Source organism: Pelophylax lessonae, assembly GCF_965119305.1.
Source record: "Pelophylax lessonae genome assembly, chromosome: 1".
Lineage (NCBI taxonomy): Eukaryota > Metazoa > Chordata > Amphibia > Anura > Ranidae > Pelophylax > Pelophylax lessonae.
This window is the reverse complement of record NC_138768.1, coordinates 357,187,914-357,476,271: the sequence shown is the minus strand read 5'-3', so window position 1 is coordinate 357,476,271 and position 288,358 is coordinate 357,187,914. Positions and strand designations below refer to the sequence as shown.

At 42.0% G+C, this 288,358-nt stretch overlaps 1 protein-coding gene across 3 annotated transcripts; it reads left to right on the top strand.

Moving 5' to 3' along the window:
- Positions 1-76,859: 76,859 nt before the first annotated feature.
- On the top strand, positions 76,860-277,002 carry LOC309561965 (transducin-like enhancer protein 4). Of its 3 annotated transcripts, none has more exons than XM_082266056.1 (21): positions 76,860-77,142; positions 81,690-81,787; positions 83,656-83,719; positions 83,917-83,961; positions 121,279-121,341; positions 136,677-136,751; positions 161,287-161,488; positions 161,590-161,606; positions 205,944-206,063; positions 212,209-212,262; positions 212,391-212,543; positions 214,421-214,550; positions 216,492-216,682; positions 218,428-218,504; positions 222,898-223,147; positions 225,774-226,021; positions 246,256-246,403; positions 252,272-252,422; positions 254,515-254,591; positions 261,781-262,244; positions 276,275-277,002. In XM_082266056.1, exons 1-20 carry the CDS (start codon positions 77,098-77,100, stop codon positions 261,886-261,888), a joined length of 2,316 nt encoding a protein of 771 aa, XP_082122182.1. In that variant the 5' UTR covers positions 76,860-77,097; the 3' UTR covers positions 261,889-262,244; positions 276,275-277,002. The 3 variants fall into 3 exon arrangements, with proteins under 3 accessions (XP_082122182.1, XP_082122181.1, XP_082122183.1); XM_082266055.1 differs by having other exon boundaries at positions 161,284-161,488; XM_082266057.1 differs by lacking the exon at positions 136,677-136,751 and having other exon boundaries at positions 161,284-161,488.
- The last annotated feature ends 11,356 nt before the right edge of the window (positions 277,003-288,358 follow it).

Below are 288,358 nucleotides of genomic sequence, written 5' to 3'. Positions count from 1 at the left end.
TAATGCCCCCGCCACTTTCCAGCACCTTGTAAATGATATTTTCCGAGAATTCCTGGACAATTTCCTCATCGTTTATTTAGACGACATCCTTATTTTTTCTACTACCCTGGAGTTGCACAGAATACATGTACAAAAAGTATTGGCCACTCTCAGAAAACACGGGCTTTATGCTAAAGCAGAAAAATGTGAATTCGAGAAGTCATCCATACAATTTCTGGGCCTGATTATCTCCACTGATGGAATAGCAATGGACCCTCAGAAAGTGTCTGCCATCCTGGAGTGGCCTGCCCCCTCTGACAAAAAGGGCATCCAAAGGTTTGTGGGTTTCGCAAACTTTTACCGAAGGTTTATTAAGGACTTTTCCCGCATCATTGCCCCCATTACGCAAATGACTCGGCAAAACACTCGGTTCCAATGGTCCCCAGAGGCCCAAAGTGCATTTGACAAGCTCAAGGCTGTATTCACCAGTGCTCCTGTGCTACAACACCCAGACCCAGCCTTACCTTACGTCCTTGAAGTGGATGCTTCAGAAGTGGCCACGGGAGCAGTCCTATCGCAACGCCAGGGACCCAAGGCATTGCTTCACCCAGTAGCGTTTTTTTCTAGAAAACTCAGTCAGCCCGAGAAGAACTACGATGTAGGGGACCGAGAACTATTGGCCATCAAGGCCGCATTAGAAGAATGGCGATATTTGCTGGAGGGCGCAGCCCACCCAATAATGATATTCACGGACCACAAGAACCTCGAATATCTCAGATCAGCCAAACGCCTAAGACCTCGGCAGGCCAGATGGGCACTATTCTTTTCGAGGTTTAACTTCCATCTCACATACCGGCCAGGCTCTAAGAATGGGAAGGCAGATGCCCTCTCGCGGATGTTCCCTGAAACCCCTGTGGATGTCACCCCCAGTACAATTCTGTCCTCTCAAAACTTTCTTTTACTCCAGCCTGATCTTAGGACCACCCTTGAACTGGCCTCTGCCCGCTGTACTGCTCCTGAGACTGCTACTCTCAAAAAACAGGGAAAATTTTTCTTGCATGAAGACAAGTTCTTTGTACCCCAGGAAGCCAGACTCACGGTCCTTAAAGCTCTTCATGACCATCAACTTGCTGGTCACTTTGGGGTCCGAAAGACCTTAGAACTAATTCAGCGATCCTATTGGTGGCCAAACCTAAGAAAGGACTGTAAGGACTATGTGAGTTCCTGTACCACCTGCCTTCGGAGTAAAGGCAGTCACGTCCAAGCTTGGGGTCTGTTGAAACCACTTCCGGTCCCAAGACAACCATGGGAGATGTTGTCCATGGATTTTATAGTGGACCTACCTTCCTCAGAGGGATTCTCCACAATTATGGTGATAGTAGACCGCTTGTCCAAAATGGCCCATTTTATTCCCATGGTTGGCACTCCTTCGGCCGTGGACACGGCACATACCTTTGTCAAGGAAATAGTGAGGCTACATGGTCTACCCGGCAGCATTGTATCCGACCGTGGAGTACAATTTACTTCCAGATTTTGGAGGTCTCTCTGTAAAGCCTTGAATATTGAAGTTTGCTTATCTTCAGCATATCACCCCCAAAGTAATGGTCAAACGGAAAGAACCAACCAAACCCTTGAGCAATATCTCCGCTGCTTTTCCACATTCTCGCAAGACAACTGGGTATCCTTACTCCCGTGTGCAGAGTTTGCCTACAATAACACAATCCATGCTTCCACCCACCAGTCTCCATTTTTTGCAAACTATGGGTTTCACCCATCCTTTTTACCTAACCCTGTGTCTGAGACTACAGTACCTGCTGTTCAAGATAGGGTAGCCTTCCTGCAAGAAAATTTTCTGCTATTACAGAAGACCATGCAAAAGGCACAAGAAGCCTATAAGGAATGCTACGACAAGAGAAGAAGGGATAGCCCGGCCTTGAAGGTGGGAGACAAAGTGTGGCTGTCCACTCTTAATCTTAAGTTGGCCTGCCCATCCAAGAAGCTGGGTCCAAGATTCATTGGTCCCTTCCCGATCAAGAAGATGGTCAATCCTGTGGCCTTTGAATTATGCCTTCCAGATACTTACAAGATTCACCCAGTCTTCCACGTGTCTTTGCTTAAACCGGCCAACCCTGGTCCTTTTCCTGGAAGAGATAGCTTGCCTCCACCTCCAGTTGTAGTAGATGGAGAAACGGAATATGAAGTGGAATCCATCCTGGACTGCCGTAGACGAGGAAGGCAAGTCCAGTATTTAATCAAATGGAAGGGCTATTCTCTGGAGGAAAGTTCTTGGGAACCTGCTGGAAATATACACGCTCCCAGACTGTTACGTGACTTTTTCAAAAGATTCCCTGAAAAACAGGCTCTGTTAGGCATCCGGAGGCTGCCTCTCAGGGGGGGGGCACTGTCAGGGAACTACCAATATCCTGGCGAATCAGCGAATTCGCGCATTGGCGCGAATGCGCATGCGCGCCCAAACACGGGCAAACGCAGTTAGGAATGTGCGTGCGCCAATGCGCACGCGCGTACGCCATGCGTAATGGCGCTTGGCGCCAATCGGCCTATTTAAAGCCAGCAGCCACAACATCTAGTTGCTGGATGATCAACAGCCTCCCGTGTTCCCTGTGCCTTGTTTACCTGCTGATCTTGCCTTCTCGTTGCCGACCCGGACTGTCTGACTTTGCTTCTCCTGGCTCCTGACCCCTTGGCTTGCTCTCGGATTCCTGTTGTCTTCTCCAATACTTGACCTCGGCTTGGCTCCTGACTTCGCTCCAGTATCTCTCCCAGTCTGTTCCTGTCTGCACCTTGTAACTGCCTGGCTTGCCAAAGTGTTCCAGACCTGCTTGGGACTTCTCAACAAGTTGGGTCCTGCTTCCATCCTGGTCATCCCAACCGGCAACCCGTGCTACTTCGGGCACAGCACTCCCTGTCCCACTTCCAGGGGTACTCTGCACCTAGCCGCAAGGGGAGCACTCTCTACACTCCGGCTTCGGATCAGGTACGTGACACCCATCTTGAGGTTTAGCACATTGAAAGAACAACTTTTTTATTATCCCTGACTGCATTAATTAACTCCAAAACCTCTGCTGTAGTAAAGTTGATGTGGATAGTTCATTTCCTCTTTAGGTGCCCTAACTGCATTCACTGCATAAAAATAGACTCATTCTCAGAATTGGGCACAAAAAGGGGAAGCAGTATTTCTTATCTGGCTGTGTCTGCCAAAAAGCACATTATATTCATGACACATAACCTTCCAAAACAGACACCAGAGTGTCCAAGGATGAGAATTGCCCTGGAATATCCCAAGGCTGGGAATTGGGATCCAGACTATGGGAGAGATATCAAAAGTGATGGTTTGCAGGCATTGGAAAATAGTTTCCCGGCATCCATGCCACATTCAGGACAAAAAAGAAGACCCCTGTCCTGCAAACCTCTATAGAGGCTTGACCTCCACTCTCTGACAGACAGCTACCAACAATGCCCACAGAGCTATAACAGTAAAGGTTCCAACAGGGGAACTTACAGTCCAGAGGGTAAATGCAGCCCTGATCTCCAAAGCTGACAAAGATCCAGCAGGAGAGGCATTGGTCCTTCCCAGGAAATCGTGCTTGATCTCATGCATGCACCTTATAATATCTGGAGCAGCTTGTTATTGAGCAATTACAAGTTGTCCCTCCTATGGTGCGTACGAAAGATCTGGAGTGATGTCGTCGATGGATCGGAACAGACCATAGAAGAAGATTCAGGCCTCCAATTACATATTCTTTATAAAATGACAATGCAGGGTAGGAATATGGAAAAGAGCCGCAGATTAGCGTGAAGCCACATAGTGAAGGAGGAAGCGAGCTTATTCTTAACTGTGTTTATGTATGTATTTACAGTACAATGTGTCTATTTTTGTCAGCCGAGGGGCAGTTCCAGTAGAATGAATGGCATCTGCTCCCTTTCCCAAATTCTCTACTCACACGATTATCTGTGTGTGTTTGTGGGGTGGCTCAAGCAATAATGATTGATGGAGGCTTCTTCACTGCTAGTTGCCCCACATGGAACATACTGCTAAATCATAAGGGGCAGGTTTCAAGTGATACAAGTGTAATTGGCAGCAGCTCCTACTGGGATTTGTCAGGATCAGAGGGCAAAACATTCTCTTGTCAGACAGTTCTGTAAACTTAAAGTCCTCTTTATTTGTCAGCCAACAAAAATAACAGGCTTTGTCTTCAAATTCAGCTCAAACAAGATAGTTTCAGATTCCCATCAGTGCAATACACAGTCCTTATACATAAGTCCAAGTGTGCTTAGCCTCAGCACGCACAGTATTCAAAGTCCCACTAAAAGGCAGGCTCATCCAGCAGCTAAATCTCAGACAATTTAGTCTTTCCAGGCTGCATGCAGATCTCCTCTCTGTAGACACCAAACCAACAACAACCATGCTCTCTGTTTAGTTGATTAAAAGGCAGGGCTCAAGGGGAAGTAGCTGCCCTCTACATTTAAAGCCTATCTTGATCCTGCCACAGGCTGACTCTCCACAGAGCTATTATCACAATAAACAAGAAACTTCAGCTTCTGGGACTAAGGATAGGTAAACACATTTTGTTCGTTCAACCCAGCAGGCTGAATTTAAAAAAACTGTGAGGTCGCCATACTAAGTGATGTTAGTGGGCAATCTCCCCTGCCATGCTATTGTGTTCTCACAGGGGGACTGCCCCCCTCCAGAACATTGCCATTGACTGCCACCGCTGACTGGCTGCTGGTCAGATGCTGGTTTTTCCAGCATGCCCGTTCGCCAGAAGCCAGGTGCAGGACTGTGTACAACTGGAGCTGGAAAGCTCTGATGAAGCCTGAGACCATCAAGCTGGGTACACACAAACCAAATATTGGCCAGTTCTGCAGGAACCAGACAATATTCGGATCCTGTGTACCCAGCTTTACCGTCTCAGGCTTCATCAGAGCTTTCCAGTTCCAGTTGTATTGATTGTATCACTTTAGAGACCCATTCACACTACTGTGTGGTAAAATTTACATTTTACCACAACGTCTTAATACAGTTCACTGTAGTGCACAAAACAAAGCACAACTTAATTTGGTGGTATTTGTTATGAATAGAGCTCCAATGAACCTTGGCAGTGCAGCACAATTCTTGGTTTAAATAAAAATTGTACATTAAATGCATGACTATTGAAATGTGCATTATGGTACATTGACAGCTCATCTTAAATAAATACAATGAATAGAATGCTTCAAAGTGGTTGTAAAGGCATGAGGTTTTTTTTACCTTAATTCATTCTCTGCATTAACCTCCCTGGCGGTATGATTCTTTCCGATTTTAGGTGCTGAAAGCGGTACAATTATTTTGCTAGTAATTCTTAAGGACGAGCAGCCCAAACCAACTATTTACATATGATTTTTTTTTTACTGTGCGTTCTTCTTTATAACATCTCGGGTATGACAAAGTTTGAAACACAAAATCAAAAATTATAATATAATAAATAAGTTAAACTATTAAACTATAAATAAGTTAAAGAGTATATATATATATATACGTATACATATGTTATATATATATATATATATATATATATATATATATACGTATACATATATATATATATGTATATATGTATGTGTGTATATCTATAAATATATATATATATATATATATACACACACACATATATATATATATATATATACTGTGTATATATATATATATAAAGTACAGTAAAACTGCAGGAAAGGGCACTGGGGGGCAAAATAATATCAGTTTATTTTATTTTGTAATGAAATCCGTGTGCTTGTGTGTATAACTTTTCAAATTTGCCGCCGGTTCCACCCCCTGCGAGCGTCACGTCGCAGGAGACGGAAGCCGGGGCTCTATGCCGGCTGCGGTATGCCGAAGGGACACATCGCTGGATCCCGGTGACAAGGTAAGTAACCTCTACAAGGATCCACCGATGCTCCCTGGCAGTACTGGCGGTACCCCGAGTATGGCTCGGGGTTACCGCTTATGGCAGTGAAATCCCACCCCGAGCCACACTCGGAAATACCGCCAGGGAGGTTAGGTTAAAAAAACTACTATGATCAGCTCCCCCCAGCACCCCCCTCCTAAATACTTACCTGGCTCCTATTTGATCCAGCACTAGGCCTGAGAGCAGCATTGCTGCTCTCTCTCTCTCTCTCTCTCTCTCTCTCACTCACTTTCTCTTTTCTCATAGGACATAGAGGTAGCAGCAGCAGAAACCATTGACTTCTGCTGCTGTCAATTAAATCACGTGAGGAGGGAGCAGAGGTGGGGCCAAGCCCTTCTGTGTGCGTCTATAGAAAAAGAGCATTTGCTTTTTCTTTATGAAGAGATTAGGGATAGTATTCTGGATGTATGGGGCAAGACAGACAGAAGAATACCCATGCATATCAGACTCAAAAAGCTATAGTCTCTAAATGGGCAAAAATAATAGATTGTTGCACTACTTCCATAGTAAAAGCTGCTGAAGTTTAGATGTACATGTCTGCATTCCAGGAAAAGATGATGAATCCTTGTTTATGGAGGAGGCAGCACTGGACATAGTGCCATCTTCAGTCTTTGTCAAGCTATGGTATTTGATAACCCGAAGGGCCTTGTGGTTAAGTCCCTGTTTAGCTGATCTGGTTCCCAATAAATGGTGATAAAGGTGTAGCAGGTGCCTCACATTTTCCAGTTTCCATGCCAAGCTGACCGAGGCAATCACTGAAGGAACAGAGTGCCTGCCAACAAATGCGGAGGATTTTCCCCCTCCCTCTCCTCCTCTCACTGTGCAGTGAGTGAGAGGAATTCACAGACACTCAGGACCCTCCCCTGTTTCTCATTTGCAGAAGGAGCTAGCCAATCCAGGGAGGATTGAAGAACTGCAAAGAACTCTGGGATATGTAGTTTCCAAAATAGGTGGATCCATTCTAATCACTGGGGACAGGACTAAAAACCCCAGTATTCTCTGGCAAGGAAGGAATGAAGGACACCAACTTGTCTGCTGGGGAGAAGTCAGTCACCACAAGGCAGGAGGAGAGACTGGACTTAGGGGAGAGGTGTTGCCTCCCAGGTCAGTCCATTGTTGTGCTCCTGGGGTACAGATGCCATTTACCCACACTAAAGATCAACTTTTGGGGCTGAAGAGTTCGACTGCTCCCACAGAAGCGCCCTGTGACTCCTATATATTCAAAGTTTGGAATCTGTTGTTGAGGTCAGGGTGGCCAGTACAATCCATGGTGACTCAGAGATCGGGCTCCTGAAGACTCAGATGTCACGGTTAAGAGAGATGATGACCGGGTCATCAAGCCAAGTCGCCAAAGTAGACACAGCCGCTTCTTCCAGGTTGTGCAAAGAAGCATAGCATGTGGATATCAAGTCTGAGATAGCTGCATTGAAGGTAAAAATGTCTCAGATGATGGACACGGTAAACATGTTGGCAGCAAAGTTCACCAAGTCGTCCAACAAGGGTGTTATGGGTGGGAATGTACCCCCAGTCTCGCCTGTTGTGCCTAGCAAGAGACCAACGAATTCCAACGTCTGCCTAAATAGTGGAAGTGTGGGTCATTACCGGAGAGTATGCCCAAGTCCATTAAAAAGGGTAGAAGGCTGGCGTGGACCACCAAGAAGTGACCCAAGGATGGAGAAAAGGCCTGGGCCTTCAAGAGGAACCCTTAATGAGATTTTAAGGGAACAATGGAGACCACCTGCGGTTGTATCCACCTATGCTGTCTCAGTGAAGAATGCCTACCGACCTCCAAAAAGTCCCAGGAAACAGCGTCTCAGGCACCATAAGAGAAAAGAAATGCGAATCCAGTCAGATAGGCCTAACATTTCAAATGCTTCCACCAAACCTTCTGCCAAATTAGTAGGCCCTCTGTCTGTAGTGCCTGTTTTGGTGGAAGGAATTTAGACAAGAGCCCTTCTTGATTCAGGTGCTTAGGTAACTTTCCTGACTAGAGACTTTTATGAGAAGTATTTGGCGTATATACCCCTGAGGAAGTTGAAAAATATTGAGATCAAGGCTATTCAAATGGAAGATTACCCTTGTGATGGCTATCTGCAGATCAAGTTATTGTTTGATCCGTGGAAGGTTGGTCAGCCTCAGGACTTCGACACATTGGCCATTGTGGGTCCTCGGTTGCCAGGGTCCACAGGAAGTTTGTTAATCATAGGGACCAACACACATCTGGTGAAGCAGCTGATAGCCCCTGATGTCCCCAGCCAGCAGAAGGACTAGAAGTGTATGCCTCTTCTGCAGTGGAAGAAGAGAGACCCGCAGTAGTGAAAAGAGAAGCTGATCTGCAGGAGGCAGAAATAGTAAAGCGGGAAGATAGGGCTAGTAAGCCTACAACGTCTGAACCAGGGAAACTGAGAAAACAAAGAGTTTTTCCCCATTTCAAGAGACCGATCTGTGATGTGGTGGGTTAATCTCTGAAGAAGTCATCAGCACCACTCAAGGAACTCTTGACATGCCTGACTCATTCACTGCAAATTTGGTGAAGGGTGACCCTAACTCTCCCCCTGGCACATCTAGCTGGGCCATCCCAATCCGGGTGGCATTTAGGCAGGACAACCTTCCTTCCTATGCAAATTAGTGGGAGGCTTCTCTGCCAGGTTCTTATGCAAATGTGAACTGTTTGCTGTCTTGTGTGTATTAGCCCTTTTTTCTATGTGTGTATTTGCAAGCATGTACCAGGATAAGGACTGTTTGTCACGGAACCATGAACCAGACGTACAACAACAGATAAGTGAAAATAAGAAGGCTTTATTGAAAATCAAGCTGTAAAGCAAAAGTCCAAACGGATGGCGAAACCGAGGCAGAGTCCTTGCGAAGCCAGAGGTCAGGAACCAGGAGGGTAGTCAGACGAGGCCAGGATCAGGAACCAGCAGGGTAGTCAGACGAAGCCAGGATCAGGAACCAGCAGGGTAGTCAGACGAAGCCAGGATCAGGAACCAGCAGGGTAGTCAGACGAAGCCAGGATCAGGGACCAGAAGCAGCAGCAGTCTTAGAAGCATGTGAACACAGGAGGACCAAGCAAGGAACTGAAGCCACAGACCTCCTATATATATGAGCTAGGCATCCAGCTCCTCCCAGTGGGAAGGAGGAGCCGCAGGGTGGGAGGCTACAAGAAACCCAGAAACCAAGATGGCCGCCAGCACATGTCAAACGAAGGAGAACAGCAAGAAGGTAAGACCATGACAGTACCTCCCCCTCAAGGGCCCCTCCTCCGCGGAGTAAAGAACGGTTTCTGAGGGAAGCGTGCGTGGAAGGCTCGGAGCAAGGCAGGAGCATGGACATCTGCGGAGGGAACCCAGGAACGCTCCTCTGGACCATAACCACGCCAATGAACCAAAAACTGCAACCGACCGCGGACCAGGCGTGAGTCCAGGATATTGCTCACCTCATACTCCTCACGATTGCCCACTTGGACCGGACGAGGCCGAGGAACCGAGGAAGTGAAACGATTACACACCAGTGGCTTCAACAGGAAAACATGAAACACGTTGGAGATCCGCATGCCAGGAGGAAGCGCAAGGGCATAGGCTACCGGGTTTACCCTGCGAAGCACTCGGAAGGGACCAACAAAGCGAGGCGCCAGCTTGGGAGTGGGCACTCGAAGGTTGAGGTTGCGGGTGGACAACCATACACGGTCTCTGGCCTGGTAGGAAGGAGCAGGCGCTCGTCTGCGATCAGCCTGGAGTCTCTGGCGCTGCGCAGAGACCTCAAGGGACTTCTGGATCAGCCGGAATATCCTGGGAAGAGAATACCTCCGGTAACACGGCAGGTTGGAACCCATAATTGGCCATGAAGGGAGACGTCCCAGAGGAAGAGTTCACCGCCGTGTTCCTGGCAAACTCAGCCCAAGGCAGGAGGTCAACCCAATTGTCTTGATGATCGGAGACATAGCAACGAAGGAATTGCTCCAAGGCCTGATTGGATCGTTCTGTGGCCCCATTGGACTGAGGGTGGTAGGCCGAGGAGAAGGAGAGATGAATCCCCAACTGGGAGCAAAAGGCGCGCCAGAACCTGGACACAAACTGACTCCCCCGATCCGACACAATCTCCTTGGGCAAACCGTGCAACCGGAAGACCTCCCTGGCAAAAATCGTGGCCAACTCCTGTGCAGAGGGTAACTTCTTGAGAGGAACACAGTGGCACATTTTGGAAAATCGATCCACAATCATGAGAATGACCGTATGGCCTCGGGATGCAGGGAGGTCCACAATGAAATCCATCCCCAGGTGTGACCATGGGCGCTCCCCGGTGGCTATGGGTTGCAGAAGGCCCAACTGAAGGTGCCGAGGGGACTTACTCTGGGCACAAACGGAGCATGCCGCTACATATGCGGCGATGTCGGAACGTAGGGAAGGCCACCAGAACAGACGTGAAACAGCCCAGGACAGCTGATTCTTTCCAGGATTCCCCGCGGTCTTGGAGTTATGGTAGGTTCGCAACAACCGAGTGCGCAACTCCTCAGGCACAAAACATCTGCCGTTGGGTCTCCCAGAGGGAGCACCAGATTGAGCCGCCAAAATCTGCTCACCCAGGGGAGAGGTCAGGCTGGTGCGAATGGCGGCCAGGATATGATTCGGAGGTATGACCGAAGTCGGAATCGACTCCTCCCTGGACAGGTCGGAGTACTGCCGTGATAAGGCATCCGCCCTGATGTTCTTGGAACCGGGTAGGTAGGAGACCACGTAATTAAAACGTGACAAGAACAGAGCCCATCTGGCCTGACGTGGTGTCAACCTCTTGGCCTCAGAAAGGTAGGTCAGATTCTTGTGGTCCGTCAGGATGAGGACCGGAACCACCGAACCCTCGAGCAAGTGCCTCCATTCTTTAAGGGCCTGCACGATGGCCAATAACTCCCTGTCACCAATCTGATAGTTGCACTCCGCGGAAGACAGTTTCCGGGAGTAAAACCCACAAGGAAGCAGAGGACCCTCTGGTGTTCTACGCTGAGACAGAAGGGCGCCTACTCCCGTCTCAGACGCGTCCACCTCGAGGGCAAAGGGCAACCCAGGGTTGGGATGCGACAGAATCGGAGCCGACACAAAGGCGGACTTTAGAGCCTCAAAAGCTCGGATGGCCTCGAGCGGCCAGACCTGGGAATTACTGCCCTTCCTGGTCAGATCCGTGAGAGGCTTGGCTAGCATGGAAAAGTCCCTGATAGTGTTGAGCGAACACGGACTGTATTATTCGTGTTCGTACCGAATAATTGGATTTTTTGTACCCGAACACGGACACGGACACTTTACTGTATGTTCGGGTAAAAATCCGTGTTCGGTCGTTTTATTTCCGGGTTTTGCATGCTTTGGCGCTCTTTTCATGGCGGGCTTTCAACAGCCAATCAACAATCGTTTAACTGGTGTGCCTTAAGCCATCCCAGCCATGCCTGCAAATGTCTCAGTAGCTGTGATTGGCCGTCTGAAGCATGTGACCAAGTCTTTATAAGTTCGAGGCAGCCGCAGCGGCGTCATTATGCTGCTTAGATTCAGGGACAGAGCACACATCAACGTGCTGGCTGCTGATTAGGGAAAGATAGGCAGGAAAAAACCATTTGTGTCCGGATAGAATTGAGGGACAGGTCGGAGTGTTTAGGCAGGGCGAGTTGTAGGCATTTTAGGGATAGAGTCTGCTGAATTATATAGGGTCAGTGTCTTCTACAAACTACAATCGATATTGCTGTGTGGGGGGTGGGGTGAATCTGCACTCAATCCTGATCTACGATCTCTTCTCAATCCTGTTAGGGACAGAGTCTGCTGAATTTTAGGGAAACTGTGTTCTACAAACTACAATCGATATTGCTGTGTGGGGGGTGGGGTGAATCTGCACTCAATCCTGATCTACGATCTCTTCTCAATCCTGTTAGGGACAGAGTCTGCTGAATTTTAGGGAAACTGTGTTCTACAAACTACAATCGATATTGCTGTGTGGGGGGTGGGGTGAATCTGCACTCAATCCTGATCTACGATCTCTTCTCAATCCTGTTAGGGACAGAGTCTGCTGAATTTTAGGGAAACTGTGTTCTACAAACTACAATCGATATTGCTGTGTGGTGTGGGATTGGAGATAGGCAGGTGTCAGTGATCCACATCCATTTTTCTGTGTGTGAGCTGCAGTGAACACAATCTTTTTGGGCTGCAGTGAACACAATCTTTTTGGGCTGCAGTGAACACAATCTTTTTGGGCTGCAGTGAACACAATCTTTTTGGGCTGCAGTGAACACAATCTTTTTGGGCTGCAGTGAACACAATCTTTTTGGGGTGCAGTGAACAAAATCTTTTTGGGGTGCAGTGAACACAATCCTTTTTGGTGTGCAGTGAACACAATCTTTGTGGGGTGCAGTGAACAAAATCCTTTGTGGGGTGCAGTGAACACAATCTTTTTGGGGTGCAGTGAACAAAATCCTTTTTGGGGTGCAGTGAACAACATCCTTTTTGGGGTGCAGTGAACACAATCTTTTTGGGGTGCAGTGAACAAAATCCTTTGTGGGGTGCAGTGAACACAATCTTTTTGGGGTGCAGTGAACACAATCTTTTTGGGGTGGAGTGAACAACATCCTTTTTGGGGTGCAGTGAACAAAATCCTTTTTGGGGTGCAGTGAACAAAATCATTTTTGGGGTGCAGTGAACACAATCTTTTTGGGGTGCAGTGAACACAATCTTTGTGGGGTGCAGTGAACACAATCTTTTTGGGGTGGAGTGAACAACATCCTTTTTGGGGTGCAGTGAACAAAATCCTTTTTGGGGTGCAGTGAACAACATCCTTTTTGGGGTGCAGTGAACACAATCTTTTTGGGGTGCAGTGAACACAATCTTTGTGGGGTACAGTGAACAGAATCTTTGTGGGGTGCAGTGAACACAATCTTTGGGGGGTACAGTGAACACAATCTTTGTGAGGTGCAGTGAACACAATCTTTGTGGGGTGCAGTGAACACAATCATTGTGGGGTGCAGTGAACTCAATCTTTGTGGGGTACAGTGAACACAATCTCATACTGAAGGTTTGAGGGTGCTGCCTGTTCCATACTCCCCCTACTCCTCATCTAGCCTTTTAGGGGTACAAACAATAGTAATTGGGGCCTAGTGTGGTTGTGTACGTGTGATATACATACACTTTTTTGGGATCATATTTTCTATTCCGCTATTTAATCAAAAACCTTTGGGGATCAGTTAAATTGGGGGATAGTCTGTGTTGGTACGTGTGAGAGAGATCCACCTTTCCAAGTTGTTGGGGTTCATCTCATACTTCTGAAGGTTTGAGGGTGCTGCCTGTTCCATACTCCCCCCTACTCCTAGCCTTTTAGGGGTACAAACAATAGTAATTGGGGCCTAGTGTGGTTGTGTACGTGTGATATACATACACTTTTTTGGGATCATATTTTCTATTCCGCTATTTAATCAAAAACCTCTGGGGATCAGTTAAATTGGGGGATAGTCTGTGTTGGTACGTGTGAGAGAGATCCACCTTTCCAAGTTGTTGGGGTTCATCTCATACTTCTGAAGGTTTGAGGGTGCTGCCTGTTCCATACTCCCCCTACTCCTAGCCTTTTAGGGGTACAAACAATAGTAATTGGGGCCTAGTGTGGTTGTGTACGTGTGATATACATACACTTTTTTGGGATCATATTTTCTATTCCGCTATTTAATCAAAAACCTCTGGGGATCAGTTAAATTGGGGGATAGTCTGTGTTGGTACGTGTGAGAGAGATCCACCTTTCCAAGTTGTTGGGGTTCATCTCATACTTCTGAAGGTTTGAGGGTGCTGCCTGTTCCATACTCCCCCCTACTCCTAGCCTTTTAGGGGTACAAACAATAGTAATTGGGGCCTAGTGTGGTTGTGTACGTGTGATATACATACACTTTTTTGGGATCATATTTTCTATTCCGCTATTTAATCAAAAACCTCTGGGGATCAGTTAAATTGGGGGATAGTCTGTGTTGGTACGTGTGAGAGAGATCCACCTTTCCAAGTTGTTGGGGTTCATCTCATACTTCTGAAGGTTTGAGGGTGCTGCCTGTTCCATACTCCCCCCTACTCCTAGCCTTTTAGGGGTACAAACAATAGTAATTGGGGCCTAGTGTGGTTGTGTACGTGTGATATACATACACTTTTTTGGGATCATATTTTCTATTCCGCTATTTAATCAAAAACCTCTGGGGATCAGTTAAATTGGGGGATAGTCTGTGTTGGTACGTGTGAGAGAGATCCACCTTTCCAAGTTGTTGGGGTTCATCTCATACTTCTGAAGGTTTGAGGGTGCTGCCTGTTCCATACTCCCCCTACTCCTAGCCTTTTAGGGGTACAAACAATAGTAATTGGGGCCTAGTGTGGTTGTGTACGTGTGATATACATACACTTTTTTGGGATCATATTTTCTATTCCGCTATTTAATCAAAAACCTCTGGGGATCAGTTAAATTGGGGGATAGTCTGTGTTGGTACGTGTGAGAGAGATCCACCTTTCCAAGTTGTTGGGGTTCATCTCATACTTCTGAAGGTTTGAGGGTGCTGCCTGTTCCATACTCCCCCCTACTCCTAGCCTTTTAGGGGTACAAACAATAGTAATTGGGGCCTAGTGTGGTTGTGTACGTGTGATATACATACACTTTTTTGGGATCATATTTTCTATTCCGCTATTTAATCAAAAACCTCTGGGGATCAGTTAAATTGGGGGATAGTCTGTGTTGGTACGTGTGAGAGAGATCCACCTTTCCAAGTTGTTGGGGTTCATCTCATACTTCTGAAGGTTTGAGGGTGCTGCCTGTTCCATACTCCCCCCTACTCCTAGCCTTTTAGGGGTACAAACAATAGTAATTGGGGCCTAGTGTGGTTGTGTACGTGTGATATACATACACTTTTTTGGGATCATATTTTCTATTCCGCTATTTAATCAAAAACCTCTGGGGATCAGTTAAATTGGGGGATAGTCTGTGTTGGTACGTGTGAGAGAGATCCACCTTTCCAAGTTGTTGGGGTTCATCTCATACTTCTGAAGGTTTGAGGGTGCTGCCTGTTCCATACTCCCCCTACTCCTAGCCTTTTAGGGGTACAAACAATAGTAATTTGGGCCTAGTGTGGTTGTGTACGTGTGATATACATACACTTTTTTGGGATCATATTTTCTATTCCGCTATTTAATCAAAAACCTCTGGGGATCAGTTAAATTGGGGGATAGTCTGTGTTGGTACGTGTGAGAGAGATCCACCTTTCCAAGTTGTTGGGGTTCATCTCATACTTCTGAAGGTTTGAGGGTGCTGCCTGTTCCATACTCCCCCTACTCCTAGCCTTTTAGGGGTACAAACAATAGTAATTGGGGCCTAGTGTGGTTGTGTACGTGTGATATACATACACTTTTTTGGGATCATATTTTCTATTCCGCTATTTAATCAAAAACCTCTGGGGATCAGTTAAATTGGGGGATAGTCTGTGTTGGTACGTGTGAGAGAGATCCACCTTTCCAAGTTGTTGGGGTTCATCTCATACTTCTGAAGGTTTGAGGGTGCTGCCTGTTCCATACTCCCCCTACTCCTAGCCTTTTAGGGGTACAAACAATAGTAATTGGGGCCTAGTGTGGTTGTGTACGTGTGATATACATACACTTTTTTGGGATCATATTTTCTATTCCGCTATTTAATCAAAAACCTTTGGGGATCAGTTAAATTGGGGGATAGTCTGTGTTGGTACGTGTGAGAGAGATCCACCTTTCCAAGTTGTTGGGGTTCATCTCATACTTCTGAAGGTTTGAGGGTGCTGCCTGTTCCATACTCCCCCCTACTCCTAGCCTTTTAGGGGTACAAACAATAGTAATTGGGGCCTAGTGTGGTTGTGTACGTGTGATATACATACACTTTTTTGGGATCATATTTTCTATTCCGCTATTTAATCAAAAACCTCTGGGGATCAGTTAAATTGGGGGATAGTCTGTGTTGGTACGTGTGAGAGAGATCCACCTTTCCAAGTTGTTGGGGTTCATCTCATACTTCTGAAGCTTTGAGGGTGCTGCCTGTTCCATACTCCTCCTCCTCCTCATCCATCCTTTTAGGTGTACAAACAATAGTAATTGGGGCCTAGTGTGTTTCTGTACGTGCGAGATACATACACTTTTTTTGATCATATTTCCTATTCCGCTATTCAATAAAAACCTTTGGGGATCAATTAAATTGCGGGATAGTCTGTGTCGGTACGTGTGAGATCCACCTTTCCAAGTTTTTGGGGTTCATCTCATACTTCTGAAGCTTTGAGGGTGCTGCCTGTTCCATACTCCTCCTCCTCCTCATCCATCCTTTTAGGTGTACAAACAATAGTAATTGGGGCCTAGTGTGCTTCTGTACGTGTGAGATACATACACATTTTTTGATCATATTTCCTATTCCGCTATTCAATAAAAACCTTTGGGGATCAATTAAATTGCGGGATAGTCTGTGTCGGTACGTGTGAGATCCACCTTTCCAAGTTTTTGGGGTTCATCTCATACTTCTGAAGCTTTGAGGGTGCTGCCTGTTCCATACTCCTCCTCCTCCTCATCCATCCTTTTAGGTGTACAAACAATAGTAATTGGGGCCTAGTGTGCTTCTGTACGTGTGAGATACATACACATTTTTTGATCATATTTCCTATTCCGCTATTCAATAAAAACCTTTGGGGATCAATTGAATTGCGGGATAGTCTGTGTCGGTACGTGTGAGAGAGATCCACCTTTCCAAGTTGTTGGGGTTCATCTCATACTTCTGAAGGTTTGAGGGTGCTGCCTGTTCCATACCCCCCCTACTCCTCATCTAGCCTTTTAGGGGTACAAACAATAGTAATTGGGGCCTAGTGTGGTTGTGTACGTGCGAGATACATACACTTTTTTTGATCATATTTCCTATTCCGCTATTCAATAAAAACCTTTGAGGATCAATTGAATTGCGGGATAGTCTGTGTCGGTACGTGTGAGAGAGATCCACCTTTCCAAGTTGTTGGGGTTCATCTCATACTTCTGAAGGTTTGAGGGTGCTGCCTGTTCCATACTCCCCCTACTCCTCATCTAGCCTTTTAGGGGTACAAACAATAGTAATTGGGGCCTAGTGTGGTTGTGTACGTGTGATATACATACACTTTTTTTGGATCATATTTTCTATTCCGCTATTCAATAAAAACCTTTCTAGGGCAAGATCTTAAATTACAGAAATATGAGGAGACCGTCAAATAAGGGCCGTGGCCTGGGTCGTGGTGCTGCTGGTAGAGCTCCTGTTGCAAGGAGAGGACATGGTCGATCTGTGCCAGCTACACGCACAAGTGAAACACCTTCCTCAAGTGTGAGTAGGCGACAGAACCTGCATCAGTATTTGGTAGGGCATCAAACGCCCCTAGAAGTGATGAGGCCAGAACAAGTTGAGGCGATAGTAGATTGGTTTGCTGCTGACAGTGCCTCCAGTTCCTTCACATTGTCTCCCACCCAGTCTACTGCAGAAAGGTCAGAGTTGGCACCTGCAGCCAATGTCCAACCGTCTTTCACCTCACCCCCTTGCAAATCAGGCCAGCAGTCTGAGCCCCAAGCCATACAGCAGTCTCTTATTCTTTTTGAGGACTCTGTCAGCAGGGTTTCCCAGGGCCATCCACCTAGCCCTGCCCCAGAAGTGGAAGAGATTGAGTGCAGCGATGCCCAACCACTTATTCCTCAAGATGAGTACATGCAAGGATCATCGCAGCACGTCTCCGATGATGACGAAACGCAGGTGCCAACTGCTGCGGCGTTCAGCATTGTGGAGACCGACAAGGAGGGCAGGGGTGAAGACTGGGTGGAAGATGATGTGGAGGACGATGAGGTCCTCGACCCCACATGGAATGAACGTCATGCAGGTGAACTGAGTAGTTTGGAGGAAGAGGCGGTGGTCGCACAGAGCCACCAGCACAGCAGAAGAGGGAGCAGGGTGCAGAAGCGGAGCGGCCGTGCCCTAGACACTACGCCCGCTACTGCCCAACGCAGCAAGGGAACGAGCGCACCAAAGTCAGCTCAAAGGAGTTCTCTAGCGTGGAAGTTCTTTAGAAAATGTGCTGATGACAGGACACGAGTGGTTTGCACCCTGTGCAATCAGAGCTTGAAGCGAGGCATGAACCTTCTCAACCTGAGCACAACCTGCATGATCAGGCATCTAAGTGCAAAGCACGAGCTGCAGTGGAGTACACACCTTCAAAACCAAGAAACGTCTCTGGCTCATCCTGCTTCCTCTTCTGCTGCAGTCTCGGCCGCTCCAGCCACATCTGTAGTGATACCGGCACCTGCCACCCCGCAAACAGACGATCTGTCAGCAACACCACCACCTGGGTCACCAACAACCATCTCCACAATGTCCCGTGGAAGCGTTCAGCTTTCCATCTCCCAAACACTTGAGAGGAAGAGGAAGTACCCCCCTACCCACCCGCGATCCCTGGCCCTGAATGCCAGCATTTCAAAATTATTGGCCTTTGAAATGCTGTCATTCCGTCTGGTGGAGACGCACAGTTTTAAAAACCTTATGTCGGTGGCTGTCCCACAGTACGTCGTGCCCAGCCGCCACTACTTTTCCAGGCAAGCCATCCCTTCCCTGCACAACCAAGTGGGGGAAAAAATCAGGTGTGCACTGCGCAACGCCATCTGTGCCAAGGTCCACCTAACTACGGATACGTGGACCAGTAAGCACGGTCAGGGGCGTTATATCTCCCTAACGGCACACTGGGTAAATGCAGTGGCGGATGGGCCTGAGGCGGATAGCAATTTGGCGCATGTCCTTCCACCACCGAGGATTGCAGGGCGCTTCAGTTTGCCTCCTGTTCCTAACTCCTCCTACTCCGCTTCCTCATCCTCTACCGCCTCCTCATCCGGACAGCGTAACACCTTCACCACCAACTTCAGCACGGCCAGGGGTAAACGACAGCAGGCAGTTTTAAAACTTGCCTGTTTGGGGGACAAACCACACACCGCGCAGGAGTTGTGGAGGAGCATGGAACAGCAGACAAATGAGTGGTTGCTGCCAGCGAGCCTCAAGCCCGGCCTGGTGGTGTGCGATAACGGGCGAAATCTCATAGCAGCTCTGGGCCTAGCCGGTTTGACGCACATCCCTTGCCTGGCGCATGTGCTGAATTTGGTGGTGCAGAGGTTCCTTAAAAACTACCCCGATATGTCAGAGCTGCTGCAGAAAGTGCGGGCCGTTTGTGCGCACTTTCGGCGTTCTCACCCTGCTGCTGCTCGCCTGGCAGCGCTGCAGCGTAACTTCGGCCTTCCCGCTCACCGCCTCATATGTGACGTGCCCACAAGGTGGAACTCCACCTTGCACATGCTGGAAAGACTGTGCGAGCAGCAGCAGGCCATAGTGGAGTTTCAGCTGCAGCACGCACGCGTGAGTCGCTCTGCGGAACAGCACCACTTCACCACCAATAACTGGGCCTCCATGCGAGACCTGTGTGCCTTGTTGCGCTGTTTTGAGTACTCCACCAACATGGCCAGTGGCAATGACGCCGTTCTCAGCTTAACTATCCCACTTCTATGCCTCCTTGAAAAAACAATTCGGGCGATGATGGAAGAGGATGTGGCACAGGATGAGGAGGAGGAGGAGGATGAAGAGGTAACATTTCCAAGGCTTTCAGGGCAGTCATTCGCAAGGGGCTCCGAGGGTGGGTTCCTGCACACGCAAACGCCAGGGACGCAATTGTCCAGCAGGGGCACAGTTCTGGAGGATGAGGAGGATGAGGAGGAGGAGGAGCTGGAGGAGGAGATGGAACCATGTTCACAGCAGGGTGGCACCCAGGCCAGCTCATGGCCATCACTGGTGCGTGGCTGGGGGGATACAGAGGACACGGACCATACACCTCCCACAGAGGACAGCCTTTCGTCGCCTCTGGGCAGCCTGGCACACATGAGCGATTACATGCTGCAGTGTCTCCACAACGACCGCCGAGTTGCCCACATTCTAACTTGTGCTGATTACTGGGTGGCCACGCTGCTGGATCCCCGTTACAAGGACAACGTACCGTCCTTAATTCACTCACTGGAGCGCGATCGCAAGATGCGCGAGTACAAGCGCACGCTGGTAGACGCCATGCTGCTGGCATTCCCATCTGACAGCGGGGCCACAGTGGAAGCACAAGGCAGAGGAGGAGGAGGAGGAGGTCGCCAACGCAACCAGGGCACCGCCAGCACCTCAGAAGGCAGGGTTAGCATGGCCGAAATGTGGAAAAGCTTTGTCAGCACGCCACAACAAACAGCAGCACCAGCAGCTCAGATGGAACGTCTTAGCAGGAGGCAGCATTTTACCAACATGGTGGAGCAGTATGTGTGCACACGCCTACATGTAGTGAATGACGGGTCTGCCCCCTTCAACTTCTGGGTCTCCAAATTGGGCACATGGCCTGAGCTTGCCCTTTACGCCTTGGAGGTGCTGGCGTGCCCTGCAGCCAGTGTATTATCTGAACGGGTATTTAGCACGGCTGGGGGCGTTATAACAGACAAGCGCAGCCGCCTGTCCAGAGACAATGTGGACAAGCTCACGTTCATTAAAATGAACCAGGCATGGATCCCACGGGACTTTTCCGTACCTTATGCAGAATAGCAATGGATACCGACCTTACCCACCCATTGTTCCATTTTTGCTCTTTCTCACTCTTTTGGGGTGTACCCTCATTTAAAATTTGTGAAAAGAAGCAGTGTTGGCTACCTCGTCCTCCTCCTCAGGGCCAGATTAATGTAGGGTCTATTGGAGCTGCAGCTCCAGGCCCCTACCTTTTATATAGGCCCCGGGTTGGCCATATTCACTGTTACCGCTCTTCTGTCACTTGTAAACACAGAAGTCTGGCTTCTATGCTCGCTTCCCCAGGCAGCACCCTCAGAACCTCCCCACACAGCGTGAAGGCCGGACAAGGAGGGACAGTTGGCGATGCATGGATGTGTTTATGGGCTTCAGAGACAGCATCCCATGTTGAATTAGGCATGCATGGCTGCACCCTTCCTCCTCTGGGTGCATGGCAAGGCACGGCCCTAAGGCCCTTCAAAATCCTCAGCACCAAGCCCATGATGCTGTTAATCCGGCCCTGGTCCTCCTCCACCGCCGCTTCCACCTACACCGCCCATAGGTGTGCGCAGCCTATTGCATTAAGGTGTGCACCCCAAAGTTGAAATACACATGCATGTGTTTGCCAGCAGGGAGAGTAATGTATCGGGGCCATGTACCTGTAGGCAAGGAGAAATAGAGCAGAGCAGGTCCCAGGGAGATCTTTCCCATCTCCTCACTGGCAATGCTATGTGCCCTAGGTGATTAGGGTGTGCCCAGGCACACCCAGCACACCCTGTGCGCACGCCTATGTCACCGCCACATCCACCACCACCTCAACCTCCCTCCTACTCCATATGGGCCTCGTCCTTCAGAGATGAAGAAGAACATTGTTTTATTTTTCTGTTTTTTTTTGTTGTTTTAAGTTATTTCCCTATCCACATTTGTTTGCAGAGCACTTGCCATGCTCTTAATTACGTTTTGCTGCCATTTGCAGCACTCTAGCCCTTTCCTTTGGTGTTTTAGAGCCATTTTAGTGCCTTAAAGTTCGGGTCCCCATTGACTTCAATGGGGTTCGGTGTCCGGGAAAAGTTCGGTAAAAGTCCGGGACACGGACCCGGACTTTTTTTTAAAGTTCGGCCGAACCCGTCGAACACGGACATCTAGGTGTCCGCTCAACCCTAGTCCCTGATGAACTTCCGATAATAATTGGCGAAGCCCAAAAAGCGCTGCAGGGAGCGAAGACCACTGGGCTGGGGCCACTGTAAGACAGCCGAAACCTTCTCAGGATCCATGGAGAACCCCTCAGCGGAAATGATGTAACCTAAGAAGGTTACCTGGGATCGGTGAAATTCGCATTTCTCAAGCTTACCGAACAGCTTGTTCTCTCGTAACCGTTGCAACACTCGTCTGACATCCAGAATGTGGGTCTCCATGGATTCAGAATATACCAAGATGTCATCCAAATAGACCACCACACACTGCTGCAACAGGTCACGGAAAACATCGTTAATGAATTCCTGAAAGACTGCGGGCGCATTGCACAACCCAAAGGGCATAACCAAGGATTCATAATGACCGGTCCTGGTGTTAAACGCGGTCTTCCACTCATCGCCCGCCTTGATCCTTACAAGGTTATATGCCGCCCTCAGGTCGAGTTTGGTAAAGACCGTGGCCCCTTTAAGGCGATCGAACAGCTCGGAAATCAAGGGTATCGGGTAAGCGTTCTTGATCGTGATGCGATTGAGACCCCTGTAATCGATGCAAGGCCTCAACTCACCGCCCCTCTTTTTCACAAAGAAAAATCCAGCCCCTGCCGGGGACGAGGATTTGCGAATGTGTCCGCGTGAAAGCGCCTCCTTCACGTACTCCTCCATGGGCTCATTCTCCGCTACCGACAGTGGATAGACCTTACCACGAGGAGGAACGGCACCAGGTTGTAACTCGATGGCACAATCGTATGGGCGGTGCGGAGGTAGGGCAACCGCGCGCACCTTATCGAATACATCCCGGTACTCCTTGTATTCAGGAGGCAACAGAGAGTCCGAGGAAGTACACAGCAACTTGACAGGCCCATGGATGCAACTAGCCCCACACTGCGGTGACCACGAGAGGATCTCGGCCGATCTCCAATCGAAAGTCGGATTATGCTTCTGGAGCCAGGGGTACCCCAAGACCACCGAGTAGTGTGGAAACGAAATAACCTGGAAGCAGACCGACTCTCTGTGAACGGCACCAATGGCTATCCCCACTGGAAGGGTCTCATGAGTCACATGTGGCGGCAGAAGGGGTCTGCCGTCTATCGCCTCAAGAGCCAGTGGAGAACCTCGGGCCTGCAGAGGAATGGAATTGGCGGCAGCGAACACACTATCAATGAACAAACCACCAGCACCAGAGTCCACCAACGCCTGGGTCGTCACAGAGCCCCCGACCCAGGAGAGGACAACAGTGATCAGTGGTTTGTCAACACGGGAAACCGGGGACGAGGAGACTCCACCCAAGATCTGCCCCCGACAGGATCTCAGGTGCGAGCGTTTCCCGGACGGTTCGGACATGCCAACCGAAAATGCCCACCGAGACCACAGTACATGCATCGACCCTCGCGTCTTCGGAGTACCCTCTCCCCCTCAGACAGGCGAGCAAAGCCCAGCTGCATGGGTTCACCCCCAGCCAAGTCATCCCCAGGAGGCGTGGGAGGAGAGGGAGGCACGGGTGGGACAGCAAAGGTAGGCGCCAATCTGTTAGGAGGCCTCCGCAGACTCTCCTTAAAGGAAGGTCTCTCCCTGAGTCTGGTGTCAATCAAAATCAAGAAAGAAATAAGAGACTCGAGCTCCACTGGTAGGTCCTTAGCTGCAACCTCATCCTTCAAGGCATCCGAGAGACCATGAGAGAAAGCAGCGACCAGAGCCTCATTATTCCAGCCCACCTCTGCTGCCAGGGTATGAAACTCAATGGCGTATTCAGCTACGGATCGTGAACCCTGTCTGATGGACATAAGGAGCTTCGCAGCAGAGGCAGCACGAGCCGGCACATCGAATACCCTCCGAAGAGAAGCAACAAAACCGGAAAACTCGGCAACCACCGGATTGTTGTTCTCCCATAAAGGGCTGGCCCAGGCCAAGGCCTTGTCCGAGAGCAGCGAAATTAAGAAGCCCACCTTTGATCTCTCAGTAGGAAAGGCATGTGGCAGCAACTCGAAATAAATGCCCACCTGGTTAAGGAAACCTCGGCACTGAGTTGGCTCTCCCCCAAAGCGCTGTGGAAGGGGGGCAGAACCGGTCATACCCCGAAACACCGCAGGCGCAACAACAGGTGTCGGGGTAGACTCTGGCGCAACAACCGGAGCGGCAGTAGGAGCGGGCCCAGGAGCGACAACCGACCCATCGGCAACGGGAGCGAAATGAGCCGTGCGTTCAAGCAGGGTTTGCAACGCCACGGCGAACCGACCCAACAGGTGATCCTGCTGATCAAGTCTGGCAACCAGCGTGGGTAGCGAGGATGGCCCTGTACCGTCAGAATTCATGGCTTGGTCCTAATGTCACGGAACCATGAACCAGACTTACAACAACAGATAAGTGAAAATAAGAAGGCTTTATTGAAAATCAAGCTGTAAAGCAAAAGTCCAAACGGATGGCGAAACCGAGGCAGAGTCCTTGCGAAGCCAGAGGTCAGGAACCAGGAGGGTAGTCAGACGAGGCCAGGATCAGGAACCAGCAGGGTAGTCAGACGAAGCCAGGATCAGGAACCAGCAGGGTAGTCAGACGAAGCCAGGATCAGGAACCAGCAGGGTAGTCAGACGAAGCCAGGATCAGGGACCAGAAGCAGCAGCAGTCTTAGAAGCATGTGAACACAGGAGGACCAAGCAAGGAACTGAAGCCACAGACCTCCTATATATATGAGCTAGGCATCCAGCTCCTCCCAGTGGGAAGGAGGAGCCGCAGGGTGGGAGGCTACAAGAAACCCAGAAACCAAGATGGCCGCCAGCACATGTCAAACGAAGGAGAACAGCAAGAAGGTAAGACCATGACACTGTTACCACCTTTGGAGGACCAAAGGTTCTTTGGTGGGGGGAGTGTGTAGCGGGTGACTCGCATTTTCCCATTTCGATGCCAAGCTGACCGAGGCAATCACTGAAGGAACAGAGTGCCTGCCAGCAGCTGCAGGGGAATTTCCCCCCTCCCTCTCCTCCTCTCACTGTGCAGTGAGTGAGAGGAATTCACAGACACTCAGAACCCTCCCCTGTTTTACATTTTCAGAAGGAGATAGCACATCCAGGGAGGATTGAAGAACTGCAAAGAACTCTGGGATATGTAGTTCCCAAGATAGGTGGATCCATTCTAATCACTCAGAACAGAACTACAAACCCCAGCATTATCTGGCAAAGAAAGAATGAAGAACAGCATCTTGTCTGCTGGGGAGAAGTCAGTCACCTCACCACGAGGCAGGAGGAGAGACTGGACTTTGGGGAGAGGTGTTGCCTACCAGGTCAGTCCATTGCTGTGCTCCAGAGGTCCAGCCTGATTAAATGGGAATCCCGGGGTGCCAGTCCAGACGCACCTGCATCGGCCGAGTGAATTGCTCCAGGGTGAGGTGACCAGTTGGGTTACCAGAAGAGCCTACCTGTTCCAGGAAATTCATTTGGGCCTTGACTGTAGGATTGGTGAGAGGGCACTTGCCCATTTGCAGGAAACAGGGACACTGCACACAGACAGAGTTACTTCACTTTGCCCTCACTTGCCAGAACCTGGTTCTTATTGAAGCCCTTTTAAGCAGTCACAGTGTCTGCCTTGCTATCCGGATACTGTCAGCATACCACAGTTGCATTTTTGCCAAGCAGGAGTTCTAAGTGCACCAACTAAAGTGGCTACCCAAAGATACAAGGCCTCACCTTCTTCCAAGGGACTGAAGTTACTGGTGCCATACGGGCACGCACACACATACTCAGGGCTCTGTATATGTAGTGAATGTGCAGTGTAGTCTGACTTGGGAGTTAAGTCATTAAGCACTGAGTTGGGTACCATGTTTGCAGTTGGGTCTGTGGTGTCAGGGGAGAGAAGAGAGAAGTCTGACATAGGAGAAAGTAATTCTTCTGCTCTCCTCTAGAGATGTACAGAACTGTTCGCCGGCGAACAGTTCCCGGCGAACTTCGCATGTTCGCGTTCGCCGCTGCGGGCGAACATATGCGATGTTCGGTCCGCCTCCTATACATCATCATTGAGGCAAACTTTGACCCTGAACCTCACAGTCAGCAGACACATTCCAGGCCAATCAGCATACCTCCCTCCCACACCCTCCCACCTCCTATAAATAAGCAAGGGCAGCATCCATCTTAGATCATTTCTGTGTTACTGAGAGCAGGGAAAGTGCTGGTGCTGCTGCTGCTGTTATAGCTGGGGACAGTTCCCGGTCTTGTTAGCCAGTGTTCTTGGTACACTCCTGCTGTAAGGACAGCACCCCAAAAAGCCCTTCCTAGGGCTGGTATTTGAGGTTTTTTTTGGATATATATATATATATATATATATATATATATATATATATATATATATATATCTATTGTCCCCAAAAGCCCTTTTGAGGGCTGGTATTTGTGTAATTTTTTTTGTTCTGTGATATATATATATATATATATATATATATATATATATTGTCCCCAAAAGCCCTTTTGAGGGCTGGTATTTGTGTAATTTTTTTTGTTCTGTGATATATATATATATATATATATATATATATATATATATATATATATATATATTGTCCACAAAAGCCCTTTTGAGGGCTGGTATTTGTGTAATTTTTTTTGTTCTGTGATATATATATATATATATATATATATATAGATATATTGTCCCCAAAAGCCCCTTTGAGGGCTGGTATTTGAGTATTTTTTTAATATATATATATATATATATATATATATATATATATATATATATATATATATGTAGCATGTCCAGAACCAGAAAAAAAAGATCATATAGGTGTAAAAGGGGTTCCCACCATCCCTGCTCTACTGAAAAATTATCTTTTTTTTTCTGGTTCTGGACATGCTACAGAGCTGAAACTTCACAGGTACACTTTTTAGACCCCCTATACACTAAATCACACAAAAAAAGTTCTTAAAAATTGTCATTTTTGATAGCGAGCCAATTATTGGAAAAAAAAAAAAACTTAACAAAAAAAAATTTCTTTGGATTTATTGTTTAGGGGGTCTAAAAAGTGTACCTGTGAAGGTTCAGCTCTGCAGCATGTCCAGAACCAGGAAAAAAAGATCATATAGGTGTAAAAGGGGTTCCCACCATCCCTGCTCTACTGAAAAATTATCTTTTTTTCTGGTTCTGGACATGCTACAGAGCTGAAACTTCACAAGTACACTTTTTAGACCCCCTAGACACTAAATCACACAAAAAAAGTTCTTAAAAATTGTCATTTTTGATAGAGAGCCAATTATTGGAAAAAAAAAAAAACTTAAAAAAAAAAATTTATTTGGATTTATTGTTTGGGGGGTCTAAAAAGTGTACCTGTGAAGTTTCAGCTCTGCAGCATGTCCAGAACCAGGAAAAAAAGATCATATAGGTGTAAAAGGGGTTCCCACCATCCCTGCTCTACTGAAAAATTATCTTTTTTTCTGGTTCTGGACATGCTACAGAGCTGAAACTTCACAAGTACGCTTTTTAGACCCCCTAGACACTAAATCACACAAAAAAAGTTCTTAAAAATTGTCATTTTTGATAGAAAGCCAATTATTGGAAAACTTAAAAAAAAAAAAAAATTTCTTTGGATTTATTGTCTGGGGGGTCTAAAAAGTGTACCTGTGAAGTTTCAGCTCTGTAGCATGTCCAGAACCAGAAAAAAAATAGAATCAGGGTTAGGGCTAGGGTTAGGGTTAGGGTTAGGGTTAGGGTCAGGGCTAAGGTTAGGGTTATTTTTAGTGCTTAGGGTTAGAGTTAGAGGGGTAGGGGTAGGGCTACTAACTCTATCTCACCGTAACCCTAACCCTAGCCCCTAACACCAAACCTAACCCTAACCCTCTAACCATAACCCTAACCCTCTAACCTTAACCCTAACCCTCTAAGCCTAGCCATAAAAATAACCCTAACCTTAACCCTAACCCTAGCCCTAACCCTAACCCTAACCCTAACCCTAGCCCTAACCCTAACCCTAGCCCTAGCCCTAACCCTAATTCGTAATTTTTTCTGGTTCTGGATAAGCTACAGAGCTGAAACTTCACAGGTACATTTTTTAGACCCCCCCAGATGCTAAATCCAAAGAAATTTTTTATTTTTATTTTTTTTTAATTTTTCCAATTGGCTCTCTATCAAAAAATTACAATTTTTAAGAACTTTTTTTGTGTGATCCCTCTCCGGCATGCCACAGTCCAGGTGATTGTCCCCTTGAAACAACTTTTCCATTACTATTGTGGCCAGAAAGAGTCCCTGTGGGTTTTAAAATTCGCCTGCCTATTAAAGTCTATGGCGGTTCGCAATGTTCGCCGGTTCGCGAACATTCGCCGATGTTCGCGTTCGCCGTTCGCGAACAGCGAATTTTATGTTTGCGACATCACTACTCTCCTCCTGCCTGGACTCATAGCGCCAATTTAAATAGAGGTAACCCAGCTTGTGTTAAACTGTTATATTGTGATTCATTGTTGATTAAGTGATTGTCCCTGCTTCTTGGTAGTTCGTGGATGTGGAGTCCCCTAAAATCAGTCTGATATAATACATTGAGTTATATTGCTCTTAATTTCAGTGATTGCTAATTCATTCAAGAAAACACTATTACTGTCTGTTATTTTTACACAGAGACCTTAAATAGTAAAGACATTTCTGTGTTTTATCATGTGTGTGTTTTTATTGGTCTTGCAATTACACTATTGCCAGGTGTGCCAGAGGGTCATTCTTGGGGTTGAGAGGCAGAGTACGGAACCAATCATACTTAAGCGGCTCCTGCAGTGGTAGCGCTACATAGGATTTACTAAATGTCTATCCTGGTTTAAAAACAAGTTAGACATAACCATAAGTTATGCAAGTGGACAAAAATCAACAATGTTGCTGCAGGATAGACATCTTAGACAAAACGTTTCCAATATAAACAACAGGCCACAGGCAAGAGCAGGAAAGCCAAGATGTGCAAACACAAAAGGTAATTTTGTAGAAGTTGAAAAAACGTGCAGGTAGCCCTTGATAATATGATAAATCTAAGCAGAACTCTTTGTCAAAGCATTAGGCCCTAAAACCATTCTGAGGGCACACCTGCCCAAGCAGAGCAAGTTGCGACCAGCTTTTCAGCTAATTGGCAGAGCCAATTACAGGCCCTTGGGTCATAAAAACTATTTCAAGTGGTCACGTTTGGAAGTTCAAGAATTTACCCAGAAATGCCTACAAAAATTCCCAGTTCTCCAGGCGAAGACTAGTGTTAGGAAAGTATGGTAAAACCCTACTCTGTTAGAACACAGAGTTCTAGTTCAAGAGGCTCAGAAATATGAGGTGTACACTTCCCAAAATTTATGGTTATGGAGCCTGTACGAGCATATACATACTGTGTATGGAATCGTTCAAAATAGAGTCACCTCATTTGATCATTCAATCAGTCCAACCAGGAGACTGCATGCCTAAGATTTGTGATAGCTGATCAGATTATTCAATTTACTGTCCTATGCTTTGGGCTTCAAATATCATGTTGTGGAGAGAGAGTGGGGTAAAGTAACACCATTAACTGAACAATGTGTAATCTTAATGGCTTAATCTCAAGGGACTGATTGAACACAGGGTTCAAAATGATAACGGCATCGGAGACTTTTGCTAGGATTGTAAAAAATTGTAAAAAGGAGTAAAAAGTCACCTGATCCCATCAAGGGACCCAATATATTAAGGGGCCCCTTTAAGAGCACAAGTTCTTCTCCAGACGACAAAGTCCCAGTCATCAATAGGAGAGTACCTAAAGATCTCCATGTGTAGTTTCTGCGAGTTGGACAATGGGGTTGATTTATTAAAGGCAAGTCCACTGTGCACTACAAGTGCACTTGGAAGATCTGTAGATCTGAGGTTGACATGCAAGTATAATAAAAAAAACAGAATTTTTGCTTGCACATGATTGGATGATAGAAATTAGCAGATCTTCCCCTCACACCTACAGTGACTGCACTTCTAAGTGCATTAGCAATGCACAATGGATTTGCCTTTAGTAAATCAACCCCAAAGTCTATTAGATTTTTGAAATGTTAAATTGACCCCACCCTCTTAAAAAAACACCCATGCAATGTAAAAATATTTGGGGAGGCAAGTACACTTACCCATATCCTGGATTTTCACGATATGGTTACAGTGTTAAGCCACACATGACTGGATTGGTTTGAGCTGAAATTTGAAAAGGTACCAAAAACTATTGGCCCAACTTAGAAGAGAGAACAGCTGTCTTTTGATTTTTGATTGGTAGCAAGTCCTTGTACCTAGGTAGTAAGTGTTCTGCTATATCTGCAAGCAGCCTTTTTGTAATTTTCCTGAACCTCCTTTAACCACTTTTAGACCGGAAGATTTTCCTGCTTACCAGGACCTATTTTGCGATTCGGCACTGCGTTATTTTAATGGACAATTGCGCGGTCGTGCAATGCTGTACCCAAATAAAATTGACATCCTTTTTTTCCCACAAATAGAGCTTTCTTTTGGTCATATTTGATCACCTGTGCGATTTTTATTTTTTGCGCTATAAACAAAAAAATAGTGACAATTTTGAAAAAAAAAAAAAAAAACAATATTTTTCACATTCTGCTATATAACATTTCCAAGGAAAAAAAATGTAAAAATCAAAATTTTTAACATTTTAGGCCAATTTGTTTTCTGCTACATATTTTTGGGTAAAAAAATCGCAATCAACGTATTTTGATTGGTTTGCGCAAAAGTTATTGCATCTACCAACTACGGGAAAGATTTATGTCATTTTTTAGTTTTTTTTTTTTACTAGTAATGGTGGCGATCTGCGATTTTTTGCAGGACTGCGACATTGCGGTGGACAGATCGGACACCAGTGCTAAAAATATGCACTGTTACTGTAATAATGCTATTGTCAGGGAAGGGGTTAATATTATTGGTGATCAAGGGGTTAAATGTAAGCCTAGGGGAGTGATTCTAACTGTGGGGGGGGGGGTTGGGCTTGTGAGATGATCACGGAAACATGTGATCCCATATAGCAGGATCGCATGGTCTCTGTGATCATTGCAGGGAGAAAGACGGAGGGCTGTGTTTACATCAGCCGTCCGTCCTTCTCTGTCAGCGAGGAGAGAGATTGGACAATGAAAGAAACATTGGCTGCAGCTGCGCTCTGTAGCTGCTGCCCTGCTGAGCTGAACTGGTTAACAGCTATATCAGCAAGAGTTGTGTAGTGGATAAGTGAAATGGAATGTATCCTAACTAATCACTGTGACTGAGAAGTATCATCCCGGTATAGTAGATAAGAAGATAAAGGGGAATTGGATATGGGACTTTAAATATACTTCTCTAGTCACATTAATTTATACAAAAATATAAATAGTAATTTTCTGAAAAAAACTTTGTTTTTTATTTCATACAATATAAAAATATGTATTGATATCTACAAAATACATTACAACAAAGGGATGTATTAAATCTTTTTAAGAAGTTCGACATGTTTCACGGGTCGTCCGCTTCTTCAGGACCAACAGTATTTAATACATTGAAAGAGTCTACCGACAGAATAATAAAAACAAGTCTATAAATAAAAGTAAATACATACATGAGAAACTATAGATTCATTAAATATTGGTACAAGGTCAGATGATTTTTATTAACATAACATGTCCATAAAAAGTTCAATACATTCCTTATGTATAAGATTGTAAGGACAAAACCGTTCACAACAAGTAAATGCTTAATTACCCTTTTGCACAAAAAATAGCATTCAGGCCAGGGTAATTTGAAGAAAGTGATTAATGGACCTAGAATAGCCTGCTGGCCAATTGGAGGGAAACCCTCGGGTACAAAGATTAACTAAGTAGACTATACAAAGATAAAAATAGAAAACAACATACATATAAGCCTAAGCAACATTATTTAGAAATAATTTAGGTAGGGCCACAAAAGATAGAATACGAGAATATCTATGAGAAAGCACCTTACCTATTAGGCTATGTTCATAAGGGTGTGATATTAGTTCAAGTCAGGGGCAGTGTTCAGATATATTTAGATGTATGGAGTGAGAAAGGCAGGGATCATCAAACTAAATTAAAAAAAACAATTAATAAAAATATATAAACCCCCTCCTCAGTATACAACGAACAGTGAACAGGACTTACCCACTGAACATGGAGTGAGGTATAATATGTTGGTTAGTAGTAATTAGCAAGACGAGGGAGCTGCTGAGCAGTAAGCATTCAATAGACTAAGTCAGGCAGCACTGCACTCTGGGAACTGTAGTCCAGAGGAGAGATACTCTGCTGTAATCAAGAGCTTTTGAACTGCATTTCCCAGAGGGAGATTGCCAGGAGGAGGGGAAAGATGCATTTTCTCAGGGTGTAGAGGACACAGCTCCCTCTTGCCATGATTTAGCCCAGAGAGTGCACATTGCTGTCCAATGTGCACCACTACCGCTGCATAATGGCGGCCTGAGCAGGATCCAAAGTGGTGAGTCCAGGTGTGCAAACAGCTTAGTTTCCTGAATGCAGAGCAGAGAGTGACTAATTGCTGTTTGTGACTGGATGGTGAGCTGCAATACTGCTAGGACTGGTGAGCTGCTGCTGTGGGAATTTAATATCTGTTGCTAGAGAGTTAGAGCCCTTTAGGACAGTGGTTGTCAACTTATGAGCTAAAGGGGGCCTAAAATGCAGCACCTTACATCATTAAAGGGACACAAATAAAGTTAAATATATGTAATGCTTGAGGCGTGTATAAGAAACTGCAGATCTAATAGCGGAAATCAGGGCCAGAGAGTGTGGATTTGCTACATTTTAGCTGGGGATATGCTGCAGAAGACAATATGAAACTGTATGTAAATGTTACATGAGGTTGACAGAGATAAATTATGTATAATAATCACTGCTATTACCCTAATCAATGCTTCCACTACTGTTGAGGTTCGAGTGTCACATATTATATACCAAAGGGCCACCATTGAGCACCAGGGCTTTACGAGCTGACCATACAGCCATCTAGTTGCCTTGTTGCTGCCTGAAGGCTTGACTGGGACTATTCTCATGTACACCAACGGTACAAATGAGCCCCAATGTAAGCCAGCTAAGGAGTTAGGACTAAAGACTGTCCCTTTACAACTGCCACAGAGACCTTTAACCATTGCTTACACTAAGAGATACCTCTCAGGGGATATTGCACTATATTCTAGCCATTCTCCTAGAGTGCACTCTAGACTAGTTATAGTATTATTATTCACATTGCATTTATTGCCAGTCTAGTGGTACATAACTATTTTCTAAGTTACCTTGACATAGTGACTATACAGTCTGTCAGACCGTGTCTGAATCTGCCTTCCGTGTGTTAATTTATGCTTAAACCGCCTTTTATTTTAATCTGTACCAATACATTGAGTTAATTTACCACTAAACAGTCTTGTGTCTATTTCCTGGTGTTAATTCTGAGCCCAATTAAAGGTATCTATACTCATATTCTTATAAGTGCTTGCAGTAAATTTAATTCAACCAGGTGTGTCAGAGGGATAAGATGAACCGCAGTGCGCAACCTTAGTGTAGTATATGAACAGATTTATTGTGGTGAAAAGACAAATGGCAATTCAGATTGTGACAGTTCAAATCAGGCTCATCACATAGTAAGGGCTTCAGATGGACACAGAGGCGGCCTGTGTATAGGGGGCGCAGGGGCGCCGCCCCCCTCCCAAAAAAAAAAGAAGAAAAAAAAAGATTTAAAAAAAAAATTAAATTTTTAGCCCACTAGGGGCAACGGACCTAGTGGTGGGTATGGGGGGGTGGGGTTTTCCACCCCACGTGCGGCGGGCAGAGGTGCCGATTGACGGCCTTCTGGGGGTCATCGGGTGCAAAGCAATGCGGCCCTGACACTCCCCAATTTTGTGATGTCCTGCCTGTGATTGGTCCAGACTCCAGCCTGGACCAATCACACAGGAGGACATCCCGGGACCTGTGACATGGCGCGTGGGGGCTGTGCGTGCGCCAGTCACTGCGTCCCGGCATCACTCACATCACGTGATCACTGACACCTTCCCGCCGTCAGAGAGGAGAGCCGCTCAGCCGCACGGCGCATCGGAAGTCAGAAGAACTGAAGAAGAGACACAGTTGTTTGTCTCCACTCCAGTGAGGTGACCACCGCCTGGTTCTCCAGTTCTTCGCACGCCGGCCACGCACGCAGAGTCCGCAACGCATCCGCAACTCCGCACTCCAGTCCGCAGCCAGGCAGCCAGACAGTGTTGTGTGACAGTCATGTATGCTGGTCACTACATTGGGGGCACTCACGCTGATCTCTGCATTGGGGGCATGTATGCTGGTCACTACATTGGGGGCACGCACGCTGATCTCTGCATTGGGGGCATGTATGCTGGTCAGTACATTGGGGGCACGCACGCTGATCTCTGCATTGGGGGCATGTATGCTGGTCACTACATTGGGGGCATGTATGCTGGTCACTACATTGGGGGCATGTATGCTGGTCACTACATTGGGGGCACGCACGCTGATCTCTGCATTGGGGGCATGTATGCTGCTCACTACATTGGGGGCATGTATGCTGGTCACTACATTGGGGGCATGTATGCTGGTCACTGCATTGGGGGCATATATGCTGGTCACTACATTGGGGGCATGTATGCTGGTCACTACATTGGGGGCATGTATGCTGGTCACTACATTGGGGGCATGTATGCTGGTCACTGCATTGGGGGCATGTATGCTGATCTCTGCATTGGGGGCATGTATGCTGGTCACTACATTGAAAGGGGGCATGTATACTGGTCACTACATTGAAAGGGGGCATGTATACTGGTCACTGCATTGAAAGGGGGCATGTATACTGGTCACTGCATTGAAAGGGGGCATGTATACTGGTCACTGCATTGAAAGGGGGCATGTATACTAGTCACTGCATTGAAAGGGGGCATGTATACTGGTCACTACATTGAAAGGGGGCATGTATACTGGTCACTACATTGAAAGGGGGCATGTATACTGGTCACTACATTGAAAGGGGGCATGTATACTGGTCACTACATTGAAGGGGGCATGTACGCTGGTCACTGCATTGAAAGGGGGCATGAATACTGTTCACTGCATTGAAGGGGGCATGTACGCTGGTCACTGCACTGAAAGGGCTCATGTATGCTGGTCATTGCATTTAAAGGGGGCATGTATGCTGGTCACTGCATCTAAAGGGGGCATGTACGCTGGTCACTGCATTGAAAGGGGGCATGTACACTGGTCACTGCATTGAAAGGGGGCCTGTACTGTGGGGTTTGTGCTAGGGGGTCTGTACTGTGGGATTAGTGCTAAGGGGCCTGTACTGTGGGGTTTGTGCTAGGGGGTCTGTACTGTGGGATTAGTGCTAAGGGGTCTGTACTGTGGGGTTTGTGCTAGGGGACCTGCACTGTTGGATTAGTGCTAGGGGGTCTGTACTGTAGGGTTTGTGCTAGGGGGTCTGTACTGTGGGATTAGTGCTAGGGGGTCTGTACTGCGGGGTTTGTGCTAGGGGGCCTGTACTGTGGGGTTTGTGCTAGGGGGCCTGTACTGTTGGATTAGTGCTAGGGGGTCTGTACTGTGGGATTAGTGCTAGGGGGCCTGTACTGTGGGGTTTGTGCTAGGGGGCCTGTACTGTGGGGTTTGTGCTAGGGGGCCTGTACTGTGGGGTTTGTGCTAGGGGGTTTGTGCTTGAGGGGTTTGTGTGGGGTTTGTGCTTGAGGGGTTTGTGCCACTCTCAGTCAGTGTATCCCATAATAGGGTGTCTCTCACAGTATATCCCATAATAGGGCCCCTGTTCCCTATTATGGGATATACTAGTACTGATGGACCCCTTAGTATGTGATATATTGGGAGAATTTGTTCACGCAAGCAAAATACAGGGGACAAAATGGGTGGAGTCTATAAGGGGTGGGGCTTCTGAGAAATGGGAGGGGTCAAATGGAAGGGCGGGGTCTTGTGCCCCACCATCTTAAAACTTCACCAGCCGCCACTGGATGGCCAGTCTCTCAACAACAGGGAACCTAAGACCAGGACAGGGATACTGAGTGGATGGATACAATTGCAGGACCTAAAGAACACACCGGGGGGGCACCAAACTAAAGTGCAGCATTAATTGTACTATACCGTACATACAAGTAAATTAGCAACTCACATGCGAAGAAGAAACAGCACTTTTTGTGTGTAATCCATGAGCGGTCGGCTCATGTATCTGGCATGGGAGCCTTTTCCCTTCAACTTGCAGCCTGGAAAGTCCAGACATCAGGCTGGATGACAGCCTAGATGAGAAAATAGAAACCAACAAGATGAAGGATGTCATCGTCTCCTGTTCTGCATCTAACGAGAAGCTCTCCACCATCTTGTTGGTTTACACTTGCTCATCTAGATTGTCATCCAGCCTGACATCTGGACTTTCCAGGTTGCAAGTTGTAGGAAAAGGCTTCCCATCCCAGATGTACGGGCCGACTGCTCATGGATTACATACAAAAGGTGCCATTTCTACTTCCCATGTGGCTTCCAGGCTGCAAGTTGTAGGAAGAGGCTTCCCATCCCAGGTGTATGAGCCGACTGCTCACGGATTACATACAAAAGGTTCCATTTCTGCTTCCCATGTTGTCATTCTATTCTGGTAAGCCTCCACCTGCTGCATTGGGGTGTTGCTGTGCTGACTTCTGAAGGCTTTTGGAATCCACACCTGTTTTCTGCTGTATTCTATAAAGATCACATCTTTCCCTTGGCACAATGTAATAAGTTGGCAGTGGATCATGTATTTTCACATATAATGTACATATCAGTTTATATTTATTTATTATTAATACATGTATGAATGTTACATTTTTACCACTGCACTTTTGTATAATAATCTAGAGAACCAAAATTACTGGGGGGTAGCGCTTTATGGGCAAATCCATCTGTTGGAATATAGTCCACCCAGTCATCCTGAAAATAAAAGGTTAAAACACAGAAGATACTGCTCTAGAGTTAGATTGGTCCTCTCCTTCTCACTGTTAGATTGAGGATGAAAGGCAGAGGAAAAATTAAATGTAATGCCCAGTAGGGATGATCGAACGGTTCGGGTCCACCATCGGTTCGGCCCGAACATTGGGTGTTCGAGGTTCGGCCGAATTTAGAACTTTTTGCCCAAAAAGTTCGGAATTCGGCAACCAGAACCGCCCAAAATGCAATGCTTCAGGAAATGGGCTTTAAAAGCCCGTGATTGGACCAGAACCATTAGCAAAAGCCAATTGAGGGGGCAGGAGAATGCTAGGAATGTGATTGGAGTGACTAGGGGGTCCCTAGACCAATCATTAGTGAATACGCCCCCCAGTATATAAGATCGCCCCCGCCATATTCCCAGCATTGTTATACTGGACATGGAAGAGAGTGGAAGCAGTTCTGTTAATTTTACTTTAAAAGTGTCATTTAGCTATTTTTAGTGTGAGGAAAGGGATATCTAGTGTAGTTAGAGTGCTCCTTTACACTTAAGTTAGCTTCAAAAATTTAGTTTCTGTAGGGAAAGTGTTAAGTGTCAGGGGACCGTAGTGTAGTGTAGGGTTAACTGACAGTGACTGCTATGGCAGGGTGACAAAACCCTTCCATAGCAGGGTGACCGCTATAGAGAAATGATCATTTCTCTGCTTCGGTACAGGTATGTGGCTTCTCACCAGCAAGCATTTTTTAATGCTGCAGGGGCTGCCACTGCCAGTGCTTTTTTGAGGACATGTTTGATGTCAGACATGACATCTGAATATGTGTATAGGGGGTATATATAGACATATATGTCTGAATATATACCCCTAGACATATATAGGTGTGATAGTAGCAGAAATAAATGCTTGCGCTAATGAAATCATTTACAGTAATATATTTCTGCTACTATCACACCTATATATGTCTAGGGGTATATATTCAGACATATATGCCTATATATACCCCCTATACACATGTTCAGATGTTTTGCCTGCCTCAAAAGAACCCCAAAAAATGCCAAAAAAACGCTAGTGTCAAAAAAAAAAAATGCCCAGGTGTGTTTTTGCTGGCATTTTTTGGGGGGTTTTGGAGGCAGGCAAAACATCAGAACTTGTGCACAGTACCACTATACACAAGTTCAGATGTTTTGCCTGCCTCAAAAGAACCCCAAAAAATGCCAAAAAAAAACGCTAGCGTCAAAAAAAAAATGCCCAGGTGTGTTTTTGCTGGCATTTTTTGGGGGGTTTTGGAGGCAGGCAAAACATCAGAACTTGTGCACAGTACCACTATACACAAGTTCAGATGTTTTGCCTGCCTCAAAAGAACCCCAAAAAATGCCAAAAAAAACGCTAGCGTCACAAAAAAAAAGGCCCAGGTGTGTTTTTGCTGGCATTTTTTGGGGGGTTTTGGAGGCAGGCAAAACATCAGAACTTGTGCACAGTACCACTATACACAAGTTCAGATGTTTTTCCTGACTGCAAAGAACCCAAAAAAATGCCTGCTATTAAACCGGCAAGGTGTTACAGCAGAGAAGCCATATTCCTGTGCTTAAAGTTTTCTAATACAAACGATCTTTTTTTTTTATGGTTCTGGACATGCTACAGAGCTGAAACTTCACAGGTACACCTTTTAGACCCCCCAGACACAAAATCACACAAAAAAAAGTTCTTAAAAATTGTCATTTTTGATAAAAAAGCCAATTATTGAAAAATTTAAAAAAAAAAAAAAAAAAAAGAGATTTTTTGATTTTTACTTTGGATTTAGTATCTGGGGGGTCTAAAAAGTGTACATGTGAAGTTTCAGCTCTGTAGCATGTCCAGAACCCCCCAAAAATTAGCATTTTCTTATAATTTTTATTAGAACAGGAATACGGCTTCTCTACGGCGCTTTTTCTTGCATTTATCGGGCATTTTTGGAGGCAGGCATGACTTTTTTTGGATTTAGTGTCTGGGGGGTCTAAAAAGTGTACCTGTGAAGTTTCAGCTCTGTAGCATGTCCAGAACCAGAAAAAAAGATAATTTTTCAGTAGAGCAGGGATGGTGGGACCCCTCTTTTACACTTATATGATCTTTTTTTGGGGTTCTGGACATGCTACAGAGCTGAAACTTCACAGGTACACCTTTTAGACCCCCCAGACACAAAATCACACAAAAAAAGTTCTTAAAAATTGTCATTTTTGATAAAAAAGCCAATTATTGAAAAATTAAAAAAAAAAAAAAAAAAAAGAGATTTTTTGATTTTTACTTTGGATTTAGTATCTGGGGGGTCTAAAAAGTGTACATGTGAAGTTTCAGCTCTGTAGCATGTCCAGAACCATAAAAAAAAGATCGTTTGTATTAGAAAACTTTAAGCACAGGAATATGGCTTCTCTGCTGTAACACCTTGCCGGTTTAATAGCAGGCATTTTTTTGGGTTCTTTGCAGTCAGGAAAAACATCTGAACTTGTGTATAGTGGTACTGTGCACAAGTTCTGATGTTTTGCCTGCCTCCAAAATCCCCAAAAAATACCAGCAAAAACACACCTGGGCATTTTTTTTTTTGACGCTAGCGTTTTTTTTGGCATTTTTTGGGGTTCTTTTGAGGCAGGCAAAACATCTGAACATGTGTATAGGGTGTATATATAGGCATATATGTCTGAATATATACCCCTAGACATATATAGGTGTGATAGTAGCAGAAATATATTACTGTAAATGATTTCATTAGCGCAAGCATTTATTTCTGCTACTATCACACCTATATATGTCTAGGGGTATATATTCAGACATATATGTCTATATATCCCCCCTATACACATGTTCAGATGTTTTGCCTGCCTCAAAAGAACCCCAAAAAATGCCAAAAAAAAAACGCTAGCGTCAAAAAAAAAAATGCCCAGGTGTGTTTTTGCTGGCATTTTTTGGGGAATTTTGGAGGCAGGCAAAACATCAGAACTTGTGCACAGTACTACTATACACAAGTTCAGATGTTTTTCCTGACTGCAAAGAACCCAAAAAAATGCCTGCTATTAAACCGGCAAGGTGTTACAGCAGAGAAGCCATATTCCTGTGCTTAAAGTTTTCTAATACAAACAATCTTTTTTTTTCTGGTTCTGGACATGCTACAGACCTGAAACTTCACATGCACACCTTTTAGACCCCCCAGATACTAAATCCAAAGTAAAAATCAAAAAATCTCTTTTTTTTTTTTTTTTTTTTTAATTTTTCAATAATTGGCTTTTTTATCAAAAATGACAATTTTTAAGAACTTTTTTTGTGTGATTTTGTGTCTGGGGGGTCTAAAAGGTGTACCTGTGAAGTTTCAGCTCTGTAGCATGTCCAGAACCAGAAAAAAAGATCATATAGGTGTTAAAGTTAAAGGAGGCTCCCGAACCACATCCCTGTTCTACTGAAAAATTATCTTTTTTTTTTTCATGGTTCTGGACATGCTACAGAGCTGAAACTTCACATGCACACCTTTTAGACCCCCCAGATACTAAATCCAAAGTAAAAATCAAAAAAATCTCTTTTTTTTTTTTTTTTTAATTTTTCAATAATTGGCTTTTTTATCAAAAATGACAATTTTTAAGAACTTTTTTTGTGTGATTAATAGTTAATGGGGCATGACCCAGAACCCTAGGCACTTTTTAGGGGCATTTATTGGGGTTTAGGGCTTAAAAATTGTGTTTTTTGATTACAGAAGTTCGGGTCCCATTGATTTCAATGGGGTTCTGAAATCCGAACCGAACTTTCGTGAAGTTCGGGTGTTCTGGTCGAACCGAACTTTTCAAAAGTTCGATCATCCCTAAATTGCCCAGGACTGTTCAAAAGCTCTTCCAAATATTTAAAGTAAACTGTACTCCTCTTTCAAACAATACATTATCTGGGATTTCAATATTTTTTAGAATAATCAGTACTGCAGTTTTCTCAGCAGTGGGTACCCCCTTTTTTTGGAAAAAAATGAGCCATCTTAGCAAGAAGGTTGATGATGACTACTAAGATAATGATCATCTCTTTGGAGGGCAACAGATCAAATGCAAAAGCCATAGAAATTGACCCCAACGGTTTTATTGGAACTGGAGGTGGTTGAAGTATACTCAGATGCGAAGATCAGGGTGTCTTATTACACACATGCACAATTCAGACATGAGGCAACATATTTATTGACATTTTTTTTATGTCCATTTATGAGCTAAAAGGGGTCTCAAATGCATCAAGAGCCACCAAAAGGAACATGATAAACTTTCCTCAGTCTTTTAAGCCCCAAACTACCTCATGATTTTAAATTATGAAACAACCTGAGGGCTTTAGTTCAAGCAAATTCAGATACATAAAAGCAAAAGAACTGAGTCCAAAAGTCAGACTTAAATGTGAGATTTATGTCCTTGGAGGGTGGTTGAGGAGTGGGTAATTGTTATAGCCAATTTGAAGTAAGATCAGGAATGCTTTGGGATTTTTGGCTCCTAGTACATTTTTTCCTAGAATGTTCTTTTGAGGCTGGATGGTACAGTCAGGGCTGCTTTCCTGGAGGGGCTTGGACAAAGTCCATGATAGGGCATTTATGCCTTTCCATTCCTTGACCAAGGTAAATACGACATAACAAAGTTGAACCTGGAGAAGAAGAAAGTCCACTGTGATTTTCTAGAGGACAATCTTTTGGCAGAATGTATGAATTCTTAATTATTAAGATGTATTTCCACTTTTTTTATATATTTTTATTAATGTGTCAAAAATTATCAATAACTTAATGTAAATTCTAATTACATTATAACATTTGACCTTTTTAAGGAAATAAAAACAATACAAAATATAATGAATAAACATACACTGTATGTTTCACAAATATCAAACATTATTGTTTCAACAAAACATACAGTATACTAATGAAAAATAAGAAATAATCATTTGTTGTCCACATCAGACAGCAACCCTAAAAATCCTTTAACCATATTACTTAAATAGATCAATAAATGAATACAGTATACATTTATGCTATAAACTAAGTTTAAGTTAATGCAAACATAAATTATTGTATCTTTACCAAATCTAAAGTTTAATTTATATATTGTTTTCACCTAAAAGTTGTTAAATTAGGTGTGATTTGAGAGTTTTACACTTAATTTATCAATATACAGCTGTTTTTTTTCATATCTGTTATTATATCACTGTAGGAGAAGCATTAGTAATCCAGTGCCTCATAAAGGCTCTCCAAGCTGTTATTAAACATATATGAATTCACTGCTGATAGAATATCTGCCTATTTATAGTGCCCATTACCTCAACCTGGTCACAGCTGAACAATATTGATGGCTCTTTATAAAGGATCATACCTGTAACCAAATTTTTTATATCCCAACAACTGCTCCCAAAAAAGATACATTTTATGGACTATGCCACAATCGATGTGCCAATGTGGGTCTTTATCATTTACATAGTTACATAGTTACATAGTAGGTGAGGTTGAATAAAGACAATAGTCCATCCAGTTCAACCTGTGTAGGTGTGTGGCTGAAATCATCTCACATAGCCCTGAATGTCCTGATCCTTGAGATGTACATCTAAGAGTCTTTTGAGAGCCACCATACTTCCTGCAGAAACCACCTCTTGTGGTAGAGAATTCCACAATCTTGTAGCCCTAACAGTAAAGAACCCCCCACGTTGCCTGAGGTTAAAACGCTTCTCCTCTAATCACATTGTATGCCCTCTTGTCCTCATGCAATCCCTTTGACTGAACAGCTTTTTTTCTAAGCTGAGATCCCCATTGAGATATTTATAAATTGCTATCATGTCCCCCCTCAGGCGTCTCTTCTCCAGGGAGAATAAATCGAGCGATTGCAGACGCTCTTCATAATTAAGGTCCTCCAATCCCCTAATCAGTTTAGTTGCCCTTCTCTGGAATCTCTCCAGCTCCAACACATCCCTCCTGAGGACTGGCGACCAGAACTGGACAGAATACTCCAGATGCGGTCGGACCAGAGTTTTATAAAGTGGAGGGATTATAGTCTTATCTCTGGAATACATCCCTTTCTTTATGCATGCTAATATTCTTCTGGCTTTGGCAGCTGCCGCTTGACATTGCATGCTGTTGCCTAATCTATCATCAACCAAGACTCCCAGATCCTTCTCCATTTTTGATTCCCCCAAGGGTTCCCCTCCTAACGTGTATTGTGTTTTTATGTTTTTAATCTCCAAGTGCAAAACCTTACACTTCTCCACATTAAACCTCATTTGCCATGTCGTTGCCCACTCCGTTATTTTGTCCAGGTCATTCTGTAGGATATCTGCTTCATGCTGTGCAGTTATTGCCCTGGCCAATTTTGTGTCATCTGCAAAAACTGATAACGAACTACTGATCCCATCCTCAATGCTGTTTATGAATAAATTGAACAAGGTTGGTCCCAGGACTGAGCCCTGGGGCACCCCGCTTACTACCTCAGACCAGTCTGAGTATGCGCTGTTTATTACAACCCTTTGGACACGCCCTTTTAGCCAGTTCCGTATCCAAGAGCAAACCCTGCTGTCGATACCTGCAGACCTTATTTTATAAATTAAGCGCTTGTGGGGAACTGTATCAAACGCCTTAGCGAAATCCAAGTACACCACATCCACTGGTCTGCCCCTATCTAGCTCACAGCTCACCTCCTCGTAGAATGTTAGGAGATTGGTTTGACAAGAACGCCCATTTGTAAACCCGTGCTGATTACTACTGATGATGTTTTTGTCATTAGCAAACTCTACGATATAATCCCTTATCATCCCCTTCAGAAGTTTACATACTATCAATGTCAAACTGACAGGCCTATAATTTCCCGGGATATGCCTCTGCCCCTTTTTGAAAATCGGAATCACGTTAGCTTTCCTCCAATCCCCTGGTACATTTCCTGTCCTAATACTGTCAGCAAAGATCAGGAACAGTGGTCTAGATATAACCTTACTGAGTTCCTTGAGTACTCTCGGATGTACGCCATCCGGGCCTGGTGATTTGTTTGTGTTAAGTTTATCCAGCCTTTCCCTGATTTCACCCTCTGTTAGCCATAGTGGCAAGTCCTGTGTATTACTACTAACCATATAGTCACGGTCAGTGTATCCTTCCTTTTCCTGTGTAAAGACTGACGAGAAAAAAGCATTCAGCACAGTTGCTTTTTCAGTGTCCTCTGTAACAATCCTCCCATCATCGTTAATTATGTGCGCAATATGCTCAGCCCTAGTTTTTTTGCTGTTGATATATTTAAAGAATTTATTTGGGTTTTTTTTTTACTATCCTCCGCTATTTGTCTCTCAAAGTTGATTTTAGCCATCTTGATTTTGTGTTTACTTTTCTTATTTGCCTCCTTGTATTGCTCGAAAGCCGATACTGTGCCCTCTGGTTTATATTTCTTGAAGGCCAATTTTTTTCCCCTAATACGTTTTTTTAACGCTACGGTTTAGCCAGCCAGGTTTGGCTTTGTCTCTTCTAAATTTATTTCCCATAGGAATGCACTGCAAGATGCATTTGCTTAATATGTTCCTAAAGCATTCACATTTTTCCCACGTGGTCAGTGATCCCAAGGTTTGGTCCCAGTTTACCCTTTCCATCAATGAGTACAATTTTGGAAAGTTTGCCCTTCTGAAGTTTAGGGTTCTTATGTTCCCCACTTGCTTTGTTATATTGTTATTTACACTAAATGTGATCATCCTGTGATCGCTAGAGCCCAGGTAGTCCTGGACTTCTACTTTCTAGATTATGTCTGGGTCATTAGTGATCAATAGATCCAGGACTGCGTTTTCTCTAGTAGGAGAGTCCACCAACTATGACATGTAATTATCCTGTAAGTGTAAGGTTTCCGTGTAATGTAAGGTTTCCGTGAATAGACATTTAGGACATATCCCTGCATCCTGTATGCTGTGTGAATAGGGATGCATAACCAACATAAAGTGGGCCTTTTTTAAATTTGACTACACAAGTGGGAATACTCTTTAAGATTTTGATCACTTATAATAGTCACAAGTTGATTGGACCTTTCCAGGAGATGCCTTATGGCTTCCTTAACAATTCTTTATTTCCAGTGTCATAACTATTTCCAGCTGAAGACATTATATTAGAGAATTAAGTGCAAGGATGAAGATGCATCTTGTCTCCTATTGGCTGAACAAGAGTAGCTACTAGGGATGATCGAACTTTTGAAAAGCTCGGTTCGGCCAGAACATCCGAACTTCCCGAAAGTTCGGCCCGGATTTCAGAAACCCCATTGAAATCAATGGGACCCGAACTTCGGTAATCAAAAAACACCATTTTTAAGCCCTAAAACCCAATAAATGCCTAGGGTTCTGGGTCATGCCCCATTAACTATTAATCACAAAAAAAAAGTTTTTAAAAATTGTCATTTTTGATAAAAAAGCCAATTATTGAAAAAAAAAAAAAGAGATTTAGTATCTGGGGGGTCTAAAAGGTGTACCTGTGAAGTTTCAGCTCTGTAGTCCAGAACCATAAAGAAAAAGATTGTTTGTATTAGTGCAATTATAGATCTGGAGTATGGCTTCTCGCTTTTCACAGCACCTTGCCGGTTTAATAGCAGGCATTTTTTTGGGTTTTTTTGAGATTTTTTGATTTTGACTTTGGATTTAGTATCTGGGGGGTCTAAAAGGTGTACCTGTGAAGTTTCAGCTCTGTAGCATGTCCAGAACCATTAAAAAAAAAAGGATTGTTTGTATTAGTGCAATTATAGATCTGGAGTATGGCTTCTCGCTTTTCACACCTTGCCGGTTTAATAGCAGGCATTTTTTGGGGTTCTTTGGAGTCAGAAAAAACATATGAACTTGTGTATAGTGGTACTGTGCACAAGTTCAGATGTTTTGCCTGCCTCCAAAAACCCCCAAAAAATGCCTGCAACAACCCACCTGGGTGTTTTTTTTTTTGACGCTAACGTTTATTTGGGCATTTTTTTGGGTTCTTTTGAGGCAGGCAAAACATCTGAACTTGTGTATAGTGGTGTATATACACACATACTTATATGTATATACACACCTGGCCATATATAGGTGTGATAGTAGCAGAAATATATTAGTGTAAATGATTTCATTAGCGCAAGCATATATTTCTGCTACTATCACACCTATATATGTCTAGGTGTATATATACAGACATGGTTGTGTATATATACCCCCTATACACATGTTCAGATGTCATGTCTGACATCAAACATGTCCTCAAAAAATCACTGGCAGTGGCAACCCCTGCAGCATAAAAAATGCTGGCTGGTGAGAAGCCATATCCCTGTGCCGAAGCAACTCAGAGAAATGATCATTTCTCTATAGCGGTCACCCTGCTTTGGAAGGGTTTTGTCACCCTTCCATAGCAGTCACAGTCAGTTAACCCTACACTACACTACGGTCCCCTTACATTTAACACTTTCCCTACAGAAACTGAATAAATTAAAGCTAACTAAAGTGTAAAAGAGCACTCTAACTACACTAGATATCCCTTTCCTCACACTAATAAATGCTAAATGACACTTTGTAACACTTTGTAACAGAAGTAACAGAACAGCATTCCACTCTCTTCCATGTCCCGTATAAGAATGCTAGGAATTTGGCGGGGGCTATCTTATATACTGGGGGGCGTATTCACTAATGATTGGACTATGGACCCCCTAGTCACTCCAATCACATTCCTAGCATTCTCCTGCCCCCTCAATTGGCTTTTGCTAATGGTTCTGGTCCAATCACAGGCTTTTAAAGCCCATTTCCTGTCCCATTGCATTTTGGTCGGTTCTGGTTGCCGAATTCCGAACTTTTTGGGCAAAAAGTTCTAAATTCGGCCGACCTCGAACACCCAATGTTCGGGCCGAACCAATGGTCGACCCGAACCGTTCGATCATCCCTAGTAGCTACCACAGCAGAATCTGAAGAATCCACTTCCACAAAAATAGGCAGTTCAGGATCTTGATGTATTAAAGTGGTAGTAGACCTCAGTACCTGTATTTTTGCAGTGTTTACTTATCTCTCTCTAAGGCCTCATGCACACTGGACTTTATAAAAATGCCAGTAGCTTTGTAGTGAGTTTTTCCAGTGTTTTTCAGATTTTTTGCATTGCCGTTTTTTAGCGTTTTGTGGTGTTAGCATTTTTTGGCGTTATTAGCTAAAAATCTCTGCTATTTTAGTAACTCCCACTTTCCCACAATGCAATGCTTACCAGACAATGCTTGCCAGAATTGCATCGCATGGGTGTTCACACCCATGCGATAAGATAGGTGCGGGGAAAAAAGGGTCCTACAACATTTTGGTGCAAACGTGGACCCTTTTTTCCCCGCATCAAAATTGTATTGCATGGGTGTGAACACCCATGCAATGCGATTCTGTCAAGCTCACTGCATTTTGAAAACTGTTTTGGGGTATTGTTCATGAAACATTAAGCTCCCGTTTACATCGGACAGATTTGACATGCGATTTGAAATCAGAGCCTATTGCCAGCGGCGTCACTGTCCGAATTGGTGCAACCCTGACTTTGCAGTGCCGCACCGATTCCCAAAAGTAGATTATGCACTATTTTTGGTGACTGCAGGGCGATTTCAATAGACATCTGTGCATGAACCCGTACAGATGTCTGTCAAATCACCCCTGAACTCGTACTGACATGTGAGTTTGAAATCGTGCGCGCTCAGCTGAATGATTTCAAACCTGCCCTCAGTGTGAATCGGTGCCGTTGCTGGCAATGGGCTCTGATTTGACATGTGATTCGACATGACAAATCACATGCCATATCGGCACAATGTCAACGGGGGCTTCATGTTCCATGAATGATACCCTGAAACAGATTGCAAAATGCAGTGCGCTTGCCAGAATCGCATTACATGTGCGATTAGGTGTGGAGAAAAAAGTGCCCTACAACATTTTGGTGCAAATGTGATGCAATTTGAGCCATACAAAATATATGGCTCAAATTGCATCGCACAGACATCACATGTGATGTGTACAGGAATGCGGTGCGTTTTTGGTGCGAATCATATGTGGTGTTCAGTATTCATCAGTGTGAACCCAGGCTATGTTCCATGAACGACACCTCAAAACAGAACCCAGGCTTAAAAAAAGCAATGAAATCAAAAATGCTGCTAACTGGTGTTTTTTGTCATTTTTTAGCGTTTATCAGCGTTTATTGACGTTACAGCGTTTTTACAGCTGAAAAACGCCACTGAAAACCCACTAGTTTTTGGGTTTTTTTACAGCCAGAAAACACCCCTGCCAAAAACTGCTGAAAACAGCCTATGTGTGCATGGACACATAGGAATACAAGAATGGAAAAAATGTTAATGAATTAATATGTTTTACTTGGAGCTTCTTTTGAAAGCAGCAAGATATGATTTAGTAAGACACAGAAAGAACTTCAGTAAAGCAAAGCAAATAAATTCCAGAAAAATAGAGTCAATATAAAGGTCAAACAAAAATGAATTAAGTCTGCATCTTTCTAATCAGAGTACACATCAACATCCCCCCTTACATCAGGGTCCCCATCAGAGTTCCCCCTTACATCAGATTCCGCACCAAAGTCCCCCCTTACATCAGAGTCCCTCTTTTCATCAAGGTCTCTGTCAGGGTCCCCCTTTACATCTGTGTCCCCATTAGAGTCTGATGTTCCTTTAGCATGTGATTGGTTGTTTTTGGACCTCTGCTCACCCACAGTGAGATCTGTGTGCCCACATTGAGGATATGCCACTGACCTTACCTGTGGGTAAGATAAAATTTTGTAGCGGGCTGCATTTGTCCTATGGGCCATAGTTTGGAGACTTCTGCTCTAGATTATCTAAAAATATATATTCCAGGTAGGCAGAAATAAACTTATCTATAAAGGTCTCACAGCATATCGTAGATAACATTTTGAAACAATGCAGGGGCTTTGCGAAAGCAGTTTTTAATTCAGCTATTCCACTAATGCAGACAAGGTTTTATGCTCACTGTAAGCCTAACTTGGTGAAAATTTTAGAGGAGCAGGATCTTTCTAGCAGTTCAGGAATTAAAGGTATTAAAGATCATAACAATTTTTGATACTAATTTTATTCAATCATGTGTAGTCAATGCATAGACACAAGTTAGAGTCCTTTTTTTCAACAAAGAACAATGCTGCCCCTGCAGGAGACGAGTGTCTGAGGAAACCCTTCTTTAAATGTTTATCCAGAAATTCTCTGAGCACTTATAATTCAGGCTCAGACAGACAGTAAATCTGACCAAAAGTTATTTCTGTCCCTGGAAGCAGCTCCATGGGACAATCCAAAGGGTGATGAGGAGACAATTGATCACCATTCTTCTTGTCACATACAGTACATTCTGAAATTAATTATACTGAGGAGGCAATTTGTCATACTGTTGAATAGATACTTCCTCGGCTTTTCATTCCTTGATCAGAGGAGAACTAGATTTTAAATGTTCTTTACAATATTTTTTACAATGAGTGGAAGTAAAAGTTATAGTCTATTTACCCCAGTTGATGGTGGCAAAGCTGCCATTGGAAATCATGGGGCTTTGTACTAATTGCCTGACAGGGTCCCCCCTCCCCCACCCCCAGAGCTATGGTGACATGGCTCTGGGCTGGCTGTTCCTCCAGCAGCTGGTAACTCCTTCGCCCCACTGCACTTATATCACTCAGAAAGAGACAGACCTGTTCATGCCAGCACTATATATTAACTGGCAAGAGCTGAGTCACCAAAAATTACTCTTTCTGCTCCTAAAAGCAAAAAAAGTCCCATCTCTTCCCTCCGGGCCCATCTGCTGAACTAAGAGGGCCCTAGAAACTTTACTATAATTACAGAAAGCTACAGCCTATGGTAAACTCTGCCTCTGCCGCATGAAAAATAATACATCTGATTTATGCCCCCTGGGCTCCCTGCTGGAGTGATGGAGTCTGGGGCAGGTACAGGGGAGCTGGCTTTACCCCACTAAGTTGATGGTTTATGAGTAGAAAACCAATGGATGCCTAGAATGACAGGAAATTTAGGTGAAGTCTCACGGTGGTTGGCCTCAATTTGGGATTCAAGAGGAACAGTCTCATGGGTAATTGGCCAAGAAGACAAACCATCAGCAGACCTCAAATCAATAGATAAAGATTAATTTATCATTCAAATCTTATTACTTTGGGTGAATTCTATGTTCACGAGGTTTCCCCCATCTTCAGTATAGCAGAGCAAGGAATTTAACAACTCTGAAGTATAAGTTGAATAAGAAAGACAAAATTGGACGGTTGAGATTTTTTTTTTTTTTTTTTTTCTTCTTGAATTAATGGTGAGACAGACTGAGTAATGGAGAATATTTTTTCAGACAATTCAACAACAATCACCACAACTGTTCTTTTTAGGAGTAGGTAAAGACAGAAAAGTTTGTTATAATAAAGTCTCCTTCGAAAAGAAATAGATCCCCTTTTTGCATCAATTTGCAAAGATCCAGGAGTGTTGGAATATGGAAAAAAAATGTGTCCTTTTCTTTTCTGACTGACTAACAAAAAATCATGCCTCCATTATTTCCAAACATTCCTAGTCTCTCTTTCCTCCTTTAGGCCAGGTTCACACTGCTCTGACATGGAAGTCGGACAACTTCCAATCCGACTCTGCCCTACGACTTCATGTCCAAGTTTCATAGAAACATAGAAACATAGAATGTGTCGGCAGATAAGAACCATTTGGCCCATCTAGTCTGCCCAATATATCTGAATCCTATGAATAGTCCCTGGCCCTATCTTATATGAAGGATAGCCTTATGCCTATCCCATGCATGCTTAAACTCCTTCACTGTATTTGCAGCTACCACTTCTGCAGGAAGGTTATTCCATGCATCCACTACTCTCTCAGTAAAGTAATACTTCCTCATATTACTTTTAAACCTTTGCCCCTCTAATTTAAAACTGTGTCCTCTTGTGGTAGTTTTTCTTCTTTTAAATATGCTCTCCTCCTTTACCGAGTTGATTCCCTTTATGTATTTAAAAGTTTCTATCATATCCCCTCTGTCTCTTCTTTCTTCCAAGCTATACATGTTAAGGTCCTTTAACCTTTCCTGGTAAGTTTTTTCCTGCAATCCATGTACTAGTTTAGTAGCTCTTCTCTGAACTCTCTCTAGAGTATCTATATCCTTCTGGAGATATGGCCTCCAGTACTGCGCACAATACTCCAAGTGAGGTCTCACCAGTGTTCTGTATAGCGGCATAAGCACTTCTCTCTTTCTACTGCTTATACCTCTCCCTATACATCCAAGCATTCTGCTGGCATTTCGTGCTGCTCTATTACATTGTCTTCCCACCTTTAAGTCTTCTGAAATAATTACTCCTAAATCCCTTTCCTCAGATACTGAGGTCAGGACTGTGTCAAATATTCTATATTCTGCCCTTGGGTTTTTACGTCCCAGGTGCATTATCTTGCACTTATCCACATTAAATTTCAGTTGCCAGAGTTCCAACCATTCTTCTAGTTTTCCTAAATCCTTTTCCATTTGGCGTTTCCCTCCAGGAACATCAACCCTGTTACATATCTTTGTGTCATCAGCAAAAAGACAAACCTTACCATCGAGGCCTTTTGCAATATCACTTATGAAGATGTTAAACAAAATTGGTCCCAGTACAGATCCCTGAGGTACCCCACTGGTAACATGACCTTGTTCTGAATGTTCTCCATTGACTACAACCCTCTGTTGTCTGTCACTCAGCCACTGCCTAATCCACTCAACAATATGGGAGTCCATGCTCAATGACTGCAGTTTATTGATAAGTCTTCTATGTGGGACAGTGTCAAAAGCCTTACTAAAATCTAGATATGCAATGTCTACTGCACCTCCACCGTCTATTATTTTAGTCACCCAGTCAAAAAAATCTATAAGATTTGTTTGACATGATCTCCCTGAAGTAAACCCATGTTGTTTTTCATCTTGCAATCCATGGGATTTAAGATGTTCCACAATCCTATCCTTTAATAGGGTTTCCATTAATTTGCCTACTATTGATGTCAGACTCACTGGTCTATAGTTGCTCGATTCTTCCCTACTACCTTTCTTGTGAATGGGCACGACATTTGCCAATTTCCAATCTTCCGGGACGACTCCTGTTACTAATGATTGGTTAAATAAATCTGTTAATGGTTTTGCCAGCTCACCACTAAGCTCTTTTAATAATTTTGGGTGTATCTCATCAGGACCCTGTGACTTATTTGTCTTCACTTTAGACAGCAATCTTAGAACTTCTTCCTCTGTAAAGACACATGCATCAAACGATTCATTAGTCATCCTTTCAAGTGGAGGTCCTTCTCCTTTTTCTTCTGTAAAAACTGAACAGAAGTATTCATTAAGGCAGTCGGCTAGCCCTTTATTCTCTTCTACATACCTTGCGTCCTTTGTTTTTAATTTAGTTATTCCTTGTTTTAATTTCCTTTTTTCATTTATATATCTGAAGAATGTCTTATCCCCCTTTTTCATAGACTGAGCTAGTTTTTCTTCTGCCTGCGCTTTAGAAGTTCTTATAACTTGCTTGGCCTCTTTCTGCCTAATCTTGTAGATTTCCTTATCTTCATTGCTCTGGGTTTTTTTATAATTACAAAATGCTAGCTTTTTATTTTTAATGATTTGGGCCACTTCTCCTGAGTACCACAGTGGTCTCTTCCTTTTTTTGCTTTTACTGCTTTTTCTGCTGCCTTCAATAATGCACCTTTTAAGTAGTCCCATTTCTCCTGGACTCCATGTAATCCGTACCAGTCTGATAAGGACTCATTTATGACTAATTTCATTTTTGAAAAGTCTGTTTTTCTAAAATCTAAAACTTTTGTTTTTGTGTGGTGTGACTCTTTCACAGTTCTTATATTAAACCACACTGACTGGTGATCACTGGATCCCAAGGTTTCGCCTACAATGACATCATATACCGAATCCCCATTTGTGAATACCAGATCCAAAATGGCCTCCCTCCGGGTTGGCTCCTCAACCACTTGTTGCAGAGACAACCCCAGTAGGGAGTTTAGAATATCTGTACTCCTGGTAGAACTTGCTATTTTGGTTTTCCAGTTTATATCTGGAAGATTGAAATCTCCCATAATGATAACTTCTCCTTTCATTGTCATTTTAGCTATTTCTTCAACTAGTAGATCATCTAGTTCTTTGACTTGACCAGGTGGTCTATATATCACACCTACACAAGTTACTGCATGATTAGCAAACTGCAACGTAACCCAAACTGACTCTATGTTGGCTTCACCAACTTGTATTAGGTTAGATTTAATGCTATCTTTCACATACAGGGCCACTCCTCCTCCTTTCTTGCCTTCTCTGTCTCTTCTGTATAAAGAGTACCCTGGTATGGTTATGTCCCAGTCATTTCTTTCATTAAACCATGTCTCCGTAACAGCCACTAAATCTACATTCTCAGATGCCATAATTGACCCAAGTTCATTGATTTTTTTACCTAAACTGCGAGCATTTGTAGACAGGACTCTGAGCTTATCATTTCTTAACCTCTGTGCTTCTGACCTGTTCTGGCATTGTTTCGGGGGGCAATTGGACTCTTGTAATTCCATTCTTTTGCCCCCCCTTCCTAGTTTAAATACTCTTTCGCAAATTCTTGGAATTGTTCACTAAGTACATTTGTTCCTTTGAGAGAAAGATGCAAACCATCTTTTTTGTACAGTTCCTTTCTATTCCAAGTAGAGCTATCATGAGAAACAAAGCCAAATCCTTGCTCTTGACACCATTTACTAAGCCATATGTTGAACTCCTTTATGCGCCTCTGCCTATCATTCTGAACATTATGCACAGGCAGAACTTCAGAAAATAAAATGGTGGATGCAAAATCCTGTACGTCATTTCCAAGTGTGATAAAAGATTTTTTCACCTCTGACACTTCATTGCAAGCCAGGTCATTTGTCCCTAGATGGACAAGAACATCCACGTCCCCTTCCTGCTTTGCTTGCTTAACAATATTAATAATACGTCTTCTATCTCGTCTAGCAGTAGCACCAGGGAGACATCTCACAAAACCATTTTCTTTAAGCTCCACACTTCTTATGATTGAATCACCCAGCAACAGCTGCTTCCTTTGAGACTTCACTATATCTTTTTTGTCCTTGGCTGCAGTCTTGCATACATTAGACATAGGAGTCGATGGTTTCTCACCCTCTGTGCTTGAGTCCATATCCATGTTGTCCTTACATTCTGAGAGTGCTGCAAATGAATTTTGGAGAACCACCGACTGTGGGACATGTCTTCTATCCACCACTCTAAGTCTTCCTGAACCTACAGTAACCCATCTGCCATTTCTGGGGGTCCTCTGTGGCAGTGGCATTGCAGCAGTCCCAGCTGGAGTTTGTTTAACAGATAATTTAAATATCTCTGATTTCAAAAATGCAATTTCCTGCTGCAGTAAGGAGAATTGTCTACAGATCTGACAGCATCCGAATCTCCAAAGAGTGGAACATGAAATAAATGCAAAACAATTCCTGCACTGAACCAAGTCTGCCATTTTAAAGAGGAGAGAAAAAAAAAAATAAGAAAATTTGTAAATTTAAGTCAAACAAATCTTACCTTTTTTTTTTTTCTTTTTTTCCACCTTCCAGCCTACCTCCTGACTATCTCCTGCAATATCTCATTCACTGTTCTTAAAATGTTATACTTGCAATGGAGTACTTGCAGCTAATGAATTAGACCAGCTAATGAGTATTTCTCTATATATACACACTCCTTCACAGCTCCTCCCCCAGCAACAATTGTAACACCTTAATGGGCTAGTCTCATTAGCAAATGCACAATAGCAGACACCTGACCAAATTCCTTTCCTCTTCTCAAGCAATGGTCAGCAAAAAGAAACACAGATGAGTTGGTTGCAAACTCCAAGCCAATCTCTTTCAGTATCTCTTCAGTCTCCTGCAATATCTCATTCACTGTACTTAAAATGTTGTACTTGCAATGGAGTACTTGCAGCTAATGAATTAGACCAGCTAATGAGTATTTCTCTATATATACACACTCCTTCACAGCTCCTCCCCCAGCAACAATTGTAACACCTTAATGCGACTTCAATGAATGGGATCCAACTTTGATCCAGCAAAACCAGGCCCTTTGAGTCTGGTATGAATCCTAAGTAAGGAACCCCAGGCCAAAATAAAAAAACTTGGTGTGGGGTCCCTTCCACAACCATACCAGACCTATCGATCTGGTATGGATTTTAAGGGGAAACACCACGCCCAAAAAAACCCCCAAAATTTATACCAGACTCTTATCAGAGCACGCAGCCCGGCAGGTCAGGAAATGGGGGGACAAGCAAGATCCCCCCTCCTGGACCATACCAGGCCACATGCCCTCAACATGGGGGGTGGGTGCTTTGGGGTGGGGGGGCTCTGCGCCCCCCCTCCACCCCAAAGCACCTTGTGCCCATATTGATGGGGACAAGGGCCTCTTCCCAACAACCCTGGGCGGTGGTTGTGGGGTTTATCAGAATCTGGAAGCCCCCAGATCCTACCCCCCATGTGAATGAGTATGGGGTACATTGTACCCTTTTTTTTTTAATTTTGGTATGGGGTTACCCTTCAAGATCTTTGAAGCACAAGTCGCATGACAGAATTTGGATCAGTTAAGATGATGATGTGACTTTGACCTGACAGTGATATTAAATAGGCTGAAAACTAACCAAAGGCCAGGCCTTAGGAGTGATCAATTCAAGTACACAATTGGATGAAAGTTTTAAGGTCATCAGGTGTTTCCACTCTGCCGAGCTAATCTTCAATGTGCTCAAAAAGCCCTTAATCGTTTTTTTTATTTTTGCATGTTAGTCTCTGTATTGAAAATAAATAGGTTACTAAAGTTAGAAAAATTCTTGTACCACTGAATAAAAATTTGGACGTGATGTATTGTATTGTATTTAGAGTTGAACAAACACCTGGATGTCCGGGTTCGGCGGGTTCGGCCAAACTTGAAAAAAAAGTCCGGGTTCGTGACCCGAACTTAACCCGAACTTTACCCTGATCCCGAACCCCATTGAAGTCAATGGTGAGCCGAACTTTTGAGCACTAAAATGGCTCTGAAAAAAACATGGAAATGGCTAGAGGGCTGCAAATGGCAGCAAAATCTTCTTAAGAGCATGGCAAGTGCTCTGCAAACAAATGAGGATAGGGAAATAACTTAAAATAACATAAAAAACATTAAAAAAATATATAATCATCTTGATCTAGGAGGACGAGGCCCATATGGAGTAGGAGGTTGAGGTGGCGGTGGATGTGGCGGTGTAGGTGGAAGCGGCGGTGGAGGAGGACGAGGTAGCCAACACTGGTTTTTGTTTTTAATTTTATTTCTTTTTAAATTAGGGTACACCCCAAAAGAGTAAGAAAGATCAAATCCAGCAATGGCTGGGTAAGGCCGGTATACATGTCTATTCTGCACAAGGTACGGACAAGTCCTGTGGGATCCATGCCTGGTTAATTTTAAAGAACGTGAGCTTGTCCACATTGGCTCTGGACAGGCGGCTGCGCTTGTCTGTGATAACGTCCCCAGCCGTGCTAAATACGCGTTCAGATAATACACTGGCTGCAGGGCAGGCCAGCACCTCCAAGACGTAAAGGGCAAGCTCAGGCCATGTGCCCAATTTGGAGACCCAGAAGTTGAAGGGGGCAGACCCGTCATTCAGTACGTGTATAGAACGTAAGGAACGGTAAGGAACTGTATATGGTAAGGAACGGTGATGGCGGCGGGGGGGCTTTTTCCCCCTTCAGGGTTGAGTCTGGCCTTGGAAAAGGTATGTGTCCCTGGTTGTTGGCCGGGCTCCTCCAAAGCTGTCTAAGTTCTGAGGCCTTCTGGTAGGGACGAGGCTGCACTGGTCTTGCCAGGGACCGGGATTCTGAAAAGCCTGTGGTGTACTGTATGTGACCGTGGAGTGGCAGTCCAGGGGTGCCATAATTCACGGTGGATGGCAATACTATGAGTATGGCACCAAGGACACTGCACTTCCTACACACGTTTTTCACACCTGCCTCTAGGGCCGGCCCTTTCGGTCAGGATTCAGGACCAGAGGAATTTTTTATTCCTGGCCGAAGGGCCTGCCATAGTATTGCAACGTGGCACTAACCTTGCACTTCTTCTCCACTATCCCTTTCCCCACTTTCATGTGTTGTGTGTCTCACGTTTTGTGTTTTTTATTGTGGCGGTACACTTTATTTTGCACAGCGTGATTAGTAGGGTGTAGGTCCTTGGGCCTGTCCCTGAAAGTCTTGGGAGGGGGTGGATATGGCCTTCTGGCTTGGTTCGCCCTCTCTCGTGGGGTTTCTCTTCGGGAGAGCCCCACATAGTACTTGGGGTGGTCTGTTTCAGCAGATCTCCTAAAGAACGGGGCTGCCTGGTTTCGGCCAGGTTAGCCAGTGTAAGTACCCCAGTCCCTGTCAGGAACCTTGCGCGCGGGGGGATCAGGGTCAGGGACCATGTGTACACCCTGTGCACTTTTTGTGTTTCACTTTTTTGGTGTGCACTTTTTTATGCATCCACCGGGTGATAGTCTGAGTGTGTTCACACACCACGGGCTTAAAAAAAAAAACACAGCTGGTGGTCCTGGTTGTTGTGGCGTGCCGACAAAGCTTTTCCACATTTAATACATGCTAACCCTGCCTTCTGAGGTGCTGGCGGTGCCCTGGCTGCGTTGGCGACCTTCTCCTCTACCTTTGCCTTGTGCTTCCACTGTGCCCCTGCTGTCAGGTGGGAATGCCACCAGCATCGCTTCTCGACCTTTTGGCTAAGATCAACTGTAGTATCTGTTGTTATCTATTATCTCGGGTGCCACCCTGCTGTGAACATGGTTCCTCCACCTCCATCTCCTCCTCCTCATCCTCCACCTCATCATCCTCCAGAACTGTGCCCTTGCTGGACAATTGTGTACCTGGCGTTTGTGGGTGCAGGAACCCATCCTCGGAGCCACTTGTGAATGACTGCCCAGAAAGCCTTGATCACTGATCACTGCTCTGGATGCGGAGGCGGTAGAGGATAAGGATGAGGAAGCGGAGTAGGAGGAGATAGCAACAGGAGTCAAACTTAAGCGCCCTGCAATACTCAGTGGTGGAAGGAGATGCGCCAAACAAATTTAAAGGGTGTATCTCACAGTAACATAATCAGCAAACGCTGAAAAATTATTAATTTTCCCTTAAATGGGTGTTTATTGAATAGCAGAATAGAACAACAGTATCTAAAAGGGTGTATCTCACACATACAGATACAGACTAAGCCGCAATTTAATATCTTTCTTTCCCCTAAATGGGTGTTTATTGAATAGCAGAATAGAACAACAGTATCTAAAAGGGTGTATCTCACACGTACAGATACAGACTAAGCCGCAATTTAATATCTTTCTTTCCCCTAAATGGGTGTTTATTGAATAGCAGAATAGAACAACAGTATCTAAGAGGGTGTATCTCACATGTACAGATACAGACTAGGCCGCAATTTAATATTTTTCCCCTAAATGGGTGTTTATTTGAATAGCGGAATAGAACAACAGTATACAACGGGTGTATCTCACAGTAACATATGCAGACTAGGCCGCAATTACATTTTTTTTCCCTAAATGGGTTTTTATTGAAAAGCGGAATAGAACAACAGTATCCAACGGGTGTATCTCACAGTAAAATATGCAGACTAGGCTGCAATTTATTTATTTTTTCCCTAAATGGGTGTTTATTGAATAGCGGAATAGAACAACAGTATCCAAAGGGTGTATCTCACAGTAACGTATGAATTAAATTTTTTTTATTTTTCCCTTTAATTGGTGATTTTTGAAGAGCAGATTAGAACACAGCAGTGTCTAAAGGCTTTATCTCACAGTAACATATAAAGGAAAAAATGAAAAAAAAATTTCCCTTTAAATTGGTGATTTTTGAATAGCAGATTAGAACAGCAGTGTCTAAACGCTATATGTCACAGTAAAATATGACGGAAAAAAAGTTTTCTTTTTTTAAAATCCAGATTAAGCAGACACATATGCACTGAGCTTGCATTGCATGGCTGCTACATGCCGCACGCAGCCCACCTAACAGGTTGGATACTGTTGTTGTTCTATTCCGCTATTGAATAACAACCCATTTGAATGAAAAACTGAAAAATAATGATTTTCCCTAAAAACTGAAAAATAATTATTTTCCCCTTAAATTGGTGCTTTTTGAATACCTAGCAGATTAGAACAGCAGTGTCTAAACACTGTATGTCACTGTAAAATATGAAGGAAACAATTTTTTTTTTTAAATCCAGATTAAGCAGACACATATGGACTGAGCTTGCATTACATGGCCGCTACACGCCGCCCATCTAACAGGTTGGATACTGTTGTTGTTCTATTCCACTATTGAATAAAAACCCATTTGAATGAAAAACTGAAAAATAATAATTTTTCCCTAAAAACTGAAAAATAATTATTTTCCCCTTAAATTGGTGCTTTTTGAATAGCAGATTAGAACAGCAGTGTCTAAATGCTGCATGTCACAGTAAAGTATGAATGAAAAACTGAAAAATAATTATTTTCCCCTTAAATTGGTGCTTTTTGAATAGCAGATTAGAACAGCAGTGTCTAAACACTGTATGTCACAGTAAAATATGAAGGAAAAAACTTTTTTTTTTTAAATCCAGATTAAGCAGACACATATGCACTGAGCTTGCATTACATGGCCGCCGCACGCCGCCAACCTAACAGACTGATAAAAGTTTTTTTTTCTCCCTCCTCCTCACTAGGCTCAGGTCAGGGCAAAAAGATTGTGCACTGCACCCCCACACAATAAAATCGATGTAGATCACTGTCTGATTAAAGAAGATTCTTCCTATTCTTTCCCTGAAAGAAATCTCCAGCCTGCCCCTACAATAATCTCCTATCTCTCCCTCAGCAGCATCAGGAAACTCTCCCTACAGTAGTTAGAGCAGAGTGACGTGCGGCACTATGTGACTCCAGCTTATATAGAGGCTGGTTCACATGCTGCACTGGCCAATCACAGCCATGCCATTAGTAGGCATGGCTGTGATGGCTTCTAAGGGCACACTAGTTAAACGCTTGTTTATTGGCTGCCCTGCAGCTGTTGAAACCGCGCCATTAAAACCGCGCCAAAACATTAAATAAATTACTGAACAACGGACTGTATCCCGAACATACAGTAAAATGTTCGGGTCCGTGTCCGGGTACCGAACACCCAAAAGTTCGGTACGATCCCAAACAATGCAGACCGTGTTCCCTCAACCCTAATTGTATTGTATTTTTATAGTATTTTTGGACAAAAACTGTACTGATTAAATGAAAATCATACGATCTGGTATCATACGAGAAAAATGTTCGCGCTTGTCCCATCAAATATTTTTGCATTACCTGTCCAGTGTAAAAAGCTGTGTACTAACAATCAGATTATCGTAAGATTGATTTGAAAGCAGTATTTTTCGTATAATTTTCTGATCATGCGTACTAGGCTTTAGCGGAACTGACTCTTTTGTGCTGGTGGATTTCAAATCGTATTGGCACTAGAAGCTTCAAAGAGTTGTTACCCTGTTGCAAACTGTGCAATTTGGCTTCGGCATTTGCACAGTGGTTAGGATGTTTTATTTTTTCACTTACTGTATAAAGATTTATCCAAGGTTGCACTGTTCTGATCCACATGGAGAGGCACAATCTAGGGCTTTCTCAGAGGTTGATAATAAACAGTACCTTAGTACTATAATAGTATAATAGTACTATTATACTGTATATAATAGTATCCTCTTTCCTCTCTGAAATAAACTCAGGATGCATCTGAAATTATATATGTGCCATTGGTTAAATAAATCTCTGTAATGGCAGTGGCCTCTGTTGTAATTAAGTGGTAGAGGCATAATTGCATTAGAGTCTACAGCTGTGCCATCATGGAAATGTAAATCTAGAAGTTGTCTCTGCAAATCATGGCTCTCCTATTGTTGACCTTTTACCACATTTAAAGCTCAGAAAATTTTTCATTAACATAGAACTTTTGCAACGCTGCAATTTTCTGCCTGAAAGGGGCCCTAGCAACTGCTACAGCGGACTTCGTGTTGTGGCCAAAATAGTCGGTCACAATTTGGTATCAGGTTCATTAGAAGTATAGGAGCATGTAGGAGGTCTAATCAGTATTTAAGCCAAAGTCAGTAGCCAAAGATATCAAATTTCAAGTGGACAGCAATAAGAGTGATCAGTGACTCTGCAGCCAAGGGTTTATACAAGAGAAGCAGTATTAAGGACTCAGTGTGGCAGTAGCAGCAAGATACTGGCATAAGCACAATAATCTGGCAAACAGGAAGTGCAGAGTCATAGCTGAAACAAGTTCAGGGGAGCAGCACAAAGTTCAGCAAGAAAACGGATATCAATGAAGATTGACTAAGAGATTAGACAAGGAGTTGTCCAGAACTTCAGGTGGCTCAGTAGGAAGAGACACTGCAAGGCAAAGCAGATCCTGGGTTGATATCTAGATCCTGACGACATGATAAATCGAGCACAAAGTAAGCGCAATAGAAGATGCACCCTTTCCTGTCTCAGTGTTGTTGAATTTGCACCAGAAAACTTGGATCATTTGGGACATCCCAGAATCAACTCAAGAAACAAGTGTGTACAAGAAGCATGACGCTGCTCCAAGAAGTGGAACCCATATTGGAAGGAGACAAGGACTGCTGTAGAACATAACAGCAGTGTACATCCCAGGAAGTCAAACAATACAAACATTGTTCTCCACTACAGGCATACAGAGATTGATTTACTAAAATTGGAGAGTGAAAAATCTGGTGCAGCTGTGCATGGTAGCCATCAGCTTCTAACATCAGCTTGTTCAATTAAAGCTGAAGTAAACCAATCAATGTAACAATTTCAAAAACCGTTACATTCCCGGCATGTACCAAGAATTTAACTGTCACATTGGTTGTGCTCTCACTCAAACTGTCAAACCATCCAATAGCTGGTGTCATAACTGATCACATGTGCAGCATTATGGCAGTTAAAGATTAACCACTTTACCACCGGAGGATTTTGCTGTCTTCCGTCCAGGCCACTTTTTGCGATTCGGCGCTGTGCGACTTTAACTGACAATTGCGCGGTCGTGCGACGCCGTACCCAAACGAAATTTACGTCCTTTTTTTCCCACAAACAGAGCTTTCTTTTAGTGGTATTTGATCACCTGTGCGATTTTTACTTTTTGCGCTATAAACAAAAAAATAGCGTTTATTTTGAAAAAATAACAATATTTTTCACATTTTTTTATATGAAATTCCCCCAAAAAAAATGTAAAAATCAAATTTTTTTTAAATTTTTGGCCAATTTGTTTTCTGCTACCTATGTTTAGTAAAAAAAATCGCAATAAGCGTATTTTGATTGGTTTGTGCAAAAGTTATTGCGTTTACTAACTAAGGGAAAGATTTCTGTCATTTTTGGTGTTTTTTTTTTTAACGAGTAATGGCGGTGATCTGCGATTTTTTTTGCGGGACTGCGACATTGCGGCGGACAGATCGGACCCTTGACTGACATTTTTGACACTTTTGGGGGTACCAGTGACATTTCTACAGTAATCAGTGCTATATATATGCACTGTTACTGTAAAAATGACACTGGCAGGGAAGGGGTTAATTTTATTGGAGAGGGAGGGGTTAATGTATGCCTGGTGCTTACTGACGTGTGGGGGGGGAGGTGACTGTGTGACAGAAGGACAGATCGGATGTCCAGCTATGCTGAACACTCCGATCTGTCAGTCCCTGTCACTATGGAGATCCGCCCACTGTGTTTACACACAGCGGGCGGATCTCCAGACTCGATCCCCGACGATCGGGGCAGAGCAGCGGCAATCGCCGCTGCTCCTCCGCTGGCCCGACTCCCGCTGTGAATGAACACAGCGGGAGCGAGCCTCCAGCGGCGCGCGAGCGCCGCCCACAAGGGGCGGAGTCCAGCGACGTAGGTCTACGTCGCTGGACGGGATCGCGGCACTTAGCCGCAGTAGCCTCAATGTAAGCGGGGCTAAAGTGGTTAAACAGAGGCCAAGATGGAAGCTTCCTGGGCTAAAAACTATAGGAGGGTTTACTTCCACTTTAAGCTTTGACAATAAAACCTGGAAGCTGATTGGTTTCTATGGAGAGCTGCTCAGATTTTGCACTCTCATTTTAGTAAATCAAGTCAACAATACCTATAGGCATGGACAACAATGTGTGTCTTCCAGTGGATAGTCCAAATGTTGGTCTGCCCAGAGATGGCCCCAGTTGCTTCTTTTCACATTGTGAAATTAAGCAATTTCTATTCCAGGCTCTCTTGTACTCTGGCAACCTGGAGCAATATGTTGAAGGCCCAAAAAAGCTTCACCTGTGACACCTTTCCTGCAGTGCCATTGATCCCGACGTTTCTTTTCATAATGCCCCAAGGAAAGTCTTTGATATTTGACAGTGATTTAATTTTGCCTGAGGAGGCTAGGTTTTCACTCTGTCACACCTCAGTCAACAGCACCCAGCATCTATACCTCTACATCCAGATCTCTTGACAAAAAAGGCTCATGCCATCTGTGCCTAGCATGTCTATGATTAATGGTCTAATTACTGAAAGGGAGAAGTTAATGGAAGCCAGATGTTTGTACCAAGTCATCAAGACATTGATAAGTGCTATAAAGCCCAAAACAAATTTTGGGTAAAGTTTGTTCATTTTGCCATCAGACCCAGTTAAAGCCTAGGTCGAGAATGTTCCAAAATTCCTGCAGCTTGGCCTGTACACAGGCCTTAGACTCTGTATCAGCATAATCTACCTTTCCAAAGATTACACAGGCAATGCACTAGCTTATGGACTGATTCCTGAAAGAAACAAGGAAAGTGAAGCTACCTATTTACCCACTGTTTCCTAAAATTAGACCTGCTACTGGCCTTAGAGTATCTATTGGAATCTCCATATCACAACAACCAAAATTGTACATGGTGCAATTTGACTCTTAAGACTTTCTGCTTGCGTTATTTTGGCACCTATGGTAATTCTTTTAGCATTTTTCTACCAAATGTCTCTTTAGATTTGAACCAAGAGCTAGTCTTAACCACTTTCAAAGATGTAGAAATGTACGCGCCTACAATACATTTAAATATCCAGCCCTCAGTTCAACTATTCGTGATTTACTTTCTCGAATTTCCTGTTGTGTCTCCTGTACAGGAAATCTGAGAAACTAAATTCCCCAAAGGTACACAGACAACAACAAAAAATACCATGAAATGTTTTTTAACAATTCTCTACTCTGCAAGGGACTGCAGTTTTGACCTCCTGAAAATCCCTGGTTGCATGTGGATTTAATATTTTCTAACTCCCTGAACTGGCACAAGTATTGTATGTAGTAAGTGAAGTCTGAACACCTGATCTGCATACTTGCTCTGGGTAAGTGACAAAGAAAATATTGAGAATTGGCATTTTCAGAAAGAGATCAGCAATGGCAACCCTAATATTTTTTGTAAGATGTAGAATTTAAAAGTTCCTCTTACATTTTGCTTGGGGCTCCTTAGAAAAATGCTTAATAATTAATAAAGATGACTATAGGACAGCTAAGGTGAATCTCATAAAAAAGCAACGTGTAAAATACTCCAATTTCACCATCCAGAAATAAATAGCTCTCCCTGTCTTTATTGTATTATCAAAGCAATGCTCTGTAACCAGCACATCAACTAATTTTCCTTAGCTAAAGAAAGGTCATCACCTTTGACTTGATGGTCCTATTTATCAATGTAAAATATCCTCCACCCCCATCACATGCAGAGGAACTGATTGAAAAGATATCTCCAAAGCGCTATTCTTAACAAGATATTTACAGCCTGGATGATAACTCCGGCCTGTGATTGATGTTATGTACAAATCGCGGAGGCACATACATAGATCTAAAGGTGGCCACATATGTATCATTTTGATCCTTTGATGCAAGTTAAATCAAAGTTAGGAAGAATTGTAAAGCCAACAATTTTTCATTTCATCAGTTTAGTGAGCTGTCGATCATTTTTAACTCTGGCAAGTTGATCGACCATGGTGTAATTTTGTTGATCAAATAACTTCACTTGTGAAAACATATTGTACTATATATAGATCAATAAATTATTGTTTTATTTATTTATTTATGTTTATTTTACATGAATATACAGAATACACACACAATATATATATATATATACAGGATTTCACAAACGTGAGTAAACCCCTCACATTTTTGTAAATATTTTGTTATAACTTTTCATGTGACAAAACTGAAAATGTCACTTTGCTACAATGTAAAGTAGTGAGTGTACAGCTTGTATAACAGTGTCAATTTGCTGTCCCCTCAAAATAACTCAACACACAGCCATTAATGTCTAAACCGCTGGCAACAAAAGTGAGTACACCACTATGTCAAAATGTCCAAATTGGGCCCAATTAGCCATTTTCCCTCCCCGGTGTCATGTGACTCATTAGTGTCACAAGGTCTCAGCTGTGAATGGGGAGCAGGAATGTTAAATTTGGTGTTATCGCTCTCACTCTCTCATACTGGTCACTGGAAGTTCAACATGGCACCTCTTGGCAAAGAACTCTGGGGATCTGAAAAAAATATTTGTTACTCTACATAAAGATGGCCTAGGCTATAAGAAGATTGCCAAGACCCTGAAACTGAGTTGCAGCACAGTGGCCAAAACCATACAACGGTTTAACAGGACAGGTTCCACTCAGAACAGGTCTCGCCATGGTCGACCAAAGAAGTTCAGTGCACATGCTCAGCGTCATATCCAGAGGTTGTCTTTGGGAAATAGACATATGAGTGCTGCCAGCATTGCTGCAGAGGTTGAAGGGGTGGGAGGTCAGCCTGTCAGTGCTCAGACCATACGCGGCACACTGCATCAAATCATCACCTGTGCGATTTTTATTTTTTGCGCTATAAACAAAAAAGAGCGACAATTTTGCAAAAATAATATTTTTCACATTTTTTTTTTTATATGAAATTCTCAAAAAAAAAATTTTTTTTTAACTAGTAATAGCGACTGTCTGCGATTTTTTTTGCAGGACTGCGACATTGTGGCAGATCGGACCCCTGACTGACATTTTTGACACTTTTGGGGGTACCAGTGACATTAATACAGTAATCAGTGCTAAAAATATGCATTGTTACTGTCAAAATGACACTGGCAGGGAAGGGGTTAACTGTATTGGTGATCAAGGGGTTAAGTGTGTCCCTAGGGGCGTGATTCTAACTGTTAGGGGGCGTGGCTATTGAAGTAATCACAGAGACATACGATCCTATATAGCAGGATCACATAGCCTCTGTGATCACTTCAGGGAGAATGACAGACGGCTGTGTTTACATCAGCCGTCTGTCTTTCTCCCTCTCCTGTGCACCAGGAGTGCACGCTCACCCCCTACAGGCTCGTGGGCGAGCGACGTAGGGCTACGTCACTTTGGTCAGTAGAGGCTGACTGCCGCAGTAAATATTCGTGTGGCAGTCGGCAAGTGGTTAAACGGACATGGATGACACTTTGGAGTGTCCATTCCGTATGTCCGTTTATCATCCCATCCTTTTGCGGATGAAAAACGGACATAATGCATGTCAATGGGATTGCGGGTGACACTGCTGACATCCGTTTTTGCGTCCGTTCTGTTTTTTAAACGGAAGAAAAATAGGGTTCTCTTCCGTTCCAAAAAACGGAACTGATCGGAAAGGACGCAAATCGGATGTCAGCGGATGGTCATCCGCTGACATCCGCAATCCCATTGACATGCATTATGTCCATTTTTCATCCGCATACGGACCGCCCATGTGAAAGGACCCAAGGGGCCTTATGCCCCGTACACGTTCTGATAATCGTACAATAAAACTCACTTTCAACCTGATCGCACGATAATCTGATCGTTAGTACACAGCTTTCGACAGCCAATCACGACAGTTCATCCAACAAAATCCGAAGGGACAAACAGGAAAACTTCTGTTGTACGATAGCCCCGTGAACGACAATCGTTTCATCAGTACACTATGCGTCCGCTAAAAATCGATCGACAAAGACCGCGCAAGATCAGAAACACTAAAATAGCATGGAAAAAGTCTGGCTGCCATTGTTTTTGTTTTGCACCATCTGATACGTAGCTACGCAACCAGGAAGCTTTTCCAGAATCGTACGACAAAAATCATACGATTTGTACGCATTGTTGAATTCGATATTAATATCATGCAACAAAATGCGAATGATAAGTCGTCCGATTATCTGAACGTGTGTACGGGGCATTAGTCGTCCGATTATCTGAACGTGTGTACGGGGCATTAGTCGTCCAATTATCTGAACGTGTGTACGGGGCATTAGTCGTCCGACTATCTGAACGTGTGTACGGGGCATTAGTCGTCCGACTATCTGAACGTGTGTACGGGGCATTAGTCGTCCGATTATCTGAACGTGTGTACGGGGCATTAGTCGTCCGATTATCTGAACGTGTGTACGGGGCATTAGTCGTCTGACTATCTGAACGTGTGTATGGGGCATTGGTCGTCCGATTATCTGAACGTGTGTACGGGGCATTAGTCGTCCGACTATCTGAACGTGTGTACGGGGCATTAGTCGTCCGACTATCTGAACGTGTGTGCGGGGCATTAGTCGTCCGATTATCTGAACGTGTGTGCGGGGCATTAGTCGTCCGATTATCTGAACGTGTGTACGGGGCATTAGTCGTCTGACTATCTGAACGTGTGTACGGGGCATTAGTCGTCCGATTATCTGAACGTGTGTACGGGGCATTAGTCGTCCGATTATCTGAATGTGTGTACGGGGCATTAGTCGTCCGATTATCTGAACGAGTGTACGGGGCATTAGTCGTCCGACTATCTGAACGTGTGTACGGGGCATTAGTCGTCCGACTATTTGAACGTGTGTACAGGGCATTAGTCGTCCGACTATCTGAATGTGTGTACGGGGCATTAGTCGTCCGATTATCTGAACGTGTGTACGGGGCATTAGTCGTCCGACTATCTGAACGTGTGTGCGGGGCATTAGTCGTCCGCCTATCTGAACGTGTGTGTGGGGCATTAGTCGTCCGATTATCTGAACGTGTGTACGGGGCATTAGTCGTCCGATTATCTGAACGTGTGTACGGGGCATTAGTCGTCCGATTATCTGAACGTGTGTACGGGGCATTAGTCGTCCGATTATCTGAACGAGTGTACGGGGCATTAGTCGTCCGACTATCTGAACGTGTGTACGGGGCATTAGTCGTCCGACTATTTGAACGTGTGTACAGGGCATTAGTCGTCCGACTATCTGAACGTGTGTACGGGGCATTAGTCATCCGATTATCTGAACGTGTGTACGGGGCATTAGTCGTCTGACTATCTGAACGTGTGTGTGGGGCATTAGTCGTCCGATTATCTGAACGTGTGTACGGGGCATTAGTCGTCTGACTATCTGAACGTGTGTACGGGGCATTAGTCGTCCGACTATCTGAACGTGTGTACGGGGCATTAGTCGTCTGACTATCTGAACGTGTGTACGGGGCATTAGTCGTCCGATTATCTGAACGTGTGTACGGGGCATTAGTCGTCCGATTATCTGAACGTGTGTATGGGGCATTAGTCGTCCGATTATCTGAACGTGTGTACGGGGCATTAGTCATCTGATTATCTGAACGTGTGTACGGGGCATTAGTCGTCCGATTATCTGAACGTGTGTACGGGGCATTAGTCGTCCGACTATCTGAACGTGTGTACGGGGCATTAGTCGTCCGATTATCTGAACGTGTGTACGGGGCATTAGTCGTCCGACTATCTAAACGTGTGTACGGGCTTCTGTTTGATCTATAACTGCCATTGTGCTACACATCAGTGTTAATTTTGGCAGCAAATTTCAATTTAGTTTTAGTCTTATGCCCCGTACACACGTGCAGATTATCTGAAGACTTTTGTCTTCAGATTTACCTTTTCTATGTAGTGCAAGGGCCTGCCGGATTGCATACAAATTGAAAGTGTTTAGGTTTGACCTCATATTATATGGTTTTGGTAAGTCTGCAGACAAAAGTCTTCAGATAATCTGCATGTGTGTACGGGGCATTAGTCTTAGGACTAAAACTGAATTTTTGTAAAATCTTACCTGTAAAATTCCTTTCTCTGAGTCCTCCGACAGTCGCCGCCCTCTTCATATTCGTCACAATGGGGTATTAGACTTTGCTCCGAAGGAGTAGGTAGGCAACAGAATATGTCAATATAAAAGTTTTAACACATCCCACCCCCAGGGGGTGGTCCCCTCAGTCAATACCCTCCCACTTCCTGTATCCATACTCCAGTTTCAGTGGAATAGCAGTAGAGAGTACAAACAACCCCAAAAGAGGGGCGGGGGCGGCGACTGTCGGAGGACTCAGAGAAAGGAATTTTACAGGTAAGATTTTACAAAAATTCCGTTTTCTCTTACGTCCTCCGAGAGTCCCCGCCCTCTTCATATTCGTCACAATGGGGACGTCCCAAAGCAGTGCAAACATGAGGGGTGGGAAACGCAGCCGCGCCCAAGGCAACGCCGTCTCCACAGCAGAGAAAGGAACCTTACCAAAGGAAGGAAACCATCTGGGCAACAGAAGAAAAAACTTGCTCAACAGAAGCAAAAATTCCCAGGAAAACAAATAACCTAGGGATAACAACATGTATCCCAAACAGCCAAGAAGCCCATACAAGAGGCTCTAAGGAACTGCCGCACTAAGAACCTTGCGGCCAAAGGAAGCATCTGCCGATGCCTGAACATCCACTCTGTAGAATTTCGTGAAGGTGTGAACGGACGACCAAGTCGCCGCCTTACACACCTGGGCCACAGAAGCCCCATGACGACAGGCCCAAGACGTACTCAGAGATCTTGTAGAGTGCGCCTTCACAGGCACAGGGGGAACTTTCCCCTTCAAAGTATAGGCCTGTTCCACAGTCTGTCTGATCCATTTGGCAATGGTAGAGGCCGACGCAGCCAAGCTCTTCCGAGGTCCCTCAGGAAGGACAAACAAGGAATCCGACTTGCGGAAAGATTCAGTCGATTTCAGGTAAACCCTAATCGCCCGAACAACATCCAAGGAATGCAGCTCCACCTCCTTCGGATGTTTGGGCTTCGCGCAGAGCGAAGGCAGGACAATGTCCTCATTGATGTGAAAATCCGAAACTCTCTTCGGAAGAAAAGAAGGGTTGGGTCGCAAGACCACCTTATCCAGATGAAGGACCAAGTACGGAGACTTGCAGGACAAAGCCGCCAGCTCCGAAACCCTACGAGCCGAAGTTATCGCCACCAAAAAAGCGACTTTTTTGGACAACACGGACAACGAGATCTTCCTGATCTGTTCAAAAGGAGCGTGTTGTAACACGGACAGCACAAGGTTCAAGTCCCAAGGAGGCAAGGGTGCCCTCCTAGGAGGGACCAGATGTCGCACCCCTTGAACAAAGGTACTAACCAAAGAGTTAGACGCTATAGGACGTTGAAAGAGAACGGCCAGCGCAGACACCTGACCCTTGACCGTAGCCAAAGCCATACGCTGGTCGACACCCGTCTGAAGGAAGGACAACACCCTAGACACAGAGTATGTGCGAGGTGAAAACCCCCTGGACTCACACCAGGCAAAATAGGCCTTCCAAGTACGGTGATAGACCTTCCCCGAAGAAGACTTCCTCGCGTTAATCAAAGTGTGAATGACCTCCGGAGAGAGACCCCTATCCTTCAGGACCTCGGTTTCAACAGCCAGGCCGTCAAAGCCAGCGACTGTAAAGCAGGATGGAATATCGGCCCTTGAGACAAGAGATCTTCTCGAAGAGGCAGACGCCAAGGAGCGTCGACCGCCAGGTTCACGAGATCCGCGTACCAGGACCGGCGAGGCCAGTCCGGTGCCACAAGAATCACCGCGTGTGGTTCCGAGTTCAACCTGCGAAGGAACCTGGGCAGCAACTGAATTGGCGGGAACGCATACAGCAGCCGATACTGGTGCCACGGGGCCACCAACGTGTCGGACGCGTCTGCCCGAGGATCGCGCGTCCTTGCCACGAACCTTTTTACCTTGTTGTTCAGACGAGACGCGAACAGGTCCACTTCCGGAAGACCCCACTTCGCGCACAACATCTGGAAAACAGCCGGGTGGAGAGACCATTCCCCCTGATCCAGGGTCTGGCGACTCAGATAATCCGCCTGCCAGTTCTCCACCCCCGGAATGTGTACCGCCGATATCGCCGGGACATGAGTCTCGGCCCAAGAAAGAATGTCGGCCACTTCCCGAGCCGCTCGGGCACTCCTGGTGCCCCCTTGGTGATTGACGTAAGCCACCGCCGTGGCATTGTCCGTCTGCACCCGAACCGGACAGCCGCGCAGCCTGTCCGTCCAACGGTGAAGGCAGAGAGTTATCGCACGCAACTCCAGAATGTTGATCGGAAGGGAGGATTCCTCCTCCGACCAAGTCCCCTGGGCGGACAGAACGCCCAGAACACCACCCCAGCCCGACAGGCTGGCATCCGTGGTGATCACCATCCATGAAAGAGGACGAAAAGACTTTCCCCCCGACACCGCCGGGGACTGGAGCCACCACAGAAGATCCCTTCTGGTGCGACGGCTCAACGAAATCTGGACATCCAGAGACTGCGGACGCCCGTCCCACTCGGACAGAATCTCCGCTTGGAGACCCCTCGTGTGAAACTGGGCAAAGGGAATCACCTCGAAAGCCGAGACCATCAGACCCAGACACCGCATGCACTTCCGCAGGGATGAGCACGGAACGTCCCTGAGGGACTTGACTTCTCCCTGAAGAACCTTGATTTTGTCGTCCGGTAGGAAGACCTTCGCTTGGACTGAGTCCAGGATCATTCCCAAATAGGGAAGACGAACCGCCGGGCACAGTGTCGATTTTGGATAATTTATCGTCCAACCAAACTCCTGCAGAGTCTGCACCGTGACGGACAGATCCTTCTCCAGACCCTGGCTGGTCGCAGATCGAACCAGAATGTCGTCCAGATACCCCAGGACAGAAATGCCCTGGGCCCTTAACAAGGCCAGCAGTGGCGCAAGCACCTTGGTGAAAACCCGCGGAGCCGAAGCGAGGCCAAAAGGCAACGCCACGAATTGGTAGTGATCCTCCGCAATGGCGAATCGAAGGTACCTCTGGTGACCCTCGAAAATGGGGATGTGTAGGTACGCATCCTTAAGATCGATGGAGGCCATGAATTCCCCTGGAACCAGGGCAGCCACCACCGACCGCAGAGATTCCATGCGGAACTTGCGAACCCGCACAAAGCGGTTTAGAGCCTTCAAGTCCAGAATTGGACGAACCTTGCCCTCCTTCCTGGGTACAGTGAACAGATTTGAATAGAACCCCCGAAATCTGTCCCGATGAGGCACCGGGACCACCACTCCCTGAGCTCTCAGGTCCCGCACCGCCAGGTGCAGATCCCGCAAACGCTCCGGAGACAGTTGAAGATTTGAGGGAAAAAATCTGCTCTCCGGCCGAGAGAGAAACTTGATCTTGTAACCAGATCGAACGATTTCCTGAACCCACCTGTCCCGAACACGGGCCAGCCAAGGTTGTAGAAAACCGAGCAAGCATCCCCCACCCCAGAACCGGGTGAGGGCGCCCCTTCAGGCCGCACTGTTGTGGGCAGCGGATCCGGATTGGCCGGACTTCTGCTTACCTGTCCACGGCTTCTTTTGAGAGCTCTGACCTTTGAACGGTTTGCCCTTAAAGTGCGGCCGAAAGGCACGAAAGGACCCCTGAGAGGGCCGAAAGGAAGCATGCTTCTTACCAGGAGCCGACTTAGCCTTCTGGGATTGGGGTAAGAGCGTGCTCTTACCCCCAGTGATCCCCTTAATCAGAGTATCCAAGGATTCGCCAAACAGACGAGAACCGTCAGAAAGGGAGATTGGCTAAAGTCTTGCGAGAAGATCGGTCCACCGACCAACACTTCAACCAAACCAAACGGCGAGACAGCACCGCCACACCGTGTACACGTGCGGCCAACGGGACCAAGTCCGCATCGCACAAATACATGACACCCTGATGGATTTGATCCACCATGTCCAATGTCGCCTGCGGGGCTGAGTCAGCCACCAAAACGCGTCTAAGCACCTGCGTCCAACTCGCGACCGCCTGGGCCGCCATAAGGGAAGCAAACAGAGCTTTTAGCATAGAACCCATAATAGAATAGGTATGACGGGCAAGAGACTCCAGCCTCTTGTCTGTGGCATCCCGGAATACCGGGGTATCCTCAGCAGGAATCGCAGTGGACTTATTCAGAACCGCAATCGCGTGATCCACAGGAGGTGGTACACACCAACGCTCGTCAGTAGCGGGCGTGAAGGGATAACGCAGTTTAAACCTACTGGGTACCGCAAAAGGTTTGCGAATATTACGCCATTGTTCCTTAACGGCGCTCTGAAAATCATCAGTGCAGGGAAAAACCTGCGATGTTTTGCGCCTTCTCTTTGTCCCATAAGCTGCCAAAGCAGCCGGCGGACACGGTTCATCTTGCAAGCGCAGCATTTGTTTGATGGAAGCAACCAAGTCATCCATGAGTGCAAGCTCTTCAGACGAGCCAGGGGGAGAATTATCCACCCCTTCAACCTCAGCCTCCACCTCGGACCCCACAAAATCCAGGGAGGAACGGGACCCCGACAAGGAGACCCCGGCCATATCAGCCCCCGCACCATCACCCTCTGAACCAGAGGAAATTGAAACTCTGGACCTTTTTGTGGATTGAGCAGCTACCAACATTTGCACCTGGGCAGCAAGATTAGCCACAATCGCAGCCAAATCCCCCCCTGGGGGAGAAACAGCAGTCCCCTGGCTACCCACCAATGTGGCAGGAAATTTGCCCTCCTGAGAATCCATTGCCCCACAAAACTTATGCTGACAAGAAAGGGTTAACTGCCCCCTTAACAAGCGCGGCGAGCGCAGCCCACCGCCACACACACAAGCCTAATGAGACCCCCACAGGGAGACCACAGAAAACAGGCAATGGATACAGGCAGATAGAAAAGTTAAAAAACCTGAGGGGACCCCTGTAGTAGCTGCTGCTGCGATCGGTGCACATCAGGAAAGAGGAAGTGATGCAATCAGGGCGCTCTTGTAAAGCCTATGAGAGGCTACAAGAAAATGGCCGCCCGCATTGAAAACATGCGGCCGGGGCGATGCAGGCAAAATGGCGGCGCTTGGCGCCGAAAACGCCGCTCCCCCGCTCTGCGATGTAACACATCACCAATGTAAAAATCAACATGGCAGGTCGCCGCAGCGACCGCTGTACAGTGCCCCCAACATGACCACAGGCATGCCCCACAGCACACAGCGCTTCACACAGTAACAGGCAGACACACAGTGCCACACAGCCCCCCCTCCTGCAGCCCACAGCGTGCAGGCAGAATGACATGGAGCCAAATAGTGTGAATAGAGGCAGGTTACACAGTCCCAGACTGACACCCCCCCCCCGACAGACAGGTCCCCACATAAGTTCACTTACCTGCTAATGACGTGGGGGACCCGCACAGGCGAACAAACCGCAGCACATGAGGCAGGGAGAGTCGCATCCTGGACGCACGAAACCGGGGTTAAGAAACCACACAGCGTCCAGTGAGGTAGCCACCTCACCAAGCATCCCTGCACCGAACAGGGATGGGTCGTTCATTGTGCCAGGAGCGTTACCTGGCTGAACGCTCGATGGCAGGCCGGGAAAACCACTGACCCACAACCTGCGACCAAGGGGATCAGCCCGAGTCCCAGCCCGCACGAATCCTCTTCATCAGAAGAACTAACTAACGCTGACAAAATGAACAGCTAAGCAAACAGAGAGAAAAAACTCAAACAAAATTAAAAAAAGAATAGAGAAAAGGCTGAGACAAATGCCCCAGCATAGAGACATCCAGCTACTCCTGACAAGCTAGACATTGAAACTGGAGTATGGATACAGGAAGTGGGAGGGTATTGACTGAGGGGACCACCCCCTGGGGGTGGGATGTGTTAAAACTTTTATATTGACATATTCTGTTGCCTAGCTACTCCTTCGGAGCAAAGTCTAATACCCCATTGTGACGAATATGAAGAGGGCGGCGACTGTCGGAGGACGTAAGAGAAAATGGCATTTTAGTTTTAGTCCCATTTTAGTCTTCTGCAAGTGTTTTAGTTTTAGTCGTATTTAGTCGACTAAAACTCCAGTACATTTTAGTCGACTAAAACGTCCTACATTTTAGTCGACTAAAAATCATTTTAGTCATCTATAATCGAATGGGTGTAGTTCAATTGTAATTTGTAATGCATTATTTAAGCATTTCTCTACAATTTCCAAACTCATTATATACTACTGCTGGTCCTGGAGTGAAAATCTAATATGTTATTATTTATGCTATTAAGCTTTCAGCATGCACCAGTGTTAATTTTGGCAGCAAAATTCGATTTAGTTTTAGTTATAGTCTTTTGACTAAAATGCCATTTTAGTTTTAGTCGTATCTTAGTCGACTAAAATTGTGTTAATTTAGTAGACGAAAACGTTTTAGTCGACGAAATTAACACTGCTACACGTGATCAGTTATGACACCAGCCATTTGATGGTGTGACAGTTTGGTTGAGAACACAAGCAAATGTGACCGTTATCAATGCCAGCATGCCAGGAATGTATCCGTTTCTTGAAACCGTTAAATTGATGGGTTTAGTTCCACTTGAAGCTTTTGAAAATGAAAGCTAGAAGCTGATTGGTTACTGCGCACAGCTGCTTTAGATTTAGTACAATCCAGATTGTATTCTCAATGGATAATATATGTGTCGCATGGTTTGGTATTTCAATCGTGGATGAAGGACTTGTTTGCGATGACATAACCAGTATACGGTAGACTAGGCAGTATAGGGACGCGGGGTGATTGTGGAAGGTAATGGTAGCGCGTGCACGCACGTACGGCGCAGCAATCCAATTGAGGTGGGTTAGGGGCTCAGCCATCCGAGCAGCATGTTGGCTCTGTAAATAGCACAGAACAGCTTCTCCCTCCCCCCAGCCCCCTCTTTTTTTCTTTCTCTTCACATGAAAATGATGCCAGCTCCAGTGGTGCGTAAAATTGGTATGAGCCAAGGGAAGTAGGTTATGGCCGATCCCTCCTCTCTGTCTTCACTTAGCATGGATTTTTCAGCACGTTGCACAAGGCTAGTCTTGTCTCTTTAAGGAGACACTGGAATCTAATTAGCCAACATTCCTTGATGTGGGTGATAGCTAACATAGGACAAGGGAGCAAGAGGAGGGAGGGAGGAGGAGGACGTGCGGTGATGTAGGAGTACAAGCACCCCTCCCTCATAACTCCTCATGCCTCCATGCTTGTTTTCACCACAGATTGCCACACAGAGCAGCAGCAGCTCATCCACAGACTAGCAGCGAGCAGGCGACCCCACGTTACTTTGATTGACAGCCGGACAAATGTTTCCCCTGTTCGACTGCTCGTTATGAGAAAACCCCGCCCCCGCCCTCCCTCATTACACCGCCCGGGGCGGGCTTACGAGCGCCCTCCGCAGCCGATTGGATGGGAGCGGGAGGACAAAGAGGACGAGAAGGAATCGGATACGTCCTCCCCCACGTGGGTGCTAGCCAGTGACTGGGGCTTCTCCGATTCAGCTTATTGGTCGAATGCGAAATGATAGGCAGTCGTTGGAGAGTGGCGATTAACGTTCCTATGCTTCTGATTGGTCAGGGGGGGCTCGTCGTCGGGTTCTCGGGCGGCTCCTAAAGTCGCGGGTGTGTCTGGGAGCTGTAGTTTTTATGTGCCATTAATGCCAGCTGAGGGAAGGGGACAGCTCCGGGCCTGAGGACTACATTTCCCGGCAGCGCGCCGTGTTTTCTCTTCAATGTTGTGAATATGTATCAGAATGTTAATGATTTGCTGCTGCTAAATTTGGTCATAGAAGTCACCTACACAGAGCGTGTTGTTGGAGCTGCTGAGAGCGGTAGCCTGGTTTGTGTGGGATTTTCTCCCCTCCTCCTTCCTACCGTCAGTGTTTTTTTTTTTCTCCTCTTTTTACCCCCGACGTGTGAGTTCATGTGTGGCTGCTTCACCGAAGGAGAAGAAAGGGAGACTTCGTGCCATGGGATTTAAGGGTTGACTGGAAAGAGCAGACGGGGCTACAACAACAACAACACCGGCACCACAGAGCGGAGCTGTTCTCTCTCCGGGAGGAGATTACTACACCGGACGGACAGACGGACGGAGCGCCTGCCTGCCTGCCTTCACAAAGTTGTGTCGGAGCCGTGGGCTTTGTGGTGTCACCTGTCAGCAGGGGCGCTGGATATAGACGGGTGCACACAATGAGAGCGGGGCCCTAATACATCCGTCTGCCCCCCGCACATCCGTCTACCCCCACCCCGTGGAATGTGGGCCGCTTCGCTCGGGGGATCACACACACCCGCAGGCTGGCCAGCATTAGCATTGCTATTAACAGTGGGACCCCGGGGGCAGCAGTGTCATTAGCCGGATCACACGCTCTGCCTCCTCCTTCCCCGCTCACAGGGGATCCCCCCCTCCTCCTTCTCTTCTCCTCTCCGACAATTAGTCAATGAACCTTCCTGCTCCTAGGAGAGGCACCTAACCAACGGCTTGGATGATTCGAGACCTCAGCAAGATGTATCCCCAGTCCAGGCACCCGGTGAGTGAGCCCGGGACACTTCCTTCTACCAGCACCACACCATTACTCTTCTTCTTTGTTCCAGCCTGGAATCATGGCTCTCCCCCCTGTGTGTGTGTTCATCTCCATAGGCCTCCTCTCCTTCACTCTCCTCACCCTTCTACTCTTCCCCCTCACTCTTTTCCGGTCTCTCCCTCTATTCCCCCATCGTGTGAGTGTCTCCCCAGTGTCCCCCCTCACTTATCCCAGTCTCTCCCCCCTCACTCTTTTCCGGTCTCTCTATTCCCCCATCGTATGTGTGTGCCCCCCCCCCCCCCACACACTTATCCCAGTCTCTCCCAGTCCTGTGTCTTTCCTTCTTTCTATCCCTTCTATCGCCCTCACTCTCTCTCTGTCATGGTGTGTGTGTGTGCTTTATTTTGTTCTATCTCTCTCACCTTCTCTGTATGTCTTCCTCTCACTCCCCCTCAATGTCTTCCTCACTCCCCCCCCCCCCCCATATCTTCGGTCTTCCTTTCACTTCCCCCCCCCCCCGGTCTTCCTTTCACTTCCCCCCCCCCCCCCCCGGTCTTCCTTTCACTTCCCCCCCCCCCCCCGGTCTTCCTTTCACTTCCCCCCCCCCCGGTCTTCCTTTCACTTCCCCCCCCCCCCGGTCTTCCTTTCACTTCCTCCCCCCCCGGTCTTCCTTTCACTTCCTCCCCCCCCGGTCTTCCTTTCACTTCCTCCCCCCCCGGTCTTCCTTTCACTTCCTCCCCCCCGGTCTTCCTTTCACTTCCTCCCCCCCGGTCTTCCTTTCACTTCCTCCCCCCCGGTCTTCCTTTCACTTCCTCCCCCCCGGTCTTCCTTTCACTTCCTCCCCCCCGGTCTTCCTTTCACTTCCTCCCCCCCGGTCTTCCTTTCACTCCCCCCCCCCCGGTCTTCCTTTCACTCCCCCCCCCCCCGGTCTTCCTTTCACTCCCCCCCCCGGTCTTCCTTTCACTCCCCCCCCGTCTTCCTTTCACTCCCCCCCCCGGTCTTCCTTTCACTCCCCCCCCCGGTCTTCCTTTCACTCCCCCCCCCGGTCTTCCTTTCACTCCCCCCCCGGTCTTCCTTTCACTCCCCCCCCGGTCTTCCTTTCACTCCCCCCCCGGTCTTCCTTTCACTCCCCCCCCCCGGTCTTCCTTTCACTCCCCCCCCCCCCCGGTCTTCCTTTCACTCCCCCCCCCCCCCGGTCTTCCTTTCACTCCCCCCCCCCCCCCCCCCGGTCTTCCTTTCACTCCCCCCCCCCCCCGGTCTTCCTTTCACTCCCCCCCCCCCCCCCGGTCTTCCTTTCACTCCCCCCCCCCCCGGTCTTCCTTTCACTCCCCCCCCCCCCCCGGTCTTCCTTTCACTCCCCCCCCCCCCGGTCTTCCTGTCTTCCTTTCACTCCCCCCCCCCCCCCGGTCTTCCTTTCACTCCCCCCCCCCCCCCGGTCTTCCTTTCACTCCCCCCCCCCCGGTCTTCCTTTCACTCCCCCCCCCCCCCGGTCTTCCTTTCACTCCCCCCCTCCCCCGGTCTTCCTTTCACTCCCCCCCCCCGGTCTTCCTTTCACTCCCCCCCCTCCCCCGGTCTTCCTTTCACTCCCCCCCTCCCCCGGTCTTCCTTTCACTCCCCCCCCCCCCCCCGGTCTTCCTTTCACTCCCCCCCCCCCCCCGGTCTTCCTTTCACTCCCCCCCCCCCCCCCCCGGTCTTCCTTTCACTCCCCCCCCCCCCCCCGGTCTTCCTTTCACTCCCCCCCCCCCCCCGGTCTTCCTTTCACTCCCCCCCCCCCCCGGTCTTCCTTTCACTCCCCCCCCGGTCTTCCTTTCACTCCCCCCCCCCCCGGTCTTCCTTTCACTCCCCCCCCCCCCGGTCTTCCTTTCACTCCCCCCCCCGGTCTTCCTTTCACTTCCCCCCCCCGGTCTTCCTTTCACTTCCCCCCCCCCGGTCTTCCTTTCACTTCCCCCCCCCCCCCGGTCTTCCTTTCACTTCCCCCCCCCCCCGGTCTTCCTTTCACTTCCCCCCCCCCCCCCGGTCTTCCTTTCACTTCCCCCCCCCCCCCCCGGTCTTCCTTTCACTTCCCCCCCCCCCCCCCGGTCTTCCTTTCACTTCCCCCCCCCCCGGTCTTCCTTTCACTCCCCCCCCCCCCCCCTTTGCCTTTCACTTCCTCTTCCCTCCCCCTTTGCCTTTCACTTCCTCTTCCCTCCCCCTTTGCCTTTCACTTCCTCTTCCCTCCCCCTTTGCCTTTCACTTCCTCTTCCCTCCCCCTTTGCCTTTCACTTCCTCTTCCCTCCCCCTTTGCCTTTCACTTCCTCTTCCCTCCCCCTTTGCCTTTCACTTCCTCTTCCCTCCCCCTTTGCCTTTCACTTCCTCTTCCCTCCCCCTTTGCCTTTCACTTCCTCTTCCCTCCCCCTTTGCCTTTCACTTCCTCTTCCCTCCCCCTTTGCCTTCCTCCTCACTTCCTCTTCCCCTTACTTCCTCTCCCCCCCCCCCAGTTGTCTTCCTCCTCACTTCCTCTCCTCCCTCCCCCCCAGTTGTCTTCCTCTCACCCCCCCCTCCCTACATAATGTATTTTCTTCCCCTCTTTCTGTGGTGTGTATGTCTCAGTTCTTTTCTCCTGGTCTCTCTGATTGCAGTGTGGTCCTCTGTGCATTCCTGACCCCTCCCCTAATGCTAAGCTTCCCATGTCTCTCATCTGGAGCCTTCAATTGTACTTTCTCTTTTTTTTTTTTTTTTTTTTTTATAGCTTTCATAATCTCTCAGGACACAAATGAGTCAAATGTTTGTATTCTGGGTTACAATGTGACAATTGTTATGTAAAATCAGAGAGGGAGGAAGAAAAAAAAAAAAAAGCAGTGTTCACTGAATGAGATTTGATGGTCACAAATGGGACAGTTGAGGCTGAAGCTGAATAAGCCATTATGTCAGTGGGTGAGACCCCCCCCCCCCCCATGGAGTGAGCTGTAACATTTGGTCTTTGGAAGTCACCCTGTTACACCCCCCCCCCCCCCCCCCGTTTTTCTGCTTATATTGGACAGTGCTGTTCTCCATCCCTCCCTCCCAGCCCTTGCTTTGCTTATCTTGGATTGTGTGCTTTCCTCCTGGCATAATACACTGTGAGGTCTTTCTCATCTTTGACCTGTGTTCATCTTGCCATCTTCATGTTCTCCCATTTGCCTTGTGTTTTTGTTTGTTTAGCTAATTGCAAAAACATTAAATCCACTTTGGCATTTATGTTCCATCATAAAATGTATTGATCAGGGGTTGGATGCTTTAATCTTTAGCCACCAGAATGCAGGGATGTTGCCTGACAAACTAATGATGTGGCTAAAGCTCTTTCAAGTGAGATATCCCTCCTTTTTTTTTTTTTTTTTTTTTTTTCAATGGGGGGGGGGGGGGGGGGTTACCTTGCGTGGCCGCAGGAAAACAGAAAGTAGACATTCTAGCTTCATTGCTTCTCTAAGAAGCTTAAGTGTTCGTCTGATTCCTTATTCAGGTTGTAGAGACTAATAATTATTAAAACCCCTTTAAGGCTTTGTAGCCTGCGTTCGAACAAGTTAGGTCTCCTCGCATTTCCGGCTATTAACCCAAATGTAATTGGAACATACAGTGATCCTTTAATACACTATTGTGTAGACAGAATAGGCTGATAGGAGATTGCCTGCCACCCACCCCACCCCCCCAAGTGATCTGATCTTCTCTCTATAGCAAATGACCTTAGTAAAGAGAAATATGCTCATGATGGGGCCATTTCCTTCTGCACTCAGACAAAACTAATCTTCAGAGGCCCTGCAATAAGAGAAGCATCATCACCCTCCTGTGTTTTTTTTTTTTTTCCCTCTGACATAAAAGTACTGATCCTTAATGGGGACATTATATCCTGTAGCCCTAGGCAGTGTTGCCACATGAATCTCTGCTCTCATAAATCGTCCAACACAAAAACACTTTTAATACTTGGCCTGTTAGATGCTGACCACTGTGTTTGCAACTGAATATGGAGGAAAACATATATATATATATATATATATATATATATATATATATATATATATATATATATATATATATATATATATATATATATATATATATATATTATATAAATTTTTTTTTTTTTTTTTCTTCACGTGCTGTTCTTTTGTGTTGGTTTATTCTTTTAGTGTGTAATAGTCCCAACAAGATTTAGTAATTTTCAGTCCGCAGCATCCCCTCCCCGAAGGTCGGTCCCTATATATTTAGCGCACACACATTACTCGTCTGGAGCCTGTTAAGTGTATTCACCCATATCTCTCACTGTACTAGGCTTGGGGGCAAAGTTGAGAAATGACTTTCTAAAACCGGTCTGCTCCAAACCACCTGTGTGCTACAGATGGCCTTTTATTCATTTATTACCCAGTTATGATTGAGAAGCATAGCTTTTTTTTGTCTTTTAATCTCTTTACACTTCTTGGACTTTGGTTTTGTGTTTGGATTATAATCCTCTTCTTTTTTTATAGAGCATACCCACGCCTTTCTGGTAAAGAAGACAGCCTGGCCTGATAAGTTCCTAATTATTTTTTATTGTTTTTTAGGCTCCGCATCAGCCAGCTCAGCCCTTTAAATTCACCATATCCGAATCGTGTGATCGGATTAAGGAGGAGTTTCAGTTTTTACAGGCTCAGTACCACAGGTAATACTGTTTACTCTAGCTGATCCTTCTGTTTGCTTAGCCCTTGTTGTCACTCTTTTTTTTTTTTTTTTCCTTTGTGTACATAAGGTGTTAACTGTTGAAAGGGTTTGGCCTTTTCCTATAGGAAATACGAGTTAAAACACCTTCACTTCTCAGAGCCAAGTATGGGGCAGAGTATACCTATTATCTAGAATTGCAAACGTCCTTTTCTAAACTGCTGAACTGTTTTAACAATGGTGCATAGGCAGTGCTGAAGTTTACATTGGGGTCGATGTCACCTGTGTGTGGATTACCTCCTATAGTGCTTTTAAATCCCAGGTAAGCAGCCTCTGCATTGGAAACCCTATTAACAAGCCTTTGGCAATTCTACAGACGGGGGGCATTTAGCATACTGCTGAGGATAAAGAAATATTTGGCCTGCATAACTGAAATATCTTACTGACTGGAAAAAATGTAAAATTGCATGCCACTCATACATATGCTATACTTCAATATATCTTTTATTCTGTGTTTGTCCGTCACATTTATGTACATAAGTCGCGTGCATTATGACGTCTGGGCACAAAAAAAAGCTAGAATTGGCATAGTGAGCAATCCAGATTTGCAGAGGATCTGTGATCTGAAAAATGTTCTCGTGTGTATGTGTTAGCAATGTTGGTTTGCGCTATTTAATACCTTTTTTTTTTTTTTTTTTTTTTTTTTTTTTTTTGAGTGACGTGCAGTGCTTGCTGTTGCAGTGCATCAAGTTTTGTTGGTGAATCGATGAAATGAATTAGGATGTGCTTTTATATGAATGCATTCTTATTGGTTGTGTTTTTTAGTATATTAAGCTCAGGGTAGTAATGGAACGTGTGTGTGAATTTTTTTTTTTCTCACTATATGCCTATACTGGCATCAATGGAGAAAAGGCTCTAAAATGATTGAACGGTAATCTATTTAGACACTGCTTGCTTGGTTCCAAGGATTTGTCCAGTGTTTGCATGTTTTTAATTTGTGTGAGATTGAGATGTAATTAAAAAAAGCGTGTGTTTTTATATATATATAAAAAAAAAAAATATATATATATATATATATATATATATATATATATATATATATTATAGTGTGTGTATATGTGTGTGTGTATATATATATATATATATATATATATATATATATATATATATAATATATATAATATATGTGTGTGTGTGTGTGTGTAATGCTCAGTCTATTGATGGAAGTTTTTTTTTTTTTTTTTTTTTTTTATTTAAAGTGTTGTGTGTTAATGGAAATCTGGTTTTATTGTTGGCCTTTGTTCAATAAGGCAAAGTACTGCAAGCGAGACCAAATAATGGGCTATCATCTTTTACTGTGACTATTGTTCTAATCTATAGCGATGAAAGGTGAATGCTGGTTGCTGTGGGTTAACACAGATCATTGCTCTTCGCTCCTCTTGCCATATTTTGGCTTTTTTGTAAATTTGCTTTTGGCTGTAAACGGCCTTCATGTTGTGCCGTTGTATTAATCACACTTTTCTGATGTCTTTTACAATCTTTTCAGTGTGTGATAACAGGACATTTTTATTGTGGCAATAGCTTCAGTATATGAGGCTAACGTTCTATTGCTGAATTGCTGATCCTCCACTAGTGCCAGCAGATGTTGAGTGTGCATGAGTGATTTCTCCCAGACATTAAAGCGTTAAGTGTATTCTGTTGTCAGAGGCTAGAGTTTAAGATGTTTGGAGCCAATAGGACAAGCTACCTCATAAGTGCTTCACAGGAACATAAACCAGCCCTAATTCTGTCTTCTTGATGACTGCGTTCAGATGGCTGTGGTAAAAGTCAGTGCAGTGTAAATATGACCATTTTTGTCATTGCTTTGTGCAGCTTGAAACTGGAATGTGAGAAATTGGCCAGCGAGAAGACGGAGATGCAACGGCATTATGTCATGGTAAGAAAGCCGTACAGCCAGCTAAAAAATGTCTTTTTGCATTTCTCTTTATAGTCTTTTACATAGCAGACTCGTGTTGCTGGAGGCAGCAGCTAGATTATAGGTTAAAGTATTGGATGTGCCGCTGTCATATGATAAAGCTTCTTGGTGCTTGAAGGCTATCTAATAGCTTTTCTATTTTATTTTCTCTTCTCTAGTATTATGAGATGTCATATGGGCTGAATATTGAAATGCACAAACAGGTATGTTAAACTATTTCCTTTCATCGAAGGAATCCTTTTCTTCAACCCATGTGTTTATTTTATTTTTTACTAGCAATAGGTTTAAAAAAAAAAAAAAAAAAAAAAAATATATATATATTATGCTTTTGTATGAAGAAATATATTTAGTTTTTTTTTTTTTTTTTTTAAAGGTTGTGTATGTGGCATCTTGAAGATATTTATTTATTTTTTTTGTTTGTTTTTGGCTCTGAATAACTAAAATTGGTTTATAAACTGTCTGTGATCATTTCTGGGGACAGGTGTTTTTTTCTTTTTGGCTTTCCTGATAGATCTGTCTATCATGTGGCATGGGAAATAAACCTTTTGCTGTTTATTTGCTCTATTCAGAGCAGTGTTACATATAAGCAGGTTTCTTTGTATGTAGGTTATATTTGTCATTTTTTTGTCCTGATTTTGGGAGTATATAATGGAATAATTCCTTCTGTGTTGTTGGCGAGATATAAAAGGTTTTTTTATACTTGGACTATGGGATTGGCCGCTTTTTGTAATGCGGCTGAGATAATGTGTGCTATGAATGATGCATGGGTGTTAAGGACTACAAACATAATTCCTCTTATAAAATACTAATTATGCTAAAATCAAAGCAATCACACTCCCTGGTTGATTTACAAATTCAAGAGATAAATGACATTTTAATTCCAAACATTGTAAGAACAATTATGTTAAGGGTTGTGCTTACACTTTAATGGGAAGTTGTATGTGTAATTATGATTGGAATAGAGGATTACTGAGGATTAGGTTTAATTAGAATATAATTTTCCATTACTGTCATTTTTGTTCAAATTAGTAATGTAAACAACCTAGTAATACTTATGGACTTCATCAATTCCTGATGGCCCCAGTGAATTGGCGCATCAGACCTGCTTTGTAATTATCAGCGTTTAAATGTGATATGAGCTCTAAATTTTGTATGTCGCTGTTTTCAGCTGGAAAATTAATTAGTTGCTTTAAAGAGTTTAATGATTTAAGATTTAGTGCTTAATGTCATGTTGAATCTTGTTTTTGAAAATATGTCCAATACTTTTTTCTGCAGCACAGTTTCCCCATATTTATTTATATCTGTCCGCATTTTTAGAAGGGAATTTGCTGAATTTTATGAGTAAGATTATGCTGTCATATTTCCACCCAGTCCTCTAAATTTGTCTTGAGTTTTACAGCTTAAAAGAGAACCTTGGTAATCTCCCTTCAACTTCAAAATTGATCTTTATACAGCCTTTCTTAAATGCAATCTTACACAAAATCCTGCAGGCTGTTTATCGCATTAGGAACTACAGACAGCCCTGCAAAAACCACCTACTTATATATTTCCTTTTAATCTCTGCTTCCTCCTCTTTTCACCAGAGCAGAAGAGGGAAGGGAGGGGATGAGGGGGGGGGGGGGGGCGCATATCCGTCTTTGTTTTCATCCACTAGACAGGCGGCCTTGGTTCCTCTCAGGCGCTCATCCAGATGTACTTACTCGATACCCTTGTAATAGAAAGCAGGTTAGAATTCTGTGAAGTTGCCCTGCGGCATAATTGGACAGAGTGCTACAGATCGGGTTAGGCTTATTAGATTTATGCCTTTCAGGGTTCAAGAGCAGGGATCTCCAGAGACCATGGAAGTATCCCTAGTAATTGGCGGCCCTGCTATTTTAAACCTCTTGCATGTTTGAGTTTATTTATTTTTATTTTTTTTGCGTGAATTCGATCTTGTTTTCTTGGCCCCTTTCAAGTGTGTGTGTGTGTGTGTGTGTGTGTATGTGTGTGTATATATATATATATATATATATATATATATATATATATATATATATATATTCCAATGAAATCATATCCCACAAAGAAAAAAAAAAAATATATATATATATATATATATATATATATATATATATATATATATATATATATATATATATATATATATATATATATATATATATATATATATATATATATATATATATATAATTTTTTTTTTTTTTTTGTGGGATATTATTTCATTGGAACAGAAGAAAATGAAGGCTGTGATTGTAGCAGAACTGTGTGAAATGGCAAATTGATGAAAGGATAAACACACTCTGATGTAGCGATGTGGGGTCGATGTGCCCAGCCCTTCCCTTGTTTTGATGCTCATCATCAGTCATCCAGTGTTGATTTTGATAGAAGACTATTAAAGCGAAACCTATGGGGAATTTGTCATTCTGAAAGGAAAGCTAATGTAATTAGTACCAATTAAAGTACATTTAGTAAATTGGATTTAATCTTAATTAAGCCTGTGTAATGTTGCCAATTTTTAACAATTATGTTTGAGAACATAATTAATTCAAATTTTGGTAACTGAGTAAATACCTAGAGTCTCGATGCTCAATGCATGTATAACATGATCTTTTATTATTTTTTTTATTTTATTTTTTTTTTAATCCTGTTTTTGGAAGTCTTTTGAATGTCAGTATCCAGTGACATGGGAGAAATAACCATTTTAAATGCTTCCTGTGATAAGTGTGTATATCAAATACATTTTATATTTTTGTGTTTTGACCCTAATATGGAGGGAGTGCCATTATTCCCACCCCCCTGCCTTTTTGCTGTTTAATTCCAGCTGCGTTAAATACCTAACGTGGAACCACTAAGTTGGTTTATTTTGTTGGCGATATAGCCTTTTTTTTTTTTTTTTCTATTTAATATCCAAAGAGCATTGAGCCCCAGGCTGCAGAAAAGGGGTTAAATGCTGCCGCGCCGGCTGAAAATGAATCTGTTGCTCTTGCCATGTAAATTTTATTGCTAGACCTGGGCAACAGCCATTTTGAAGTGCTGCTGAAATATTAATTGAGCAGACATGAAAGGACTCGGCAGCCTGATAGGATGTCATAATTGTAGATGCAGCAGTCGATGGCAAATGATGATAAATGGCATTAGAATCCTTTTAGCAAACTGTAATAACTTGAAGGAGGGAGGCCGTATGGATTAGCTTTATATCTGATACCCTCTAGTACCAAGTGGATTGCCAATACTGCTTGTTTAGCATTTTCTAAGGGCTATAGGATATTGATTTTTGACTTACAAGGAATAGCTCTATTTTCACCATTGAAAAGTATTGCAGGTTGTTAAGAAGAAATTGACTTGAAGAGGGCTGACTGCTGCCCATCATGGAGCAAATAAAGCAAAACTGCCGAAGCATGGTGAAGCAGCGAGCTGGGCCCTCAGCAATTTGTTGCTATTAATTTACCATGCTCGACAGCAAATCAATCGGCATCTACTTCATCTGCTGGAGAAAATGCTGTCCAGGGCAGATAAAAGGGCCTGCGTGTTACAGTGAATAGACTAGATTTTCCAAAAGGAGGCTGAAGTTAATGTGTAAATAAGCAAAATCAAAGCCGCTGCTGCAGAAGAAGCTGTTTTTAATTAGGTTGGGCCTTTTAGCGAAGGGTCTTTTATTAAAAAAGAAAAAAAAATTGCAGAGCCTTGCAGTGTAAAAGATTTTATAGCGATTTCAGTGCTACGTTCTCACTGCAAATGTTATTTTGCATTCTTTTCTAATATTTGTATCTATTTTGTTGCCAGAAAGGTTATCTCGCCCTCTTCTGATCTGTGACAGTTGGAGGATGTGTAGGGGGGGAAAAAAATAAAAATAAAAATGGGATGTCAACTCTAATTGACTGACATTTGTAATGTGGTCTTTCATCAACTTCCAGTTGGATCTAACAGAATGCCTCATTCATGCTGGAAGCAGTCACTAACAAGGTCAGCTAGATATGAGACGCTTGGGAAATACAAACTTAAACCTAATAAATATAACGCACGTAAACATGGTGATATCTTTATCCAAGGTGCCTTTTTTTTGGGGGGGGGGGGGTTGGTTCTTTCATATTGAAATTGTACCAATTTAATAGCCTTAGTATCTGTTAAGCATATCTGCAAAGGTATTAGTTGCTAGCAGTGGTATAAGTGAAGATGATTCTCGGATTATCTAAACACCAGACAAAAAAACTTTATTTGAAAGTGTAGAGACAGCAGGAGACAATAGTGCATTCCTCTTTCTTAAAGGGATTGTAAAGTCCAGAAGGTTTTTTTTTTTATCTTGATGCACTGTGTATGCATTAGGATAAAAAAAAACCTTGTGCGCAGCACCCCCCCCCCCCATATTTACCAGGGCCCCATCTCAGTCCAGTGCTGTGCACAAGTGTCTCAGCTGTCCGTGACTCTCCGTCCCGGTTGGCTGAGACACAGCAGTGATGCCATTGGCTCCCGCTGCTTTTAAGGTCATTAAGCCAATCAGAAAATAGGGAGTGGGCAGAACCGCAGCTCTGTGCCTAAATGGACACACAGAGCTGTGAATTGGCTTGGGTGCCCCCATAGCAAGTTGCTCTCTGTGGGTGCACTCGACAGCAGGGATGGACCCAGAAAGAGGAGGAGTATAACACTTTTGTGTGGTTGTTTTTTTTTTTTTCCTCAACCCAGCGGGCTGAATGGAAAAAAAACTGACAGCTCCAGTCGGATCTGCTGTACTAACTATCCAATGTTAGTAGAGCACTCTCCTCTGCTGTTCTATTGTGTTCCGACAAGATCTGCCAGAACACTTCCGTCAGTGCTCTCAGCTGTTGGCTGAGAACGCTGATTGGAAGCAGGTCGGCACACCTTTTTTTGGTCCTGACCCTTCAGCTTCTGTTGGACCAGCTGCTGTACACATGGGCGGAATGTCGGCCGTTTTTTATTGAACTGGCTGATGTGCCCGACATTCGGCCTGTGTGTACAGGGCTTTGGGTTCTTAGGCTCTGCTGTTTGGTTTCTTATGTTGGGACAGTTCCAGAAATTCAGTAAAATATGGTTCCCATTTAGAATTTTTTTTTTTTTTTTTGTTTTGGAAATATGAACAATTAATTGTTAGGTTAGGTAGCTCACCAGTATTGGTTATTGCAATAGAGAATAGTCAGGTCATCAGTCTAATTGTATTTAATGAAGGACTTCTGAATTGACCATAGAAAAATTGTCATATCTGTACCATAAGAGTCCATTCAGACTAGCGCGACTTGTCAGCCTGACAAGTCGCGCTCTGTCGCTCGCCATTGATTAGCACAGGACCCGTTCTAATAGGAGCGACACAAGTCGCTCCGACTTAGAAAGAGGGTCCTGTACTACTTTGGGGCGACTTGCGTAGACTTCCATTATGTGAAGTCCCTGCAAGTGGCGGTGCACCGCGACTTCACAGGTCGCCCCTCGAAGTTGGATCGTGCCAGTCTGAATGGGCTGTTAGTGCTAAAGTAAAAGGAAAACTTACTTTGTACTTTTTGCACTTTTGAATCTGTGGTGAGTAAATGTATCTTTTGCAGAACACCATATTTTCTATTTACAGGTACATATGCTTGATGTGTAAGTAGCAGAAACTGTTCAGACATATGGGTCAAAAATTGGCGATTGCCAGTCCGTAGTTCAAGTGGTTATGAACTTTTCTATATACCCAGTGAAGTGACTGGCCTCTGCTGATACACACAGATGAAACAAACATTGTATATGTCTATCTGCAACCTTCTTCTTTACATCAGTTCAAATTGCTGGATTGTAAAGGTTGTCTGAGCAATCAGTAAGAAGGGTGGAGAGCTGAAGTTACTCTCTGCAGAGCTCAATGAGGAGAGCTCCGGGAGCTGATTGGAGGGAGACCTGCCCCCCTTTACACAGTACACCGGAACTGAGCTGAGGTCCTTTTTTTGTTTTTCTCTTGGTGTCAGAAAAACTTGTCAGAAGTGATTCATGCTAACAGCAGAGAAACAAAATCACAGACAAAAGTGGCACTTGGTGTTCTGGATTGAGACAAGTACACCCTATAGAGGGATAGGCTTTGTTCATATTTCATGTCTGAGGGTTACAACCACTTTGATATTAGAACTGCCAACATGATCTGTCTTTGCTCTCAGAATATATATCTATTGGGAGCTTCTAATGCATGTTAAAAAGTGCTTCACAAGTGTTTTTCCTTGTAGGCCTCATCTTATCACATTGTGCATAATTTTTGGCCACTTGTGTGAGCTCACCACAAACCTAATAATTATTATTATTATATTATTATTTCAGGTACTTGTATAGCGCTGTCAATTTACGCAACGCTTTACATATACATTGCACATTCACATCAGTCCCTGCCCTCAAGGAGCTTACAATCTAAGGTCCCTAACTCACATTCATACATACATGGTAGGGCCAATTTTTTATACAGGATCCAATTATCCTACCAGCATGTCTTTGGAGTGTGGGAGGAAACCGGAGTACCCGGAGGGAACCCCCCGCAGGCACAGGGAGAACATGCAAACTCCAGGCAGGTAGTGTCGTGGTTGGGATTCGAACCAGCGACCCTTTTGCTGCTAGGTGAAAGTGCTAACCACTACACCACTGTGCCTCCCTAATTTCATTCCTTACTTGAAGGAAAATCGAAAGGGCCCTTCCCAAAACCAGATGCATAATCTGTATGTATGTTGGTAGATCCAATGATCTATATTAAGATGTGACTATAAAAAGAAAAACTGATGTCTAACTAAAAATATATGGAATAAGTGGGTTGTCTTTCCAATGGAGGGGCGCTAATGTACTACCTGATTTATTTACAATATGTCACCTCAAGAATCTTTTTTTTTTTGGTCCTTCCTTAGCTAGTAACCACAGTGTTTGCTTCTTAACATGTAGTGGGGAAACCAATATTTTGTCAGGAAAAGTGTGAGACTTCCTACTCCCTATTCCACAGTTGGCCCTCCTGTTGTTAAGTTATTTAATGAAAGGCATTCAGCAGATTGTGCCAGTCTGCACCAGAAAAAATAACATACTGTTTGTCTGTCTTTCTGCAAGTGATGATGTGTAGGCCATGTGAGGAGAATAGCTGTACTGTATTAAAGCACAAAACCTCCTCTCTACACCATTGCATTGCTGTAGATTGTACATGGGTGGCAAAGAAGTCAGTCGAAGTTTCACTTCTGTTAGTGCTTCAGAAATGTTCAGATCAGTATTTCCTGGAAAATAGGAGAAATGAAAATTGCTTGTGTTAGCTGTGGTTTGCGTTTAAAGAAAATGTCAATACAGTAGTCTGTTCCTAAATCCAGTTAAATGCAGTTTATTGCCGAGATAGCCATATCTTTTTAATGCCAATATTTGCTTTTACTTTTGGCAGGGAGAATGATCCCTTAATGAACCAGCACCATGCAGTCTTAGCTACTGTCTTAGAAAACAGCCATAAGGGATCATATGTGGAGCTCACTTTTTTTTTTTTTTTATATATATATAATAATAAATTATTATATTATGTGTGTATAGATAGATATAGATATATATTTATATAAAAAAAGAAAAGTGGAACATCAATATCACAAGTGTGAAGGTGTTCATACAGAGTCACATTGTTGTACTTTACTAGACTAACTTTATTAACAATCAGTAATCTAGGGGAACAAAACCCATATGCATTGAAAGTCATCGCAGTGTCATATGCTTCTGTACAATCGGGATCATTCTAGCTCCATTTTAGATGTTTCCTGTGGATGATGCATAGATTATATTTTATGGGTGCCTTACATAAGCTGAACAGTGGAAATGAGTTGAACAAAAAGACCATTTGTGAGTCTGATATATTGCATCAACCTCTTAAGAGTATCTAAATCTCTAGAACTGTTTGCAGCTTTTCACCTGGTGATCCTGTTAGGAACACAATTTATATGGTTTATTAATTGACCTAATGGTACCTTTCCAGTCCCTTTTTTAATGGGGTGTTTTGACTTTACAGTACAAAAAATACATTGCAACACCATTTTTCCATATGATGTGAAAGGTGGGGCTGTTTTGTAAGCTGATCCTATTGGTTTCCCTGGTCTTCTCAAATGTATCCACTAGGGCAGGGGTCTTCAAACTACAGCCCTCCAGTTGTTCAGGAACTACAATTCCCATCATGCCTAGTCATGTCTGTGAATGTCCGTTTTTTTACAAAGCCTCATGGGACGTGTAGTTCTGCAACAGCTGGAGGGCCGTAGTTTGGAGATCCCTGCACTAGGGGATGGATGACTCCAGCATGCTTCCTTTTGCCAATAATGGCAGAAGACCTCACTTGTGTATTTACCCAACAGGTAGTCAAACAATAATACATTTGAAAAAAAAAAAAAATATAAAACTTTTGGATCTTCACATTGCTATCTACTTTTGGACTGATCAGAAAGAGATGACACCTACTTTTGCTTGTTGCAATGGGTCTTCTGTACACCTAATGCCTCTGTTCACCTAATATGTATGAACAAAATCCCCACTAGAGCAACCCTATGCTGATGCTGTAAATGTAGCTGACTACAGCCTTGGAACATGCATGCATGCATACAGTATAGTATCTAACAAAATTTAGTACACCCCTCACATTTTTGTAAATATTTTATTATATATTTTCATGTGACAACACTGTAAAGTATTGAGTGTTAACAGTCTAAATTTTGCTGTCCCCTCAAAATAACTCAACACACAGCCATTAATTTCTAAACAGCTGGCAACAAAAGTAAGTACACCCCTAAAAATATCCAAATTGGGCCCAATTAGCCATTTTCCCTCCCTGGTGTCATGTGACTCATTAGTGTTTACAAGGTCTCAGGTGTGAATGGGGAGCAGGTGTGTTAAGTTTGGTGTTAACGCTCTCTCTCTCACTCTCTCATACTGGTCACTGGAAAGTTAACATGGCACCTCATGGCAAAGAACCCTGTGAGGATCTGAAAAATATGAATTGTTGCTCTACATAAAGATGTAGTGGAGGAGGCACTCCGGGGAAATAGTTGTAAAGGAGGACCAACAATGGTGTAAAATACAAAACTGTAATCTTTATTGAAGCATGTAGTTTACACATATAGTCTAAATGGTGTCTCCCATACATGAAGATGGCCAAGGCTGTAAGAAGATTGCCAAGACCCTGAAACTGAGCTGAAGCACGGTGGCCCAGACCATACAGCGGATTACCAGGACAGGTTCCACTCAGAACTGGCCTTGCCATGGTCGACCAAAGAAGTTGAGTGCACGTGCTCCGTGTCCTATCCAGAGGTTGTCTTTGAGAAATAGATGTATGAGTGCTATTAGCATTGCTGCAGAGGTTGAAGGGGTGGGGGGGGTTAGCCTGTCAGTGCTCAGACCATACGCCGCACACTGCATCAAATTGGTCTGCGTGGTGGTCGTCCCAGAAGGAAGCCTCTTTTAAAGATGATGCACAAGAAAGCAAACTTTTTGCGGGCTGAAGACAAGTGGACTAAGGACATTAATTACTGGAACCGTGTCCTGTGGTCTGATGACCCAAAGATACGCATGACACCATCTGAAACTAAATACGTTTTTGTGTGGCGGCAACCAGGTGTGGAGTACAAAGACAAGTGTGATTTGCCTACAGTCAAGCATGGTGGTGGGAATGTCATGGTCTGGGGCTGCATGAGTACTGCCGGCACTGGGGAGCTACACTTCATTGAGGGAACCATGAATGTCAACATGTACTGTGACATACTGAAGCAGAGTATGATCCCCTCTACCTTTTGGAGACTGGACTGATGACCACTGCTTTGCTAAAGAAGCTAAGGGTAAAGGTGATGGACTGGCCAACATGTCTCCAGACCTAAACCCTATTGAGCATCTGTGGGGCATCCTCAAATGGAAGGTGGAGGAGCGCAAGGTCTCTAACATGAAGAGGACTCCAGTGACAACCTGTGAGGCTCTGGTGAACTTCATGCCCAAGAGGGTTAAGGCAGTGCTGGAAAATAATGTTGGCCACACAAAATATTGACGCTTTGGACCAAATTTGAACATGTTCACTTAGGGGTGTACTCACTTTTGTTGCCAGCGGCTTAGATAATAATGGCTGTGTTATTTTGAGGAGACAGCAAAGTTACACTGTTATACAAGCTGTACACTCACTACTTTACATTGTAGCAAAGTGTAATTTCTTCAGTGTTGTCACATGAAAAGATATAATAAAATATTTACAATAATGTGAGGGGTGTACTAACTTTTGTGAGATACTGTACATGCATATCTTAATACATGTTTAGCTATTCCCCCATACAACACTAGGGATAATTTGCAATTATGAGACTAAGAAATAAAAATGACAAATGCCTAAGGTAATTGTGAAATGTATATATATACTCTATATTGCCAAAAGTATTGGGATGCCTGCCTTTTTCATGCATATGACCTTTAATGGCATCCCAGTCTTAGTCCATAGTGTTCAATATATAATTGGCAATAAGGTGTACTAGAGCGCTAGGACAGGCTTAGAAGGGAATACAGCCACTCATGATCCTTATCAGAATAGTACAGAAACTTGAAAAACTCCTAAAGTGGTTATGTTAAAAAAAGGTCCATGTTTATTAAAGGAGAATAAATAGATCGCAAACTGCAGGTTTGAAGCTTGACAAGGCACGGGCGCGTGAAACATGTTGCTATAGTGATGAGACCAACCCTCCGACGCTCGCTTTCTAGCACCTCGTCCTCTGGTTCTTCCAGTTCCAGGCGCAATGTGCGGTGTCATCACCCAGCGCCCCATCTGCTTCCGGCTGTCCGGTGCGATCCGCGGCCGTAGAACGCGACTCTTCTTTCCATCCATCCTGGAAACCTGTCCACCGGCCATCTGGGCTCTTTCACCAAGATTGGTAATTTACCCAGCCAGAGCTTTCATTGGCTTGTTTATCCATCTCCAATGCTGTGCACATCAGATGCAGATGATACCACAGAGGACACGGGAGGGCAAATATTAAGGTATCGCCTTACCCTTTGAACTGGTTTTTAATTGACCCTGCATTTTTATTGCAATGTGAACCTGCAGTTTGTGATGTATATATTTTTTTCCTTTAATAAACATGGACCTTTTCAACATTAACCACTTTAAGAGTTTTTTTCAAGTTTCTGTACAGTTCTGATCAGTGGATGTATTCCCTTCTAAGCCTGTCCTAGTGCTCTAGTACACCTTATTGCCATTTCTTGTTTGTCTCTTCTCCCCAAGGAGAATGAGCAGCTTAGGACATCTCAGGCCACGTTATTCCTGCCATTATTTAGCAGGCGCCGGATCTAAAATTGTGAACTAATCAATATAGAATTGGCCCACCCTTTTGCAGCTAGAACCGCTTCAGTTCCTCTGGGAAAGGCTATCCACAAGGTTAAGGAGTGTGTCTTGTCTATGGGAATGTTTTGACAATTCTTCCGGAAGGGCATTTGTGAGGTCAGGCATTAATGTTGACAAGAAGGCCTGGCTCGCAAACTCCACCTTAATTCATCCCAAAGGTGTTTTGTCGGGTTGAGGTAGGAATCTTTGCAGGCTAGTCAAGTTCCTCCTCCCCAAGCTCTCTCATCCATGTCTTTATGGACCTTGCTGCAAAATGTGGGCCAACTCCATATTGAACCCTACAGACTAAGACTGGGATGCCATTTAAAGTTCATGTGCGTGTAAAGGCAGACGTCGCAATACTTTTGCCTACCTTAATGAATTTTGATTTATATTTTAAAAGTGCCAGGATCACTTTCAACTTCAAATGCCACCTGGAACTGATAGTTCTGTTTTTCATGGTAACTGGGTTATATCACATAGTGGCTTTTAGTTTTATCTTGGGAATTCAAAAAATCCTAGTTTCCCCAACTATCATGGAGGAGTCCCAAATCCAACTTGAAATCCAGTGTAAACCGCTTTGTATCGCTATAACGTATTGTCACCACATTCACAATATAACCGTGCAAGGGTGTGGCTACACGGCTTCTGGAAATGTCAGAGCTGGAAGTAACGTCATATCGCTACCTTGAAATTGGCGTGATGGATGATTTACACTCTAATTTCAAGCTTTGTAATTTTGAGTTTTATATTTAAGCTAGCAGCAGTGACAATTTTATTTATATTTTAATTTATATTCTCACTCCTGAACACGGGGTCTTTCGCATATATCATAAAGGCTTAAATAGTTGCTTTGTAGTGCACTTATAATGTGGTTTAGCACCATTTCTCCAGGTCTGAGCATTGTCATTTTTGGAACAGAATTTTACAAAATCTAAGTTTCGGCTTTCAGAAAGTTTGCATTCGTGTAGAATATTTTTTGTCTCACTCAAATGCCAAGAACTACAGTTGAAGACCTGTACAGTTGAAAGCCTGTGGGCTTGATGAAAGGGATAAACTTGCTTCTTTGTTTGTTTCTAGGAGATTTCTGTACCTTCTAAAACCCAGACTGCTGATGGTCATACTGTTGCCTGTCTTTTCCCACTGCCCTCTCCTTTCCATTAGTGATGCATACACCACACTTTGTAAGCAGTATGGTAGAGTTTACAACAGTAACGTAGGCCACCACACAACCAGGACGCCTCATTCACACCAGAAGTGCAGAAAAACTGATGGAAACTGAGGTGCAGATTTCACTTAGAAATGTGCACGTTTTAAGTGAGTCTAAAGCTGGATACACACTTGATATACAATTTTTTTCTTTTTTTCCTGAAGATTTAAGAGCCGGTTCACATTAGCGCGACACGACTCCTTACAACTTCGGGGGCAGTGCATGTGCATTACAGTGCACCATGACTTCGGAGCGACTTGCAGGGACTTCACATAATGGAAATCTATGCAAGTCGCTCCGAGGTCGCCCCGAAATAGTACAGGACCCTTTTTCTAAGTTGGAGCAACTTGTGTCGCTCCTATTAGAACGGGTCCTGTAGCGGTCAATGGATCGCAAGGGAGCGCGACTTGTCGGGCTGACAAGTCGCGTTAGTGTGAATGGGCTCTTAACAAAACCATATAATTATAAGGGTTCAAACCTTAACACTTTTTTTTTTTTTTTTTTTTTATGCAATCAGGCAGGCCCTTTCACTACATAGTTGAAGGTAAATCCAAAGGAAATCGAACAACAAAAGTTGTATAGTGTGTATCCAGCTTTATACATGATGCAGAAAAAATGCAGCATGTGATACTAATGTGGCCAGTATTTTAGGTTTACCGGGGTACCAACCTACATTATGACTTTGGTGGCTTGTTTACCCCCCCCCCCCCCATTTTTTTTAAATCGGACAAACATATCTACTTTTTAGGGTAAGGGCACTTCAGCTATCCGTTTTAATTATTGATATGCACCATCTTAAACTGTGTATTTGTTTTTCTTTTCTGGGTGGTGAGGTTTTATTGAAAGTATGACAAGTTAAGCTAGTCAGTTGTGCCCTTTTCAAGCTTTCAATCTGTGTGGACATCTTTAAATAGACCTGTGCTATGTTAATTTGCATGGGTTTAAGGATGAGTGCACACAGTTGGTAAGCCATAAAGACTGTGCATTTGGCCCAGTGTTTGCTCAGATATTTGAGGTAGGCTTGGTCTTGTAGTCTGTTCTGGGTTTCTGACTTGGGCTGCCGTAACCACAGCGGAACATTAACTACAAACTACTGCTCGTTCCCAGAACTGCTATAACCATAAGGCATGGCAACTACGCAGATATAACACGTCTGTCATTACTTATTAATTCTAACTTTTTTTTTTTTTCCTTTTGAGTGAAATCGAGTCACTGAATTAGAAAGTTTTGCAACAAGTGTTTTTTTTTTTTTTTTTTTTTTTCATTCCTAAGTAGCAGTATGTTCATGGACCAAATGCAAATAGCAAGCTGCGATTATCTTGAAACAACTTTGTAAATGAGTAGTTCACCAAGTGTGCTACTCAGTCATTGATATGCTGGCAAGTGTCTTGGGTAAACATAATAGCTGTAATCTGTCTCTAATTGTCCAGCTATAAGCTATAATATTGTCAGAAAAATTATACATTGACGCTCTCCTGAAATGAGAGGGCACTTTCATCTATCACTTGGATCTCTGACAGTATCTGCCTTTTTTTTTTTTTTTCTTTCCTCTTTTCAGTTTGAGAAGTCTGGAAAATTTAAGAGACCCAGACAAGACTGTTTACTGCATTTTGGTAAACCAAAGTACTACTCGGTGGCTTTGAGCCACATCCATTAAACTGTGCAGAACTGTGGTTTTGCAGTCTTCAGCAACCAAGCAAAACATGTAGTGTCTTCAGATCTTGCTTTCTGTTCCTGTTTATTTATTTTTACATTTTCAAGCCTAGTTGTAGCTTAGAAACCTGCAGAAGGTGACATTTTGTTTGATAAGTGGTATGTAAATATTAAAGATGTGCTTTTTAAGCATTTCACTTCATTTAAAGATTGGATTAAAAAAAAAAAAAAAATTTGTATATAAATTCAGTTACATGACCCCTTTCACATACAAACACACACACATGGTCACAGGATGAGAAATTATTTATATAGGTCACAAGTTTCAATTTCAAACCTAGAAAGTGTTTTTTTCATAAGATGTGACCCTAATTCAAAGTGTTTCATCTCCATCACATATGATTTTGTAAAATGTTCTGAAACCTTTTTTCAAATGACTGGGGCTTCAGTGTGTCTGAGAGTCTATTCACACTAGCGTGACTTGTCAGGCGACCAAGTCGCCTGACAAGTCGCGGTCGGTCGCCTGCCATTGATTAGCACAGGACCCGTTCTAATAGGAGCGACACAAGTCGCTCCCTACTTAGAAAAAGGGTCCTGTACTACTCTGGGGCGACCTGGAGGCTTCTTGCATTGACTTCAATTCTATGACGTCCGTGCAAGTCACGCCGAGGTCGCCCCAGCAAGTCGTGTCGCCCCTGTCTGAATGGGCTCTAATACTGGCTTATTGATTTTACCAGCAATCGCCATTAGAAACACTGCACTATATTTTTAAAAAAGAAACAAGTCTCCTCTATGGACAAATGGCTCCAATTGTAAATGGTTTTTATTGTATGTAAGCCCAGACAGTTATTTCCCCCATGTTAAAAAGATTGAGACAGGCTGCTTTCACTTGAGGTGACTTAACGAAATCCTATGCTGGTGCGGTTTTTCAGGCCTAGCATTGAGTATCCGTGGTTTGTGTGTGTGTGTGTGTGTGTGTGTGTGTGTGTGTATTTTGCCTAATGGAAGTGTGTTTTTATGTTTTGAAGTCGGATTCATGATTTAGTCCTCATTCCCATTTAATGCGGCTTCAAAATCGCCCCTGCCAAACACTAACAGCCTATGTGTGCATGGAGACATTGGGTAACATGCTGGGGAGTTTACTGGCTGCAGAAAAAAATGTCTGACACCAAAAACAGTAGCTGTAAAAAACATTGAGAGTGCATGAGGCCTCATTGTCAGACTTAAACCTTTAAAAAGCTTTTGGGGTGCCTTAGAGCCCTTCGTTAGGCTTCATACAATCTCTCTGCATTTATCGATCTCTAAGCTGGTACAATGCTTTACTACTGTTTTTTTGTGGCACAGTCGTTTTCAAGATTTTTCAACAAAGCCAATTTTCAGAAACCTTAATCGAAGGTATCACTGAAATTCTGAGGGAGCAATATATCTGATATTTCTAAACCCCTGACCATAGTGAGCTTCTATCTCTTGTTAAACAGAGGAGATGCAGGTAATGTTTCAGCCCCTTGGGTCACCTAGAGCAGTGGTCCTCAACCCTGGTCCTCAGGACACACGAACAGGCCAGGTTTGCAAGATAACTGAAATACATCCCAGGTGATATAATTTGCTGCTCAGTGATTGCAGTAGTCTAGTCTGCATCTCCCCAAGGTAATACTTAAAATCTGGCCTGTTAGTGGGCCCTGAGGACCGGAGTTGAGGACCACTGACCTAGAGTAAGGCGTCATTCAGACAGGTGGATAGTCTGTTTGCATTCAGATGTGGCTAACCGCTGCCTTTGGACGCAACAGTGCCCTGGCTGCATACAGACTGGCTGATAAGCTGCAGCCAGAGATTTCCTTGATGCAAACTGTCTTCATCTAGGATGGGTTAGCACCCCTAATCCGATGTAATAGCTCAGATGAGCTTTTACATGTGAATAGTGTCAGTCATTGATTTGTACAAAGTATAAACCTGGCAGTCCAAATGCTGGCCGAAGCTAAAAGCGCATGCAGGGGGCAAAGCTTCTCCCTGATTTGGCGGAGAAGCTAAATGCCTGTGTGAATGGTCTCTAACTTCAATATGTTGGATATCAATTTACTCGGCGTAACCTTATCTTTCACATCAAGAAAAAAAATTGGGCTAAATTTACTGTGTGTGTGTGAATGATATATATGGGATAGACCGATTATCGGCAAGACTGATATGCACTTTCCCTGATATATCTGTATCAGCCCTGGAACAGGCAGATATTGCTGCTATCTTTGTGACGTCATTCTGCCTTTAGGCTGCCTCCCTCGCCTGGGACAGCCTCGTCTGGAGTCGGGAGTAGTTTCGCGGGAGTGTATCCCAGCCACCCACCCACATCCACAGGCCCTGTACCTGCCAGCCACCCACAGACAGGGGGGCCAGCCACCCCACAGCCCCTGTACCGGCCAGCCGCCCACCACAGGGTGCTAACAAACCAGCCATTAAGCATTAAACAAAACTAACATGTTCAGTACCAGATTTGTGTCAAAAATTGTCTTTTTATTTTTCAAAACTTTAAATGTTCAAAATATCGGCTGATACCGATAAGTTGTGACCAAAATATCAGTATCGGCCCTGAAAAAACATCAGTCTATCCCCAAAAAACAAACGCATAATAAAAAATACAGATTTTAACTTGTAAACAAGTGTCAAAATAGGCCTGGTCCTTAAGTGGTTAAGATCTTATTCCAGGGGGGGGGGGGCTCTGTGCCTGGTGTGAAAATTGACCATGTTTTTTAACGCTTACTGTTAAGGTCTGTACACACTTGACGGAAATCGGCCGAAATATTCCCTGATTTTTTTTTTTTTTTTTCTCTCTTGCTCAGCATTCATTACCGTTTTTAGTTGACAGTGCCTAAATGTTCTTGAAATTTTTTTTCCCGTTTTTTTTTTTTTTTTTTTTTTTTTGGGGCATTTGTTCCTAGACTTCCGGGTTGTCAGCAACTTCAGATCATGCGCGGTCTTTCGTATCCAATCTTTTTCATGGACGTACTGCATACACATTAAACGAAAATTGGTTGTCTGGGGACGGACGATAAAAATGTTGGCGTTTTTCCCTCTGTTTTTTTTTTTCGTTGAAAATGTCGGCATCGGCTGCTGAAAGTTGTGTACACACTAGCCGAAAATCAAACGATTTTACCTCGGACGGGAATTTTCGGCAGATTTTCTACTAGTGTGTACCCCACTTTAGTCAGGTTAATTTGGTTATTTGGTTGGTAAGCAGACTGGTTAGTGAGCTGAGCTAGAACTTTTGCCGTTGCCTTTCCCTGTGCTCTGCGGGGTGAGGGGACACACTGTACACCTTTTGCGGCCATTGTTCTTGCTGTTCAGTGTGCCCCTAAGGACTGGGCTACCTCCAGGCCCACCTGCCCTCTATCCATTAGAATGCATGTGCTCCCACTGTTGGGAGACTCTCATATGTTTACAAGGGTAATACAGGGTGCCCTGAACCCCTGTTTAACGCATACTGTTAGACAGGTTAATTTGGTTGGTAAGCACACTGGTGAGTTGAGCTGGCAATTTTTCTCTGGTTTTGTCTTGCTGGTCTGAAAATTGATTTTCAGACTCCATCCACCCTTGCCTAGCTACAAGTTTGCAGAGAATGGACAATAAAATTGTATGATGTACAAGGGGGAGGGTACTATGAAAAGCACTGTATTGCATTCAGTAAGGTGCCTTCCTAATGTATGAATATAAACCCATCAAACACAGATTGTTGGAAATATGGCATACATTTTTTGTTGTGTATAAATAAAATGACATGCATACATACAGGCAAAAGGGGTAGCTGGTAAAGTTTTAATAGACTTGGTTATCAAAGTAGTCTTGGTGTATATGTGATAAACATGGCACAAGTCTCTTCCTGTATCTTCATGATATGACGAGCCATTCCCTTGTAGTGATTTGCAGCTTTGCCGGAGGGATATCTCCATGTATTGTATAGGTGGAGGAAACATAAATCTAAATGTGACAGGTTCAGCCAGTCCCTGTTTTGTTGCATTAGCTACATCAGTACACTGCAGGCAAATCTGATAGTAGAGAAATTAATGAAGTGTAACGCTTTTTATTTATTTTCAAGGTGATAGGACAAGCCATTTGCTGAAGCCATTTTACACCGCTGCAAACAGATCTTTATTATGCATGTGTTAAGGCTGCCTGCTTCCTGGTTGCATTGCTATAGTTTTCTCTTATTTAGTTTAGGTGGGGGTGAGGTTTCCATAGTTAAAAAGAATATCCTCTTTGTTTTGGTCCTGTTGCACCTGCAAAATGCTTGTTTCTACAGGGTAAAGAAGCAACAGTCCGACAGCCCTGGGAGTTTTGTGTAGTATTTTGTATACAGTATGCACTGACTGTGGGGTGTGTTTGTGTGTTTTTGTAGAATGGCTGTTCCCAATAAATGACATTTATGGCGCTTTTCCACTGCATAGAACCGAACGGTTCGGCTCGCTTTTGTGCTTTTCCACTGCTGGTACCGCATGGTACGGTGTAGGAACGGTTCGGTACGGCGGCGCTTTTCCACTACATGGAACCGAACGGTACGGCTCGCTTAAACAGTACCACCTCAGTTGTGGTTCCAACAGGGCCGTACCGGTACCATATCCCACAATTCTTTGCATGCAGCCTTGACTGTTTGTCACTACTAGCCACTGATTGGTCAGAGAATCGTTGTTATCCCACCCACTTAATTTAGTACTACTTTAGTGGAAATGCAAACCATACCGAACCGTTCCAACACCGTACCATGCAGTGGAATACCAAACCGGGCAGAGTAGAGCCGAGCCGGTACTTGCAGTGGAAAAGTGCCAATAGTCACTTATGGTGGTCAGGCACCTTTTTGATATACTGCACTGTTTCTCAGTGTGAACATCTGCTGTGTTGCACCGTTCCCTAAGCATGAAACCAAGCACTGGTTTCCCAGTAGATGCAAATGTAATGGTGTTTTGAAGAGTCTGTGCACTCCCAAGGTATTTCAGTAGAACTTTCTGTAGTCTCTCCCTCCTTGACGTATACATACATTCTATATTAAAGCAGAGTTACGGCCTCAAATACCTTTTTTTAACTAAAAATACCCCTATAATACTAATCCATCGCCCTTTACAGAACCGCTATTCTCATACTTGCAAGGTGTATAGTATTGGATTTTAGTCAAAATCTTACTTTTAGAAACGCTGTCTGGGCATGGCCATCTTGGATGTGGGCATCTGAAGTCGCAGTGTAATCTGCTGTGTCCTTCTTCCTGATTCCAGGGAGTGTTCTGGGAGTTCTTCCTGATTCCAGCCTCCTGGGAGTGATGACAAACGGCTCCCAGGATGCAATGCAAAGGCAGAAGTGATGTCGGTGGCTGTGGCCACAGAGGGGGGGAGAAGAAGGAAGTACAATCAAAAATGCCCTGAAAATAAGGTTAGGGACTTTTTTTTTTTTTTTTTTTTTTTTTTTTTTGGGCTTTTTTTTTCCCCCTCCCTATTTTGGTTAGAGTAAGGGAAGGGATATGATCCCTGTCAGTTTTTTTTTTTTTTTTGCCCTCTGTGTCCCATTGGGGAGATTTCCCTTTTTAAGTCCCATCCCATAATCAAAGCCGCAAGTGAGAGGAAATTCCTGGTTGTCCCTGGGGTCACCAGAACTAATGTCTTTTCTATTTCTCTTTTGGTGACGACCCAACATTTTAGGATTTCACTTTGCTCATGGTGATGACCGTAAACTGGACAAATGGAGAAAATGAGTTTAATGATGTTCTTCCAGAAGTTGCTAAGGGTTCCTTGAGAAACTAGCAATTTCTGCCTCTCATAAGTTCCCACTGACACCTTTTTGATCTTTTTAGCAATCTATAAGGGAGTAATTCTTCCCACTGACAAATGTATAATGGAGTTGTAATCTTTAGCAGGGACTCGCTGAGACCAAAGGGTTATTTCAAAGGTTCCTCATTGTTGAAAAGTCTGAGAAGCTACTTTACAGTGATCTATTGTTATTTAAAATGTAATACTTGCCTGCTTCTGTGCAATGGTTTTTCGAAAGAGCAACTCTGAACCACCTCTTCCTATGGGGGCACTTATGTGGCTTGTTCTTGAGCTGCGCTGCCTGCACCCATAGAAACAGACAATATGGCTTGGCCCTACTCCCTTGTCGCAGAGTTTGAATAACCACAGCAGAAGCCAATGGCTCCTCCTGCTGCCTCTGTCCTGAGAGCGGTGAGAGACGCTGCTCTCAGGAACAGCATTGGATCAAGTTTGGGCTCAAGTATTAAATGGGGCTGGGGGTGGGGCAATACTAATCACAGAAGGCTTTCTACCTTAATGCAGAGAAGGTCCTTAGAACCCCTTTTAATGTTCAGCCAGTTTGACCTTGTGTTAGCAAGTCTGGTCCTAAAGTTTATAGTCCTTAACATTAATAATGTCCTGTAGTAAAGCTCTCAATCATGCTTAACATTTTGTAGCCATGTTAGGTTGTCCTCTGTACTTGCATTTGAAAGGATGCATTGTAATATTTTTTTTTCCCCCCCTGCACTGGTTACAAGCGCTGAAATGTTTCATAAGGTCTAATTTTTTTTTTTTTTTTTTTTTTTTGGAATATATGCAGGATGGTTTTGTTAAATGTCTCTCTTCGGAGCTGTACTGGGCAGACTGTAGGACTAACTGACGAATGTCTCCAAGAGAAATGGCGGTGAAAGGTCTGCCCATTCTTGTCACAGGCTGCCAGGACCTTCCACTTTAATCTCTCTGACTTGGCAGACAAATACTTCTGGGACAAGTGTGGAGAGAGATCTGTCTGGAATTCTGTGTGTGATAGCAATTGCTTCTGACTCTTGTAGAGCTTGTTATCACTTTAACCCATACAAGCCTGATTATTTAAAGTGATGCTCAGTCTTGCAGCGGTCTATTTATTTTGCTCAGCAGCAAGGATGGTCCCTTACAGCCTAGTAAATGTAATCTATGTCCCCCTATATATGTTTTTTTTCCCGGGGTAAACCGGTGTTAGATGACCAGTGACCAGTGATAGCATGAGATTAACTCCATTTGGTGATGGTAAGGGGTTAAATAATTCTTAGAACAATCCCAAGGTTTCAACAGCTATAAAATAAACCTTTGAGAGAAGCGAGGGACTTAGGCTCCATGTACACGGGACGCTGGAAATGGCCGTTTAGGAGCAGTTGGGCGTTTTTTTCAGAAGCCCCTGAACCCATCTACATTTTATCTTATCTGTCCATGTACACCAGGTCGTTTACAGTCATTTGCAGGCAGTTGCTTTCAGGGACTGTTTTTAGAACGCAATTATTTGCGTTCGAACGTGTGTTTCCCGGCGTTTCAAACGCACGAACGCGTCTGAACGCGATGACCCGCGTTTGCGTTTTTCCATTTTAAAGGGGAATAATTTTTATGACCTCTAGGAACGCTTCTAAACGCAAACGCTGCTAAACGCCCACTAAACGCGGGTACAAATGCGACTGAACGGACATTTGAAACGTCCTAAAAATTCCAGCATTCAAAGGGACTTTTAACAACGTCCCGTGTACATGGAGCCTAACTGAAAATGGCAGTTGACTGGGTGTCTGTATTCAATGCTGAGTCACTGAGCTGGAACAGGCATGTAACAAGTTAGACATGCTTGTTCTTGGTCAGTGACTTCAAGTATTGAAGCTTTTAGATAGCATGATATAAGTGCCTTGAAAAAGTAGCCACACTTTTCAGGTATTTATTTGTAAAAAATGTTAATCCATTTATCATTATCCTTCCACTTGACAATTCTGTTACACTTTGTGTTAGTCTATATCGCATAAAATCCCAATAAAATATACGTATTTACATTTTTGATTGGAACATGACAAAATCTGGAAAAGGGCTATGAATACTTTTTTCAAGGCACTGTATATTCTGAATAAAATTGTGTTGTACATGATCTCCTTTAAGTGTTTGGACATTAGAGAAGATTCTTGCTGTTGGCATTCATTTCCAGTATCGAATGATCCTAGGGGGGATAGTTCCCTTCAGTGGTTTCCTAATAGAGTAATGTTTATGGCTACGTTTATACTGGAAGTTGTAGTTATACCTGTTATCCATTGGTTTCATGTAGGTAATGTGGAGTTTTTGAAGCCCAATAAAGATGTAATGTTACCGGATCTTCCTTTAGGTCTCTTCCCTAGGGAAAGAGTATCCCTCAAACTTCAAGCTTTTCACTCTAAATTGGTAAAAAAATGTTTCTTTCCCTCTTTGGCCACACACAACCCTTGCTATCTCGCATATTGTCTTTTAAAATGAATGTAAGTGAAATTTAAAGAAGCAGTAGGGTCAAAGCTATTTTGGTCCTACTTTTGTGCCACTGAGAGCTGAGCCAGCCGCTCCCGTTCCTTCCACAGTCCAGTGCTGGGGAGGCAGAGCAAAGGGCTGGTGACTGAGAGTCACCAGTTCTTGGCTCAGTTCTCAGTTTTCAATGAGCAATTGGCAGACTTTCATTACTCAGCCTTTGGACCAATGCTGCATCCACCTAGAGGTGTGTGTGTGTTTTTTTTTTTTTTTTTTTTTTTTTCTCCTCTTCTAATCCCGCAGTTTTACTGTTTAAGGTGGCAGTATCTGATACATGATCAGTGCTTCAGGGTAGGGGCCGTGCGCCTGCCACCCTGGCTGTGCTGTTATTTGCTACATCACAAGCCGATCAGTGGGTGCTGACCAATGATTGATCTCCATGTGTTTTTTTTTTTTTTTTTTTTTTTGTCTCTGCATAGCAAGGAAAAAACCAGCAAGGTTACTTAGTAAAAGCTCTACCTCCCACCCCCCCCCCCCTCCACCAAATGATTTAAACCAGTGTGAAAATCAAGGTCCATAAAGGCCATGGATGAGTGAGTTTGAGGGGGAGGAACTTGACTAGCCTGCACAGGGTCCTGACCTCAACCTGACATAACACCTTTTGGGACGAATTTGAGTGGCAGCTGTGAGCCAGGCCCTCTCGTCCACATCATTACTTGACCTCTAAGATGTGCTTCTCGAAGGCTAGCCAAACATTCCCATAGACACACTCCTAAACCTTGTGGACCGCTTTCCCAGAAGAGTTGAAGCTGTTATAGCTGCAAAGGGTGGGCCAACTCAATATTGAACCCTGTGGACTATAAGACCCATACACACAATAAGAAAATTGGAAGTAAAAATTAGTACGACGATCTGACGATTTTCTCATTGTTAGTATAGTGCTTTCGACAGACTTTTTGGATGACAAACCGAAGGTGCAGGCTATAAAATTATTATTGTATGTGATTTTTGTTTTAATTAGTACAATTTTCGTCCAAAAAAATCGTAAGAGCAAGACTAGACATGCTTGGAAAAGAAAGTACATACAAAACAATTCAACACATTACATCACTTCTGAAGTTGTATTATAATACGAACATTTTCATATTTTGAGTAACCTCTTCACTTTCGATATGAGCCTAGCATGCAACAAAAACAGACGATTATTTGTCCAATAATCTGATCGTGTGTACCAGGCTTAAGACTGTGATGCCATAAAAGTTTGCGTGCGCACGTGTGTGTGTATGTATATAAAGGCAGGCGTCTCCAATACTTTTGGTAATGTATATATTAAAGTGTATGTATTCTCAAGAGCTCTCAAAAGAGCAGCACTCGCGGGTATTGAAAGGTGGACACATAACGTTTTTTTTTTTTTTTTTTTTTGATGGGATTTTCGGGGGGTGTCTTTGAATTCAGCCCTCTGTATGTTGTAATTTTTAATTTCCATCAATCAATCTGGCATCCTTTCATTCCTAACACATTACCCAGTCCACATCAGTATTGATATCCAGCATGATATTTTTTTCCACATTGAAATCTGATTTTTTTTTTTCAAATCGTTCCTTTAATGTATGTATGTACAGTATTTTATGTTGTGTGTGTGTGTGTGTGTGTGTGTGTATATATATGTATGTATGTATATATGTATGTGTGTGTATGTGTGTGTGTGTATATATATATATATATATATATATATATATATATATATATATATATATATATATATATATATATATATATATATCTCACAAAAGTGAGTACACCCCTCACATTTTTGTAAATATTTTATTATATCTTTTCATGTGACAACACTGAAGAAATGACACTTTGCTACAATGTAAAGTAGTGAGTGTACAGCTTGTATAAGGGTCCATTCAAACTAGCGCGACTTGTCAGGCGACTTGGTCATCTGACAAGTTGCGGTGGGTCGCTCGCCATTGAATAGTACAGGACCCGTTCTAATAGTAGCGACACAAGTCGCTCCGACTTAGAAAAAGGATCCTGTACTACTTTGGGGCGACCTGGAGGCGACTTGCATTGACTTCAATGATATGAAGTCCGTGCAAGTCACGCCGCCCCACCAAGTCGTGTCGCTGCAGTCTGAACTGGGTCTTGCAGTGTAAATTTGCTGTCCCCTCAAAATAACTCAACACACAGCCATTAATGTTTAAACTGCAACAAAAGTGAGTACACCCCTAAATAAAAATGTCCAAATTGGGCCAAAAGTGTCAATATTTTTTGTGGCTATTGTTTTCCAGCACTGCCTTAACCATCTTGGGCATGGAGTTCACCAGAGCTTCACAGGTTACCACTAGAGTCCTCTTCCACTCCATGATGACATCACAGAGCTGGTGGATGTTATATGAAAAGGATATAGTATACTGCATTAACCAAAAACAAGCAGCTAGCACATTCAACTGACAAGTGGTTGATATTAAAAAGACAGTGCAGTGCTAAAAATACAGTGAATAAATCACGGATATAAAAAATAGTCTGAATCAAAATAGATAAACATGAGTCCCAAGTGCTATGGTGAAGAAATATAAATTATAACCCAGGGTGATGTGTGGGGTCACAGTAAATCCCAACAGAAAAATATGTGCTCACCAGAGAAACTGGACCCAAACTACTGTAGTGAATGGGTCAAGCAGGCTCATATGGTAAAGGTGGGTCTCCAAGACGGTGCTGCAATCCACGAGATTGGGCTCAAATGATGGACACACAAAATCAAGCTGTCTTAGGCATAGGGGCTGACTCGTTTCATTAAATATAATCAAAGGATATTGCCCAAAACCCTCTTGGGCATGGAGTTCACCAGCGCTTCACAGGTTACCACTGGAGTCCTCTTCCACTCCTCCATGACGACATCACTGAGCTGGTGGATGTTATAAACCTTGCACTCCTCCACATTCCGTATGAGGATGCCCCGCAGATGCTCAATATGATTTTGGTCTGGAGACATGCTTGGCCAGTCCCTCAGCTTCTTTAGCAAGGCAGTGGTCATCTTGGAAATGTGTTTGGGGTCGTTATGTTGGAATACTGCCCTGCAGCCCAGTCTCTGAAGGTAGGGGATCATGCTCTGCTTCAGCATGTCACAGTACATGTTGGCATTCATGGTTCCCTTAATAAACTGTAGCTCCCCAGTGCCGGCAGCACTAATGCAGCCCCAGACCATGACACTCCCCCCACCATGCTTAAATGTAGGCAAGACACATTTTTCTTTGTACTCCTCACCTAGTTGCAACCACACACGCTTGACACCATCTGAACCAAATAAGTTTCTTTGTCTCATCAGACCACAGGACATGGTTCCAATAATCCATGTCCTTTTTTAGTCTGCTTGTCTTCAGCAAACTTGTTTGTGTGCTTTCTTGTGCATTCTTTTAGAAGAGGTTTCCTTATTGGACGACAGCCATGAAGACCAATTTGATGCAGTGTGTAGCATATGGTCTGAGTACTGACAGGCTGACCCTCCACCCCTTCAACCTCTGCAGCACTCATACGTCTATTTCTCAAAGCCAACCTCTGGATATGACACTGAGCACATGCACTCAACTTCTTTGGTCGACCATGGCAAGGCCTGTTCTGAGTGGAACCTGTCCTGTAAAAACGCTGTATGGTCTTAGCTCCCGTGCTGCAGCTCAGTTTCAGGGTCTTGGCAATCTTCTTTTAGCCTAGAGCCAGTGATGGCAAACCTTGGCACCCCAGATGTTTTGGAACTACATTTCCCATGATGCTCATGCACGCTACAGTGTAGTTGAGCATCATGGGAAATGTAGTTCCAAAACATCTGGGGTGCCAAGGTTCACCGTCACTGGCTTAGACCATCTTTTATGTAGAGCAACAATTTTTTATTTTTCAGATCCTCAGTTCTTTGCCATGAGGTGCCATGTTGAACTTTCAGTGACTAGTATGAGAGAGAGAACACCAAATTTAACACACCTGCTCCCCATTCAAACCTGAGACCTTGTAACACTAACGAGTCGCATGACACTGGGGAGGGAAAATGGCTAATTGGGCCCAATTTGGACATTTTCTCTTAGGGGTGTACTCACTTTTGTTGCCAGCAGTTTAGACCGTAATGGCTATCTGAGTTGTGTTGAGGGGACAGCAAATTTACACAGTTATACAAGCTGTACATTCCTTACTATACATTGTAGCAAAGTGTCATTTCTTCAGTGTTGTCACATGAAAAGCTAGAATAAAATACTTACAAAAATGTGAGGGGTGTACTCACTTTCGTGTGTGTGTGTCCTTCTTTTTTTTTTTTTTTATTTTGCTCTTTTACCTCTTTTGTGAGCTGAATTGTTTGTTTAAGCAAATTGCTGACCTTGTATTTTTATTGCTTTTCTTTTGACATTGTGATAAAAGTTGATTTTTATGTAATTTTTAACTGAACTTTATGACTTGCAAATAACTGTTCATATAAGCATTGACAAAAGTTACTTGGCTTACGTGTTCAGTTTATTTCAGCTTATCAGCCTTTTATGGTATGTTTAATCTTGTGCGATTAAAGGTATATGTGTTTTTTTTTTTTTTTCTTTCCTCCTCGGACATTGATTGACTCGTAAGTAAACAAAGACAAAAGCACTTGAACACTCTTAGTTTAATCAGTTTGCTCAAGCACTCTAACAAGCTGTCAGATTAGAAAGTTAAGTTCAACCATTTGCCCTTCATTTTTCCATGTAGTTGGATCCTTCATGACACATTGTCATGTAAGTGAATATGCAAGTTTACACATTTACATGCTTAGATTAATCAGTAGGCCCTAAGCAGTAATAATGCATGTAGTACAGGCTTTATTTTAACTCTGAAACCAGAAAAATAAGTGAAAATTTGTGACCTACCTAATATTCCTTGTGTATATCTGTGCCACCTATAGTTGGGGCAGGTAGCTGACAGCATGAACTGCAAATAAAAAAATCTCTGCTCCCCCCCCCCCCCCCCCCCGTGTGGGTGGGCCCTGTCACCATCCTCCCACTTATGATTTTATGAGTCCTTTTTTATTTTTAATTTTGCTTTGTAGTTTTGATGAAGGGGGAGTTTTTCTGACCGCTGAAACTCATTTTCTGTTTCGCAGTACAAACTAATACATTTTGGATTTCATTTCTCTCTTGGGTTGGCACTCCTATTTGTGCATTTTTTTTTTTTTTTGTTTTTCAGGTAACCTGTTGGGGTACCCACTGGAGGGGTAGCCTTGTCTGTTGTAAGCAGCCTAACCTGAGCCATTGAGCTCTTCAAATATTTTTGCCCACTTACTACTTTATATCAACTCCTATCAAAAGCCCAGCACCTCTTGGATGCTGTATCTTTTTATTAGGGCACCCTCCCACCCAACGGTCTTTGTCTATTAAGATTGAAAGAGCCAGAAAATTTTTTTTTTCAGACAAACGGCACACAGTTGGATGCAAGCAATGTTTGGGTATCTTGATAGCTGGCGGTGCTGGCTGTCAGACAGTAGCCGAAGTGGGAGATTCATCCCCTTGCGCTTTTTAGTGTTGATGGAGGATTCCGTTTCGACTTTTTTTTTTTTTCCCCACAAAATCTGTTTGGTTGGTTCTGCACTGTGTAGTGTTGGTCTAACCCATTTTTCCAGATTCCACGATAACAGTTCTTGGTGGCTGAGGTACCAATCATCAACCTCAAGCTTTGTCATATGGCACTGACAATTGTCCATTGTATTCTCCCCCGGGGGGGGGGGGGGTGTTTAGGGTTTTCCCTTTTTTGAAGGACAAAGGTCAAGAGGCTTGGCTTCAAAGGTCACTTTCAAGCCCCATACGCCCCTGGGAGACAGTGATTTTTGCTGGTGGCTAGAACAGCCGCTAGCGATAATCGCATGTAAAAATCCAACAGGCTGCTAGTACCCAAGTTAATCGATCACGTTGGTACATTCCTGCTGAACCGTCTGCGATTCGAACCATCTATGATTGGCCAGTCTTAAGCCTCGTACACACGCGTCGAAAATTGGCAGGGAATTTTTGGCCATCGTCCGATCTTCCGATTTTCGGCTTGTTAGTACGATGCTTCCGACAACCGACTTCGACTTTTCGGCTGAAAAAAATCTGGTGTGCAGACTATAAAATTTTTGTCCGCCGTCAAAACACGGCCGATTTTCGTGCAGTCAGTACAGATTTCGACAGGGAAAAATCTGATGAGCAAGACTGGGCATGCTCAGAGAAGAAAGAACACAAAGAAAGCAATCCAACACATGACATCACTTCTGAAGCAGATTTTTATTGGGCGAGAAAATTTGTGTGCAGTCTAGGCACATTCCAACCAACAAAACACCACTCTGGACAAAAGTCGGACGATCGGTCGGCCGATAATCATTGTGTGTGTACGGGGCTTTAGATTTTTGCAGCACCCTGAAGTTGTTTGTGTCAATGTCCCATTTGGGGAGATCCAACATATGTACTCAAACTCCAGACCGCAGTAGATGGGTGGTTCTCATATATGCGGGGTCAGGAACCGGTGCATAATCACACTGGTTCCTGACACAGACAAAATGTGCTGATCTTTGGCAAACATTCGGGGGGTGGGGTGCCATTAATTCTTAATGGCACCCCACACAAGAAAATGCTGAGATTCTTTTCGGGGATGGGAAACGGCACGGTACTGCAGCTTCTGTGCAGTTGCCCTGTGGGTGCCTTTTCTGCAAGTTACAAACCTGTTCACACAGAAGGCAGAGGTGTGAACCTAGGTGGGTGCGATCAATGAGTGGCACCGTTGTGTTCTGATGTGCAGTATGTCTACCGCACTCATACCAGCTCACCAAATGAGCACTTTTATCCCATGAGAATAGCAGCATTTCAGAGCCACAGTAGGGTCCCATCAGCCAATGGCGATCGGTATTGCCTCATGAAGGAGTCCTTTTTGGTGGCTTCAAAACATTGCTGTTATGTGACAGTGCCCATTTCTCTTTTGTCCACTGACAGATGTAGCGGCTGCTTTAATATACTCCCTTTCCTGAAACCTACTATTGAGTATAGCCCCTCCTTCCCCCCACTGACTACAATTGGTGTGCACATCTCCTCTTAATTTAGACTGTGCATGGTATTGGATGGCTTTGTGTATGTAAATTGAAAAAAGTATTTACAGAGGTATTGCTGAAAGGTTGTTGTATCCTTTAAGCCCACTAGGGACAAAAAAGGGACCATTTATTGTGTACTTCTGATGAGCTGGGAAGCATGCTTTATTTCAGGTTCTCTATAGCCTCTTAGTGACAAGCCAGCCGAAACACTACTTGTTGAATGAAGATGGTCCTTATCGATTTGACCCATGCTGTTCTCATCCTTTGTCACATTTAGAGGTGTGAGGATCAGGGTCTGGATGGCTTCAGTAGTATGTGTAACAGTGTTGTCATTTCCTCCTATTGATTTCTTCCTCGACTACCCTTTATACACATGATTTGGTATTATGTTTTCTTCTTTGGAATGATGTATTGATTGAACCGTTGACAGCGCTTTAATTTGGCTTTCCTTATTCTGTTTTTCAGAAGTATTTCATACATGTCTGATGAACTACTTTAGAAATCGGAGTCCATTTTTGTACGTCTGGCAATAAATGATCTGTTTGTCTTTTTTTTTTAATAGATTTTTTTTTTTTTTTTGTACAATTGAATAATATATATTTTTTATATTGAAGTATGTTTTTATTTTTTAACCACTAACAAGTGTGTCTGACTATTGAATGGTAAATCTATTTTCAAAAATTATGACCTGCCAGTATGTCGCAACACTATAAGCCTGTGTTGGGAATAGTAAGGAAGTCAACTTTCTGGCTGTTGCTTAGAACTCCCTGTTACCTAATTTTAGAGAAAAATGTAAGATGCCTCTGCTGACCTCCTTCTATAAAAGTGCATGACACAAGCCTAGGTTTGTGGATTATTGCATTGGAGTTATGGATAGCTATCTGCAGATGATTGTCTGCATTTCAAGCAATGAGGGATTGGGATGGGTCACTAGTTTTAAGGGTATTGAAAATATGTCGTCAATAAATTTTGGATGAGGATCGGTTGAGTTTTAAGTCATTGACTGGGGCCTGTTGGTTTATCCAACAGGAAATTGAAGGTAATAAGTCATCAGTCTGGAGGGTAGCGCTAGCTTTGGGTAATTTTTCTGCGAGACCTTGGTGGTTGTGTACCATCAATTCAGGTCCCTTAAGCTGGCCATAGATGGTTCGAGTCTTGGCCAGTTCAGCAGGAACCAGACGAGATTTGAACCATGTATGGGCATGCTGAATGTACCGAAGTTGACTGATCAATCTGGGTGCAACCAACTTGTCGGCTTTAATATGCGATTATAACCGCTTCCAGCAATCTGTGTTCTTCCTGTGGGGACAGCTTCCCCTTCCATCCACCCAGGATAACACCATAGCTTTATGGGAGGGTGTCCCCCAATAACACGGACTGTGTTGATGGGGGAATCAAGCTATTTTCTTCCCTGCAATCTGTGGTTGCAAGAAAGGAAAATTGCTCTCTATGGCTGGCCTTCGTGCACTTAATTGGAACAGAGTATGTTAGAGTGGTACAGTTTCCTTTTGATAGTACTGCTTTTTATGTTCCTTGAAGTCCTGTAGACAAGATTCCGTTATTCATGTGATGCACTGTTTCATTCTTTGGGGGCGGGGGGGGGGGGGGGGGGGTTGTCTGATGGGCAAGGTGTAGAATACCTATTAATGGATGTATATCTATGGGGGCTGAACTGCTGTCTGAGACGTAGAGATGTAAGTAGTTGCCTTTTTTTTTATATATATATATATATATATATATATATATATATTATATAATATATATATCTATCTTCAGCATAGGCTTAACTGTATCTCTCCAGATGTTTGTAGCTTAAACTACAAAAAAAAAAACTTGAAAATATTATATCTATAGCATAGGATGATACGGGATTTTGAAATCTAATGGTAGCAGCAGTTACTAGAAGGCTTTTAGTATATTAAATAGCATAACTTGTAGTAAGGCTTAATAGCTTTTTGAAACGTGTGGTGGTATAAACAGACTCTTCATGAATGTATGTGTTCATGGATGCATGACCCACATAACCTACAAATTTGATTGGGTTGGCATCGACTGATGGATAGCAGATTAGACCTCCGCAGTTTGCTGGCTACAAATTTGTTGTCAAGCAAGATTTATCAGATGCAATCAGAATTTCGAGCAGTCAGATAAAAATTCCAAAACACTTTTTTTTTTTTTTTTTTTTTGTTTTCCTCCAAAATTCAGTTGTAAAGCCTTGTGTAAGGTTGGGAGAAAAGAGAAAATATATGTATATGTGATAAAGCTTCCCCTCTCCCTAAAGCTTGCCTGTCTGTTATTCATCAGAAAGCAGGTCGCAGTTCAGTGAGCAGAAGAAAAGATTTTAATAGAAGTTGTGCCAAGGGCTGTAATGCATCATTTTAGGGCCCTAATTACATTACAATGACAAATATCAATGGTGACAACAGCAATAACCTACATCCTTTAATGGCTGTGCTGGAAAAGGAGTTTTAGGCTGTGCGCCATTAGTTCAGACTCACTTTCAAAACAGACTATTAGGAACGTGTTTCCATAGACTTATTGTGCAATATAACGAAAGCCTGGTAGTGAGACCTGTGAACGCCTTTCAAAAGCTTGCTCTCTTGGGATCCACAAGCCAAACTTGATGAGCCATAGGAAAATCTGTTGCTAGGGCAACATTTACTGTCACTTTAAGAGCATTAAATGATAGAGCCCATAGACACAAATTAAAAATGTGGGTTGGCTGCTCGTAGACATTGCCATTTCATACCTCAGCATTTTGGGCAGAGTTGCTTCCTTTGCAACTTTAGTTGGCTTTTTTTCATTAAAGTGCATCTTCCAAAGAAATAATGCATGAAAAATACACATCAAATGCTGGTGTGAAATAGCCCTAAGCAAGCCCTCTGGTCACCTAAGCACTCAGATTTTGCGATGGATCCTGGTGCCAGCCTATTTTGGGGGAAGCAATAACATTGTCATCTGAGAATATTTTTTTTTAAGATTGCAGAGGGCTGACCCACAAACATTATGACCTCGCCTAAAACTAGGGTTGTGAAAACCAGATGTTGTTGGTCAATTCATGCTTACTGGCACAGGAGTCAAGATAGTTCCATCTGAAGCTTCCCATATGCTTTTTCCTGTTGGATAAAGTTCTCTGTAATCTGCAACATTTGTTTGTCAACCCAGCCTACTTGAGTCTTTACTGGCCATAGATGGTTTGAATCTTGGCCAGTTCAGCAGGGACCAGCCGGGATTCAAACCATCTATAGGCAAACTAAATGCACCCAACTTGATCCATTGATAGGCTCATCTTGGGTACATTCAGCCTGCCCGCCGGGATAACACCATAGCTCCACAGGACAGGTTCCCCCAAAAACACTGACTGTTGATGGGGGGGGGGGGGGAATGGAGGGATTTTTTTTTTCTTTTTGCAGGACAGAAAATCGCACCATCTATGGCCTGCCTTAGTAAATATGATGCTCCTTGCCTATGAACACAGATCTTTGAGCCTGAGTCAATAATTATGAGCTCCTAAATTTGGAACATATATGGTATATGGTTACTTTTAATATATTACCATGTTGACTGGCCCTAACCCTTTAAAAGCACTTTGGGATGACATTAGTCCTTTAAAGGAAAACTTGCCCAACAGTTGTAAGTTTTTGTTCACATCTCATGAAATTCAGTTTTCAAAGACATTGTATCCTAATCAGTAACTATCTTTACCGAAAATACTTGTATACGTTACATTTTTCCATGTTTTATTTTAGTACTACTGATTTCCTGCAGCCTATTTGTCGCCACTTCCTGTCTACATGCACACCCGGCTGCGTGGCATTTCTCAGGGCAGATTTCTTTGTGATGACAATAGTTGACCATTACGGACTAATTTGTGGTGAAATAGAACATGTCTCGTTTTGAAGGCCTGTGTGACAAGATGACAATGCAGAAACACAATTGGGAGACAGGGCGTTATCACTCATCCATAACAAAGTGTCTTAACAAGGACCTTCATGGCAGGATCACCTGGCATTCTTTTAATGAAGCTGCCAATTTTTAAAATCGCTGCATTACTTCTGATTTTACCAGAACATGTTATAAGATTTTAGTGAGCGGGTTTACTTCTATCAATTACTGACTCAATCAAACTTTTACTTTTCCATCTGTATAACTTTTGTCAGGCCACTAGCTGTTACAGGAGTTGTAAAGTCAGAAGTTTTTTTTTTTTAATGCTTTCTATGCATTAAGGTAAACCTTCTGTGTGGAGCAGCCCGCGTTGGCTCCCCTAACACTTACCGGAGGTCACTCTGTCCAGCGATTTGTCCACGAGTGTCTCAGCCATCCGAGATTCTCCCTCCTGACAGACTGAGAGATGGCAGGGAACCATTGGCTGCCACTGCTGTCAATCAGTCCGCTAGCCAATTGGGAGAGGGGGGGGGCGGGTCGGGGCTCTGTGTCTGAATGGAGACAGCTGTGACTCAGTTCGGGTGCCCCCAAGCACGGTGCAAGCTGCTTACTGTGGGGGCACTTAACAGGAGGGAGGAGCCAGGAGCACAGAAGGGGGACCCGAGAAAAGGATCGGGGCTGCTCTATGCAAATCCACTGCAGCAGAGCAGGTAGGTATAATATGTTTTTTTTTATAGGAAAAAAGAGACTTTATAATCACTTTTATGAGTTGGTGACCCTTGCCAGGACTTCAGTTGGGGTCCCCTTAACTGATACTGCAGTCCTTTTTGGTTGTTTGGTTTGCATGAAAGCCTATATATTTTTTTTTTTTTTGTGGTATTCGAACTGGCTAAAGACCTTTTTGTTGTCGGTTTGGGTTATTGGCTTGTGAACGGTTGATTAACAGTGGTCCATGCAAAAAGTGATCACTAACAAAAGCATGTGTGTGTGTTTATATCAAAGTCTTGACTGATCTTTTTCTACTTTCAGCTTTTGCAATGTAGTTGGTGTCTTTGGAAAAAATGTATGCTTTGTGTGTGCTTTTCGTGCTTCTGAAATGTTTCAGAGGTGTTTGTGGCCAAATGACATACTAACTGTGGTTTGCTGTAAGCTTTAAGTTCTGTTTGGGTGTTAGGCCTCGGGTCTGACAAATAAATGTTAACAGCAGGTTATGGTTTCCCTATCGTCTTTGTCTGTCAGTTTCTAGTAGATATTTAGGAAGGTAAAAATGTCAGATTTAAGGAAACGTGTGTAGCAGAATTTCCAGAATTGGTGCTGGGGATGGGTCTGCTAGGGTTACCGCTAACACCAACAGCACGTTTTTAAGCTTGTTGCCCAAGTGTGAGAAATGAGACAATAACCAATCTGGCATCTTTGTTTTTTTATTTTATATGGGGATGGGAGAAGGGAATGAGTGGGATACTCCTCTGGCTCAAATAGTTACAAAAATGGGACACTTGAGGAAAAAATGCCTTCTAGCACTGACTTGGCGCTGGCTGAATGCCGACCAGTGCTTACTGGCGCTTGTGAACACTGACTTGCTGCTACTGAACTGAAACTGACGTCTGACACTTCTGTTAGCAGTGCAAAGGACTTTTGAGCTTCCTCCAGTCCTCCCTGATTGAGGTAGCCACTTGTAGTTACTGTTGCAACTCTCAACACTTTAACACTTCAGGGCCCAACCTCTGGCGCCCCCTTTACTCTTCAGGGCATACACTGGCACCCCCTTTGCTACACTTCCACATCGGCTAGCTAGCTCCTGGATCCCTCTGACCTTCTCCGAAGTGGTCCCCTCTCCTAGGCAGACCCCAGGGGTAGTTTGCAGTACTCATGACTCGGAATGCTTTCCTGAAACTCTTACCCAACAGCTCCGCTGGTCCTCAGCACCCTGGATCCTTCTCTGCAGCTCAGCTCGGTATCCCCCCTCAGGCAAGCCGCCTGGGACACCCGTTTCTTCTGACAGGAGGAGAGACAGCCGTCGCCTCTCTCCTGGGACTCTGCTTGAAAATTGTGGTTCAGATGCTAATCATCCAGTCTAAAAGAGCTTGAACTGTTTTGCAAAGAAGAATGTGAAAAAATGTCACTCCCTAGATGCGCAAAGCTGGCAGAGACATACCCAAAAAGATTTGCAGCTGTAATTGCAGCAAAAGGTGGTTCTACAAAGTATTCACCGGTTAGTCATCATAGGTATTGGGGGGGAAAGAGCATTTTTAAGGTTTAGTTAAATTTGTCCTGAAATTGTACTTTTCTGAAGAACAGATAGTTTTAAATTAATGGCAAGATTACCCAAGAAGTTCTAAAGCCAAAACGTCTTCCTTGTGTTTTTTTTTTTTTTTTTTACCTCCATATCCTGTTGGGGAGATTCCCTTTCACTTCCTGCCCCTTAGACATAACTGGAAGTGAAGGAAATGCCCTCTAAGGGCCATTTCACAAAGGGATTGCACAGGAATGCAGTACACATTCTGTGAATGGGCTAAAAAAAACGCACTACACCATAGAAAAAGTAGCACTTGCACTAAAAATGCATTGCACCACAACAGTGTCGCGGTACCCTGTGATTTGGTGCTCAAACACAGATCACGTGTTTGCCATCTGCATTTGGAATGCCCTTACTATATATTGCCACCCGCATGCAGATCGTAATGGCAGCACAGTTGCCTGCTTTGCTGGAAACGTGCCTTACCCGCTCTGCATTCTGGTGTGTACTGACCCTTGGACCATTGACGCCATAACCGGTGTCCTAATTTTAAAATATTTCCCCTTTTCAGATGCCTGTTCAGCGACGACACATTTAGTATTTCTCTTTCATTCATTGACACACAGCTCCATATGTTCTTGACTACTTGGGTTATGCTGCCCCCTACAGGAGTAGGACACTAGGCAGGAAAAGACTTGACTATGCCTATGCAGCAGTCCCAGAGGGTATATATGGAGTATCAAGGCCAATAACCTTTTTAGATGTCTTTCTGCCTTCACAAATTACACATCATAGGCCAAGGTTTCTCAACCAGGGTTCCGTGGGGCTTCCTGAGGTTGCTAGGCGTTCCTTGAGCAATGGGCAATTTCGGCTTCTCAGATAAGTTTCCAATGACACCATTGTTCTTTTAGCTATCTGTAAAGGGGTAATTCTTCCCAATGATAAGTAAGGAGTAGGCTTCTCACTGACTGTCACACTGTGTCATAAGTTGTAGATTTTTAGCAGGGGTTCCCCGAGTCCAGAATTTTATTTCAAGGGTTCCTCTGTGTTGAAAAGGTTGAGAGAGGCTGTCATAGGCCACCATAGCCTTTTTGTTTTGTTTTTGTCCAATTATTGTTTTGCTTATAAAAGCACACAGATGGCTTTATTTTTGGAAAATGGTGGTTTCTCAGCTCAGTAAAAAAAAAGTCATCTGAACAGGTTTCATTATTTAGAAGTTAACAGCGGTGTTTCATTCAGAACAATATTTACTTTTTTTTTTACATTGCATTGTACATTATATAAATATATCTTTTTTTTTATGCCATTACATTCTAATGCCCTTGTTTTTTACGCATGATAAAGTGTCTTCATATGCTTCTGATGGATTAAGTGGTTCATCATCACAGTGGCATTGTGTTTATTTTGCCCATGTGTTTTAAGAGCTCATTCCTTCTGTGCAATCTACTAGCTACATGCTTGATAAGCTATAGATACTTGAGCAGTTAACTCGTTAGATGGTGTCAAATGCCAAGCGGATGTGCTCATTAATGAGGCACTGTCAAGTTTCAAGGCTGGCTTGGCAACGTCTGCAGGTTTCAATGGTCTACTGATCTAGCTGTAAAGACTTTAAAAAAAAATGCAGATTCTGAATGGAAATTTTGGCTGTGCTTTTCATCACAGCAAAAACTTTTGCGAACTGGCCTTATTAACATACTGCTGAGCTGAATGTTTTGGACGCGAGCCACTTACCTACTGCAGATTTGTGGTTCCCCTGCAGATTAGGGCCCTCTTGCCTTTATTCTGTAGCTGTTTATTTAGAGACTAGGTACTTGGTATACATAATTCAATATATCAAATGTTAATACATTCCGTCTCTGGGTAAAAAGGTGTTTTGCTTAATAAATGCTCCTATATTTCTTTTCTTTTCTCTGCAGGCAGAAATCGTCAAGAGACTGAATGCTATCTGTGCACAAGTCATTCCCTTTTTGTCCCAAGAGGTAAGGTTGCTTCATTTGTAGTCACCTAGCTAAGTAATGCCATTTAAATGAGACATGTAAGGTATTAAAACATTTTTTTTCACTTCTCAATTTCATTTTCTTTCTTTTTTTTTTTTTTTCTTTCCTGCTCTGCTCATTTTTACCTCAGCATCTTATTAAATTTCCAAGCGATATAATTTAAATGCACTTATATAGTTGGAAATGTTATAATGCGCTAAGCGTAATGCAGCTGTTTTGCTGTCATGTATGCTCAGTGTTGCTAAGAATTATGATTGTTTGTCAGAATGGCATCTAATAGAGTAGATTGAAAAATTGCCAGAATAGGCATAGAATAGCACTTCTCTTTTGATGATAGGCATTAAATGCTAGCAGAAGTGTGGTTAGGCATATCAAACACAAGTGCTGCTGAAAGTAAACAAAATGAATGCAGTAGAGTAAACCTATTTCTGGGATGCTGTTTAGGAGGACTGCACTGTGTGATGCTGACCAAAGACAAAATGAAGACCGGAGTAGCTTTGATGAGGCCCAATCGGAGCCGCCTGCCTGTGATTAGTGTAAATTAGGAATATGTAAAGCCAAGCCTTTTTTTTTTTTTTTTTTTCAGTTTGAATCCAAAACCGTTTATTGCAGGGGTCTCCAAACTTTCTAAACAAAGGGCCAGTTTATTGTCCTTTAGACTTTAGGAGGATTGGACTGTGGCCAGTGGGAGTGTAAATTTTCCTGACAGTGGGAGTAAACCTTGCCACATTTGGTATTAAGGGAAACAATAGTGCCCCATCATTGGTATCACTGTGATGAATAGTGCCCCATTATTGGTGTTGGAGGGAGAAATGTTGCCCTATTGTTGGTGTCGGATAGCAGAATAGTGTTTCGTATCAGGGGGAGGAATAGTGCCGCAAAGGCCAGATAAAGGAAAACAAAGGGCCACATCCGGCCCTCGGGCTACAGTTTGGAGACCACTGCTTTATTGAGATTCCAACAAACTCACTTCATGTACACTAGCAGTTCGCAAGCATGCGTTTAGAAGCTTTTGGTGGTTTTTTTTTGCCAAAGCTCCTACACGCAACTCCATTAAAGCCTATGTCAATGTACACGCAGGCTTTTAACAGATTTTAGGAGCTGCTGCGGTTAAGTGAGTTTCAACCTCCCTCCTTTGAAGGAAGAATAATGTTCAGGATAGGAACAGTTTGGCCGCGGGAAACCGCAAAACCCGACAAAATTGCAGCACAATATTGTGTTTTTTTTGCGGTTTCCCACGGCCAAGTGTCCATGAAGCCAAAGTCAGAATGAAGCACATTACTCTCCCTCTGACCCCTAACTTTACTCCTCCAACATGTTTTTCACACCTAATATGGGTTTCGTTATCCCTCTTATTTATATAACAAATATAGAGTGAAAAGTTTATCGGTGCATCCATCCTCAAGCTCTCTGAAACTTGGCAGTTTTAACACATGAAGCTATTTGAATTGCTTGCCAGCTCAATTAATATGTGCACATCTGTAGGCAATTACATTTTTTTTTTTCACAATTGGTAAACTAGGTCTATGTAGACCCAGGTATCATCTTTTTTCTAATTTTTTTTTTTTTTTTTTCCTGTAAGCTGGTTGCAAAGGGCTGCTAGGTGCATGTCTTTTATATACTCAGTGCCTGTGATTGTTACATTATTTTCTTTCCCAATTGAAAACTACAACCTGTTGCAGTTATGACCTGCTAATGTAATATTTTGCCTCTGGTCATTGAAACGTTGGTACAGAACCTCCCCCTCATCTGCATTTGACCTCCTCCTAAGCTACTTATGTTATCCCATTGGCTTGAGTGGGAGAGAAGCTGTTCTGGTTTTAATAAGTTCATTGCTGGGGACCCTAATAATGACCCTTTAGGAACTGTATTGTGGGAATCTTCTCTATCCCTGTGCTCCAACTGCTTTAATGAATTTCTTTGAGATTTGTTTACTCTGGAAGCCCCGTGTGACGTTGCTCAGGAAAGGAGTCCTAAGCAAATTACTGCACCATGAGACAGTACCTGTAGCTAATTCTGTTTACTGTCCCAATTCAGAACAAGCCTTTCTTTTTTTTCTGATGTGCAAACTATACTATGTTTGCTTTTTATCTGGTGTGTTCTGTATTAAATGTTCGTTCCACTGGATCAGTGGCTAAGCCTGCACATGTCCAGTTTTCTAGTGTTACTAATTATTTTTCCATTGACCATTTTAATCAGTTTTATCCGGTCAGACTTTACATATAAACCTACACTAGTCTATCTTTTCAGTCAGATCATGGGAGCAGTTTGGCTTCTTGCATCTGTAATTAGTTTACCTGCTAGTTTACTTATGCCCATGAGAGTACGGTCTTGTTAATCAGCAGGAGTGCCTTACTTTTGCAGGCCTAGAAAAGTGAATGATGTATAGAGTTTAAACCTGTTAAGATAGCAATCAATCCTTTAAGACATCTAGCGGTGTTTGGTTGCTTTCCAGCAATGAAGGTGCTGGAAAGACATAGGAAAATACTGGTCTATTAATGGACCCACAGGCATCAAACAATGACACTAACCATCAATATTTGGCAAGGTAAGGTGACGGCAGAGGCAATCATGTGTTTTTTGTGCCTGTCTGGTGTGACATCTTTCATTGGTTAGATCATTTGAAAACCTGTTTTTTCTTCTGCAATTTATTTTGTGCTTTTAGTTAAAAAGTAGTCCTATCAGTTCAGAGTGAGCTCTAATGAGGAATAATAGACTTTCTTCTTTGCAATAAACAGAGCAGTCAGCAGCTAATTCTCACTGGTTGGCTGGCAGTTATTATGGGCAATGCAACTCAAGCAGAAAGGTGATGTGTAAAATGTAGTAATTAGGAGCTGATAGTGGACAGTAACCATTCACTGTTCCGAGTGGCATTTCATAGGACATGGTCAGGGGCAGAATAGAAGAGGATCTCAGCAGGACAACGAAAACCCCACTGGATGGGTGAATGAGTATCTAAACTGTGAAGAGGCTGCAACCTGGTAAGCAGAGGTAAAAAAAAAATAACTCTGTAGGCAGTAAAGGTCTGCTTTAAAAAGAACGGTCTACTGTTTAGCTGTAATGATGTGACTCTGCTCCCACAGTATACAGCATGTGGTTAGCGCTTTTATCACTTGAGTAAAGCGATCTGTAAAATAGACATTCAGGGAGTAAGGACCTTGTCTCTCAAGTAAGGATAGAGCCCCTCCTACTGAAAATATACTTCTCTTTTTATAATGGCAAGAGTCCTGCTATACTAACCTGCAGAAGTAAGATGATCTACTCAAAGGTCTAGGTTCTCCCTCTACAGCTTTTGTTTTGAAGCCGGAAGATACTTTCACTACAGGGTCTCTGAGTCCTGTGTCCATGAGGGAAGAGGGAGTCCTGTACCTCCTTAAATATATAAATATTATACATGTGAAAATTGAGTTTGACACACTGCCAGCAGGTAAGCCAAAGGGCATGTAATGGGTTAATCTGTCATTCTTTCTAGACCTGATCACATTTACCATTTTAATACTGGTTCCATCTCCAGTAATAAGTAGATGATTTTGCAGGGGTAGACAAGGTAACAGAAATACCACATGAAAATATAAGGAGCCATTGTTTCAACTATAACTGTTTTTGGTCTCACAAATCTGAACTTTAGGGTACCGTTGGAAACCCGCGTGTGTTTAGTCCCTCTCACGGTTTTCACCATGAAATTGGTTGGGTCCAATGGTTGTTGCATGGTACCCATGAAATCTGTAACTATTTTACAAAACATGGTGCACCTTGTGGTGGGAACATATGCCCATGTTCAAGAAGATAATACCCTAATAACTGCTTGCAGTGCCTCCTTAATCACCTTATGTAAACTTTTGAAAGCTCTACATCACAGCGTGCTTTTCTTAGAGAATGGGGGAAAGTCCATCAGCACCATTCATGAATTGTGTGATAGCGTTTTGATTAGCAGTTTGAGGAAGAATTTAAGCTGTTCTGACTCAAAGGGTGGGCCGACTTACTATGCCCATTTTGGGGCATGTGTCGCTCTCTCATTCCTTCCTTTCCATAGGCCATTTTACCCTAAAGCTGTCATAAGGAAAACATTTGAGCTGCGATTGATGACCTTTTCAACATAAATGGGGTAGGCCATCAGGGATTAGTAGCCTACTTTTTTTTTTTTTTTTTCGTTTCCTTTTTAAGTCTTCAAGTTTAAAATTGTAGGTCTGATTTCTGACATATGAAAGACAAACTTTTTGTTACTTTATAAAGGATTATGATTAAAAATAATGGCAACTTGTCTGAAGCCCCCAGATATGGGAAATTTGGGTGATCTGGTGAAAAATGTTCCCACGGATCCCTGATTAGCTGTGACCCCAGCTGATTATACAGAAACTAGAGCCAGGTGCTGTTTGCTGGGGTGTGCCCCCACTTTATACTAATGCAATGTTTGGCCCTTTTTAAAGGGATATCCTTTGCTGTTGGACGGACAGACTTTATTACTGCCATAGATGAGGACATACATTCTTAACATATTCTTTGAAAATGCCACTTAAGTACCAAATAGTGCCTTAAGGCCCCGTTCACACTTGGTGAATGGTCTGTTTGCGACACAGCCTCTATTTGCGGTCGTTCCCATGTAATCATTCACAATTACCTGTGATTGTTCAGTCCTGGATGCAGACTGTAGAGGTGTTCATAAGTAGAGCACACTATCCTTGGAAAAGTGTGTGTGGGTTCTTTTTTTTTGGTACTATTAAAATGACAGTAGTAATTAGCAAAAATTAACGACAATCTAACAATCCGGATGGTTTAGTAGATGAACTCTTTTGGTCCCTTGGATAAGTGCTTGCTGTAACAAGCCTCCCTATTTGGATATGTACAGTATGGAGTTGTGCTATTATTGTTGTTCATCCTCTGGCAAGCACCGTATCCCATTTTGAGAGCAGACTTTCAGTGGGTGTCTGACAGTTAAGTTGCCATTGATGGGTGTGGTTTGACAGCAGCCTATGTGTCTGTAAACACCCACTGTGTTGACAAGGGAGTATTATAGACATGTGAGGAATCCTACAGCTAGGTCAGCTGTCTTACAGCGCAAGCAGGTCTGTCCTGTGACTGTCCTCCTTTTTTTTTTTTTTTTTTTTTTTTTTTTTGTATTATTGATTATATTAGACATTAAACTGTTTGTTCCTTTCTTCTTTTTGTGTGTGTATTTTTTTGTATTTTGCTGAACAGATTGTACCATAATTCCCCTAATTGGCCCATGCTGACTTTAATTCCGCCTCATTAACCAATACTTCAATCCCGTTGCTTCCAACTCTGATATGCTTGCAAAGCAGATAGCCTTGCAATGAGAAAAAGACACCTAATTAGAATGACAGCAAATGTGTTATTTTTATTTTATTATTTTTTCATTTACTGGCTAGCATCTCACGTGTTCCTGTTTTGTGGAAAGGTTTCAGGCAGTCTGCCGTCTGTATTCCTGGTATATTAAAATGTCACTGTCAGGTTCTCACCACCCTGTGCATGTTCCTATGGACAGATATAGCTTATGTGTAAAGTGACTGCTGGAGATCTGTGTACCTTTTTGTAGAACTGAGGAAGATTGGATGTTGGTGGACCTTTAACAAAAAATCATATCCTTGTGCAGCTCTGTATGTTGATGTGAAATCATCCCCATAGTGAAAGAAAACCTTTTTAAATATGTTTTTCATTGCTTTTACAGAGTTCCCATTTCCTGGTCTTTCTAGGCCCTGGTTACCTAGTTGGGGCTCCACCGATGCTCCCTGGAAAGCCTATGTCACCAGTGCTCTTCAGGGAGATCTTGTCTTAACTGGGAGATCTTAAGGGGGAAAAAATGTAATTTTGTATGGTGCAAGCTTGATAAGTTGAATGACAGTCACATCATTACAATCATCTGTTAGGCGGAAGACTCACATTAGCAGCTGCGGCGCTATTCTTTATCAGACAAATGTAGCTGGCTTTTGCACTCCTCTCCAGCTACAGTCATTCACAACACAAGTCACCAGATACTACTGTATGGCGGTCGTGGCAAGCTGCGGACTAAATGTTTTATCAGAGGCGGACCAGAGGAGGCATAGCAAAGAGTGCTGCAGATGTTCTTTTAATGGCGTTCAGAAGTGGCAGGCTCTGTGTGCCCTGTCTGCCATGCCCCCCTTTCTTGTAAAAATACATCTGTGTCCCAGTGTTCAGATGGCAGTGTGGGAAGGATGGTGAGCTATGCCTGCTCAGCAGCCATAGCACTGTTTTTTACAGGGCCATTTGCTCAGTTTTTTTTTTTCCTGCAATGCACAGTTGAAACGCATGTGTGGGACCGGTTTTACTTGCCCAAAATGTTTTCTTCTGCAGTGAAGGAATACTTCTTGGTCTCCAGCCAGTTCTCAGAAGAGAACTGGAGAAGCAGATTGTCACCACTATGCTATCCTCTTTAAAAGAAGAGCTAAAGACAACTTTTTTTCCTTCATTCGTTGACGGACAGAGCTCCTAACATTCTTGCCCATAGGGTTATATCGCCACCTTCTGGAGTAGGACTAGGCAGAAAGAACAAGCACAGCACTGTCTATGGGCAGTCCTAACTGGTAGTAAAACCCCTCTGTGCTACAGGCAGCTCAGTTTTTTTTTTTTTTCCTGCCTAGTCTAGGAGTAAAGACCCAGCTCCCTGCTGGGACCTGTGGTTCCATATGTTTTTTTTTCCCTCGATTCTGCGGGATCTTATATCAACTGCTGGACTGAGCGACAGGTGGATAATATAGATCCTTGTAGTCTCCCCAGCCTGGACAATGAACGTGCGCTAGCCTTGGCTAAGTGCTGGGTCGGCTGCGAGAAGCCCCTTCCTGGACCGGGGCGAGTTGATCTCTCAGGGACACGCGTGACCAGGCACCTGTCTGTGTCAGGGTCACCTTAGCGGACAGCCCCCACCGGTCTGCTTGGCCCTCCCTGTGCAGCAGTTTCCTAGTGCGGGGAGAGCCTGTGAGTTGCACCCTTCCCTCCCATGCACGCGACCGCCATTTTTTTTGATAGGTTTGCTTTTTTTAAGTGGGGCCCATCTTCTTGAAACCCGCCGGGTGGATATTTAGCCGTGGGCTTGAAACAGTTCCTGGGTCTTGGGGGTCCTTCATGCGGCTTCTGGTTTTCCCCTTGTGCACAACTTCCTGGCAGACACAGTGCACAGCACTGCTGCCCAGATCTCTGGGTTGGTGGTTGTGAATCATAAAAAACTCACCCCGCCTTCTTCCTCCGGGGGAGGATTCTGAACCAGAGTCGAGCTCTGCTGTCGCAGGTCTGGTTTTTCCTGAGTGCTTGGCTGATGTGACCCCACTGTCTGACAGTGAGGAGGATTCCTCCAGTGCCTGTTGCCATACATGAGAAAGTGCTGGTGGCTGCGCTCATTACCACGGTGTAAGATGCCTTTAAAAATTAGGGAGGTTTCTGGGGCTACTGAAGAAGCCGCTAAGGTTTTTCCTTATTTGATTTACCTGCAAGGATTAGGAATGCCCGCAGTGGTCTTTGTCAGTCTTGAGACATTTTCGGGTTATCCCTTTTGAGGAGACTGAAGTGGTCCTCCCCTCCTGTTTGAGCAAGGCAACCATGATTCTGGTGAAGGGGGTCTCCTTTCAAGGACCACCGGAGAGGAAGGCGGAATTGATTGACCGCTCTGTTTAAGATTGGGCTTGGCTCTTTGCCCACTGTTGGCCACAGCTCTGGTGTCTCAGACACTTACGAAGTGGGCTAAGCTATTACACTGTGATTTGGGTAATGCGCAGGTACCCCTGGTTTATGTGTAACTGGCGAACCAGCTAGTACAGGGCCACAAGTAGGTTTGTGATGCAGCCTTGGATGTGCCCCCCCCCCCCCATGCTTTCCAAGTGTCCGTGTCGACTGTAGTTCTTCGGTAGCTACACTGGCTTAAGTGCTGGTCGGCAGACCAGATGTCCAAAAAAAGCCCTTGCCAGTTTACCCTTCTGGTTATTTGGAGCTACACTGGACAATGTTAAGGATCTTACGGGAGGGAAAAGTAGCCTTTCTCCCGCATTCCAGAAAGGGTACACGCCACCTAGCTTGGAGTACACGTGATCGTCGGGTTAAACCCACTATGGGCAGTCGAATGTAGTGAGAAGTAGGGTCAATGGAGCATCCAGTGAACATCAAGTTCTGCTACAAATTTGGGAAAACTAGGACGCATGAAATGTTGGGGCAAGTGTACAGGACGAAAAGCTGAGCAGAAAATTGGTTTACAACTGGTTCAAACTCTTTCACGACGAGAAGGAAACAAGGATAAGCCACGTTTTATTTTAAAGGCCAATAAAGATAATTTGTATCTTCTGTTTGTTTTCTGATACCATTAACTGAACCTTTTTAAACACTCCTCCGTATGTCAATCACCAGGGAGGGGCGGAGTTCAGCAGCAGTGCAGGATATTTCTCACATATTTCGGTGAGTGGAACTTCACATGCCAGCTCTCTCCACCTTCTACATTCTGGGTGTAGCCTCAGCTGCCAGTTGCTAGCTATGGGAAAATAGTCCCTGCATCTGGAGGTGTTTTCATCACATTTGCCTGAGGGGGGGCACCCGGGACCAGGATCTGCTGGTGGGAGCCACAATAGGAGGATGCGTAGAGTCATGGCAAGATCCCTTAGCGATGTCCCCTGTTTTCTGTTGCGAGAGAATCTCCGGTCTCAAGGGCCGATATTCCACCTTGCCTTACCGTCTCTGGCTTTGACGGTTTGGCTATTGAAAGCCAGGTGCTGAGGGACAGGGGCATGGGGTTGCTTGCTTTTGTGATTCCCCCACGATGTTGAAGGCGAGTAAATCCACTTACTGGAGGATTTGCCATCGCTGCTAGAAGGCACAAATGTAAAGGCTTACATTTCATGGCGCAAGGCTGTGGGTTGGCATCCACGCTCCTCCTGTCTCGGATCCTGGCTTTTCTGCAACAGGGTGTTGATCAGGAACTGGCCTTGAGCACTATTTAGGGCCAAGTATCTGCTCTTGCCACCTTTTTTTTTTTTTTTTTTTTTTTTTTTTTTTTTTTTTAGCGCCCCTTGGCTAAACACTCTTTAGTTCATACCTTTTATTCAGGGGGTTTGGCATGTTTTCCCTGTATGCTCGCTGTTGCTCCCGTGGAACCGGAACCTGGTTCTCTCGGTCCTTCAGAAGCCACCGTTTTTGAGAACATTGGGGATCTCACTTTGCTCAGGCACTCCCAGAAGGTTGCTTTTCTGGTAGCTATCCTTTCTGCTTGTTGACTGTCTGAGCTGGCGGCCTTGTCTTGTAAGTCTCCCTATCTGGTTCCCCACAAGGATAAGGGGGTTCTCTGTCCACATCCTACCTTTTTTCTGAAGGTGTGGGGTCTGCCTTTTATCTGAATAGGGACATTGTCCTCTTTCTTGTGTCTGCGGCCCTCTCATCCTACAGGGGCAATCTGCATGTGCCTGTCTGCCACATCCCTCCTTTTTTTGAATGTCTGATTCGCATTTTGTTGTTGTGGATGGGACACGACCAGGGCCTGGCAGCCTCTTCAGCCACTATTTCTCATTGGATCAGACAGTTGACCAGGCTTATGTCATCAGCAGTCGGGCACCTCCCTTTCCTGTCACTGCACACTATACCTGGGTGATTAGTGCTTCCTGGGCTTTCCAACACCAAGCGTGTTTTCTAAAGTTTGTATGGCGACTACCTAGATGCATATTTCGGCCACAAAGTGTTTCAGACGGCTGTCCGAGGATTCTGGATCCTCATACGGGGAGGGGGGGGGGGTTTGGCTGGTCTTTTTATGTTCTTATTCTGAGTTCCCAACCCTTGTTGTGGCACTGCTTTGGTCAAGAGTGTGAAGAGTTGTGTCCGTCAAACGAAAGAAAACTGGATTTTTGTTATTCCGCTTTACAGTCCCATTTTTGGAGTTCATTGACAGCTCAGCATCGCCCCCCCCCCCTTTTTGTTTTGTACTGCTTTGTAACGAACTAAGCTGCCTACAGCGGAGAAGGGGGTTTACTACCAGTTGGGATTGCCCATGCTGTGCTTGTTTGTGGGTTTTTTGGTCTTATTCCTAAAGGTGGCAATTTAACTCTACAGTCAAGAATGTGAAGAGCTGTGTTTCTTAAACACTTCCCGCCCGCCCTATAGGCAAATGACGGCGGGAATGTGGTTGAGTTATCCTGACCGGACGTCATATGACGGCGGCAGGATAACTCCGCTCTGGGCGCCCCCCGGGGGCGCGCAGAGCGGCGATCGGTGATGCGAGGTGTCAGTCTGACACCCTGCATCTCCGATCTCGGTAAAGAGCCTCTGACGGAGGCTCTTTACCATGTGATCAGCCGTGTCCAATCACGGCTGGTCACATAGTAAATAGGAACAGCCGTTGATCGGCTTTCCTTAGTCCGTGCCTGACAGGCACGAGTAAAGAAGCGCCGATCGGCGGCTCCCCTGACGGGGGGGGGGGGGGTCGGCACTGGTAATCAGATCATTGATTACCAGTGCAGACCCTCGGGGGGGGGGGGGATGCCACTAGATCCACCAGGGATGCCCACTATGACCCCAGGGATGCCCACTATGACCCCAGGGATGCCCACTATGGCCACCAGGGATGGCAATCAGGGCTCAGGGAGCCCCCCATTGCCCACCCCATCAGTGCTGCCCACCAGTGCCCTCCCTATCAGTGCTGCCCACAAGTGCCCATCATTGCCATCCTTAAGTGTCGCCCACCAGTGCCCATTATTGCCCACCGGTGCCGCCTATCAGTGCCCATTAGTGCCCATCAGTGCCGCCCGTCAGTGCCGATCAGTGCTGCCCATCAGTGCCCACCAGTGCCACCTATCAGTGCCCATTAGTGCCCGTCAGTGCCACCTATCAGTGCCTGTCAGTGCCACCTATCAGTGCCCATCAATGCCGCCTATCAGTGCCCAGCAGTGCCGCCTATCAGTGCCCACCAATGCTGCATATCAGTGCCACCCCATCAGTGCCACCCCATCAGTGCCACCCCATCAGTGCCTCCTCATCAGTGCCTGTCAGTGCAGTCTCATCAGTGCTCATCAGTGCAGGAAAAAAATTATTTATTTACAAAATTGTATAACATAAACAAAATTTTTTTTTTTTTTTTTAAACTTTTCGGTCTTTTTTTTTATTTGTTTAGCAAAAAGTAAAAATCGCACAGATGATCAAATACCACCGAAAGAAAGCTCTATTTGTGGGGGGAAAATGACATAAATTTGGTGTAGGTACAGTGTTGCATGACCGCGCAATTGTCATTCAAAATGCAACAGCGCTAAAAGGGGAAAATTGGCCTGGGCGGGAAGGGAGGGAAGTGCCCTGTATTAAAGTGGTTAATGAATGAGAGAGAGGATGGTAACGGTGCGTAACAAAAATTGAATCCCCCCCCCCTCCCTTTTTGGATAGAGCAGGTGAGGGTTATGATTTTTATTTTTTTTTCCATCTGTGACTTATTACAGAGATTTCCCTTCACTTCCTGTCCTATAGCTAAACAGGAAGTGAGAGAGAATTCCTGGAAAATCTCCTTCGGGAACTCAGGTCACCGAAACTAGTGTCCCCATTGGAAAATTTCCCCTCCTATTACTCTTCTCGGGACAACCCAAAATTAGGGATTTTATTTTACCTTTCACTTTCAATGTTATGGTAAACAGGACAAATGGAGAGGGGGAATCTACCTAACTGGGGCGAAGACAGCAATAAAAACTAATGCGTTCTAGTCCCTCTCCACTATAGCCAAAAATTCACCTATTAGCACACCCCCTACACCGAACAGTTTTTACATTTTGTGAAATTCCTTACCATTGAAGAGAAATTTCGGACTGAATTTTCAGGAAGTCCTCACTCTAACTCAAAAGATAACTGCATCTGCTCTGCCAAGGACAGACGACAGGGTTGCATTATATCCTCTCTCTACTGGAAAAAGAACTACATTTCCCATGAACCTTTGGGAATTGCAGTGAATGTGGGCAGGTACACTAGGCCTGTACACTGTATGTGTACTTGCTCACTTCAACAGAAAACACTCCTACACATTCTCCAGTTGCCACTCCTATCCTCCTAATGTGAAGAGTCATAAAATCCACAGCACAGAACATCTCTTACATGCAGATCACCAAGACAAAAAGGTTCCAAGGCAGTGAGACTGGGACAGGGATCAAGTATAGATATGCCCTTGTCAGTGTGAGGCTGCAGCCAGCGGTAGAGAAGAAATGTTGGATAATTCTGCTGCTGTCAAATCACTTTGCCCTGCACCTGTTAAAAATTAGTGCCTCTTTCTCCAAGGGAGTTTTTGCAGAGGTACCAGCAATTTTTACAATATAAAAAGACCTGCAAATAGATCTGTATATGTATTTACGGTTACTAGCAGAGGAGGCACAGAGACTCCTAGCTGGGCATATGGGAGGCAGGACAGACCCAGAGTGTTCTGAGCTGTTATTCTTGGGACACTGCCTTGGTGGACAGTACATACCAGGACTCCCAAGTCCATCCACTACAGTGAGCAAAGAGGAAATCCATCCCTGCTTACTGGAGGAAGAACTACAAGAGGGCTGTGACCAGACCAGTGGCTGGGGGAATGCAAGGCATAGCAGCCAGTGGTCTTGCAAACTGAAAACCACTGGGAATTCACCATTTAATTTAAAAATAAGCAGGCTATTTCAGAGTAACTCCCTCTTTCAGCCTGAAATCTGATTGACACCCCACACCGTACAATTTACACTGTAAATATATAATACGCACGCACACACCCACACTCACAAAAGTGAGTACACCCTCACACTTTTGTAGATATTTTATTATATATTTTCATGTGACAACACTGAAGAAATGACACCTTGCTACAATGTAAAGTAGTGAGTATGCAGCTTGTATAAATTTGTTTTTCCCTCAAAATAACTCAACACACAGCCATTAATGTCTAAACCGCTGGCAACCAATGTGAGTACACCCTTAAGTTGAAATCTCCAAATTGGGCCCAAAGTGTCACTATTTTGTGCGGCCACCATTATTTTTCAGCACTGCCTTAAACCTCTTGGGCATGGAGTTCACCAGAGCTTCACAGGTTGCCACTGGAGTCCTCTTCCACTCCTCCATGACGGCATCCCGTCACAGCTGGTGGATGTTGGAGACCTTGCGCTCCTCCACTTTCCGTTTGAGGATGCTTAATAGGGTTTAGGTCTGAAGGCATACTTGGCCAGTCCATCACCTTTACCCTCTGCTTCTTTAGCAAGGCAGTGGTTCTTCTTGGAGATGTGTTTTGGGGTTGTTATCCTGTTGGAATACTTCCCAGTGGCCCAGTCTCCGAAGGGAGGGGATCATGCTCTGCTTCAGTATGGCACAGTACATGTTTAATGCAAACACATGTTTGCGTTAATGGTTCCCTCAGTGAACAGTAGCTCCCCAGTGCCGGCAGCACTAATGCAGACCCAGACCATGACACTCCCACCACCATGCTTGACTGTAGGCAAGACACACTTGTCTTTGTACTCCTCACCTTGTTGCTGCCACACACGCTAGACCCCATCAGAACCAAATAAGTTTATCTTGGTCTCATCAGCCCACATGACATGGTTTCAGTAATCCATGACCTTAGCTTGTCTTCAGCAAACTGTATGTGGGCTTTCTTGTGTATCTTAAGTAGAGGCTTCCTTCTGGGACAACAGCCATGCAGACTAATTTGATGCAGTGTGCGGTGTATAATCTGAGCACTGACAGGCTGACCTCCAACCCAACCCCCCCCCCCCCCCCCCCTTCAACCTCTGCAGCAAAGCTGGCAGCTCTTGTACATTTTTCACAAAAACCACCTCCTGGATATGACGCTGAGCATTTGCACTCAACTTCTTTGGTTGACCATGGCAAAGCCTGTTCTGAGTGGAGCATGTCCTGTTAAACCGCTGTATGGTCTTGGCCACCGTACTGCAGCTCAATTTCAGAGTCTTGGCAATCTTCTTATAGCCTAGGCCATATTTATGTAGAGCAACAATTCTTATTTTTAGATCCTCAGTGAGTTCTTAGCCATGAGGTGCCATGTTGAACTTTCAGTGACCAGTATGAGAGAGGGAGAGCAATAACACCAAATTTGACACACCTGCTCCCCATTCACACCTGAGACCTTGTAACACTAACATGTCGCATGACATCGGGGAGGGAAAATGGCTAATTGGGCCCAATTTGGACATTTTCACTTAGGGGTGTACTCTGTTTTGTTGCCAGCGGTTTAGATATTAATGGCTATGTGTTATTTTGATGGGACGGCAAATTTACACTGTTATACAAGCTGTACACTCACTACTTTACATTGTAGCAAAGTGTAATTTCTTCAGTGTTGTCACATGAAAAGATATAATAAAATATTTACAAAAATGGGAGGGGTGTACTAACTTTTGTGAGATACTGTATATTATATAAAATTACAGAAAGCTGATATGACAGTCATTTATGCTAATTCTCTAATAAAAAAAAATGTAACTTTTAAATACATAATTAAACATGATTAAACTTTTTTTTTTTTTTTTTTTTGGTGTGTTCCTTGAGATCAGATGTATTGTTAAAGAAGTTGTGACTGCTGCTCATGCCCAGAACCGTTAATAATTAGATCTTTTGCAGCTGTAGATGAGGAATCTAAGTGCCAGTTGGCCTTTAAAATTTTGGAGCAGCTTACAAAGAGTGTGATTATCGACAGATAAAGTCTAGACTCTTGAACAACTTTGTGGCCAGTAATTGGCCCTAGTATGGGAACTCCAGCATCAGTGACCTGCTTTAGTTGTTGCTTGTAGATTAGTCTGTCTGAAAATGCCTTGAGAGCATTCCCCAGAAATCACAAGGCAGGGAGCAATTAAACCATTTAGTCTCTTCCCTGCTGATCTGTGGTAAACCACTTCTGGCTCTGCTATTTGATGAGGTCATGAAGGAAATTGTCCATGTGGGGACAGGTATATTAAGCATAGTGATACGCATGTTAGTGGTAGTCTCAGCAGCAGGAGGATGTTTACTTTGGGTTACTAGTTGGAGGAAAGGCTGAGGTTAATGCTGATTAAAGTTCCATAATTATTTCCTTACAGCGGGATCTCTCCCCACACCTTGTTAACTTCAGCGAATCGTGCAGTGAAAGTGTAAAGCGGCAAACAGACATTAGTTTGTTTACACATTGCAAGGAGGAATTTTATGGAAAATGCTGCAGAGGCACATACAGAGGTTGCAGTGTTTTCCTATTTCCGGTATAGTTTTTCAGATAGGCTGCAACTGGAATGATGCTGATTCATTTACCATATTATTTTAATATGTGTTGAAGAAGTATTCTAAAATACAGCTGAAAAAAGTTTTAATAATTAACTTTTTTCTTTTTATTTTAGCACCAACAGCAAGTAGTACAGGCTGTAGAACGTGCCAAACAAGTGACCATGGCAGAGCTGAATGCAATTATTGGGGTATGTTATCTTTTCTTCAAGTGTTGGTACAAGTTGTTACAACTGCTTTAATATTTACTTTTACAAACTTTATTTTTCAAATGCACATTCGATACAAGGTGCATCCCTTATTTTTTAGGTTTTTATATAGCGCCAACAATTTACGTAGCAGTTTACTTATATTGTACATTACATGACTAGTTTAACCGCTTCAAACTCAGGCCAGTTCTGACATTTCTCACATGCATGTAAAAATCTTGATTTTTTTTTTTTTTTATTTTTGCTTGAAAATTACTTAGAACCTCTCTTTCTGCACCCTGCAGAAGTGATCAGGTTGTCGGATTTAGATCCGATCAACAGAAAAGCGGAATGCCAGCTCTTAAAAAAAAAAAAAAAAAATGCCAGGATCATGGCTGCCTCTGGTAGCACTGCTTCCCGACGATGGTGTTTGTGTGTTTGTATATACATCAGTCAGAAAGCATTTAACAGCCTAAAATACAGGGTCCTTCTTGCATGCATATGGTAAATATGCATACTAGGGCCAATTGACCTACCAGCATGTTTTTGGAGTACGAGAGGAAACTGGATTACTTGGAGGCAACTCAGTGAAACAAAGGGAAAACATGCAAACTCCATGGCGGTTGGAATTCAAACCGAGGACCCTAGTGCTTCAAGGCATAATGGATGTACCCTTCCATTGTACTTGGTTTGCAGAAAACGCTGAGCTTTCTGTTAGCAGTGCTGGATACTAAAAATCCATATCTGTTCACATGAACTAGAGACTGAGAGAGGGATGTGTACCTAGTCTGACTCATTCAACGGGGTTTGTGGGGAGAGCCCATTATCGGGCATCTTTGTCCTCTTAGATTAAAAACGTACAGCATTGTAATGAAGATCCAAAATCGCATTTAAAAAAAAACAAAACACTAATGCCAAGGTATACTATAGCCAAGCAGTGAGGCCTAAAAGTCTCACCTGAGGGTTCCTGACCTTTGTTGTTCTGGCCAAGAACTTGCACAGGGTTTTTTACTTTTGAGCTCCAGCAGGGAAACTGTGTCCGAGAAACAAAGTTGTACAAAAAGACAAAAAAAAAAACAAACAAAAAATGTACAAAAGTGATTGTAAAGTCTCGTTCTAAAAAAACAAACCTGTTTTACCTACCTTCTCTGTGTAATTGTTTTTGCACAGATCAGCACAGTTTTCTCCTCTTCTGGGGTCCCTCTTCTATGTTCCTGGCCCCTCCCTCCTGTTGCACGCCCGAGCAAGCCGTGATCTGTTCCACCCCCCCCCCCCGATTGGCTGACTGACTTTGACAACAGTGGGAGCCAATCGGGCAGCGCTGCTGTCTCAGCCAATGGGGACTGAGGGGGGGGGGGGCGGTGCTGCTGCACACAAAGGGGTTTTTATCTTAATGCATAAAATGCATTAAGATTAAAATAAAAAAAATCTTTTGCCTTTACAATCCCTTTAACAGCGAAGGGGGAGGCCTATCAAACAAGCCTGTTACTCTTTGTATTCCCCTTTTGACTTCTGCATGCAAATGTTATAATAAAAAAAAGTACCTCACCAGCCTGCTGGTTTACCTTCGCTGTCCAGTATTGGGATGAAGATGTACTGCTTAGTGATACTAAAGCTTATTTTAATAAAGAAAGAAAAAAAAAAGTTTTATACTTGTCTGCCCTGTGCAAAGATCTTGCACAGAGCGTTCCCTTGCCTTTATAGCGGTCTCCTGCCAGCCTTGCTTGCATCTTCTTCTGCGGGTGCCCCCCATAGCAAGCTGTTTGCTATGAGGGGCACCCATGTGGGCATGCTCCTGAGACAGGAGTGTGCGCACAGCTCAGCTATGCCCCTCCATTCCTTCCTCACAGGATTTGACTGACAGATCAATCAGAGGCGACCTAAGCGTTTAGAGGCAGGTGGGTAGAAAAAGATATTAAATTTTTTTTTTTTTTTTACCCTAGTGCGGGAAATGCATTAGGGTAAAAAAATGCTTAGACCTTAGAACCACTTTAACTACAGTGGAATGAAATGCGTTTCGCAGCTTACTTTGCTTTACAGTGATACAGTGAGCGAATTTTGGCCAGCACCTGATGAACCAGCCAAAATTGTCTCCCATGTGTGGTTCCTTCGCCTGCCCCACTCCTGCCATCCCTTGAACCGAAGGTGCTGGGTAGAAATTTGTTACCTGGAACAGCGCCTGCGTCCTGCATTTTGATGGCCAGCCGTCAGAATGGAATAGCTGCAGAGGGAGATTTTTGTTTTTGCGGATGTGAATCTGGGTGAACAAATTGCAAACCCTTGGGCAGGTAATGTTGAAAGTCTTTTGCTCCAACTGTATAATATAGCGGTTTGCCTGGACATAAGACTTAAGTGCATTTTGGGTAAAGTGTGGGGTGACATCATAACTTGACATAAGTGAATGTTTTCTCCGTTAACTAAAAGCAGACAACCTTTGATGGGCTTATTTGTTCCACTCTTGCCCTTTTCTGTGTTTAAAAAAAAAAAAAAAAAAAGGAAAAAAAAAGGGAAGAAAACTAACAGCACAGTCTCCCCAACAAAAGCGCTTTTTAATGGAAGCCATGCTCACATTCTCTGTCAGCTTGTGGATCTGGCCAGTCATTTTGTTTACATTTCTAATCCAAAGTAAAGCAACAATGAAATATTGTCTGTTTCACATCACAATGCAGAGGTGAGAAATCAAGATTTAATAACACATTATTCAATCCGTAATTATACAGCTGGTGCAAGCCGCTAAGTTATTCTAATGAAGGCACTACAACTGTACTTTTCTTCTTCGCCCCCTCCCAAATGCTTTTTCTTTTGTGTATAGATTATACATAAAAGTCTTTTCCTCTTTTATTCAGTGTATCAAACACACTTTGAAATGCTAATTATTCCATTTACTTTCATTAAAATTCAAATTGCTGAGTGAAGATGTGGATAAGGGTCGCAGAATAATCAATCTGAAGTGAAGATATTGCCTCAATTATGCCTCTGTCTTTAACAAGGAAATCAGCACTCTCTGATCCTTGCTGACGGAGGTAGAGTGCAATGTTCTGATTGTGGCCTGCATTTAATGGGCTATTTCTTATTCTGTTTTGTGCCCCTTTGACCACAGGAGAATACTGGTAGTCAATTAAGGGTTATAAATGGAGAAAGAGTAACCTTTTATTTCCTGTGAAGTTCCCCAATAAAAATGACAAATCTGAGGAAGCTGTGTTCAGCCATGAATAACATTTTCTGCAAGCTCTTAGCACACAAGCAGGAGGTGAGGAGGCTGTTCCTTTTTATTAGAGATATACAGTATATATAGGCATGCATGCATACAGTATGTACTCTGTAGGGGGGAGGGAAATAATCACTTAATTTCATATGTACTTAGACTCATTTTGTAAACTGCATTGAAATAAAAGGTTGTAGCTGAGAGAGGTATGAGTACCCTCTAATGCAGGGGTCTTCAAACTATGGCCCTCCAGTTGTTCAGGAACTACAATTCCCATCATGCTTAGTCAAGTCTGTGAATGTCAGAGTTTTACAATGCCTCATGGGATGTGTAGTTCAGCAACAGCTGGAGGGCCGTAGTTTGAGGATCCCTGCTCTAATGACTGAAAAGGCAACTTTTCACCTGGGTACCAAAATAAAGGATTTCCCATGATTAAAAAAAAAAAAAACCTTGCTACCTAGGAAAACTTAACCTGGTGAAGTAGAGTACATCACTGGAATACTTGTAAATGCTGCCATGTTTTATATCTTTAATACACAACACTGCAAGTTTAGGAAAATTACTGTTGACCTAACCAGAAAAATAGTATGGTCCGACCTTCCTTCCTCTTTGACATGTCAACAGAGTTTGAATTCCCAGGCAGTTGGTGTCAGCCCTGCCTACTTAATTTCTAAAGGGTTACAAAGATTACAGACCTCTCCTAATCTCCTCCCACCTCTTTATTATTTCCATAACCCCTCCTTTTGCATAGGTAGAGAGCACTGGGCTTTATCGGCTTGCAGGATTTGACTTTACTCGGGTGGCTATTCAACAGATGTAGAATGTCTGTTTTTATATTTTGTATCCTCTAGTTGCTGATCTTCAAATCTTTACATTTTATTACAACATTAAAAATGTATGGTGCATACTTTTATCAAGGCTTGGGTCACACCTCTGGGTGTGGCCGCAGGGATTCGCAGGGATTCCTCCACCCGCAGTAAAAATATGCTGATCTGTGAAACTACGCAGGGCTACCATTCATTCTGAATGGCACCACCTCACATGTAAAAACGCAGTTCTGGTGCAGGAACTGCAGGGAAATCACATACTCAAAATGATCTCAGATTTCTCTGGGGACCACGTTTTTGAAAAAAATGCAGGCATTGCAGCAAATTGAAATAAATGCACTGCCGTGGGCAGCAGAGACGTATGCATTTCCACCTATGGTTAGAACTCTATAATGTTCGCAATGAAAATTCACTATATTTTTAGTTTTAACCAGTGTTTCAAGTACATAATATGAAGTATAAAAATGAAGATCAAAACTTTCTCTTTCTGCTTTCTTTCAAAAAGCTTCTCCATGGGCCAAAAACCTCCTAGTGTGCATAAAGCTTTGTTCTCTTCTGTCTGGTAGAAACTCTCCTATTCTTCTTTGGCCTCAGAGCTGTTCCTGTGCTTTACAGTAGAGGAGCCAATCTCAAGTAGGCTGTAGATTTTGCATGGTGCAGAGCACGGTTTCCCCAGGTTTTTTGGTCTACCTTCTTTGGGGACAAAATCCTGTTCTGGCTTCTACAGTTCTTTGAGGTCTGTGAAGTTTGGTTACCACCTCATCCCTTTAATCCAGGACACATATTAATTACACAGGTTCTGTGGCTGATATAATGCACCAAGTGAGTTTAATTACCACCTTAATTGGCCACAGAACCTGTGTAATTAATGTGTCCTGGATTAAAGGGATGAGGTGGTAACCCTACTGTGAAGTGAACCATCTGTCCCTTCTGAAGGTTACATACACTGTTTCACAGACAGGAAAAGTAAAGAGAGGTGCAGGCTATATGCCTGCAGCACTCCTCTAAGCGGAGAACACAAGCCGATACTGCTTCGAATTGACAAAAGGGGAGTGTTTATAGATTAACACTTCTTTAGGTGATCTTGCTTTACCCCCATGTATTTTATCCTATTTTTTTTTTTAATTTCCCCATCATCTTCCAAGCCTTTATCTGGATTATGGTTATTTTCTTGGAAAAGGATCAACATTATATGGATTCATTTTTAAGTTCCTGTAGCTCCTGTTGATCTAAGCAGCCATTGGGCCACACATTGCGAGCATGTTTATGTTCATTACTATGCATTTTTTTCCCTTCTTCTTGAGCCTGCAATTGGAACAGATTGCATGTTCTGCACTGTTGATTCTCATACTGCAGATCTTAAACAACAATTTGTTTGCTGGCAGTGAACAGGTTTAAAAACAGAATGTTTTCCTGAAACCTGTAAAGATTTGGCTGTTTTTTTTCTCCCTGCAATAAACAAAGCCATATCAATACTGTAATATGCAGTATTTTTTTTTCCCTGATAACCATTGGCAAAACAAATTGGATTTTTAAAATGGACAACCTTTTTTTGGTTATGTTAAATACTCTAGCCTACCAAGTTTTGGCGATGGACAGGGGAAAAGTTCCCTATTCTTCCTTGCTCCTCCCAAGACAAAAAAAGAGCCCTTTATGTACAGATAGAATTCTGATTTTCCATATCAGGGGACCGGTTTCCACTGACAAGACTAACAAACAGAAATAATTTCTTGATTCTGGGTTCCAATCTTTGATTTGCACTTCCCTAGTGCCTAGCTTCTGAACGCTTTATCTTCACTGTGAATTATTATTTCAAATTCAAACATTTTCAGCTGACCATATGAAGTATTTAATTTTTTTTTTCTAATGTCCTTTTCAACCAGCAGAAAGTTGTAGAATTCCCCCCCCCCTTTTTTTTTCTTTTTTAATTCTCTTAACTTTGTTTAGCAAAGGATCCTCTTTTACAGAGTTCAAAAGCTCAAGCTGAAATGTAAAATATGTTACCCAAACCAGTAGTTTCTCATTAGCATCGTGGATCATCTTCGCTAATAATTTACTAGTCAATCCTAGTATCAGTATTTATCATACAGCTGCTTCTAGCATTTACCTGAATCTTTTGTTTTTGCTGTAATTGGCAAATGCCAGACTTGACCTGCTGGTTTATTAGACTCAACGGATGTTTGCTATACACATGTTGCAAGCAAAAAGATTCTATGCATCTACCGATACAACATATAGCTACAACATATTGCTAATAGAACACGATGGTGCTTGATCCACAGTCGTTTTGAGAGAGTTAAACTATTAAGATGATCAACACCAATGCTCTACACATAAGTTTTCTTTCCTTGGACAACATTGTCACATACAACCGCTCAGATCTTGACTATGGATGAAAATTACGATAAAATTTTCCCTTATAAAGAATGTGTGGTCCTTCCTTCCTTCATTTTAATTCCATACTACTTAGTCCATGTCTGTAGAAGACCTCAATACTTCATACAGCTAAAATATTTAGGAACAGATGTTTGCTTTTTAAATGCCTCTCAAAACAAACTCTGCTAATAATGATAATTTTTGTTGCGAGTGCCTTTTTCCCTTTGTAACCATTGCCATTTCCAAGCATGTTTCTTCAATTTGCTTTTGTATATATAAAGATGAGGGCAGCATTCCAAATCTTAACCATGGGTGAATGGGCCTTTTTGTCATTTTGTTATTTTTTTCCCCTGTAATATCAGAATTACTATTGGTTTTCCAGCACTGAGCTAATGTCTTAATCAGAGCATTTTATATACATACTTTAAACAGACTAGAACAGACCTAAATGAATCAGGCACTTAATATTTTAGGAACTAGTGATGGTCTCATTAGATATAGATTTGTGCAGTATCACTTCTGCTCTCAAAATGAATAATCTGGTGAATCTGTGTTTCCAGGGGTACAAATACAGCTGAACTGACTTCACAAATTCCACCATTTCAATTTTTTTTTTCTTTTTAGCAGTTTTATTTTAAAGACGAATGGTAGCATATATGTTCACCTTCCTTTCATAGTTAAGCATGTATTTGTTTTATTGTCTATCCTTAGAATGTTCATGGGTTTTTTTTGTCTGGCAGCTGGTCTGTTTCCCGTTTTTACCTACCAAATATGTCGGGTATCGGCTTTTTAAGAATAATACCAATATTATGTCATGGATTATACTTATATTATATTATCCTACCCAATATGCCAATCCCATAATACCTTTCCTATTATCCATTGTATTCCCCTCCCCCTTTATATATGCTAGTATAGAGATTTCAGCTTGGTGTCCTGCTGCGATAGGCTGCCTACTGACTACATTGCAGGTAAATAAATTGCTGCTGTACATGTTTGGCTAAGCAATGGTATACAACAATACCAGCACTGGAAAGCACCATATAGTTAATGGGCAGTCAAATTGGCCTGCAGGAACATGCACAATTAAATTGCCTATATCACACAAGATGCAGCAAGCCTTCTCAGGAAGGCAGTAGGGTCCATGGCAGCCAGCCCCTCTTTTAGGGCACTGTAATTAGACGCGTGTGTGAACCCTAAACCAATGATTCCCAAAAAAAATGGAGACTTCTTTTTTTTTTTTTTTTGAGGTTTCAATAGGCTAGGAGCCTTTCAGACTTGGTACTCTAGTGTGGCTTATAGTTCTTTGAAATTATTCATACAGCAATCACGTATTTTTGTGCATGCTTTCACTGTACTGTTATTTTTGTCCACTATTTTTAAAGGTGCCCATGTAGTTTAGCTCCACTTATGTTGTGTTTCTTTGTGGGTATTAGTGCTATGTAGGTCCTAAGCTTTATGCACTCTTCCCTGCATGGAATGTGCTCTTGAATACAAGTTAAGGCCTCACAGCTGGGATTACAGATTCTGTCACGCCTACCACATGCAAAAAAAAAAACACAACCTGGCCTACACTGGCCAATAAAATGATTGCAAAAAAAGCTTTCTGGTTTATATTTGCTATTTATGTCTCTTAAGGGAAAAACAGCCTTTCAGAAAAAGCCTGCTGTCCAGGTGGGGAAGAAAGGCGTTTTAGCAATCCATATGCTGTACCTCCATTTTTAGCGGTGACATTTTAATGATAGGAAGCCTGCAAAATTATTTGCCATCAATTGTGAAGGCAATAACAAGCCTTGGTGGTTTTTCATACTCTGTGTTAAGTGCTTTCAGAATGACAGCGTAAACTGTGTCAGAGAACTCCAAGGAAGTAAAACTGATTAAAATGTTCATGCTTGAATGCTGCTGATGGAATAGTTCATTTGGACTTTCCATACCTCCTGCAGCTCAAGCTGAAATATTAAAATTCAGTGGATTTAAATCTCTCTCTCTCTCCCCTCAGCTCAGGAAAAAAACATTACATTTTAATAGGTTTTAAACTCATAATTCATTGGTTTGAAGCAGCACATATTAAATCTATATTTAAATATTACTTAGGTGGTGACTTAAATGATTTTTGCCTCTTAATATTCCTGGCTCCAAATTATAACAATTTGTTTACATGGCTTTTTAAATAAAAAAAAAAAAAAAAAAAAAAAGGGGGGGGGATTCAAAATCTTGTCAGTTTAAACAGGTTGCTAATTTTTTTTTTTACTTTTTTTTTTTTTTTTTTTAATAAGTGTAGTACTCTATATTTATGCGATGGATAGCGCAATATAGATAAGCTATATACTTTGGGTAAAATAAGTATTGATCACATCACCATTTTTCTAGGTACATCTATTTCTAAAGCTGCTATTGACATGAAATTTTCACCACATGTTGGCAACAAGCCATGCAATCAATACATAGAAAACAAAACAAAAAAATTCTAAAGTTAAAATCCTGTGTAATAAAATGGAATGACACAGTGAAAACGTATTGAAAACGCTAAGTGAGATTTATTACTTCATAAAAAATCCTTTGTTGTAATGACAGCTTCAAGACACCTCCTGTATGGAGAAACTAGTCCCATGCATTGCTCAGGTGTGATTTTTGGCCCATTCTTCCACAGTCAGCATTCAAATCTTGAAGGTTCAATGGGCCTCCTCTATTATGAACTGATCTTCTTCTTTTCATAGATTTTCTGCTGGATTCAAGTCAGGTGATTGGCTGGGCCATTCTAGCAGCTTTATTTTCTTTGAAACCAATTGAGTTTCCTTGGCTTTGTGTTTGGGATCATTGTTTTGCTAAAATGTCCACCCTCGTTCATCCTAAACATGTGAGAAGGCAGCAGATTTTTATCAAGAACGTCTTGGTACATTTTTACATTTATCCATCCCTCAATAACGTTTTCCAGTACCGTATGCTGAAAAACAGCCCCACACCATGATGTTCCCACCTCTTAACTTTACTGTTGGTATGGTGTTTTTGGGGTGATGTACAGTGCCGTTTGAACCACATAGTGTGTATTATGGCATCCAAAGAGTTACATTTTGGTCTCATCTGACCAGACTAAATTCTCCCAGTATTTCACAGGCTTGTCTAAATGTTGTGCAGCAAACGTTATTAAGCTTCAACATACTTTTTCTTCAGCAATAGTCTTGCGTGGTGAGTGTGTATACAGGCCATGGCGGTTGAGTGCAATACTTATTGTTTTCTTTGAGCCAATTGTACCTGCTAATTCCAGGTCTTTTTAAAGCTCCCCTTAAGTGATCCTTGGCTCTTGGACAACTCTTCTGATATTTCTTTTGACTCCTATTTCAGAAATCTTGCGAGGAGCACCTGGTCGTGGCCATTTTTTTTTTTTTTAAATGATGATCTTTCCACTTCCAGGTTATTGCCCCAACAGTGCTCACTGGAACATTCAGACGTTTAGAAATCCTTCTGTAACCAATGCCATCAGCATGTTTTGCAATAATTAGCTTGCGAAGGTCTTGAGATAGCTCTTTGCATTTACCCATCCTGATATGTTTCTTGTGTGACACCTTAGTAATGAGACTACTTTTGTCACAATTTTTCTTATTCCCAGCAATAGTTTTTTTTTTTTTTTTTTTACATTTTAGCTGTCAGCAGGGAACACTGCTGATAAGTCATCTGTTAAGGACGAGACAGCCGGCTTCCCGGCCCGCTCATTAAAGTGGGGTTCCACCCAAAAATTATACTTCTGCTGATCTGCTTCCCCCTTCCAGTGCCACATACGGTGTCTTTCCGGGGGGGGGGGGGGGGGTGTTAAGGGGAACAGGTCTGCCTATTTAAATAAAGGGATCATGAAAATGAAGAGGTCTATGGGGTTGTTATGCATCAACAATGAAGTAGGCAGGTCTGGCAGCACGTACTTTCAGAGCCGTGTTGTCAGGTCAAAGAGGAAGGCAGGAGCATACTATAGTTCTGGCACAAAAAAAAGTTATTTATTTTTTTTTTTATTTTTGTACTTGCGGTGTGTTTTAAAGGGATACAACATGGGAAAATGTGCATGTAATACAGAGATATACTAAATAATACCTGCCACCCCCACACCATGTAATACTGTTAGTAGTTGCAGTGTGACTTTTTACAGGAATGCTTTTCGGGAGAACTCTCATTTTACATACAATTGTTTTAGGGTGTTAGCTTTTTTTCAGATAGGGGGGAAAAAAAATCTGCCCTAAACTGATCATATGCTATGCAAATTTCTACTGGTTTCAGATTAACTGGCTGAAATTTACTCCACGGGTGGACCTTTTCCCACCCTCTGTCTGACATCCTGCGAAAAAAATAAAAAAATCAAAGCAGCTGGATGGAAAATTTTTGGCTGAACGACTATATCTAATGAGGTGCAGCCACTGTTTGGGTATTCTGGTAACTGTCAGCTGTCGGAATATGACCCGTTGGAGATCGAAATGGATGGAGGAATCTGTCAGATTTTTTTATTTAGCCTGCTTGGCCAGCTTTAGGTCATCTTTTTACCTTGGAGTGGATTCAGTAGTGCTGATGGCAGCAGTGCTTTCCTGCAAAGTCCATTTGCATAGTATATATTTATTACTACAATTGGCTGATTACATTTAAAACCATTAGAAATGACCAGTAAATGTCCTGCTACTCTGAGGCTGCTGCACAGTCAGTGACCCAATATTTTCTATGCCTTACATGAACTGTTGAGGTGAATCTAATTTGTTGCTATGTCACCTTGCCCCTTTTGTTTTTTTTGCAGTTAAGGCTTCCCAGACCCTTGACCTGAACCGTAGAGCATTTTATTTGAACCATGTTTTTTTATAGCTCTTATGTTTTGTAAAATGCAGATAAGATCATTCCACATGTCGCAATGTCCCTGTTTATTGTTGGAATCGGTTTAATGTTGAACAATGGCTTCTCAGAGCACTACAAATTAAAAAATGCACACCGGCCGTTATCAAAACACCAGTAGAAAGCTGTAGGAGTTTTGTAAGCTTTTTTTGCAGTAGCTTTTTTCAGCTGTAGCATTTGGTGTTTTTTTTTTTTTTTTTTTTTTTTTTTGCGTCTTTCATCTTTTATCAGAGTTAGAGCGTTTTTACAGCTGAAAAACTCCTCTCAAAACCCACTATTTCTGGGGTTTTTTTTCCAACCAGAAAATTCCCCTTCCATAAAAAGGCTGATAACAGCCTATGTGTTCATGGACACAGAATTACATGCTGGGGAGTTTATTGGCTGCAGAAAAAGTCTCACGCCCAAAACGTCAAGTGTGCATGAGGCCTTAAGCTCTGGTTGATTTTTAATATTGGACTGAGTCATCTGAAAAGGGATGTTACACAGCATTAATTTACTTGTGTACATTTCCACTTGAACTATTAGGCTCTATAAACAACAAAGCAGCGTAGGTAAGAAACAAGCTTAGAAAATTTGAAAAAGAGCCTGAAGCTCCATCTGTTGCTTCAATAAGAGAATGCAAAATATCAATTTTCAGGATTTCAGATTCACCTGACTAAACATATAAAAATCTAATATCCTTCCATTGAGGGACAGGAGTTCTTGGGGTATACTGTCGTATACAAGAGAAATGAACATTTTGCAACAAAACGCCCACACAGAATATCCCTGACCATACCCCGTCATGCATCAATTTTTTGCCAGTGTCTTCTTTAGCTCTGTTCTCTTTATTTGGAAGATATTTTCTATAATCAACGGCTGCTGGTAGATGACATTCTAGCTATATTAAAGAGGTTGTAAACCCATACTTTTTTTTTTGCAACCTGTAAGAGAAACACCTAATGAGCTAGTATGCATCGCATACTAGCTCATTATGAAATACTTACCTTAGAACGAGCCCCCGCCGTGCCGCCCGCTTACCTGTATGACAGGCCACATGTCCAGTCGCCCGTCTTCTGGGATCGCGGCAACCGGCCATCTGATTGGCCGGAGCCGCGGTGACGTCACTCCCGCGCGGGAGCCGACAGTCACGGAGCTCTGAAGGAATGGCACCAGCGGCCAGTGACGTCACTGGCTGCATGTAAGGTAAATATCTCCTAAACAGTACATGTTTAGGAGATATTTACAGTACCTATAGGTAAGCCTTATCATAGGCTTACCTATAGGTACAAGTGTCAGAGGAGGGTTTTCTTCCTCTTAAGTCTCTCTATTTAGCTACAAAACATGGGTTTTCCCAGTTTGTCATAGCGAAAACACCAGTGTAGCCAGGGATTTCTGAAAGTGTGTGTGTTTTATTTTTTAAGTCCTCTACAGCTACTTGTATATTCAGGCAACGTATGGAAATCCTGGAAAGTTCTCTAGTTAATTCCCAGTTCATTATCTGTGCTAGTGTTCTCTTTGTGACTACCTGTCTGCGTTCCAGTTCACACAGGACTCTGCTGTTAAGCTTAGGACATTATGTCTTGGGATTCCCTTTGGGGTTATTGGTTCAGAAGCGAGGCAGTTTCTCTATTCCAGCCTTTGCAACTTACTGTTATACATTCTGACAAGTTTTATGTTGGGGTGAGATTCCTCTGCATGAAGTACGGAGTCTAATTATATGGTATTTTCTAGGCTAGCTTATCAATTAAACTTTACAAAACCACTGCCATAAAAAAAAAAAAATAAAAAATAAAAAAAAAGAGCGATGCCAATAAAGTAGATGTACTCTAAACGTTGACCACACAGGGGACCTACCTCCCTTCAGATAGCGGTTTGAGCTGAAGCTGCAACATTCCTATCCCCCCCCCCCCCCTCAAGCTTGTTTAGCCTTTTGTTGCTATGTTGTCTATCCTTCTTTTAGGCTGCCTTTGGATACCTAACAGTAATATTTCCAGTGTTCTTCAATGGAGGAGAATAAGTAAGGTTTTTTTGCTTTTCACCCTAAAATACCTTTCTTATCCATTAAGGGACATAGGCATGATGATTGTGGGTGGGGTTTTGTTCTGGCCATCGTTATTTCTTTTCATTTTTTTTTGTTTCTGGTGTAACCATTGTACCCTAGGCTATCTGGGATATAACAAACAAAAATTTGACTCCATGGACACCTCTATGATTAAGCCCCAGGGGCAAAACACATCGGGGTGCGTGGTTTGCAGTAAAGCATAGGCTGGGTCTGTTTCTTATCTTCATCTCGCGCGCTGGTCGGGGGAGCGGCGTCCTTACCACATTATTGCATGTTACTTTCTGGTTAAAGACCACAAGTCGCGGACACCTTGTCTCCTAGGTTCAAAGTGAAGAACCTACTCCTAAGCTTCATAGTTGGGTTGCAGCCTGCTCACGTACTTTGCGTACATAAAGGGTATGCGGGATATGTAGCTTTGGAGGCATGCATACTGATAATTTCTCTCGGCAGCTACCTCCTACAAGAATTTTCCAAGCCTAGTGAGGTCAGAGTCTACATGTTACTAAACCCATTCCATAAAAATCAGTCTGTATATGCAGTAAAGCAGGCTGGTTATAATCTGTGGAACCTAAGGGGATAATCCTCCGTATTGTGTAAAAAGGCGGTTTGATCCTGTCTCTTCTGATCCTCCCCTTCTTCCACAGTCCCTAAACCATGTCCTGATAGTACAGAGCCTTGGGGCCACTCTGCACATACTCAGTTTGAGTGTATTGCTAGACAGCGTTTTTTTTTTTTTTTTTGGGGGGGGGGGGGTGCATGTGATCGGCACAGGGGGCAATCGGCACTGTCCAGACAGAGGGTCAGTAGTCATGCAGCCTCATAGGACAGTCAGATGAGAATGAAAACTCCTCCTACAAGCTTTAACTAGTGCTCAGCCAGACACTGATGAAAGTCACAAAACTGCTATATATTGCTAATGAGAAAAGGCATTTAGCAGTTTATATTTACTAACCTAGTAGCATTTCCATTTTCTGTGTACTGTGGGAAACCAGATCTAGTGAATGCAGGGTCCTGGGTTTAGTAACACTTTAAAAGCAGTTTCTTGCGACAGGAACAAAATGGAAAACATTTTTTAGAGCTACATTAAAATGGGGGGATGGATGTTTGGGGGTTAAATTTGGATCATAATTGTGTAAAATAGGAAGTGTTTTTGTGACATGTTTTTTTCTTAGACCACAGGATTCCCTGTGTTAAATATTTTACAACCCTTGCTATCCCTGAAATTCTATTTATGCCTAAGAATACCTTAGCCCTGAATTTTAGTTCTGCATTTGATCCACAGAACTAATGACCAGAAGTTTATGGCATTAAACAGTCCTTTGGTAAATGTGTGAAAAAAAAAAAAAAAAGTTTAAATAGGGTATTTTAGAGCAATGTCTCTTCTCTTTACCATGTAGATGTGTTTTATCATTCATTCATTCTTCTCTCATGTTTCATACAAGGAAATGATTTGTCTGCTTCTTGAGTTTCAAGCGTGTCATTGTGCTAAGTGTCATGTGTCAATGCCTGATAGCCAGCCTAGGAAAACAAAGCCTCCTCTTTGTTCTAATCGACCTGCAGCGGCACATTGTGAGTTTTTATTGCTGTCAAGGGAAAAAAAAGTCACTGATAACATTTATAATAAGGAAACTTGTCAGCAAGATACAAACCTAATCAGGGATATATATAGTACAAATGAAATAAATAAATATAAAGGTGTATTAAAGCAGCAGAAAGGGTGTAGTGATCTGGAAAGGGCTATATCCAATAGTAACCAAAACATTATACCTGTCAGTTTAGTGCTCAACCTGAGGCCCTTTGGCACAGCAGCCTGTGTTTCCTTCCCTGCATGCTTACTCAGGCCATGGATTAAGATTACCTTTTTGGAACTTTTTTCCCAGTATTTGGTTTGGGTTATATATTTCATACTATCATAAGCTGGTTATGCATCAGTATCAAGACACCAGAAGAATTTCCAAAAATGTATAGAACATTTGTTTATCTAATTACATGAAAGTAAGGGTAAAAATATAACGGATTACAAAATCTTTTTTTTTTTACTCAAATTAGTTGATGCAAAAATGAATACACCCCACAACAAAAACTACTACATCTTGAATTTCATATGACCTCCATGATTTGTAAGAATAGCACCAAGTCTTCTAGGTATGGAATTAACAAGTTGGCGACATATTGCAACATCTATCTATTTTTTTTTTTCCATTTTTTTCAAGAACGGCTTGTTTTAGAAGCTGGATGGAGAGTGTTGTTCAACTTGTCTCTTCAGAATTCCCCGTAGGTGCTCGATTGGGTTTAGATCTGGAGACCTACTTGGCCACCGAATCCCTTTCATCCTGCTCTTCCTCAGGAGTTAAACAGCAGACTTGGATGTGTGTTTTTGGATCATTGTCATGTTGGAAAAATCCATGATGACCAAGGGCATGTAGTGATGGTAGCATCTTCTCTTTTAACTAAGAGCAGTACATTTGTGAATTCATGATGCCATCAATGAAATGCAGCTCCCTGGCACCAGCAGGACAAGGTACCCCAGTGTGAAAAGGGAGAAACTGAGGACACTGATTTGAAAAGAATGGGAAAATGGAGGACTCTGATGTTAAGGGGGGGGGGGAGGAGGGAGGGTGTATGATGTGGTATGAAGATGTACCACAATTGAGACTAGGGTTCATTTTTAATAATTTGCAGACTTTAGGGCGTCGTTACTAAGAAAAGTTTGCAAAATCTTGCTCCAGGCAGGTATATTAGAGGAAGTGGGTTAAACAGCTCTGATCATCATACCGAGGACATCTTGTGGGGGTTCCCAAAATGCACCTTTTGCAATCCGTAAGCGTTTTGCAATGCAGTACCCCTTGTGAGGAGTCCCTCCTAAAAAAAAAAAACCTCCTGTAGTGGACTCCCTGGTTTCTAGGTTGAATAAAGCCACTGTAATACCGGTTGAAGAGTCCCCGGTCTTTTCAGATACGGCTGATAGGAGTTAGGAGGCCTTGACCTGCCATGTTCACTGTGGCTGGGTCAGCGCTTAGGCCGGTGTTTACCATCACCCTGGTTTCACAAGCTATAACTGAATGGATCAAAAATTTACACCGGGACCTGGAGGAGAAACTGCTCCCTCCTGCTTTTGTGGTGGATCAGTTGGTCAAAGGTCTATAGTTTGTCTGTGAGGTCTCTTTGGATGCCACTCCCCTGATTTCTAGACTGTCTCAGCAGTGGTCCTGCGGCGCATTATCTGACAGAAGCCTGGTCTGTAGACCAGTATTTTAAAGAAGGCTCTGTCCGAACTTCCATTTGTGGGGGATCGCCTGTTTGGAGCTTATTTGGATGACCTCCTTAAAGGCCTCAAGGAGGGGAAAGGGTACTCTTCTTCCTTAGGCTTCCAACGGTAAGGAGTCCCGTCGCAGATGAGGGACCTTCCTTTTCTGGATCATTGGACAAGTCGTCTCCAAGGGTGTCCAGTACGGATCCAATCGGACAATGCCCCGGCCGTGGCCTAGGTCAATCACTAAGGGGGAACAAAAAAGTGTTCTGGCGGCTCTGGAAGTAGTTCCAGCCCTCTCTGCTGTGCACATTCCAGGAGTGGAAAATTGGCAGGCGGACTATCTTAGTCGACAGGCATTAGACCAAGGAGAATGGTCACTTCACTTGAAAGTGTTCAATCAGTTGTGTCTCCCGTGGGGGACTCCTGAGGTGGATCTGTTGGCCTCTCGCCTCAACAGAAAAGTTCAGAGGTTTGTGGCACGGTCTTGGGATCCTCTAGCTGATGCCTTAGTGGCTCTCTAGAGTCAGTATAGTCTGATATACACCTTTCTTCCTCTCAAGCTTCTGCAGGGACTCCTGTGCAGGATTGAGGTGGAATGGATTCCGGTCATCCTTGTGGCTCCAGAGTGGCCTCGCTGATCTGGTACAGCTGGCCCCGATGCTCTCTGGAAACTTCCTTTTCAGGGAAGATCTGCTGTCCCAAGGACCAATCTCACATTCCTGCTTTACAGTAGTGGTCTTTGACAGCTTGGCTGTTTAAAGCCAGCTGCTGAAGGATAGAGGGTTGTCTGAATCAGTGATTCCTATGCTTTTAAAAGCTAGAGAATCTAATACTGGGAAGATTTACCATTGTTCTTGGAAGACTTGTATTGCGTGGTGTGAATCCCTGGGGTTCATCCTCGCTCCTTTTTGGTGACTCTGATCTCTTGGCCTTTCTTCGGCGAGGTGTCGAGCAGCACCTGGCCTTGAGTACCATCAAAGGTCAGGTCTTGGCGATTTTTTTATTTATTTATTTATTTATTTTTTCAACGTCCATTGGCCACACACTCCTTGGCGCGTACCTTTCTCCAGGTAGTGAGACACTTGGTTCCCCAGTGCGGTCTCCGTTGCCGCCGTGGGACCTCAATTTGATGTTGTCAGTGCTTCAGAAGCCTCCCTTTGAAAATATTCGGGACATTCCCCTGCTTACGTTGTTCCAATAGGTGGCCTTTTTGGTGGCTATTACTTCTGCCCGCAGGGTGTCTGAGCTGGCGGCACTATCTTGTCCACCTTACCTAATGGTTCACATGGATAAGGTGGTTATTTTGCCATGTCCATCGTTCCTTCCAAAGGTTGACTGATTTCATCTGAATGAAAACCTTGCATTTCCCTCCGTTTCCCAAGCCTAAGCATCCTAAGGAAGTTGCCGTGCACTCCCTGGTGATTCGGGCAATAAGGGTGTACCTGGCAACTACAGAGTCGTTTCAGAAGTAAGACTCCCTATTTGTCCTTACGGCTGGACCTTGCAAGGGGCTAGCTGCTTCTGCTGCAACAGTTTCCATATAGATCAGACAGACTGTGGTTCAGGCTTATTCTATTAAGGGTCAGGATCCTCCTTTCCCTGTCAGGGCTCACTCTGCTCGGGTGCTTAGTGCCTCCTGGGCCTTCTGTCATCAGGCGTCAGTGCAGGTTTTCAAGGTGGCCACCTGGTCGTCTGTGCACACATTCACAAACTTTTATAAGGTGGATGTGTTGCCATCTGTGGATGCTTCTTTTGGCAGCAAAGTTTACCAGGCTGCTATTTAGAGGTATTGTCCTCCATTTAAGGGTGTTTTTCAGGTGAGCTCCATTTGTTAATAGTTGAGCTCCAAGTTACCTGGTTGGCTATATTTGGCCTTGGGGAAGTTTGTTTTCTGCGGTTTCCACCCCTCATGTTTGCTACGGCCATGAAGATGAAGAGCTGTGTTCGTCAGTTAACAAAAGAGAAAATGGGATTTTTGTCTTACTGTAAAATCCATTTCTCTCATGTTCATTGATGGATACAGCACCCACCCCTCTATTGGAGTTGTTTTGTTTGTTTGTTTTTTTTCTTCTGACACTGCTTGTTACAAAACTGAATACCTATAGCAGGAAGTGGGAGAATACCCCCAAGTACTGCCCCATAGACCTGCTCAAGCTTTTTTTTCTTTTCTCTGCCCAGTGTCCTACTCCTGTAGGGGGCAGTATAACCCTACAGTCATGAAGATGAAAAGTTATGTCTGTCAATGAACATCAGAGAAATGGATTTTACGGGAAGTCAAAAATCCTGTTACATTTAAAAAAAAAAAAATATATATATATATATATATTTCAATAAAATAAACACATTATGATGGCAGTAAGAAGGCTGCTATTGGTATCCTCTGAAAATGTTAGATGACTCTCCCAGTAGTTTTTTTTTCTGGGTCTCTAATGTGAATGGATATGTAGGTCAGAAAAGTCAGAGGTATGCAGAAAGCCATGCGTTCAGTCAGTGAAGCAAGAGAGATAGTTAACAGATTGCTGTACCATAATTGTCAGCAGGGAATCGTTGCAGTGTCAGCCTATGTTTCTCTTTTATAAAAGGTTTCTAAAAAAAAAAAGTCAAATTCTGTTTTTCCTTTTTGGTTATATAGTATATTTTTATGAGGAAACCTAGCAGGCGCGGGACTCACGACTCGTCTTTGAGACATTGTATCTGTATAATCTGCTTTCTATAGGTAGAGATATTGATCGAGAAACACTTGTTAAACTTCAGGATTGTGTGAAGAGTAATCAATGTTTTAGCAATCACAAGGACTATTTTCAAGATCATTACTCCATGCCCTTGAATAAACTGTTGCAGGCTGTTCTAACAATATTTCAAATTTACACATGATGATTGCAGATGGTAGAGATATTTGTGAAAGCTCTTTTTTTTATCAATGTTAGTAGGAGTAGCCACTTCATTTCCTGAAATCACAATGGCCCATGGCTGCCAGGAAAATACTGCCATCTAGGGGTCTATTAAGATTAGCAAAATTATTTTTTTTTTCCATCTCACCTTGCAACAACCTTTTTAGTTCCTACATGGATCGGTTTATAAGTTTGCAGTACTGGGACAAAAGTTGCTTCTCTAGCTTTCTAATGAGAATAGTTTTACCCTATTATAAACTAGTGACATTTTATAATAGATTTAACTGGGTGTTTTTTTATTTATTTTTTTGTTTTTTACTTCAAAACCTTAATTTGGTTTCCCCACTGTCTTTATTTTTTTTAGCTACTGAGGTAAATAAAGACTTTATTTAGTCCTGCTTCACACTATCGTGTTGCAGTAAGTCTCCGTATGTGCAATACTGTGTTAGTGTATCAATCAAAATGAATGACACCATAACACACTAAGGCAACATGCCTGTAAAACGCTAACAGGTGAGACTTTGGCAGCCCATTCAGAAAAAAAAACAATGCATGTTCTCTTATAAATGAACATGTGTGCACCCAGACTTAAAGTGGGTGTAAACCCTCACATATACAGCCAGTCCCTGGGTTACAAACCATATCGGGTCTGTAGGTTTGTTCTTAAGTTGAATTTGTAAGTAGGAACAGTTATATATATTTTTTTTTTTTAAGTGTAACTGCAGCCAAAAGAAAATTTTTAATTTTTTTTGGATAGCATAGGGAAGGGTTAACAGCCCTGTACCATTGTTTTGCTGTCTGTACCCCTGTTCAGAAGATTTCACCTCACTTTCTGTCCCTATGACAACTGGATTTTAAAAATTTTGGGTTGTTGTGGAAACAAGGATTGGTGATAAAGCTTCAGTGGAGACACCTTTTTCCCATGAGAACTCTTACAGGAGTGAAATTCCCTTCCTAGGGGGAGATTTCCTCTGACTTCCTGTTGTCTCTCTCTGTACCCAGTGAACAGCTTTAGATGAGTGAACAGAGATGAGACAAATCTTCCTACATAAGTTTTACATTTATATCTGCTGTCTTTAGCTTTCTATATTCTTTAGAAAGTGCAGATCGTGTTACACATTTTTTTTTCGGTTTCAGCAGTAAGAGGGGAGTCTAGGCATAAACTGTGTGTGAACTAATTGGACTAAAGGCACATCCCCCCCCCCCCTCCATAGGCAGAGGAATGAAGAAACTTGCAGAGCTGTGCTGTGAGTAGACCAGCTCTCAGATTATTGGTCTCTAAGCGCCCTCTCCGACATATTTAATCATGTGTCTGAGAGCTTGTCAGGTTATCATGCTGATGACAGAGGAATGGAGCAGCAGAAAGACAGGGGACTTAGAGCTTTGATGAAGATAGGTAAACATTACAGATTGGTGCCCAGGTCAGATTTCATGATTAGGGTTTACATCCACTTTAGGCTGACCATAGACAGACAGTTCGAATCTCAGCCCGTTCAGCAGAAACTGGCCAACATTCAAACCATGTATAGGCAGCCTGAATGTACCCAAGTTGATTGACTGATTAACTTGGGTACAACCAACCTGTTGGATTTTTACATGCGATTATTTCTAGCTGTTGATTATAGCTGCTAGCAGTAATCACTGTTCTCTTTCGGTGGGAACGATTCATCCTTCACTTGAGCATGCTTGGCTAGGGAACTTCTTTGATAGATAGAGATAGATATGTGTATATAGTGTGTATATTATCTCGCTCCATCTATTTTTATTTTTTTATAAAATATAGTTTTCGTGTGTGTATATCAATTTTACCAGCTCACCCAAAATTTGCTTGCTCCAAGGCTCCCTCTGAGCAGGATCTGTGCACATTTGCACCTTCGTAATCTGTAAAGCCACCTCCAAAGCAACCTAAGCATAAGTCAAAATGTATTTCTCCGAATAAATGTTTTAACCTATCTTCCTTTTTTTCTTTTGCCCACCAATCTTAACCGGAACATAGCAGAAAAATCATTGTGTGTGTGTGTGTATGTGTGTGTATGTATATGTATATATGTATATATATATATATATATATATATATATATATATATATATATATATATATATATATATATATATATATATATATATATATATATGTATGTATATGTATGTATATATATATATATATATATATATATATATATATATATATATATATATATATATATATATATATATATATATATATATATATATATAATGTGTGTGTGTGTGTGTGTGTGTGTGTATATATGTGTATATATATATATATATATATATATATATATATATATATATATATATATATATATATATATATATATATATATATATATATATATATATATATATATATACACATATGTGTGTGTTCTCACACACCCTGTGTATATGATGGTGTGTGATAGAGATATATATGTGTGATATATTATCATATAATGTGTACATATATAGCCTAAGGCACACCTGTGCAATAATCATGCTGTCTAATCAGCATCTTGATATGCCACACCTGTGAGGTGGATGTATTAAGTGCTCACTTAGGCTGGCCATACATTATACAGTTTTTGTACAATTTTCTTTAGATTTACCTTCAACTATGTAGTACAAGGCCTGCCTAATTGGATACAATTGAAAGTGTTATTTAGTTTTGACCTCCTATTATTATATGGTTTTTGGTAAATCTAACAGAAAATTGTACAAGAATAGGCCTTTTGTGTATAAGTCTTAAATCTTTGTGTTCAGTTCATGGAAAAATGGGGGCATAAACAAGTTTTGCTTTTATAAATGGTGTGTGTGTGTGCAATAAATATGAATAAATATATACTGTGTGTGTATATATGTATATCCCTTTATCTCTTTAGAATTAGTGTGTGTATAAAAAAAAAATATATATATATATATTGTGTGTGTGTGTGTGTGTGTGTGTGTGTGTGTGTGTGTGTATGTATGTATGTATGTATGTATATGCAGCCTTTAGTAAGGTCAAGCAATAGTCTGTGTTGCCAATGCGCTGGTAAAAATGACTTTAACTTGTCAGCACAGTTACTGGTGCATGCATCACAGTCCCACTCAAATAAACCTGTCACAACACAGAGTCAGCAGCAAGAGAAGAGTACAAGGGCAAGCCTCTAGCTTTTCATTCGAGCATCACTAAACGTGCACAGAGTGCCCAATTATTTCAGCATTATTGAACAAGCCTACAGGAGAACCCATGCCTTGCTACATTAGATTTTCTTTAGTAATTTGCTCAAGTACCACTGAGGACACTTAGAGAGCTTAAAACGGTGGCTGCAACCAGTTCCCTTTCTGAGTTGTTAATTCAGGTTTTTGCTTTCAAATTAACTCTCTCTGCATGCTGCGCTAAAGGCCTAAAACTGTTCAGCATTAATTTGCTCAATATATCTATACTTTCTTTTCCATTGCTTCATCTGCTACATGCGTTTTCCTTGTACACTACACATTTCATTTAGTTGTGGTTTTTATATTTCAATTCTTTGGTATAATATTTTATTATGGGCCTACAGAAAGGATGATTTTTTTTTTTTTTTTTGGTCGTCTGAAAAAATATGTAATCTTGCAGGGAAAAGAAATCTACTTATTCTGACGTTTATTTTTATCATTTGTGTGACCTACAATTATCTACATTTGATTTACCCATTTGTAATACATTTTGTTATCCATTTATAGACTACCCAATCTTGATAAATCATGCAGATCCTCTGAGTTAATGGAGTGCTGTTTTCCTGAAGCACCTCCTCTGTTCTAAAAAAAGAACCATGTATAGTTTTTGCACTAACCTAGTTGAGTGTTGCAAACCCTTGCATATTGACTCATGTATACAATGTTACTGTAGCTCACCATAACAGAACAACCCTTTTAGCATTTTATTTAATTATAGGGTGGTTTTGGTGGCAATATTTTTAAACCAATTAAGACACGTGTAGATATTAAATATTAAGTAGGTTCGAGTTAAACATGTGCTTTGCTCGTGCAGTGCCTAGCAACAGGTTTACTCAAGGGATCAGGTTTTTTTTTTTAAGATCTATTTATTTTATTTTTTTTTTATAAAGTTGTTGTAAACCCTTATACATACCCAGAGAAGTGACTAGCCTCAGGTTATAAGACAGAGATGAACTAATCCTCCTGCATATGTTGTACATGTTTATCTGCAGCCTTCACTTCTCCACAGCTGTTCAAAGTGCAGAATTTTTATACAGCATGTCTGAGCTCTCAGAGCAGGGGGGCAGGGAGTTGACATTAACACTCTGCAGAGCTTAGTGAGAGCTGATTGGAGGGAAGGGACACTTTTCCTTGCACACAGGAAAAGATCTGAGGCTATTATTCACAGGCTATGTGTTGGAGAGCCCTCCCCTATCACCTTTTTTCTCTTGGTGTCAGGAAAACTTGTCAGATGTGACTCTTGCAGATAGCTGAGGAACAAAGCAGCAGGCCGAAATTATAATTGGCTCCTTGGATTGAGTACACACTATAGAGGGATATGCTTTGTTCATATATTATGTCTGAGGTTTACAACCAATTTTAAGTGACTACATGACCTCTGTTCTCAGTTTCATAAAGGGTTTAGAGAGGTGAGGGTGGAGACTGCAGGGGACGTGTCAACCTGAGTTACAGCAGTACACTGATCTTCCCAGTGATGAGCTGTTCGGGGGGGGGGGGGGGGGGAATGGTCAATACAAATCTAACCAGTGGAGTGTAGGCAGACAGACAGTGCTCCTAAGTCTTTCCATGCCTAGTGTAATCAGTTTGAAATAGGAAAGCAGGAGGACTGGCAGGATCATCAGGTATTTCACACAAAGAAAGCAGTGCAAAGAGTACAGGATGTTTTCATCACAATTTCATGGTAACTGTCACCTATCGGGCATATGAAATGTTGACGCAACATACACTTTAAGCTTTTGAGATCATTTGATGCTATGATGTGTTTTTTTTTTTTTTTGTCAATCTTGATGTCACTCCAGTTGTGTTCTACACTTTATTGTATGTCATTCATTGGTTGCATATTGAGCAAGTTCAAGATCAATGTTTAATTTCTCACAGCAGCAACAACTCCAAGCTCAGCATCTGTCTCATGGACATGGACTCCCGGTGCCTCTGACACCTCATCCCTCCGGCCTGCAACCTCCTGCCATCCCACCAATCAGCAGCAGCGCAGGACTGTTAGCGCTTTCTAGTGCCCTTTCTGGACAGTCTCATCTTCCTATTAAGGATGAAAAAAAGCACCATGACAGTGACCATCAAAGAGGTCAGCAGGAATAAAATTATAAAACTGATGTAAGAGTTTCATTGTTTTTGTTTTTAACTAAATGTGTTTTTTTTTTTTTTTTTTGCATGATTGCCTTGCAGACAGAGATTCCATTAAGGTAAGGCCTGTTTTAATTTATCTATTTTACTCTTCAGTATGTGCAGAGGTAGTACAAGTTGGAGTTTTCATGTAACAGTACAATGATGAGATTCTTTCCAAATTCAGGATGAAAGATTTTGTGGGGTTTTCTTTTTTTTGCAATCTATTTTACAAAACCTGTTGATCAGCTGTAGAATTAGAAGGTCCAATATGTAATGTTATGTATTCCAGGAATTGATGTTTATATCTAAACTGTCCTATTAAATTCTTAGTCGTTTCACACTGGGGCGGCACGACTCTGTACTACTTCGGGGGCGGCTTGTGCATTCCCATGCACCACGACTTCGTAGCGACTTGCATGGACTTCACATAATGGAAGTCTATGCAAGTCGCTCCGAGGTCGCCCCAAAGTAGTACAGGACCCTTTTTCTAAGTCGGAGCGACTTGTGTCGCTCCTATTAGAACGGCTCCTGTAGCAGTCAATGGACCGCGAGGCAGCGCGACCTGTCAGGCTGACAAGTTGCCTGATAAGTCGCGCTAGTGTGAATCGAGCCTTACTGCAGAGGCGAATCAACTATGTCTGTACACTTAAGTAAAACTAAAGGCAAATTTTATTTATTTTATCTATTTTGTTTGTTTTAGATGTGGAGATGAATTAGAACACCGATTAGGTTTTTATTGCTGTCTGTACCCCTGTTGGGCATGTTCTTTCTCTTTGTCCTCTTAACAGAAACCCCATGTTTTGGGCTGTCTCCAAAAAAGTAATAGGGGGGAAATATTCCAATGGGGACATTAGTTCGGGTGATCTGGGGTTTCCTTTATTTGCAGAGATTTTCTCACTTCCTTTTTTTGGCAATGGGGTAGGAAATGTAGGGAAATCTCCGCAATGGGCCATGGACAGCAAAAAATAAGCTGACATGGGTTATAATCCTCCCTTACGGTCCATTCACACTAGCGCGACTTGTCAGGCGACTTGGTCGCCTGACAAGTCGTGGTCGGTCGCCTGCCATTAATTGGCACAGGACCCGTTCTAATAGGAGCGACACAAGTCGCTCCGACTTAGAAAAAGGGTCCTGTACTACTTTGGGGTGACCTGGAGGCGACTTGCATTGACTTCAATTGTATGAAGTCCGTGCATGTCGCGCCGAGGTCGCGGTGCACTTCACAGGTCGCCCCAGCAAGTCGTGTCGCCCCTGTCTGAATGGGCTCTTACTCTTCCAAAATGAAAAAAACAAAAAATCATTTTGCCTTAAGTTCTACTTTAATGGTTACGTCAGTGCTTTGATATGGAGCGTATATAATGTGTGTTTGTTAGAGGGCTGGTTATCTCTAAACCCGGATTGTAAAGTAATTAAAAGGAAATTGCCATCACCCATTGCAGATTTTTCAGTATGCCTATAATGTTTCAGCTAAAAGCAAAAACAGCTGAAAGCTAGATAGATGTAACAGAAGATAAGAGACTCTGCAGAATAACCAGTGTGCTTCAGTTCATTTTGTGTTGTGTTGCTATAAATGGATAGAAGCTTCCCTTTTAGTCGATGCAGATACATGTGGTGATTGGGAAATTGTGGTTTGACAGATTTTTCTGCGGTGTATTGTCTTTAAACTGTTAGTGGGGTTGTGTCAACATCCGAGGCTGCCTGCCAGCCTTACAAGGTGAACGCGTTTGCTAATTTCCTTAAATGTTTGCAGCAATGCCCAGAATAGCAGTTAGCTGCTTGTCCTATTGATCTGCCCTTCCTTAGTGTGCCCTTGTTAAGAGGGTTCTCCAGTTCTCACATTGTCTAGCGAATCTGCCTCTGTCTGGGGTCTTTCCTTCTGTTCCCTCTTAGAAAGCATCTTGTAATTCACGTAGGAGTTTGCTCCTTAACATTTAGCAGGTAATAAACATGGCATAAATTTCCGTCTTTTAATTTTTGCCTCTCCTCTGCTCCTAACATGCAAGCAGACAGTTTTGATATTCTAAATAATAAGTAATTTTTGGCCATCTGTCAAAAGGAAATTTCAATACAAATTAATGGTGCCTGAAATTTTTTCACCGCTCCTCTAAAAGCCTCTAATGCGCAGAAAATTCAGAATCGGCTTCTTGTAATTAGTGTTGCATGTAATGAGAATATGGGCACTGTTCTGCGGGCCCCCGTGTAACATTTTGTTATGGTAGCAAAATCTTGATTTATACAAGACATCGAGCAGGTTTAATTGTCGGAAGCACTTGGAATGTGTTTTCTTGACAACGTAGATTATTAAATAGGGCGGTTTTTAGAAGCGCTTGTAAAATGTAAATTTAAACTCCCTGGATGACTTGGGTAATTAAGCTGCATTGCTTATTGGCATAAAGGGGGCATTGCCTCTGAGCGAAGCAGAACTACTCACCTGTTTTTTATAGCCTTGATTTCTTTCTGTGGAAATTGATTGATTGCTTTTCAGTAATGTTGTTGTTAAAGATTTTTTTTTTTCCCCTGCTGTGTGGTTTGCATCTTAGCTATCGACATCTCTGCTTATCTTTTGGTTTTGCTTGTGATTTCCGGAGAGTGGATACCTAGCAGGGTCATGAGTGCTTGTTTGTGGCTAGAAGAGGAAGTGGTATTTCGTGCTCATGTGGACTGGTTGCAGTTGTAGACACGCTGTCACAGCCTTCCGACACCTTCCCCAAGCTCTTGCGTTAGGCGTGATTTCCGCTTAAAGCACCATCATTTTTTTTTTTTTCCAGTTCCCTTTGCATTAAATTCTTGTGGGTTATCACATTTTAGGTTAACATATTATGGTCATCCTTCCTCTTTGTCATTCTTTAGTATTTATTGCAGCATTGTAATTTAATGTATTAGGTACCAGCTTAGATGATGGCTAAAGGCTAAAAAAATTAATAGCGTTTCCGAGAAGGAACAACACCACAGATAGTAACAGATATTTCCCAACGGCAAACGACTGTGGGCTAGGATGCATATATTTGTATATAGTACGTGATTTTGGCGTGCAGCTGCAAAGTGTTCATTTTTGGTTATTCCTTATTAAATATTGGATTGGCTTGCCTTATTTACTTTGACCACTTTCTATAGCTTTATTAACTAGGATGGGCCACTGCCTATGGCAGTATGGAGGGGGATTTCAACACCAAAGGATGAAATTTATATCAGGCATTTGACTTTTCTCAACACTTGTCCCCCCCAACACGCTAAGGGGGCAATTCCCTAAGAGTTAAATAACTGCAAATAAAATGCGGTAAATCAATTGTGAACGTTCAATTCACTAAGAATTTACTGTCAATACCAAATGCGATATTTGTTAGATTTAGCAGTAATTATCGCATTATTTAATGTGGTAATTTACAACATTTAGCTGGTTGCTAAGGAGCTGACTGATTTGTTAAACAGCCTGGGGTCGGAGGATAGCTGGTTGCTAAGCAGCAGGTCGGGATGTCGGCCACCACGTCCTTAATTAGTGTGGAAAAAAAGTGTAGGGTTCACCTTTAAAATCCATACCAGACCTGAAGGGCTTATCGTAATCTGGAAGCCACCAGTTCCTGCCCCCCCATGAAAGAGTCATTCACCCAAAAAGTAAGAAAAACCCAGAGACCGTTTTGACAAATCCTTTATATATTTTTAAAAAAAATAAGTGTCCCCGGATGTAAACCCATCGTCAATCATGCCTGCCACACCACCGGAACCCGAAACACAAAACAGAGGTTCGCTCCCAAACACGGCTGGCCACCGCATGCCTCCTTCGCCGTTTGAATTAACTATGATGGGCCTGGTTACGGACTGGTGCATGCTAGGTTGGTGGGACTAAATTCTAGCTCTAAATTTTAAAGAGTTAGTTCAACATTACCAAAAACTTCCTACAGTATAAAGTTAAGGGGTGTCTGTAGAAAAAAGAAAGCTGTGCTGCTATTCACCCCCCACCCCCTCACATGCTCGTTCTCTCCCATGATGGCGTAGCATTTGAGAGCTCCCTACTATGGTGGTGGAGGTGAGCAGTAATAGCTAGGCCTCTCTTAGCAATGTCCTGGGAGTATTCCAAACAGGCTTCAGGAGGTATGTAAATGATAAAGTTTGTTTTTGGTAAAGGGGAACAAAGTAGAACTTTAGCAAAGTCTGGCACTCCTGGCAATTATCTGCTGGTTTTTTTTTTATTTTTTATTGGTTGCTGCCCTAAACAATGTCCTCCACACCAGTTTTTAAGATTATGCAACTGGAATCTCTTCGCTTTTGGCTCAGCTCACATAACAGGCCAGCTTTTAATGGAGCCTGTTCACATATAGGGGCATCTCATAAAATTAGAATATCATAGAAAAGTTAATTTCAGTAATTCAATTCAAAAAGTGAAACTCATTTATAAAGATGTGCTACGGTAACACACAGTGATATATTTCAAGCATTTCTTTTAACTTGATTAAGCACAGTGGACGAACACCAGCAGATGACATGGCTCCCCAAATCATCCCTGACTGTTAAAACTTCACACTGGACCTCATGCAGCTTGGATTCTGTGCCTCCCCACTTTTCCTCCAGACTCTGGGACTTGCAAAATTTTCCACAGTCCCTGATGATTTGGGGAGCCATGTCATCTGCTGGTATGGGTCCACTGTTTTCAAGTCCAAAGTCAGCGCAGCCCTCTACCAGGAAATTCTAGAGAGTTTCATGCTTCCCTCTGCTGACCAGGTTTATGGAGACGTGGATTTTTTTTTTTTTCTTTTAGCAGGACTTGGCACCTGCCCACACTGCCAAATGTACCAATACCCGGTTTAATGATCACGGTATAACTGTGCTTGATTAACCAGCAAACTCGCCTGACCTAAACCCCATAGAGAATCTCGAGTATTGTCAAGAGTAAGATGAGACACCAGACCTAACAATACAGATGAGCTGAATGCCGCTGTCAAAGCAACCTGGGCTTCTAGAACACTTGAGCAGTGCCACAGGCGGATCGCCTCCATGCCACTCCGCATTGATGCAGTAACTCATGCAAAAGAAGCCTTGACCAAGTGTGGAGTGCATACTGTACATGGACATTCATTTCTGTATTAAAAATACTTTTTTTTTTTTATTTTTTTTGTTTATTGGTCTTATGTAATCTAATTTTCTGAGATACTAAATTTTGGGTTTTCACTAGCTGGAAGCAATTAACTTCAAAATTAAAAATAAATGCTTGAAATATCACTCTGTGTGTAACACATCTATATAAAATGAGTTTCACTTTTTTAATTGAATTACTGAAATTAACTTTATCTAATTTTTTGAGATCCACCTGTATATGCGGACCTCATGCAGTGCTAATTTAAAAAAGGGTCCTGTGCGTTTTTCAGTCCGGTTTAAGTGCAATTTAAGGGTCAAATTTGCACCTGAACATCTGAGTGGAGACCGTCCTAGACTCTGCACAGAAACCAGCCCGTATATGTGTGAACCCAGCATTAAAGTTCTTGTATTGTTCCAGGTCTCTTCTGTTTGCACTTATAAGTATAATTCTGGATTATTCTGTGATAGGTTTTACAGTTTAGGTACAGTGATATGTATATTTCTTTGTTGGCTATATTCTGTATGCTTTCAAACCTGCTGTGACAAACTAGGCATACATATTCTTTGAAAATGCTCAAAAAACAGGAAGTCACACAAATAAAGTAGTCGCCATGCTGCCTCTTTTAGGTACAGTTTAGTTTTAATATTTACAACCGAGACAATGTAATGTAATTTTCAAAAAAAGGGTTGAGTCTGTTTTACCTGTCAATGATGGCTCTGGCACTGTAGGTTTTTAATACAGGCGTACATGTTAGAGGTCTCTATACATGCCAAGAGTATTGTAGCCAAGACATACACATCTGGACATTTGGTACCTGTAGCGATATGGATTTTGCATGTTTTACTTCTGCACTTCGATGGCAGTCCTGCTCTGTAATTTTATCTTCTGTTTTGTGGTTCATGGCCGTATCCTTTCCATATATAGGATATATTGGGAAGATTTGCAGGGTTTGTGTTTTTTTTTTTTTTGGGAACCTCATTCAGAAAACACATGAAATGCTAGCATTGAAATGCATGAAAAAGTGATGTAGTAATTGTGAATCACTTTTAGGGTATTGTAATATAAATGGGCCTTTAGGAAGGACTCTTGATGTTGGAGTGCATTTGATGCTAACACACCTTGTATCTTTATCTCTGCTTATTGTACTCTCTGAAATCAGTCTGGTTCAAAATACATAATTGTGAGACTTCTCATCACTCCCTGTAGGCACAGTAAAAGGAAAGGTATTATTTAGTGAAGTAGAGCCACATTAAAGGTTCCTCTGGGAAGCGTCTTGTGTGCTACTGTTCTCATCTAGAGCTTGGCTTTGTTTGCATTTTAACCAGTTGTTTACTTTTGGAAGAAGTTGAGTGATAATTTGGGTTGAACAAATTCCCAGTTTAGGCTTTGATGCTTAGATCGTTATTTTGCTTGAATTTTTCCTTACCGACACTGTGGGCGGCTACAAAAGGGTAACCAAAATTAGGAGCTTTTCTAGTAGGTTTTATGGGTTTTTAAAGTAATCGCTGAAATCTGCTTATATATATATATATATATAATATATTATTCACTAAATGTTTTCTGATTTATTTGTACAATTGATAAATACCTTCAAGGCATGCCATTATATATTTCAGACCGTTGTCATAACCTGTAATAAAATGATGAACTTGTCCAGTTACTGTGTAAAAAAAAAAAAAAAGGAAACAAAATTGAATAGAAGTGTGGTAAACAATGTTTTTTTTTTTCTTGCACAAAAATCTGCTTTTATATTCATCGGTGTCTGTGCAGTACAAATACAACATGGCTGATCTTGTGCTGTCCTATAATGCTTGGTACATTCAGAAAGTGTACAGCTGCCTGTCTTGACAGAAACAGGGCCAGCGACCAGCTTTTGTCAAAGGGACATGCTGGAAAACCAGCAGCCAATGGCTGTGAGCACTGATCAGTGTGTTCGGATGTGGGGGCAGTCCCCCTGTCGGGACACAATGGCTCAGTGGGGGAGATGGCCGCACTAACATTGTTTGTTTGTTTTAACGTCAAACTAATATTTTTTTTTCCTGTTCAGCCTGTTGGAACGTGTGTATTAGGCCTTAGGTTTTGACTAAACTTCCACTTTAAGACTTCTAACTCTAAACCTACTCTCTGCCACATTCCAAGCCTAATCTACCTAGCTATACAAAGGAAAAAATGCTATACTTGGCTGTTCTGAAGCCGCTCAAGTCTGGTCTGGGCCCGGCCCACTCGCAGTGTCGGCGGCGGCTTTAGTGTGTAGGTGTATGCAGGAGAGGCAGCCGACCATATTAGCCCCATCGTAAGTCTATGGGACACATCACTTCCCAGGCATGGAGACCAGAGCACAACAAGTATAGCAATTTTTCTTTTTCTACAGGGATAGGTAGATTGGGCTTATAATGTGGCAGAGTAGGTTAAGTGTTAAGTTTTGACTAAACTTCCACTTTAAATGTAGTTTCTGCCTCTACCACGAAACATGATCATCGATCTGACCTGTCCGAACTTGGTTTGGTGCAGTAACGATCATCCTCTAATGTCTATGGGTACCTCAAAGGAAACCTTTTTAGAGCAGAAAAATAGCTGTCATTGCTGGCTTGTTTTACACATCGGAGGCTGTCATTCTAGCTACTACTACCCACTACATCTTTGGTCTGAAAAAAGTATGACGAATGGGAGTTCAGACTTTTGCTGACTGCATCCTCGTTTAGGATTAGGGTGTTTGCGCTGGGGCTTCTGCCTATTAAAAACAAATTAGCAGTGTCACTATAGGTTCCCTAATAGTAGGGTGTGGCTGCCAGCCATGAGGCAGAGCTGAAAGTAACGAAGTGTAGTTCCAGTTTTGTAGCCAAATTGGGATAAAACCTACTTTATATTTTTTACAGGTTCTCATTCACATAAGACAGCAGAAATTCAGTTGGCATCTTGATAACTCGCTAGTATTACCCTTTATTTGGCTACATCCTATACAAAGGATCAATGCTGACACGTTTCGGCCATTACAGCCTTACTCGTAGCATGACAGAACTATTTATTTTCAGTTATATCTAGGTATACAGTGTGAATAGGAACACCACAAAAAATGAGGGGTTCTGCAAAGGTGGAAATTAAAGTAGAAGTTCACTTTTTCAGAAAAAAATTAAAAGGTCAAACACTGTACACCATCCCCTCACCCCCGGTCCCTGCCATACTTGTCTCTGTGGGTGATGAGCTCTCAGTGCCCATGCAGCTAGTGCAGTGGCCTGGGATTTGAAATCTTAAGTTCTTCTCGCCCTTTTTTTCCAGCAGCACTTCCATGCTGTATCATTGGTCAGCGCCAGCACAGGGCATCACACTGATCTGTTCCAGAAGCCCTAGGAGGGGCATAAGAGCTGGGATTTTAAATCTCTAGACCTCTACACTAGCTGCATTGGCACTGACAGCTCATCGCTGGTGGAGGTAAGTATAGCCGGAACTTCCTTGGCACAAATGTCACTCCTCTTCTGGATTTTGAGAGGACTCCACTGCTGGACAGCCAAAATGAAAGGCCTATGGCAAGCAGTGATGTGGATATCCATAGACTGACCTTGCAACCCCTTGTTGAACAGAAGGCAAGGAAAGACTCAGGGCTGGAGTGTCATGGGACCTTTGCTTTAAGGTAAGTAAAAAGGGCATTAAGATGGGATTTTATTTTTTTAATTTAGTGCCAGCGACCAGTTAGACGGGAGTGTCAGGAATGAGAGGGAATTCATGTTTTGCCCAGATTTGGGCTTTTAGAAAAGTTCAGTGCAGACCACCTTTTTGGTCCTGCAAGTTCAATTCAAGGCCTGTTTTCCCAATGCTTCTACTTAGCTGCTGAAACATGCGGGACAGTAACTCACTTGCTGCATACTCAGTAACTCAATGAGTAGTGATATGAGGACTGTGCCAGAACCTGTATCTTTAGAAATAAGTTCAATGCTGGCTTTTTTGGTTTAAAGGGTAACTCCACTTTCATGGGGGGGGGGGGGAGAGTAGCGAATAAAGAAAAAATAATATAGCGTATACAATTGGGACACAAGTCATATTCTAATTGAATGTGATTTAAAATGACCTTTCCTTTTCAAATTGCAGTCTCTGTAGTTTTCGTAAAATGCAATATGGCTACCTGGAGCTGTTCTGTACACAGAATGTGTACTGACCACACCCCAGAAACATCATTTCCTGCTTGTGTGATTGGCTCACCAATTTTCCTGCTTGTGTGATTGGCTCACCAATTTTCCTGCTTGTGTGATTGGCTCACCAATTTTCCTGCTTGTGTGATTGGCTCACCAATTTTCCTGCTTGTGTGATTGGCTCACCAATTTTCCTGCTTGTGTGATTGGCTCACCAATTTTCCTGCTTGTGTGATTGGCTCACCAATTTTCCCAGAAGTCTGCACTAAGATACAAGTCAGATTTCTGGCATCCGCTGTAACATAAATGTCCTTTTTGAGGGGAGATACTCCCAATAGGAACACGTCTAAAGGGATGCAGGCCCAGCATCTTTCCTCATTAGTGCTCTGCAGCTGCCACAGCTGATAAATAATTATGAAACCACTCCCATTAGGCCCACTCAGCACAGACGAACAAACAGTGATTTTCTTCAGAATAACAAAAGGTAGGAAACTGCAATGAATAGAGATCACTCAGAGGGGAGTGTTTTTTTTTTTTTTTTCTCTCAACAAAAGTGGAGTTATACTTTAACTTTCTCATTGAGTCACAACTCGGGTAATTTTCACATAAGAGAGAATTGCTTTTATACATAATACATAATCCTTTTGCATGAAACCCTAATTTTCCAGTTTAAGCCTGATTTACATTAATGGTAACCTTCACGTTTCCTGCTGTGATTGCTATTGGTCATGATTTTCACTTTTTGGGTGAAATAGACGTTTCAAATGCCTTGATGAAAAAATAAAATGGCCTTTTGAAAACCGCAGATAGCTTGGTGCTTTTCCTCTGCTGTTCTCATTTGAATAGCTAGGTAAATTCAGACTTGGTTATGCAAAGTATTCCATTGTTTGAAGTGGTGTGTTTTCTTTATGGAAAGAACACACAAGCTAAGTACAAGGGGGGGGGAAAGCTAGACTTTTCTGTTTGAACAGCGCTAACCACATTGATCCAAAGCCGAGGCTTGCTCAGTCAAGTCTAACCAGAAACCATTCATAAGGAACACTCTTTTTGCAGATCACTTAATTGATTTAGATATACTGCAAACTTTGTATTACAATCTGAAAAGTTCTCACCCCCCCCCCCTCCCCCTCTCCTAACTCAAAGCTGTTCAGCTTACTGAATAGCAAAATAAAATTGGAAATGTTAATGTGTGGCAGGCAACTGGGAGAGAATGAAGTCACCATGGCAACAAAGCTACTTTCTTGATGCTTTGCTAAGATATAGCTGAACTGGAAGCAGATGTCTGATCTGAGTATTTTGCCTCCTTCTTCAATGTAAACAAATAACTTGTAGGCAGGTGTTAGAAATAATATGGAAATCCTATTAAGAGGCACTGGGTTCCTGTCAGCCAGGAAGCCCCAACCACAAAAGGAACTGTTGTCTGAATGAGCAGCAAGTCATTTCTCATTAGTGCTCTATCTTTTCCCAGGAAATGGCTGCCTCTCTCTGTGTGTTCATTCTCCCGCAGTCTGAATAGAAGACGTTATTTATTCTGCTGTCATTTCCTCCACCTCTATTTTTCCATGTTAAAAAATAAAAAATAAAAAAAAAAAGCCTTTGAGAATCAAAGTGTGTATGTGTATTATGTATATATAAAAAGTTTGCTTCTCTTTTTTTTTTTTTTTTTTTTTTTTTTATTTTAAATATCTGATTTCTTTTTGGTGTTAAAGGAAAATGTAACTATATATTTATTTCTTAAAGGATAAGTGCAGTTTTGGAACATAGAGCTCCTCCTAAAAATACATTATTATAATTCACCAAAATTTCTGCAATTGTGAATGTATGTCGACTCCCTGCTATAAAGTACAGTGGACTCCCTACCTCCCTGGTGATCTGCAGGTAAATGGGCAGTCCATTATACACAACATCGGCTCCTAAAATGGTGGATTGTTGGGCCAGGAGGAGTGGAATGTGACTGATCTGATGTTGTCTTATAATCAAGGCCAGGCCAAGGGATAGGCAAAAAAGCTTGGCCTCTTGAGCACTTCACCAGGTGGAGAGTACAATAAGGGCAGGATCAGCAACCTATGCTTTTATAGTGGTTCAAAATTCATAGGGTACTTTCCTTTTACCTTTTGGTGCTGAAGCATCTGTCCGGACCCTGGCTATAATTATATATAATAGTGTGTAAAAATATAATTTGGAAAGGCATATGGAAATGTGTTCTCAAAAAGATTAGCTTTTCTAAAAGCTGAAGAAGTTATCTGGGAAGTGTAAATCATCTTTTTGCCTCGTAGATCACTTTTTAGCTGCATTTACATGCATTTAGCCATGATTGGAGCTTCTAATGGGATCCTGGACACACAAAAATCTATTCCCTTTAAATTCAGCTTAACTTTACTGCACCTAAACACAGGTAAACCGTGCGCATGGCACATTTGCATGCGTTTTTTATATGCATTTTAGAAATAAAGTAAAAAACATATGGGGGTGACCAGCGCTATGGACTAATCACAGAGACTCTTGTGAATAGGAGGCAGCCACCAACCAACCCCTAAGAAATAGGGGCCAAGTAGTGTAAGGGAGAATAAAAAGTTGAGAGTCAGCGCTACCTAATATATAAAATAATGGTATATCCAAACCTTGAGATAATAAACACTTTTAAAACCGTGTGTGGAATAAAATGCCAGTGCAAGTTGCATATAAAACAATGCTTACCATGTGGCTAAAATATAAATTGGTTTGTTAAAAAAAGAGATATTCCAAAGTGCTAAAAAAGACATTTTAGAAATGTTCACAAAATGGATATAAACACAGGTTTGACACTGATAGTGTGAATGAGGCCTTACAAGTAAATAACATTCCTAAAATCTAATCTTAAGAGAAGATTGTTGTTGAAATGAATGCTCTGGTATTGGGGTCTCTCTAAGTGCCCGTTCACATACGAGCGGCGCTATGTCGCACCGCGACCTCCGAGGTCGCGGTGCGAGCAGCGCGCCGCGACCTCGGAGCGGCCGCCACGGACTTCATACCATTGAAGTCTATGCAGGTCGCTCCCGGTCGCCCCAAAGAAGCTCCGAGACCCTTTTTCTAAGTCGGAGCGACTTGTGTCGCTCCTATTAGAACGGGTCCGCAGCTTCCTTATGGGAGGCGACCTGTGAGGCTCACAGGTCGCCTTAGTGTGAACGGGGGCTCATTGTCTCCTATACACAGAAAATCAAGGTTTTGGGCTATTGTTTTTTCAACTATATTTTATATATCTGATGTGAATGTGTAATGTATATGTAAAGTGCTGTGTAAATTGATAGAAGTACCTGAAATAAAAATAATAAATAAAATATATTAGTTTCTGCTACACGGGCAATTTTTGATTGCACTTCTGTGCGACTAGTCCTTCAGAATGACCATTTGTTATAAAATCCACAATTAGTCATTGGAGAGTATAAATAATGCATGATCTGATTAACAGCCTAGCCTATGATCTTGAAGATGGATTAAGCTTTGGGAGAAAACTAAGTGTTCCCTATCAGGACACTCACCACCTTTTTCAGAAGGATCCCGTGCACTGATACATGGTGCTCCTCTGCATTCTTCTTCCTAGAGGGACTTCCCTGACCTAAAAAATCGCCTGAGACCAGCTTTGCCTATGCTTTGCCAAAATCATGACTCTTAACATCTTTCAGAGAAGCCTACTATGCTCCAGAGCATTGGGGTCTTTGATTCATGCTAGTGCCCTTTCTTGGCACCTCCATTGTGGGATGCCTAGACAACTTCCTCTAGAGTCAATTTTTAGGACCCTTACATTCGGCATCCTTTTTAATGACTGAAAACGTGTATGGTTTGGCCGGATTGGAAATCCCAGGTGTTTGGTATATGTGGCTATTTCTCACTAGTGTTAGGCAGGAAAGAAAGGGGGGAAGCTCCACCGAAGTGCAGTATTGCTCAGTCAGTTTATTTGCAGCAGATATAAAACACTCGCAGGATACAGGTTTTAAAATCGCTCATTCTAAGAGTAGAAGTCACTGCTCTCCATCCTACAGGCACCATAAGGAATCCAGACCACTGGAAGTAGTGAAGATGAATGAGCGATTTTAAAGCTTGTATTGTGTGTGTTTTTAGATCTATTGCAAATAAACTGACTTAGTAATCCTGCACTTGGGTGGCTCTTTCCCTCTCCCCTCCCTCCTTTCTTGTCTTGTCGAATACAGAGCTGGCTATACTCTTGGGACAGCAGCAATCGATGCATTGTGCTATAGATTGAGTACTATGAACTATGGCCATTAAGGGTATTATGGCCTTAAAGAAGAAGTAAACCCTCCTCTGCAACTTTTACCTATAGGCAAGTCTATGATGAGGCTTACCTATAGGTACTGTAAATATCTCCTAAACATGTACCGTTTTGGAGATATTTACCTTACATGCAGCCAGTGACATCACTGGCGCATGCGCTCTGAAGGAACGGCTGCTGGTGCTGTTCCTTCAGAGACCCATGCCGTGACCGTCGGCTTCTACGCACGTGTGCGGGAGTGACATCACCATGGCTCCGGCCAATCAGATGGCCGGATGCCGCGATCCCAGAAGACGGGCGACTGAACATGTCGCCCGTCATACAGGTAAGCGGGCGGCACGGCGGGGGCTCATTCTAAGGTAAGTATTTCATAATGAGCTAGTATGCAATGCATACTAGCTCATTATGTGTTTCTCTTTCAGGTTGAGAAAAAAAAAAAACATTTTAATGGGTTTACAACCTCTTTAAGAACTATTAGTCTGGGCTCTGTGTGCACATTTCTAGAATACCTTTTGGCACATACACTCTGCACTGGAACACTTTATTCCTGTTTCTCACTGGTGTTCAAGACAGTAAATCTAAAACCCTTGCTAAAAAAAACTGAAATGTGCTGGGTAAAGGAGGGGGTTATATTGAGTATTGTTTAAATTTTCTTCAGTTTGCCAATGTCTAACTGAATGGCATTATAGCCCTAAAGTATCTGAATCTGTGTCCCTCCGTGCACTCCAAGAAAGATTTTATGGCAAGTACAAAAATCTTATTTTTCTCATATTGCTTTAATTTTTATTCACTCCAATGTGTCCAAGACCTTTCTACTGAGTTCTAATAATTCCCCCTCAGAGCTGTCCCTTCTCTATTACAGGAGCAAAAGTTCAATTACCGTCATTAATTTGCATTTTAATATCTTGCGCAGAATTTTGAACATGGAGGATGATCTAACATTGTGACTGCTTACATCAAAATACAACACTTATTTTGCCTATCATTTTACAAACCTAGATTTTTTTTTTTTTTCTTGCAAGCATATCTTTCACTAAAGGGTTAACTATGCACAATCACAAGACATGGATAGCAAGAGCGTCAACATTGTAATTCAGTGCTTCTCTGCCCATGGCCCCTGAGACTTACTTTATAAAGCTAATAATGCTCTCGCTGGTGGTCTCCGGTTACCCTGGCAACAGACCATAGGGCACTAGGTATGTGAAATGCATGAACATCTGTGATTTTTTTTTTTTTTTTCTTCCCTCAAACATTTTTATTTCTTGGCACTGATTGGGCCACTCTGGCTTGTTCCTGTGACATTGCGTGAGCAGGGATAAACTGAAGAGCTCCCCTGGGCCCTGCCCTAAGTGGTTGGCAGAATAGAAAGTGAAGTGAGATTTATCCAGGCAGCGCTTTCAGTGGTTGAGGGATTTGGCCTGACATTACTCTCGGTGGGATGTTACTAACTCACATCTGATACACAAGGATATGAATAAAAAATGATCTGGTAAATCTAGGAATGATTGGGTTTATTGGTGTGCCGCAGAATAAATGATCTAGGGGGAAAATAGAAGCAATTGCATGCAAGTTTCATGTAATTTTATGGTCATTAGTTAGGCTTCTTTGGTTCCCATTGGATATCTTTAGATGTGCTAAGCTATCTGAAGTGTATCACTCATTATGGGAACAGGCGTGTCTGACACATGCATGAGGATCTCTTATTACAGGCTTGAAGATGCTGCTTTGGATAGTATAAATGAAGCAATCATAGCACAGCATCAGAAAATCTGAAAAGCTATACTATTCAGGGAGATTTTCCTTTTTAGCTTGGTGCCTAGACCAGTTCATGGATTACTTCCTTCTGCAGTACCTTAGGTTCAGGTTTCATCTGCACCATCACCTACATTGCCACTTTCATGAAAATTAGCATTGCTCCTTTAGATCAGAGTTCACGGCAGTTTTGGGCACGTGTGTGTTTTTATACCACTAAATTTCACACCCACATAACTGATTACACCAAGATTACCCTGTGCCTAACCCAAACTGTAAATTCACCCCTAAATACAATCCTTAAGCTCAGCCTAACACTTTTTGGCCTCATCCACCCTAGATGTTTTTTCCTCCCCTGGATGCCTTACTCCAGGGGATGAGTAAGCCATGTTAAAAACGCACCTAAGGCCCCTTTCACACTTGTGCGACTTGGGACTGCAGAGTCGCATGACAAGTTGTACCCCATGATTTCCAATGAGTAGCATTCATATGCGTGCAACTTCAAAGTAGTCCCTGCACTACTGTGGTCCAACTGCGATGCGATTTGCAGTCCATAGACCTCAAGATTACCACAGGCATTGCTTCAAATTGCGTCAGTGGCACAACGTTTTAGGTTGTACAAGTGCGAAAGGAGTAAAGCTTCTTAGTGCAGTGACCATTGGGTGACAGCTCTGAGTCTGCTAGGGCTGTGCTGCTGGGTTTACACCCAAAATGGCAGCAGTCTCAGGGCCTTTGTGTGTCTACAAAAGTGGGGATTTATCAGGTGATTTGTGTTCATGCATAAATTGTTAAATACACACAATCTTATGGGGAGATTTTTGTTGTATCATATGGTCTAGTGAGAGGGCCTCTTTAAAAAAAAAAAAAAAGTTTGTGTATGTATGTATGTATATATGTGTATATATATATATATATAGTGTGTGTGTGTGTGTGTGTATATGTATGTGTGTATATATATATATATATATATATATATATATATATATATATATATATATATATATATATATATATATATATATATATCTCTTTGTGGGGTGTCTAAAACACCTGTTGGCTCTTTCATTTCAATCTTAAGCTAAGTCATGTGTTAGGAGCTTCTTGTGCAATAAATTGTCTAATTATTAATTGGTACCAGATTGCTTAATTGAGAGAGAGAGAGATTTGCTTGACTATACACGTTATTTGCAGGCATTCAGGTTTTGAAGAAGGGCGTTATCTGTTGAGCCCGAAACTACAATACAAAGTTACTTTTTTAGTTAAAAAATCTTTAACGAAAATCTTTAATGTGCAGCAATACCAACTCCTTTTTCTATATAGAGAGATAGACATATATTAAAAATAATAGTTTAATGATAAACCACGTGACTACATGGCTCCACTCTCTGCAGCATTTAGGACCTGCACACCAGTGGAAAAAGATGAGAAAGGGTAGGCCCTTGATGTCATGCAAACAGACTGAAGACCTCTGAAAAATATGTATTAAGTATAAAAAAAAAAACGCAGGTGGAGGGGCATTCTTTAATTAAACAAGACACTTGAGTGACAGTGGTGGGATTGGATACGGACACAGCATAACTCAATGATTTCCAAGCAGGGCAGACACAAACCAATGCAGTATTGCCCAATTGCTTACATAATTAGCAAAATTTATATCGGCCCTCTCTAATTCAAAAGCGGTGATCTTACTAGTTTATATGTAAAAATCTAAACTGCTGTGCCATAATAAACCTATACAGAAGCTTTGCTTAAAATCGAGATCACTAAAACTTAAAGTATAACTAATGGCAAAATTGTTTTCTTAGTTTTGGGTGGAGTGGAGAGATTAGAAAGCTTGTTGTGTTTTTTTTTTTTTTATTGTGGTCTGTACCCCCATGATATGAGATTCACCCTCTTTGTCCTGTTTATCTTTATCATTGAAAGTGAAAAAAGTAAATCCCAAATTTCAGGTTGTCCCCAGAAATCTTTCAATGGGGATACTAGTTGTGGTGACCTGGGAGTTCCCAAGGAATTCCCTTAATCTGTAGGGATATCCTCACGCTTCCTGTTTTGCTATGAGACAGGAAGTGAAGGGAAGTCTCCACAAGATGGCAAAAAAAAGTCGGATAGGAATTGGTCCTTCCATGCTCTATTCAAAATGAAAAAAAGTTTTGCCTACAGTTCTATTTTAACACTGGGCAAAACAAAATCGTTTATGCATATTACTAAATGGTCCCAAAATATAAATCCTCTGTGTTCAATCAATGCTTTTACAAACTTGGTATTACTTTATAAAAGTAATAGTGACATCACTGTGCTTTACATGGCCCGTGCAGAGAGCAGAGCTGTGGGAAGGATCCAGCATGCCCACTATAGACTGGCTGTAGAAAACTAAAGGAAGGGTTGGATACATGACCAGTCCCTCTGCACAAGGAGAGAGAAGCAGTGTTTGCACAATATATAGATTTGAGTAACAAGCAGTGAGTGGTCTTTATTACAAGAAGCTTATGCACAGAGGTAAAATATAGTTTTGTGCTGAAATACTGCACAGATCTGGAAGAAATACACAGAAAACGCCAAGATTTTAAGTAAGAATACACAACTCTTTTGTATTCAGACGCATTTAGCCTTACGGCCCCTTTTACACACGTTAGTCTGTTGGCGGACTCAGTTTTTCTCAGCGGGGGATCGATCCGCCGATCCCCTGCTGAGCAGACGGATGGCAGCTCTGTCTCCGTGCTGTATGCGGAGACAGAGGTGTCAGGTCCCCATTCTTTTCTATGGGGGAATCGGTGAAAACGGACCGTCTGCCTGTTCTCATCCGATCCGCCAGACGGATGGAAAATAGGGTTTCAATCCGTCCTGATTTGACGGATCGGATGTCAGCAGACGTGTCCGCTGACATGTGAGGCCCCATAGAGATGCATGGGGTATCCGTTCAGATCCGCCTGTTTCAGGTGGATCTGAACGGTCCACTTGTGTGAAAGGGGCCTAAAGCTAATCTCTAGTCCAATATACAGTGGGTACGGAAAGTATTCAGACCCCCTTAAATTTTTCACTCTTTGTTATATTGCAGCCATTTGCTAAAATCATTTAGGTTCATTCTTTTTCCTCATGAATGTACACATAGCACCCCATACTGACAGAAAAACACAGAATTGTTGACATTGTTGCAGATTTATTAAAAAAGAAAAACTGAAATATCACATGGTCCTAAGTATTCAGACCCTTTGCTGTGACACTCATATATTTAACTCAGGTGCTTTCCATTTCTTCTGATCATCCTTGAGATGGTTCTACACCTTCATTTGAGTCCAGCGGTGTTTGATTATACTGATTGGACTTGATTAGGAAAGCCACACACCTGTCTATATAAGACCTTCCAGATCACAATGCATGTCAGAGCAAATGAGAATCATGAGGTCAAAGGAACTGCCTGAAGAGCTCAGACAGAATTGTGGCAAGACACAGATCTGGCCAAGGTTACAAAAAGATTTCTGCTGCACTTAAGGTTCCTAAGAGCACAGTGGCCTCCATAATCCTCAAATGGAAGACGTTTGGGACGACCAGAACCCTTCCTAGAGCTGGCCGTCCAGCCAAACTGAGCTATCGGGGGAGAAGAGCCTTGGTGAGAGAGGTAAAGAAGAACCCAAAGATCACTGTGGCTGAGCTCCAGAGATGCAGTCAGGAGATGGGAGAAAGTTGTAGAAAGTCAACCATCACTGCAGCCCTCCACCAGTCGGGGCTTTATGGCAGAGTGGCCCGACGGAAGCCTCTCCTCAGTGTAAGACACATGAAAGCCTGCATGGAGTTTGCTAAAATAACACCTGAAGGACTCCAAGATGGTGAGAAATAAGATTCTCTGGTCTGATGAGACCAAAATAGAACTTTTTGGCCTTAATTCTAAGCGGTATGTGTTGAGAAAACCAGGCACTGCTCATCACCTGTCCAATACAGTCCCAACAGTGAAGCATGGTGGTGGCAGCATGCTGTGGGGGGTGTTTTTCAGCTGCATGGACAGGACGACTGGTTGCAATCGAGGGAAAGATGAATGCGGCCAAGTACAGGGCTATCCTGGACAATAACCTTCTCCAGAGTGCTCTGGACCTCAGACTGGGCCGAAGGTTTACCTTCCAGCAAGACAATGACCCTAAGCACACAGCTAAAATAACGAAGGAGTGGCTTTACAACAACTCCGTGACTGTTCTTGAATGGCCCAGCCAGAGCCCTGACTTGAACCCAATTGAGCATCTCTGGAGAGACCTAAAAATGGCTGTCCACCAACGTTTACCATCCAACCTGACCGAACTGGAGAGGATCTGCAAGGAGGAATGGCAGAGGATCCCCAAATCCAGGTGTGAAAGACTTGTTGCATCTTTCCCAAAAAGACTCCTGGCTGTATTAGATCAAAAGAGGGCTTCTACTAAATACTGAGCAAAGGGTCTGAATACTTAGGACCATGTGATATTTCAGTTTTTCTTTTTTTAATAAATCTGCAACAATGTCAACAATTCTGTGTTTTTCTGTCAGTATGGGGTGCTATGTGTACATTCATGAGGAAGAAGAATGAACCTAAATGATTTTAGCAAATGGCTGCAATATAACAGAGTGAAAAATTTAAGGGGGTCTGAATACTTTCCGTACCCACTGTAAAAGATACAAATTAAACTCTACTCATTATTAGCATTAATACATCATTAGGTTTGTAATGTCCTTTTTGTTTTCTTTTTTTCCACCAGCAAGAATGGTGTGTATTTTAGACTGATTTGTATTTTATGACTTCTGTTTGCATGTTTTTAAAAGCTGTTTAAAAATCCTATTACAACAAAGTCTTGTAACTTTACCCCGTACTTATTTTGTGTATTTGTTCATATTTGCCCCTTTACTGTTAGTTTCTATATCTGCAAACGGAAAAAAAAGAACATTTTTATTGATTGGAGTTGTAGGACATTAGGGAGAGAAATCTATCTTCCTGAAGGACTTATCGCCGAGCTTTCATACGGTTTCCCTGTCTCATAGTAATCTTGGAACGTCAGGGTTTCTTCTTGCCTATGTAACTGTAACCAAGCTATAAGCATCAGCTGCTCCTGCTAAAATGAGTAGGATATTGGTGGTTTCATTGGGTTTTGTTAAATTTGGAAGCATATCGTATTCTTTCCTCTGTGCATTGTCTATCAGGCAGTGTCTGATTAACCTTGTGATGATCTCCACTAACCACAGTGAGGTCATTAGCTGATTATTTACTCCTCATTGATTCTGCAGACAGGGATATGGTGTTCATTGATATGTCAATGAAGTAATCTTCAAATATTGTGGGAACACAAGTGTACCAGGCTTAGTGCTTCACATGTGGCTCTAAAGGGGCACTTCACAAAGCGTGGAGATAAAAAATTGGAATCCTCTCATAAAGCTGGCCATTCATAAGTAATAAAATTATAATTTTAGTTTTCTAATGGTTAATGGGGTTGAAAATGATATTTGTTTTTGTCAACAGTAACGGAAAAATGTAAAGGCACAGGTTTTTCAATTTTTTGCCATGTGAGATTCTAACTGTGAATGTGTTTTTCATTCAGGAAAAATGGTACATATTGAAATGAGGCTGGTTTAATATTTAGAGGATTACATTCAAAAAGCAGATCTGGACACAACTTTAAAGACTTTACAACAAAATTAGCGGTCTTTTTGATGGCAAGAAAACATTGAGAATATTGTGATGAGAATTTTTTGTACAAATGTTTGCATGACATTGAACTAGTATGGCCAGCATGTGTAATGTGTTTTGCAGAGTTTAGTGAAGGTTTTGAATTTTGTCACCTTCCGCAATTGCTAAGGCATGCTTTTTATACTTGAACTTGGCTAGAATCACCCTAGGATTAGAGATCTCTTTTCCATGAGAATTTCAGTGTTTTCTAAAGAGCTACACAGATTTCTAGTACACATGCATTTTATTTAAAGAATTAATAAATCCTCATTACCAATTCTGTATGTATGGCACCGTACCGCATGTGCTTATTGTTCCTCTGTCCTTTTGTCTTTGACTTTTGAGCTGCACACAGATTCTTTGCACTTGGAGCCACCCTATAGGTGGATATACCATCACCATGCAGGGCCTCCCTGGAGCCAACCTGTCATGTATAATCCTGTCCAGGGCTACAAGATTTGGCAGAAGGTACTTCTGTTAGAGCTGGCATGCATATGCAGTATTAGCTGGGTGTGAGGATCCGGGAGGTCCCCTGATGCTGATAGCACAGGCTCACATGCTCATTATTGTTTGGGTGGGAATATTCTTGGGACATGTAGGAGACCAACTGTTCGGCAGGCATGCATGTGCTGAGACAAATGGGAGGCTGCACATGGGGAAGTGGTGCTCAGCAATCTATATATTGGAAGTACACAATGTAAGTGATTGCAAACACACCTGCTATAAATTAATGTATTGGGGAATGTTTCACTGGTTGGTTAAAGCAGAAGTTAACTATCTGAGGACCACAAACTGAAAATGCTTTTTAATTCATTTTTAATATTCAAAGCAAACTTACCCATCCATTCAGGTTTCATGCTTGATTTTGTTGAGAAATCACTTTGAAAAACACTCCCGCTAGTGTTTCTAGTGATGGCCATCTTGAGTAAGGGCAGATGGTTCATGTAGCATTTACTTCATGGAATCATGTGCCCTTAGCTCAGGCATGCAGGTAGGAGGGTGTGATTTAGTTGAGAAAGCCACTCCTCCAAATAAAAGAGAGAACCCCCCCTCCAGTAGATCTTCATGGGCATATGACATAATTTTGGCCTAGGCCAGAAACAAGAGAGAAGCTGAAGAATGTTTTAAAAAAAAAAAAAAAAAAAAAAAGTTTAAAACCAGTATAATATACCTTTCTATTATACCTTTCTATTTATGAAGGCTAGCAGCATAAGTTTTTAAAAATGGGTAATGATGATTTATGCCCCGTACACACGTGCAGATTATCTGAAGACTTTTGTCTTCAGATTGACCTTTTCTATGTAGTGCAAGGGCCTGCCGGATTGCATACAAATTGAAAGTGTTTAGGTTTAACCTTATATTGTATGGTTTTGGTAAGTCTGCAGACAAACGGGCATAAGAGAATTTAGTGCTGCTTTAAAATTGGGTCATTAAAAACACTTGGAAACTCTATTACTGCTTGCATAAAATAAATATATCTATCTACATATCCATCTGTGAAAATGTGACCCTTTCTTTGTTAGTTTGAAATTAATTATTGCAAGCTTAGAGTAATCATTACTTGAAGGTGTTACCAATTAAAATTCTTTTGGGTTATTCACTGCTTGCCAAATGATCCATGATATGTAGCACTAGCACCTACATTTCTATTCATCGCAGTAAACTTTGTGAACTGCAGTCATTCTCTTGGCGAAAAATATAACTAGAGTTGCTTTTGCCGCCCCCTGGTGGCACAGCAGTTAGTACATTCATCTGCCAAATTGCCTTCTGTCCAGCTTTGAAAAATTTTGACTTTTTGCACTGAATGACCCTTATTAAAATTTTGAACCCTTTATTCCACTCTGACTATATTACCCATGTTAAAGGCATGTGCTTTTTAAGGTAATTTTTGCGTTGCATTCATTACCTGTGGCTAAATTGTTAAAGCAGAGCTTCAGTTTCTTGTAAAAATTAAGTCAGCAGCTACAAAAACTGTAGCTGCTGCCTTTTAATAAATTCATTCACCTGTCCCACGATCCAGCGGTGTACTCTCCCCAGCCATTTTCTCCCTGTGTCCTCCCTTGGCAGCACCAGCATCTTTACTATAGGCACCCAGCCATGACAGCTTGCGGCTTCACAGCCAGGTACCCACTGCGGCGCTGCACTCTGTGACTGGTCCCAAAGACTTCAGGGGGGAGGGACAAGGAGAACTTCTGCTTCCGATCGTCTAAGGCAATGGGAGTGGGTACCTGTCAAAATTGGGTACCCGCTCACCTCTCCTCCCCAAAAGCTCCATTTCATAAACCGGAGCTGGGGAAGATGCCCTCTAGTGGACTTTCCCCTTTCGGGTGGAGCTCCGCTTTAAGTATGGCTATTCGCTTTGAGGAGGAATAAAAAAAAAAAAAAAAACGGCTGCCGAAGTTTGTATAATCGTCATTTTTGTCAAGCACATATGCTGTGCACCGACTATTGGCAGGAGTGTGTGGGGGGGTTGGTGTACCTCAAAAACTTTGCAAATATCTGCAGAAGTCCGAGAACCTCTTGACACACACAAACACAAGATCGTTTCTCAATTGGACTATAGTCTGCTGTATTTTTCAGTGATATGGAACGATGTATACCGCGCTAACAACATCAACCTGCAGCTAGCAAAAGCGAATGACGATTCGTAACAGTACACAGATATAATAATCCAGCACTGGTAAATAATGGCAAAAATAATAGGCGCAAAATAGCCAATCATGTACTGCTAATGAATAGTAAGCACAAATTAAAGTGCATAAGAATATTGCTATATGGGTCGGCTATAGGTGTTGTCTTCTCATTTCCAGATCCTTACAACTTGTACAAGTGTCTTTTTTTTTTTTTTTCAATTGAATATTGTAAGTATTCCTACTCTTAATTAAAATGGTTTCATCATTGGTACACACTATGTGAGCCTTTTTTATTTCATGGGAAAACGTGGAGAACCTTCTGCCAGTTATTTCAAGAGGGTATCCAGCAGCTTCAAATTTGTATGACCTACGTGGAGGAGACTTCTGAAACATGAAATCATCCCAGCATCCTAGTATTCTAAGACTAGAGATTTGAGGATATCTATTACTATCCATAAGCATTAATGACCTGAAGAGTGTAAGCTCTATTGGTCATATCCATCCGGTAAGCCTCCCAATTTATCTCATCCATTGGTGCTGGCAGCACAAACTATTGGACTGGAAGATTTTTTGCACTTCAGTGGATTTTTTCACAGAGACTTTTTTAACTTTAGGGACCTCATTTATTGATATGTTTTGCACTTTTTTACATACAGAAATATTTTCAATCAATTTAATTAGGATTATATTTTTGGCCATTTAGCACGTATTATCATTTTTGTCTTTGCACGTTTGCAGTTTAGTTGATTTTTTACAGTGATTTATCAATTCCATGGACTCTATTTATTGATATGTATTGCACTTTTTTTTATAGCAATATTCTCATGCACTTTAATTTGTGCTTATTATTCATTAGCAGTACATTAGTGGCTATTTTGCACCTATTAGTGCCATTTGTCAGTGATATGGCTAGCTTAAAATGATTAGCTTGTTATATCCGTTCACTACAGATCCATTGCTCACAATGCTTTTTATCAAAATTGTGCTTTCCTCTACTGATTTCTTAGAATGCCATAAGAGAATACTAGGCAGGATTCAGGACTTTGGGCCAGTAGTGTCCACCGAACGAAACCTTCCTGTCTGTAGACACTACGATGGTTGGAGGGGGAGCTGGGGAACGCTCAGCGCTGCACTGTCTAATGGTTTCAGAGCACTATCTATCTCAATGCAGCCAACATGTTTTTAGCCTTGTGCTTATCCTCCTCACCCTCTTAACCTTGTCAGTGAGGAGTTTGAACAGACATTGAGCAGCTGGAATGTGAGTGAGCGGTTCACACTCGCACCAGTCTGTTTGTAGTGGGTTGTTTGCTTTTGATTCTTGTTGAGCTGTTGACAAAGGCTTTAGGTACAAATGGGAACAAGCTGAAATGACGCCGTGCCAGCAAGGCCTGACGATAGTGGCCTTCATTCATTTCCCAACTGTTGAAAAGAAAACTCCTTGAAAGAGAGCATCTTGTCTTCACAAGGCTTCCTTATCTTCCTCTTCACTGAAAATGATAAATTCAGGATGCCCAGCCAGGCTGTGCTTAATATACGAAGTATAATTTAATCCTTTTGCAGGCTCCCAGATGCCAGGCTGATTGGGATATTAAAATGCCATGCCTAGAGCACTAGGTAAAATAAGCATGCAATGTTTTTTTACTAAGCATTATTTCCTTTGTTACTAAAGGTTTTTTTGTTTGGTCACGTGAGCTGTTTTAAAATATTAGGCCGTGATGTCATTCATGAGTACGCTGTCTGTAGTGAAATTATTATTGCATGCTAGAACTGGCGTCACGGCAGAGAAAAAAAAAGACTAAAAGTGAGCCAAGAGAGGCCGATTATATGCATCATTTTAAATATCAGGTTGTACATTTCATTAAGGGAAATGTTCTCTAATTAACTTAACTAGAAAAAAGACTGGCTTTCCTGAGCAAAAAATAGTATAGGCAGTTGTCAAAGTAATGAGTGACTAAGGATTAAATGAAATTGTATACCCTGAAATAGAATAGCCATTTGAATTAGAAGTCATTTACTGGAACATAATTTAATTTGCATTAAGGAAACTGTTTTTGTACAATAAACTCGGAAAGCCTTAGCTGTTAGGAAACAAAAAGGGGGGGGGGGGGGTCTTTTATTTGTGGATGAAAAAGTGCCTAGCGTTTGCTAATTGTCTCCATCAATTAAAACATGACTTTTCATTATGAACTCAAGGAAAGGGCACATCTTTCACTGAGCATTAAAGGCTAAGCCCTTATATGTGTATGCACATTATAAATGAATATTATACAAAGGTAAAAAGGTATTAAAGGTACAACCACTTAAACCTATAGATCGGTTTTGAGTGGCTGCCAGTGGTTTTGATCACTCATAAGCTATGTACCTAGATTATTCAATATGAGTGCAAAAGCCAAAGAATAGTATCTGTAGCAACCAGATAGACATTGGCTGGTGGTTGCTTTTAGTAAATTGAGTATATTGGTTGTTATGGGTTACTGTACTTTGCTCCTTGTGCTGTTTTCTTAAAGTGTCATTAAACGATATTCTTCTCCAAAACTGATTCATACACATCCAATACTTAATGGCCCTGTAGTCTATTTTTTATGAAGTTTCCCATTTTGTTGTTCTTCCTCCTTTTAACATCCTTTTAAACTCTCCTTTCTCCCCTCAATTCTTTGAAATGAGCAGTGAGTGATAGTTGTCATCATGTCTCTGCTTCATGCATATTACACATCCCAAAGTCCACAGTCCCTGGTTCATCTTGGGAGCGAGCAAGAGGATGGATATGTACCTACATTAGTTGGGACTATAAAGAATGAACATAGCCACCCTCTAACAGGAAGTCAGACCACAGCAATGAACTAAACCCAAAAGAATTTGGAGGAGGCTAAGAACAGTAGAAAGAACTTTTGTAAGTTAACAATTGAATATTTTTTTCCCCAGATTTTAGTGTCACTTTCATGAGCCTCCATCTTACGAAGTGGCCTTCAGTGATGCAGATTACTTTCTGGCAGTATCAGGCAGAAATTTCATGCTTTTTCAATAGGCTCATAAGCTACTGCTGTATCAATTTGCAAATGCAAAGTGAGAAAACAGAAAAAAATCGAAATCAAATCAATGTTTGGTGTAACTATCCATTTGGCTTCAAACCAGCATCAATTCTTCCATAGCACACTTGCACAAAGTCAGGGATTTTGTAGTATTTGTCAGGTGTTTGATTATTTAGTTATACCAAGCGGGTAGTAATCATGATTATTTAGTTATACCAAGCGGGTAGTAATCATCAATTTTGTATGTAGGTTGAAACATTGTCATTAACTGAAACAGAAACTGCTGTGTAGGAGGCTTTAAACTGAGTGAGGAACAGCCAAACTCTGCTGCTAAGGTGAGGTTGTGAAACCATTTCATGTCACAAGTCCTACACCATAGCAAGACTAAGCACAGCAACAAGACAAAAGGTTGTTATACTGCATCAGCAAGGTCTCTCCCAAGCAGAGTTCAAAGCAGACTGGGTTTAAAGATGTGGTGATCGAGCTCTTTTGAAGAAGCACAAAGCAATGGGCAATGTTGAGGACCTTTTGACTTGGTGGCCAAGAAAACAATGAGCTTATGTTATGTTTATTTACCTTTGACATCAGAAGATGCCAAGCAGTGACATTAGCACAGAACTGGTGGAAATCAGTGGTACACTCACCTACCGTCTAGAGAAGTTGAGCCAAAAGTGGTCTTCATGGAAGAATTGCGGCAAAAAAGTCATACCTCTGACTAGAAAACAAGGCTAAGCGACTTGACCATGCCCAAAAACCTAGGCACTGGGGTGCAGAAAAAAATGACATAGATGCTCTGAACAGATGACTCAAAACGTGAAATATTTGGCTGTGGCAGGAGGCAGTTTGCTTGCCGACGGGCTGGAGAGTGGTACAATGAGTGTCTGCAGACAACGGTAAAGCACGGTGGAGGTTCCTTTTACATTTGGGGCTGCATTTCTGCAAATGGAGTTGGAGATTTGACATGACTACCTGGCGTTTTGTGCACTGGACTACTTATGCCATCTATTGGTTTACTACAGGGGAAGCTGTTTGACTGAGGCTTGGATGTCAATTCCCTGTCCTCTCTGTGGGATACTGCATATTTGCTGTTGGCCCCGGTCCGGTCCAGTGCTTACCCATTTGGAGGCATTTTGGCTTTGTCATATCCTGACCCATGCCATTTTTTATCGCCTGTGGTTGCCCTCCATTGCAGGGTTTTGTCGGTGTCAATGGATATGTTTTTCTATCTAAACAAATGAACCATGAAAAAGGTCACACACACTGTTGGTCTCCGAAGAAGCCAATTCTTTCAGCGAAACATGTTTTTGGTTCCTTTGTGTACCTTCTGTCCAATTGAGCTGCATCTGTGATTGTATACCATGTTTTGTTATTGTTAATAAAATTCAATATTTTATCTATTGTTGGTCCATATTCAATTTTTTCATCCACCATTTATCCTTGCCTTAAAGTCCCATCTCTTTGGTAGGGTAGTGCCCGGACATCTCCTCTGTAGCCTTTGGCTTGATGAGCGGCGGGACTACTCCCCTACCCAATTTTTCTTTTTTTTGGAGTTGGAGATTTGGTCAGGACCAGTGGTGTCCTCAATGCTAAGAAATACAGGCAGATACTTCTCTATCATGCCATGCCATCAGGCAGGTGTTTGGCCCCAAATGTATTCAGCAGGACAACAATCCCAAACATACAGCCAATGTCATTAAGAACTATCTTCAGTGTAAAGAACAACAAGGAGTCTTGGAAGTGATGGTTTGGCCCTCACAGAGCCATGATCTCAACTTTGAATCGGTCTATTACATAGAGAGACAGAAGGATTTGAAGCAGTAAGTCCCCAAAATGTTCGCAACAACCTACCTGCCAAGTTCCTTCAAAAACTGTGCCTAAAAAATTGTAAGAATTGATGCTAAATGGAAGGAAAAGGGTGGTTACACAAAATATTGATTTGATTTAGATTTGTCTTCTATTCATTTAATTTCCATTTTGTTAATTGATAAAAATAAACCAACGCTTTTTTTTTTTTTTTTTTTTTTTTCTGAAGGAAGCATTTTTAATTTGCAGCATTTTTTTTCACACCTTCCTGAAAACTTTTGCACAGTAGTGTGTGTGTGTGTGTGTGTGTGTATATGTATATAATAATAGATAAAAATTCAGCGCAACTGTATAAAATAATATAATAGAAAGCTGCTATGCACTAAAGGATCAATAAACCAAAAGTCCCAATAACAAATATATAACAAAAAGTGCAGCGCTATCAAATATGGATTATGAAGAAGATATCGAGGAGAGCAGTCCACAGGTGAAAATTATGGTGAAGCATGCACAAGATATAAACATTCAGTGCTCTTCAATGTGCTGGTAATCCTCCACCCAGTCTCATTAGCCTCTCACCTCACACTTAGCCCCTGTGTCACCAGACGGGCTAGTAAGACAAACTTTCTCCAAGGATATCACCAATATAGATCAAATCAGTATTCCTCTTCATCAGAAGATAAGGCTCACAGGTAACAGATCACAGGTCCATAAAGCGGGTCACAGGTCCATAGGAAAACAAAGGTCCGGACATAGTGCATTACCGCAATAAATTACTTTATTGAACATAGCATAAAATCATAAAAATTACCTTGTAAAGCACTATACAAGTGCATGTGATGAGCAGATTGTATTACACACAGCGGTCTCAACCGCAATGGATGGCGGGTGACGTCACCGGCCCCTCCCCCTTCGCACGCGTTACGTCCCACTGCACGGGACTTCCTCAGCTCTGGAAGTCCCGTGCAGTGGGACGTAACGCGTGCGAAGGGGGAGGGGCCGGTGACGTCACCCGCCATCCATTGCGGTTGAGACCGCTGTGTGTAATACAATCTGCTCATCACATGCACTTGTATAGTGCTTTACAAGGTAATTTTTATGATTTTATGCTATGTTCAATAAAGTAATTTATTGCGGTAATGCACTATGTCCGGACCTTTGTTTTCCTATGGACCTGTGACCCGCTTTATGGACCTGTGATCTGTTACCTGTGAGCCTTATCTTCTGATGAAGAGGAATACTGATTTGATCTATATTGGTGATATCCTTGGAGAAAGTTTGTCTTACTAGCCCGTCTGGTGACACAGGGGCTAAGTGTGAGGTGAGAGGCTAATGAGACTGGGTGGAGGATTACCAGCACATTGAAGAGCACTGAATGTTTATATCTTGTGCATGCTTCACCATAATTTTCACCTGTGGACTGCTCTCCTCGATATCTTCTTCATAATCCATATTTGATAGCGCTGCACTTTTTGTTATATATTTGTATATGTATATATGTGTGTGTGTGTATGTATATGTATATGTATATATATATATGTATATATATATATATATATATATATATATATATATATATATTTTACATTGTGTGTGCTTATTTATTACCATGAGTTCCTAGTGATTCTGTATAGTTGCCAAAGAATTAGTCACAGCATTTTTTTTTTTTTCTAGTAAGTTATCAGTGATAACAGATATGTTCATTAAGATCTTGCAATATCTTAAATAGAAGGCATGTGTGCCTCCCCCCAGCATTATGTAAATACAATGGTAGAAGTTGCCAAGGAATGTGACTATTGCCTTGATTCCATTCACTTTAGATTAGGTAGTTGCCATTTGCACTTGCATGCCTCGATTTATAAGTAGGCCTGAATGACGTGGTCTCTTTCACTATATATGCTGCAGTTGTTGGTGTGACACCTATAGCTCATTTGTTGTTGTACGAAGCCCAAGATAATAGCAGCAAAGCTGCTTCTTTAATTTCACTAAAATACTTGCGCATATATCATTATAGCCAGAACAAAGCTCTCGACAGAATGGCTCATAGGAGCAATGTCAGTTTAGTGTGTTGCCACAGGGGACCAGAGTGTGTCCTGACATGTCTGGATAACATGGAAGAGCGGCTCATTGTAATGTGATAGGCTTAGCTTTGTTCGTGTTTTTGAGTGTCCTTTTGACACTGCTAATGAGTGAGAATATAAAACGATACCATATTGACAAGCTTGGTCTACTCTCCGAGTAAATTGCAAAAGTTATTTGAGACGGTTGGATAATTCCTCCCCCAGTGTTTAATTGCTAGTATGAAAATTTGTATTCATTTTGTAGGCTGCTCTGGGTCTGAGGCATAGATTGCACACACTAGACTTGCAATGTGCCCATCCTCCCAGCTAACGCATCTGTTGACTAAGTGGATGTTCCTGAATTACAGCCCTTCAGTCTCAGATTGCCACCCACATCACTTATTGAAAGGGTGAAGGTTTTAGGGAGTGTTACAAGCTGCCAGTTATAGAGTGATGCAATCTCTCATGTACATTGTATAGATTGGAAACGGCTGCCTAGGAATAATCAAGCAATTAATGTATTGTATAACAGCCTGCAGTGGGATTGCTTTACTTTTTTTTTTTTCCCCTGCAGACACGGAGAAGTTGTCAGACATAAATACTAAGTCGTTTTTCACCACAGCATGTCATAAAAATTGTTCCCTCTACTGTAAGCCAAAATAAATGTTAAAAGTTTATTTGCATACTTACTGAGCAGGCGCTGATTGTAGCGACTGTGTGTATATTATCCTAAATCCTTATGCTGTATGTCTCACACAATCAGAAGAAGTAAAGGGCCCAGTTGTACTAGAACAATTCAAAGGTAAATTAAACCTTTAAAGTGTAGGTTTACTTTTCAAAAAAAAAAAATGAAAAGCTGAACGAACATCATATACCCCCACCACTTCCAAACTTCTCAACTCCCAGTCCCCCTACTGCACTTACCTCTATAGAAAATGTGCTTTCATTGCCCAGGTGTTTGTTTACGGTTTAATTTAAAGTGACAAGGTGAACTTTCACATTAAAGCAGAGCTGTACCCAAAAGGGAAAGTTCCAGTTGTATGCCCCCCCCCCATACTTTTACTAATTGTCACTTTTTTGGGAGAGTTGTCGATCCAAGCTTACGTTTGCTCCCCTCTCCTTTCCTCACAGCCTTCTGGTCACGGGTCCCAGATGACCGCAGGAACCATTCACAAAGTGCAGCTCGGCTTGCACCTGTGCAGTGGGAAGCCAGCTGGGAAGGATTCACTGGGGGCTAAGAATATGCATGCATCATACATACTAGTGGGAGTAGATCTGGGGGAATCCATAGCTGAGAAGGATCTGGGTGTTCTGGTAGATCAGAAGCTTAATAGCATGCAATGCCAAGCTGCGGTTTCCAAAGCAAGCAAAATTCTTTCTTGTATTAACAGAGGCATGGACTCCAGAGAGAGAGAGAGAGAGATCATTTTGCCCCTGTGTAAATCATTAGTTAGACCTCATCTGGTATATGCAGTGTAGTTGTGGGCAACATTTCTTAAAAAGGATATCGGGAACTGGAGAAAGTGCAGAGAAGGGCAACCAAACTGATGCATGGAGGAGCTCAGCTATGAGAAAAAATTAGAGGAACTGATTTTTTTTCTCTTGAGAAGAGGAGATTAAGGGGGGTAGGGGGATATGATTAACATGTATAAATACATAAGGGGTCCATATAGTGAACTTGGTGTTCAGTTGTTCACTAAAGGTCAACACAGAGGACAAGGGGGCACTCTTTACGTCTAGAGGAAAACAGATTTTGTCTCCAAATACGGAATAGCTGTGAAAATGTGGAATAGACTCCCTCCAGAGGTGGTTCTGGCTAGCTCACTAGATTGCTTTGAAAAAGGCCTGGATTCTTTCCTGGGTGTACATAATATAATATAAATGGGTACTGATATTTATAGGTAAAGTTGATCCAGGGAATATCCGATTGCCTCTCGGGGGATCAGAAAGGAAATTTTTTCCCCTGCTGTAGCAAATTGGATCATGCTTTGCTGGGGTTTTTTTCACCTCCTGGATCAACTGGGAGTATGGGATTGTGTATATGGGATTGTCTGGTTGGGTTTTTCATTACTGTGTTTTTTTTTTTTTTTTTTTTTTTGGTTTAGCCAGATGGACTTGTCTTTTTTCAACCTGACTGACTATGTAACTATGCAAATCCGTAATAGCCCAAAACCAAAAATGTGATCTATTGCAGCTCACTAATCATTAGACGTGGTGGCTACATTCATTATCTTGACTTTATTTGCTAAAGTTTTTTTTTTTATTAAAAAAAAAAAAAAGGTTTAACACCCCCCCCCCCCCTGCCACATTTAGCATCTTTTGTAGGAGGGGGGGGTGACCACGTTTGGAGAAAACTGAGCCCGAAGATCGCCCCCCCCCCCCCCCTATCCTTCCCCTGCAGCCTTCTGGACACTTCACAGGTCCCTGAAGACTACGGCCTATTCACAAAGCACAGCACGGTTTGCGCATGCACTGTAGGATACCAGCTGTGAAGCCTCAAGGCTTCACTGCCAGTTTCCCTTAGTCATGATGGCGGTGCCAGCACCTGATAGCGGATTAAGAAGAGGACACTGCTGGATGCCTGGACAGGTAAGTTCCCTAATAATAAAAGTCAGCAGCTACAGTATTTGTAGCTGCTGACTTTGAATTCTTTTTTTGGAAGGGGGGCCTCTTGAAGTAAAGCGAAGGCTAAAGTATCAACCCCTAATAAAACATAAATGCACATAGTGCTGCAAACCTTAGATCTGCTTTTCTTTTAAGCTTGTGTCTGCCCTTGGTTCCTCCTCTGAAACTGGCCTGTTCCCCGCTTGCTGTTTTTTCGGGTGACTTACATTGGCCCCTTTGTCTGTAGAAATCTAGTTAGAGGCACATTTTCCCCAGCTTCCTCTTTTCCTGCACCTATGTGGTCTCTTCTAAATAGTGCATGTAATGTAAACAGGGGGCAGGGCCCCCTACCTGGAAATTTGTGGAAGCAACCTGTAGCAGCGCACTGCATAGTATGCAAGTCTTTGGTCACAAATACAAGCAAAAATATTCTGGGTTATTTTTCACTGCTTCTCTAGAATACATTAAATGTATTAAAGTGATTATAAAGACAAAATTGTTAGGTCATAGATACCTGCTCTGTGCCCTGGTTTTACACAGAGCAGCCCTGATCCTCCTTCTCCGGTCCCCCACCAGCTTTCCAAGTGCTGGAGATTGCCTAGGCGATCCACGTAGAGGTGGGTGTGGGTATTGGCACTAGGTACCCACTGCCCCCAAAAATTATAATGTTACAAATGTGGTGATGGGGTGGAGGACATAAAGCAGAATTTCTCCTTTTATGTTGAAGATCCTCTTTGTTTTCCAGTAGTGGAGTTAACTACAGTGTGTTAGGCTGCAAAGGTTTTTTTTTTTTTTTTTATGCTTTTTTAAGCATTTTTTTTTCCAGAATGAAAAGCTAGTTACTATGGAAAAGAATGAAGTCAAATAAGTGACTTGAAGCTCAAAAGCTGCTCTGGTAGTTTTTTGACCTTCAAGTGACACTACGCTAGGGTGTGAACAGGCACAGCTGAAAACTTTGAGATTTTGGATGTTCAGTGTTTTGGAACTTTGAGTTATGAGGCACTCTGCTGTAAATGGTACCTTAGTGCAAAGGATAAAATAGTTGCCAGATACTCTGTTCACATTGGTTTTCAATCCCATTAGCCTCTCTGAAAACTGCCAGTACCAGACTTACATTTACACTTCACATTTATTTTCCTTTCTCTTTTGGAAACTACTCAAGATGGGTGTTGACACCAGGTCATTAAATTATTGGCCATTTCATGACTAAAAACTGTTGAATAAAATGAAGGTCTAGAAGTAGTTCTTTGTACAGTATGTTCCGTTCATTCCTTGAGTCTCACTACAAACGATGGACATATATTGCCTTGTTTGTCATCTTCAGGGAAAGCTCTGCCTGTTTATCGCTGACCTTAGATAAGTCTCTAGTTCAATGGATTCCTCTTGGTGGTTTTTTTTTTTTTTTTAAATGTTATGCTTTTAATCGCGTCTCCATGGATGTGACCCTTGTCTGTGTGTTTTATATTCTATACAGTCCTTTTCTTTATTTTGTATTACAATTTCTAAGGACTTATTTTTTTTATAAGTACAGTGGTTAAATGTACTTATTCAGCCTGATCTCTTTACATTAAACTTAATAGCCCTCTTAATGTGGAAGTGCAGCTTGCATTGAAATTTCAAGTATTGATATTGCTGTCCCGCTGGCTCAGGCAAAATGTAATCTGTTCTCTCGGGCTTTTCCAGCATGAGGGCTGTGTTAACCATATAATGGCGTAGTGTTTTAAGATCTTGTCACTTAATTGAATTAAAACTTGCAGTCCTAATTTATGGAAAATTAATTTTCCATTCCTTTAAAAAGGAAGTGGTTCTAAGCTTATCCTGTCCATAAATAGTTCTAAAATCTGTCCACCTTCCAAACCAGCCCCAGATGTCACCATGGTATTTGCTCCGAACTTGTATGGTGTTTTTTTTTTTTTTTTTCTTCATACGCAAAATATAAGAATTATTTCATCTTCTTACTGAAAATAAAATACATGGTCGCATAGACTTTAAAACATGATTCACTTAAAATTCTGGACATCACAAGCTAAACCTGGAAAATCTAAGAGTGGACACCATCGTGTGTAAGGGTCAGCTGTCAGCAAGTGCAGCAGTCTTTGTCAGCCTGTTTGCAGGGGAGCTGAATTTTGGACTGGTACACAAGACATATGTGTGGATCTGAATACAGCCAGCCACCCACAATATCTCATCTAATGTCTCGTACACACGCAACGATTGTTGGCCGTGAATTTTCGGCCAACGTCCTATCGGCCGATTGTCGGCTTGTTTAGTATGATGCTTCCGACAACCGACTGCGACTTTTCGGCCGAACAAAATCTGGTGTGCATGCTATAAAATTTTTGTTGGCCGTCAACAGAACGGCTGATTGTTCATCAGTCAGTACAGATTTCGGCAGACAAAAATGTGATGAGCAAGACTGGGCATGCTCAGAGAAGAAAAAACACATGAAAAGTTAACCAGAACATGACCTCACTTCTGAAGTTGGTTTTTGTTGGCCGATAAAATTTGTGTGCAGTCTAGAGCACATTTCAACCAACACAACAACACTGGACAAAAGACGGCCGATCGGTCGGCCAACAATCTGTGCGTGTGTACGAGGCATTAGTGTTGGGTTTCAAATAAGTGCTTTTATTGCTAGCCCCCACAATATCTCATCTTATAGCGTTATATGTTTCAAACAAGTGCTTTTATTGAAATATCACGTGCACTCAATTAAAAAAAAAAAAAATTGGGCAGTACTTTTAAAGCCAGCAATTACTCTGTGCATTGAAAACCCCAATACTCCCAGGTTCACCCTGGCTCACCATGTCTGACATCTGCCCCTCAACGCGTTTAATCACAGGGACTTTCTCAGGTAGCCTTAAATGCGGCTACGTGAGCTAGGAAAGATCCATTCCGATTAATTGCTATGAATTAAATGGATTTCATCTCATTAAATACGATTGATAGCCCTTTGTTTTTAAAAGCAAAATAGAGCAACTCATAGTAGCCTAACAAATATTAATTTGTCCGATTTACAATGAAGTCAATTTTCTGAATGAGCTTATTTGTGTTGGGTTTTAATCTATAAAGAATTCACAGGAAACATTGAAGATAAAATATTTTGGATATATTGTACCGACATCTTTGTTTTCTTCCAATTCAAGTTGTAAAGCTACAGGTTGGTTCAACAATATAGCATTTCTTATCGCCTACTGTCATATTAACCTGTGCGATATGAAGTGTTTTGTTTATAAACTTGGCAGCTTGGTGCTATATTGAGCACCATTTTGTGTGTCTTTCTGTTCTCCTGGAAATGTGTTTTATTCCCTGTTACCTGAATCTATGGCTTTCTGCTGTTCTCTGGAGAAAAAACATTTGTTAATCCAATGTGCCGTGCATACCAATTAGTCTTGAGCTATGATTATGCTGTCTGAATGGCACCAAGCATCTTCTATTTCCCTTACCTTCGCACTATGCCGCTTATTTGGAGATTGGGAACTGACGTTCTCTGAGATCTATTTCTCCTTTTGATTCATAAGTGTCCCCAGGCTCATTCTGACATATTATTTTTCTAGCTGCTCAAATCTTTTTTTGGAACTTGTGTGGAAGCTTTATCTCTAACTCTTCATTGAATAATATAACTTGTGCCACACTTCCTGCCCACAACAGCCAAGTTCAAAAGCAGGAATAACTTACCCCAGAGATGTTATATTGTAGATTAAGAGAGCCTTTAAACTTTTTTGCATCTGGTCTAGGGAGGCTAAACACTGGTTTAGAGACACAACAAATATTTCAGAATCTGCAGGCAATACACAAAATAGTGAGTAATAATGATATAAATTAAAGGTTCCCATACCAGTGTCTTTTAGTTATTGCGCTCTTTAGAAGCAAATGTTTCTTAAGGAGTGGGACTTAAAAGAAGCACCAGAAGCAGATATCCAGCAATATCTTGCGTTTTATAGTCTTTGTTCAACAGTTCTATCCAGTAAGAACTTCTGCTACTGTCCACTAAGTACTTGTTTAGCAACCTATCTTTACCTGTGTGTTTTGTATTCTTTAGTGCAGGCACATTGGGACAATTAAAGTAAATAAAAGAAATGCAAAGTTGTATATATTAGTCTGCACACCACCACTATTTTGGGACCAGGTCAAGCCCCATTCTGACATGTTTTCACAGAAGCAAGGCTTAATCTTAAAGCTTAATTCCAGGGTTCTGCACATTTTATCTTTTTTAGATCTATTCCTCTGAGACTATAAAAACATTAATGCATTTTAAATCCATATGTCTTACTTTTAGGGATGCACCGATACCATTTTTTTTTTTTTCCAACTACTCCCTGATACCAATTACCGATTGTGACGGTACTCACTGTCACTGGGAGTGAAAGGCAGATACTTAATGGACACTGGGAATATGGTTTGGATTGCTTCAAGTGGGACAGTAATATTTTTTAGCCATGTATCTCGAGAAATATGTGAGGATTGTTCCTGTTTGATTCTGAACATTTTCATTGAAAGAGCTAATCACATTGGCTTCTGTTCATGTCCTTCAATGTCAGATACAGGCTCTCCCTATTGTTTGTGTATTGAGGTAATGTGTATTGTATTTCAGGAGCTCGAGGACGGCCGTCTGCTAGTTAATTGGCTCAGGTTGAATGAATCATTGTCATCTGTTAGTTGCTGAGTGGAAATAGTATACGGTTTGTGTTGGTTGTTCTTTAGATATGTTATATTTCTGTATACAATTTCATCTGCATATGATAATGTAATCAGGCAACCCCTGACCTATGTGTGGTAAAATGATCAGGAGGGATGTGCTAATGTGTGTATAAATTGAGTTGTGAAACTGTTCAATAAAGAAGGTTCCAAAACTTATACTATAATATGCTAAGTTGTCGGCTAGCTTTGTATGGCGGTGGTTAGAAAATCTGATATCTATGTTCACGACTGGGAGGAAGCTGTATACTGACGGGAGTCCACAAGTACAGTGTGGGTTGAGGTTCCGTTACACCGATACCTACCTTAGCCGTTTTGTTTATACTTCAGATGTTTTTTTTTTTTTTGTTTAACCTTGTTAAAGGTGTAAAGGTGTAAAAATATCAACGAACAAAGCAAATCATTTTATGTATTAATATTTTATAAAATAGAAGTGAACAAAAAACGTCAGCAGGAAAATAATAATTGGAGGAGAATATAGAGTTAAGAAGGAATTAAGGCTGTTTAGAGTAAATTAGGGGTTAAACAGGAACCTTTATTACTTTTTTTTTTTTTTTTTTTTTTTTTTTTTTTTACTTGGCAGGTTGGTTTAAACTGACTTCACCTGCACATCAAAGTTCTTCCCTTTTGATCGGTAGATGAAGAAAAACCGTAAGATACAAAAAGAAACCATGTTTCTTTTTATCTTTTGGCTGAGTGGCTAAGCAGTGTTGTTGATTAACATTACCTGGCTGCTTTTTATTTATTTTTTTTTTTGAAAGCTCCAATTGCAGGGACTTCTGTTTACACTTCAGCTGTCAATAGGTGAATCCCACTGACAGCTAGTGTGAGCACTGAACTATAGATACTCTACAAAGAAAACCGGTAACAAAATAGATATTTTAGTGCAAGGATTCTCCTCCTTTTCTTTTGGCTTATCTTCTCTGATCTTTTGGCTTACACTAGACTAGTGGGCAAATTATTTTCTGTAAATCAGGGTTGTGTGCACAGCTTTCTGTGAGGAAAGCAACTGTGGAGTTAAAACCTAGAGCAACCATTTGGCTTTTATTTGTATAGCTTCTTGTAGAACTCCAGAATCCTAGCCATTTCCTAAAGACACTTGTAGTTTTTGTTTTTTTTTCCCCCGAGGTTATGGTTTGCCATTGCTTGCTTTATGTGCTATGGCGTGGCGGTACCATTTTATCAACCTTTGACTTCTAAGGTCTGCATTGGATAAGTGCTTCTTTTACTTTTTTTTTTACTGCATGCTCTGCTATACTTAGAGTGCTGCATATATTGTTTAACAAATTGGAAGTGGTCATTTTCAGTGTGTTATTTTATCATGTTAAATGGAGCATAGAGACTTCTCTAACATGTCAGTTTCACAGTCTCTCCAGTGGAACAATTTGACATCTTTTTTAGTCCATTATGAATAATGTTCCCTGCTGAATTATGTCACCAATACTGCGCTTCATTAGACTTAAGAATTCTTTTATCAGTTCTGCAGCTTGTAGCCGAAAAGTTACAGATTGAAACTGTTAGTTTACTGTCAGCAATAGTCCCAAAGGAGCACTGAACAGAATAACGTTACACATGGGGGCTCTTTTTATAAAGCAGTGAATGTGACTTTCACCAGGCATTCTCTGGTGGGGAAAAAGTCACTGTCCTTTGAAACCTAAGGCCCTGATGGCTACACTTGCAGAAAATGTTTGCTGAATGTCAGATTCACTACTCCAGAAACAAGGATGAGCTTGAAATCAGTCCAAATGCGGAAATTAGCCATATTGGTGGGCCAATGAGCTGTGGTGGGTGGTTTAAAAGCCCCACAGCTGCATGTATGCAAAGGCTAGAGATGCTTGTGATGTCATTAACTTAATTTTGGCCACAGGGCAATATTAGGACAACAATATTTTCCTAATGTGGCTATGTTAGAACAGATCTAGTCAATTAGATCTGGTTGATTTTCGTGGTAACCAGCAGTGACAATAGGCTGTTAATCCCATGGTTTTACCACCCCCTTAAAAGCTGCAAAGACAGCTGGACAAGGTTGTACACATGCCCCAGCTATGATACTTTGCTTCGCTGCTGCAGCAAAAAAATAGAAGCATATATAAGTAATTGTGTGTGTGTGTGTGTGTATATGTATGGTATGTACTGTATGTTTGTGTATAGTTGCATAGTTTGTGAGGTTGAAAAAAAGACATCAGTCCATCCAGTTCAGTGTGTGTGCGCGCTGTTAACCATACATTGTATACCCCTGTATGTTGTGGTCTTTAAGGTGCCCATCTAATAGTTTTTTTGAAACTATCGATGCTCCCTGCTGATACGACTGCTTGTGGAAGTGAATTCCACATCCTTACTGCTCTGACAGTAAAGAACCCCTTACGTATTTTAAGGTTAAACCGTTTTTCCTCTAGTTTAGGTGAGTGGCCACGTGTCTTATTGTATTCCCTTTCTCTAAAAAGTTTGTTCCTTATGCTAGTGTGTGTGTGTGTGTGTGTGTGTGTGTATAATATATATAATTTATTGTGTGTGTGTGTGTGTGTGTGTGTATATGTATATAGTGCCATTGAACATGACCCATTTCAGTGTGTGCAGGCTTTACAGGGTTGGCGAAGTGACATAATGCCTCCCAGTTGCCAACAAAAGCCCTTTAAAAAGCAAACTTGATCTACTTTTGATGGACTAGGCTTTTTTTTTTTTTTTTTTTTTGGCGCTGTAGACTTGAGGAATGCCTGAAAATGCGGCAATCAAGCATTTTCATTTTTTATTTTTTTTTTATACAGGCATTTTTCGTCCTGTAGGAACTGGCCTCTGTCCCTAGTGCTTTCCTTCGGCTAAAACAGAAATGCCTAAAGCTTGAACGCACATGTAATTTACTAAAAATATGCATTTAAGAGGCTTGTATATATGTGCAAAATGGTTTAAAAAAATTCTGAAAAGACCGAACAATCGCTCCACTCAGGTGTGAATGCAGCTTTAATGAAAGGATGTTGGTTGAGAGATAGCGAGTTATGTAGAACTACCCCCGTGAGGGCTGCTAAATTTTAACTAGATCTTTCCCCAACTGTACAGAGGTCACCAGTCACGCAATCAACAGTCCATTCATTTAATGGTCTAGGGCAGTGATGGCGAACCTTGGCACCCCAGATGTTTTGGAACTACATTTCCCATGATGCTCAACAACAATGCAGAGTGCATGAGCATCATGGGAAATGTACTTCCAAAACACCTGGGGTGCCAAGGTTTGCCATCACTGGTCTAGAGGGTGTCTTTTTGTGGTTTATTGCTTCAAGAACTTGTAACGGAAGAGGCATTGAGGCATGAGATACTCCAAAATGGTCTGTAATATTGAGGACACTCTTCTTGTGGATATGACACAGTCTAAACCCTTACAGCTGGGGGCCATGAGGTACTCTCTTGGCATCTGGTTACACTGAACAGCTTTAGGTAACCAGGGCAGTTTTGGGGTTTTACAAGTTAGAGGGTCAATCAGGGCCTTTACTCACAAGTCTACCCAGGCAGCTGCCTCCTTCCAGATTCCTCTGGACACGGTCTATTGAGTGAAACTCTTTCCAGACCTGATCCCCTTGTAATTAAATCTTCATCCAGCTCCAGGTTAGGCACTGGTCTCTATCCCTGCCACAGCTGGGACACAGCAGAACAGCAACTCAGTCCAGGCTCTTCAGTGGCAAGCAGCCCCCTGGAAACTCTCAGAATCTGCTCAGGGCTCCAGGCTACTTACCACCTCTCAAACCCTTAGGCTTGGTTTACACGTGTTGCAGGATTGCTTTTCTGAAAGCGATATAGGTGCGGCTGACAAACATTTAGGGGGTAATAATGCCACCTACTCAGTGCCTGTTTTTTTGGGGTTTTTTTTGACTGCTAAACGGGGTTCTCAATGGAAATACTGCTCTGCAACCATGGGTCTAGTGTTTGACTTGCAGTTTCCATGTTGCCTCATTCACTTGAATGGAAGTACCACTGCCCAATACGTCGGGGCATAATTTTTGCCGTGCGGCAAAGCATTGTGCCTACAGCACGTGTACAACCCTTGCTGGTTGCCTTTGTAGTCTTAAGTGGTAATAAACCGCAGGGAAAAAAATATAAAAAAATTCCCCTGTAAGACAAATGCATAATGTGCTAGTGCGAGATGCACACTAGTACACTATGCAAGACTTGGCTTAAAACAAAATCTTCCAGGCGCATGCTTTTACTGCTGACAAGGCTTCCATCTTCATCTGGGGCTTTCTTCCACGTTTGCAGGCCCCAGCTACCTGAGTGGCCGGAGCCACGATGTCACTCCCGCGCTTGCACGTGGATGCCCTCGTTTACGGCACAAGCTCTGAAGGTCAGGCACGGTACGCCGGACCTTCAACGCGCATGCGCCGGTGTTGTAACTGGCTACATGCAGTGTAAATTTTCTTCTAAACCTTATAGGCTTTCCTGTAGGTAAAAGTTAACGTGAGTTTACAACCACTTTCAGGAGGCAGTTAAATGCGAAGTTCTCCCTTGGCATAAATAAATACACATGATTTTGCAGGAAAATAACAATCAATAGATCGTGGCTGCAATGTCAAGTTCCTTCAGCCACTGTTTAGAGTGCTCTGCCCGTACTGCCGTACAAACAGACAGTTACTGAGCTGCAGGAAGTATTAATGGATCGCAGGGGACGCTGCTTAGTTTTGATTGGTCTTTTATTAAGGTTCCTTTATGGGTATAGGCCAAGGATGCAATTACAACTCTGTAGACCATTAATGCTTTTGGTAAACCGAAAAGACAACTGCAGGAAAACAAATCCTAGCAAGTATAACAAAATATGCATACAATATACACATGCCCAAGCCATCTGTCCTTCCCAACAAATAAGCATGGACCATGTATGTGATAAGTATACTTATCAGCTACTTAACTTGGGTTTCCTGGTGATGGAATCTTCTTGCACAGAGTCCAGCACACATCTGTTTCCTCTGAAGTCTCAAAACAACTCTATCTTCCTCTGTCTCCAAAACAACTGTTGCTCCTTTGTTCCTCGCACACATGGCTTCTTCAAAGTCTTATTACCCCCCCATCCCTATTTCCTGCTACATCATATCCTGTAGCCTCACTTCCTGTGCGGAGCTTGTAAACCAGTCCAACTGGTTAATTTGCATTTCAAAAGGGGGAGCCTTAACTTCCAAACGCAACACCTGTAAATAAAATCTAACTAGTCACATATTAAAACTATAAAAATAAAAGCCATAGTAACACAGACTTGTAGTTTATTCATGCACAGATCAGGGTAAATAAATGATGCAGCTGTGCGAATGGAGACCTGCACAATGTGAGAGCAGCTGCAAGGAGAATAATCCCTTCCTGGGGGGGTGGGGCTCTTGTGGTCAGGGGGTAGAGATAACTTGTTTGCGTTAATGTTGCACCCTAAATACGGGTGTAGTATGTTGGTTAAGGTGAACCTATCCATTAAACTGCGGCTCAATGACCTATTTTTATTGCCCCTCCTCTGACCACAAGTGTAAAGATCCCTTAGTGAGTGGCATGAGCTGAACTGTGCCATTACCCAGTTTGTACTGGCTTTTCAGTATTTTTTTTGTGTAAATGTTAAACATTAAATGTGCTTGTAATAACAAGGACCTTAAAATGATCACGCCTTTTTTTATTGTAGTGTATTCTCCTCTAAAATATGTAATTGTTCTTTTGTTCTTGTATGATGTTGTGCTTTGTAAACACACCAACTGTCAATAGATTTTACAGTGTCATTTTGGCAGCGTGAATCAAGTTATTGAGCAGTGAATGCAGAATTGTAAACTTGACCTCAGATGTCTGTCTTGGGTTTGTGTGCATTCATGAACGAGCAGTATTTAAAAAAAAAAAAAAAATTAGTGTTGTTTTTTTATTTTTTTATTTTTTTCTGGAGTGGAGAGTGATTCGAACATCTGTCAGGTATTTTACCACTGTCTGTGTCTGCGCAAGGGAGATTCACCCCCTCTTTTTACTGATAAAGTAAAAAAAGCCCACATTTTGAGCAGTCCCCAGAACAGTCATGGAAGGAAACAGGGACACTAGCTCGCTTGACCCTGGTGATAGCCAGGGATTCCCTCATTTTGTAGGAATTCCCTCTGCTTCCTGTTTTGGTTGTGGAACGTTAAGTGAAATCCCCCCCAGTGTCTCACACGTGGCAAAAAAAAACCCTCTATCCAAAATGGGTATGGGTAAGGAAACCTTATGCCCTTAACTCTAGTTTTACTTTTTTTCTTTTTACCTGTAAAGTCGAACTATAAGCACAATTTGTTTTTAAGGGAGGGTTATAACCCCTGTCAATTTTTTTTTTTCCCTTCCTTTGTCCCATTGGGGAGATTTCCCTTCACTTCCTGTCCCAAAGCCAAACAGAAAGTGAGAGGGAATCCCTGCAAATTAAGGGAATTCCTTGGGAACCCCAGGTCACCATAACTAGTGTCCCCATTGGAAGATGTCACTATTGTAAGCATTGGAAGTATGTCTCTATTACTTTTCTGGGGACAACCCAAAATTTGGGATTTCCTTTCACCTTTAAAGATAATGGTAATCAGGACAAATAGAGAGGGTGAAACTTTGTAATGGGGGACACAGACAGCAATACAAACTGAAAGATGATCTAACCCCTCTCCATTCTGTATAAGACTAAAAAAAAAAAGCCTTTAGTTAAACTTACGTTTTGGCACACTTTTTACCTTCCAGAGCTCCTCTGTGTCACCGTCTGCAAGTTTCAGAGCAGCAGAGAAGCACAGAAATTCTGCAGACTATTCTTCAGACAGCAAAAAGCAGAAGACTGAAGAAAAAGATATAGCCGCCCGTTACGTAAGTACAAGAAGATATTTGATGCCGTATTCATGGCAACAGAAGTACAAAGTAAAGTAACCTCACACCTATTACAGTAATCCTGTGTTATATTTGTGTATTTGTTTCCTTTGTGTACTATATTTAAGGATCCTGGTTGAACGTGACTGGTGACCATACATCTTATCACTGAGAAGCAAATATGCTTTAAGGATCATAAAGAAGCATAAATATTTCCTAAGGGTGTATTTGGTTAGACTAGATGTAGTCAGGTGTTTGTTTAGTGAGATGTTAGTAAAGTTCATGTGGGTTATCCGTTTACTTTGTCATCAATATGTTGTGTGGAACATTTGTTACCTCGAATGCTTTTTTTTATTAAACTGCAGGATTTCTTTACATCAGTTCATCTGCAAAAATATCCTGTTTAGTAACCAATTCAAACTTGTATAATGAAACAAATGCAAGTGTTCATTTCATGTTACTCTTCACTTCATTGACATGAATGCAAATGTTGCTTCAAGCACCAGAGAGAGTGTTCAAGTGAACCTTTCATAGACCTGGGTAAGGGTTAATTAATGCACTTGGAGGAAAAAGGGCATTTATATGCCACAGCTTTCTGTGCCCGGGACGCCGCAGCTGCCGTGTACAGCTTGCCATACGAGTGGCTGTATGCGACCACACTCTTGTAAACCCCTATGCTTTATTGAACTGGCATTTTCCTCCACATGCACAGTGCTAAATACTACTGTTTGTCAAGAGTAATGCCACATTTTTATTTTATTTATATCAGGTACTTCTATAGTGCTATCAATGTACGCAGCGCTTTACATTATTAATGTGCATTCACATCAGTACCTGTCCTCAGGGAGCTTACACTCGAAGGTACCCAACTCACATTCATACATACACATACTAGGGCTGCCATTCACTTGTATGGCAGGCTTTATTCTGCACGTGTGGCTCTCTGGGCACAGGAAAGCGTCTGGAAATTTTACTTTAGGCTTTAAAGGAGTTGCAAAGGCAAAGGGTTTTTTTTCTAGCATTAATATAAAAAGCCTTCAGTGTAGCAGCCTCCCTAGCACCCCTTAATAATTAAGCCCCATTTGCTTTCAGCGATGTCCACGAGTCCCTCAGCCGTCTGGGACTCTCCCTTTGGATTGGCTAAGACACAGCAGCAGCACCATTGGCTCCTGCTGCTGTCAAAGTCAGTTAGCCAATCGGGAGAGATGGGGTGGTGCCAAACGGCAGCTCCATGTCTGAATGGACACACAGGGCTGCAGCTCGGCTCGGGTGCCCCCATAGCAAGTTGCTTGCTGTGGGGGCACTCGACAGGAGGGAGGGGCCATGAGCAGCGAAGAGGGACCCAAGAAGAGCAGGGTTCATGCTGCCCTGTGCAAAACCACTGTATAGAGCAGGTAAGTATAGCACAGGGCCGACCCGAGGCGGGTGCCCGAGGTGCGGTGCACCCAGGCGCTTAAAAATGTTAAAAAGGGGGGGGCGCCGGCGCGCCGGCCGAAGCTGCCATTGATTCCACTGTCTCCTCCGGATACTGTGCAGAGCCAAGCCAGTCAGCCAGACTACTAGTAAATCCTTCCTTTCCATTCCAATCCCCAGCACAGCGCTTACTTACTGACCAGCCCGGAAGCGGCGCAGCCTCTGCTTTCTTTCTTCCTCCGGCTGTATTGTATCTCTGGTTGCTAGAACCGCTTAGCGTCTAGCAACCAGTGACGTCGGACCTTTTTCCACGCCCACCTTATGTCATCACTAGGCTCCCTGCTGCTCTTTATGTGGCTCGGAGTCTCCGCCTTCTCTGTCCCTCAGACCGGAAGTACATGGAAGCTCCTCTGAGGTGTGTAGAGCGCAGCATGTTCCATCTATGCAGGATTGGTAAAGCGGGAGGTGAAGGTATGTAATAGAATGTGGCTTCCACAGAGACAGTTTACCTGTACATGGCGCGCTGACAGTGCTCAATGTTTCTTTCTGCTATAAGATGGTTGATTCATAGAGTGAAATCTGGAGGGAGATGACATGTGCAGGCTCTGCCAATCACATCACTGATTACTGTGTTCAATGTGCATGACATGTAAGTCTCATGCACACACAATGTATTGTAAACTCTCTTAGAAGCCTTTCATCCTTCCAGAAAAAGCGCCTGACATTGTAACGTGGTTACAGGCATCAAGCTCTTGGGCGATAATTCATTATAATGGCCAGAATGCCATTTTATTCTGACCATTTAAGTGGATTAAAGCTCAAGTGCTATATGTACCTAGTGTAAATGTCAAGCTTTTTCTTTCTGCCAAAACTGGCAGTGATTTTTTTTTTTTATCTGCCACTAATAAACTCTAAAAACCTATGTGTGTATGGACACAGGCGAACATGCAGGAGCCTTTAGAGGCAGAGGGAAAAAATGCCATACATTTTAGTCTATGAATAGAGTGCAGCATTTCAGGGACATGAAGGGTACAGCACTTCCCTCATATGGGCATGTAGGGTAATTTACTGATTTTGGTGGAGATGAGTTCTGAATTCAGACATATTATACAATAGAGTGCTGCATCTCACTGCAATTTATATAGAAGGCTTTGCTCAGGGGTCTGCAGTATGTAATGACTAGCACAACAATAATCCAATGAAGTAGTCTGCAGCATGTGATGGCGTCTGGTGTTTTTTTTTTTTCTTCTGAATGCATGTAAATACACCAGCTCTATGGGAAATCTTGGTCAGCTTGACATGGCACTGCTACCGAACCATAAGTGACAGGGAAACCAAACTTGGGGAGCACGTTAAGGGGACCCTGGACTACGGCATGGTACATTACCTAGGCAAGCTGGCCAACCCCAAAATTGGATATTTGGTAGTTGTGGGTATTCCCCAAGTTTGGTGTCCCTGTCACTTGTGGTTCGGAAATAGTGTCGTGTCAAGCTGACCGAGATTTCCTATAGATGCCAATGTTAAAAACCAGGAGTCATGACACTGGTAGGCTGCATTTGGTGGGCACTGGTAATCTGCATTTGGTGGACACTGGTAGGCTGCATTTGGTGGACACTGGTAGGCTGCATTTGGTGGACACTGGTAGGCTGCATTTGGTGGGCACTGGTAGGCTGCATTTGGTGGACACTGGTAGGCTGCATTTGGTGGACACTGGTAGGCTGCATTTGGTGGGCACTGGTAGGCTGCATTTGGTGGACACTGGTAGGCTGCATTTGGTGGACACTGGTAGGCTGCATTTGGTGGACACTGGTAGGCTGCATTTGGTGGGCACTGGTAGGCTGCATTTGGTGGGCACTGGTAGGCTGCATTGATCACTTGTATCATATCCGCAGTCTCTGACCATCTCCTGTCTGGGGGCTCTGTCTAACAGACTCTCTAACAGATGCCCTCTCTGTCTCCATTAGAGAGACCCCCCCTCCAGTTCCCATTAGAGTACTTTGCTTCTCTTACTGTAATTTGTTTATTGTTAATAGATCGTGGGAGGGTCCAGGGGTAAGGAAGACTTCTTAGAGGAGCATCTCTGTGTTTGAGCCATTGCCATAGAAACATTTGTAAAGGGGAGGAGTTGGTAAGATGACCACGCCCATGTGGGGGCGCCAGAAAAATTTCTGCACCCAGGCGCCTGTGACCCTAGGATCGGCCCTGGTATAGCATGTTTGTTATTAAAAAAACACAACACTTTACAATTACTTTCACAATGCAGTCCATGTGCATGAACCCTAATTTAGATGGAGCATATGCTGTCACAAAATTCATAGTGTAAAAAAGGCAAAATGGTTGGATCCAGGCATATGTTAAAGCACTAAATATTAATGGCTAATAATGGCAAGAAATACTATAAAAGGTTTATCGACGGGGTAGACGATTTGTCTGAGGATCAGAAAGCTTTTCTCGCCCCCTCCCCTGTTGGACCAAATTGGGACACTCTTGTTTTTTTTCTGTCTTCCTCTGGGGTCAACTGCAGGTTCAGTGTTCTGAGGATGCAATATTTTTTCCCTTATTTATTCATTTTTGTCTTTTAGCAGAAATGTCATCTTTTTTAATCCAGTCATGTAAATTTCCAGAAATCTAGACAGCTGACGTCTATGCAAATCACTAGTTTTCCAGAAAAGATTTGAGGGCCCCCTCCCCAACACACAAGCCCATCTCCTTCTAAAGTTGCTTCAATGGCCAGTAGGCTCAAACGGTAGAGTTAGGACCCCAGAAAAAAAATAAAAATATTGGGTTTTGCATACAACCTCAGTTGTCTTTGTCTCTCATCTGCTGATCATTTTGACATGAAGGTAACTTTCGCCTATGCATCTCTTTCTGTCATGTGTTTAGCTGTATTGCTCGGGTTTGTAGGAGGTTTAATTAAACTCCTGGGATAGTAAGCCTGTAGCCACAGGTGCTGGAAGCGCTTCCAAGTCTTCAGCCTATGTATTTTATGCCCTCTACTCCTACAGTATGTAATTATACTTGACTGTTATTCGTATGTTAGCAATGCTTCAAGTGTAGAAAGTCTGTTGGTCTAGCTGTGAGCAGTCCAGTTTTTCAAATACCTGCAGAGCATGCTTAGGCTGGCCATACACTATACAATTTTCTTGTTCAACTTTCCTTTAGATTTACCAAAACCATGTAATATAGGGTCAAACCTAAACACTTTCAATTTGTATGCAGTCAGGCAGGCCCTTGCACTACGTAGTTTAAGGTAAATCCAAAGGAAATTGAATAAGAAAATTGTATAGTGTATGGCCAGCCTTAAACTGTTGTGACACCCAGTGGATGTGCAGCAATGTTCATGCTTATATATATATATATATATATATATATATATATATATATATATATATATATATATATATATATATATACCCCTAAAGGGTAACTCTACATTGGTAGGGGAAAAAATGGCAAAAAAAATAGTGTATACAATTGCGACGCAAATTATATTGTATATGAATGTTCTTAAAAATGACCTTTCCTTTTCAATTTTCAGTAAAATGCAATGCAATATGGCTACCTGGAGGCATTCTGTAAACAAAGTGTACAGATCGCCTTCCCAGAAATGTGCTATCCTGTGCGATTCACTGATTTTCCCAGAAGTCTGCACTAAGATACAAGTCAGATTTTTGGCATCTCCTGCAACAAAAATGTCATTTTTGGTGAGTTACTCCCAATAGGAAATCACATCTAAAGGGATGCAAACCCTCCACTTTCCTCATTAGAGCCCTACAGGTGCAGCAGCTGATTGATAATTAAAAAAAACACTTCCATACAGATTCACTTTGCGCATGGACACAGACAAACAAACCGCTATTTCTTCAGAACCACGAAAAGTAGGACTCTGCAACAAAGTTTGGTAAACTCCCTGCAATGTACATGGATCATCCAGAGGGGATTGCTTTTTTCCTGAACAAAAGTCAAGTTACTCTTTAAGTTTTGGCCAGCCATTAAGCAGTCAAACAGAGAATTGAGACTGTCAAATATTGCCCCAATTGTCATTCGAACCTAAAATTATCAGCAGTTTGCAGCATATGGGCATCTACATACAGCCTGTTGTGCTTTTGTACAACCGGCAGGCAACCAGTGCTTCTTTTGCCATATGCATAACTATGCACATAAATGATGGCTTTCCACACATTTCTATTGTCTTCTCTCACAGTGAATAACAGAGGAGACATGATAATCACTGCCCAGCTATTGATCACCTTGGACAGCGAGTCAGTGTTTTATCCAAACACTGGAGTTGATTTATTTAAACTGGAGAGTGCAAAATCTGGTGCAGCTCTGTACAGAAAACAATCCGCTTCCAGTTTTTTTTTTTTTTTCAAAGCTCAATTGAACAAGCTGAAGTTAGCTGATTGGCAATCATGGACAGCTGCAGCAGATTTTGCACTCCCCAGTTTTAGTAAATCAACCCCACTATTTTGATATTCAACACCATCTCGGTTTCTTTCTTAACAAACCTGAAGGGCTCCAGAGCACTTTGCGTTACTAAAATGGGATTACAATGAGAATCCAAAAATACCGAATTGACCCTGGTCATATAAAATAGTATGCCTTGAGAGATTTTTGGTTACATTTTTCTGTCTAGAGTCTAGTACAGTTGCTAAACGCTTGCATAAACTTTGACTGGCCTCCCCCTTTGTTACTGTGCAGTCTTATAAGCAGTGCTTTCTTCTCTATGCAGGACAGTGATGGTGAAAAGAGTGATGACAACCTGGTGGTGGATGTTTCCAATGAGGTGTGTATCTGCTTCAGTTTTGTCAGTGTATATTTCAGAGTTCATAGCCATTCTTGCGCATAGAGCCTTACACAGACCTTGAATTCCTTTACATAGCAGTGTACTTAAAAGCATTTTTTTTATTGCAGGACCCCTCCTCTCCCAGAGGGAGCCCAGCACATTCTCCCAGGGAAAATGGTTTGGACAAGGCTCGACTTTTAAAGAAAGACCCTCCAATAAGTCCAGCATCCATTGCATCCTCAAGCAGTACTCCCTCATCAAAGTCCAAAGAACTTAGCCTGGTAAGCCAAGATATATGTAAAGCCTGCCTGTCGGATGTAATGTAAGGCTTGGTTGAAATGTTGGCATCGTGGTAACACCTGGTACCACAAGCTACTTGCTATTAGTGCGGCGCCGTGGATTCAGATTAGCACCCCTTGCCGATTGAGGTGTGCTTCAGTGCAACACACGGCAAAGCATTAACATTGGTTGAACTTTGGCGCACTGTCAAAAAAGGTGCAGGTGCATTTTCTGAGCCATTGAGGTGCATTGCCAGCAATTTAGGGGCCTTTTAACACATGGAAAACTGCATGTGTGGTAACGCAAAACACTTCATTGGTAGGGCGTGAACCTAGTCTTAGGATTTGTATCTCTGATACAAATGCCAATTCAAGAAAATATTTTCTTGCTTTGGCATATATTGTTTCTCAGGAATTTAAATGATTAACATGTTGTGTTTTTTTTTTTCTGTAAAGTAGTTGTAAACCTTTAGACATGAACTATGAACAAAGCCTATCTCTATAGTATGTGCTTGTCTCAATTAAGAGCACCAAGTGCCCTTTCTTTCTGCTGCTTTGTTTCTCTATCTGCATGAATCACTTTTGACAATTTTTCGCTCCCTCACTGAGCTCTGCATAGTGTAACTTCAGCGCTCTGCCCCATTTTTTCTGAACTCTGACAAGTTTATAAATTCAGCACTTTGAATGGATGTAGAGAAGAGAGGTCTGCAGACAGGCAAATACAACTCCTTTTTGGAGGGTTTGGTGGATCTGTGTATCACCAGAGGATAGTCCCTTCACTGGGTATATGTAAGGGTTTACAACCACTTAACCGAAGTTAAATTGTATAGAATACATATACTTTGCTTCCTTTCGGTCTGTCACCTGTACCATTAAACATGTTTTATCATCATCCATTTGACAAGTGCAAAAGAGAACCTGTTAATCCTACCAGAAATACAATTCAGTCTTGTGATAGCTCAGTGAACTACAGCACACCTCCCCTTGTGTTAGGCAGAAGGTGTTCCCTAGTTTGAACCTACTTCTATCCTGGGGTGACAACATTGCTTCCTCCATAGATGGTGAGTGAGTGTTGTCACCATAAGGCAGAATGCATTTTACTGGTAAGGTCAGCAAGTGAATATAAGGTAAAGCTAGTCACAACAAAAAAAATAAAATAAATAATGCAGCCAGTCACTTCATCCGTGGACTGGTAAGCTACAGTATATTACATTGTTCTTGGATTTTAAAACACTTCAGGGGGTGGAAAAAGTTATATTTGCAAAGTGGGTAATTTTAAATTAAGATTTGCAAATATAGGCTGTTTTTACAGCGTTTTGCATATTTTCATTTATTAAGAGTATATAAGCTCTAATAATTTGTTTGTAATTGGGTAAGTGAAATTTGTTTATATAACAGAAAATGTCCTTCAATAAATGGAATATTGAAACCTGGTATCTAGGTTATTCTTAAACATTGTAGTAAGATGTGTTCCACTGCACAGCTTATTACTTACAGGCGTGTTTCCATTCATGCTGCTCTGGTTACACAGGTCTGCTGTACACTCCTATGCTATGAATAGGTACTTGAAAGATATGACTGTGAAAGCACATATGTTATGACTCTTCCATTAGGGATGTTGACTTTAGCAGGGTGAGTATTTGAGGTTTGCTGTAGAGTAAACCTGAGTCAATAAGTTGTTTACTTTTGGGAGGATTCAAGTCATTTAGCGTGTTGTATCCTTTCGTACAGCTAGAGATTCATTTTGCTGGTGACTGTGTGGAGCTGATGTAACTCTTACATGTTTTTATTATGCAAAGACAAGCATGTTTGCAGACAGGAATTTGGAATGATTGATCTCTTTTCTCCTTTTATTTCCCCTTTCATTTACCTCCTGGAAGAATGAGAAATCCACAACTCCAGTTTCCAAATCGAACACGCCTACTCCACGAACTGATGCGCCCACACCTGGCAGCAATTCGACTGGATTGCGGCCTGTTCCTGGCAAGCCACCAGGTGTCGATCCATTAAGTAAGATGCATCCCATTTAACTAGGCTTTATCAAAATGTTCTTTACTGTGTTGATGTTGAGTTAAGGTCACAAAAGTATAACTGATAAAGCGGTCTCCAAAATATGGGATTCCTAGAATGCATATTCAACCTAAAAGTGACTCTAATATAGATGGTTATCTGATTTGTTTATAGTATGTACTCTTGGCACAGTAAAAGTTGTGCATGCAAAACTTTCGCTGAATGGTTTTCAAGGTGTAGGAAATTTTTTTTACAAAATTTTAAAAGTGCATGACCAATGAGGGACATATATACCTCCTAGACTGGCATATTTCTGTGGTTAGTATGGCCTAGATGTTTCTGATAAGTCAAGGACAGGAAGACTGTACACATCAAGGACATTTTGCATGTAATTTCACATGGAGTGATTACTAAGCTGGAGATGGCCACGCAGCTAGCGTTTTCAAAAGGCGGCCAGCAATTGCAACCTATATATTTCTCACTTGTAGATTTCATTTCATTTTGCTTACAGAATCTGTGTTTCATATGCTTTGTAACCAACAAGCGTTTTACATCTCATGGGAAGAGTATATGAGTATTCTTGCTGCAGTTCCTGGCCCCCACCTCTCCTGCTGCACGGCCTGTTATGTAAAATAAAATAGACAGGCTTGTCGGACCTTTTTAAAATAGTCGCAACAGGTTGGTGGAGCTTGGATCTCAGTTGCAAAGTAATGTGGCCAGAAACCTATACAGCTTTGGAAAACTGGTGTGTGACTATTATGCCAGCTTTACTTACATGACTGATATGTCAATTTTGAGAGCAAGAAGTCTTTAAAATCCAAATTAATATTATGATAGGAAAAAATGAAAAAGGTGTAATGAAGTATAGAAGTAAATATCATTTTCTTTTTTTTTTTTTTCTTTAAAGAAGTCTGTCTAGGGTTTAAAAAAACATAATATTCTGAACTAAATGTATAGTAAGGGAAAAAAGTATTTGATCCCCTGCTGATTCTTTTACATTTTCCCACTGACAAAGAAATGCTCAGGCTATATTTTTAATAGTAGGTTTTTTTTTTTAACAGTGAGACAGAATAACAAAAATATCTAGAAAAAAAACATTTCAAAAAAGTTCTAAATTGAATTGCATTTTGTTGAGTGAAATAAGTATTTGATCCCCTATCAATCAGCAAGATTTCTGGCTTCCAGGTGTCTTCTATACTGGTAACGAGCTGAGATTAGAAGCACTCTCTTAAAGGGAGTGCTCCTAGTCTCAACTTGTGACCTGTATAAAAGACACCTGCCCACAGAAGCAATGAATCAGATTCCAATTTCTCCACCATGGCCAAGACCAAAGAACTGTTCAAGGATGTTGGGGACAAGATTGTAGACCTACACAAGGCTGGAATGGGCTACAAGACCATGGGTCATGGATGGGTATTCCTGCTTGACAATGACCCAAAACACACGGCCAAGGCAACAAGGTGTAGCTTAAGAAGAAGCACATAAGGTCTTGGAGTGGCCTAGCCAGTCTCCAGACCTAAAAAATATGTGGAGGGAGCTGAAAGTTCTGTAAAGAGGAGTGGGACAAAATCCCTCCTGAAATGTGTGCAAACCTTGTGGCCAACTACAAGAAACGTCTGACCACTGTAATTGCAAGCAAGGGTTTTTTCCACCACCAAGTATGAAGTCCTGTTTTGTGAAGGGGTCAAATACTTATTTCACTCATTAAAATTAAAATCAATTTATAACTTTTTTGAAATGCGTTTTTCTGAATATTTTTGTTCTGTCTCTCACTGTTTAAAAAAAACAAAACCTACCATTAATGTTATTGACCATTTATTTGTCAGTGGGCAAACGTACAAAATCGGCACGGGATCAAATTCTTTTTTCCCTCACTGTATGTCCTGTTTATTGGTACTTCACTGTTTATGTACTTCATGTTTATTTTCTGTTTTAATGCAGCTGGCCTTAGAGCCCCCATGGCAGTTCCATGTCCTTATCCAACACCATTTGGAATAGTGCCACATGCTGGTATGAATGGGGAGCTGACAAGCCCAGGAGCAGCCTATGCCAGTCTTCACAACATCTCCCCACAGATGAGTGCCGCAGCTGCAGCTGCTGCTGCAGCGGCAGCTTATGGCCGATCCCCAGTGGTAAGAGCCTTGTATTAGGATAGTATCAATAGTATACCTTTAAAATTAGTATGTTAAACTTAAAATGTGTTTACAAAAATAACATCTGCTTTAAATATTCTAAAAAAAAAAATTGTGGTAATAGTTAAAGCATTTTGTTTTATGTGGGCACCAGACGTCCGCAGGGAACTGCACCTTACAGCATTCAAAAACTTTTTTTTTTTTTTTTTTTTACTCCGCTTTCCGTTTACATCAGGTTATCTTGAATCTAGTCTGCCAAAACCGAAAAGGACATAGTCTTTTTTTTTTTTTTTTCTGCACCGGATTTAGAGGTAGGCAGGTGTAAACTGATACAAGTGCATTTACACTCACCTGTCTATAGGGCTCGGCTCCATGGACCTCCTGATCAAGTCCACATGGAAAAACTGACAGGCAGACCTAGGCTCTATTCACACTATGGTGTTCTGGATTGCGGGCAGAATTGCTGCATTTCTGCCTGTGATTCTGAATCGCCGCAGATCGCAGGACGCCCTTGCGATCCCTGGTATTTTCAAGTCACTCAAACTGTGGCACGATTTTGCTAGCGATTGTCCGACTTTCTGTAAAAACGCGCAAACAAAATCGCAGGGCGCCTGTTTTCCGAACTTCTTTTGGGCAACAAGCGTCCCGCGATTCTGTTTGCGCAATTTTACAGAGATTTATCGGGTGACAATCACAGCAATATTGCACCCGCATTTGAGTGCCATTGAAAATAACATATTGCAAGGACGTCCCATGATCTGCGGCGATTTCCGTCCACGATCTGGAATCCCATAGTGTGAACGGAGTCCTTACACATTTCCCTAAAATGTTAATGTTCACTTGCTTTTATTAAGATGTTTTTTCTTAGTTTCTGAAAAGAACTGATGTTGCTATATTTGCAACATTGTTTCAGTCCCTTATCTTATTTAAAGAGCTGTTCTGCTGGTGTGTCCAGAAAAAGGCAAACAGAGGATAGACTAGTCACCATTTTTGCCTTTGGTCCCCTTGCAACTGATCTTTTTCCCATTACTAATTTACCATGCCTCATTCTATACAGTTTCTCTCTGGAGAGGCAACTATCTTGGTAGTTGAGCAAGGCTTTGCTATGTTTTGATTACTTGCAATGTGTATTTTTACAGTGTGGCAGGTTCTTTCAGATCAGAGTAAGTGACCTCCTAATGACATAACTTGCCTGCGCACATATAAGGTTCCTATCTGGTGATGTCATAACGTTATATTTGATAACCCATCCTTGTTCCAACAATGTGTTTGGATTGCAAGCAAATTAATTTTCAGTCTCTTTGGATCACTTAACTTTTGTGCTGAAAATCTTGTCCAGATGGTATTAGATTTGTGTAAAAACTTGTCAGCCTGTATAGTTTCCTTTTTCCTATAGCATATTTTTTCTTTAGGGATGGTCGTCAAGGGAGGGCAGAGACCAAATGGATTTGTTCGAAGGACAGGATTTCTCAGAATTCTAATATTCCTGCTCTGCTTACTGTCCCACTGCCTCTTGCAGAAGTTTACACAATGCTTGAGGTTAGACTGCAGGCATCCTCAGCATCTTTGCTTTAGCAAAATACATTCTTAAAGGAGTGCTAGTGTATACAGTGTTTCATCAGAGAACCATATTGTATAATTACTATATGTATCAGGATAAGCACATCTCGGTAAAAATACAGGTTTTGAATTTGTGTTAAGTTTTCTAGCAGGGTAATTTTTTTTTATTTTCAATAAATGTTTAGGTTGGCTTTGATCCACATCATCATATGCGGGTTCCAGGAATCCCTCCAAATCTGACAGGCATCCCAGGCGGGAAACCGTAAGTAGTTTATAGTTACCCCTCAACACACATTGTATTCACTATCATTTTCTTTTGTAAATGTAATTTTAAAATATTGTAGTCACTAATTTTTTTTGTAAATACATTTAAAATAAAATGGTTGCCAAGGATTTTTGAATGTAATTTTTATGTTGTGGTTTGAAATTTGATATAGATTTTATATATATATATAATATATATATATATATATATATATATATATATATATATATATAATATAATATAATATAATATAATATATTTTTAGCTCTTTAAACGTGTTCTTGATTTAGAGACACTTTGGGTTTTTCTTTTATGGCATGCATTGTTTAAAGAATAATTGCAGTGCTGAACACCAATGAATTGCTTATAAATCAAAACAAGAGCTGCTGTAAATGCTCAAGAGGGTCATGATGGTTAAAATATGATTAGGTAGGAATAGATCATGAAAATATGAGGAGATGTAATGAAGCTCCGCTTCCTTATAAGAGCTTACAAAGAGGAAATGTCAGTCAGAAAATCAATGATCTTTTTCCCTGTTGCTGGACTTATTCGATATTGTCAATGGACATGAAATCCTGCCCGATTGGATATTTACTCACATTTGGTAAATTACAAAGTAGCTGGCAATACAAATTTGATCTAAATTATGGATAATCTAGTATGATCATTTTCTAGTTTGTCAGACTTTTTGTGTTGTGGAATTGCAGAAGGAGGCACCTAAGTGCAGACAATTTTGCAGCTGTCCAAATGTTACAGTGGTGATAGAAAGTTTGGATACCCCAGGTAAAAATTTGTATTAATGTGCATAAAGAAGCCAAGGAAAGATGGAAAAATCTCAAAAAGGCATCTAATTACAGATTAGACATTCTTATAATATGTCAACAAAAGTTAGATTTTATTTCCATCATTGACACTTTCAAAATTACAGAAAACAAAAAAATGGCGTCTGCAAAAGTTTGGGCACCCTGCAGAATTTATAGCATGCACTGCCCCCTTTGCAAGGCTGAGACCTGCCAGTGTCATGGATTGTTCTCAATCATCGTCTGGGAAGACCAGGTGATGTCAATCTCAAAGGTTTTAAATGCCCAGACTCATCTGACCTTGCCCCAACAATCAGCACCATGGGATCTTCTAAACCGGCCGTCACTAAATGGCGGCCCGCGGTCCATTGGCGGCCCGCACGATGCTTCCGCCCGGACCGCGAGGCTGCCTCCTGTTATCAGTCACTGGTTTGCTGGGACCGCGGGTGTCCCAGCAACCAGTGACGTGCTGTGTGTGCTCCACGCCCCCTCCTTACACCGGCTCACTCCCAGCCGGTGTCCTGCCGGGCCGCGAGTAGGGGCGTGACGTCACGTGCGCGCCCCGCCCCCTGCTCCTTACTGCGGCTTCCATTCAGCCGGGCAGCGAGTTGGGGCGTAACATTATGTGCGCGCCCCGCCCCCTGCTGCTCGTGGCTCCTGGCTCGACTACTGGCTTCAGGTATGTGGAGCACAAGGGGAAAAAGCAATGTGGTACCCAATTTTAAAGCTGCACTTAAAGCTGATGAGAGGTTTTTAAAGTGATGGGCATATTTTGTAGTGTTCATTGGAGTGCCCCATAAAAAAAAAATGTGCCCATCAGAGTGCCCCCTAACATAAAATGTGCCCATCAGTGTGCCCCTTATTTTACGCTGATGGGCATTTTTTATGTTAAGGGGCACTCTAATGGGCATATTTTATGTGAAGGGTCACACTGATGGGCATATTTTATGTTAAGGGGCACTCTAATGGGCATATTTTATGTTAAGAGCAACGCTGATTTACATGTTTTGTTTTGACCATCAGAGTGCCCCCTAACATAAAATGTGCCCATCAGAGTGCCCCCTAACATAAAATGTGCCCATCAGAGTGCCCCCTAACATAAAATGTGCCCATCAGCGTGCCCCTTATTTTATGTTAAGCGTCACGCTGATGGGCAAATTTTATGCTAAGGGGCACGCTGATGGGCACATTTTATGTTAGGGGGCACATTTTACACATTTTATGTTAGGGTGCACTCTAATGGGCATATTTTATATTAAGAGCAACGCTGATGGACACGTTTTGTTTTGCCCATCAGAGTGCCCCCTAACATAAAATATGCCCATCAGAGTGCCCCCTAACAAAAAATGTGTAAAATGTGCCCATCAGAGTGCCCCTTAACATAAAATGTGCCCATCAGAGTGCCCCTTATTTTATGTTAAGGGTCACGCTGATGGACACATTTTATGTTAAGGGGCACGCTGATGGACACATTTTATGTTAAGGAGCACTCTAATGGGCATATTTTATGTTAAGAGCAACGCTGATGGACAAGTTTTGTTTTGCCCATCTTTCTGAGTCAAAGCACAGACTTCAGATTCGGACCTCGGCCCAAAGAAAATTTTGGCGACCGGACCTCCTTGAATTTTAATTCATTACCCCTGTTCTAAACAGTTGTCTAGAAAACTGAAACTGAAAATAATTGACGCTCACAAAGCTGGTAAAGGCTATAAGAAGATGGCAAAGCGTTTTCAGATGTCAATATCCTCTGTTCGGAATGTAATTAAGAAATGTCAGTCATCAGGAACAGTGGAATTTAAAGCATCTGGAAGACCAAGAAAATATCAGACAGAACAGCTCACCTGATTGTGAGAAAAACAATTCAAAACCCACGTTTGACTGCACGATCCCTCCAGAAAGATCTGGCAGACACTGGACTTGTGGTACATTATTCCACTATAAAGAGATACTTGTACAAATATGGTCTTCATGGAAGAGTCATCAGAAGAAAACCTCTTCTACATCCTCACCACAAAAATCAGCTTTTGAACTTTGCAAATGAACATATAGACAAGCCTGATGCATTTTGGAAACAAGTTCTGTGGACCGATGAGGTTAAAATTTAACTTTTTGGCCGGAATGAGCAAAGGTACGTTTGGAGAAGGGGCACAGAATTTAATGAAAAGAACCTCTGTCCAACTGTTAAGCATGGGGTGGATCAATCATGCTTTGGGGTTGCATTGCAGCCAGTGGCACAGGGAACATCTCACGAGTAGAAGGAAAAATGGATTCAATAAAATTTCAGCAAATTGTGGATGGTAAGTTTTCTAGCTCAACTTTATGCCATCTGTGAAAAAGCTGAAGCTAAACACACCTCAAAATCCACTGGGGATTACATCAAGAGGCGTAAACTGAAGGTTTTGCCATGGCCTTCACAATCTCCTGACCTCAACATAATTGAAAATCTATGGATAGACCTTAAAAGAGCAGTGCGTGACAGACAGCCCAGAAATCTCAAAGAACTGGAAGACTTTTGTAAGGAAGAATGGGCAAAGATACTTCAAACAAGAATTGAAAGACTCTTGGCTGGCGACAAAAAGCGTTTACAAGCTGTGATACTTGCCAAAGGGGGCAGTACAAGATATTAACTCTGCAGGGTGCCCAAACTTTTGCAGATGCCATTTTTTAGTTTTTTGTTATTTTGAAAGTGTAAATGATGGAAATAAAATCTAACTTTTGTTGACATATTAGAATGTCTAGTCTGTAATTTGATGCCTTTTGGAGATTTTTCCATCTTTCCTTGGCTTCTTTATGCACATTAATACACATTTTTACCTGGGGTGCCCAAACTTTCAATCACCACTGTATGACTTGATGATCTCTTTACATCACTGAACATACTGAAAGTCCGCTGTACTCGAAGAAGCATTTGATTCCTTATTTGTTTGCCGCTGTTACTGCAAATGTCCCATATAAGATGTTTACCAATGTAGCAAGACACCTTGCTAAAATTATTGTCAAAATTACATTTAGAAGTGGTTCTTTTTTTGTTTTTTGCATGCTGTCTGCGGATTTGTTAAAGGAGAGTGCCACCTTTTGTGTTTTTGGTGGAACTGGGATGGGAGGCATAAATATACTGTATATAAATATTATTTGTATCCAGTAACCTGGTTTGTAAGGTTGAATTAAGACACTGGTCCATCCAGTCCAACCTGTGTGTGTTTGTGTTTTCATGTATCTGTTGCTGCCAAATTATATGAGCAGATCTGTCTCCAGTTCTCTTTATGAGGGCTTTCTTTGAAGATTTCCTCTTGTTGGTGCAGTACACTGTTGACTTCTCTCTTTAAAATGCAAGATACCCCATTATGAATAAAGGTGCAGGAATGGACCTTTAAAATTTAGGGTCAGGGTGTGGTGGTAATACTTGGCATGTGCATCTCTTAGGTGCCATTCTATTTTGAGATTACCCCTTTGTTTTTGATATTTTTTTTAGCTATATACCTGTACTATCATAGAATTAGTACAAAGTATTACCTGACTTCATCATAATAATCGATATACATTAAAGTATGTTTACCTACATTAATAAATATACATTTGTTTATTTGTAGAGCGTACTCATTCCATGTAAGTGCCGATGGGCAGATGCAGCCTGTCCCATTCCCTCCAGATGCTCTCATTGGCCCAGGAATTCCTCGACATGCACGGCAAATTAACACATTAAATCACGGAGAAGTGGTCTGTGCTGTAACAATCAGCAACCCCACAAGACACGTTTACACTGGTGGAAAGGGATGCGTCAAGGTGTGGGACATTAGTCACCCTGGAAATAAAAGCCCTGTTTCTCAGCTGGACTGTTTGGTAAGTGCAAGGAGGGTAAAATAAAAATTGAAAGCTTGGTTTGCAGTAGGTTTTTTGTATGTGTGTATGTTAAGACGTTTTAAGCTTTGGTCATTTTTTGTTGCTGCATAGTTCTTAAATTTCTCTCCGCATCTGAATCCTGGGGAGAAGTCCCTTTACAGGTTCCTTCAAGTATTCTGTATGTTTATTGCCCAACGTGTTACAGACAGCCATGGTAGCATTTAGGGCACACTGGTAACACATTTACTTGTGTTAACTGTCATATGCATGAAAAGGCAATGGACAGTGGTATTCGGGCCCTCTACTGACACATCCAAAACCATGTGTTGAGTGTGCGCTATAAGGCCTCAGCCGCTAGCAAAAAACAATATATACCCTTCTAAATAAGAAATCCAAAAAATGTGTGCAGCGCTAGAATAATATCAGTGATATCCATAAAACATTAAGTGCTGTGCTTGTGAACTAAATCAGTCCAAAAGTGCATGAAAAGTCCATGATCCAGAGATCAACAATCCAAACGAAGGCTGGAAAGCCGGCCTGGTCTTTTGGACCACCCCTTAGGTCGCCGTGCACTAGGTATGGTGTATAGATGCTCACCAAACTGAGTCAAAAATGCTTATAGCATAGTATTTATTAAAAGATATTAGAATACATGTACATGTCTAAAAACAAACAAATGGCCAAAACTCACATGGATAGACTGCCATTCCTGAACCAAGTATACGGCGGTCTGACGGCAGTGTGTAGGCCCCTTCCAATATTTGTAGGCAATTTCTGGTACATATGGTGAAAGAGAGTACCTTTTCAAGATTACTATTAACTTGTGGTGTTCCAATTTGCACTACAATTTTTGATATTACATCTGAAGTGTTCTGACACTCTATATACACGATGGACACTTTACTATAATCTCTTGAATCATGGACTTTTCAATCATGGACTTTTCATGCACCTTTTGGACTGTTAATTTAGTTCACAAGCACAGCGCTTAATGTTTTATTGATATATTTTCTGTACGGGCACATGCATATTCACATATAATAATAGCTAGCCTGTAGTCTTTTGCATGCTGCAATCAAAACCATTATTATTATACAGGATTTATATAGCGCCAACAGTTTGCGCAGCGCATTACAATGTGAGGGAAGACAATACAGTTACAATACAATTCAAAACAAGAGGAACTAGAGGGCCCTGCTCGTTAGAGCTTACAATCTAGAAGGGGAAACCGTTATCAAATATTTTTGCTCCCAGTAAAACTGGATGGGAGGAAGAAAATGCAGCCCGACAATTACATTTGTTCATGGCCCTAAAATTGCTGCGTTTAGAATATTTAGCAATAAAATAGGGGTATTGACACTTCATACCAATTAGTAGTCTATTGACATAGGGAAGTCAGGGGTAAGGGTGGTCGGATCATGGGATTGGAGATGCCAGGTAGTATGAGAATAGGGAGTACATGATGAAGGGCAGCAGGTTGCCAGGCTGCAGATGGCTTCCCTAGTAATCTGGCCTGCCCAGCCTCAGGTGCTGCTTACTCTTCTCTTTGCAGTTGCCTCCTCTCCTTACATGGAAAAACACACACAGTTTGCCCTTGTGTGAGCATGAGCTCTCTCTCTCTCTCTCTCTATCTCTATCTCTATCTCTATCTCTCTCTCATGTGGTAAAACCTGCTTGCAACTCCACATTCCATTTATAATAATAAAATATAAAATAAAATATAATAATTTAAGTGGGCAACGTAGGTAAAGCGAGCCAGTTATAATTCATTTTTACACGCACAAGATGGTTTAGATATATTATTGGCAACACTAATGGGGGAGCTAGAATTGACAGTAAAATATTCCCACTGCGGAAGCGCCCCCCTTCCTGCTGTTGTATCCACCATCTTGTCCTGGTGGATCACCCTGACCACCACGGGGACTTTTCGCATCACCGTAACTTTCATTACGCGAACATCTAGACACAAATAGCTGAAAGATAGGAAAACGGTTTACAATTTTCAAGCTGGGCTAGTTTGGTTGCTGTGGACCTTTTTTTTTTTTTTTTTTTTTTTTTTTTTTTTTTTTTTTTTTTTTTCCCTGCCTTTTGATTTTTACAGATTGTCTCAGAATATCCTACATTTTCTCACTTAGTATTTGTCATTCTGACTTCCCCTCTGAACTGTGTCTTGCAAACGAGTTGTGCAGTTGAGCTCTAAAAACTTTGGGTTGACATTATAACTTCACATTTTGATACTAATTGAGATGAATTATCTCACAACACTAAATTTTCTAGATCCACTTTAAGTACTTGTCTAATGTCATGTAATTTTCTGGCATTACTCCACTTTATCATTGTCATAACTGCAAATGGCTCATTAAAATCAGGAGGGAATGTTTGTGCTTTTAGAGCTTTCCAGTGTAGTGTTTAACCCATCACCCGTGAGAATCTTTTGCCGCAGCTTGTTTTTCTGGAAGTGCAAAGGATATTTTGAAACTGTCTTGTTCTTTTACAACTCATGTTTAGTCAAGTAAATCCATAAAACACTTGTATGTGAAAGTGACGACCGGCTTTGTAAATGCTGCTTATATAGTTTTTAACTAAAGTACCGATTTCACGTCTCAGTGCCTTTTTGTCTCTGCAGAACAGAGATAACTACATCCGCTCCTGCAGATTACTCCCTGATGGGCGCACTCTCATTGTTGGAGGGGAAGCCAGCACGTTATCCATATGGGACCTGGCAGCTCCCACCCCACGTATAAAAGCAGAGCTGACATCATCTGCTCCTGCCTGCTATGCTTTGGCTATCAGCCCTGACTCCAAGGTCTGCTTCTCCTGCTGTAGTGATGGCAACATTGCAGTGTGGGACTTACACAATCAGACTCTTGTAAGGTATGTACATAATTGCTCTATAAACACTAAAGGGGATAAACAAGGCTTGACGTGCACATTTTGAGTTGGTCTTTTTTGATGTTTACCTGAAAATGATTTTTGATGTCTTTGTTTATGAAGATCGTTATGCCATTTCATATTTTCATAACGTATGGCTTTGTAGATTCTCTGATAGCAACATGTAGCCAGTGAGTCAGCATCCCTGCTGAAAGACTGCGGAGTTAAATTAAGCAAGCAGCATCGTAAGGTTGTTTGCAGGCAGTCTGCGGAGAATATACTGTAGGTTTGCAATGAAAGGAAGAAACAATAAATCAGAATCCCTGTGGAGAACTATTAAGCGGGATGCACAGCCTACATTTGTAATGAAAATATATGGCTGTCCATATATTGTGTACTTGTATGAGTATTTATATTTGTTCATCTTTCATGTGCATACCTAATAACCAAAGGCTAAAACTAGATCTAGGTATTCCCTTCAAAATGAGCATTTACCTCACTTTAACATGAACCTCTCCGGTCCTAAAACACGGTACTATAGCTTTTTTTTTTTTTTTTTTTTGCTATGTGGCCTGCTACTTGTGTTGCTTGTATGTACTGTGTTAATCTTTTATTTCAGTTTATGTTCTTATGTGAAAAAGGCCCATAGATCAGCAGTGATTAACTTGAATATTATAGAGGGCCTCCAGTGCGGCTCCCAACACTTCAAAAGGCTGCACAATAGCAAACCCCCAATGCTTTAGAGGGCTGCACAATAGCAGTGTGTCTTATGTATTGAGGTGCATTACGTAAACTAGTACAGTCCTTTAAAAATAAATGAGCAGCAACACATCTCCATGCCTGAAAACTTTGGTCCTGTTGCATTTATTCAGCCTAACTTAATGCACATCCTAGAAAAAAGTAGGAATAAAATTAGCACCATCATTGTTACAGTGGTCACAAATATAACCCCCAGCATTGGTGCCAGTAATGACCATATTAACACTAGATCTGCATGATTCTGGACAAAATAAGAATCACAATTTTTTTGCTTAAAATAAACATCACGATTCTTGGCGTAACATCTTATCACAATAAGAAAATTATTATTTTTTTATTCATTGAAGTGTATTTTTCCCCAGAAAATTGCGTTTGAAATACCGCTGCGCAAAAATACTGTGGGACATAATATAGCAACGACCGCCATTTTATTCTCTAGGGTCTCTGCTAGTAAAAAAAAAAAAAAAAGTTTGGGGATTAGAAGTGATTTTCTAGCAAAAAATACTGATTCTAACTTGTAAGCAACAAGTGTTCGAAAAAGGCTTAGCCTTTAAGTGGTTAAACTTATCTCCTTTACAGACTGAAGTTCATCCTTTTTGATCTAAAAGACTGAAATGATACAATGTTTCTCTTTATATCTCAGCGCTAAGCAATGTGATAAACATTGCCGGTTGTGTTGTTTGTTTTTTTTTTTAATTTTTGACAGCGGTGAGATTGGAACTGCTCTGCACTGTTACATGAATCGTGGAAATGCCGGATTAAGATTGTGAGGGGGGGGGGTTGAATCGAGATCGCATTTCTTTCACGATTAATCGTGCAGCTCTAACATCCAGCTTTTTTGTCAATGGCAGTACTGTTAACCTCACACTCTGGTTATTAGCAGTTTGGTTATCCCACTCCCTGCACCAATACTCAGTGGCACTGCTGGTTAGCTACTGCCCCCCTCTCCCAAATTTGATGAACCTGGGGAGTATTTTATCTAATTTTTTTAAAGGTTGGATTTGTCCATCATCCATAATTATCTAATATGCAAGAATAAGATATTCTACATTCTGTGTGACCTGTCGATGGAAGTTATAGGCACTATTAGATGCAGTGTTTTGCACTTCTAGATTTTCCATCCTAACCACCTGCAACCAGTTGTTGGTAAGCATAGGAGTCTGTTTTATCAGATAATTTACCTGTGCCAATGTAAGGTATTTTAGCTTTACCTGTAATGTACTTGTACACGTTTCATTCTGTGATATGCATTCTGTCAGACTAAACCAACAATGGCCCGAATGTCTTCTCTCTGTGCAGCACTGCCTTTCAATTTGTGCATTGTGATCCATCTATAAAACATGTCACTGTGTTGTCTGCTCCATTCAGTCTTTTTTTTTTTTCTTTATATCTCAGGGCCAATGTATCAAGCATTATCTTCAAAGTACCTTATGCTTCTGTCTCCTGACCTCAATGGCAGCAGTAACTTATCTAAAGTCTACCACATTTCCAGCCTTTTTTATATATTTTTTTTTCTTGTATGCTTTGCAAGCTGGAGGCGATATCTGAAATCTATCAATGAACTTGATAAGCTTGGTTTTGTGTCAGCTGTCTTTGCGTTTGAGGAGTTATCTTGAAAAAAGTATATTCACTATAAGTGAGATTGCAGTTAGACACAGATTCCAATGCTTGCTTGTCATGTAGCGGGTTTCAATTCTTGATAAAAGCAAGTTTAAATGCATTTGTCTGCTGGACACTCCAGCCTCTACCTTCTGTCCTGCTCTTCTCAGTAGGTTGTGACCAGGTGCTATTTAGAATTGGAAATGACAGATTGGCAATGTACCAAATAGGGGAATTAAGTAGCATGATCTATTGGATCAACGTATATTTTAATTACCACTTCAATACCGGATACTTTTATCCCCTTCTGCCCAGGCCAATATTCAGCTTTCTGTGCACTCACACTTTGAATGGCAATTACTAGTTTTGAAACAATGTACCCAGGTGAATTTTTTTCTTTTTTTACAGCTTTCTTTTGGTAATATTTAATTGCCACTGGGTTTTTATTTTTTACTATATAAGCGAAAAATATAATTTGTTTTTCTTGGTTTCTGTTATAAAATTTTGCAATTATATTCTTCCTTCATAAATTTAGGCCACAATGTGTATTCTGCTTCATTTCTTTGGTTAAAAATAACCCAAATAAGTGTATTTAGTCTGTGTGAAAGGTAGTCTTCCAGTTATGTATGTATGTATGTATGTGTGTGTGTGTGTGTGTGTGTGTGTATATATAATATATATAGTATATATGACATTTTGTTCAGTCCTCATGTACGGAGACTTTTCCGGTCTCATTTCTTGAGGCCCTAAAATGCCAGGACGGTACAACACATGAAAGCAAACAAGAAAAGATAGCATATACAATTGTATCACAAGTCTTATTATAATTGAATGTTATTAAAAAATGACCTTTCCTTTTCAATCTACAGCTCCATGCAATATGGCTACCTGGAGGTGTTCTGTACACAGAATGTTTACAGAACGCCCCCCATACTTTCCTGCTTGTGTGATTGACTCAAAACTCTGCAATAAGATACTAGTCAGATTTCAGGCATCCCCTGCAACAAAAAAATTCATTTGTTGTTAGATACTCCCAATAGGTAATCAATTCTAAAGGAATGCAGACCCTGCAATTTTCCTCATTAATGCCCTACAGCTGCACTGTTGGTTGATAATTATAAAACCACTCCCATTAGACTCACTCAGCACATGGGCAAACAGCTATTTCTTCACAATAACAAAAGGTAGGAATTTGCAACAAAGTTTATTTGAATCTTTGTAATGTACATAGATCACCCTGAGGGCCATGTTTTTTCTCTTTCGTTCATCGACGGACATAGTGCTCCTTAGATTATCACTACTGGGTTACATTGCCTCCTCCAGGAGTAGGACTAGGCAGAATAAAAAACACCTGGCTATGCCCATGGGCCGTCCTTAGCCGGTATATTACTCCCCTCTCTGCTCTAGAAAATCAGTTTTAATCTGTCTATTGAGGAGTAAGGTCCTAGGCTCCCGGCTGGGATCTCTGGTCCTAGCAATCTTTTCTCCCACCTTACATCTTTTTTGGTTTTTCCCCTGGGAGACCTACAATCAACTGCTGCAACAGGCTGGGTAATCTAGATCCAGTAGTCTCCCCTGCTCAGCCAGCGAGCAAGTGCAGGCCGTAGCTACGCGCTAGGTCGGCCGCGACATAGCCTCACAGACAGAGGCGGGCCCACGAGTTAAACGTCTCGCAGGGTCGCATACGACTGGGCGTGGGTCTGAGTCGCAGCGGTCTTTTGGCTGACAACTCCCCCCACTCCCCTTTTGGCGTTTTTTTGGAGTGGACGCGGGTAACCTCCAGGGACAGGCGATTCCCTCCTCCCATCCTAAAATCCCTCATTGAGCTTCCCCCACTCCCTTTCCCCCTTGTCTGGTGGGCGTCCCAAGGCAGAGGCTGCAGCGGAGACTACCTTGCTATCCCCACTCTGTAAGGGTCCTGGCATAGTGTCTTGCCCTGGTAGTCTGGAGGGGTCCCAGTGTAGGAAACCCCTAGGTGCATGCTCTAACTGGTTGCAGTGTGGGTATAGTGCAGGAAGGTCCCAGTGCAGAGACTGATGCAGAGTGTATCTGTGGAGTACAGTACCTTCGGGGGGGGGGGTCCCCTTGCAGAGGGCACAGGGAAGATCCTGGCAGCATGCTTCAGTGTCTGTAGCTGCCGTCAGCCATGTTGAAGTCCGATGATGTCAGGCAGGCCATTTTCCCTTGGCCCGGACACATGTGAGGTATCGTGATCGTTACAGCGAGAGCAATAATATGAGCCCCAGACCTCCTCTGTAACTAAACTGGTAACCTGTAGAAATTTGTCGCCTATGGGGATTTTTAAGTATCAGTGTTTGTCGCCATTCCATGAGCTCACGCAATTTTGAAGCAGGACATGTTTGGTATCTCTTTACTCTGCGTAACATTATCTTACACATTGTAGAAAAAAAATTGGGTTTACTTTACTGCTTTCTTATTTTATTCAAGCGTTTGTAAGACCGCTGCACAAATATGGTGTGATAAATATTACAGCGATCTCCATTTTATTCTCTAGGGTCACCGTTAAAAAAAAAAAAAAAAAAAAAAAAAAAAAAAAATATAAATATAAATATATATATATATATATATATATATATATATATATATATATATATATATATATATATATATATATATATATATATATATTATAATATAATGTTTAGGGGTTCTAAGTAATTTTAAGGCAAAAAAAAAAAAAAACAGATTTTAAGTGTCAGAAATAGGCCTGGTCCTTAAGTGGTTGATACTGCTTGCTGCTAAACTGATTACCTAGAACAGAGAGGGGGGTTTATATACCAGATAAGGGCGGCCCATGGGCGTAGCCAGGTGTTTTTTGTTCTGCCTAGTTCTACTTCTGGAGGAGGCAATATAATCCAGTAGTGATTATGTAAGGAGCGCGGTGTCCGTCAAACTCAGAGAAATGGATTTTACGGTATGTACAAAAATCCTATTTTTCTAAACAAAAGTGAAGTTACTTATTAAGTCAGTTACATACATTCCAGATTTTCAAAGTTTTTACTTTAGAAAGCCGGCACATCCTGAGTGGAAAAGCCGGTTCTCTGCCAGCATTCAAAAGAAAGAACCTTTGCTGTCTGTGTGGAAGCAGTGTTCTCTTTGAGGTTTGACGTGCCCCCTACTTGGTCTGAGCTAAAGTTCCCCAGTCAACGGGGAGCATGAACTTTGCCAAGTAGAAAGCTACTGTATGGCTCAGCAGGAGGACATGTAAGACCTTTGCAAGGATACCACTGCTTCCACACAGAGAACAAGTGTCCTCTGCAGCATGCTGGGGGACTTTTTTTGGTGCTTTCTGAGTAATAATAATCTATAATTTTTAATCTACCTGGAATGTATGTAGCTGTTTTAAAGTAAAAGTTCAGTTGGACTTGAAAGAAGTATTCTCACAAAGTGACTCTAAACTCTGGGGGAAAAAAAAAAAAATTCAAGTATGCATTCCTAAAACGCCAAAAATACATTCTATTGCTCTAAGCCGCCTCTAATCTTCAAGTTCATATTTTTTGCTACTGTGATCTGTCTTTCTGTCAGAGTATGGGTACGTTCGTTCTCCAAGGTCCCACTGTGTGTAAAAACATACACGGAGATGGTGTTCGTTGCGAGATTCGCCACAAGATAACTTTTAGAGGCAGCAGGAGAGGGGCCCCCTCCCACCGCTTGCCGGAGAGATCAGTAAGGGTCGAAATAATCCAAATTGCTTGAGGGATGGGCAGGAAGTCAAATGAAGGCAAGATGGCCCCCGCTCGACTCTATGCCCGTGGAGGACCGTAGCAAGGTCTAACGTCACTTCCGCCTTACAGCCTTAAAGTGAAATTTTTTTTTTTTTTTTTGGTTAAATGTAAAATTACTTTTTCTCTTTTAGTTTATCGATGGACAGCGCTCCATAAATCATAACTAGTGTGTTATTGCCTCTTCCAGGAGTAGGACTAGGCAGAGCAAAAAACACCATGCTACGCCCATGGGTCATCCTTAGCTGGTATATAACTCCCCCTCTCTGCTCTAGGTAAGGTAACCAGTTTTTATCTGTCTGGTCAGGAGTAAAGACCTAGGCTCCCAGCTGGGATCTCTGGTCCTAGCAATTTTCTCCTTCATTACATCTTTTTGTTTTCTCTCAGAGATCTACAATCAACTGCCGGGCTGGGCGACAGGCTGGATAATCCAGTGGTCCCCCCCCCCCCCCCCCCCAGCCAGCGAGCTCGTGCAGACCGCAGCTAGGTCAGCCGTGACATAGGCTAAGTCTCGGACAGAGGCTAGCCCACGAGTTAAACGTTTCGCAGTGTTGCGTATGACTGGGCTTGGGTCTGAGTCACAATGTTCCCTTGACCGACCACTCCCCTACTTCGGTGGCGAGGAGTTCTGTCTGGAGCATTACCCGCACCATGGAAGGGTAAGTACAGTCCCCCCCTCCCCTTTTTGGTGTTTTTTTTTTTTTTTTTTTGGGGTTGACGCATGTAACCTCCAGGGACAATCGGACCTGCCTGCAGGTTCCCTTCTCCCTCCTCCATCCTTAAATCCTTCTAACTCTAAACAGGTAACTCGTAAAAAGTACCATGGTTTGCCATTCCACGAGCGTGCGTAGTTTTAAAGCATGACATGTTGGGGATCTATTTACTTGGCGTTAACTCCTCTTTCACATTATTTTACAAAAAATCGGACTAAACTGACGTTTTTGTTTGTTCCCCCAAAAAAATCTTGCGCTTGAAAGACCGTTGCGCAAATATGGTGGGACCTAAAATATTGCAAAAAATCACAATTCTATTCTCTAGGATCTCTGCTAAAAATTATATATATATATATATATATATATATATATATATATATATATATATATATATAATGTTTGGGGTGCTAAGTAATTTTCTAGCAAAAAATACTCATTTAGGCTTGTCTGCAAAAAGTTCCAGAAAAGGCCTGGTCTTAAAGTGGGTAATACATTATTCACTACATTTTCTAGTGTGCTCCACTGCCCAGTGTCAATTATACATAAGTATCTGTTCTTATAAAACTTATTTTCTTTATTGAAGACTGGTAAATGTAGTCTTGAGTACTAGCCTTGCTCTAGCCTGGCTCTGCATGAGTTTTTACACCATATTAAAAGGGGAGACGGTTGGGCGGAACTGATGTCTGCTTTTTAAGCATGTTCCCTGAGCTGCTGTTGGCATCCAAAGCTTGCACATGCTTTGTGGTGTTTTTCAGGAGCTTTGAGCAGTGCTTTGTGGTGATGTAATTGTAGAATATTATTGCAGATCAGATGTCATTCTATTATAAATTGAATGCAGTGGAGCACTAAGGACTGAAGAGGACAAGAGGAAGTATGGGAATATTTTTCCTCTGAAAGAGGTGTTAGGCAGGCATGCATTCATAGTGTGATTGGTATGATTAGTTTGTGCTTCAGTCAGTTATTTTTTACGGAAAACCCCCTGAAGGTAAAAGGTCTCAAAATTAATATGTCACCTCATTAGTTCCTGTACACTGATCCCAATGGTTTATCCTTGGTAAATAGATGCATGTCCTGGAAATCTTGCTCCAATGCAAAAGCAGTAACTGTCCACAATAGATGCTTATTCCCCAGGAAAGTACCCTTGCTCAGCGGGGCATAAACCTGGGATCACATACTATAATTCTAATCATTTTAATAATCCGTATCAGTGCTCTGCTATCCAAAACGGTCTCATCTTGACAGTCTTGTCAATAGATTGGTTTGTAATTTTCTGCTCCCTCCTTTCAGTGCATTTTTGACTGTCTTCTCTGTAATTTTGAGTGTTGCAAATCAATGAACATCACATAAATTTCTTGCATGCAGGCATTTCAGAACCCAAAAAGGTGTCAGCAGATGAAATGGCTGATTTGTCTTTCTTTTTCGTGGAATGATTGCCCTTAGTGAACAGTAATACCGGAGAAGGGGAAATTACATGGTGCCTGATTAGTAAAGATTTCTGTCTGTGCGCAGGTTAATACTGATGGCTCAGGTACTTTGGTTTAAAGTGGTTCAGAGTCAAAAATTGCAGACCTAAAAAGGATATGACTTGATATTATAGATCATTTTCAGTAAGAGTGTTCGTATCTCAGAACGGTTATATCTCAATATACGTAGCAATACACTATGCCAGTATACCATATGTTGAAATACTTTATATTCGCCACTGAGCTGTATAGCCAATGACATTAATAGGAAGGAGATTAAAGGGCTTGTGTTTTTCCCAAGCAAGGTTGTAACCTTACAAAATTCTGTGTCCTAATTTATCATCATGCTATTAGTTGGCACTTTTTGATTACAAAAAATCAGGCTCCATTCATACCTAGGCGATTTGTAGTCGCAGCGAAACGCGGGACAGGTTTGCGATGTTACTTTTTAATGGCACCCCAATCGTGGTGCGATTTTAAACACTCAAAGCTTGTCGCTCAAAGAGGAGCAAGAGCCTATTTTGGGAGACAGTGTAACGTGCTGCAATATGCCGCGATAGCAGCACAGTTTATCACATCAAAATCACACCGCAATTTGGGTGCCATTAAGAAGTAATGGCATCGCAAATGCGTCCTGCGTTTTTGGGGCAATTTGGAATCCAATCACTGAGGTGTGAATGGAGGCTCAGACAAGTAACTTCTGACAGAGCAGCTAAAAGCAGATCATTTAAAAGGTAACTCCACTTTCGTGGGGAGAAAAAAAAGAGCGTGTGTGTGTGTATATGTATATGTGTGTATGTATATGTATATATATATATATATATATATATATATATATATATATATATAGTGTGTTAAAGTAATATTGTAATCAGTCTGCAGCGCTGTAATTTTCTGTAAAATGCAATAAGGCAACCTGCAGGTATGCTGTACATAGTGTACAGAACGTCCCCCAAAAATGTAATTGCCTGCTTCTGATTAGCTGACTGATTTTCCCAGAAGTCTATGAAGTAGTCAGATTTTGGGCTCCTCTGCAGCAAAAATTAAATTTTTGGCAAGATACTCCCGAAGGGAAATTGCGTCTAAAGGAATGCAGACCCTGCCACTTTTCTCGTTAGAACCCTGCAAGTGTAGCAGCTGATTAGCAATTATAAAGTCACTCCCATTCGCTTTCCACATGGGCACAGAGAAATAGACGGCTATTTCTTCAAAATAAAGAAAGGTAGGAATCTGCAAAAAAAAGTTTAAATTACTTGCAATGTACATAAATCAAACGGGGATATTTTATTTTTTTTTTTTTCTTGACCATAGGGGAGTTACTTGTTAATGCTTTAGACATTGGATAGTATCCTAGTTCATTATAGGCTTTGATGCAGCCCCTTTTAATATCTTGGTGTAATAGGACACACTGAGGTCCACTGGCCCTGTGCTCACAGATTGTTCTGTGCAGTGTCTGGCGCCAAGTTATTTATTGTTTCTCCAAGTATGATGGAACAGACATGCATGAAATAGTTAAGTCAAGCTCAGTGTAACAGACATGCTGAGAGATTTACAATGCTGGGAGGCTAACATGTTTTGAAATGGCTAATCCCACTAGCTTCTGGATGTTCTAGGTCAGCACAAACCTGTTTCTTTTGCTTCCTCATCGTATGATGTCCTAGTTGATAATAAGGAAGAAAAACTGGTTTTCAGTTATTGCTGAAAAACAAACCAAAATGACAGGCGCATATTACGGCTAGCTTGTGTTCTTTGAAAAGGTGGCATGGCATGTTTTGTAGTTTTTTTTTTTTTTTTTTTTAAATCTTAGTTGCATGCAACTTTTGAAAGTCTCTTACTATTGACCTATATTTTACGAATCATTAAGAAGAGTCTGTCTATATTGAGACGTAGTAAATTATGTTAAAGCAGGGCTTGACATATTTGCTTTTAATCTAGGAGCCAGCTAAAAAAAAAAAAAGTTAGACAGTTTTTTGGGTTGTCAACTCCTGGCACAAGGCAAGTAATTTGTGCCCCGTAACTTTACAGCAGAGCGACCAACCAATAACCCTGACGTAGCATTCATACGTCAGGGTTATAGGCTTGCCAGAAAGAATTGTAATAAAAACCTGTTATGGGGGAAACTCCACTACATTTGGGCCCCGTTCACACCTGGGCATTTTAGGATTGCGTCCGAATCTCTGCAATTCTGCCCGCAATCTCGAAAAGCACTATAGTCGCAAAACCCAGCCTCATGTGTCATTATTTTCAGTGGCACCTAAAAAGCTATGCAGTTTTGTCATGATTGTTGTGCAATTTACCGGGCGGCAATCATATTGCTTGAAGATGATCACCCAAAAAGGAGCAGGGGCTTCTTTTGGGTGACCAGCTTCACGCAATGCCATTTGCCGCACGACAATCACTGCAAAACCGCTGCATGTTTTAGGTGTCATTGAAGACAATGGCACCTATACCTACATTTTGCAACCACAGGCAGAATGGCAGCGATTCTGCCGCCATCCCAAAATGCCCAGGTGTGAATGGAGCAACCCTGGTTTACACATGGAGTTTGAAACCACACCCAGAATCACGTTTCACGTTACAGGCTAGGTTTTGTGTTGCTATTGAGGTGGTTCACACAGCGAGACGTTTTTGCATTGAAGTCAATGGGAGGCAGTTGGAGAGAGAGCGAAAATTGCACCCGTACTGAAATCTCACAGAAACCGGAATGACATTGCGATTTCAGTACACGTGTGAACCCAGGTGCCAGGACACAATTTGTAGTTGGCATGGTGACCTGGGGACTAGGATTTTTTGTGTCCTGTGTTAGTACAGTACTGATTGCTGCAGTTTTTGGAAGCACGGTGTAGGGTACATTTTAATGACCAAAAAAAAAAACTAACAAAAATGACAGTGTCCTGGATAGACACACGATGGAGAGCTATGCTTTGTTCATATTTCATATCTGAGGTTTACAACCACTTAAGATACTTAAACCCACAGACTCTCCATCTCTACAACAGCCACAAATTTTTTGATCTCATAAAGAACTACTACTTTATCTTTTGAGATAACATAGGAAGTGTGCACTAGGCACAGGATGGCTCTGAGTTGCTGACATGATCAACAGGTATTTCTTTTGCATTTATCAAGCAATTATAACTAAATCCTTATTACCGGTTGAGAAAATGAGCAAATAAGAGCACTTCATTGTTAGGTGTTGACTTTACTTTTTTGGCACTGTCCAGGAACTGTAGATTATCATGGATTTTCTGACTTGCTTGATCTGGGCTCCTATTTTGGGCCATACTCTGCTGTGAAAGCCACTAAATCAGAACCTACAAGGAACTAGCATTTTAGTAGAAGGATGGCATCTTCTATGTTTCTCTTATGAAAATTTTACTAGCTCTCTCTCGCTAGTGTTTGCTTTTGGGTCACATTTTTTCTTTTTCCCTAATTTCCTCTTCTTTTTTTTTTTTTTATTTTCTGCTTACTTAAAGATGAGCATGCACTGTTTACTTACCTGTATCCTCCACAGCTGATAGTAAAGATCTGGTCAGAATTAGAAATTTGGTCCATCAGACACCTATTAGACCCATGAATGCTACTTGCTTCCTAATATAAATAGAAAAATTCTAGAGATCCCCTGGTCCACAAAGATGCCATTAACCAGGAACCTTGCAGATCAGTCACAGAGATTTAGCAAGCTTTACTCTCGCATGCAGGTAATACTCAGCACTACAGTACAGGCTCTGTGTCCTGGTGACCACTGTCATTGAGACAAAATGGTGAATTCTAAATTTTGAGCTGTCACCAGAAGGTGGTAAGGGGAACATTTTCTAAAGGGGATGCTTGTTCCAGTGACAACTGGAGGGGAACAATCCTTATTTTGTAGTTATTTCTTATTTTCTGTTGCATCCCTGGTAAAAAGTTAACGGAAATTGAAGAAACGTACTTTCTTGATCAAGGTTGTTTTTTTTTTTTTTTTTTTTTTACAATTTTGGCTATACACACACTTATAATTTTTTTCAGAAACTAAAAGCTGTTTAAATGTAAAACGATCTCTTACCATAAGGATGATCTTTGTTTCAAAATAGGATTTGCTTTATTTATAAAGAAGCCATTGCTGATATTTTGTTCCTAATTTACCTTTGGAGAAGGAGGGGGTTAACTTGACATGCACCATGAAGCAATGCTGTGATAAAGACCACCTTCATCCCTCATAACTGACATTCATTGTTTTAATTGTTGCAGTTGTATATTTACATATTTCATGGCTCAGTAGTTTAGATTTTGCATGGTTACATTATGTTCAGGAATTCCCCTGCAGTCATTTCTGTTTATCACCAGGCACTCCAGTGCTATAAGCTTGCAGGATTGTGAGTAGGTGTGTGTGGTTTGTACTCGGCTTACGGGTATCTCTTGTCGAGTGTAAGTGTTGACAAATGGCTAAATACATATGTGCATATAAATTGACAGCTAAGATATATATTCTCTTACCTGTCAGAGTTTAATTTTGCTTAGTCAGTTTTCTAATCTAGATACTGTAAAAAGGCCCGACCATTTACTTTTCTCAACTGCAGTTAAAGCAATACAGTGACAGTGATTTGAATACTAAAGGAACACAGTTCATTGATGTCTTTTCTGTGCCCTTTGCTCCAATCAGCAAACTCAATTTGTGTATAGGTCCCCTTTAAAGCATACAGTCACAGCCAAAAATATTTGCATCCTTGTATTTCTGTCAGATAATGCACCACTTTGCCCTGAAAGTTGTTGCAATTAACAAATTTTTAGGCATTCTCTTGTTTCTTTTGTTTGTGGGAAAAAGGGAAAACGGCGCCACAGAGAAAAAGGGGATGTCACTAATGTTAGACCGCTGCCCACCCAACTTAGTAAGTAAGTAAATATAAAGTGCAAAATGGTTAGCGCTGGTCTACATTCATCAAGCTGTGAACTAATAAATTGCTAGTGCTAAACAAATTGATACATCCCACATCATACAAAAAGACATATGTCAGAGAAAAGTAAAGTAAAAAAGTGCTGCCATGCATATAAACAGTCTATTTCCCAAAAAGGTGCCAGCATGTATTGCATTTTTTTGGGATAAAGACTTGTTTATATGCACCGCAGCGTTTTTTTTACTTTACTTTTTCTCTGACATATTTTTTTTGTATGTTATGTGATGTATCAATTTGCTTTGCACTAGAAATTTGTTATTTCCCCGCTTAATAGATTAATGTAGATGTAATGCTAACCATTTTTCATTATACAATTTTTATCTCTTTTGTTTACTTTTTTGTGTCCCACCAATACAAAGAAACAAAAAGCCAAATCTGATGCAATCCACACAAAATTCTAAAAATGGACTAGACAAAATTGTTGGCACCTTTTAATTTAATATTTGGTAGCACACACCCCTTGGAAATAATAACTGAAATCAATTGCTTCCTGTAACCATCAATGAGTTGTATACCTCTCTACTGGAATTTTGGACCACTCTTCTTTCACCAACTGCTCCAGGTTCCTCAGATTGGAAGGGTTCCTTTTCCCAACTGCTGTTTTGAGATCTCTATTCAGTTGCTCTTTGGGATTTAGATCTAGACTCATTGCTGGCCAGTTCAGTACTCTCCAGCGCTTTCATTTCTGGGTGCTTTGAGTCACTGTCCTGCTGTAAGCCCTGATCTTTTACGGAAACCCAACATTCTGACACTGGGCTCTACATTGCACCCCAGAATTCTTTGGTAGTCTTCAGATTTCATAATGCTATGCACACGGTCAAGACATCCAGTGCCTGAAGCAGCAAAGCAACCGTTTTATTGAACCTTTACCATGTTTTACTGTATTCTTTAAAGGCCTTATTTCTTCTCTGAAAACAGTAGAATGATGGGCTTTACCAAAAAGCTGTAATTTTGTTTAGTCTGTCCACAGCACATTCTCCCAAAAGTATTTTGACTTCCTATGGTAAGTTTTGGCAAACTCAAATCTGGCTTTTTTGTTTGTCAGCAGTGGGGTCCTCCTGGGTCTCCTACTATAGCGTCCCTTTTCATTTATTATTATATAGGATTTATATAGCGCCAACAGTCTGTGCAGCGCTTTACAACATGAGGGCAGACAATACAGTTACAATACAATTAAATACAGGAGGATTCGGAGGGCCCTACTCATTAGAGCTTACAATCTAGAAGGGAGGGTCAAGTGAAACAAAAGGCAATAACTGTGGGTGATGAGCTGATTGGGAAAATGAAAATACAGCTTTTAGGTATGGGTAGGATAGGCTTCTCTGAAGAGGGTTTTCAGGGATCGTCTAAAAGCTAATGGAGTAGGAAATAATCGGACAGATTCTGGTAAGGAGTGGGAGAGGAGGATAGGATTGGAGAGGCTCCGGAAAAGTCCTGGAGGCGAGCATGGGAGGAGGTAACAAGGAAGCTAGTGAGCAGGAGGTCTTGAGAGGAATGAGAACGATTAGGTTGGTATTTTGAGCCTAGGCTAGTGATGTAGCTGGGGGCAAAGTTGGGGATGGCTTTTAAGGTTGTTAGTATTTTAAATTTATATAGTTGGGTGATCGGAAGCCAGTGGGGAGATTGAAAGGAGTAGTAGACACTGAGCGATTGGTAAGATGATGCTGCCAGACTCATCCACTCTTTGGAGGAAAAATTTATTATAAGTTATTAAAAGTGAGTACACTCCTCACATTTTCGTAAATTTTTTTTTGTTATAGCTTTTCATGTGACAACACTGAAGAAATAACACTTTGCTACGATGTAGTGAGTGTACAGCTTGTATAACAGTGTAATTGCCCAACTTGGACATTTTCACTTGGGGGTGTACTCTTTTGTAAAATAGAGCTTTCTTTTGGTGGCATTTAATCACCTCCTGATTTTTTTTTATTTTATTTTGTGCTATAAACAAAAAGAGTGACAATTCTGAAAACTATTTTTTACTTTCTGCTACAAAACATTCCCAATAAAAAAATTTAAAAATCAAATTTTTTTTCCATTTTTTTAGGCCAGTATGTAGTCTGCTACATATTTTAGTAAAGAAATTCCCCAAAAAGTTATATAGATTGGTTTGCACAAAAGTTATCACGTCTACAAACTAGGGGAAGATTTTTAAGTTTTATTTACTTTTACTAGTAATGGTGGCATTCAGCGATATTTAGCGGAGCTGCGGCTGACACATTGGACACCTAACTGATAATGTTGACACTTTTGGGGGGGGGGGGGACCAGTGACATTACTACAGTAATCCATGCTAAAAATATTGACTGTTACTGTACTAATGACACTGGCAAGGAAGGGGTTAACACCAGGGGCGATCAAAGGGCTAAATGTGTGCCTAGGGGGTGCTTTCTAACTGTGTAGTGGGTGGGCTCACTGGATGATCAGAGACCTGTGTTCCTAAGTAGGAGGAACACAGGATCCCGGTGTTGATCATTGACAGAACAAATAAAACCAGACAAAATAGAGGGTAGAGGAGAACCACAGGCTAGACATAATAGTCCAGCATCTATGTTGAATCTACATAGAGCCCAACATGCAGGATAGGAAGGTAGCTGGATGAAACCACTTCAATACAAAATGTCATCTAACATGCCATTAGATCAATAGCTCCTCCAAGCAAGTTTAGTGGCTCTCTCCTCCATATCCTCTACCAAGGATGTACATGTAGTAGTTTTTTTAACATGTTTTCAGCGTTCTGTTAAACATTGAATTATACAAAATCTGAATTATTTTTCTTTTTCAGAATATATATAATATAGTTAGCTTAATGAAAAGTATGCCAAAATGCATTTCTAGTGAAAACATATGAATTGTCTGAAAATGGTAATCTAATTTTCTGGACATGATTATTTCTACATTTCTGTGTAAATGAATTGCTCACTCTGCTAAAACAGCTTTATTTTTAGCACAATTTTTTGTTTTGTCATTCCAGTGCACTTTACTTAATTAACTACTTAGCTTTTTTACAGGCCTATGCAGTTGTACTTACATCTGCTGTACTCACAAAAAGCAATATATATTCAAGTGCACTCTACAGTCAGAGAGGGAAAATATCAAAATGGCTTTATATTTTTTTTTTTTTTTTTTTATTTCAATTGTACCTTGTATAGCAGATGCAATCCATGGTCATTTCTTTATTAGGGCCCATTAACACTATGTGCAGTTACAATTGCAATGACATACTGAAAACAATAGTTGTCTGTGTATTCTGTTTCAGTGCATTCCACAGCAGTGTGATATTATTCACCATATTTGTTTAATATTGCATCGCTCTGAATGGTCCCACATGTGACTGCACTGGAGCACAACACACCATGCTGCTGTTCATTGACATGAATGAAGTTCATATTGTAAAAGTTAAATCTGGATTTAGAGAAACAAAAAAAAATATGTGATGAAATAAAATTCACATCCCACCACTCACTGCCAGGGGGCTCTGCAGCCCAATACTTTAATTGCACATGGTACGTTATCTGTGAAGGATAGTCAGTCACCCCTGGATCACCTGTCCCTGACATCAGGTAATCGTTCTATGTGCAATTACATGCAAACAACCATTACTTTGCACAGGATTAGTAGCAGCAACTTTCTGCAACCACCTCTGAATTCAGCTGCAGAAATATATTCTTGCCACAGCTGACACTAATCACGTGTGAATGAAGCCTTACTTTGATAAAATGTAAGACATGTAATGTGTGGCTTGGAGTACATATTTGTTTTATATTCTTAGCTGCTATGAACTTTTTTGTGATTTTATTGAACTACTGGATTACACATACACTAGGATGCACTTCTTAGGAATGACCATCATATTTTCAACAGTATCGGAGACACATTTAACAGTGTGACTTATGTTGCCAACATCCTAATATATATGGAGAGAAGTAATCGTGGGTATGCAGAAACTTAACACAAAGAAGTGTTTAAAATCAACACCTTTTTTTTTCTCACGCAAAAAATAAATAATGCAGACATAGGCTGAACATCTTTCAGAAAGCTCTGATACTCTCATAAATAACAATGTATTTGCATATACTGCTTGACCATCAATTAGTTGTATGTCCAAATGTCTTTAACATAGTATTATGCATGCCCAGGGTAGTACGTGCGAATACATTATCAAAAAGCTCCGATACCCTCATTGTTCAGCCTATATATTCCTTCCTTGATTTTTTTTTTTCTTAACTTAATAAAAAAGATGTGTTAACTTTAATCGGTTGTTTGTGGTGGTCCTAAAACAATGCACACGCACAATTACTTCCATATATCCTATATTTGCTCAGGTATGCCAGAATTATTTGTAAGGCTGGCAGTTTTGATGTATTCCTAATTCCTGTATTGTAAGAAAAATGTGTAATTTGGAAATGTGTACCTCTAATGTTCCAGAGTACTCTGGGACCTGTGAAGCTGGGGTTCTCAATATGAAAATCCAAGCTTTTCCCTGAAAACCTGATGTTCTTGCAGGTTCCCATTCTAGTAATCGTGTCTTAGATAGAAAGGTCACATCACTGCTTTAAGCAAAGCTAGGGGCTCTAGGGTCTGTTTTACAATTAGGTTTTCATTTTATATATGTTTTTTATTAGAAGTTTGAGAATTCTCGGCAGTAATTTGTGTTTCTACCACAAGCCCACAGTGAAGTTATCTTGATAGTTGAGCGTAGCACTGTTTTTCTTTTAATTGTAGTAGTACTGCATCTAGTGAATGAGAGAAGAAAACAATAAGCACTTAGTAGGTGACATAGCTGATATAAATTAAATCCAAATCATCTAAACAGGCTTTATCGTTTTAGCAGTATTGGCAGATAAATTAATTGGAAAATCGCAACTTTAGGGTTCTCAAGTGTTGTGAGCCTAAAGCACAACACTGTTGTGAGCAGAGGCAGAACATAATTGATTATTTGTGGACTTGACTGGTCAGGTGAACACAAGAGAAGTTTAGCTTGGCCAGCTAGCTGTAGAATTCATAAGTCACAATGGCAAGCCGTGGAGTTTTGTGTTTTGGAAATGCTGTGTGCAAGTGCGCATATAGGATTCTGTATCATTTGAAGTATGTGACATAACCAGATGCTATCACTTAAATAGACAAAAGCTTCAGGGTGTTTGGCGCCGCCAGCTCTTTTGTCTGAAGGTTTTATTATAACCACATGCTGTAAACGTGGGGAGGTATGATCATAGTAGGACTGAATATAGATAGTCATAAAAAAGAAGTGTATGTGGCCCCTATCAGCCAAACAAGTGCATGTCCTACTGAAAAAGGCACTTGAAGTCTGGTTGCTATGAACAACAAATTGTCGCCTCCAGACAAACTCATTTTTTATCTCAATAACTGGTTTAAAGGCATCCAGTGCAGCTTTACCATTACATACATATTTGTACTACCTGGAGGTAACAAATGTGGTTCATATTGTATTCCCCAAGAGTGCATAAGGTTTAAAAAAATAAATAAATGTGTATACATTTTCCAGATTTACAAATACCAAGTGAAATGTCCTAAAGTAGAACTAAACCCTCATATCCTTTACACTCAAGGAAGGTGCCATCTTAGTCTCTGTGTCATCTGCAGTTGGATTTAAAGTTCAGGTGAGAACTAGTGACCCGGTAAAGGGGGGCTTTAGAGGGGCAGCCAAATGGTTCATGGTAACTTTTAAGGCTTCATGTACACTAGCAACTCTTAAAATTGCATTATGGCATTTTTTGCCAAAGCTCCTAAACTCCACTCCATAAAAGCCCATGTCAATGTACACATAGGCTTTTAGCAAAATTTAGGAGCTGCTGTGGTTAGGTGAGGTTCAACCTGCCTCTCCTGAACGTGGAAAAAATTTAATTCAGGATAGGAACATTTTGACCGCCGACCATGCAATTTTGCCGTGGTAAGTCACGGCCAAGTGTACATGAAGCCTAAAGAAACAGCAGAGATCCACAGCTAAGATAGAAGAAATCATCCAAGGGACAAAAATAGCCACAGGCCTTTAAGGTTTTATGAAAAAGTAAAAATAAGACACCTATATCAACTCTTGTGCCAAAGGACATGTCGAAATTCGTTCTCTGGTCTGAGATCTAAGGCTAGAATGGAGGTTTACTCTCTAAGGCAGTGACCCTAAATAAATATCCAAAGCTATTTTAAAACCAATACTCAAATAGTTTAGTAATGTAAGTATGGCCTAGTCAAACCCAAGACTGGGGTTTGAAAATTGCGATTTAGCAATGGTCTGGATCCAATCTGACAGAGCTAGTGAACTTTGGCCAGGAAGAATGGGCAAACTTTACAGAAACCAGATATGCAAAAATGGTAGGCACTTACTGCAAAAGAATTGCAGTTGTAATTGCAGACGAAGGTGGTTTGAAGAACTACGTAAGGAACATAAACAAAGCATTGTATATTCCACAATTTTGTACTATAATATTACATGTACTCTTTTTTATTTTGTTTTATTTTATACATTTATGTAGAGCAGATACAATTTGGAAGTGTATTCTGTACTCATACACACATGGGAATTTGGTCAGGAGACTTTAACCCTGCCAGTTCTTCTTGGGCTACGGGTGGATTCTGGAGCAACCACATAATTTACAGACTCAATGCAAATAGCATCTCCGGTGGGAATAATTTTCTGGACTGTAGTGCTATCCACTAAACCACCGTGCTATACACTATGCCTCTGCTGCTGTGATGTTATATTTGTTTAGTATACATATAAATTGCAGTCTCCAAATAAGGGTCATGTTGATAGTGATCTGCAGAAAAATTAAAAAATGAAGTAAGCCGCTCATTGTGGGAAATGCATGTTTTATGTATAAATGCACAATTCTATTTCTCAGACACCACATCATCTGTTATGACAAGCCTTCAACAGCAAGATTGTTTGTTGTTTGTGAAAGTAGCTTTAATAATACAAATCATTGTATGTTGTGGCACATGTCTGTATATTTACATTGGAGCATTTGTGTATTGTTTCATTTTGTTAAAAATGTCTGTTAATTTTAGGCAATTCCAGGGCCACACAGATGGAGCCAGCTGTATTGACATTTCTAATGATGGTACCAAGCTCTGGACAGGAGGTTTGGACAACACAGTGCGATCCTGGGACTTGCGTGAAGGACGACAGCTACAACAACATGACTTCACATCACAGGTATAATAAAATACAGAATATTCTGCCCCTACTACTGCTATTACAAAGAATCACAGAGTCAGAGTTTTAAAGGATTTTGAAACCTACCCGAATAAATCATTTATTTTCATGCCCATTAGAAGAGCTTCATGTTTTAATTACAGCTTTCTCTAGCGCTCATCGACAGACGTAGTCCTCGGTGATACACCACCTTCGGGTTATGTTACCTCCGCAGGAGCAGGACTAGACAGGAAATTAAAAAGCTCTGGCCACACCCTAGGGGCAGTCCCAGAGGGTATATCCTCTCTCTCTCTGCCTCAGCAAATCAGTTATTTTCTGTCTAGTTAGGAGTAAGGACCTAGATACCTTGCTGGGATCTTAGGTCCTGGCAAGAAATTTTTTTCTAAAAGGATTTTTGGACAGCTTTTTTTCTCCAGTGTTCCTGTGAGATCTTCAAGCAAGAAAGCTGAACTGGGCGACGGGCTGGATGTTGAGATCCGGTGGTCACCCCAGTTCAGCCTACGAGCGCGTGCAGGCCATAGCTCCACGCTGAGTCGGCCGCGACAAAGTCCCATTAAAGGACTGAACCCGCGAGTTAAACGTCTCGCTGAAACGCCAAAGACCATGAGTCACGGCGTCTGTATCGGTCGACAGCCCTCCCGCCCTGGTGGAGAGGGGTACTGTCAGGAGTTGGTGCCCGCCTGGTTCCGGTATGGTGAGTAGTATGTTCCCCCTGTTTTCCCTGACGGGTTTTGTGGTGAACGCGGGCCCCTCTCTGTATGGTAAGAAAGAGTTTCTTTCTATCCTATAACATGTCACAAATCCTCCTACTTTGAGTGTGATTTTATGTGTGCAAAAGCCAGGAGGCTTGGTTTGGGAGCTAACAATCTATTGTATACATGTTTTAAAGATGTAATCTGTGGCATTCTGGGAATCTTATGGGTTAAGTATAAGCTACCTACCAGTCAGAAGCCATGGACATGTAGACTGCCTTCCAAGTCAGATCTCCAGCTAATAGCAGGCCTCCCGAACGGCCATGCGGTCCGCCAGGGCCGGTACCGCCAAACACGCCATATCCCCATGCAGAGAGAGTGTTGTGTGCCTGCAGCACACCGCTAGTCAGCACAGGCCGCCGCCATTTTTTTTTTGCTGGATCGCACGAGCCGCCATTTTGGCGTAGCCTCGTGTCTCCAGCATGGGGGCGGCCATGTTTTAGGTGATTCTACACCTCGTGGAGCTTGGGGGAGGCGCCGGAAGGCGTACAGAGGGGCGGAGCCGCCTCCTTTCTTCCTGGGCAGCCAGCCAAAAGACTTCCTGTTTGTCTAAGACAGCGCTGTAAGCTGTTGCAGTTCAACTCTGAACATCAAGTGGTGAGCCTGGGGGTCTATCTCTCTCTCTCTCGATCGATAGGGATCCCTAGCAGGTAACACTAAGGGGTTTTTTGTGGCGCTGAGGGTCAAAAAAAAAAAAAAAAAAAAAGTTTTTTCTTTACTTTGAATTATATCATCCAGGAAGTAACTGGAGTTATTATGGACCCTGCCACACAGATTCCCCCACCTGTTTCCCTCGAGGGGGCCTCGGGACCCGCCGGTGTACAGAGTATAGAGTCATTTACAGCAATTTTGGAGTCTATGGTGGCTCGGGTGGAGGCGGCCTGTCAGGGACGGGGGTCAAGGAAGCGACCCCCGCCTACCCCTATACTATCTGACACCTCTGACTCTGATTCAGAGATGGTCACTGCAGTTGCAGGTTCCTCTGCAAGGGCTGCTATCCCAGGTAAAGCCCCCTCAGACAGTGAGGAGGACGCTTCTTCTCCTGCTATAATTCAGGAAGAAGCATTGGTGGACGCACTAGTTGTGGCAGTGCAAGAAACCTTAAGACTTGAGGCTTTACCGGCAGAGGCAACTGAAACAGAGAGGCCTTTTGGGACTTATAAGCCCATCAAGACGGCGAAGGCCTTTCCTGTACCTAAATGTTTTGGAAATCAGATTAAAGGAGAATGGGAACATTCTAAACGTACCTTTACTATTTCCAAGCGTATTGCTAGACGCTATCCGTTTGAGGAATCCATCATTAAGAAATGGACGGTACCACCAGTCGTGGATCCGCCTATTTCCAGGCTGAATAAAGCCACGGTTATTCCAGTGGAGGACACTTCGTCCTTTAAGGATCCGGTGGATCGAAAGATAGAAGCGGAGTCCCGCACTATCTTTTCTCTGATAGGGTCAGCATTTAGACCAGTAATTGTTATTGGTCTAGTTTCCCAGACACTTACAGAATGGGCGAAAATGGTACGCCAAGATCTTAGGGGAAAAGATATTCCCCAGGAGACATCTGATTTGATAGAACAGATCATACAAGGGCTACGGTTTATCTGTGACGCAGCCTTGGACACTACTCCCTTGTTAGGGCATGCATCTAAGTTAGCAGTGATCCTCAGACGTGTGCTGTGGTTAAAATGCTGGTCAGCTGACCTAGGTTCCAAAAAGACTTTGACCAATCTCCCTTTCCAGGGGAATCGTCTATTTGGAGCCAACCTAGATGAAATCATTAAGGATGCCACCGGGGGCAAGAGTACTTTTTTGCCACAGGCTGCAAAAGCTAAGGAACTTCGCAACAAGCGAGGACCTTTCTTTACCGCCCATAAAGGACGCCCGGCTGGTACTTCCGGGAAAGGCAAGACTCCTCCAGGAGGGTTCAAGAAGGGCTGGTCGGACAAGCAGAGGACCAACCCAGCCAAACCCGAAGTAAAGGAGTACACAGCCTGAAGGTGCGCCCCCACCCAATTTCAGGGTGGGGGGACGTTTTCACCGGTATTCAGGACATTAGATTGAGCATCAACCACTACTACCGGTGCGATTCTTCCCTTCCAACATTTAAGTACAGGAAGCGGTAGTTACCGTTCCCTGTATAGATCTTTTCCTTTACCTTTTCCCAAGATTAGTCCCGATACCTCACAGGAATCGGATCTGATTGACCAGATAGGCCAAGTAGCCTCTAGTCGGGTGACTTCGGTCCCTGAGGTTCAACCAGAAAAGATCACCTTGCCTGATAACTATCAGGTATCTGATAAATGTGTGGGAACAGAAAACGACCAGACTTTCTCGGATGGTCGGGGCCAGATACCTCTAGGGACGCCTGGTTCAGATCCAATCAGCGCCAGTGGTCCTAGAAATTCTAGGCTGGCCTCTTCAAGCCGGCCTGGCCGACTTGGACAGGTTAGTCGCAGACGTTCCGTGGGAACTTCGTCTCAGGGAGTGTCTGTAGTCTCAAGGACCTATTTACCTTCGTGCTTTACAGTCGCTGGTTTTAATGGCCTGGCCATTGAGACCCAAGTACTGAAGGACAGAGGTTTGTCTACTTCTGTCATTCCTACCCTTATTAAAGCAAGGAAAGCGACTTCCAGCAAAGTCTATTATCACACATGGAAGACTTATATTGCGTGGTGCGAATCTTTAGGATTTCCTCCACGTACCTATTCGGTGTCTCGAATATTGGCCTTTTTGCAACAAGGGGTTGAGCAGAAGCTAGCCTTGAGCACCATCAAGGGTCAAGTTTCAGCATTAGCAATCTTCTTTCAGAAACCTTTAGCTACCAAATCCTTGGTGCGGAATTTCATCCAGGGGGTGCGGCACCTGGCTCCTCCAGTCCGCGCGCCCTTACCGCCCTGGGATCTTAATTTGGTTTTGTCGGTTCTACAGAAACCTCCCTTTGAAAACATCAGGGAGATTCCCTTGCTTACTTTATCCCAGAAGGTGGTCTTCTTGGTGGCTATTACTTCTGCTCGCAGGGTGTCAGAACTGGCTGCATTATCATGCCAGTCACCATACCTAGTGATTCATAGGGATAAGGTAGTACTTCATCCTAAGCCATCTTTTCTTCCTAAGGTGGTTTCAGATTTTCATCTGAATGAAGATATTGTACTACCTTCCTTGTGTCCTCAGCCCAAGCATCATCGGGAACATGCGTTGCATTCCTTGGATGTGGTTCGGGCAATCAGGGTATACCTGAAAGCTACGGAATCATTCCGTAAGACGGATTCACTTTTTGTGATCACGGATGGCCCCAGAAAGGGTTTGCCTGCATCTGCCGCGACCATTGCCAAATGGATTAGACAAACGGTGGTACAGGCTTATTCTATTAAGGGTCAGAGTCCTCCGTTCCCTGTTAGGGCGCACTCCACTCGAGCGCTCAGTACTTCCTGGGCCTTTCGCCATCAGGCGTCAGTGGTCCAGGTATGTAAGGCGGCCACTTGGTCGTCGGTACATACCTTTACTAAATTCTATAAAATTGATGTGACGGCATCGGCGGATGCCTCATTTGGCCGCAAGGTTTTGCAGGCCGCAATTTGAGGAGACCGGTGGTCTACCTCGAGGGTTTTTTTCTGTTTGAAAAATTTTTTTGTTGAGTCTCATCATTAAGGATGAGCATTGTAAACTTCTAGTTGGCACCGGTTGGGCCTTCTAGATTGGGATTTGATTTCCATTTTCCCACCCCTCAGTTGTGATATTGCTCTGGGACGTCCCGAAGGTGGTGTATCACCGAGGACTACGTCTGTCGATGAGCGCTAGAGAAAAATGGATTTTTGTAAAATCTTACCGTAAAATCCTTTTCTCTTAGCTCATCGACAGACGTAGTCCCCGCCCCTCTGTTTTGGAGTTGGGTTGGGTTAAATTCTCTAAGCACTGCTTTTTCACATAACTGATTTGCTGAGGCAGAGATAGAGAGGATATACCCTCTGGGACTGCCCCTAGGGTGTGGCCAGAGCTTTTTAATTTCCTGTCTAGTCCTGCTCCTGCGGAGGTAACATAACCCGAAGGTGGTGTATCACCGAGGACTACGTCTGTCGATGAGCTAAGAGAAAAGGATTTTACGGTAAGATTTTACAAAAATCCATTTTTGGTAGCATCACAGGTGACTCAGGACTTCCAATGACCAGGTTTTTCTTTTTAGTTAGGGCAACAACACAGGATTTTTTTTTTCTTTTGAAAATTAGGACAAACCATATTGAACACTTGATTGTGTAAAGCTGCGTTTGCCCTGGCCAAGTTCCAGATCTCACTGTAGTTTGAAGTATTTTATGCGCTCTTTGGGACTGAGCCAAGGTTATTCCCATTTTATTGAAGAAAATCTCAAGTGAAAATGTGTAGGCTGACATGGCTCACTGCCTCCTAAAATTACTATTTGCCTGGCTGTTTGTGGTTACATTTCATTTTGAGTTACTGACCTGGAAAAGTTGAGCAGCCAATGAAGTCAGAACTGCTGATCTTCATACTTGTTCCGTGTCATTGACCTAATGTAGTAAAGAGACTTGATTTGCCCACTAAGAGTGGTTGCAGAAAAAACTTTGCCCACTGATACCAACCCCATGCTGCTCTGTACTGCATCTTGATTGGGAGGAGGTTGTCTGCTTCCCAATGTTTGGAAAAATGAAGTATTAGGTCTTCAGCAAAGTGGTGGGGGAGTGTGTGCAAGTTCAATGGGCAAAATGCAGGATTATCTTTAAAATCCAATAGGTCTGCACAGCTGCAGGAAAATCTGCTTTTTCAAATGGAAAGATCAGCAGCGGCAGCCTTCATAGTACTAGGAGTACAACTTCCTTTAATATTGCAAGCTCTGTCTTTTACAGAAATGTCAAAACGCTTGTGCACCAGTATATGTGTGCATGGATAAAAAATAAAAAAAACATCTTCCACTAATGTCAGCCATCTGGAAATTAAATACATATTTTAGTGATCATTTAGTCATTTCATTTAGACTTCAAATATGACCATGAAATCTGGGTTGACAGGTTTGTTAAATAAATTAGGGAAAAGGAACATCCAGGTGTATTATTATTCCTGTAACAATGTTAAATAAGCTGATGCCTTTTATTTTTTTTACCGTCAGATCTTCTCCCTGGGATACTGTCCAACTGGTGAATGGCTGGCAGTGGGTATGGAGAACAGCAACGTGGAGGTGTTGCATGTTACCAAGCCAGATAAATACCAGCTACATCTTCATGAAAGCTGTGTACTCTCCCTCAAGTTTGCTCATTGTGGTAAGTATCTATTTGCTTGTTTTGTTTGTAGATCTCATCCGTTTCAGTATGCGTCTCTTCTCTAGTGTAGACTACCAATGCCAAAGTGTTGATTTCTTACTCATGAATCTTTTAGAAGATTACAGAGGATAAGGTGGCTCAATGTGGAGTCACTGTAATGCACGTGAGTTGTAACCTTAAAGAGCCTCAACTTTTTTCCCTGCCTCATTTTTTGAATTCTTATGCAACACCATAATAATTACCAAATGAAAATAGATATTTTAACCACTTCAATATCGGGCACTTTTACTCCCTTTCTGCCGAGGCCAATTTGTAGCTTTCAGCGTTGTCACACTTTGAATGACATTTGCAGTTGAATGACAGTTGTGCAACACTGTACCATATGTAGGTGAACATTTTATTCTGCTGCATTTCTTTGGCGAAAATAACCCAAATCAGTGTTTAGTATGTGTGTGTGTGTGTGTATGTATGTATATGTATGTATATATATATATATATATATATATATATATATATATATATATATTACACACACACAGCGTTATCCTAGAACTGGTAGGGTGGTCACAGTGGCGGTGACAGTATGTATAAAAAAAAAAAAAAATAAACTTTTCATTACATTTTTTTTTTCTAACACACTGACCTTAGCAATACAGTGTTACCATAGTAACGCTGTACTACTCTGGGGAAGTGATTAGGATTTTTCTTTTTTGACACATTAGGTTGCTTTTACCAATGAATTTCATTGGTATAAGCAACCAGTTTTACTGAATGAAACTAGTTCATTCAGTGTCTTTTGTTGTGATTAGCTGTGATTGGCCAATGATAATCACATGGTACAGATGGGCTGTGATTGGCCTGTCTGTACCATGTGTTTACTGTGAATAATCATAGCTAACACAATTGTATACAATAGATGGCATGAAAGGAAGCCATCTATTGTTTACAACTGTCATGTGATCTGCTGTGATTGGTCACGGTGATCAAATGGCCCGGGCAGTGGGCCGGTGCAGTGATTAGTCATCAGGTGTCTGGTGAACACAGCCAGTGACAGATCGCACTGCTGCCTGGCCCCACATTCTGGAAGGACATCGTATGACATCCTCCCAGAACAACAGTGCTCCCACGCTACCATCATTTTACTATATGCCGGGCTTGAAGGTGTTAATGTGATGCCCTCAGGGAAGGTTGCTGTCTCCTTATTAGTGCATGATTTTGCTTCCAGTGCATTGACACTATATGTACAGACCATTGTGTGCAATAGCCAATGGACCTTTTGTTTTTGAAAGTGCAAAATAAAGTTTCAATATGGCTGTTTAGTTGCCGCTCTCTTTTTGTGACTGGTCTCTGGCCCACCCCTTTAATTCATTGAATTACTGTTCTTTCAATAATGTAGCCTCAGATTCATATGTGGGCACTACTTAGGGCAGTCTATCGGAAATGCAAACTTTCTATTTTCCTGACTAGAATCCACCCTTCAAGGCATTTTGATATTTTCATAACCCCTTCCGAAATCCATCCCACCATTTGCATTAGGGTTGGGGACTTTTGAGAGAAGTACTGAGGCAGGATGGAGTAATGTGTTCAGAAAGTTATGTACAGCATCCTGCTGGCCTGTTGCAACAGCCATTATCCATTTTCAATGCATAACTTATTTTAGATCTAGCGGCATGACTGTCTTCATGCTTCTCTATGAAATGCAAACAGATTTAATTTGAAGATTTTATTAGCATGTTGATGGGGAGGGGGGGCAGGGAAGGCAAAATATTTGCAGACTAAACTTTTTTTAATTCAACCACTGCAAAATAAAAATAGCCTGTCTGCCATTTGTAGGTGAGTTATTGTGATCTTTTTATCTGGTTTAGTTTCTGCTTGTACATTGAACATACTAAACTATAAACTGGTAAAACAAAGATCCGAACATTGAGTTGAGTGTAACTTTGTAAATCTGGACTTGCTCTTTCAGTGGGGTTGGTTGATATGTCTCTTATTTGTCCGATTTTCCTCCAGCTGTTTTTCCACTCATACACTGTGCAAAGGTCAAGCCTGTGCAAGAAATACCTGCATCACCTTTTTCCTTTATTTGTTTTAGGTAAATGGTTTGTGAGCACTGGAAAGGACAACCTTCTTAATGCCTGGAGAACACCTTATGGAGCCAGTATATTCCAGGTAAAATGTATTATTTGTTATCATAGCTTAGGTGCCACTGTGCGTTTCCAGTGCACAGTTTGTAACTTTATACATGTCATGCACATATGGGTTTACGGTTTTACTTTTACCAGCAAATTCAATAATGTTTTATTCATAACTGCAAGAGGAACATGTGTCTGCTAAACCATATCCCTAAACTTCTAAGTGACCAGATTTAGGCCAATTTTTTCTGTTCTTTTATTGAGGGAAAAAAGGGAACAACCCTGAAATGGTTGTAGAGATTTCTCTGAAAGTGATATGGAACACTTATGATGGCTCCTTGTTGTCGCTTTCTTTTTATTCTGCGTAACACAAGCTGTCATAGATGGTGCTTGACTTGGTTGGATAACATGAAAAAAACTGGGCCATGTACATGCAGTTGTATTAGTGGAATGAATGATAGCCGTTACTAATGCCATTTTAATACATATAGATCTGTAGCCACTGATAAGTCACCTCTTCATAATTAAAAGTCGGAAGGACAAAGAAAAAATATTACCAATTTAATTCAGCTCCTGATTACTTTCTTACGATTTTTCATAAACGTGCAAGCTTATGAAATCAATTTTAAGTAATATCCGCTTTTCTGAGATATGCGCAGCTAGAAGTGCATTGATGGGAACGGTACTTTTTCCACACTTCTAGATAAAGCTTGTATGTGTTTAAGCTAAGCGCTTCACTGGAAAACCATTGTCACTGGATATACTGTATGCTATTTATAAAATACATTGTGCTGTGGTGAGCAAGAAGATCTAGAAATGTAATACTTCAGAGCCCCACTAAGATGTCACTCAGTTCATTACTCCTTGTCAGTGAGAACAGAGGCACTAGTTTAATGCCATAAAGCAAATCCAAGCTTTTGTAATGATTAGTCATTACATACTGTCAGAGTATGTGTGTGTTTTAAAATAAAAAAGTGTATGTATGTGTGTGTATATATGTGTATATGTGTATATGTGTATATATATATATATATATATATATATATATATATATATATATATATATATATATATATATATATATATATATATATATATACACACAACTTCTGATTCTTTTGAAGTTAAAAATTTTTAAATTCTATCCAAAATCAAACTTTGGAGCCATCAGGTAAGGGGATAACCACTTCTCTTACTCCACTTTTGTATATTTCAGCTTGAGCTTTTGATCTCTGTAAACAGGCATTTCTTTGGTTCATCGATGGACACAGTGCTCCATAAATCCTAACTAGTGGATTATATTGCCTCCGCCAGGACTAGGCAGAACAAAAAACACCTGGCTACTACGCCCATGGGCCATCCTCCGCTGGTATATAATCCGCCTCTCTGCTCTAGGTAATCAGTTTTAATCTGTCTAGTCAGGACCTAGGCTCCCGGCTGGGATCTCTGGTTCTAGCAATTTTTTACTTCCTTACATCTTTTTTTTTTTGCTCTCCGGAGATCTACAATCAGCTGCTGGGCTGGGCGATAGGCTGAATAATCTAGATCCAGTGCCCAGCCAACGAGCGCATACAGACCGCAGCTACACGCTAGGTTGGCCGCGACATAGCCTCAGGGACAGAGGCTGGCCCGTGAGTAAATTGTCTCGCAGGGTCGCATACAACCGGGCTTTGATCTAAATGGCAGCGGTCCCTTAGCCGACTGCTCCCCTATCTCAGTGGCGAGTTCTGTCTGATGCTTACCCGAACCATGGAAAAAGGATAAGTACAGCACTGGCCAAACAGCCCCTCCCCAACTTCCCTTTTGGTGTTTTTCTATGGGGTGGATGCAAGTAACCTCCAGGGACTTGCAGGGACATGCTTGCAGGTTCCCTCCTCCCATCCTTAATGCCTTCACTGAGCTTTGCTTCCCCTTCTCCCATTCCCTCTTGTCTTGACCTAGAGTGTGTCCCGCCCTGGTAGTCTGGAGGGGTCCCTATGTAGAAGACCCCTAGGTGGATTCCCTGCTGTTTGCAGTGTGAGTATAGTGCAGGGGGTCCCAGGGCAGAGTGCACAGCAGAGTCTCCCCTAAACGTGTGTCCTACCTTCTGAAAAAATGTCACGGGGGCCATTTTCCCTTAGTCTGGGAGATGCTGGAGACAGCTGAAGCCTCCTGAGGATGCTGAAGCTCTTCCTCTTAGTTTTTCTCTTCCTGTGCCTGGGATATGAACAGGGATTGCGCCCATGATGATGCTGGGTTCGCGCGCGCAACTTTGCTGGTTTCTGGCCCCGCTGACTACTTTGGTGAGCCTCAAGGAGATACCCAGAAAGGGGGACAAAGCTTGTCCTTTTTCAGGTTTTTTTTAGATTCTGAGTCTCCTTGTGTGGATTTAATTCCTGCAAAGGTTCTGGTGATGTCTGAACTACCGAAGGTCCCCCCTATCCCCGTCCAGGAAATTGATTTATCTAGGTTTAAATTTTAATTCTGACCAGGGTGGTCCTTCCTCTGGAAGAAAGTTTAGGAACCACAGGCAGTGATTCACAGGCTGCTGTCACACAGACAGTTCTCTCTCCCGATTTGCATACAGGTTCTGAGTCTGGTTATATCCACCTTCAAGACAGTTCTGTTTGCACAGTCCTACATGCAGCTCCTTTAGCAGGTTTGGCTCTACAGGAGGATACCGAAGTTCGTACAGACGCTGCAGGCGTCCAGTCACGGTAAGGCCAGTATCACCCTCGACTAAGGCTTCTCCTGCATTTCCTACGAGGAATCAAGAGCGAGTATCTTCCAATCATCCCTTTGGGGGCTTTCCCCTCAGAGAAGACCAGTTGTCCCAAGGGCTGATCTACCATCCTGCTTTTCAGTCGCTGGTTTTAATGGCTTAGCTATTGAAAGCCAGGTACTAAAGGATAGAGGTGTTTCTGGATCAGTGATCCCTACTATGGTGAAGACGAGGAAGTAGTCTTCCAGCAAGATATACCATTGTACATAGGAAGCGTAGATTTCTTGGTGTGAGTCGATAGGCACTCATCCTCGATTCTTTTCCGTGGCTCGGATCTTAACCTTTCTTCGACAGGGCGTTGATCAGAAGTTGGCCTTGAGTACCATCAAGGGCCAAGTGACTGCCTTGGCAATCTTCTTTCAGCGACCCCTAGCCACCCACACTCTTTAGTTCGTACCTTCATTCAGGGGGTTTGACGTGTGGCTTCACCTGTACGGTCTCTCTTGCCATCCTGGGATTTAATTTTAGTACTTTTGGTTGTCCAGAAACCTCCATTTGAGAATATTCAGGAGTTTCCCTTGCCTACGTTATCCCAGAAGGTGACATTCTTGGTGGCTATTACCTCAGCCCACAGGGTATCGGAATTGGCGGCATTATCCTGTCACATTCCCCATTTAGTGGTCCATAGGGATAAAGTGGTTCTTCGTTCCTGTCCATCATTCCTGCCCAAAGTTGTCTGACTTCTATTCGAATAAGGACATTGTGTTGTCTTCCTTGTGTCCCAAGCCGGCTCATCCCAAGGAATTTGCTTTGCATACCTTGGATGTGGTTCATGCGATTCGGGTGTATCCGGCAGATACGGAGTCTTTTCGGAGGTCAGATCTTTTTGTGGTTACAGACAGACCAAGAAAAAGGCTGGCCGTTTCTTTGGCTACTATCTCCATATGGATCAGACAGACGGTGACTCATGCCTATGCCATTTAAGGTCAAGTTCCACCTTTCCCTGTCACAGCGCATTCTATTCAGGCGCGGAGTGCTTCTTGGGTCTTCCGTTATCAGGCTTAAATATCGCAAGTTTGCAAGGCGGCCACTTGGTCGTCCGTGCATACCTTCACAAAATTGGGTAGATACTTTGGCATCTGCAGATGCTTCTTTTGGCCGCAAAGTTTTGCAGGCTGCTGTTTAAGAGGGGATGTTTCCTCTTGAGGGGTGTTTTTTTCTTTAAACCTTTTATTTTTCAGACAGGGCTCCTGTGACCCGGTGAAGGCTCCTGTGTCCTGGTTAAAGGGCTCTTATGTTTAGCCTTGGGTTACTTTCCCCACCCCTCATTTTCCTTTTGGCACTGCTTTTGGACGTCCCACTAGTGATGATTTATAGAGCGGTGTCCATCGAGCGAAAGAGAAAATGGTATTTTTGTACTTACTGTAAAATCCATTTCTCTGAATTTGACGGACACAAAACCCACCCCTCTATGGCGTTCTGATACGTCTAATACTGCTTGCTACTAAACTGATTACCTAGAGCAGAGAGGGGGGGGGGGGTTATATACCAGCTGAGGGTGGCCCATGGGCATAGCAAGGTGTTTTTTGTTCTGCCTAGTCCTACTCCTGGAGGAGGCAATATAACCCACTAGTTAGGATTTATGGAGCGCTGTCCATCGATGAACGAAAGAGAAATGAATTTTACGGTAAGTACAAAAATCTAATTTTTTAAACCTAGGATGGCTGTATATAAAAATGTATTCTCCATCTACATAATTACCAGCATTTAAAAAAAAAAGGTATTTTTTAGTCCAGGTCATGAAAAACAACAAAAAAGGCATTTTATGATATATATATATATATATATATTAATATGAGCGAGGCTAAATAACCCTCTAATCTTTTCTATGATCTGCTGAGGAATGTAAGGTGAACTATGAAATATTTATAAAATGGAGGAAATAATGTAGTTACATGACTAAGTAAAAAAAATGAGCCTGCAGACTAAGTGCTATTACATGGAACTTTGAGGTGACCTGCAACATCCTTATAATTCAGGTTACATATTAATGTGCAAATATTTCTATATGAGACAAAGTTTAAGTCTAAAGCCAGACTTGTCTTGCCTTTTAATTTCTTACAAAAAATGTGAATATAAACACTTCACCATCTTTCATGAAAAATCATACATTTGAAGAAGAGATACATGACAGTGTAAGATGTTAAACCAGTGCTTGCAGCGAGAGGAACGAGCCACAACTGAACACAATGTATTGATGATGTGAGATCGTTTGATTAAAGGAGAAGTGTGTGTGGGGGGGGGGGGGGGAAGCATACATGCCTATATGGCTGCAGCTGTCCCCTCTGGCTCTAAGACCAAAAAACGAGTGGTCACATGACCGCTACACAAGCACATTTTCGTAGACTAGTCTTGCTACTAAAATCTCACAAGATCCATCTTTATTATCAGATTACTTTAAATGTGAAATGCTGCATAAGAGACTTTCATTGTTTTTAGTTATTGAAGCGGTAGTGTAAGAAAAAAAAAAAAAAAAAACTTTCCTCCTGCAAGGCAATGTCATATTGTGCTAGTATGCACCGCAGTGGTGTGCGGTTACCTCTGCATAGGATTCCATCTTCACACGGCCTGCCTTCAGAGTTTTCTGCCTGCGGCTACTTGAATGGTCGCGCCACCCAGATGCTTTCGGGAGTTTCGGCCACTGAACGCAGCTCTGAAGGAACGGCTGGGGTATACTGTTCCTTAACCACTTAAGCCCTGGAAGATTTTACCCCCTTCCTGACCAGGGCCTATTTTGCGATTCGGCACTGCGTGACTTTAACGGACAATTGCGCGGTCGTGCGACACTGTACCTAAACGAATTTGGTATCCTTTTTTTCCCACAAACGGAGCTTTCTTTTGGTGGTATTTGATCACCTATGCGATTTTTTGATCATGCGCTATAGACAAAAAAAAGAGCGTCAATTTTGCAAAAATAACAATATTTTTCACATTTTTTTTTATATGAAATTCCACCCAAAAAAATGTAAAAATCAAATTTTTAACATTTTAGGCCATTTTTTTTTTTACCATATGTTTGGTAAAAAAAATTGCAAAAAGTGTATTTTAATTGGTTTGCGCAAAAGTTATTGCATTTACTAACAAAGGGAAAGATTTTTGTCATTTTTGTTTTTAACGCCTAATGGCGGCGATCTGCGATTTTTTTTTTTTTTGCGGGACTGTGACATTGGGGCGGTCAGATCGGACCCTTGACTGACATTTTTGACACTTTTGGGGTTACCAGTGACATTACTACAGTAATCAGTGCTATACATATGCACTGTTACTGTAAAAATGACACTGGCAGTGAAGGAGTTAACTGTATTGGAGAGGGAGGGGTTAAGTGTGTCCTAGGGGCGTGTTTCTAACTGTGATTGGCTGTGGCTTGATGTGTAAGAACAATGATCAACGGTCCTACATAGTAGAACCGTTTGATCACTATTCTTACACAGGGAGAACTGACAGGCGGCTTTGTTTACAGTAGCCGCCTGCCTATTTCCCGCTGTCATGGACGATCGCGAGTGCCCGGCGGACATCGGGTCCGCCGGGCACACGCGCAGGGGGTCCGTGACCGAGCGGGAGAGCGCATCCGGCGGCGCGCGCTCGCTCCCAAAACCCTTACAGGCTAGCGACGTAGCCCTACGCCGCTCTGCCTGTGAGGGGCTGACTGCCGACATAAATAGTCGTGCGGCAGTCAGCAAGTGGTTAAGCGCGCATGCGCTGGGGACCAGCTGCTGCTAGTTAAACGTGCACCGTTTAGGAGAGAGTCTAGGAGATATTAATTTTACCTACAGGAAAGCTTTATTATATGCACTAACTAACCTGTGTGTTGTGGTGCACTGCGTCATAGAAAATGTTGCAGGATACTTTTCTATGTTTTCTCGGTATGTTGCCAGCTCATTCAAATCCAAATCAATGGGTTACATGAACACAATGCCCCAGTGAGAATGGGTCCTTTTAAAAATGCCCATGTATAATTTGTGGAGATTTGTGCTCATTTCATAGGAGAAACCCATCACACTTTGTAAAAGAAATTATGCACAAGTGTATCTGTTATCATACACTACTTTTAAAACAAACAACTTCAGGAAAGAATGCAAAAAAAAATATCTTCTACACATTGAGAAAATAACATAACATTTTATTCTGTCATTATGTGGATCACTGCTGTAAAGATTAATAAGGTCTCCAATACCAAGTGTTCCTGATAAGAGGTCCTATACTTATATACAGGCACATCCGCATCACCACTATTAACTTGAATATACACTTCTGCTGGTTGTCAGGAAGCATATTTTGCATGGAAGTGAAAATCTACTTTTCATTTTCTTCAAGTCTGACAGTGTTTACCTGAGCTAAACAAATCTGAAAATGTGGAGAAGTGACCTGTTTTAGCAGCAGACATCTGTGCCTGTTCATTGTCTTGTGTTCCTTTTTTTGGAGAGAACCTCTCATCTCACTGTTCATTGTTTATTATTTCCCACAGTCCAAAGAATCTTCATCTGTGCTGAGCTGCGACATCTCTGCAGATGATAAATACATTGTCACTGGATCAGGGGACAAGAAGGCTACAGTGTATGAAGTTATTTATTAGAATCAAATTCAGACTGCCATCAGGATGCTTTTTAGTAGCACTTTTCTGTAAAATCACACCTTTTTGGAACCAAGGACCTGATCTACCCACCATACAAAGTTCCCGCTCTTTCTTTCTTTGCCAAATGCGTTCCTCAGTTTCCTATCTTGTTGTAAATACTTCTACTAGGAACTTGAAACCAAATCTTCACATAAATGTGTGGAAGACACACAAGAAGAGTATACTTATTCTATACATCGGGCTACAATTCTTGGATTCTGTATTATAGTTGTAACATATTTATTTTGTGTAAAGAAGACTTTCTAAAATATGAATGGACTTTAGAAAAGTGGCCTGCCCTGGCTGCAAAAATGAAGGTGAGTCTGTTTTATTATGCAGTCTGTATGTTCTGAATTTGACAAGTATTAAATGGCGTTTGACTCAAGTTTATTTTTGGCTCACTCAACGGATGCTATTGTCATGCATTTTCAGTGTTTTGAGTTGCAGGCAAACTAAATCATGTCAGTAGCTTCTAGTCTTACTAGAGCAATGGGGTTTCCATGCTGCAGTTTTGTCTGCTTTGACTTGTAGTTTTCATTTCAAATTAAATGAAGACTTTGCATCACAATACCCTGCAATCACATGGTAACAAAGGTTAAATTAAACCAGATACTGCTTGTGTCTTAATTTTAGCATGTGTGAGGAATCCCTTAAAGTGTATGTCAACCAGATTCATGACTTTTGAGCTAAGCACATATATATCTGTAGTGTTTTCTTATCTCTCTCCAAAGCCCTAAGTCCTGTGTCTTCCTGCTGTAAATCGATTAGCAGTGAGCTGGTCTATTCACAGCACAGTTCTGCACATTCGTTCCTTTGCCTATGTGGAGTGGGGTGTGTGCCTTTCCTCCAATCAGCTGTGTCAATGTATGCCAAGAATCCACACTGATTGCTGAACAGGAAGAAAAACTCTCTATCCTGCACTTTCTAAAGAATATAGCAGGTTGAAGATAGCAGATATACATGTAAAACTTATAACTTATTATCTGATGCTGTTCACTTCACTGGGTATGTGTGAGGGTTTACATCCGTTTTACTTTGCAGGATAATGTGTAAATAAGCCTTTTTGAAAGTTTGTACTGGCCACACTGGTGACCGTCGAGGTAGAAAGCATCCTAGGGTGCTCATCTGTTTATACACAATGTGCATACCTGCAGCTGTGATTCCTGGGCACACATCACTTTCTTTTATACACTGTATGGCCCTCCCTTGCCATCTTTGTTGATGTAAAATATTTTACATACCTACTCTTCCTTATTCTGCATTATTGTATTGAGATTTTTAGATCAGCGAATAAGGCTGGGTTCACACTAGCCGTGGCTCACATCAGGGGTCCGGTGTGTCCTCGGACTTTAAACGGAGCCAAAGACACATAGGACCCTTTTCCAGTGTGGACTGCGACCACACCGGAGCTGTGTGAACTGGCTCCATTGAGAGCCAGTCACTCTCCTGTCATGCTAATTGGATGTGGGAAACCCGCATCCAATTCGTATAAGTGTGAACCCAGCCTTAATCTGACAACTTTTGTTGTCCGATTTCCTTTAGATTTACCTTTTCTATGTAGTGCAAGGGCCTGTCTGATTGCATACAAATTGAGTTTAGGTTTGACTTCATATTATATGGTTTTGGTAAGTCTGAAGGAAAAAAATCTAAAGAAAATTGTATAGTGTGTATGGCCCATTAGAGTAGAATAGCCACTGTGTCATGCTGACTTACTGCTTAAAGTCAACCGGTAGGCAAATAAGGAAAAGTAAACCCTGCTGCTGCATAATTGTTACTGTATGGTGCCTGTACTTAAGTGGAACTTTATCATTAGAGTGGGTACGCTATGTCCGGCAGGCACCTGCTCCCACTTAAGCACAGCTTGCCTAAATGTGCAGAGCAGAAGTTCAGCACCCCCCTCCTTGGCTGCAACCTCCTGGAAAACATCATAGGTCTCAGAAGGCTGTGTCTCATGCATGGGCAGTGGGGAGCTAGCTGTGAATTTAGTCATATCTGGCTTCCCACACCAAAGACTGGTGAAAAACTGGTACCTGTTTATTGAAAATCAGCAGCTACAACATATATAGATGCTGACTTTTTAACATTTTCGACAATTGACTGGAGTTCCTCTTTCACTCTATTTTTGCTCTCCTACTGCAGGAGCCCCCACAATTCCCATGCAGAGAGCACATTCTATCATCAGTTTTTAACAGGTTTTTTATGTTTTGTTTGTTTGTTTTTTGCACTTCGCATTTTATCTGTTTGATTTCAAACGTTTGACCAAAAGGGACAAAAAAAAGAGGTTTACTGTTAGTTTGCATACACTTTAAGTTTTATATATTTATATATATATATATATATATATATATATATATATATATATATATATATATATATATATATATATATATAATTATTCTATATTTTGCAGGTTTTTTTTTTTGTTTTTTATAGAAATTGTTAGCCATTCACATCAGTCCTGCCCCCAAGAAAGCTTAAACTCTTTTGTTTTTACATGCCATGTTCAATACAGATGCATACTATGTTTTGGAAGCACCTAGTGAAAACTATTTTCATGCTGATGAGGTCAGCCAGACTTGGAACAACCAAACTACTGAAGCAGGGTATACACTTAGCAGGTTGAATAGAAAAAAAAAAAAACTGCTGATCCCTGAATTCACAAGTGATGTGGATGTGTGGGGATCACCCTCACTGCGCTATTGTATTTTGAGAGCAGGGACTCTCCCCTCCATTGGAATACACAGATCAGCACTGCAGCCATCTGCTGCAAATGTTGATTGAATGCTGGATTTCCAGCATGACCATTCGACAGTATGCAGTTGTTGGACCGGCTTCTGTTTAAACAGAGGAGTACACACGTACCGAAATCTCAGTTTGTGTGTACTCGGCTTAAGTCCCCACGCTGTTCATTTACAAAGGTTTATGAGGTGTGTATATTTTCTCAAGTTATTGGGGTAACCTAGTAGGGTCTTTCCATTCCAAATTAATGTTTTAGTTTTATGTTTGAGAGTTAAACCGCTTGACAATTTCTTATAAAAACATAGTTTGGAATTTTACAATGGAGAATTCACTGTTTGGTGTATGCAGACCAATACTCGACACAACTAAACACAATATATAACGCATATACTATATATATATATATATATATATATATATATATATATATATATATATATATATATATATATATGTGTGTGTGTGTGTGTACAGGGCTTAAAATTTCAAGTAATGAGCTACTAGCCAGGCCTTAAGAGTTACTCGCCAATTGTTGCCCCACCCAAACCCTACCCTGCTCAGCCCCTAAACACGCCCTCGTAAAATATCTCATAAAATTACACTGTTAAATGTTTTATTCAGAATTAAGTTACAAAAAAATATTAACAGCCACAACAACTTTAGAGTGCCCACAGCTTGCCCCCTTACAATGCAGAGAGCCCACAGCGTGCCCCCTTTCAATGCAGAGTGCCCACAGCGTGCCCCCTTTCAATGCAGAGTGCCCCCGGGTCCACTGTTTTCTGAAGAAGAATGTCAATGCAGGCTGCGCTGTGGACGGCGGCGGCAGGGGCAGGCACTAATACATTCCCATACACTACAGCACAGCCCTTATTCGCCATCCTCATAATTCCACTCGCAAAATGCGATCAGGCGAGTGGAATTTTTGAGGGCTGTGTGTATGTATGTATGTATGTGTGTGTATGTATGTGTGTGTATATGTATATGTGTGTGTATGTATATGTGTATATATATATATATATATATATATATATATATATATATATATATATATATATATATATATATATATATATATATAATTATATATGCACTATCTCACAAAAGTAAGTACACCCCTCACCTTTTTGTAAACATTTTATGGTATCTTTTCATGTGACAACACTGAAGAAATGACACTTTGCTACAATGTAAAGTAGTGAGAGTGTAGCTTGTATAACAGTGTAAATTTGCTGTCCCCTCAAAATAACTCAACACACAGCCATTAATGTCTAAACCGCTGGCAACAAAAGTGAGTACACCCCTGAATTAAAATGTCCAAATTGGGCCCAATTAGCCATTTTCCCTCCCCGGTGTCAAGTGACTCGTTAGTGCTACAAGGTCTCAGGTGTGAATGTGGAGCAGGTGTTAAATTTGGTGTTATCACTCTCTCTCTCATACTGGTCACTGGAAGTTCATAATGGCACCTCATGGCAAAGAACTCTCTGAGGATCTGAAAAAAAGAATTTTTGCACTACAAAGATGGCCTAGGCTATAAGAAGATTGCCAAGACCCTGAAACTGAGCTGCAGCACGGTGGCCAAGACCATACAGCGGTATAACAGGGAAGTAGACATATGAGTGCTGCCAGCATTGCTGCAGAGGTTGAAGGGGTGAGGGGTCAGTCTGTCAGTGCTCAGACCATCCGCCGCACACTGTATCAAATTTGTCTGTCTGTTGTCCCAGAAGGAAGCCTCTTCTAAAGATGATGCACCAGAAAGCTTGTAAACAATTTGCTGAAGACAAGCAGACTAGGGACCTGGATTACTGGAACTATTTCCTGTGGTCTGATGAGACCAAGATAAACTTATTTGGTTCAGATGGTGTCAAGTGTGTGTGGTGGCAACCAGGTGAGGAGTACAAAGACAAGTGTGTGTTACCTATAGTCAAGCATGGTGGTGATAGTGTCATGGTCTGGGGCTGTATTAGTGCTTTCGACACTGGAGAGCTACAGTTGATTAAGGGAACCATGAATGCCAACATGTATTGTGATATACTTAAGCAGAGCATGATCCCCTCCCTTTAGAGATTCAGCTGCAGGGCAGTATTCCAACATGTCATGGACTGGCCAAGCATGTCTCCAGACCTAAACCCTATTGAGCATCTGCGGGGCATCCTCAAATGGAAGGTGGAGGAGCCCAAGGTCTCGAACATCCACCAGCTCCGTGATGTCCTCGTGGAAGAGGACTCCAGTGGCAACCTGTGAAGCTCTGGTGAACTCCATGCCCAACAGGATTAAGGCAGTGCTGGAAAATAATGGTGGCCACACAAAATATTAACACTTTGGGCCCAATTTGGCCATTTTGAGGTCTACTCACTTTTGTTGCCAGCCTTTTAGACATTAATGGCTGTGTGTTGAGTTATTTTGAGAGAACAGCAAATTTACACTGTTATACAAGCTGTACACTTACTAATTTATATTGTAGCAAAGTGTCATTTCTTCAGTGTTGTCACATGAAAAGATATAATAAAATATTTACAAAAATGTGAGGGTTGTACACATTTTTGTGAGATAGTGTGTGTGTGTGTATGTGTATGTATATATAATATACATTTTTATTTGTATTTTTTTATTTAATTATTTTTATTCAAGATTTAGCTGCATCAGTGGAATATTCTAAATGGCCAAATTCACTTGTGTCCCTTTTCGTGTTCTGGAAGGAATCAGTTAATGAATCCTTGGCACCAGATTCATGTTTTTACAGCCTTGACAGGCATTCTGCAGTTAAAAGTTTTAGTTTTGTTTTTAAACAGATGCTCAAAGTTGTTGATAATTTATTCAGCTGGCGCCAACCTTATTAGAATGAAATGAGAGAGAATTAAACATCAAAGTTGTATTGGTTCACATATGATATTTCTACCATTACAGTGAGCTTAAAATATATTACTGTCTCTATTAACCAGCTTGGAAAATAACATACTGCTTTCCTAGAAATTAATAGTGCATAGATTTTAGACTTTGTGGTGAAAGCAAATCCTTGTGTAGAAAAAAAAATTGATCAATGTAATTTAAATTAATAACGTTAAATTGAATTGAATTTTATGCACAAGATGAGGTGTAGCTATGTAGGGCCAAGTTACCATTAGTGGGTTCTTTGAGTAACCTACCTTCATTTTTAGGAGTTATTGGTTCCAGGGATTTGGCAAGGGATTCAGTGTCACTTTCCTAGAACAAGTATGACAAGTGAATTAGGGGTGATTGCATTCATCGCCAATCATGCAGCTATTGTTTCTTGACGGAATCCCGTTAAATTGAATCTGTGGTGAAACATGCTGACCATTCATGGTACCTCTACACCATCGCCAATTCGCTGTAAAACACACCACCCCTAAACCTGGGATATTCTGTAGCAAGTGGCATTTTGGCCTTTTTATTTCACAGGAAATACCACTGAAACCTGTAGCATTCGAGAACCGAAATACTGCAGCACTGAATTTTCATAATAGCTGATAGAAGTACATAAAACTATAGATTTGCCTATTTTTTTTTTTTTTTTTAGTCCCTTTAGTAGCTGTGTTGTGTGCTACAGCTATAATTGGGCTCATTTCAGTACCATGGAATTATAAATGAAAAGCTATTTATCATGCATCTGGCAGACCTGCAGACTGGCAAAAAAATGTATACTGTATGAACCAATAAATATTAAGTAAAAGCTGAATTGCCTCATCGGGTTATGATCGAAAACAATCATGGGAATTATCAGTCAAAGGATATACCCCATGTGAACTGATATATAGCCAGGGGTATTATTTTGCCAAGTAATATTTTTAGAAGCATACAGAGTAAACAAGTACTTTGCTAATAAAGGAGTATCTTAGTCTTTAATATTTATAGCATCCTATTCAGATAGGTGAACATCGGAGTCAGACTTTTACTACATGTATACAGTATGGTCATCGTATAACTACAGTTATTTCTGCCATCATAAATCTAATCCACTGGGTCACTGCAATGGCAAAGTCTGACCTGACAAACCTGCAGCATGGCCATGACGGTTGTAAAGGTCATACTGCGAATTCTGGTTTTTGGTATCGATTGTTCCGTTTTTTTTTTCTAAAAAGCTGGATAACATTGGCCAATATTTGGTTACTTCTGTTTATGATTTAACCTCTTTGCATTGCTGGCATGCAAATATGTGGCCTCCTGGTGGCCACATATTTGTGCGCATTAGTGAAAATACAGCTTTGCTGAGAGCGCGCTCCTGGCACAACTACTGGCGGCTAACAGAAAGCTCCCAATCGCTGCTTGTTTGGGAGCTTTCCGATTATGTGACAGCCAGTCACGGTGGTCACATGATCCCAAACTCTACCCTGCCTCCTGGCATCCTAAACCCCTTAAAGGGCTGGGTGGTGCCGTCTCCAAGGGGTTAAACCAATCCATGACTTAGGCTGCTCGAATGCAGTTCGAGATTCGAACCATTAATGAGCAGGCTGAATGTACCAAGTTGATTAACTTCGGTACAACCAGCCTGCTGGTTTCTCTAGCTGCTATAGCCCCTTACCCCCCTGCCAAAAGCAGACATTTCCTTGGCAGGAAGGATTCCCCTGTCAGCAGTGTCTGTTGATAGTTGCAAGACAGAAATTTACACCCTTTGTGGCCTGCCTTACTGGCTTTTTAAGGTTGCGACAGGCCAAATCAGGCAAGTTAAACAGTGTATTTAGCCCAATAGTGACTCAAAATAATGCTAGAATTAGAGAACAGGCCTGGAAGAAACCGTTTTTAAGACCTTTATACACCTCATTTGCTACATTTTGTTGCTGTACACTGAAGAGCTAACACAGAAAAGGCTAAACATATTTGATCCTGGAGCAACTCTCTGCATGTCTGCCAAGTGTATGACTGCAAGCCCCTACTCAAGCTTGGATTTGTCTTAACTGTGTCATTGTGGATAGCCAATGCAAACTTTGTGAAAAGTAGAGAAAAACTGCTGCATAAATGGTAAGGCATCATGCACACAGGGCATTTGCCCAGCTCTCCTTAACACCTTTCTTCCTGGCAGCAGTGTTTTGGCAGAAAAAAAAAATGCTTGATGTGTGCAAACACGTTTAGGCATGTCCATTAATTTCATTGGCCATAATTTATTCTGGCCTTCTAAATGAATAAACGCTCAAGCGGTTGATATGCCCAAACACATGTTTTGGCGCTGCTCCTGAATGCTGACAGTTTTTTTTTTTGGGGTTTTTTTTGTTTTTCTCCCCTCTTTTTTCCTTTCTGCCTCTAAACGCCTATGTGTGCATTGACACAGAGTACAACATGGAGAGGTGTTTAGAGGCAGGGGAAAAAAAAAATGCCGGACGCCCCTAAAAGCATTTTTTGTTCAGTGTGCATCAGGCCTTTAATAAATCGTTACACTTAAATGCAATTTTAGCATGTAGCATTTAAAAATTTACAGAAAGGGATTCCAGCAAGGCACTTAGCGTAAACCTGATCATCATACACCAATCAGCTATGTTATGACTGCCTACTATAACCTCTCGAAGGATGGACTTTACTAGACCTCTGAAGATACTCTGTGCTATCTGGCACCAAGCTGTCAGTAGCAGATTGTTTCATTCCTGTAAGTGGGGCCTACATGGCATTCACTTGTTTTTCCAGCACATCCCACAAATGCTCGATTTGAGATATGGAGAATTTGGAGGCCAAGTCAACAACTTCAACTTCTTGTTGTGTTCCTCAAACCGTTATTGAATTCATCAGACTGGGCCAGCTTCTTCCATTGCTCTGTTGTTCATTTCTGATGCTCATGTGCCCAGTGTAGGTGCTTTTGGCTGTGGACATGGGTTGGCACGGCCCCTCTGACTGGTCTGTGGCTCTCTGCACTGTGTGTTCTGAGACCTTTCTGTCAGACCAGCATTTAACCTTTTCAGCTGCAGTAGCTTTTCTATTTTTTGACTACACCTGCCAGCCTTCACTCCCCATGTACATCAATAAGCCTTGGTCGCTCATGACTGTTGCCGGTTTTCCTTCCTTGGACCTTTTTTGGTAGGTCCTGACTACTGCAGACCAGGAACACCCCATAAAAGCAGTAAATTTGGAGTTGCTCTGACCTGTTTGTCTTTGTCTAGCCATTACAAATTGGCCCTCAAATCCTTACATTTGTCCATTTTTCTTCCTGCTTTCAACACCTCAACTTCTTGGGCAACATTTTCACTTGCTGCCTAATATATCCCACCCACTTTTAAATGCCATAGTCACGAGATAATCTCTGTTCATTTTACCTGTCGCTGGTCATAATTTTTTATTGGCTAAGCAGTGTATATTTATATAAAATTTCAACCGTAACCTTACCTGTGTATCCAGCTTGTAAACTGTTTTCCATTTGCTCTAATATATAACTTGGAACCATCAGTTTTTGTCAGCTCTATGTGTAGTATTATGGTAAGAAGCTTACATTTTACTGCAGTGACTTCTGTTAGTTTGCCATGTTGGTCTGCAGGCCCATTTAAAAATGGAGCCAATGGATTGCTATTTAAAATATGGAGTAGCTTAGTTTTGCCCCAAACCTAAAAGCTTTCTTCCTTCATCAGTGTTTTCTACATGTGGCCTGCTTGTACGAAGATCATTTGCAGGTTTCATATTCTAGTTTTGAAGGCCACCACAAGCATAACACTTTAACCACTAATTCTTAGTAGGAATAATAGCAAGCAAAACAAAGAATAATTTGTACAGTCTGAAATGTTTAGCACACAGGCATAGAAAATAAAAGGATTATATTTGTATCAGACAATAGTTCCAACTCCTGACCTCTCTCCTCTCGACTAACCACCACAAATTCCCCTCTGGCCCATTCCGTGTGCAGCTGGAAAACCACTGCTGTGATGAAAGATTCTCATACTGGTTATTATGGAGGATTAGAGGCCAGTAGGGGCAGCTCTAGCACAAAGGCCACATTTCAGCCATGCCACGCTTGTCAGATGGTTACTGTGTTATGCTGGATTTCCAAAACAAGACAAGAGCTCTAGGCTACAATTATGTAAATATGCATTCTTCATGATGTGTAATCATTTTTACCTTGTGTCAAAATATATTTGCATGCCGACAGATTTACCATAACTACAGAAGAAAGCTTCCAACTAGGCATTATTGCAAAATAGTCCATGGACTTGCTAGGGTTTGTTTTCCATTTACTTTTTTCCTTTATACTTTACAGCATTAGAGTGAATCTCTAAAGAAGCAATGTTTTATATAGTAAATAAAAAAAATATCCAAAACAAACTACCTTATTGTGCGTAATGCTCCCCATTAGGTTCTCAAAGAAAAATAAATCTTCCACTATTGATCAAGATCAACAGTATTAAACTCAGGTGCTAACCATTGTTCTATCAACAATTTTTGTCAGGCGCAACGCGATCATCATGTTTTTGTTCTCCTATTCCTTTAACTGCTTCCGGACCGTCCCACCTACATACACTGCGGCAGGGTGGCCCCGGTACGTCATTTCGATGTCTGGTGCGCTCATGCGATCCGCTCCCACTAATCGGTGCTCCCACCAATCAGCAGGTCCAGTGGACCTAATGTTCACCGGCACCCAGCGATAATTTCCAAGCGAGGCAGAATGGCGGTCTGCCTATGTAAACAAGGGTGAGAGAGAGAGATCCTGTGTTTCTGCTAGGCAGGAACACGCATCTCTGTCTTCCCCCAGTCAAAGCATCCCCCCACACAGTTAGCAAGCACTCCCAGGGAACACATTTAACCCTTTGATTGCCTCTGTTAACCCCTTTTTTTGCCAGTGTCAATACAGTGACAGTGCATTTTCTCTTTCGTTCATCGACAAACCCAGTGCTCCATAAATCATAACTACTGGGTTATATCGCCTCCTCCAGGAGTAGGACTAGGCAGAGCAAAAAACACCTGGCTACGCCCATGGGCCCTCCTCAGCTTGGTATATAACCCCCCCCCCCACACTCTGCTCTAGGTAATCCGTCTTTAATGTATCTAGTCAGGAGTAAAGACCTAGGCTCCCAGTGGGATCTCTGGTCCTAGCAATTTTTTCTCCTTCCCTACATCTTTTTTGTTTTTTTCTCTTGGTAGATCTACAATCAACTGCCAATGGGCTGGGTAATCTAAATCCAGTTGGCCCAGCCAGCGAGCACACCACAGCTACGCACTAGGTCAGTTGCGACATAGCCTCACGGACAAAGGCTGGCTCCCGAGTTAAACTTGTTGCAGGGTCACATACGACCGGGCTTGGGTCTGGGTCGCAGAAGTCCCTTGGCCGACCGCTCCCCTACTTCAATGGCGAGGATTCTGTCTGGAGTGTTACCCACATCATGGAAGGCCAAGTGCAGTCCCCCCCTCTCCCCTTATGGTGTTTTTTTGGGGGGTGGACATGGGTAACCTCCAGCAAAGGTTCCCTCCTACCATCCTTAAAATCCCTCAGTGAGCTAGGCTCCCCCCCCCCCCATTTTTTAATTGTCCATCTGACTATGATAGGGGCATTTCTTGTAAGTTCAGACAGGGACTTGAATTGCCTTTCTACAGTGTTCTACAATGTACAGTTGGTTGCTACCATAAATGATTTCTAGTTATTTGCTCCTCATATATGTCCTACCTTACGATTTTAAAGCTGCCAGCATCCTCGGTGTTTACTGTTAAACAGTCATTTCATGGGTGGCTATAGACAAAGCTTTAACGCATAGATGAATCTTTATTGTAGTCATGTCTGTATTTTCAAAACTCATTGGAAACAGGTAAATAGAACAGTTACATTATTGAAAATAATGTTTGTGTTAACTTTGAACTGAGCCTAATGGCTGCTGAAGCTTCCCTCCTTAGTAGTTCTCTTGCCGACTGATTGGAAAATGGAGTAGCAATAAATTGACTGTGCCATCCTGTACGTGTCCCCTTACTGTCAGACTGAAAGCACTGTGCAATAATAGTTTTGCATTCCCATACAAGTCTATGGAAATGCAAAAGCTATTTGAAGCAGATCAGATGTACAGGTCAATGAATTCTGACTGATCTCAGAAGCATCTCAACCTGATACCATTGACATAGGTCAAAGTCTGAGTGCTGATAATGCCAGGTCACTCTGATGTCAACCTAATTCATAAAAGGTAATATCTAGGTTTGCAAAGGCATTTTATGCACAAAAAGTTGATTTATATCCTTTGTGGCTATAGAGAAATATATTAAAACCTATATATTCTAGCAGCGCAACTCTTTGGTAAAACGTAAGTGCAAGTGCTGTGTAATCTTATATTGCCAAATAAAGCTCATAGTCTACACATATCAACTGCTACAATCGACCAATAAAAATTCAAAAACAAAACCTTTAAACATGTAGCAAGTGAAAGAAATTCAAACACACGAAAAATCAATCATGGAAAAATTCTAAAAAAAAAAAAATGTCCATATAAATATCTTCTTCCTCCTCTGTGAATAAGCAGAATGTGATGCAAGACAAAACACACAAAGTGTCTGTGCATTCTTCCACCTGTGCTGACTTGGCCACTCACCCTACCTTAGGACTCCTGTTATACCAGTGATTTATAATAAGTGTTTCCCCTTATGGTTATAATCCAGTCGTAGTGGCAAGTAAACCATCTGTTCCCCTTGCACATACGCTCTCCTTAACAGGTGTAATCACGAGATGGCAGTCCTATGCAACAGAAGATAGGCAAATCTAATGCTCTCTATATAAAATCACTTTATTCTGGCTAAAATGTATTGCATTCTACTCGCATAAAAGCCACTTAACCTATACCAGCTATCCACTCATATACAAAAACTGGCTTACCACCGTGTATCTAGGAATGGCCGCGGGAGGACATCTGATGTCAGGCTCCTATCCCATTTGTCAGTGGGGAGGAGCCTAACCCCATCCCGCAGTTTCAATATGCACGGCTGCCCATAATGAAGCCGTCAGCTGTACTAATGTTTTTCTTGGAGGCACTCCGGCCAGAACTAATGCCAGTGACACACGGAATGGAAAAAATTCAGTATTCCATGGGACACCACTTCCATTGTTGACAACTATGGCAACTCTTGATCTGCTAATCCAAGTACCAAAACCTACTCTAGCAATCCTCCTCAGTAAACTCTAACGAGCAGGGCCCTCTGATTCCTCCTGTATTGATATATATTGTGACTGTACTGTCTACCCTAATGTTGTAAAGCACTGCAAAACTGTTGGTGCATATAAATCCTGTACTATAATCTCACAGCCATTCTTCACATATTATTGGAAAAAAATACATTGCAAATATCTAAAAAGTGCTTGCCATAAATGGTTATAAAGGACCCATTAAATCCCAGGTAATATTCAATCAGATTGGTAATCTTGGTTGATAATTTTTTGTCTTCTATAATATCTCATCATTATGTTCCACATATTTTACATACTCAATGTAATTTTAAAATAGTGAGATATTGTGTATAAATATCACTTTTTTGTTCCCTTATCTATCTCAATTTTTATTTATTTTTTTTAAATATAGTTGTGTTTCAGGATTATACTTATTTTTCACATTATAACTTTTTTTATTATTCATTATTTCGTATATGATCTTGTCTCCCCGTTTTTCAGAATTCTGTGGGATTTATTTTATTAATATTTCCCTTTTTATTCAATTTTGATTTATTTTTGGTCGTCTTTCATTCGTTGCATTATCATTATTTTATGCATGGTTACTTTTACTATTCCCCTGGTGTGTATTGACCATTACCTTATATTTAATAATGTGTCCTCTATTACCAAGCACTTTTTAGATATTTGCATTGTATTTTTTATGATTTTTTTTTTTTTTTTACAATAATATGTGAAGGATGGCTGCGAGATGAGGTTTTGGTACTTGGCTTAGCAGATCAAGAGATGCCATAGTTGCCAACGACAGAATTTGACTCATAACGTAAGGTGAGCAGGCAGTCGGCACAGGTGGAGGATTGCACGGGCACTTTTTTATGTTTTGTCTTGCATCACATTGTGTATTCACAGAGGTGAAAGAAGATATTTATATGGTAATTTTTTGGATATTTTAGGATTTTTTTCATGATTGATTTTTTTTTTTGTGTGAATTCCTTTCACTTGCTACATGCTAAAAAGTTTTGTTTTTCGATTTTCATTGATCAATTGTAGTAGTTGATCTATGTATAATATGAGTTTTATTTGGTAATACAATATTACAAAGCACTTGCACTTTAGGTTTACTAAAAAGTTGCGCTGCATTAGTATATAAGTTTATGATTTGCTAAATTGAGGTGAAAACACTTTTGTGGTGCTAGCAGCAATTCATAGAAGATTCACTTGTTCGTTTTTCATAATTTTACCCAGTTGTCTGCAACAATTAATATTTGCTTTGTACACGTATATATATTTTCTTATTGAATTGGGCAATTAGAGGTTGTGCTGATTAGAATATTCACATATAGAGGAATATACTGTATAAATGCGTTTTTGTCCCTAGAGTTCGGCTTTAAATGACATAACCATAACTGAAATGTTTGTCTTATATCATTAGCTAGGATTGCCACTTTAAAGGCAGTGAAACAGTTTTATGTATGAATGTCAAAACAAATGCAGTCATAGTGATTTGGTGTTTTAATAAAATTTTCTTTTTTTTTTTGCAGACAGACAGACCTACACCCCCAAGTAATTCAGCATTTTCCCTCCTGGATAGTTTACAGCATGGCCATTTTCCACAGGATTTCTGTTGTAATCTTGTCATTACTGCTTTACTAAATAATGGGCACCTGAGCAGTCTCAGAAGGATCATTCTCACCACTGTTCCAGCACCAGATGATACATACAGAGATGCAAGCGAATGTAACACTTCCATGGAGGGGATCTTCATTTCAGGCCTTCTTGTCCAATATTAGACACACTGAGCCACCATGCCTCAGACAATATTTTACCTTTTTATGTCATTGTTGCTGTTTAATTAATATGTGATTCTTTTTGTATTTTTACTTTTGTTATTTTAAATGCTTTAAAATTCTTAAAGTCTGTGGATCTGCTGATGTACAGTGCCTTTGCTGCTATGGATCAAAATCAAAAAGGACATTGTAGATAAATTTTACCGTATACGTAGAAATGAGTTTATTTCCTACTAGAAATGAATCAATACTGAAAGTCGGACTGTTCTACTGAACTTGCAAAATGTGGTAGCAAAAAATGGTGTTTTCAGTACACAGTGTTTGATGTCATTAACAGTTTCGTAATAATCTACAGTGTAGAAAGATTTTGATACTAAATTGTGTCATTGTACATAATTATATTACATTGTTGACCACAAGTACATATATTATACTAGATTGTTTGTGCATTCAGACTTTTAAGCATTAAACTTAAGTAACTTCTAATATTTCTGTGAACTTGTGTTTGTTAACAAAGTTAATTCTATAATTAACCTCCTTCAATTAATTAGTCATTATACTGTATCTTTTGGACACTTAACAGCACTGGAAAATTCACCCATAAATCCTCCACTAATTGCACTTTTTTTTTTTCCTTTGACATTATCTGGAACATCTCCCAGAGAAATTTTGGTCTTAATTTTTTTAATTAGGCTACATCATTAGAGTCCATCTGGACACTGCAAAACCCAGCCATTCGTAATTGTTGAAGAGGTTTAAAGCACTCAGTGACAGAAGGCATACGTCAACCTAAAACTTGAATCCCAGTCCCTTTTATACAATGCAGTTTATTTTGCCTCTTAGTCATAACAGCATCCCTTAGAATACAGTTTTTCTTCTTGATCATGTATGTCATTACAAGACACTAGCACAGTATGAATTATCATGTTTAGTTAAAGGGTCCCTGCCCCCCAAAATCCATGCATGCAGCCTGGCTGGAGTGGAAAGTGGTGGTGGGGGGCAGCAAGCGTGTAGCCCCACCCTCCCTCCCTCAACACCTTGTTTCTATACTGATGTGGACCAGGCCCTCATCCCCACATCTCTGTCCCAGTGGAGGTGGGGTCTGCTGGGGGACCTAAATTAATCTAGAAAATGGCGGTCCCAAGATATCTGCCCTCTATGTGAATGAGTAAGAGGTACACTGTTCACAAAAAAGCGAAGTAGCAAGAATACCGCTACATAAATAATTCAAATATGTCTAAAAAGTAATGTCCCACAAAATCCAAAAAGTAATGTTCAGTGATGTCCAAAACAAAATATTCCATGAGGTCCAAAACAAATGTCCCACCATGGTCTTCTGCTGATTCAACAGCAAAATATCAATGCCGTTATTCAGTAAGATAGTGATTGGCATCCTAGCAACCAATGACACATCCCTGCTGGCCGGGGGGGATTGCCAGTGGAAAAATAGCCAACATCAGGACATTTTTAATTGGGGATAATGGGTATAACAGGTGTATTCCTAGCTTTTATTATACAGTGTGTATATACTATCAATAAAATATATTCCTCCTGTCATAATTCATTAACTAATAATGGGGTATAGCCATTTTATATTGCAACTTTCTGTGCAATTTGTTTTTCCGAATGATTCAGTAAATGTTTTGGGGTTTGTTTTTTAGTAGGGGTTAGTGGAAATGCTTTGGCCAAGCTATCCTGTGGTGGTAAATCCATTACGTGTAAGATTGAGCCCTGAGGTCTTACTGGTTATTTACACATAATATACTGTAATTGCTTGTCTGTATGTTCCAAATACATTTGCCAAGCTCTCCTTCACACCTCTACTTCCAGCTGCTGACATGCTTGCTCTGCAGATCCCTTTTGGATGAATTGCACTGGACAGAGTTAGTGATATCACTCACAGCCGCCCAGACTCTTACTATCTCAGCTTTCTTACTGGTATACAAGATCTTTAAAAGCGGTAGTGGTTTCAAATGTCTGTTATGGTCATTCTGCACTACCTAGCAGATCTTGGCTCACAGACTCATGGCAGCCATTATGACTTGATAACATGGGTCACTTATAGCTGCTTTGCTGGCCCTAAATATAGCTATTGAACTGAGATATAAGGTGTACAACAGAGGACTGTTGACCCAGAAAGCCAGGAATTATTACTTCAGTAGTTGTAAACCTCAGACGAAATGAAATATATATATGAAATATATATATGAAATATGAACAATGTATAGTGTGTCCTAGTTTCAATCCAGAGCAATGTGTCATTTCTGTCTGTGCTTCTTTCCTCTATCAATATGAATCACTTCTGACAGGTTTCCTGACACCAAGAGAAAAATGGTGACAGGGTAGGCCACAACCTGTGATTGACAGCTTCCACTTTCTTCCTGTGTGCTGTGTGAAGGGGGTGTGTCCCTTCTCTCATCAGCTCTCAGGACTCTCCTAATGTAATTTTAGATCTCTGCCCCCCAGCTTTTCAGAGCTGAGAGATCCTGGGTAATTTTGCACTTTGAACGAATGACTGCTCTAGTTACACAGTTACAACCTAATGTAAAAATCTCTGTGTATCACCTGAGGCCAGTCAGTTCATTGGGTATAGGTAAGGGTTTACAACCACTTTAGGAAGAAATTTGTAAGTTACATTGTTTACACTGGTAGAATGATCGTAATTTGTAATAAAAGGTTCTCATCCTAAAACAACCAGTTCCTTTAAAAATTTCCTTGTGCATCTCCCCTGCTACAATCTTCTTTCTGATTTGACCAAGTAATGGATGCCTCGCTGTGTTTTCTCCATACAAACTAGTTATACAGCCGTTGCCAAATGTTTTGAGAATGACAAATTATTAATTTTCACAAATCACTGCTGCTTCAGTATTTTTAAATCTTTTTCAGATGTCACTATGGTATACTAAAGTATAATTACAAGCATTTCATAAGTGTCAAAGGCTTTATTGACAATTACATTAGTTTTATGCAGTCAATATTTGGGTGGTGACCCTTCTTTTTGAAGGACCTATGCAATTCGCCCTGGCATGCTATCAATCAACTTCTGGGCCACATCCTGGCTGATGGCAGCCCATTCTTGAATATTCAATGCTTGGATTTTGTCAGAATTTGTGGGGGGTTTTTTTGTTCACCCGCCTCTTGAGGATTGACCACAAGTTCTCAATGGGATTAAGGTCTGGGGAGTTTCCTGGCCAGGGACACAAAATGTTTGATGTTTTGTTCCCCAAGCTACTTTGTGATCACTTTTGCCTCATGATAAGGTAATATTTGCATCATGCTGTAAAAGGCATTGTTCGTCACCAAACTCTTCTTGGATGGAATTTGCTCCGAGTATGTTTTGTACCATTCTTTAGTCATGGTTGTGTTCTTAGGCATAATTGTGAGAGAGCCCACTCCCTTGGCAGAGAAGCAACCCCACGCATAAATGGTCTCAGGATCCTTTACTGTTGGCATGATGCAGGACTGATGGCAGCGCTCACCTTTTCATCTCTGGGCAAAAGTTTTTCCCGGATGCCTTAAACAATCAGAAAGGGGATTCATCAGAGAAAATACCTTTACCCCAGTCCTCAGCAGTCCAATCCCTGTATACCCTTTGCAGAATATAAGTCTGTCCCTGATGTTTTTCCTGGAGAGATGTAGCTTTTTTGCTGCGTTCTTGACACCCGGCCGTCCTTCAAAAGTCTTCGCCTCACTGTGCGTGCAGATGCACTCTCACCTGTCTGCTGCCATTCCTGAGCAAGCGCTGCACTGGTAGTGCCCCAATCCTCCAGCTGAATCAACTGTAGGAGACGGTTTCTTGGGCGCCCTGAAGTCTTCTTCAAAAATGCAGTGGAAATGTTTTTTATGGGATTCGGTTCATTTTCATGGCAAACAGGGACTTTGCAATTAATTGCAATTCAGCTGATCACTCTTCATAACATTCTAGAGTAAATGCAAATGGCCATCATAAAAACTGAGGCAGCAGACATTGTGAAAATGTTATTTTTGTGTCATCCCCAAAACTTTTGGCCACGGCTGTATATTTTTTCTATTCAAGAACACTTGACTGTGACAATCATTCGATAACACCAATCTGCATAATTCATTGGCCAGAAGTGTACCTACCTGTATTCCTAAAATCAGATATACCCGATCCACTGCCTAACTTACTTCATCCTTAAGCAACTCTAATCTTTAAAAGCATCATGTTGTACAGGTCCATGTTTTGGGGCAAACTATTTATTTTTAACCACCTCAATATAATGCCTCATATTAGAGTGGTTACTTCTCTTCAGTTGGTTATTCTCTTTTAACATAGGTGATCTGAGCAGCTATACAGGTGGTAGAAGTGGGTACCCCACCCTCCTGCCACCACCACCTTTCTCAGGTTCTTCTGTCCCACCAGGGAGCCCAGGGGTGATATAACCAACTGCATCTCATATTGTACACAGAGTGAGTGGAATTCATGTTCTTCCCCCTGTGTGATTTAAAAAACCAGAGGATTTTGTCACTTTCGGTTTTGATCTTGGATTGATCTGGTATTTTGGAGGCCAGAGGAGAGATCTGGTTTCTAATTGACCCCAGATTTCTATATAAAGCGGACCTGTCACAGCCCATGCAATCACAAGGGATAAGTTCATCATTACGACAGCTATAAAGTTGTTCTAAAAAAGTAAAGGTGCAAAAAAAAAAGCACCCTCCTGCTCACACGCAAAGGTGAACACACATATATAAACAGAAATCACACCACACATGTGAGGTGTCCCCCCCTGAACGTCAGTGTAAGCAATAATTCTAGCATCAGACCTCCTGCGTATCTCTAAAATTACCTGTAAAGGCTTTGAAAGCCTCGCCTATGGATATTTTTAGGTATCTAGAGTTCACCCTCCTTCCACGGGCGTACGCAATTTTACAGCATGACATGTTAGGTATCCAATTACTCAGCATAACATCATCTTTCATACTGCACCCTAAATTGGTTATTATATTGCATTTGTGTACACTAAAATTCATTAAAGTGTATTTTTTTCCTGAAAATTTGTGTTCGATAAACTGCTGCGCAAATATCGTGCAACATAAAAAATTGCAAGAACAACCATTTAATTCTCCAGGGTCTCTGCTTAACCGCTTGCTGACCGCTGCATGACTATTTACTGCGGCAGTCGGCCCCCTACAGGCAAACCGACGTAGGGCTACGTCACTCGCCAACGAGCCTTTAGGGGACGAGCCCCCGCTCGTTCACCAACATCCCCACGTGAGTGACCGGCGGCTCCGATGTCCGCCGGTCACTCGCGATCTCCTGCTGGAGAGGGAGAAAGGCAGGCGGCTAATGTAAACCAAGCTGCCTGTCATTCTCCCTGATGTAACTGCAGAGATCATACGATCCTGCTATGTAGGATTGTATGTCTCTGTGGTTACATCACAAGCCATGCCCCCCCAAAGTTAGAATCACGCCCCTAGGGATACATTTAACCCAGTGATCACCAATAAAGTTAACCCCTTCCCTGCCAGTGTCATTTTTACAGTAACAGTGTATATTTATAGCACTGATTACTGTAGTAATGTCACTGGTACCCCCAAAAGTGTCAAAAATGTCAGTCAAGGGTCCGATCTGTCCGCCGCAATGTCGCAGTCCCACAAAAAAAAAAAACACAGATCGCCGCCATTACTAGTAAAAAAAAAAAAAAACAATAAAAATGACAAATCTTTCCCGTAGTTAGACGCAATAACTTTTGCGCAAACCAATCAAAATACGTTTATTGCGATTTTTTTTTTTTTTTTTACCAAACATATGTAGCAGAAAACAAATTGGCCTAAAAATGTTAAAGTTTGATTTTTACATTTTTTTGGGGAATTTCATTTAAAAAAATTTGAAAAATATTGTTATTTTTTCAAAATTGTCGCTCTTTTTTTGTTTATAGCGCAAAAAGTATTTTAATCGGGTAACTTTAAAATATTACACATAAATGTTTTATATTTCCCATTCTCAGTCAACAGGTTGGTGCTCTTTTAAAATAAAATCCTCTGTGAGGTCTCAACCTTTTAAGAAGCTGCTGTGCTGAAAAGATCTTTATGCAGGGACTTGCCCTATCCTTGCTAGCAAAAACTGCAAAGTCTGTATCAAGGAATTAAAACCGTTAACCAGACAGAATAAAAGTAATGCTGGGTTTTCTTTTTATAAAGTTTAGAATGCTTTGCAAATACTGTGTTAGGAATGTGTTAATGTAGCCTAAAGCTTGATACACACTATAAAAATTTTTTTCGTTTTTTTTTTTCATTTTGATTTACCAAAACCATATACTATGAGGTCAGACCTAAACACTTTCAATTTGTATGCAATCAGGCAGGCCCTTGCACTACATAGGTGAAGGTAAATATAAAGGAAATTGAACAACAAAAGTTGTATAGTGTGTATCCAGCTTTATGGTTCCTTTTTTGTTGGTTCATTACACGAATTTTAAGTTTGTGTTCAGGATCATGGCACATTTAAGAACCGGCAATGGGCCGCCGTGTAAATCCATCAACTCGCAGTCTAATATCCATTAATGTTTTTATTGCTGTATGAATGTGAAGAAAGGCAAATTTCAGCTTTACAAATTTCAGCTTTACAATGGATTCTAGATGCCATAGCACCCCACAAACATAAATACATTAGAAACATTTATTATAATATGTTAAAATCAAACTATAAAATAAAAAAATTAATTTGTGTGTACTTAAAGTTCCTCAAACTATTGAGTTGATTGTTATGCTTTAAAGGACATACAAGTTACATGGTTCAAAGGGGCATTGCAGGACTGCTCTGGTTTCTAAGGATTAGTATTTGTTTTGAAATATAGGCTGCAATTGAATATTCTGGAAAGCTACCTGTGCATATATGCAAGATAGAAAGTTTACAGTGCCTTGAAAAAGTATTCATACCCCTTGAAATTTTCCATGCTTCTACCAAAAATTTAAATATATTTTATTGGGATTTTTTGTGAAGGACCAACACAAAGTGGCACATAATTGTGAAGTGGAAGGAAAATAATGAATGTTTTTCGAAATTGAATACTTTGTAGAATCACCTTTCGCTGCAATTACAGCTGCAAGTCTTTTTGGGTATGTCTCTACCAGCTTTGCACATCTAGAGAGTGAAATTTTTGCCCTTTCATCTTTGCAAAATAGCTCAAGCTCTGTCAAATTGGATATAGAGCATCTGTTAACAGCAATTTTTAAGTCTTGCCACAGATTCTCGCTTGGATTTAGATCTGGACTTTGGGCCATTCTAACACATGAATATGCTTTGATCTTAACCATTCCATTGTAGCTCTGGCTGTATGTTTAGAGTCGTTGTCCTGCTGGAAGGTGAACCTCCGGACCAGTCTCAAGTCTTTTGCAGATTCTAACAGGTTTTCTTCTTGCCCTGTATTTGGCTCCATCGACCATCAACTCTGACCACCTTCCATGTTCCTGCTGAAGAAAAGCATCCCCATAAAATTATGCTGCCATCACGTTTTACGATCGGGGTGGTGTGTTCAGGGTGATGTGCAGTGCTATTTTCCACCAAACATAGCGTTTTGCTTTTAAGCCAAAATTTTCAATTTTGGTCTCATCTGACCAGAGCATCTTCTTCCACAGGTTTGCTGTGTCCACCACATGGCTTCTCACAAACTGCAAACACAACTTCTTATGGCTTTCTTCTTGCCACTCTTCCATAAAGGCCAGATTTGTGCAGTGTCTTTGCCCAGCCTGTCCGTTTAGGGGGGTAGCCATGTCTTGGTAGGTTTCCAGTTGTGCCATACTCTTTCCATTTTTGGATGATGGATTGAACTGTGCTCCGTGAGATGTTCAAAGCTTGGGATATTTTTTTACCTAACCCTGCTTTAAAGATCTCCACAACTTAATCCCTGACCTGTCTGGTGTATTCCTTGGCCTTCATGATGCTGTTTGTTCACTAAGGTTCTCTAAAAAACCTCTGAGGGCTTCCCAGAACAGCTGTATTTTTACTGAGGTTAAATTACACACAGGTGGACTCTTTTTTCCTAATTAGGTGACTTCTGAGAGAAATTGGTTCCACTAGATTGTAGTTAGGGGTTTTAGAGTAAAGGGGGCTGAATACAAATGAGCATCACACTTTTCAGATATTTGTAAATTTAATTTTGAAAACTATTTAATTTCCCCTCCTCTTCACAATTATGTGCCACTTTGTGTTGTTCAAGTGTTGGTCTATCACATAAAATCCCAATAAAATACATTTACATTTTTGGATGTAACATAACAAAATGTGAAAAATTTCAATGGGTATGAATACTTTTTCAAGGCATTATATATACAGTGGGTACGGAAAGTATTCTGACCCCCTTAAATTTTTCACTCTTTGTTATATTGCAGCCATTTGCTAAAATCATTTAGGTTCATTCTTCTTCCTCATGAATGTACACATAGCACCCCATACTGACAGAAAAACACAGAATTGTTGACATTGTTGCAGATTTATGAAAAAAGAAAAACTGAAATATCACATGGTCCTAAGTATTCAGACCCTTTGCTCAGTATTTAGTAGAAGCCCCCTTTTGATCTAATACAGCCAGGAGTCTTTTTGGGAAAGATGCAACAAGTCTTTCACACCTGGATTTGGGGATCCTCTGCCATTCCTCCTTGCAGATCCTCTCCAGTTCTGTCAGGTTGGATGGTAAACGTTGGTGGACAGCCATTTTTAGGTCTCTCCAGAGATGCTCAATTGGGTTTAAGTCAGGGCTCTGGCTGGGCCATTCAAGAACAGGCACGGAGTTGTTGTGAAGCCACTCCTTCGTTATTTTAGCTGTGTGCTTAGGGTCATTGTCTTGTTGGAAGGTAAACCTTCGGCCCAGTCTGAGGTCCAGAGCACTCTGGAGAAGGTTTTTGTCCAGGATATCCCTGTACTTGGCCACATTCATCTTTCCCTCGATTGCAACCAGTCATCCTGTCCCTGCAGCTGAAAAACACCCCCACAGCATGATGCTGCCACCACCATGCTTCACTGTTGGGACTGTATTGGACAGGTGATGAGCAGTGCCTGGTTTTCTCCACACATACCGCTTAGAATTAAGGCCAAAAAGTTCTATTTTGTTCTCATCAGACCAGAGAATCTTATTTCTCACCATCTTGGAGTCCTTCAGGTGTTTTTTAGCAAACTCCATGCGGGCTTTCATGTGTCTTACACTGAGGAGAGGCTTCCGTCGGGCCACTCTGCCATAAAGCCCCGACTGGTGGAGGGCTGCAGTGATGGTTGACTTTCTACAACTTTCTCCCATCTCCTGACTGCATCTCTGGAGCTCAGCCACAGTGATCTTTGGGTTCTTCTTTACCTCTCTCACCAAGGCTCTTCTCCCCCGATAGCTCAGTTTGGCCAGACGGCCAGCTCTAGGAAGGGTTCTGGTCATCCCAAACATCTTCCATTTGAGGATTATGGAGGCCACTGTGCTCTTAGGACCCTTAAGTGCAGCAGAAATCTTTTTGTAACCTTGGCCAGATCTGTGCCTTGCCACAATTCTGTCTCTGAGCTCTTCAGGCAGTTCCTTTGACCTAATGATTCTCATTTGCTCTGACATGCATTGTGATCTGGAAGGTCTTATATAGACAGGTGTGTGGCTTTCCTAATCAAGTCCAATCAGTATAATCAAACACAGCTGGACTCAAATGAAGGCGTAGAACCATCTCAAGGATGATCAGAAGAAATGGAAAGCACCAGAGTTAAATATATGAGTGTCACAGCAAAGGGTCTGAATACTTAGGACCATGTGATATTTCAGTTTTTCTTTTTTAATAAATCTGCAACAATGTCAACAATTCTGTGTTTTTCTGTCAGTATGGGGTGCTATGTATACATTCATGAGGAAGAAGAATGAACCTAAATGATTTTAGCAAATGGCTGCAATATAACAAAGAGTGAAAAATTTAGGGGGGTCTGAATACTTTCCGTACCCACTGTAGTATAGAAATGTCTGCTTTTAATGTATTATAACAAATATACAGTGGGAATTGAAAGTTTGGGCACCCCAGGTAAAAATTTATATTAATGTGCATAAAGAAGCCAAGGAAAGATGGAAAAATCTCCAAAAGGCATCAAATTACAGATTAGACATTCTTATAATATGTCAACAAAAGTTAGATTTTAATTCCATCACTGACACTTTCAAAATTACAGAAAACAAAAAAATGGCATCTGCAAAAGTTTGGGCACCCTGCAGAATTTATAGCATGCACTGCTCCCTTTGCAAGGCTGAGACCTGCCAGTGTCATGGATTGTTCTCAATCATCGTCTGGGAAGACCAGGTGATGTCAATCTCAAAGGTTTTAAATGCCCAGACTCATCTGACCTTGCCCCAACAATCAGCACCATGGGATCTTTTAAGCAGTTGTCTAGAAAACTGAAACTGAAAATAGTTGATGCTCACAAAGCTGGAGAAGGCTATTAGAAGATAGCAAAGCGTTTTCAGATGTCAATATCCTCTGTTCGGAATGTAATTAAGAAATGGCAGTCATCAGGAACAGTGGTAGTTAAAGCAAGATCTGGAAGACCAAGAAAAATATCAGACAGAACAGCTCGCAGGATTGTGAGAAAAACAATTCAAAACCCACGTTTGACTGCACGATCCCTCCAGAAAGATCTGGCAGACACTGGAGTTGTGGTACACTATTCCACTATAAAGAGATACTTGTACAAATATGGTCTTCATGGAAGGGTCATCAGAAGAAAACCTCTTCTACGTCCTCGTCACAAAAATCAGCATTTGAACTTTGCAAATTAACATATAGACAAGCCTGATGCATTTTGGAAACAAGTTCTGTGGACTGATGAGGTTAATATTGAACTTTTTGGCCAGAATGAGCAAATGTTAGGCATGGGGGTGGAGCAAGCATGCTTTGGGGTTGTATTGCAGCCAGTGGCACAGGGAACATCTCACGACTAGAAGGAAGAATGGATTCAATAAAATTTCAGCAAATTGTGGATGGTAACTTGATGCCATCTGTGAAAAAGCTGAAGTTAAAGAGGATGGCTTCTACAAATGGATAATGATCCTAAACACACCTCAAAATCCACGGGGGAATACATCAAGAGACGTAAACTGAAGGTTTTGCCATGGCCTTCCCAATCTCCTGACCTCAACATAATTGAAAATCTATGGATAGACCTTAAAAGAGCAGTGCGTGACAGACAGCCCAGAAATCTCAAAGAACTGGAAGACTTTTGTAAGGAAGAATGGGCAAAGATACCTCAAACAAGAATTGAAAGACTCTTGGCTGGCTACAAAAAGCATTTACAAGCTGTGATACTTGTACAAGATATTACCTCTGCAGGGTGCCCAAACTTTTGCAAACGCCATTTTTTTGTTTTCTGGTATTTTGAAAGTGTAAATGATGGAAATAAAATCTAACTTTTGTTGACATATTATAAGAATGTTGAATCTGTAATTTGATGCCTTTTGGAGATTTTTCCTTCTTTCCTTGGCTTTTTTTATGCACATTAATATAATTTTTTACCTGGGGTGCCCAAACTTTCGATCCCCACTGTGTGTATGTATATATATATATATATATATATATATATATATATCTATATATATATATTTTTTTTATTTAAACCTTTTTGTGGGCTACAATGACAACTATAATCATTTGTAAAGTTGAAGTAGCGGATAGAGAAGGGCAGAGTCGCCAATGTTGGTTTTTAGGGGGTGGGCCCATTTGTATTTGGTTTACCCAGGGGAGCTTCCCTTTTACCACTACATTGAGAGACTTCCATACCTGTGGTTTGGATGACCATAAAGAATGCTGATGTGCCAGGAACACAGTTAACTGTTTTTGTATGTTATGGTAAAATACGAAGAAAACCGGCGCA

Excerpts from the sequence above, each read along its gene's own strand:
- LOC309561965 (XM_082266055.1), top strand. The coding sequence starts at position 77,098 with ATGATTCGAGACCTCAGCAAGATGTATCCCCAGTCCAGGCACCCG. Across the intron at positions 83,720-83,916 it reads TGCAACGGCATTATGTCATG|TATTATGAGATGTCATATGG; the intron begins GTAAGAAAGCCG and ends TCTCTTCTCTAG. Across the intron at positions 246,404-252,271 it reads AACATGACTTCACATCACAG|ATCTTCTCCCTGGGATACTG; the intron begins GTATAATAAAAT and ends TTTTACCGTCAG.